The following is a 263,240-nucleotide window of genomic DNA, read 5'->3' as shown; positions in this document are numbered from 1 at the left end:
GGGGATGAGGTGGGAGTGGTGGCAAAATCAACCCTCAAACCTCTGCAAGGAGATGGCTGGTAATTATTATGCACTCTAAATACTGTCAATGCAAACTAAACCCTAGAATACATTTTACTTTTCCTGCTGCAAAATAATAAGAACTTATAGCACAAGAAAGAAAACCTCTTCTGAAGACAAACAAAATTTCCCATCCCATGTGTGTAGTTCCCAGAGGTCTAGAGATCTCACACATACACTCTTGGCTAGAGAGTGCTTTTTTCCTTAGAAAAAAAAAAAAGGGTCACTGGGAAAAATTGAGAACTCTGAATTTAAGGTAATAATTATAATGATCAAAAAATTTTTTAAGGGTGCGCAAAGATTGTGTTACAAGGATGTTCCTCAGAGTATTATTTATAGGGAAAATATGGACACAATCTAAACACTCAAAGGTAGAGGTTAATTAAATAAATTATGGTACTTCCATATAAAGAATACCATAGAGCCATCATTAATGATATTTAGAAGAATATATAAAGATATAGAAAGATAGTCAATACAGCTTAAATAGAAAATGTAAGTTAAAATAGTATGTATCCTCCTCCTTCATCTTTGGGATGTGTATTTTGCCCAGTTTCCACAGCGGGAGCTACTTCAAGGAGGCAGCCCCGAGAGAGCACTGTGGTGTTGAGACCATCTGGACACAGTACACATGACTCAAGGCAGCCGTGTGGCTGACAGGGTCTTGGTGATCTGGCCTGGTGTCAGGCCTGAGCCTCTGAGGTGGGAGAGCCGAGTTCAGGACATTGGACAACCAGAAACCTCCCGGTCCCACGTAATATCAATCGGTGAGAGCTCTCCCAGAGATCTCCATCTCAACTCTAAGACCCAGCTCTACCCAATGGCCAGCAAGCTCCAGTGCTGGATGCTCCATGGTAAACAACTAGCAAGACAGGAACACAACCCCACCCATTAGCAGACAGGCTGCCTAAAATCAGAATAAGGTCACAGACACCCCCAAAACACACCACTGGACGCAGCCCTGCCCAGCAGAAAGAAAAGATCCAGCCTCATCCACCAGAACACAGGCACCAGTCCCCTCCACCAGGAAGCCTACACAAGCCACTGAACCAACATTACCCACTGGGGGCTGACACCAAAAACAACAGAAACTACAAACCTCAAGCCTGTGAAAAGGAGACCCCAAATGCAGTAAGTTAAGCAAAATGGGAAGACAGAGAAATATGCAGCAGATGAGGAAGCAAGGTAAAAACTGACCAGACCAAACAAAAGAAGAGGAAACAGGCAGTCTACCTGAAAAAGAATTCAGAGTAATGATAGTAAAGATGATCCAAAATCTTGGAAATAGAATGGAGAAAAAACAAGAAACGTTTACAAGGACCTAGAAGAACTAAAGAGCAAACAAACAACGATGAACAACACAATAAATGAAATTAAAAATTCTCTAGAAGGAATCAATAGCAGAATAACGGATGCAGAAGAACGGATAAGTGACCTGGAAGATAAAATAGTGGAAATAACTACCACAGAGCAGAATAAAGAAAAAAGAATGAAAAGAATTGAGGACAGTCTCAGAGACGTCTGGGACAACAATAAACACACCAACATTCAAATTATAGGGGTCCCAGAAGAAGAAGAGAAAAAGAAAGGGTCTGAGAAAGTATTTGAAGAGATTATAGCTGAAAACTTACGTAACATGGGAAAGGAAATAGTCAACCAAGTCCAGGAAGCACAGAGAGTCCCATACAGGAAAAATCCAAGGAGAAACACACCAAGACACATATTAATCAAACTATCAAAAATCAAAGACAAAGAAAAAATATTAAACGCAGCGAGGGAAAAGCAACAAATAACATACAAGGGAATCCCCATAAGGTTAACAGCTGATCTTTCAGCAGAAACTCTGCAAGCCAGAAGGGACTGGCAGGACATATTTAAAGTGATGAAAGGGAAAAACCAACAACCAAGATTACTCTACCCAGCAAGGATCTCATTCAGATTTGATGGAGAAATTAAAACCTTTACAGACAAGCAAAAGCTAAGAGAATTCAGCACCACCAAACCACCTTTACAACAAATGTTAAAGGAACTTCTCTAGGCAGGAAACACAAGAGGAGGAAAAGACCTACAAAAACAAACCCAAAACAATTAAGAAGATGATCATAGGAACATACATATTGATAATTACCTTAAATGTACATGGATTAAATGCTCCAACCAAAAGACACAGACTGGCTGAATGGATACAAAAACAAGATCCATATATATGCTGTCTACAAGAGACCCACATCAGACCTAGAGACACATACAGACTGAAAGTGAGGGGATGGAAAAAGATATTCCATGCAAATGGAAATCAAAAGAAAGCTGGAGTAGCAATTCTAATATCAGACAAAATAGACTTTAAAATAAAGACTATTACAAGAGACAAAGAAGGACGCTACATAATGATCAAGGGATCAATCCACGAAGAAGATATAACAATTGTAAATATTTATGCACTCAACATAGGGGAAATCAACAGTAACACAATAATAGTAGGGGAGTTTAACACCCCACTTTCACCAATGGACAGATCATCCAAAATGAAAATAAATAAGGAAACACAAGCTTTAAATGACACATTAAACCAGATGGACTTAATTGATATTTATAGGACATTCCATCTAAAACTACATAATACACTTTCCTCTCAAGTGCTAATGGAACATTTTCCAGGATAGATCATATCTTGGGTCACAAATCAAGCCTTGGTAAATTTAAGAAAATTGAAATCATATCAAGTATCTTTTTCAACCACAGCGCTATGAGATTAGATATCAATTACAGGAAAAAAAACTGTAAAAAATACAAACACATGAAGGCTAAACAACACACTACTTAATAACCAAGAGATCACTGAAGAAATCAAAGAAGAAATCAAAAAATACCTAGAAACAAATGACAATGAAAACACGAACACCCAAAACCTAAGGGATGCAGCAAAAGCAGTTCTAAGAGGGAAGTTTATAGCAATACAATCCTACCTCAAGAAACAAAAAAAACTTAAATAAACAACCTAAGCTTAAACCTAAAGCAGTTAGAGAAGGAACAAAAAATAACCAAAGTTAGCAGAAGGAAAGAAATCATAAAGATCAGATCAAAAATAAATGAAAAAGAAATGAAGGAAACAATAGCAAAGATCAATAAAACTAAAAGCTGGTTCTTTGAGAAGATAAACAAAATTGATAAACCACTAGCCAGACTCAGCAAGAAAAAAAGGGAGAAGACTCAAATCAACAGAATTAGAAAAGAAAAAGGAGAAATAACAACTGACACTGCAGAAATACAAAGAATCATGAGGGATTACTACAAGCAACTATATGCCAATAAAGTGGACAACTTGGAAGAAATGGACAAATTCTTTGAAAAGCACAACCTCCCGAGACTGTACCAGGAAGAAATAGAAAATATAAACAGACCAATCAGAAGCACTGAAATGGAAACTGTGATTAAAAGTCTTCCAACAAACAAAAGCCCAGGACCAGATGGCTTCACAGGTGAATTATATCAAACATTTAGAGAAGAGCTAACAGCTATCCTTCACAAACTCTTCCAAAATATAGCAGAGGGAGGAACACTCCCAAACTCATTCTACGAGGCCACTATCACCCTGATACCAAAACCAGACAAAGATGTCACAAAAACAGAAAACTACAGACCAATATCACTGATGAACATAGATGCAAAAATCCTCAACAAAATACTAGCAAACAGAATCCAAGAGCACATTAAAAGGATCATACACCATGATCAAGTGGGGTTTATCCCAGGAATGCAAGGATTCTTCAATATATGCAAATCAATCAATGTGATACACTGTATTAACAAACTGAAGGATAAAAACCATATGATAATCTCAATCGATGCAGAAAAAGCTTTCAACAAAATTCAACACCCATTTATGATAAAAACTCTCCAGAAAGTAGGCATAGAAGGAATTTACCTCAACATAATAAAGGCCATATATGACAAACCCACAGCCAGCATCATTCTCAATGGTGAAAAACTGAAACTGTTTCCTCTAAAATCAGGAACAAGACAAGGATGCCCACTCTCACCACTATTATTCAACATAGTTTTGGAAGTTTTAGCCACAGCAATCAGAGAAAAAAAAGGAATCCAAATCAGAAAAGAAGTAAAGCTGTCACTGTTTGCAGATGACATGATACTATACATAGAGAATCCTAAAGATGCTATCAGAAAACTACTAGAGCTAATCAATGAATTTGGTAAAGTAGCAGGATACAAAATTAATGCACAGAAATCTCTTGCATTCCTATACACTAATGATGAAAAATCTGAAAGATTTAAGGAAACACTCCTATTTACCATTGCAACAAAAAGAATAAAATACCTAGGAATAAACCTACCTAAGAAGACAAAAGACGTGTATGCAGAAAATAATAAGACACTGATGAAAGAAATTAAAGATGATACCAACAGATGGAGAGATATACCATGTTCTTGGATTGGAAGAATCAACATTGTGAAAATGACTATACTACCCAAAGCAATATATAGATTCAGTGTAATCCCTATCAAACTACCAATGGCATTTTTCACAGAACTAGAACAAAAAATTGCACAATTTGTATGGAAATACAAAAGGCCCCAAATAGCCAAAGCAATCCTGAGAAAGAAAAACGGAGCTGGAGGAATCACGCTACCTGACTTCAGACTACACTACAAAGCTACAGTAATCAAGACAGTATGGTACTGGCACAAAAACAGAAATATAGATCAATGGAAAAGGATAGAAAGCCCAGAGATAAACCCATGCACATATGGTCACCTTATCTTTGATAAAGGAGGCAAGAATATACAATGGAGAAAAGACAGCCTCTTCAATAACTGGTGCTGAGAAAACTGGACAGCTACACGTAAAGGAAAGAAATTAGAACACTTCCTAACACCATACAAAAAATAAACTCAAAATGGATTAAAGACCTAAATGTAAGGCCAGACACTATAAAACTCTTAGAGGAAAGCATAGGCAGAACACTCCATGACATAAATCACAGCAAGATCCTTTTTGACCCACCTCCTACAGAAATGGAAATAAAAACAAAAATAAACAAATGCGACCTAATGAATCTTAAAAGCTTTTGAACAACAAAGGAAACCATAAACAAGATGAAAAGACAACCCTTAGAATGGGAGAAAGTATTTGCAAATGAAGCAACTGACAAAGGATTAATCTCCAAAATATACCAGCAGCTTATGCAGTTCAATATCAAAAAATCAAACAACCCAGTCCAAAAATGGGCAGAAAACCTAAATAGACATTTCTCCAAAGAAGATATACAGATTGCCAACAAACACATGAAAGGATGCTCAACATCACTAATCATTAGAGAAATGAAAATCAAAACTACAGTGAGGTATCACCTCACACCAGTCAGAATGGCCATCATCAAAAACTCTACAAACAATAAATGCTGGAGAGGGTGTGGAGAAAAGGGAACCCTCTTGCACCGTTGGTGGGAATGTAAATTGATACAGCCACTATGGAGAACAGTATGGAGGTTCCTTAAAAAACTAAAAATAGGACTACCATATGACCCAGCAATCCCACTACTGGGCATATACCCTGAGAAAACCATAATTCAAAGAGAGTCATGTACCAAAATATTTATTGCAGCTCTATTTACAATAGCCAGGACATGGAAGCAACCTAAGTGTCCATTGACAGATGAATGGATAAAGAAGATGTGGCATGTATATACAATGGAATATTACTCAGCCATAAAAAGCAATGAAATTGAGTTATTTGTAGTGAGGTGGATGGACCTAGAGACTGTCATTCAGAGTGAAGTAAGTCAGAAAGAGAAAAACAAATACCGTATGCTAACACATATACATGGAATCTAAAAAAAGAAAAAATGGTTCTGAAGAACCTAGTGGCAGGACAGGAATAAAGACACAGACGTAGAGAATGGACTTGAGGACACGGGGTGGGGGAAGGGTAAGCTGGGACGAAGTGAGAGAGTGGCATTGACATAAATACACCACTAAATGTAAAATAGATGGCTACTGGGAAGCAGCTGCATTGCATGGGGAGATCAGCTCGATGCTCTTTGACCACCTAGAGGGGTGGGATAGGGAGGGTGGGAGGGAGATGCAAAAGGGAGGGGATATGGGGATATATGTATACATATAGCTGATTCACTTTGTTATACAGCAGAAACTAACACAACATTGTAAAGCAATTATACTGCAATAAAGATGTTAAAAAAATAATAAAATAAAATAGTATGTACCATATGATCCATTTTGGTAAAAAATAGGTATGTAAATAAGTATATATACACACACATACACACATATATATAAAGAGAGACAGAGAGATAGCTATATATGTATATGATAGAAGAAGAAAGCTTGAAAGGATTATTACCAATGTCAAAGGTGGTTGTGGGATCATGGGGGATTATTACTTTCTTTTTTTCTCTAATTCTGTATTTTCTAAATTTTATGATAATAAACACGTACTTTTGTGTGAAAAGTTATGTTATAAACATACAACATGGGTTTAATATAATTCTATTGCTAAAAATAAATTAAAGCAAGTAAATCTTAAAGTTCATTCTTCAAATTTCCCTATGATATGTTAAAATTATTTAAATGATTTTTATGTAGCCAAACAAAAGCAAGTTGTACTGACATGAGAAATAAGTAACTATATAAAAATATGTAGAATTTTGGGTAAATTTCTTTTGCAGACAGTTTCCTTTCAATCTAATATACAAAGCTACCAATTTTTTAATTCTAAAGGTTAGCATATATGAAATTTACTCATTCTTTCATTCACTCAGGGGGTACTTGCTGAGTTTTCACCATGTATAAATACCTGTCCTGAATTGTTTGGAGGCTTAAAGTGCGTGTTGCTTGTTCTTGAGGTGCTTACATTCTACTGGGAAAGAGATCAACAAAGTCCAGACAACAAAATAATAACAGACAGAAAACAGGGTATGATAGGAAGCAAATACCAGTGAGGTGAAGGTTATCAAAATTCTACTCATTTTTGAGGCTCAAAAGGCCTCTCTTCCTGAAGATACCTCTTGCTGCACAGTAATTCCTAGAAGTGTTATCTCATCTGATGGGTGAGGACTCTGGTTAGCATCTGTCACACAGCAGAGGGCCCAAGTGTCCTTTCCTTGTCCTGACCTTTGTTTCATTTATTGTGGGTCCTGAGTGGACTTCAAAGTCAAGTTTATTTTGGGAACAGCAGACCACATTCATCTCCTGAAGGAATGAGGAAGGTGAAGTGTGGAGCTAGATAATAACACAGTCCAGATTAATTACTGGTGATGGGTGTGGAAACATGGAAAGAAGGGCTCCCTTCAGCCTGCTGATGAATAACAGCCACCCCTTATCGTGTCCCTTCCAAATTGGTGTTCAACAACATCCCATTCCTCCAACCCTTACTCCTGAGGGGAGGATTATCAGTGAGAATATCCTCAAAGTATCGAAAGCTGCAAGGCATGATAGGGAAAAGTGCTGAACTGGGAGCCCAGACTCCTACCCTAGCTCCAGCTGGCTCTGCTTCTAACCAGCTTCTCTCTGGACCTCAGTTTTCTCATCTGAAGGGGTTGAACTGTTCAATATGTGAAACCTACACATTCCCTATAAATTAGAAACCACAAGGTTCCTGGGACTATATGTTGGAATTATTCCCCAACCATGAGTCATCTGTCAATCTCTGACCTTGCAAATATAAATTCGTCTCCAGTGATAGAAATTAAAACACTTAATTCTCTTATAGGTAGGTTGTACACACTGAACGCTTGTGTGTAATACTGTCTGGGAAGTTGAGGCAAAGGAAATGGCTCCTAAACTCCTCCTGGGATTGAAATGGAAAATAAGACAGGCTATGACATCAGCTACCATCTCCTCTGTGATCAGACTAAATAATACAAATATCAATATTAAATTATGCATGCATACTTTTTATTTTTGCCTTTCATGGCAAATCACAAGGAATCCTTTGCTTTTAGCCTTTAGTGCAAGGTTATGAAGGAAGAACAGGAAAGAATCTCAGCATTTTAGAGCTGCAAGTGATTTTAAAGATTAGACCCAAGGGCTTCTCTGGTGGCGCAGTGGTTGAGAGTCTGCCTGCCGATGCAGGGGACACGGGTTCGTGCCCCGGTCTGGGAAGATCCCACATGCCACAGAGAGGCCACAGCAGTGAGAGGCCTACGTATCGCAAAAAAAAAAAGATTAGACCCAAGTCCTTCATCATTCCAACGAGGAACAAAATGAGGGGTCCAAGATGTGAAACAACTCACTCCAGTGTTAACTTCCTGAAGTATGTTCTCTCAGTTTGCTTCACCTTAGCCAACCATAACTGGACAATACCACTACCTACACGCTAAACAAACAAACAAACAAAAACCACTAAAAGAAAAGACAAAGAAAGTAGTCAAACCTCTTATAAAGTTTCCTCCATTACAGCTAGAGGAACCATGCAAGGGGAAGAGAGCTCATCAGGATGAACATTTCTGAGACAGGAACAGTTCACCTCCTAGACTGCATCCAGAATCAATTCCTCACCCCAAGACACAGCTGCGCCATATTTCCACCCACTACTTTCCTGTCTCTCTATAGGGAGGCAAGCACCAGACCTTTTGAAGAGAACTGTTACAAGAATCATGTTGCCTTTAACAAATCAGCCATTTACAACCATATCATCAAGTAAACATTGGATGAATAAAATTCAAATGCTAAAAATCTGTTCTATTTCACCAAGAAACATGATTTTCTATTAATTTCTCCCCTCTTAGGTTCCCTGTGAATCCAGGGAAGTTACTTAAGAGCATCTTAGTAGAGAAACAAAAAATTGGTAGTTCCATATGAGAACTGTTTACCTAAACTCCGTCAGCATTGGGGATCTAGGTTACTGGAATCACGTAAGAACTCATTCCTTCCCAGTCCGTTTTGCCTCACTATTCAGATGGATACAATACGTTACATCCTTCTTACCATGGAAAACACACACACTGGCCTTTTGATGTTTCACCACATTTGATAATATTTTGACATCCATACACTCCAGACCAGAATGTCCTAGATGACACAATTAGAATTCAAATGCATAGACTGTTAGAACTGAAAGGGACTGCAAGAGAACTGAATCACATCTCCTCCCTTTACAACTAAAGAAACATAGTTGCAGCTAAACAGACTTGGGCCTCATCACATGGCTAGATAATGGCAGGGCCAGATCTGAAGGCTACATCTCCAGTCTTCTTGTTCAAGTTCTTTCCACAGCCTCCACTGCTTTCCAGCATCAGTGCAGGCTTTCTAAACACTCTTGAAGGGTTAGATGGAGCTATTCCTTGGGAGTCAGCCCCTCCCATTCCAGAGCTGCCTCTGCTATTCCACTACATGAATTATAGATGCAAGAGGTTACTAAAGCCTGAATAGGCAGATGAGCTACCTTTCTTGACCTAATGTGTTATTCTGTCAATCAGGAAGGTGGGCAGCAATACTTAGTTATCAGTTGCTCCCATAGTAAATTACTGTTCTAATTTACCTAAAATCCATTGTTGCTATGCAATGCAGGAGCATTCTGATTTTGAATTATGTGAGCAATTCAGCCATCTGGTTCATGTCTAAGAATTATACATGGCTAGTTGGCATGCATAATTCGGGGCAGCAGCCTTCTAACAACTGTTTTGATGACTCTGTGACAGGAAATCTGGTTGCATTAAATTCCTACCTTCTGGCTCCAGGGATGCCCATCCAAGCAGGCACTAATGTCTAATAAAGACTAACAAGTGAACAACAGGGTTCAGGGGAAAGAGAATTCAACTTGACATGATAATTATTTGCATTAGAACCCTACCTCTGCCCATCACTAGCAGAAGGACTTTAAGCATTACACTTGGTTTCTAAGCCTCTCTGTCCTTATCTGTAAACTTTGAACAGAGCTAAATTTCATTTACATATACTGTATTACTGGGCCAATACTACAATTTGTGACGACCAGTTAACCCCAGAAATGAGAAGACGACAATAATACGGAAAATGTTAAAAATTCTGTGTCTGGGATGCTACCGGTCTAACTAGGTATAAAACCCTGCTCAGCCACTTACTAGTTGTGTAATCTTGAGCAAATTTCATCATCTTCATCCTTTTGTTTTCGTTTATCATTCATTAAAAAGTTCAAAAATCCTGAAAATAGAAGACTAGAATTAACTAAAATGATACACTAATCACCAGCTTAAGCAATTTTCAATATTTTGCTAATATCCTTTCAGCTCTCTTTCCCAACACTTTTTTTTTCCTCGAGGTATTTTAAAGCACATTTGGGCAAGTTGTTGTTTTAAAGATGTCTGTGCTTCAATTTTCTCATCTAGGAAATGAAGATTATAATATCGAATTCATGGGGTAGAACTGTACTTCGTATTCAATAAATGTTAACTATCATTATTTATGGTGATACCTATGTGCACCGCCCCCTCTGAGGCGTAAAAGCACTTTGCAGCTCCGAGCGCGCCTCTCAGGACAGAGGTTGTTAAATAAACAACCTGGAAGAACAGCCTGGAAGAACCCGAGTCCTGCGAGGCTAATATTACGTGCACCCCCTTCAGGCCGCCTTCGTTCAGAACAGCTCAGTTTAAGGATGAAGGTTGTCCTTCGCAGGCTCCCGTCGCCACGCGTGAAAATGAGGGGCGGGAACAGGAAATGGGGTTAGGCCGAGTGCCGGCGCCGGGAGGCAGCTGAGAAGAGCAGAGGGCGGCCGCTGGAAGACCTGAGGAAGAGCTACGATGTTCCGGATCGAGGGCCTTGCGCCGAAGCTGGACCCGGAGGAGATGAAACGGAAGATGCGCGAGGATGTGATCTCCTCCATACGGAACTTCCTCATCTATGTGGCCCTGCTGCGAGTCAGTGAGTGTCCTTCCAGGCTGTGGCCGTGAGACTAGCAGGGAGCTCGCCGACACTGCCCGCCCAGCTCTGGTCTCTCCGGCCTTTTGGGGTCCCTGGGGCGGAGCTAAGCGGTCGCGGGGTGCAAGGGACGTGCACGTCGAGGGCAGCGGGCGCATGCGCGCGTTGCTTAGGCTCTGTGGGTCTGGGTGGGGGTACCGGAGTGCAGGCGGCGGCTGGGACCGCGAGGTTAATCACCCAGTCCCGCCCTGTCTTAAGAGCGTTTGAATTGAAAGATTCTGTAAGGTCATCCCCCAGAGCAAGTCCCTCGTTTTGCAGACAGAAAAACTGGCATCTAGAGTGGAGAAATGGCTGGCTCAAGGTCACTCATCGATTCGGTGAATGATCTTGGCCTAGAATCCAGAGTTCGTAACTGACTGCCAAGTTTCCTTACATCAGGGCTTACCTCTGAAATCCAAAAGCTTTTGTTCCTTTTATTTGTAGAGGGTGAAGTAAATATTTACCTTTTTTTCTTTCTTCTTTTTTTTTTTTAAGAAGAATAAAGGATATGAGTCTATAGGATTAACGATAATACCTGAGGATTTAGTTGACTTTTACGTTTTGTAGAAACTTTGCATTGCCTGAGTTTGACAATAGCCCTTTGAGAGAGGCAGGGCCTAAGTCTCTGTATATCCCCTTTGCAAATGTGAACTCGACTTTCAGAGGGGACTTATGCAAAGTATTAGAATTGCAGGCACACAATATTAGAGCTGGATGCAGTTTTATAGATTAGTTCTCTACTTTTACGGATAGGAATCTCAGAAGTGAATTGCCCCTTCATTTGCCGCTTCATTTTTAGTTCAGCATTCTTTCCGTTGTTCCTTGCTGTACATTGTTGACAGGTCTGGATGGAGAGGCAGAGATGATTCAGATAGATGAAGACCGTACCAAGTCTTTGTGAGCCTCGTGGAAGGCTCATGTTGGGTCTAAGGCCAGAGCTCTTGAGGTCTAGTCTCCCTTATTCTGCCCCTTTCACTGCCTGTGGTGTTAACTATGGTTCCCCAGAGGAGGGAGCCCTGGTGAACAGAAACTCCCAAATCATCTTGCTCCTTCAACAGCTTTTTACAACTCCCAACTTTACTTATTTCCTCCTCTTACCTTTTTTTGGTTGACTTTGCTACCAGTAAAATATTTGCTTCTTCTCAGTGACCTTTGTATTTAAGATGAATCAAAAAAATTTTTTAAACAGAATACTGTTCCTTATCCCTTTTTAAATTGAGATATAATTTGCATGTTATTCAATTCACCCATTTAAAGTGTACAATTCATTGATTCTTAGTATTGCCAGAGTTGTGCAGCCATCACTGCAATCTGTTTTAGAATATTTTCTTCCCCTCTGAAAGAAACACCATGCCCATTAGCTGTCATTCCCCCATTTTACACCGTCCCCAGCCCCTGGCAACCACTAATTGACTTTTTGTCTTTATAGATTTCCCTATTCTGGACATTTTATATAAATGGCATTGTACAATATGTGACCGTTTGTGTTTAGGATAATTTTTCAAGGTTTGTTTACACTGTAGCATGTATCAGTATTTCCTTCCTTTTTATTGCTGAATAATATTCCATTGTTTGGATATCCTACACTTTGTTTATCCATTGTTTTGATGACTGTTACTTTTTTTTCTGATAAGAATTAGTTTAAAAAAAAAAAAAGCCTGGGCATACTGCTGACTTGGTCAGCTTCTGACATATTTCAATATCTTCAGTTTAATATTAACAAAATGTTCTATTAATTTAGTATGGGTATTGAGAAATAATCTGGCAGCTTTTTTGGTCACAACCTTTTTTCCCCAATATTTTTAAATTTGATAAAATACATATAAAATTTACCATCTTAACTATTTTTAAGTGTTTGGGTTAGTGGTATTAAATTCATAATATTGTATAATAATCATCACCATCTCCAGAACTCTTTTCAGCTTGTAAAACTGAAACTCTGTAGCTATTAAACAGTAATTCCCCATTCCCCACTCCTCCCAACTGCTGGCAGCCACCATTTTTTTTTTTTTTTTTGAGGAACCACTATACTGTGCTCCATAGCAGCTATACCGTTTTACATTTCCAGCAACAGTGCACAAGCATTCCAGTTTCTCCACATCCTTGCCAAACAGTTCTTTTGTTAGTAGCCATCCTAGTGGGTGTGAAGTGGTATCTTGCTGTAGTTTTATTTTGCATTTCCCTAACGATTAATGATGCTGAGCATCTTTTCATGTGCTTATTTTGGCCATGGCACTGTTACACAAGGCAGTAATATCACTTCTTTTGATCCCTGTGACAACACTTCTTTGTTTTCTAGACATTTATATCTTCACCACCCTACTCATAATAACTGACGTAGGACTGTATCAGATGTGAACAGGAGCATGTAAATGTCATATAACTAATCAGTGGGGGAACCAAAATATGTGTCCAGCTCTTCTGGATCCCTACTTCAATGTTTTCCCACACTCTCTGTCTTGCAAATGTGTTTTTAAAAGTGAAAAATGCCATTTTGTTTCTTCTAGAGTTTTGTTCCTTTGACCGTTAAATCACAAAGTAAAGGCTTGTCATTTGAAGGAGGATTGGATTTCCTCTTTATCGTCCTAAGAGCGAGAACTACCTGGAGAAAAGATTTTATATAGTGAAAAATGAACTTTGTAATAATTCTAGCTGCATGACAGTGGGATGGGCTACCTTGAAAGACAGTGATTCCCTTTGGCTGGGTGTGCAGGCAGAGGCTTGGCCACATTTGGAGTTGTTTTGAAAAATATGTTGAACTATAAGGTTTATCTCCCAATCTTGTAATTCCATATGTAACTTGTGATTATCTGGATCTGAAAACAAATTCTGGATTTATTTTTCTTTCAGCTCCTTTCATCTTAAAGAAATTGGACAGCATATGAAGAGTGGGCTTCACGTGTGAATGCATGATATGAAGAACCTGGTTACAGTTTCTACTGCTATCTGCAGATGAATAGACCCAGAAAAATGTAAGAGACTCTTTGATTAAATGGACATAAAAATTCTACTTGTTAAGAACAAGTTTGGCTCTGGTAACTGACCTTTATAGCTAAAAGATAAAACTATTTGGGAAGTATGAAGAGACGTACCTGTGATATTCAGCCTTGGTGAATGTTGGTGTTATTGTACATGATGTCAAACTCCGTTTTCTAGCAAGTATTAATTATAAGGGAATTATGTCTGCAATGGCACTGTCGTGTGAGTCATTTCTGTGTACTTTTTTTTACTTCTGTCTGGAATATATTTGTTGAAGAGTTCCTTTCCATTAGTTATGTTTTATTGAAGCCAGCGCACACCATGTCATTTAAGCACAGGACCATTAGTCTATATATATATATATATATTTATTTTTATTTTATTTATTTATTTATTTATTTTTGCAGTTCGTGGGCCTCTCACTGTTGTGGCCTGTCCCGTCGCGGAGCACAGGCTCCGGACGCGCAGGCTCAGTGGCCATGGCTCACGGTCCCAGCCGCTCTGTGGCATGTGGGATCTTCCCGGACCGGGGCACGAACCCGTGTCCCCTGCATCGGCAGGCGGACTCTCAACCACTGCGCCACCAGGGAAGCCGTATATTTTTAATAAATGTACCAACTAAGAAAAATAGGGCTTTTATTTTTCTTAACCCACTTTTTGCTGCAAACCAGCAGTCACTGGTGAGACTACTATAATGTTGTGACTATTACAAACTGCATTAAATTGAGTTCCTCTTGTTTTGGACTGGAGAATTTGCTAATCCTGATAAAACAACATGGTTTTATTCTTAAGCAATCTTTATGAAAGGCAACATTACTGCTTGATGCTGAGAATATGTAATACCACCAAAGGGGGAAAACGCTATATTTTTAAGTCAGGTAGTTCTCCAAGTTTGTTGGGAGAAGGGGAAAGTCCTTAACCTTCTTCCCAGGTACAACTACATTCACTTCTTTTTAGCTAATTATATTGAGTTTACCTTCTTGTCCTAAGTAACACGATTATGTTGGTATTTTATGATTTTTCTGTTTTAGACATTGCCTACTGACTTCTCCATGCACGTAAGGATTTGTGTCTCTTCCCTCTCCTTTCCTCCATCTCTCATGCATGTCATTTCTACTTCCTTCCAGTGTACTTACTAGTGTTGATTTTGATTAGATTGATTTCATTAGGACTCCAAATGCTGTTTGTTGTTTTCTTTTCCTGTACATCTTTTTGATTTTCCTAGGCTTAGTTTTCTGTGAACTTATCACACTAAATCAGCTAAACTTTTTGCCATTTATCTAAATCGCTGATAGTCTTCTATGCCTGATGCGTGGCTGTATTCTCGGGTCTCCCTTCAGCATCATCCTGGGAATTCCTTTTCCCTCTTCTCCCGTATTGGGTCTCTTGTTTTCCATATCTCGTGTCCAGTATGTGTCTGTTCACTGAGTCTCTATATTGAGTACAGTACCCGTACCCATAACTGCCTGGTATCTCAGAATCCAGAGAACTCTCTATTTTACCCTTTTCAGAAAATAAAATTCTAATCTGGGGAGGGAGTTGCGGAAGAGAGGCTACTTAACTGTAGAGTTGCAGAGAGCATCCAACTACCTTCAACCAATTTTTTTTTTTTAGTGTGTATGCCTTCGTGCCCTACTTCCAAAGGTACATGAAACCACCAGTTCCTGAACCTTTTAGGAATTCTGTGGTGTAAATTGGGTGTTGTTTGTTTTGCTTTTCCTATTGCTGACTCAGAATTCGGTTTTCTACCAGGTTATTTACTACTTGTCCACCTGCTTTCCAGCTTCTTACTTTGTTGCTATTGTCTCCTGTCCTCCTTTTCCATCCTTTCAGGTTTATACCTAGACAGTCTTTAAACAAACATCTTAAAAATCTTTGATGTTGTTTAATGGAACTTCCGGAGGGAGTGGAAGTAGTAGATTGAGCGGGTGCTCAATCCACCATCTTTGCCCAGACAGCATGTATTTTAACCCTGTGATGCTGTGTTTCATGTTGGTAATTTATATCCATCCCTGACTTAAAGGGGTGCAGTATATAGTACTGTGATCATAAACACCTTATTTTGAGTCCTGGCTGCAACGCTTATGAGATGGATGACTTGTAGCAACTGAATGTCTGTATCTCATTTTCTTCATCTGTAAAATTAGCATAATAGAAACATTTATCTACTTCAGTGTGTTGTAAGGATGAAATGAGAGAATGCAAGTAGAGCACAGTGCTGACGTTTGGTAAACACTAGTTGTTATTAATGGTTCGCCTTTGGTATAAGGTGTTTATAAGTGATTTGCGCTGGCATTCACTCCACTAATAGATTTCATTCATATTTCCAGATGCTATGAGATAGCATGCTTATCCTCTATATACAAACTTCAAAATTACTGAACACTTAAAATTCATTACCTAAAAACAGCCTTAATCCATCAGTGTTAATGCCATTTTACGGATGGGGAGTTTGAGACTGGAAGTTTCAGTGGCTAATAAATAGCAGCTGGCCAAAGTTTAGGGCCTTTTAATGTTTATTTATTTATTTTGTACCCTGTCCTTTAGTGTTTTTCTCTGTGGGGGGTGGTGATTGTTACCCAGGTTCCAGCACATGTTCAAGTTACAATAAGAGAAAATGTGATGGTGCAGTTTTTTACAGCTGACTTCTAAAAATTCAGGCCATAAACTCCACCAGGGGTGTCTAATACTTGTAATTAACAGTTCTGAAATAGTAATTAGAAAAGTAGTAATTAGAAGTAGGAATTTTGCTCCTAAATTAGGCTAGTGTTCTTCTGCTACCAGTGAATTTCATTTTCAGACTGCTTTATCATTGCTCTTTGTAGTTCTTCTGTGAAGTGAGTTAGCATTTCAATTACAGTGTGTTCCATAGTTTGTAGGTGGGTAAACTTGGGCCTAGATTTGGAGTGAAGAACAAGTGAGGAATCAACTTCTCTTTCTCTTCCCCCTACTTTGCTTGGGCTGAGTGTCTCTCTTTACCTATAAGATCCAAGCACCAGAGAGTGTTGTAGATAGTGTCAAAAGGAAATCGGCCAGACAGTTTACTCTCTTTTGCTTTTGCTATGACTTGATCACTGGATAAATTCTGCTTGTAGCTTAGGTCATCAAAGAAGCCACTAAAGCAGGAATTGGCGAGCTTTCTGTTCACAGTCAGATTGTAAATACTTTAGGCTTTGTGGGCTCTGTGGTCCCTGTCAACTCTTCAGTTGCAGTGTGAAAACAGCCTTAGACAATATGTAAGCCAATGAGCATGGCTGTGTTCAAATAAAACTATGCAGAATTGTGGCAGGCTGGATTTGGCTTTTAGGACACCTGCTCTGAAGTGAAGGGCAGAATTTGGCAAAGTGTGAAATGGCCTCCAACATTATAGAACTGTTTTATTATTTTAAAGGTGAGACGTTTGTTATCTTGCAAATTATATAGGGAAAATGATTTCACATAGGGTCTGGCTTTTTAAAGTCCCAGAGATTAATAATTCATTGATCGGTTACTGAGTTTCTGTTATATGCCATGCTCTTGTGCCAGAAGCTGGGAATGGACAGTCATGGGACAGCCGTTTTGGTCTATAATTCATCGTAGGATTCCATACAGGTGGACGTCTGGAGGACCTCACCTTGCTGGAGGTTTAGACTTGAAGGATTAACTGTGGTTGTCTATGGGAAAAGGTTAGAGAAGGGAGCGCCAGGCAGGAATCATATTGATTAAGGTGTTCAAATCATATTGATCAAGGGGAGTTCAAAATTGCTTACTTAAACCTAGATGCAATGTAGGGACTAGGTTTGAAGGGGAGATCAAGGAGGATGAATGAGCAGACCAGTATTGATTCAGATAAATGTAGTGTAGGGGAAAGAAGGAATTCAGGGAAGGCTCTGGAGGTGTAGAGATTATTTCTGGATGGACCCAGTGTAATCACAAGGGTCTTGTGAGAGGGGGAAAGAAGGTGCAGAGTCAGAGAAGATATTACAACAGAAGCAGAGGTGGGAATGATGTGGCCACAAGCCAAGGAATGTGGGCAGCCTCTGTGTTCCAGAAGCTGGGAAGGGTGAGGCACAGATTCTCCCCTAGAGCCTCTGGAAGAACCACAGGTCTGCTGACACCTTAACTTTAACCCCTTAAGACCTGTTTCAAACTTCTGACCACCACAACTGTAAGATAATTTGTGTTGTTTTAAGCCACTAAGTTTGAATAGTTTATTAGAGCAGCAATAGCAAACTAGTACATTTATAGCACTTCTTCCTCCATCTCCTGTTATCATGGCCTCATCCTCTTCATATCTAGGGTAAATCCCTTACCTGTTCTACCATCTTTTGCAGACTTTATTATTCACTGACTATGTGATCATTCTTGAAATATTTTCTGGTCCTGGATTATCTTCTCTTTATAAACTTCCAGTCCATTAAAGACCATGGCTTTAATTACCATCTATTTAGAAGAAACTCCCAATGTTTATTTCCTGTTGAAATGTTGGCCATGTTTGGATATCCATATGCTCACTCAGCATCTCCATCTCACCAATATTTTCAGCTTAGCAGATCCAGAACTGAACCCATTATTTTTCACTTGAAACTTGTTGCCTAATTCAGTAAATGGTACCATCAACACAGCTGCTTAAACCAGAAATCAGGGAGTCTTCCTTGAATCCTTAATTACATCTCCAAAGTCCCTCTTGCCATCTAAGCTATGTATTAAGAGGTTTGGAGATTAGGACACAGACATTTTGGGTGGGGGCATTCTGCCTACCACGTGTAATAAAGCGTTAGATGTGGTGGGGAAAAGTTGAAAGAGTTTCCTTCTGCCCAGATCTGCTTTCTCTGGAAAGACATTTGCTGACCTCAGTCCTCCTTAGTCTTAGTCACTCAATCCCACAGCGATAGCCTAGATTTAATTTCCTTCCTCCAATACAAATAACTTAGCCCCACCAGACTCTATCATGGATCTATTCACCCTACCACCTAGTTTCTGTGCTTCATTGCCCTCATGCCTCAACTTATACTCCATTAGCCATCATTGTAATCATTCTTGCATACACCTTCAACTCTCTTCCCTCCCTCTAGCTTCATTGTACTTTTCTGGCAAAACCCCACCTTGGTTAAATCCTGCTCTTTGCCTGCTCTGTGCAGCAGAAAGTGTTTGGAAAGAAACATCCTGACAGGTTCTACCTGGAAAATAATGACTGCTGAACCTCAGTTGGGTCCTTCAGGACCACTATGTTTCCTTAGTTCATTCTTCTCCACTAGATAAACATTTAATACCTTCTCAAACCTCCAGGATCTCCCCTCATCGTCAAGCTCAGCTGATGATGTTGCTTCTTCTTTCCCTGAGAAAATAGAGGCATCCAGAGGAAAGCTTCCATAAACTTACCCCTTGATAACCCACCCGCCAGCATTTGTACCCTCCCTCCTGTTAGGAAAGTCTGCTCCTGTTTAAGGCCAGACCCATCCCACATGCACACAATCAGTCCCACCCGCATCAACTGCCCAAGGATCATGATCCAGCAGTTCTCCCTTACTTTTCTTTCTTTATTGGATCATTCCCAATAGTATTCAAAAGGGCTGTGATTTCTTCTATTTTAAAAAGAATTTTTTTTTAAAAGCCCTGTTGCCAGTCTGTTCCCTGGAGCAGATGCTGAGATTTTGTGCAGGAGGTTTTGGGGGGAATATTTTTGGGAAAAACACTTTAGAGTGCACGTGAAACAAGTTTGAGCAGGAGAAGTTGAACTGTGGTGCAGCTGCAAATACGGACACCTAGGACTGTCCCAGTTTTAGCACTGAAACCTCTCAGTCCTGGGCAAGCGAGAATGTTTGGTCGCCCTAGTTGCAAAAGCACCTTTAGTCAGTCCCACAGGTAACTGATGCTGGGATGGCCCTTCAGAGAAGTCCTGAACAAGGCAGGAGGGCAGGGCCTTTGGACCCTTGCATCAACTAGCCGTTGCGTAGGGGCTGGTGGGCAGGTGTATTTCAGTGGAGGCAGCTTCCTTCAGCTGACCTGAGGGGGATGCAGCTGTGAGGTGTCAGCAGCTAACACTCCTAGCCGCTGGGGGAATGAGTTTCTTCGTCCCAAAGTTGAGATCTGGGTGGTCAGCACAGCATCTACCATAGTCCTCTTGAATCCTCAGCCCTCTCCATCTGCCATCCTATTTCTGTGCTCTCAGTTAAATGCCTCAATAAGGTGGCTTTTATTTTCATTCCTTCCTCTCATGGTCTCCTGAACCCACTCCAGTTAGGTTTGCATCCCCACGAATCTTCTGAAACTGCTCTTGTCAAGGTTAACACTGACCTGTCTTACCCTGTCAGCAGCATTTAACACACTACCTCTTACTATTTTAACCACCTTGTGGGCCTTCTTAATTTTCCTCTTATCCACCCTTCCTATTCCACTTATCCACCCTTCCTCAGATTCTTCTGCTGGTTCTTCATCTCTAACCTCTGAAACTTGCAGTGCCCCAGGCTTTACTCCTCAGACCTCTTTATTTACAGTATAGATTCTGCACTGACTCTTGGTGATCTCACCTGATCTCTTGGCTTTAAATGCCATTTATGGGCTGAGAACTCTCAAATTTATATCTCCAGGCTACACGTCTCCCCTTAATTCCAAACTTGTCCAATAACAAACTCCCAGTCGTCCCCTTTCATGAAACCCACTCCTCTCAGTCACAGGAGATGATAATTCTGTCTTTCCAGTTGCTTAAACTAAAACTCCAAGTGTCAGCCTTGACTCCTCTCTTTCACGTCCCACACCAATCCTTCAGAAAACCCTGCTGGTCCCTGAGTCAGAATCAGAATCTGACCTCTTCTCACTAGCTTCATTGCCACCACCCTGGTCCAATCCACCATCATCACTTTTCTGAATTATTGCAACAGCCTCCTAACTAGACTCCCTGCTTCCACCCTTGCCCCTCTGCAGTCTGTCCTCAACACAGCAATCAATGGTTCTCTGAAAATTTAAGCCAGAAAATGTCACTACAGCTGAAAAACCTTCAGTGGCTTCCTGTCTTATTCAGAATAAAAGCCAAAGTGCTTCTGGTTGCCCACAAGTTCTGTACAGTCTGGTCCTCATTACTTCTCTGATCTTATCTTTTATGATTCTCCTCTCCCTCACTGCACTCTGGCCATACTGGCCTTCTTGCTTCTTCAAACAAACGAGACATGCTACTGCCTAAGGGTCTTTGCACTGGCTGTTTCCTTTGCCTAGGATGCTCTGTTCCTTTAGATTTCCAAGTGCCTCAGTCCCTCTCCTTGGGTCTCCGCTTAAATGGCATTTTTCCATTGAGGCCTTTACCAGCTCCTTTAAAGGTTAAAAGATGTTTCAATTTGTGAAAACCCAGCAAGTTGTAGACTTAGGATATTTGCATTTTTCTGTAGTTACGTTATATTTCAACATATTTTTTTTTTATTACAAGCTCTTCGGCACTCTATACCCCCCTTCTTTATTTTTCTTCCTGGCACTTACTTAATATATTTTTTCCTAATTTATTTTGTTAATTGTCTCCTTTCGCTAAATATATGCTTGATGAGGACAGGGGTTTTGTCTTACTATGTTTCACTGTAGTATCCCAGTACCTAGGAGAGTGCCTGGCACCTAGTAGGCACTCAGGATTCATTGAATAATAGAATGGAAGTAGAGTGGAGAAGTTTTTTTTAACTAGCTGTGGGAAGTGTGAGAGTGAGCTAACTAGAAAAAGGTCAGATGGTATTAGAACCCCAGTTAAGATAGGTGATCATGAATTTGCAGTGCTTGGATATGGGCTTTTTCTCTAGCACTGCTCTGCTGCCTAAGCTCAGAGAAGGTGGAGGGTTGGATTCTTCCAGGGGTGGGGCTTGCCACGTGGATAAGGTGATCTGACAGGGTCAGGGAGTGACTGAAATAATGCACAAGGCATCTAAGCTTGGATAAGGAGGAAAAAGCAGGAGGGAGCTGATGGCCAGGAAGAAAACAGAAGGGTCAGTTCCTGCTGAGGGCAGCTGTAGGAGTGGGAAGTAGCCCTGGAGACCTGTTATGCCCAAAATACCTTTCCTTCACTTTCATTGGAGAGAAAAGTTCCTATCCTGAAAAACAGAATCCATTCATTTTGTTTTCCGAAGCGAGACGTAATCTCCAACTTGCAGCCTTTCAGGCTGTTAGCACAAGATCAGAGTTTGTCTGTTTCACAGCTAAGCGTATATGGAGCAATCTGACAAGGACCACATCTAACCTACTACCACAATTTACCCTCCCCCAAGTTATATGTTTATTTAGGAGGAAAGAAAGTAGCTAAGTGCAGATATGTTCATGATACCAAGAGACTGAAGACTAATTTCTATGGGACAGTGCGAAACATAATGAAGACTACTGCTGGGTGTGATACGTACGGCAGTGGGAGGTTATATGATGCTTTTCTTCCCCAAATTCAAATTGCATTGTCTCTGATTATTTGAGCTGATAGAAGGGAAGCAATATAGAGATTACTTAAAATAATAAAGATATTGCAAGAAAAGGTTTTAGAAATGTGGTAGATAAGAATTAAAGCCAGGAGATGATCAAATAAATTGCTCATCTTAACATCATTAGTAAAATTCAGCATTTATATGTTTTCAGTGTACTTTTGAGTAAAATTTAATAAGCTTACTGTTGAATCTTTACATCAATTTTAGAATTTCATACTCAAGTTTTGTAATATCCATTGTTTTCATTGGTCACAAGCATATGAAACAAATGACAAGGATTCTTTACTGAACATAAAAGTGTAAGTAAAATCTCAAACCTATTAAATCAAAAAAAAATCATTCTTAGTAAAATACTGTTGTTAGCTTAGTGAAACAATGATGCTGTTAAAGAAGTTGAAGAGAAAGGCACTTAGTTTAACACCTACTTTTCCCTCTTTAACCTAATGCTGTTAGCAAGCTTTCTACTACTGTTTAGAAATTCATCACCATAGGGCTTCCCTGGTGGCACAGTGGTTAAGAATCTGCCTGCCAGTGCAGGGATCACAGGTTTGAGCCCTGGTCCGGGAAGATCCCACATGCTGTGGAGCAACTAAGCCGGTGCGCCACAACTACTGATCCTGCGCTCTAGAGCCCGCGAGCCACAACTACTGAGCCCGTGTGCCGCAATTACTGAAGCCCGCGTGCCTAGAGCCCATGCTCCCAACAAGAGAAGCCGCTGCAATGAGAAGCCTGTGCACAGTAATGAAGAGTAGCCCCCACTCACCGCAACTAGAGAAAAGCCTGCCTGCAGCAACAAAGACCCAATGCAGCCAAAAATAAATAAAATATAATATAATTAATTAATTTTTAAAAAAGTTCATCACCATAAAAAGAATTTGTATTTTTTACATTGTTGTTCCCTAAGTTGCAAGGTGCTTATTTATTCCTGATCTGAAAGCACTTAATTTTTTTCAGCCTGTTAAGTATATTGAACTTAGATCACTCTTAATTATCTCACCTTCCTTGAGTTTACACAGAATAGCAGAGGAAGAACTGGGGGGAGCCTAGAAACTGCTAGATACTATAGACTCAGACTATCACTTATTTCCTTCTTCCCAATTCCATGTGTAAATAAGATGATAAAATAGCATATTTTTAATACTTGTTTCTTGGTAGGAAAGGGGCTTAAGATAAATATGTCTCCATGTTTATGGGTAACTGATGTTCTTTTCACACAAAATTTTAAGAGTAAATGGGTGCTAGGTGTCATGTACTTGGGAATTAAAGAATGCATACTAGGGGCATTTGGGAGCATTTTCATGCACAGATACCTGCCAAAGGAGAAGTTCAAGTATAATAGGGAAAAGAACACTGGCAGTGTCAGGCATCATGTGCAGAGGGCTTTTCGAAAACAAGCTGCAAACCACACAAGAAACTTTTAAACAAAGACCTACTGAATCAGAATTGCTATGGATGGAGCACAGGACTCTATTTTGTAAAGCATCCAGGTGACTTAATTGGCCCAGGCTCTGCTTTGGGTAACCAGACCTTAAATTAAGGTCTTTTCAAATCTGAAATTCTGGACTGGTTTAGGAATAAGATCAAGCAAAATTAAAGATGAAAGGAATTTTTTAGCTTGCATCAGTAAAATTACAACACTAAGGTCTCCAGGTCTAACAGACTCCTCAGGAGTAGCCCCCCTTGGCAGAGTAGAGTTTGGCAGAGTACTGAAGGTGTCTGGAAACCATGCTGCTAGAGAGATGATTGAAAGAATTAGAGGTGGTTAGCCTTGAAAAGACCTATAGTGGGAGTTTGAGAGCTGTTTTTTAAAAACTAAAAGGGTTGTTATGTCAAAGAAAGTAATGGTCCCAGAAGGCACAATAGGATAAAGGTTTGGAAGCCAAGAAGAAAGATTCCTTCTTGAACTCACTAACAACTACTGTGACCAAGATGAGCTGGGTCACAGAAGGGGCACTTCTTCACTGGAAATGTGTAAGAAGCTGAACATGGATACCCTACAGCAGGGAAGGGATTGCCACTGTGAGGGAAAAGTTTTTGTCATTGTCTTTTCCTCTTGAATACAAGTATTATCCCACATTCTTCTGCCCCACATAATATCTTTACAAAGAAGGGGCTGAATTGAAGGCGGAAAGATTGGCTTTCGGATACTACCTGTTGTCCAGGCCTCCGAAAAAATATTCCCAGTCTACCTGGTGGAGGTGTTCACAATCACAGATATTTATTTATTTAGTGACTACAGAGGACCAGGCACTGTGGTAGGTGAGGGATACAGAAGAGAAAAATGCGGTCATTGTACCAATCCTTAAGAGGCTTACAAAATAGCAGGGGAGTTGCACATTACCTAAGTTCATCAATAATTATGTCATTATATAAACTGCTAGGAGAGTGAAGTAAAGGTAGCTGTGAGAACATGGAATAAAGGAGCCTGGCCTGTTGGGTTGGGGAAGAAGCAGGGAGGGCTCCCTGAGGAAGTGACGAAGTAAAATTTGGATGAATAGGAACTGTCCACATGAAAGGGGGGGGAGTGGGCTTTGAAAAAGTGTTAAAGCATATATGTTTAAGGAAGAAGAAGGCAAGTGTGACTTAAGTGTGTTGTACACAGAAGAACAAGAAGAACTTCAGTTCTTTCAGGAACTCCTGTTATTTATTGTGTTTTCATACTTCAGTCTTAAGAAAGAGATCCCATGCTGACATCTGCTGGCTAGTATATATACTAAAACTCCAAAATATACTACACAACAAAGGCTTAGTAACCTTATTTTTTAAAGGCTACAATAATAAATTAGAAATAAAGTACCAGGTCTTTTCCCTACTCTATTATAGATGTCACCCAGGAGACCATGAACAGTTGCTACTTCTGTGCGCTCAGTTTTACAGCTATGCTTACGTGGTGTCATTTGCCTGCTTTTGTGCAAGTTCACGAAAACACAGAAATCACATGTATAAAAGTTGAACAGACTTGTTACTGAGAGGTAAAAACATTACACAATCACTTACACTTTGTCTTTTAAACACGGTATCTTATAAAATATTTTCAGAGTTATAAAAGGTTCTTAAATTGTTTTCTTCAGAAACACACAGCTGGCTTTAGTCCCATAAGCATTCTGCTAAGGCTAAAGATCTGCTTTAAGCATGTCTGATTATTTTCAGCTTTTTCTCAGTCACATTAGTAGTAGTATTTTCATTTTCCATTTTATGCCTATAACGGACAAAAATACAAAAAAAATTTCAATATTACATAAACTGTACAGTGATACTGCTACATCTGAAACTGAATGTTCCACTGGCAGCTGCCTCACCATACAATTGCTTAAAATATTCATTAATCAGCTGACATTAAAAGATAAATTTGGTGAACAAAGGGTGATTTAGAGACATCGATATGTAATGTAGAAAGTGGGGGTTGTTGGAGAATACAGATTTATGTTAGGAAGGAACACTAGAATTAGTTCAAAGTCCTCAGCTCTGCTCTTATGTGACTATATGAGTCAGATTTTTAACTTGTAAACACCAAAATCCAGTTTTAGTAGATTTAAGGAGAAAAGTAATTCATTAAAAGGATTATAGGTAGTTTAGCATCACCAGGAGGCCTGGAGACTAGGCAACTGGAATATCACCCTTTGTCACCTGGTCACTCCATACAACTGGTGCAGTGAGGACACCATCTCTGCAGAAGATTAGATGCCACTGCTTATTACCAAGGCCACAGCTCCCTGGACTATGATAGCAGCCAGTACTGCTCAAAGAACTTCATCTTGCTGCATTTGCCATGGTCACCAAAGAGAATTACTCCAAGATACAACTTTGCTGTGTCTCTCGCTCCCAATTCAAAGTCCGAGGAATATTTAATTTGTAGTGTCAGGGTCACGTGGAGAAGTAGAGAAAAAAAAATCAATTTCAGCTTCTGTAGTGAAAGGCATGCTCTGATTCCCAACAAGCTCTCGTAAGATGGGGAATTCCCAAATGTAGGAAGGGAGTTCAGGTACTGGACAGCCAAAAAGGAATGACAGATGTCTACTATGTTGACCCTGGGCAAATCACTCTGAGCCTCCCTTTTCCATAAAACAAGGTAAGTAAAGTTCACATGACTGAGGAGATGCTGTATATGTACTTACTCTTTTTATAATAAATACCAACTATGTATCAGAATGCAAAGATGAGCAGGTCCTCTCCAGTCTAATGGAGGAGAGAAATCAGTAGACCTCAAGTGGTAGGATAGAGGCAAGCACAGGTGAGATGAGGGCAGAAAGATGAGGGGACTCAAGTGTGGTTTACAAATGACGTTCTTATAGTTAAGTACTTATATTTAAAAACAAATTTTCTATGTGACAAGTGAGGTTTGCACCACTAATGAGAAAGACAGACAGCATGCTCTTATAGAAAGTGGCTGTTGTACTCCCTTGAAAGGCTTAGCTGTTTTATACAAATGCCAAAACAATAATGTTGGCTGACACAAATCCGGAAACTCGGGCTTTTGATTGCTTTTTGACAGACATCTAGACTACCAGTTTCATACAATGGGACACTCTTCAAAGGATTAAACATGTTATAGCTTTTCCAGTCATACATAATGAGATAAATCATCATGCTCATTGTAGCGTGAACCTCCCCTGTTCTCATCTGATCTGACCTAAGTCAGAGTGGTCTACTATTTGTATCTAGCTACTGTGTGTACAGCTTTGTCTTTGCTTAAAATAAATTGTTGGCCTTAGGGTGTGTGTTTCTGTTTTTTTCCATTTATAAAAGAGAAGCTGCATAGTAACTTGGGCCTCACCTGAGTTTAGTAATAATACTAAATTCATCATATGGTAATAATAGATGTAATATATTTTTATAGAATACATTCTGTAGAACTAAGGACTGAGATAGGTCAATGGGATCACATAGATCAGCTATTACAAACCTCAATCTGGTGCAATGATTTCTTTTTCACAGCAGTCTTAAGTTAAATTTCTGAGGCTTACATTCTCTTCTAAAATCCAGAGGTCTGTATCCAAATGCGTTTTGATCTCATTTGGATGGTACACAGGCATTTAAAATTTAACAAGTCAAACACTGAGTTCTTGATCTTCCACCCTCCTCCCCAATATATTCCCCTTACAATAGTTCACTAAATAGCACTTTCATGGGCCCAGTCAGGAGGTTAAGCTAGAACACTGGGGAATCCCCCTAATTTCCCACATCAAGCCAGGTTGACTACCTCAAAAAAGTATCTCAAATCTATTTCTCTCCATCTTCACTACCATTACTCCAGTCCAAGTCTTAACCAATCTACTTGCTTCCACTCTTTCTTCTGTCTATTCTCCACATAGTAGCTGGCATACTTTATTTTTCCAATTTTTATTTTCGAGATATCATACTTTAAAAAGAAAAAAAAAGGTGTCAAATCACTTACACCCTCCACCCTTTCAATGGCTTCCTTTTATATAAAATTTTAAAATCCTTATTGTGACCTAAATGTTGCATGATCTGGTCCCTACCTGCCTTTAATTTCACTTACACTGTTCTCTGTCAACACAATAAGCTTCAGACAAACTGGACATCTTCCATTTACCCAAAGAGCAATCTTCTCTCCTCTGCCCCACCCCACCCAAGAGCTTTCACACAGGCTTTCCCTGCCTCTCTTCCAGCTGGCTAACTCCTTACCTTTCTCTGAAAAGTCTTCCCTGACCACCCTCCCTTGCCCCCTAGTTTTAAATCTGGGTTCCTTCAATGCACTTACCACAAATTAAAATACATATTTATTTAAGTGCTATCTGATTAATGTCTACCTTCTCCAATCAAAAATTGAGGACAGAAACCATATCATCTTTGTTCACCTCTGTGCCCATAATAATAGCAGCAACAACACTTAGATAACATTTACTATGTGGCAGGTATTGTGCTATACATAAAATTATTTAATATATACTCCCATAATATTGTTTGGACCATAGCCAGCGGTCAGTTTGTTGAATGTGTGAACCCAGCCCCTATGTGCACACCTACAAAGCTGCTCACTACCTCCTGGAACATCCCATTACACTGATAGATAACTGGTGATTGGAAGAATCTTCTTTATATCGACCCCAGCTGCCTCCCTGCAATTTCCACCCAGTGATTCTATTTCTGCCCCTGTGGGGCCACGCAGTACAAGCCTTAATTGCCCCTTCGCAAACTCCACTTCGCAGCATCTGAAGACTCATCCGCCGCCGCTGCGCAGACTCCGCAGAGTTCGTTTCCGCGGCGGTGGTCCGGAAGCCCAGCCCTGCGGCGCGACCGCCGCTCCCGGCATCCCCCGCCCTGCGCGTCACGTGACAGCGCCGCCTCTCAACAGCCCAACAAATACCTGCCCAGCAAATACCGCCCCCGGGCGGGGCTCAAGGCGTGACCGGCAGCCCGTGACCAGCAGTCCGTGGCCGCGCGCCGCCGTCTTCGCTGCGCGCCCGACGCCCGCGGCTGGCACTTCTGTGGGCTAGTGTCCCGGAGAGCTCCCGGCAAGGTAAGGGGGGACAGCGCGCGGAGGCTGCGGGCAAAGTCGTTCTGCCCGCGTCCCCGGGATGCCCCGGCCCCGGAGCGGGGAGCGGCCCGGGGGAGGGGCGCGGGCGGCCGGGGGCTGCCTCCCGGGGACCTAGGGCGCTTTGCGAGGCGCCGGTTCGGTCCTGCCGGAGGCTAAGCACCTGGCCCCGGCGGGACCGGGAAGGGTGCGCTCAGGCCGCCCTGGGCCCCGCGCTCCCGCTCTCTGCTGGCACCTGGAGGCTCAGCTGCGCCGGAGAACAGCTGTGCCTTGGTTTCCCCTCCTGTGAAACGACCGGGCCGGGAAGGTGGGTCTCTGCGGTTGCCTTCAGCCTTGAGGTTTCGCGAGTGTGTTTTTGAAAGTGGAAGAGGAAGAAGCAGACTCGAGATGGGAAGAACCCTCACCTAGGAACGCAGGAGCGAGTGTCTGAGGCCGGGCACCTTTTAAGTGTCTTCTGTATTTTGTGCAAGTCGCAGGCCTCTCCCGAGACTCGGTTTCTCCATTTTTAAAGTAAAGGTGATAACCCCTGACCTCCCTTGCTCACAGGACTACAGTGAAGAACAGATGGAAAAGCCATTTGAAGAGCCAGAACTCAGGAGTCCGTTACACCTGGGTTCAGATCCTAGTTTTGCCACTTACTGTGCGTTCTCGAGCCAGATAGAACCCTCATCTGTTAAAAGAAGATAATAACCTTAACAGCTCATGAGATTGTTGTGAGGATTGAGTGTAATAGGACTTAGCACAGTGTCCGGCAGAGAAATGCTCAGTAATTAGTGCTGTTAGTACAAGTATTAAATTAATAAGCTAGAGAGACATTCACGTGAGGGATGTTTAGAATAATCACACATCCGTTTCTGTGTATTTAGTCCTAAAAAGAGTGCTGTTTTGATTTCCTAAGAAAGGGACCAAGTGGAACCCTTTCCCCTTTTTTCTGTCTGGGCCCCCCTTTGCCTTCTCATTTACAATTGGCATGTGAACCCGTTGTTTCTACCAAATGAGTCAGGCAGGATGGGAACATTACTGGAGCAGACGGGTATCAGATTCCCTCTGAGGGGAAAGAAAAGTGCCAGGCATGTGCTGCCACCAAAAAAAGCACAATACAGTGATTGACTGTCAGAGCTGGAAGATGCCTGAGAAACCATCTAATCCAGCTGTCTCCTTAGGCAAATGGCGAAACTGGACCCAGAATTGAGGACAGGACTTTGATTTTCTCAGGACCCAACAGAATGTTGGCACTGGGTGGTGGAAAGAACACACACTGTTTACCAGACGCTTTGCTTTCCGTGAGTTCTAGCCTGTTTCTTCATTTATTCAACAGGTATTTATGGAGCACTTCGTGCTTGTATACCTGCTAGGAGCTGGAGAGGAAATACACACACACATTCCTCTGCTGGTTTTTGGTACAATTTAAAATAATAAGTTCCAGCTCCCAGTGAGCCTTCTTCATAGCAGCTGGCCCCAAGGGACAGAGAAGCACACAGAGAGGCCTGAATTGTTTCATGATCAGTCACAGCACTCCCAGAGCCCTTGTTGAAGCCTGGTGAGATTTTAGAGACTGGAGAAAATGGTGCTTTGTCAGGGCTTTTAGTAAAGGATTTCCTCTGGCCTGCAGCACTTGGATTTCTTTTTCTGATTTCAGGCCTCTTACTGTTTTTAGATTCCTGAAAAGAGCCACCCTCACCACAGTGCCTTCATTTTGGTTTCCATGGTTATCAGATGAATTGTATTTTTATGATAGCACAAGTAGCTGTTAAGTAATACATGGTCAAGAAGTCCCCGTTCCCTATGGGTTTGTTTTCTGGTGGTGGTTCTCTTTTTTTTTTTCAGTTACAGTGCAGTCATACTATTCTTTCCTCCCTCCCCACCTGTTTCCTTTAACAATAGTGCATCAGTGGCAGGGCCAAGAGGAGTGGGAATAAGTAGAAACAGAGATAAAAACACGTATAGACCCTGGTTTAGGTATCTCAGAACCTTTGGAGGGATAATCCAAAGGCATTACCACATGCAAGGGGCAAATCAGTGGGGCTCTGATAAAGATGTAGATTGCAAGCCAGCAAGAGCTTTCAGAGGTGGGAAGGATCCTGTCTTGGGCAACCAAGAAGACATCACATATTGAGAAGCTTTTCAGGGAAGATTTAAAAGAAACAAGTTCCTTTTACATGTGTCAGTCACATAGTAATAAATAGACAGTACAAGAAGCATTTTGTTCTTTCAGTTTGCCTTAATGAATGAACCTTCTCTTAAGTCACCTATCATGGGCTTTGTCCGAGATGTTTCCTTATTTCTCTCTTTACTCTTTCTGTTAGCTTAGTGATGTATTAGTTTCCTACTCATACACATGATATTGTGTACATGAAGGTAGATAAGCAGAGACATTTGGTTAAGATTTTGTCTGTTTCATTTTGGATGTTTAACCTGTGTGTCTCATTTCACCAGTTGGGTTCTAAGCAGTCACATGTTTCTTTATTTTTCCAAATAACCTCCCAAGTCCCCTTAATGCCCTTTTTAGTGAGAATTCGGATGTCTCCCACTTCCAAGCCCCACGGGGGCTCAAACACTCCAAAGAAGTCAGTCTTTCACTCTCCAGAGGGGAGAGAACTGCAGAGTCTGAGCCGTCCACCCACATTGTTATTTCTGATACAGCTGTATCATATCACAGTTGAAGAGCTGCCCTGCATGGTCTAAGGATGTGTGGTCACTGCTGCTCAGTGCCTTTATTGGACCACGTTCCTGCCAGCTTGATCCCATGCTTGGCTTCCAAGTTTAGAGCTTTTTCAGTTTGTGCTGATGTGATTAGCCATTCTCCCAAAGCACCACACTCTGGGCCACGTGTGGAGCTTGTCACCAGGCTGGGTTCCTCCAGTCTCCCCTGTTTGGGCGGCACATAGGGCCCTTTCTTACTAGCAGCCTTGGTCAGGGTCACCTCAGATAACCCAATAGATTTCCCTATTTTCAGACCTTTTATCAGGGTTTGGAGGCTGAATCCCTTCTCTGCCTAACCCTAACCCAAGGCTTTTTGGCACATTGCTTCTACTCCTCTCCAGGATTCTGCCTACTGAGGATACTCAGGAATGCTAACCTTTAACCAGGATATCTACTCCAGGACTTTGGACGCCTACTCATCTCACTTTTCGTAGGTAAGAGGAATCCTCTGGTGACTCTTGGGAAAGCGTGTATCTGTTCCTGGGAGACTCTGTCCACCTATAGTCCTAAGAGAAGTAGGCATTATTGAAAATTTACTTGACATGTATCCTGTTAGGGATTTGGGGGTGCCAGGTTTTAATTTAAAAATGAAGGCTTTTCAGTTCCCTCAACTTGCCTAAGAACCAAAAAATAACCAGTATGTCTATTTCATTGTCTTTGTTTTAAACTTTTAAAAATATGAGATACAATAAGAATGCAAGTGAGTAAAGCCCATAAATGTATAGTTTAACAATTCTAAGGAAAATACACATGTAACTACCGCCTATGTCAAGAAATAGAACATTGCCAGTACTCAGTACCCTTTCCAAATCATAAGCGCCTCCCCAGAAGAAACCACTATTTTGACTTTTATGATAATCATTTCTTTGCTTTTCTTTGTAGTTTTGTCACCTATGTTTGCCTTCCCAAACAATACAGTTCATTTTTACTAGTTTTTTAACTTCATACATATAGAATCATACTGTGTGCGTTTTGTGTTTGCTTCTTTTGCTCAACTTATTTGTGAGCTGAATCCATGTGTTGACCACACTTATTTTTATCGCTAACAGTGTTTTATGTTATGAATGTCACAATGTAGTTATTCATCCTATAGGTGACAGATACTTGGTATTCAGAAACTATAAGCAACACAAGAACAGTGCAGCCAAGAACAACATCCTTAGAGATTTTCTATTGTGTATGTGAATGAGTTTATATATGTTGAAGTGGAATTGCTCTGCTAGATAATGCCAAACAGTTTTCTAAGTGATTGTACCAATTTACTTACCTACCAGCAATGAGAGTTCTAGTTTCTTATCCTTGCAAATGACTCGGTATGGTTGGTTTAAATTTTTTAAACTATTCTCATGGGTGTATAATGATATCTCTGTGGTTTTAATTTTCTTTCCTTGGTTACTACTGATGAGCACATTTTTGTTGGTTAATCAGATGGCCTGTTTTGTAAACTGCCTATTAAGTCTTTTCCCTGTTTTTCAGTTTTCTTATTGATTTATCAGAGTTCTTCATAAATTTTGGTTAGTGGTTCCTTGTCAGTTATACGTTTTAAAAGTATCTGTTACTCTGTGACTTTTTTTTTTTTTTTTTTCCGGTATGCGGGCCTCTCACTGTTGCGGCCTCTCCCGTTATGGAGCACAGGCTCCGGACGCGCAGGCTCAGCGGCCATGGCTCACGGGCCCAGCCGCTCTGCGGCATGTGGGATCTTCCCGGACCGGGGCACGAACCCATGTCCCCTGCATCGTCAGGTGGACTCTCAACCACTGCGCCACCAGGGAAGCCCGCCGTGCCTCTCTTTTCATCCTCTTAAATGTTGATATCTTAGACCCTATTCTGTAGAAGCAGGACCTGAAGTGGGGATTCATGCTCAAATGGTATACTGAGAGAAGTGCTCAGGAAGAGAATAAGGGAAGCAGGATGGGAAGAGGAGAGGAAGAGAGCTAGTTGAGGTGGCAGTTTTCTGGGGAAGGGACCTCTGTGTGTTGTTATCAGCTGACACTTCTATCTGGGGAATGGATGTGCTAGCCAGTAAAGAGGATCTGGGTGGGACACCAATGGTTTTCTCTATAGTCCATCTGATACATTCCCTTCTATGTTATGTTCACTCCATCCAGATACAACTTCTCCAGGATTCTGGTTGGTCACAGTTTCTGGGGAAACTTACAAGAGGAAGGTTAGTGGGACAAACTAAAATCTCTGCTGCTGCGGTTAGTCCAGAGATCAAACTAATGCCCATCTTCTTCCACCTCCACCACCCATATTAGTTTCCCCTCCTTTGTCCCTTGAATGTTGGAGAGAACTCAGTGATGAAGCCACCTGGGTCTGGAAGTTTATTTTCTTATGTTATTTTTAACCGTAGATTCAACCTTTTTAATGGTTCTAGGGCAATTTTTTCAATTTCTTCTTAAGTTAGTTTAGTAAGTAATATTTTTCTAGGAATTTGTCTCTTTTAAGGTTTAAAATTTATGTAAAGTTTATAATATTTCCTTATTATTCTTTTAATGTCTGCAACATCTGTAGCAATATCCCCTTTTCATTCTGATTTCATTTTTATGCTTTCTCTCTTTTTCTTCTTGAGCTTCAGTAGAGGTTCCTTTCAAAGAACCAACTTTTGTCTTCATAGGTTTTTTTCTGTAGTAAGTTTGTTTTCTATTTCTTTAAGTTCTGCTCTTTTAAAAAAAAAATTCACTCTCCTTGTATATATTTTGGTTTTTCTTCTAACTTTTTGAAATGGATGCTTAGTTCATTAATTTTTATACTTTTTATTTTTATTCTTTCCATTTAAGGTTAAACATTTTTCTCCAAATACCGTTTAGCAAGAGCTCACACGTTTTGATATGTAGTATTTTAATCATTTATTTCTAAATATTTTGTAGTTCCCATTGTGATTTCCCCTTTGACTCATAGGTATCTTAGAAATGTGTTTCTTAATTTCCAAACATGAGTATTTTCTAGTTATCTTTTACTAATTGATTGTAGTCAGCTTGTTCTGTATAATCTTAATCTTTTAAATTTGTTGATATTTCTGTTAGGGTTCTGTTTATGGTGAGTTTTTATAAGTGTTACATGTGTGCTTGAAAATAATATGAATTCTAAAATTATTGGATTTTATGTAATGGTTCTATGTAATGCCAGTAGATCAGGTTTATTAATTATATTCAAATCTTCATCCTTACTGATTTTTTGTCTATTCTAGGCATTATAGAGAGAAATGTGTTAAAGTACACAACTGTGATTATGAATTTGTCTATTTCCCCTTTTAAATTTTTTGCTTTATATCTTTGAGCCCAATTATCAAGTGCATACAAAACCAAAGTTGTTGTACTTCCTAGTATGCTAACCTTTTATCATTATGAAGTTGCCCTTTTTATTTCTAGTAAAAGAATTTTTTTAGCCTTAAACTCTATTTTATCTGATATCAGTATAGCTATACCACCTTTTTTGGTTAATCTATGCAGGGTATATCTTTTTCCATCCTTTTAGTTTCATCCTTTCTGTATATATGTGTTTTGGATATGTCTCTTATAAATAGCATATAATTGGGTTTTGGTTTTTTATAGCCTTTGTCTCTTAACTGGAACACTTAGTCCATATTCATTTAATATAACCACAGATGTATTTAGGTTTAAGTTTGTCTTCATATTTTATGCTTTCAGTGTGTTTGTCCTGCTAGAACTCCATTTCATTTTAGCTCTTTTTTCCCTTTTTTTTGAGGTGGGTGGGGCACTATTTTTAATCATTTGCTTTTTTCCTTCTAGTTTGGACATTATGCACTAGCTCTTCTTTAATGGTTACCCTTGAAATTTTAACTTAACCAAAGTTGATAAATTATGGAAGTGATAAATAGCACTACTCTTCTTTTGGACAGTACCAGGACATTAGACCATCTGAACTGTCTTTTCCCCTTGATGCTTAGTGGTAGACTTGTTGTAATACAATGTGTCAGCTTTGATTAGAGTCATTTAAGCACCCACAAATGGAACAAATGAGATGAGGGAGGAAAAAAGTGAGAGAGCAGAGAATTTCCTTGAGAAAACTGTGTATATTTGTCAGGACTCTTGGTTGCAAGTGACCAGCTTAGGCACTCTTAACTTTAAAAAGAAAATCTATTGGCTTATAAAACTGCATAGCTGAAAATAGGGGCTCAAAAAATATTTTTAGGGTTCTCTCTCTGTCTCTCTCAGTCACTCAACCTTGCTTGTCTTAATTTGGCTTCGTTCCTCAGATGGACTCTTCTGAGTTGTCCCTATCTCTGGCAAGGGGGAGGGGATATTCTGATCACCTACTTTGGGTCAAGTATCCATCCTTGGGGGATGGAGGACTGAGGCACTCTGAATGACAGCCCCACCAGGACTAAATGAAGTGGGAGTGGGGTTCTTCTAAGAAACCAAAAGAGGGAAGGTGTGCCAGGCAGGCAAAAGTTACAGCTACCAACCATCCCTACACTGAGTAATGGCTGAAGGAGAGATACAAAGAAAGAAGAGGTTTAGAGAGGTTGCAGTTGGAATTAACTCAGTTAATCTGTACAAGAAGAAAAAGGGGAGGACATTACCTGTTCATGAGCCCACTGACAGGGAAGGAGGAGGCCGATCAAACAACCACCTCCTTCACCCACCAGCCACTGGGCACTTCAGCATTGTTGGCTGAGGACGTCTTGGTGGTCCACAGCAGCAGAGGTGTGGAGCTCTCTAGTATGTGGAGATGTTTTCAACATGTCAGCCGTGGTGCTTGCTATTCCCCCAGCCTCTTCTAAGAGAAATTTCTACATCCACAACTCCTGTTCATGGAGGGGCAGCCCGAGACATCCATGTTTCTACCATAAAATCTTGCTCTATCCCTGCCCCCTGGTCAGAAATTATGGAACCAGAGATGGACGTCAGACCCAATAACAGCCAATTCATAGTCTCACCAGGGACCTCTGATGTGACAGTGGAAAGAAAGATGCATGTTCTCTTAGAAATTTGAACTGGGGACTACAGTTGGACACAGCTATAGAAATCGAAGCTGAAATGGTATATAGAAAGAAGCCATGAGGTAGAGTCAAGCCTTTGAGGAGTCTTGGCTAGCTGATCTTAGGAGGAAGCAGAAGTAATGAGGTAGAGAAAATTTTGTGTAGCCTCCAGGCAAAAAGAGAATGGAGCAGACCCTTGGAGAGTGACTGAATCATGCGATGAGTGAAGACCCAGACTCCAGCTGCTGAGGGCCTTGGGGCTGCCATTGATCCAGACCTTTCTAGACTCTGGGAAGCCCAGACCTACTATGGTTCTATTCTTTTTTTTTTTAATTTATTTTATTTATTTATTTATTTTTGGCTACGTTGGGTCTTCGATGCTGCGCTCGGGCTCTCTCCAGTTGTGTTGAGCGGGGGCTACCCTTCATGGCGGTGCGCGGGTTTCTCACTGTGGTGCGGTGGCCTCCCCCGTTGCGGAGCACGGGCTCCAGGCACGCGGGCCCCAGCAGTTGTGGCCCGCGGGCTCCAGAGTGCAGGCCCAGCAGCCGTGGCGCACGGGCCCAGCTGCTCCGCAGCATGTGGGATCCTCCCGGACCAGGGCCAGAACCCCTGTCCCCCGCATCGGCAGGCGGACTCCCAACCACTGCGCCACCAGGGAAGCCCTATTCTTGTATTTCCATAAAATCCTGTACCCTTAATACCACATATACTCTTATGATAAGCTCTCCCTTATTTGTACTTGTAGTCAGAAGACTCAGTAGAACAGACATTCAGAACTTGGGGGCAGTGCCTACATGGGTGGATTGCTATTGCTGCCAGTGCTCTTCCAGTACTACAGTTCTGAAAAGAAAACTCACGCTCTTTGCCATCAGATGGTCGGCAGCTACAAACGTTGTTAGCTCAGTTACAATAAAGAATCCTGTACACCCAGCGCTTGGCCTGGTGGGAATCTGGGGTAGTTGGTTCGGGTTGGTTGGGGCCGGCTTAAGGTTTGTATTCATTCCTCATTGCTGCTGCACAGCTCCCTGCTGGGCACAGGTCTGCTGCTGGGCACAGGTGCCTTGATTTTACCAGAATCCGGCTTGAGGTCCTAAATCTTTGGGCCAGGCTTCCTAACAGAGTACTGCTGTGTCACATCCAACTCAGACACTGTGTGATACTCTACTGCCTAACAATTGCAGGAGTAAACTCATCCTTATTTCATGATCTGTGAGTTTATGTGTAATGGTGAGGATAGAAGGTCCTTGACTATCATGTCACAAGTTAGGAACCCCAGAACCTCAGGAAGGAAACTAGGAAGCAGGAAACTAGGAGGCAGGCTGTTGTAGTGGAAAGAGCAGGGGCTTTGGACTCAGTCCAGGCTGGGAACAGAAGCTGTGCTGCTTACCAACTAAATAAAAAACGGTTTATCCATTTATTCCTGGAATTGGGCATAAGAAGACTACCACCTCTCTGGTTGTTAGAAGTGCTTATTGAGATGACATACAAAAAACACCTGTATTTAATAAGCTCTCAACACATCTTTCCCTGCCCCCTCAAGGTCACCCAGTGAATCAGAATCAGGACTAAAACCCAGGTTTTGGGTTCCTGACCCAGGGCACTCTCCTAGGTGAGAATGAATGGGCAGTGCATTGAAGGAGGGAGAACGGGTCCTTACAGCTCCCAGCCACAATCAGAAAGCACTATACGTGCATCAGAACACAGCATTCTGGTCTGTGTCATCAAATTTCAGAGCTGAAAATAAGAAAGTGTTTATCTCTCCAGCTGAAGAGAACTGAGATTTGAAGAAATGATAAAAAGCCCAGATGAGATTTTTGTCATTTTCAAAGTTTTAAGTTTTGTTTCATTTTCCAATAGTGTGTGTAGGCGTAGGTATATGTATGGGGCTCTTTCATGGTTCACCGTATTTTAATCTCTGTACTTTCAAACTAAAATCCACAAAACTTTAGGAAATGTACTTTGATTTGAAGAAAAATCTAAAATCCTTAACCCATTACAGTTCCTCAATGAATGCAGTTTGTATAATAGTTATTTGCACTGGTGTTTAATATGTCTCATAATGTGGGAGGAAAATATCTTTTTTTTCCCTTGAAAATATTAAATACAGTTCTGAACTGTCCTGGCTTTTCCCCCCGCCCCTTGTTTATTAAAAGCAAAATTCCCACCACTTTGATACTGATGTGGCCTCCCCTAGGTAGGAAGTAAGTGCATTCTTTTTTATTATACAAAGGTGGGACATGAATGCAGAGTTGTTAAGTCCCTGCCTTCAAGATTACCCAGCGAGAGAGAGGCAGAGCCCCAACTAGAAGCTGTTTGTGTCCCTTTTGTCTGACTCATCTCAGTATGGGGTAGGGCCATCTGCGCTGGGTCTTGAGGCAGCTCCTCACTGCCCCCCAGGTTAACAAAAACTGCGTGAACTGATCCAGCTGATCTCTCTCCCTGACCCCTTCAGGCTCTCAGAGCTTCGGCCAGACGGAGCTTCTCCTTACTGTGTCCTCAGCCCAGCTGGAAGTTTCCTGCTTGGAGGCTTGGCTGACACTGTTTCCTCTGCCCACGGTCCCCCTTCCTGCATTCTCTGGATGCACCAATTTTACCCATATCTCAGAGTCCAGCTCAGATGCCAGCTCTCCCATGAAGCTTGGCTTAATGGTTAAAAACCCAGACTTTGGGGTCAGGTCTGGCTTCAAAAGGGGGCTCTGCTACAGTCTAACAGTGATTTGGGGTAAGCCGTTTGTCACCTAAGTTCTCTCACTTAGTTTTTTTATCTGTAAAATGAAGACACATACTTTAGATCAGTGCTTCTTAAACATATGGTACATATGGATTCTCTGGTGAAATTGTTAAAGTGTCAATTCTGATCCAGTAGGTATGGAATGATGCCCAGGAGTTGGCGTTTCTAACCAGTTCTTAGGTCCTGGAAACAACGTTGTGAGTTGTAAGGCTTTGAAGAGATGTTGAGAGAATAAAAGGAAATAACGCATGAAAAGTGCTTAATGCTGTTCCCTTCAGACAGTCGTGCTAAGTAAACAGTAGCTCCTGATGTTTTTGTTGCCTTCTATTATAACTGGCTGATTCCACTAGCTAAGGGTCACGTTTTTATTCACACACATTTTTATTTACAAACAGGCTTTCTCTCTTTTATGGCACTGAGCACTTTTCCCCTGTATTGTGGGGTTTTCTGCGGGGTTGGGGGTGGCGCGTTGGGAGTGATATCTTTGTCTTCTACCAGACTTGACGGTGGGGTCTTTATCTGATTCCTGACTTCTCGCAGTGCCTACCATGCAGTCCTATACATAGCAAGTGTTGACTACATACTTGGGTTTTATTTACTTTTTTTTTTATTCCACAAGGATCTGTCTCACAGTATGGATTCTATAGTTGAGGCTATTCAATAGTCTCAGCTGTTCTAATATACCAGATAATGATGATGGTGATCATTCATTCATTGTTTATTGAGCACCTGCTGTGGGTCAGGCATAGTTCTAGGCATAATACAAAGCAGTGATACAGAGTTTCTGCCCTCAAGGAGCTTATATTTTACTCAGGGGAGACAGACAATAAATAAAAGTATTATATAAAATGTAAGCTCCTTGAGGGCAGAGAATGTCTAGTTTGTCACAGTGAATTTCTTCACAGCAGGTGTTCACCTGGCTGCCCTACGTCTGCATGTGCTGTCTCACTTCTCACAGGGGTGGTCCCTGTGCTGTAAACTCAGTACTTCCTCATGTCCCCTTCACCCACACCACACATCCACTCACACAAAAGCGTTAGTGAGCTGCAGAGATGTCACTAGAGGTTTTATTCCTGACCCTAACTTGCCGACCCATCATAATGCTCAGTGACCTAAATGGGCACAGCAGCCACCCTCTCAGAAGCAGTGGCAGCCTAGACAGCAGAACAAAGCACAGCAATGCTTTGGTTCCGGTGCCTCACGTTGACCAGAGTTCTGTACAGTTTTCTCAGGGTTCAATCCCAATCTCTCCTTTATCAAGTCCTTTTCTATTTCATGCCCTTTAGATGTTAGGCCGGCAAGGCCTTGGTCATCTTCACTCTCTCTAGTGATCTTACGCCATGGCTTTAAATGTCATTCAGGTCTCTGTTCAAATGTCACTTCCTCAAAGACCTTCCTTGACAACCCTATCTAAAATAACACATGTCGGGGGCTTCCCTGGTGGTCCAGTGGCTAAGACTCCGTGCTCCCAATGCAGGGGGCCTGGGTTCCATCCCTGGTCGGGTTGCTAGATCCCATATGCATGCCATAACTAAGAAGTCTGCATGCTGCAACTAAGAGTCCAGATGCCACAAGGAAGATCCTATGTGCTGCAACTAAGACTCGGTGCAGCCAAAATAAATAAATAAAATAAATATTAAAAAAATAAAATAGCACATGTGTGCATGCCCACATACATGCCTTAGCCTGCTTTATTTCTCTTCTTAGCACTTATGTTATTATTTTTTAAATGTATTGCCTGTCCCTGAGGGTCTTGTCTTATTTACTGCTTGTCAGAACTTGGAACAGTGCCTAGCATAGTAGTAGACAATCGACAAAAATTTGTTGAATAAATGATTTTTTTCCTTTGGAAATTCTCAAAATTCTCATGAGGGGTAGCAAGATAGCCATCATTAGCCTCTTTACAGATGAGGAAATAGGATCACTTTAACCTCACTTGGGGTTAAAGGATTTGCCTCAAGTCACGGGGCTGGGAAACAGTAGAGTCTGCTTGTCGAGAGCCAAGTTTCATGGGACTCACCTCCCAAGAGAGTGGCCTCTGCCTTCCCCACTGAGGCTGGGGACACCAAGTGGCCCAGAGGCATGCAGATCCCTCTACTGTGCGGTTAGGTGGAGGCCACACAGAAACCATGAGTTCTCACACTCTTGGGAACAGCTTGAGGTCTACCTCAGGACCTGCTCCCTCCCATCCAAACAAGTTCCCACTGTTGTTTCTTTACAGGCACAGGCCGTGGGGGATATTTGTTACTTTTAATTCCATAGCTCAGAGGCCCCAGTGGCAAAAAGAAGGGCAAAACTTGAATACATTTTTTAGAATTGAAGTATAGTTGATTTACAATATTGTGTTAGTTTCAGGTATACAGAGTGATTTAGTTATATATATTTATTTTTTAGATTTTCCATTATGTTATTGCAAGATACTGAATATAGTTCTCTGTGTTATACAGTAAATTCCTGTTGCTTATCTACTTTATGTATAGTGTAATAGTTTGTGCCTGTTAACCCCATATGCCTAATTTACTACCCCCTGCCCTTTGGTGACCATGAATTTGTTTTCTGTGTGAATCTATTTCTATTTTGTGTGTAGATTCATTTGTACTATTTTTTTAGATTCCACATATAAGTGGTATCATATATTTGTCTTTGTCTGACTTACTTCACTAAGCATTGTATAATATTCTCTAGGTCCATCCGTGTTGCTGCAATTGGCTGAGTAATATTCCATTGTGTATATATACCACATCTTCTTAAACCATTCGTCTGTTGATGGGCACTTGGGTAGCTTCCTTATCTTGGCAATTGTAAATAGTGCTGCTTTGAACATTGGGGCGCATGTATCTTTTCGAATTAGAGTTTTCTCTGGATATATACCAAGGAGTGGGATTGCTGGATCATATGGTAGCTCTATTTTTAGTTTTTTAAGGAACCTCCATACTGTTCTCCATAGTGATTGTACCAATTTATATTCCCACCGACAGTGTAGGAGGGTTCCCTTTTCTCCACACCCTCTCCAGCACTTTTTATTTGTAGACTTTTTGATGATAGCCATTCCGACTGTGTGAGGTGATACATCATTGTGGTGGTTTTGATTGCATTTCTCTAATAATTAGCGATGTGTGGCATCTTTTCATGTGCCTGTTGGCACATGTCTTCTTTGGAGAAATGTCTATTTAGGTCTTTTGCCCTTTTTTTTTTTTTTTGTGGTACGTGGGCCTCTCACTGTTATGGCCTCTCCCGTTGCGGAGCACAGGCTCCAGACACGCAGGCTCAGCAGCCATGGCTCACGGGCCTAGCCGCTCCACGGCATGTGGGATCTTCCCGGACCGGGGCATGAACCCATGTTCCCTGCATCGGCAGGTGGACTCCCAACCACTGCGCCACAAGGGAAGCCCTTGCCCATTTTTTGATTGGGTTATTTTTTTGATATTTAGTTGTACGAGCTGTTTATGTATTTTGGATATTAACCCCTTGTTGGTCGCATTGTTTGCAAATATTTTCTCTGATTCTGTAGATTGTCATTTCATTTTGTTGATGGTTTTTTTTTGCTGTGCAAAAGCCAAATTTTGCTTTTGTTTCTTTTGCCTTGCGAGACCTAGGAAAACATTGCTATGATTTATGTCAGACAATGTTTTGCCTATGTTCTCTTCTGGGAGTTTTGTGGTGTCATGTCTTACCTATAGGCCTTTAAACCATTTTGAGTTTATTTTTGTATATGGTGTGAGAGAGTGTTCTAATTTCATTGAGTTTACATATAGCTATCCAACTTTCCCAACACCACTTGTTGAAGAGACTGTCTTTTCTCCATTGTATATTCTTGCCTTCTTTGTTGTAAATTAATTGACTATAGGTGTGTGGGTTTATTTCTGGGTGCTGTAATTTCTGGGCTCTCTAGTCTGTTCCATTGGTCTATATGTCTGTTTTTGTGCCAGTACCACACTGTTTTGACTACTGTAGCTTTGTAGTATAGTCTGAAGTCTGGAAGGATTATACTTTCAGCTTTGTTCTTTTTTCTCAGGATTGCTTTGACAATTCTGCGTCTTTTGTGGTTCCATATAAATTTTAGGATTATTTGTTCTAGTTCTGTGAAAAATGTCATGGGTATTTTGATAGGGATTGCATTAAATCTGTAGATTGCTTTGGGTAGTATGGCCATTTTAACAATATTCATTCTTTCAATCCAAGAGCATTGGATATCTTTCCATTTCTTTGAATCATCTTCAGTTTCCTTTATCAGTGTTTTATAGGTTTCAGCATATAGGTCTTTCACCTCCTTGGTTAAATTTATTCCTAAGTTCTGTTTTTGGTTTTGTTTGTTTTTTTGACATGATTTTAGACGGGGTCACTTTTTTACTTTCTCTTTCTGATATTTCATTGTTAGTGTAAAGAAATACAATAGATTTCTGTATATTAATCTTATATCCTGCTACCTTGCTGAATTCATTTATTCTAATAGTTTTTGTGTGGAGACTTTGTGTAGAGAGAGTATCATGTCATCTGCAAATAGTGACAGTTTCACCTCTTCTTTTCTAATTTGGATACCTTTTATTTCTTTTTCTTGTCTGATTTCTGTGGCTAGGACTTCCAGTACTATGTTGAATAGAAGTGGTGAGAGTGGGTATTCTTGTCTTGTTCCTGAATTTAGCAGGAAAGCTTTCAGCTTTTCACTGTTGAGTATTACGTTGGCTGTGGGCTTATCATAAATAGCTTTTATTATGTTGAGATATATTCCCTCTATACTCACTTTGGTGAGAGTTTTTATCATGAATGGATGTTGCATTTTGTCAGATGCTTTTTCTGTGTCTATTGAGATGATCAAGTGAGAATACATTTTTTTAAAGTGTTAGCTGGTTATAGAAATCCCTGTTGCTCTGTGGATCCCCATGGATTAGTGTTGTAAAGATATAGTAAATAATGCCAAATGGAACAACAGAGAATAGGACATTTTCATGAAAGGAAATCCTCTCTAAGTTCAGAGGGCTCTTGAGGGGAGAACTGTCAGCCCCAGTCTCAATTTAGCCTTGGGGTGTTGCCTAGAGTTGGGGACATGGGAAATTTTGGAGGAAGACAACTGCTGAAGGATGGAAAAATCCCCTGCTGGGAAATCCTCCTTCCTGCAAGAGGCCAGATCCAGTACCCTTTGCTTCCCACTGTGGGGTGAGCTTCTCAGAATCCCAAGAAAACTGAAGCCCTAGTAGTTTCTGTGTCAGGGTCATTTGCCCCAAATCCTCCAGAGACCCTCACATCATCCTGAGGGAAAGAAACTGTCATTTAATATTTGCAAAGTTGTGAGTTTCTTCCCTCAGTGTTCCACCCAACGTTACTCTCCTGGATGATCTCCTTAAAATGCAGCTCTAATCAGGCCACTCCCTCCTGTGGAACCTACAGTAGAGTACAAGCTTCTGAGTTTGTCATCTAATGCCTATATCAAATATGCAGCATATATAAGAGAGCAGAACTCCAGTGACCCCAGGGGGATAGAACAGGGACCAACTGAGGAAGTAACTAGGATCTAGATTTCAGCTCAGTATTGGGAAATATGATATTGAATCACTGCAGACAAGCCATGGAATGGGTGGTCTCCAGGAGCTTCATAATAGCACTCTTTAGAGTTTCACATGCTCTTATCAGTCACGAAGGGCTAGGTTATGCTGTAGTAATAAACAGTCCCCAAATTCTATTAACCCAACACACAGGATTATGTTTCATGCATGGTATCCATTTTGGGTTGGCAGGGGGACTCTGCTTTTCCTAATCACTCAAGGACCCAGGCTACCAGAGTAGCCATCATCTCAAATGTTGCCAGTTGCTGTGCTGGAAAGAAGAGAGCTCTGGATGATCTTGCACAGGCAGTGAAGCGCTCCAGTTAAGAAGTGACACACATCCCTTCTCAAAACTCATTGATTAGTACTGGTCACATGACCCTACCCAACCAACCACAGGAGGGACCGAGAGTGCAATCCTGTCATGTGCCAAAAGGAGGGGAAACTGGAAATAGTTGGTAAAGAGAACTAATTATCAACACAATATGCATTAGATCTTTTAATCCACACAGCAATCCTTTGGGGTGGTATCAAGCTCCCCAATTTACATATGAGGAAACCAGGCCCAGGGAGGTTAAGTGACTTGCTCAGGCTTGCATACCACTTAATCCTAGGTCTTCTGACTTTGCAGGATACTGGGAGAGCCACTCACGGAAAGGGTTGAAGCTCCCAATAAAGGGTTGAGAGCCCTTTATTGGGAGTGCTGCATCAAAGTGGGGAAAGGGGGCGCTTTTCATTACAGTCACCAGGGATCTTGGTAAAGTTGCAGGTAATTGGTTCCATTCCAAAGATTCTTTTTTTTCTTATATTTAATTTAATTTATTTTTTTTATTGAAGTGTAGTTAAGTTACAGTGTTGTATTATTATTAGTTTGGGGTGTACAGCAAAGTGATTCAGGTATATATATATACACACTTCTTCAGATATATGTACTTCTTCAGATTCTTTTCCATTATAGGTTATTACAAGATATTGAGGATAGTTCCCAGTGCTATACAGTAGGTCCTTGTTGTTTACCTATTTTATATATAGTAATGTGTATATGTTAATCCCAAACTCCTAATTTATCTCCACATCCCCCCACTGTCCCCTTTGGTAACCAAAAGTTTGTTTTCTTTGAGTCTATTTCTGTTTTGTAACTAAGTTCATTTGTATCATTTTTTTAGATTCCACATATAAGTGATATCATATGATATCTTTCTCTGACTTCACTTAATATAATAATCTCTAGGTCCACCCATGATGCTGCAAATGGTATTATTTCATTCTATTTTATGGCTGAGTAATATTCCATTGTATATATATACCATATCTTTTTTTTTTTTTTTTTTTTTTTTTTTTTTGCGGTACGTGGGCCTCTCACTGTTGTGGCCTCTCCCGTTGCGGAGCACAGGCTCCAGACGCGCAGGCTCAGTGGCCATGGCTCACGGGCCTAGCTGCTCCGCGGCATGTGGGATCTTCCCGGACCGGGGCACGAACCCGTGTCCCCTGTATTGGCAGGCGGACTCTCAACCACTGTGCCACCAGGGAAGTCCTACCACATCTTCTTTATCCATTCACCTGTCAGTGGACATTTAGGTTACTTCCATGTCTTGGCTGTTGTAAGTAGTGCTGCTGTCAACATAGGGGTGCATGTATCTTTTCACATTAGGGTTTTGTCCAGATACATGCCCAGGAATGGGATTGCAGGATCATATGGTGGTACTGTTTTTAGTTTTTGAAGGAACCCCCATGCTCTTCTCCATAGTGGCTACACCAATTTACATTCCCACCCCAGAGATTCTGATTCTGGAGATCTGAAGTGGGGCTAGGAACAGGCCCTGGGTGATTCTGAGGGGGAATGGTCAAGAGCCATGTTTTAAGAACCTCTGGGAAGTCCCAACAAGTCTGGTTTAAAGATTTTCTTTCCTCTTGAGCTCTGTAAGCTGCAGTTATGTTTAATACTTTCTCTCTCAGGTTGTTATTAGCTCTGTCCATTTCCTGTCAACTTCTTTCTCACCCTAGAATCCCTCACACTCTGTAAGGGCTATGTTTGCAAAACAAAGGAACGAGAAATAAAAGGGATTTTTAATTCTCTAATTTTTTTAATTCACAGTGAAACTTTAAGAATTTCTATGTAAGAATTTCTGTGTAGATGCAGGAATTTTGTGGGGGGAGGGAGGGCCCTTGAAGCTGTGTTTATATAGTAAATTTATATAAGTTTGCAGGAACTAATTATTCACCAAAAAATTGGGGTAGAGGCATGATGGCAGTTCATTTCTGTTTATTCATTTACTTAAAGTCATGCTTTGTGCTAGGTATTAGATAGTGTGTTTGGTTCTTGCTGTATTCTCTATAGCTCAACTTTGGTGGCCCAGTGTATTCCTTATTGATGGGCTGCTGTGGCGACTCATCTGGGACAGGAGTTGGCAGTGCTGGGTACTGTGGGATGTCACATGGAGCATTCAGCGGGTTGACTGGGTTGAACGCTAATAGATAGTGAAATAGGTTCAAGTCAGCAGTGAGGTTGGATGCAGTAATCAGGCTTGGTGGTCGTAGTTTGAGTAACTGTGATTTGGGTCTCTACATCCTCCTGAGGATTGGAGTAGTGACCGTTAGCATTGGGTCCCAGAGAGGGCCCTCCTGGGCAGACTTGCATGACGCCATAGGGAAGCCTGTCACCTGGAAGGCTGTCGAGATTGGGTTTCGAGATTGCGTTTCTTTAGGATTCTCTGATTCACTCTTGAACACCTGTCAGAGTTGTCCCTTGTAGAAGGAAAGAACATTGTGGATAAGGCACGTTGGAAAGTAGACATTAGATGGTGCCCCTGGAAGAACAGCATACAGTTATAATCAAAGATGCTAATAAATTGGAAAGTCAGAGGTGGGGATGAGGAGAGCAAGGAGTCTGAGAAGTAGGTCAGAGTTCTTAATAATGACTGAAAGATACTCCTTCCACATGCAGCAAGTGGTCCTTCCTGGGATGGGATCACCGTCTGGGTAGAAATGTTTGGGTGGTTGACAGTTTGTATTCTTTTCTATAGGAACTTGTTAAAATGGTGATAACAGTGTTATTCTGGTGGTTTTAAATTGAAGTAGCAATATAATAAGGAAAAAAGAAGTGAAGCAAGGACAGAGAAGAATATTGTAAATGAGCTCCTCTTAATAGGGATATAAAAATTTTGCAAAGATAAATGTGAACTGTGTGGGACACAGGGTAGTCAGAGGAGGCATCTGTTGTGTGGAAGAAGGAGGCTAAATCTGAGGTTTCAGGAAGGGACTGTGTGAAGGGTCAGGGTTAGAAGAAATGTGACGTATGAAGTCACTGAACTCAGAGAATCATGTACAGGTCACCAAGACCTGATGGACAGGCAAAATAACATTTTAAATTAAATTACCTCATAAGTGAGCCAAGAACCTAGTTGGAGGAGAGGCCCACCTGAAACTGAACTGCATTCAACCCACTCAGAGTCCTGGCATCAGAGCTCCTCCCTCCTGCAAATGACACTGTAATGAGAAGAGCAGCAGTCAAATTAGGAAAGGGGCAATTAGAGGCAGAGCTGCGGAAGGTCTGGGAGATGTTTGGGAGGAATGTGGAGTGCAAAGATAAGTTGTGAGGGAAAGAATGAGTTATGTGAGAGTTGAATATGAAAGGGTTAACTTAATCTTACCAGAGGTACTGCTGACCTGTTTTTTTCCCAGTGACTCTGGTCAAGTCACCTGTAGGTAATAATAAATCATGTACTTGTCTCCTTTGGTTTACTTATTGGCAGCATTTCCTGAAAGAACTTAGAGCCTCAGAAAAGGCAGAATCCCACTCTTATAGTACCTGAGACATGCGGACCCGGTGTTGGAATAATGTGGGCACTCTGTTGCTTAGAGTGATTTTCTTTTCTGTTGCTCTGAATAATTGGAGTAGAGAAGGGGGTCAACACCAGGTATTGGGTCTTCAGAGAGCAAGGTATCCAGTCCTTGCCAAAGAAACCCACATTCTGGTGGAGGAGACAGAAGTCTGCTGAAAAGGCTTAGAAACCATGAGCAAACCTAGTAGAAATAAGCATCTCTAATACCCAGATTGTGGTCTTGAAATATTGCTTCCACTAAAAGAAACCAGAAGAATAAGCTCAACTGATTTTTGACAAAAGTAGAAAAGCAATTCAGTGGAGAAAGGATGGCGCTTTCAGCAAATGGTGCTGGAACAGTTGGACGACCATAGGTCCAAAAAAAATGAACTTCAAATTAAATCTTATACCTAAATCAAAAATTAACTCAAAATGGATCATAGACTTAAATGTGAAGGGTAAAACTATAAAACTTTTAGGAAAAAAAAACAGGAGAAAATATTTAGGATCTAGAGCTAGGTAAAGGGTTCTTGGACTTGACACTAAAAGCCCAATTTATCAAAGGAAAAGTGTAAAATTGTAGTGTGGTGCTGGCATAAGGATTGACAGTTCAATGAAACAGAATAAATCACCCAGAAATAGATCCACGCTACTGTCATTTGATTTTTGACAAAGGCACCAAAGCAAGCCAATGGGGAAAGAAGATTCTTTTTAACAAATGGTGCTGGAATAACTGGATATTCACATAAAAAAATTAACTTCAACCTCCACCTCATACCATAACAAAAATTAATTCATGATTGTATCATAGGTCAAAATACCAAAGTTAAAACCACAAAGCTTTTAGAAGAAAATACAGGAGGATATCTTCATTGTGTGGGGATTAACAAAGGCTTCTCAGGTAAAGGAAACCAATAATCATTTTGAAAAAAAAAGTATGTTCAGCTTCATCAAAATTAAAAACTTCTCATCAAAAGATACTATTAAGTGAAAAGACAAGCTACAGAGTAGAAGAAAATATTCACAGAACATTTATCTGGCAAAGGATGTATAAAGAAGTCCTATAATTCAATAATAAAAAAGATAACCCCATTTTTAAAAAGACAAAAGATTTGAATACTTCAAAAGATATATTAAAGGCCAATAAGCACATGAAAGTGTTAACATCATTAGTCATGAGGGAAATGCAAATTAAAACCAAAATGAGATACCGATTTCGAAAAAGATCCACGCACCCCTGTGTTCATAGCAGCATTATTCACAATAGCCAAGACATGGAAGCAACCTAAGTGTCCATCAGCAGATGAATGGATAAAGAAGATGTGGTATATATATATACAATGGAATATTTCTCAGCCAGAAAAGAGAATGAAATATTGTCATTTGCAGCAACATGGATGGACCTAGAGATTATCATACTGAGTGAAATAAGTCAGAGAAAGACAAATATTACATGATACCACTTATATGTGAAATCTAAAAATAATACAAATCAACTTATTGATAAAACAGAATCAGACTCACAGACATAGAAAACAAACTTACAGTTACCAAAGGGGAAAGGGGAAGAGTGGTGTAGATTTAGGAGCATGGGATTAACAGATGCATGCCATTATATATAATATAGATAAACAACAAGGACCTACTGTATAGCACAGGGAACTATATTCAGTACTGTATCTTGTAATAACCTGTAATGGAAAAGAATCTGAATCTGTAACACTATATTGTAAATCAATTATAGTTCAATAAAAAAATTTTTTTAATGAGGTACCATTACATATCCACCAGAATGATACAAGACTGACAACAATAAATGTTAGTGAAGTTGTGGAGCAGTGGTGTTTCTTACACATTCATGGTGAGAGTGTAAAATGTTCTTTGGAAAAAGAACCCAGCAATTTCCCTTCTAAGCATTTTTTTAATATTTTTTTTTACATCTTTATTGAAGTATAATTGCTTTACAGTGGTGTGTTAGTTTCTGCTTTATAACAAAGTGAATCAATTATACATATACGTATGTTCCCATATCTCTTCCCTCTTGCGTCTCCCTCCCTCCCACCCTCCCTATCCCACCCCTCCAGGCGGTCACAAAGCACCGAGCTGATCTCCCTGTGCTATGTGGCTGCTTCCCACTAGCTATCTACCTTACCTTTGTTAGTGTATATATGTCCATGCCTCTCTCTCGCTTTGTCACAGCTCACCCTTCCCCCTCCCCATATCCTCAAGTCCATTCTCTAGTAGGTCTGTGTCTTTATTCCTGTCTTACCCCTAGGTTCTTCATGACATTTTTTTTCTTAAATTCCATATATATGTGTTAGCATACGGTATTTGTCTTTCTCTTTCTGACTTACTTCACTCTGTATGACAGACTCTAGGTCTATCTACCTCATTACAAATAGCTCAATTTCGTTTCTTTTTAATGGCTGAGTAAAATTCCATTGTATATATGTGCCACATCTTCTTTATCCATTCATCCGATGATGGACACTTAGGTTGTTTCCATCTCTGGGCTATTGTAGATAGAGCTGCAATGAACATTTTGGTACATGGCTCTTTTTGAATTATGGTTTTCTCAGGGTATATGCCCGGTAGTGGGATTGCTGGGTCATATGGTAGTTCTATTTGTAGTTCTTTAAGGAACCTCCATTACTGTTCTCCATAGTGGTTGTATCAATTTACATTCCCACCAGCAGTGCAAGAGTGTTCCCTTTTCTCCACACCCTCTCCAGCATTTATTGTTTGTAGATTTTTTTAATGACTGGTGTGAGATGATATCTCATTGTAGTTTTGATTTGCATTTCTCTAATGATTAATGATGTTGAGCATTCTTTCATGTGTTTGTTGGCAGTCTGTATATCTTCTTTGGAGAAATGTCTATTTAGGTCTTCTGCCCATTTTTGGATTGGGTTGTTTGTGTTTTTGTTATTGAGCTGCATGAGCTGCTTATAAATTTTGGAGATTAATCCTTTGTCAGTTGCTTCACTTGCAAATATTTTCTCCCATTCTGAGGGTTGTCTTTTGGTCTTGTTTATGGTTTCCTTTGCTGTGCAAAAGCTTTTAAGTTTCATTAGGTCCCATTTGTTTATTTTTATTTCCATTTCTGTAGGAGGTGGGTCAAAAAGGATCCTGCTGTGATTTATGTCATAGAGTGTTCTGCCTATGTTTTCCTCTAAGAGTTTGATAGTTTCTGGCCTTACATTTAGGTCTTTAATCCATTTTGAGCTTATTTTTGTCTATGGTGTTAGGGAGTGATCTAATCTCATACTTTTACATGTACCTGTCCAGTTTTCCCAGCACCGCTTATTGAAGAGGCTGTCCTTTCTCCACTGTACATTCCTGCCTCCTTTATCAAAGATAAGGTGACCATATGTATGTGGGTTTATCTCTGGGCTTTCTATCCTTTTCCATTGATCTATCTTTCTGTTTTTGTGCCAGTACCATACTATCTTGATTACTGTAGCTTTGTAGTATAGTCTGAAGTCAGGGAGCCTGATTCCTCCAGCTCCGTTTTTCGTTCTCAAGATTGCTTTGGCTATTCAGGGTCTTTTGTGTTCCCATACAAATTGTGAAACTTTTTGTTCTAGTTCTGTGAAAAATGCCAGTGGTAGTTTGACAGGGATTGCATTGAATCTGTAGATTGCTTTGGGTAGTAGAGTCATTTCCACAGTGTTGATTCTTCCAATCCAAGAACATGGTATATCCCTCCATCTATTTGTATCGTCTTTAACTTCTTTCATCAGTGTCTTATAATTTTCTGCATACACGTCTTTTGTCTCCTTACGTAGGTTTATTCCTAGCTATTTCATTCTTTTTGTTGCAGTGGTAAATGGGAGTGTTTTCTTGATTTCACTTTCAGATTTTTCATCATTAGTGTAGAGGAATGCCAGAGATTTCTGTGCATTAATTTTGTATCCTGATACTTTACCAAATTCATTGATTAGCTCTAGTAGTTTTCTGGTAGCATCTTTAGGATTCTCTATGTATAGTATCATGTCATCTGCAAACAGAGACGGCTTTACTTCTTCTTTTCCAATTTGGATTCCTTTTATTTCCTTTTCTTCTCTGATTGCTGTGGCTAAAACTTCCAAAACTATGTTGAATAAAAGTGGTGAGAGTGGGCAACCTTGTCTTTTTCCTGATCTTAGTGGAAATGCTTTCAGTTTTTCACCATTGAGGATGATGTTGGCTGTGGGTTTGTCATATATGACCTTTATTATGTTGAGGAAAGTTCCCCCTATGCCTACTTTCTGCAGGGTTTTTATCATAAATAGGTGTTGAATTTTGTCGAAAGCTTTCTTTGCATCTATTGAGATGATCATATGGTTTTTCTCCTTCAATTTGTTAATATGGTGTATCACGTTGAATGATTTGCGTATATTGAAGAATCCTTGCATTCCTGGAATAAACCCCACTTGATCGTGGTGTATGATCCTTTTAATGTGCTGTTGGATTCTGTTTGCTAGTATTTTGTTGAGGATTTTTGCGTCTATGTTCATCAGTGATATTGGCCTGTAGTTTTCTTTCTTTGTGACATCCTTGTCTGGTTTTGGTATCAGGGTGATGGTGGCCTCGTAAAATGAGTTTGGGACTGTTCCTCCCTCTGCTGTATTTTGGAAGAGTTTGAGAAGGATAGGTGTTAGCTCTTCTCTAAATGTTTGATAGAATTCGCCTGTGAAGCCATCTGGTCCTGGGCTTTTGTTTGTTGGAAGATTTTTAATCACAGTTTCAATTTCAGTGCTTGTGATTGGTCTGTTCATATTTTCTATTTCTTCCTGATTCAGTCTTGGCAGGTTGTGCATTTCTAAGAATTTGTCCATTTCTTCCACGTTGTCCATTTTATTGGCATAGAGTTGCCTGTAGTAATCTCTCATGATCTTTTGTATTTCTGCAGGGTCAGTTGTTACTTCTCCTTTTTCATTTCTAATTCTATTGATTTGAGTCTTCTCCCTTTTTTTCTTGATGAGTCTGGCTAATGGTTTATCAATTTTGTTTATCTTCTCAAAGAGCCAGCTTTTAGTTTTATTGATCTTTGCTATCATTTCCTTCATTTCTTTTTCATTTATTTCTGATCTGATTTTTATGATTTCTTTCCTTCTTTCTGCTAAGTTTAGGGTTTTTTTGTTCTTCTTTCTCTTATTGCTTTAGGTGCAAGGTTAGGTTGTTTATTCGAGATGTTTCCTGTTTCTTAAGGTGGGATTGTATTGCTATAAACTTCCCTCTTAGAACTGCTTTTGCTGCATCCCATAGGTTTTGGGTCGTCGTGTCTCCATTGTCATTTGTTTCTAGGTATTTTTTGATTTCCTCTTTGATTTCTTCAGTGATCACTTCGTTATTAAGTAGTGTATTGTTTAGCCTCCATGTGTTTGTATTTTTTACAGATCTTTTCCTGTAATTGATATCTAGTCTCATAGCGTTGTGGCCAGAAAAGATACTTGATACAATTTCAATTTTCTTAAATTTACCAAGGCTTGATTTGTGACCCAAGATATGATCTATCCTGGAGGATGTTCCATGAGCACTAGAGAAAAATGTGTATTGTTGTTTTTGGATGGAATGTCATATAAATATCAATTAAGTCCATCTTGTTTAATGTATCATTTAAAGCTTGTGTTTCCTTATTTATTTTCATTTTGGATGATCTGTCCATTGGTGAAAGTGGGGTGTTAAAGTCCCCTACTACGAATGTGTTAACTGTCGGTTTCCCCTTTTATGGCTGTTAGTATTGAGGTGCTCCTATGTTCGGTGCATAAATATTTACAATTGTTATATCTTCTTGGATCGGTCCCTTGATCATTATGTAGTGTCCTTCTTTGTCTCTTGTAATAGTCTTTATTTTAAAGTCTATTTTGTGTGATATGAGAATTGCTACTCCAGCTTTCTTTTGGTTTCCATTTTCATGAAATATCTTTTTCCATCCCCTTACTTTCAGTCTGTATGTGTCTCTAGGTCTGAAGTGGGTCTCTTGTAGAGAGCAAATATATGGGTCTTGTTTTTGTATCCATTCAGCCAATCTGTGTCTTTTGGTGGGAGCATTTAGTCCATTTACACTTAAGGTAATTATCGATATGTATGTTCCTATTCCCATTTTCTTAATTGTTTTGGGTTTGTTATTGTAGGTCTTTTCCTTCTCTTGTGTTTCTTGCCTAGAGAAGTTCCTTTAGCAGTTGTTGTAAAGCTGGTTTGGTGGTGCTGAACTCTCTCAGCTTTTGCTTGTCTGTAAAGGTTTTAATTTCTCCATCAAATCTGAATGAGATCCTTGCTGGGTAGAGTAATCTTGGTTGCAGGTTTTTCTCCTTCATCACTTTAAATATGTCCTGCCAGTTCCTTCTGGCTTACAGAGTTTCTGCTGAAAGATCAGCTGTTAACCTTATGGGGATTCCCTTGTGTGCTATTTGTTGTTTTTTCCCTTGCTGCTTTTAATATGTTTTCTTTGTATTTAATTTTTGACAGTTTGATTAATATGTGTCTTGTGTATTTCTCCTTGGATTTATCCTGTATGGGACTCTCTGTGCTTCCTGGACTTGATTAACTATTTCCTTTCCCATATTAGGGAAGTTTTCAACTGTAATCTCTTCAAATATTTTCTCAGTCCCTTTCTTTTTCTCTTCTTCTTCTGAAACTCCTATAATTTGAATGTTGTTGCATTTGATGTTGTCCCAGAGGTCTCTGAGACTGTCCTCAGCTCTTTTCATTCTTCTTTCTTTATTCTGCTCTGCAGTAGTTATTTCCACTATTTTATCTTCCAGGTCACTTATCCGTTCTTCTGCCTCAGTTAATCTGCTTTTGATCCCATCTAGAGTATTTTTAATTGCATTTATTGTGTTGTTCATCGTTGTTTGTTTCATCTTTAGTTCTTCTAGGTCCTTGTTAAATGTTTCTTGCATTTTGTCTATTCTATTTCCAAGATTTTGGGTCATTTTTACTATCATTATTCTGAATTCTTTTTCAGGTAGACTGCCTATTTCTTCTTCATTTGTTAGTTCTGGTGGGCTTTTATCTTGGTCTTTCATCTGCGGTGTGTTTTTCTGTCTTCCCATTTTGCTTATCTTACTGTGTTTGGGGTCTCCTTTTTGCAGGCTGCAGGTTCATAGTTCCCGCTGTTTTTGGTGTCTGTCCCAAGTGGCTAAGGTTGGTTCAGTGGGTTGTGTAGGCTTCCTGGTGGAGGGGACTAGTGCCTTTGTTCTGGTGGATGAGGCTGGATCTTGTCTTTCTGGTGGGCAGGTCCACGTCTGGTGGTGTGTTTTGCGGTGTCTGTGGACTTATTATGATTTTAGGCAGCCTCTCTGCTAATGGGTGGGGTTGTGTTCCTGTCTTGCTAGTTGTTTGGCATAGGATGTCCAGCACTGTAGCTTGCTGGTCATTGAGTGAAGCTGGGTGCTGGTGTTGAGATGGAGATCTCTGGGAGATTTTCACCGTTTGATATTATGTGGATCTGGGAGGTCTCTTGTTGACCAGTGTCCTGAAGTTGGCTCTCCCTCCTTAGAGGCACAGCATTGACTCCTGGCTGCTGCACCAAGAGCCTTTCATCCACACGGCTCAGAATAAAAGGGAGAAAAGTTGAAAGAAAGAATTAGTAGAAGGAGAGAGAGAGAGAGAAAGAAGGGAGGAAAGAAAGAAGGAAGGAAAAATGAAGGAGCTAAAGTAAAATAAAATAAAGATAAAATATAATAAAGTTATTAAAATAAAAAAAATTATTAAGAGAAAAAAATTTAAAAAACAAAAATAAAACAGACGGATAGAACCCTAGGACAAATGGTGGAGGCAAAGCTATACAGACAAAATCTTACACAGAAGCATACACATACACACTCACAAAAAGAGGAAAAGGGGAAAAAATCATAAATCTTGCTCTCAAAGTCCACCTCCTTAATTTGGGATGACTCGTTGTCTATTCATGTATTTCACAGATGCAGGGTACATCAAGTTGATTGTGGAGCTTTAATCCGCTCCTTCTGAGGCTGCTGGGAGAGATTTCCCTTTCTCTTTTTTGTTCGCACAGCTCCCAGGGGCTCAGCTTTGGATTTGGCCCCGCCTCTGAGTGTAGGTTACCAGAGGGCGTCTGTTCTTCACTCAGACGAACGGGGTTAAAGGAGCCGCTGATTCAGGGGCTCTGGCTCACTCAGGGCGAGGGGAGGGAGGGGCACGGAGTGCGGGGCGAGCCTGAGGCTCCAGAGGCCGGCGTAACGTTGCACCAGCCTGAGGCGCGCCGTGCGTTCCCTGGGGGAGTTGTCCCTGGATGCCGGGACCCTGGCAGTGGCGGGCTGCACAGGCTCCGCGGAAGCGGGGTGTGGATAGTGACCTGTGCTCACACACAGGCTTCTTGGTGGCGGCAGCAGCAGCCTTAGCGTCTCATGCCCGTCTCTGGGGTCCGCGCTTTTAGCCGCAGCTCGCGCCTGTCTCTGGAGCTCCTTTAAGCAGTGCTCTTAATCCCCTCTCCTCGCGCACCAGGAAACAAAGAGGTAAGAAAAAGTCTCTTGCCTCTTCGGCAGCTCCAGACTTTTCCCCAGACTCCCTCCTGGCTAGCCGTGGCGCACTAACCCCCTGCAGGCTGTGTTCACGCCACCAACCCCAGTCCTCTCCCAGTGCTCCGACCGAAGCCCGAGCCTCAGCTCGCAGCCCCGCCCGCCCCGGTGGGTGAGCAGACAAGCCTCTCGGGCTGGTGAGTGCGGGCCGGCCCTGATCCTCTGTGCGGGAATCTCCCCGCTTTGCTCTCTGCACCCCTGTGGCTACGCTCTCCTCCGCGGCTCCGAAGCTTTCCCCCTCCGCCACCCGCAGTCTCTGCCCGCGAAGGGGCTTCCTAGTGTGTGGAAACCTTTCCTCCTTCACAGCTCCCTCCCACTGGTGCAGGTCCCATCCCTATTCTTTTGTCTCTGTTTATTCTTTTTTCTTTTGCCCTACCCAGGTACGTGGGGGGTTTCTTGCCTTTTGGGAGGTCTGAGGTCTTCTGCCAGCGTTCAGTAGGTGTTCTGTAGGAGTTGTTCCACGTGTAGATGTATTTCTGGTGTATCTGTGGGGAGGAAGGTGATCTCCGCGTCTTACTCTTCTGCCGTCTTCCCGGAAGCCCCCTTCTAAGCATTTACTCAAAAAAAATTAAAACACATGTCCACAAAGCACTTGTATAAGAATATTCACAGCAGCATTATTCATAATAGCACCAAACTGGAAACAGTTTTGCTTTCTACCAATAGGAGGATCGATTTTTTTAAAAACTCGATATATTAAAAAATATATATAAATATATATTTATATATATAAATATATATATATTTATATAAATATAAATATTTATATTTATATATAAATATATATATTTTTATATATATAAATATATATATAAATATATATATAAAAATATATATAAATATATGTATTAATATATAATGAACTACTACTCAACAATAAAAAGGGATGAGCTACTGATACATGCAGCAAAATGGATGAGTCTCCAAAATGTTCTTCTGAGTGAAAGAAGCCTTACACAAAAGAATACTTACTGCATGATTCCATTTATGTGAAATTCTAGAACAGACAAAACTAATCTATGGTAGAAAAATCACAACAGTGGTTGCCTCTTGAGATTGGGGTTAGGGATTGACTAAGAAAAGTCATGAGTGAACTTTCTGGGGTGACGGTAGTATTCTATATTGGTGGGGTTTGGATTAGATGTGTGAATGCATTTGTCAAAATTCTGCAAATGTACACTGGTGCATCAACACTGTGGAATGCTACTCAGCATTCTAAAGGAACAAACTAGTGATACAGAGACTTGAATGCATCTCCAAGGAATAATGCTGAGAGAAAAAAGCCAGTCCCATCCTTACACACTGTAAAATTCCATTTACATGACATTTTTAAGTGACACAATTTTAGAATGAGGGACAGATTAATGGTTGTCAGGGATTAGGGATGGGTAGAGGAGTCAGGAGGGTGGTAGGTGTGATTATAAAAGGGTAGTATGAGGGGTCCTTTTGGTGTTGGAACTGTTAGTGTCTTGACTATGGATAGTGGATACAGGAACCTACACAGGTGATAAAAATTGTACAGAATGTAATATAGACACACAAAAACGAGTATAAGTAAAACAGGAAATCTGAATAAGGTGGTGGATTGTATCAATGTCACTATGCTGGTTGTGTTATTATGCTGTAGTTGTGCAAAATGTTACCACTGCGGGTAACTGGGCAAAGCATACAAGAGATCTCCATTATTTCTTACAATTTCATACAGACCTACAATTACCTCAGTAAAAATTTCAATTTAAAATAAACACAAATTCTTTCTTAGAGAATTGTCTGATACTATGTCTGGGCAAGCAATGTAAAAAGTGAGCCAGGAGCATCTTGAAGTACCACATAGCAAGGAAACGATCAAAGATTACTGAGGTTGTGCCAGAAGCACTGAGGAGCTAAATCGAGGCCAATGCTGGCTCAATTTGAGCTTCAGGAAGAATAGCAAATTCAAAGACTTGAAAGCCATACAATATGTTTAAATCCATGTGTTTATAATAATAGTTTAAACACATGCACACACAAACCCAAATTGGTTACCTTCAAAGTATAACGGGACAAATTCATCATCTTGAAACCTGGGAAATGAAAGTGTCAAGTTGGCCTTTCCTAAGTGGACTGTACCTCTGGGTAACCAAATGATGGATGAAGAGAAGACTCTCCTATTTGCTGAAAGTTATTTCAGCAAATAAATCAAAACCAGATGATCCAGTTGGAGTTTCACCGTTTTTTTACCTTCAGGGAAATGAATGGGTCTAGGCATTGGGCGTCAGTGGGCACTGACATCAAAAAAGCGGCAGCCAGACTTGTGGACATCTCCTGATAAAAAGATACACCACCACTTGTAGACTTGCTAAAGGGATGGAACCTGAGTCTAGTCTAGCCCCTGATCCAGCTGCCAATATGCAGGAAATCAGCTGACAGGGCGAAAAAGTGAACTCTCCCATGAGAACATACACGGTCGGCAAAGTCCAGACTGAGAAACTTCGGTCAGGTGGTTCAAGTTCTTCAACAGATATGTAGTAAAGAAAAGAGAAGGATGGAAGGGGAACCTGTAGGTGGATTGAGACTCAAAGACTTATCAAGCTAAAAACCTAAGGACAGAACTAAAACTATACTATCTATGGATGCATGCTTAGGTGATAAAACCACAAAGAAACCTAAGGAAGGGATTACTACAGAGTCAGGAGGAAAATGTTTACTCTGGGGGGCAGGATTGGGATGGGGCACATGGAGAGGCTTCTGGCTGGCAAAATTGTCTTTTGACCTAGGAGGTGATTAACAGGATGTTTGCCTTATAAATCAATTCGCTAACCTACACATTTGTTGTGTCCTCTGTCTTGTTTTACATTTTAAACAGGCTGTGTGATAGAGCTGTTCTCAGGTTGCCATTGGAAGCCAGAGAGGCACTTCATATCTAAGGAGAGAGGATGAGGAAAGGCCCTCTGTAGAGATATTACTGGGAGAGTGAGGGTAGGGTGGGAAGAATGTCAGGGATGAGGCCAGAGAAATAAGCAAGCTCATGACCTGTCTTCTGTACTAGACTTTATCCTAGAAGCCATGGGGGGCCACTGAGGAATTTCACACTAAGCGACCAGACCAGATTCATATTTTAGAAAGATTCCTCTGGCAGCTGAATGTCAGATGGATTGGATGGAGGCAGGAGTGGTTCCAGGGAGACCGGTTAAGACTCTACTGTAGTAATCCAGACTAAAGATGGTGAAGCCAGAAATAACACAGTGACAGAGAGGGTAGAGAGCAAAGACTAATTTGAGAGTACTTAAGGAGGCAGAAACATAAGGCTTGAGAAGCTATCTGGGAGAGAGAGGGAGGGAAGGAGACAGAAGAGAAATTAAGGAGGTTTCCCTAAATTCGAGACAAAGTTTACACACAATAAAATGCACAGAACGGAAGCATACAGTCCAGTGAGGTTTTTTACATGTATGTACCTATATAACTCACATACCAGTGAAGCTGTAAAGCTTTTCCTTTACTCCCAAAGTTTCCTCTTGACCCCCGCAAGTCAATCACTACCCCATTGGCAAGCACTGTTCTGATTTTTATCACCATAGATGATTTTATCTGTTTTTGAACTTCACCTAAATGGAATCATACAATATGTAGTCTTTTGTGACTAATTTCTTTTGCCTAGCACATTCTTCTTGCAATTCATCCATGTTGTGTGTTATCAGCAGTTCATCCCTTTTTATTGCTGAATAGTATTCCATTGTACGAATACACCATTATTTGTTTATTCACTCTTCTGTTGATGGACATTTGGGTTGTGTCTAGTTTTCTGTCTGTTTGTTTTACTATTAGGAATAAAGCGGCTGTAAACATTCTAAAATCAGTCCTTTCGTAGATGTACATTTTCACTTATCTTGGGTAAATATCTAGGAGTGGAATTTCTAGGTCACAGGATAGGTATGTGGTTTTTTTGGTTTGTTCGGGTTTTTTTAATATTTATTTATTTATTTATTGGTTGTGTTGGGTCTTAGTTGCGGCACACAGGATCTTCCATTGTGGTGCATGGGCTTCTCTCTAGTTGTGGCTTGCAGGCTCCAGAGCGCATGGGCCCTGTAGTTGTGGTGCACGGGCTTAGTTGCCCCACGGCATGTGGGATCTTAGTTCCCCGACCAGGGATCGAACCTGTGTCCCCTGCATTGCAAGAAGGATTCTTAACCACCGGACCACCAGGGAAGTCCCGGGATAGGTATATGTTTTAACTGCAGAAGAAATCGCCAGTTTCCTGAAGTGCTTCTAGTATTTAATACTCCTACCAACAATGTATGAGAATTCTGATTACTTCACATCTTTGATGCTTTCAGTGTTCTTAATTTTAGCCATTTTAGTGTGTGTGAAACACATTTATCTCATCATGGTTTTAATACAAATTGAGTAATAATGAATACTAATGATGTTGAGTATCTCTTCATGAGTTTATCGGCTGTTCATTTTTCTTTTTGAAGTTTCTGTTCAAATCTTTGCCTATTTTTTATTGGGTTTTGTTATTACTGAGTTGTAGGATTTCTTAACATATCCTGGATTCAAGCCCTTTGTCCTGTGTATGTTGTATTGCAAATATTTTTCCCCGTTCTATCATTCTCTTTTCCTAATGATGTCTTTTGATAAACAGAAAAATTTAATTTTGATAGACCAATTTACTAGTTTTTTTTTTTAATGATTAATGCCTTTTGTGTTCTCAGAAATCTTTGCCTACCCCAAGGTTGCAAATGTATTTTCCTATATTTTCTTCTAGGAGCATTATAGATTTAGTTTTTATGTGTATGTCTATAATCAATCTTGAGTTACTTTTTTTCATGTATGGTGTAAGGTATGAGGCAAAAGTTCTTTTTTTTCCCATACGGATATCATTTTTCCAGCACCATTTGATGAAAAGACTTTTCTCCATCCACTGAATTGCATTGATGTTTTGTCAGAAATCAGTTGACCAGTATACGTACAAATCTATTTCTGGACTCTCTAGTTTTCTTTTTTTTTTTTAGTTTCATTTTTATTTTGTATTGGAGTATAGTTGATTTCCAATGTTGTATTAGTTTCAGGTGTACAGCAAAGTGATTCAGTTATACATATGCATATGTCCATTCTTTGGCAGATTCTTTTCCCATATAGGTTATTACAGGATATTGTCGAGTTCCCAGTGCTATTCAGCAGGTCCTTGCTGATTATCTATTTTGTATATAGTAATGTGTATATACAGACTGTATATATGCATTTATCCCTCCCCACCGCTACCTTTCCCCTTTGGTAACCATAAGTTTGTTTCTGAAGTCTGTGAGTCTTTCTGTTTTGTAAATAAGTTCATTTGTATCATTTTTTTAGATTCCACATATAAGTGATATATGATATTTGTCTTTCTCTGTCTGACTTACTTCATTTAGTATGATAATCTCTAGGTCCATCCACGTTGCTGCAAATGGCATTATTTCATTCTTTTTTATGGCCAAGTAATATTCCATTGTATATATGTACCACATCTTCTTTATCTGTTCCTCTGTCGATGGACATTTAGGTTGCTTCCATGTCTTGGCTATTGTAAATAGTGCTGCAGTGAACATTGGGGTGCATGTATCTTTTTGAATTATGGTTTTCTCTAGATATATGCCCAGGAGTGGGCTTGCTGGATTATATGGTAGTTCTATTTTTAGTTTTTTAAGGAACCCCCATACTCTTCTTCATAGCGGTTGTACCAATTTACATTCCCACCAACAGTGTAAGAGGGTTTGCTTTTCTCCACACCCTTTCCAACATTTATTGTTTGTAGACTTTTCAGTGATGGTCAGTGATGGCCATTCTGACCAGTGTGAGGTGCTACCTCATTGTAGTTTTGATTTGTATTTCTCTAATAATTAGCAATGTTGAACATCTTTTCATGTGCTTTTTGGCCATCTGTATGTCCTCTTTGGAGAAATGTCCATTAAGATCTTCTGCCCATTTTTTGATTTGTTTGTTTTTGATATTGAGCTGCCTGAGCTGTTTGTGTATTTTGGAGATTAATCCCTTGTTGGTTGCATCATTTGCAAATATTTTCTCCCATTCTGTGGATTGTCTCTTCATTTTGTTTATGGTTTCCTTTGCTGTGCAAAGCTTTAAAGTTAAATTAGGTCCCATTTGTTTATTTTTGTTTTTATATTCATTACTCTAGAAGGTGGGTCCAAAAAGATATTGCTGCAATGTACATCAAAGAGTGTTCTGCCTATGTTTTCCTCTAAGAGTTTCATAGTATCTAGTCTTACATTTAGGTCTTTAATCCATTTTGATTTTGTTTTTCTATATGGTGTTAGAGAATGTTCTAATTTCATTCTTTTACATGTAGCTGTCCAGTTTTCCCAGCACCACTTATTGAAGAGACTGTCTTTTCTCCATTGTCGTAGATTAATTGACCATAGGTGCATGAGTTTATTTCTGGGCTTTTTATACTGTTCCATTGATCTATATTTCTGTTTTTGTGCCAGTACTATATTGTCTTGATTACTGTAGCTTTGTAGTATAGTCTGAAGTCAGGGAACCTGATTCCTCCAGCTGCATTTTTCTTTCTTAGGATTGCTTTGGCTATTTGGGGTCTTTAGTGTTTCCTTACAAATTAAAAAATTTTTTGTTCTAGTTCTGTGAAAAATGCCATTGGTAATTTGATAGAGATTGCATTGAATCTGTAGATTGCCTTGGGTAGTAGAGTTATTTTGACAATATTGATTCTTCCAATCCAAGAACATGGTATATCTTTCCAGCTGTTTGTGTCATCTTCGAATTCTTTCATCAGCATCTTACAGTATTCAGAGTACAGGTCTTTTGCCTCCTTAGGTAGGTTTATTCCTAGGTATTTTATTCTTTTTGATGCAATGGTAAATAGGATTGTTTCCTTAATTTCTCTTTCTGATCTTTTGTTGTCAGTGTATAGAAATGCAAGAGATTTCTGTGCATTAGTTTTGTATCCTGCAACTTTACCGAATTTATTGATGAGCTCTAGTAGTTTTCTGGTAACATATTTAGGACTTTCTATGTATAGTATCATGTCATCTGCAAACAGTGACCGTTTTACTTCTTCTTTTCCAATTTGGATTCCTTTTATTTCTTTTTCTTCTCTGATTGCCATGGCTAGGATTTCCAGAACTAACTTGAATGAAATTGGCAAGAGTGTACATCCTTACCTTTTTCCTGATCTTAGAGGAAATGCTTTCAGCTTTTCACTGTTGAGTACCATGTTAGCTGTGGGTTTGTCGTAGATGGCCTTTGTCATGTTGAGGTAAGTTTCCTCTATATCCACTTTCTGGAGAGATTTTATCATAAATCAGTGTTGAATTTTATCAAAAGCTTTTTCTGCATCTATTGAGATGATCACATGGTTTTTATTCTTCAATTTGTTGATGTGGTGCATCACACTGATTGATTTGCAGATATTGAAAAATCCTTGCACCCCTGGGATAAATCCCACTTGATCATGGTATATGATCCTTTTAATGTATTGTTGAATTCGGTTTGCTAGTATTTTGTTAAAGATTTTTGCATCTATGTTCATCAGTGATATTGGCCTGTAATTTTCTTTTTTTGTGCTATCTTTGTCTGGTTTTGGTACCTGAGTGATGGTGGCCTCATAGAATGAGTTTGGGAGTGTTCCTTCCTCTGCAGTTTTTTGGAATAGTTCCAGAAGGATAGCTGTTAACTCTTCTCTAAATGTTTAATAGACTTCACCTGTGAAGCCATCTGGTCCTGGACTTTTGTTTGTTGGAAGTTTTAAAATCACAGTTTCAATATCAGTACTTGTGATTGGTCTGTTCATATTTTCTATTTCTTCCTGGTTCATTCTTGGAAGATTGTACCTTTCTAAGAATTTGTCCATTTCTTCGAGGTTGTCCATTTTATTGGCATGTAGTTGCTTGTAGTAGTCTCTTATGATCCTTTGTATTTCTGTGGTGTTGGTTGTAACATCTCCTTTTTCATTCTAATGTTATTGATTTGAGCTCTCTACCTTTTTTTCTTGATGGGTCTAGCTAAAGGTTTATTAATTTTTCTTATCTTTTCAAAGAACCAGCTTGATCTTTTCTATTGTTTTCTTCACCTCTATTTCATTTATTTCTGCTCTGATCTTTATGGTTTCTTTCCTTCTACTAACTTTGGGTTTTGTTTGTTATTCTTTCTCTAGTTACTTTAGGTGTAAGGTTAGGTTGTTAGAGATTTTTCTTGTTTCCTGAGGAAGATTGTATTGCTGTAACCTTCCCTAATTGAACAGCTTTTGCTGCGTCCCATAGGTTTTGGATTGTTGTGTTTTCGTTTTCATATGTCTCTAGGTATTTTTTTATTTCCTCTTTGGTTTCATCAGTGATCCATTGGTTGTTTAGTAACATATTGTTTAGCCTCCACGTGTTTGCTTTTTTTTACTGTTTTTTTCTTGTAGTTGATTTCTAATCTCATAGCATTGTGATCAGAAAAGATGTTTGACATGATTTCAGTTTTCTTAAATTTACTGAGGCTTGCTTTATGGCCCAGCATGTGATCTATCCTGGAGAATGTTCTGTGTGCACTTCAGTAGAATGTGTATCCTGCTGCTTTCGGATGGAATGTTCTGTAAATATCAGTTAAGTCCATGTGCTCTAATGTGTCATTTAAGGCCTGTCTTTCCTTATTGATTTTCTTTCTGGATGATCTGTCCATTGATGTAAGTGGGGTGTTAAAGTCCCCTACTATTATTGTGTTACTGTCAGTTTCTCCTTTTATGGCTGTTAGCATTTGCCTTATATGTTGAGGCCCCCCTATGTTGGGTGCATATATATTTACAGTTATATCTTCTTGGATTGATCCCTTGATCATTATGTAACCTCCTTCTTTGTCTGTTGTAACAGCCTTTATTTTAAAGTCTATTTTGTCTGACATGAGTATTGCTACTCCAGCTTTCTTTTGATTTCCATTTGCATGGAATACCATTTTCCATCCCCTCACTTTGTTTGTGTCCCTATATCTGAAGTGAGTCTCTTGTAGACAGCATATATACAGGTCTTGTTTTTGTATCCATTCAGCCAGTCTGTGTCTTTTGGTTAGAGCATTTAATCCATTTACATTTAAGGTAATCATCAATATGTATGTTCTTATTGCCATTTTGATAATTGTTTGGGATTTGTTTTTGTGGGTCTTTTTTCTTCCCTTCCTCTTTTGTTCTCTTGTGATTTGATGACTATCTTTAGTGTTGTGTTTGGATTGCTTTCTTTTGTGTGTGTATCTATTGTAGATTTTTGGTTTGCGGTTACCATGGTTTTGGTATAGCAGTCTATAGATATGCATGATTGTTTTAGGTTGCTGATCTCTTAATTTCAAATGTGTTTCAAATATCCTGCATTTGTATTCTCCTCCTCTCACAATTACTGGTTTAAGTATCATATTTGTGTGTGAATGATTTCCTACCTTAACTGTATGTTTCCCTTTACTGGTGAGCTTTTCCATTCGTAATTTTCTTGTTTCTAGTTGTGGCCTTTTCTTTTCCATCTAGAGAAGTTCCTTTAGCATTTGTTGTAAAGCTGGTCTGGTGGTGCTGAATTCCCTTAGCTTTTGCTTGTCTGTAAAGCTTTTGATTTCTCCCTAGAATCTGAATGGGAGCCTTGCTGGGTAGAGTATTCTTGGTTGTAGGTTTTCCCCTTTCATCACTTTCAGTATATCATGCCACTCCCTTCTGGCCTGCAGAGTTTTTGCTGAAAAATCAGCTGATAACCTTATGGGGATTCCCTTGTATGTTATTTGTTGCTTTTAATATTTTCTCTTTGTCTTTAATTTTTGTCAATTGGAATAGTACGTATCTTGGTGTGTTCCTCCTTGGGTTTATCCCCTATGGGATTCTCTGCGCATCCTGGACTTGAGTGTTTCCTTTCCCATGTTAAGGAAGTTTTCAACTATTATGTTTTCAAATATTTTCTCCGGCCCTTTCTCTCTCTCTTCTCCTTCAGGGATCCCTATAATGTGAATGTTGGTGCATTTAATGTTGTCCCAGAGGTCTCTCAGACTGTCCTCATTTCTTTTCATTCTTTTTTCTTTATTCTGTTCTGCAGCAGTGATTTCCACCATCTGTCTTCCAGCTCACTTATTTGTTCTTCTGCCTCATTTATTCTGCTATTGATTCCCTCTACTGTATTTTTCATTTCAGTTCTTATATTGTTCATCTCTGTTCTTTAAATCTTCTAACTCTTTGTTAAACATTTCATGTATCTTCTCAATCTGTGCCTCCATTCTTTTTTCAAGATCTTGGATCACCTCATTACTTTGAATTCTTTTTCAGGCAGATTGCCTATCTCCACTTCACTTAGTTGTCCTTCTGGAGTTTTATCTTGTTCCTTCGTCTGGGTTATATTCCTCTGCCATCTTGTTTTGTCTAACTTTCTGTGTTTGTGGCCTCCATTCCTCAGGCTGCAGAATTGTAGCTCCTCTTGCTTCTGGTGTCTGCCCCCTGGTGGATGAGGGTCCAAGGGCTTGTGCTGGCTTCCTGGTGGGAGGGACTGGTGCCTGCCCACAGGTGGGTGGAACTGGGTCTTAGGACTCTCTAGTTTTCTTATGCCAACATCACAATATCTTGTAGCTGACATGTTGAGGGAGTCTAGATTATGTTGTCCTTTTTTTTTTTTTTTTTTAGGACTGTTAAATTTCATTCTAGCAGGCATAAGTTACTGGAAGAACCCTTTGATCCTATGAAGCTTGACTTTATTCTTCCAATTTGAATTTATTCCCATGGCACATCCTTTCTGAGTCTCAGTATGAATGCTCCATATTCTAGGTGGAATTCCATGATCTCCCAGCTCTGCTTGATCTCTAGTATCACCACTTACCCCAGAGAAGGCAATTTCTACTAGGTCTGTGGAAGTCCCACCCTGTACACGTGTGGTCCAGCTTTCAGCCAAGAAACTGCCCACCAAACCCACCCCCACGCTGTGTTGCTCACGCCCTCTGGATACCCTGCCTGGCAGATTTCAGCCACTTCAGCCCAGAACTCAAATCTGCCTGCTCAGCAGATTATCACTCTGCCTGGGCTCCATCTCCCTACCCCACAATGAGAAGGTGCCCCAAGATGACAGCTGGAGCAGTCATGCACTTTCCTCCTGTTTCCTTGCCCTCTAAGATCACAGTCCTGTGTGGCTTGCTATTCAGTGCCTGAGAGCATGTATTCTGTTGCCTCGTTTGTGGCAGGCGGGAGAATCCAGTTCTAGGAATTCTGTCATGGCCTAAATTGGAAGGTGAGGTTCCATTTTGGATATGATGCTGAGTTTTTAGTGTCTGTGGAACATTCAGGTAGAAACGTCTGGCCAGCAATTGGGTATTCATGTATGGAGTTTGAAAGAGACAGCTGGGGCTGGAAATTCAGATTTTGAGGTCCTGAATTTACACTGGTAGTTGAAATTAAGGGAATGAATGTGATCACTTAGCTAGAGAACGGTTAGAGAAGGGATAGAAAAACATTCTTCTCTTTAAAAGGCTGAGAAGGTGTGGCTAAAGAAGGGATGAGGAACAGGAGACACGGGTGTCACAGAAACCACCATGAGTAAAATTGCATTCGCCTGGGGCAGTTGCAGTATCAGGAGCCCAGCCTTTCTTTCCTCTCTACATCATGCTTACCAGTCCAGAGCCAGTTCTTCTCCAGTGCTACTGAGAACTTCATAAAGTCTCACTGGGTGATCATGATGGAAGAACCTGCATATCTGGGCTCTGATACTAATCTGTAGAGTTAAAGCCATACCTGTCTGGAGGAGGCTTAGAATTTCTATCATGTAATCACACATCTGTGTTTTTAGCCTTCTTGGGGCTAATGGCTGACAAGTTTGATCATCATTTTTATAAAATAGAGGGGAAAACTGAGGCCCTGGAGAGGTGGACAACTTGATTATTAAAGTCAGTGATGGAGTCGGCCCTGTTTCCAGTTTTAGTTTCTAGTTGTCTAGAGACCTTACAGGGTTCAGATTTGCAAGTTGCTCTAGGTCATCTAATTCAGCCGCCTTGTTTTTTAGGTGGGGAAACTGACACTGATAGAGCTTAAACTAGGTGTAGACAACAGAAATGCAGTGAAGCCAGCTTAGGCAAAAAGGAGAATTTGCTAGAAGAGTACAGAGGTAGCTGAAGGGATTCAAAAGGCAAGGATGGAGCTGATTTTTGAGAGTAGACTGGAGCTGTGACCTGCAGTGCTGGAGAAACACTGGGATGCCCCTTGTTTCTGCCCTTTTCTCTGCTTCTTTCTGTGTCTCTCATCCTCCTCTCAATGCAGACCAGCTTCTTCTGCTTCCACCCTCCCCTGCCCCCAGAGAAAATGGTCACCAACAACTGTTCCTGAGTTTATAGCTTAGGAAACAAGCCACTCATTCCCCTCCATTCAGGAAAGAAGTCAGTCTGATTCTAGAATTGCAACTCACATTCCCCTAAAGATCTCAGTGGCCCAGTGGAGCCATCCAGAGTCCAGTCATTTGCAGCCAGGGGTCTGGGTAGTGTTATTCCACACACAGGGCTGCGGAAAGCCCTACCTCTATAAGCAAGTGGTGTAAACTGTTGGTGGGGGGAGGGATATTTTCCCAAAAAAAATCATGGGAGCAGATGGTTGGGCAGCTAGCCCAGTAGATGCTTGGGACACTAGGGTTACATGAGTAACCAGTGGCAGAGCCAGGACCAGAAACCTCAGCAGCAGTTTTCCTGAGGTTGCCTCCCATGAGGATTTGATCCGTGATGAGTAGAGACAGCTCTAGGACAGTAACAGCCAAAGGTGGGTTCCCTCTGTATTAGTCCAAACTCCTAGCTACAAGTTACAGAAATTGAAATCAAACCAGCTTAAGCAGAAAGAGAATTTATTAGAAGGCCATTGAGGTACCTCACAGACTTGAGGGAAAACTGAAGATTCCAGGGCATCTTCAGGAATCTGGAATCATACCACCAGGACACATACACACATACTCACTATGTTTCTTTCTCTTTTTCAATTTTCATCTTTCATCTCCTCATTTCTCCTTGGCTTTGGTAACACAAGGTTTTATCCATAAGGTAGGGAACGTGGCTGCCAGCAGTTCCAGGGTCATATCTTTATAGTGTCTTTAAGAGAAAAGAAAGTTTTCCCTGCTGATTGCAGGTAGAAAAATCCCAGGGAAGGATTCTGACTCAGTGGGTGGAGTCCTGTGATTGGCTGGGCCTAGGTGCCTGTTCACCCCTGGGGTCAGAAGGCAGGGGATATTTTAAGAAGGGGGACTGTAAGCAGCATAGACAAAAACCTCTTTTGTTCTGTGTCTGTCTCCCAGGTGACGATGGAGGCTGGCAGCCTCCCCCTGGAGCTGTGGCGCATGATCTTGGCCTACTTGCCCCTTCCCGACTTGGGCCGTTGCAGCCTAGTGTGTAGGGCCTGGTATGAACTGATCCTCAGTCTTGATAGGACTCGCTGGCGGCAGCTGTATCTGGGCTACACCGAGTGCCGCCACCCCAACTGGCCCAACCAGCCTGATGTGGAACCTGAGTCTTGGAGGGAGGCCTTCAAGCAGCATTACCTTGCCTCCAAGATGTGGACCAAGAATGCCGCGATCTTGGAGACCTCTGTCTGCTTTTCTCTATTTCGCCGGAGGAGGACACGTCGTACCCTGAGTGTCGGGCCAGGCCATGAGTTTCACAGCCTAGGCAGTGCCCTGGCCATGTCCAGCCTATTTGACCGAATCCTGCTGTTCCCAGGTCTGCACGAAGAGCAAGGTGAAATTATCCTGAAGGTGCCTGTGGAGATCGTAGGCCACGGGAAGTTGGGCGAAGTGGCCCTGCTAGCCAGCATTGACCAGCAGTGCTCAACCACACGCCTGTGCAACCTCGTCTTCATGCCAGCCTGGTTCTCACCCTTCATGTTTAAGGTGGGTGTCTCCCTCAGATGGATAGCCTCTCCTGGCCTGATGCTGAGCCTTGCCCTCTTCTCAGTGGGTTTGTAACCCTTTTTTTGTTGGAATTAAAAAAGAGAGAGAGTTCAGTCATTAGTCCTATAACACACTCCTCTGAGTTCTGCACCAGTTGAGAAAGAGGCACAGGGATCAGTAGAGATCAATATTCTGCTTTATTCCTGAAAAAACTGTACTTAAAAAAGTAAATGAGCCTTGCACTGGAGGCCAAAATTGTTTTGTACTTCCTCCTTTCCAACCTGGACCAACTGGGACCAGAGGTAGAGCAGCCAGCTTCCAGGAGCATGCCACATGCCACATAGTGACAGGAAGCAGAGAACAGGCAGCGTTCCCAGAGAGATGGCCAAAGAGGGGGGGCTCTGCAGGCCAGTGACCTTCAGCACATTAGCCCCACTCTGTGGAGGGTCAAGGAAGGTCAGGCTTTTGCCAAGGCTGACTGGAGAGAGGGTCAGGAAATATCAGGAGAACACATTCCTTCTAGGAACAGAGCAGTTGTTTCCAAAGACAAGCATGTGTTGGGATGTTGGTAGCTTCTGGGAGAACAGTCTAGAACTAATAGCTGTAGACTGCCAGGAGCTGCATTGCCTAGAAACTGATTGTGATACATGGATTTTGCACCTAGTCAACAAAAATTATATTGCCACTGTCTACCAATAACAACCAAATTGTCTCTCACGTTCGTAATGATCATTATGCCACCAGTCACTTATGATGCACTTACTCTTTGCCAGCCACGTGCTTTACAGCCATGATTAAGATGGGTAGTGTCAGCTGGCTTTATTGATGAGCAGATGGAGCCTCAACAAGGGTCTCAGACTTTGTAAGGGACAGAGGTAGGGTCCAAAGCCTGTAATCATAAGATAGGTGACTTTCCATCTGTGGCTTCATTTGATCCCCACAACAAACAGTTGTGGTAGACAGAGTAGGTGTGTCCCTGTTTTGCAGATGAGGGACACTGAGGCTCAGAGATGCTGAGTAACTTTCTCAAGTGGATTATTAGTGAGGTTAGAACTCAAATCCAGACCTTTGAGTCTAACCCCTTTTGAAATTACATTGTTCTGCGTTCCCTGGAAGCTTAAAAGGCTGTTTGCTACTTAGAACATTTCAGAAGAACCGATGGAGTCCTGTGCTCATTTGCAGATCTGGAAGAACGGTTGTTTCCATACCTTCCACATTTCATAGTCATTTATTCTTCAGCCTCCACTTCCCCCTCACAAGTGCAGCTGCAGATCCTCAATGGGTGGGTCCTGGCCGTAGACTTTGTAGCCCAGCCCACCATCTGGCTTAGTGCTTGGCATATATTAGTGCTCAGTCCATGCTTGTCTTTTAACTAAAAGCAGGACAGGGGGCTAGGATGACCTTGCCTGAAAAATGCAAAGGCCAGGGTGACTTCACAGCCGTTTTTATGACTTCTGAGGAGAACTCTAGCAATGCCTCTGCGTCTCTAGAGAGCCAGGGTTTTTCTACAGAGAGGACCAAGTAAGAGAAAATAGACTTAAACTACAACAAGAAAAAGTTAGGTTAGCCATAGGGAAGAACTAGAGAGGTTAAGGGGAGTTAAGTTCAAGTTCTGGGACAAGCTCTCAAGGGAGGTCACTGCTAGAGAATGTAAAATTGTCCAGGGATTACTAAGTGGGATCATGAGACACTACTACCTCATTTTATGGTTCAAGTACATCTCATGGAGCTTGGTGTGGAATCCAGAAGCAGTTCTTTTTCAGGAATGCAGAGTGGCTCGTCTTCTCCGTCAGGCCTGGAAGGCTGAGGGTCTCAGGTGGGCTGTTCCGTAGGGCTGAGTAGTACCCCCACCCCAGAGAACTCTCTGCTCTCCACGTCCCTTGACCCCAGATGATAACAGCTGGCTTTTCTCACGTGCCAACTTTGTGCATGGCTCCGTGCCTGGTGCTTTGTTAGTTCGTGAGCCCCGTGTTGCAGACAGAGAAACTGAGGCTTAGATAAGTGATGTGTTTATCCGAGATAACACACCTGGAAGAGGCAGAGCTGGGAGCTGGGCCCTGCAGCTGGACCCCAGAGCCCGCACTCTTAGCCACTGCTCAGGGCACTCACCCGGTCACGGCAGTACACCTTGTCCCCCTCTTTAGGGACGTGGCCTGCTGTCTCCTGCCATAGTTCTGCACCAGCACCAGTTCCCACGCAGACTTTCCCAGCACCTGTGTCTGGGCCTCCCACTGCTGGCCCAGCCCCAGCAGAGCTCAGCCCCTCCTGGCCCACCCTGGCCTCTGTCAGCCCTCTGGCTTTGCCCAGCTCTGTCCTGACTCCACACTCCGGACTGGCCTATGTGGTGAACCTCAGGGCTGCAGGCTCAGGTGGAGGCAGGCTCGCAGGGCCAAGGGAGGATTTGAATGAAGGGATAGTGCTTTGGAAGGAGAGACCCGGAGGAACACCACCTGGTGGGACACAGTCTCCGTGTAACCGAGACACCACGTGGGACCCTCACCCATCAGAGGGCTTGGTAAAGTTGGGCTCACATCCCAGCCAGTTCCTGTGTTTATGAGAATCCAAAGCTCTCCCCCATCATTTCTCCCTTGAGCGACCGTCTCCTGGTTCATCTCCAGTATTGAGTCGATTCCATTTCACGCAGCATCCCTTTGAGCATTCAGCATCTTCCCCCTTCTCCATGTTACCTCCCACCCCCCACGCCAAACTCTTTATTCTCACTAAGCGCTTCATGAGCACTGGTGGAATTTACTTGAGATTTGAGGGTTTGGGGAAGGGCCCTGCTCCAGAAAATGAACTTTTCTGCCATTATCCGTTTCCACTCTTGTCTCCTGCCCTTTGGGATTGGAAGGAGGGAAGGGGAGGCAGCTCCAAATGATCCTCCTTCTGATGCACAGCAGCTCCTGGTTCCTCCTGGGGCTGGCAAGACCCTTGCCCTGTGGGGAAGGGAACATGACCAGCAGGACAGATGGCCTTTCCAGGTGCCATCCCCTTACAGAACAGTTAGAGCTCTGACTAGCAAAACAGATCTTATCCCTGTTACACCCACTTTCTCTCTTTCGTTCCCCAGACAACTTCAGGTCACGTCCAGTTTGACAACTGCAACTTTGAGAATGGACACATCCAGGTCCATGGCCCGGGCACCTGCCAAGTGAAGTTTTGCACCTTCAAAAACACCCATGTCTTTCTGCACAATGTGCCCCTGTGTGTCCTGGAAAACTGTGAATTTGTGGGCAGTGAAAACAACTCTGTGACTGTTGAGGGCCACCCATCCTCAGAGAACAACTGGGCCTACACGCATCTCTTAGGGCTTATCAGGTCCTCTCCCAGCGTGCTCCCAACAGAGGACTCTGACTCTTTAATGTCCTTGGACCTGGAAAGCAGGGACCAGGCCTGGAGCCCAAGAACCTGTGGCATTGTCATTGAAGGTAGCCAGAGCCCTACCAGCCCAGCAGCTGGCTCCCCCAAGGCTGGCTCACAGGAGGCAGAGGTGGGCAGCGATGGGGAAGGGGTGGCCCGGACCCCAGACAGCAGCGATGGAGGCCTGAGTCCCAGCGGTGAGGATGAGGATGAGGACCAGCTCACGTACAGACTGTCCTACCAAGTGCAGGGACCGCGGCCGGTTCTGGGGGGCTCCTTTTTGGGCCCACCACTGCCGGGAGCATCCATCCAGCTGCCCAGCTGCCTGGTACTGAACTCACTACACCAGGAGCTGCAGAAGGACAGGGAGGCCATGGCGCTGGCCAGCTCTGTGCAGGGCTGCCTCATCCGCAAGTGCCTGTTCCGGGACGGGAAGGGAGGCGTCTTCGTTTGCTCTTATGGCCGAGCCAAGATGGAAGGAAACATCTTCCGGAACCTGACTTATGCGGTGCGATGTATACATAATAGCAAGGTGCGATGTATACATAATAACAAGGTGCTGTCATAAGGCTTACTGTACAGACCCATGAGGCCTCGCTGGGTCACAGGGAACATGATTTTTGAGTGGTGAGAGGGCTTCAGTGGCTGTACGCAGGAGGGCTTGGATGGTGCTAGTATGCATTTTTTTAAAAAATCATCTTTTAATCTTATAACACATGCTTGCCTCATGTCCATCATCTGATTTGGATGAGGCAGAAACTATTCTTCCCATTTTACAGAAGAGGAAATAGGCCTAGGGAGGAAGGTGACTCACTCAGGATCACACAGCAGGTTAGAGGCCAAACAGAATGGGGACTAGAACCCAGGTCTTCCACCTCCTTTCTCTATGTTATGCTGCTTCTCAAATATGTCACCCAACTCCTAGTAGAAGGAACAAGGGCTCTTTAGCCTGGATGCAAGATAATTTTGGGAGACGTGATCGCTGCCTGTGATCCAAACTGTGTGGGTAGTTGAGAAGGCTTCCCAGACGAGGAGATGTCTAAGTTGAGTAGGATGAGGCGAGGAGAACCAAGGAAAATGGGCTGCGTGTGGTGAAGAGGAGGTGCACAGTGAGGGTTCAGGCAGCAGACATCCTGTGCTGGGGCCTGGATGTGAGACCAAGTTCAGCAGTGTGGTGGGGACCGTTGGAAAATGAGCAGGGGAGGTAAGCAGAATCCACCTTGCCCAGGGCCTAGAAAGCCCCGTTGAGATGTATGGACTTCATACTAAGAATGGATCATCCTGCTCTGCATGCCATCAGCGCCTTGTACCTGCAACCCCCTCAGGCACCACAGGACAGTAACAGCTCAGGATGGGAAAGGCTTCTAAAAGGAAGGGCATGGCCTTTTAGAAGGAAGCATGACATAGCTCCTAGGTTTGAGTCTCACTTCTCCTCTAATTCACTGTGAACGTTACCTTCCTCTCGTGTGAAATGGAAATACTGCCCCACTTCTTCGACTGGGGGGTTTGTGAGGATCCAGTGCCATAATATTGGCAAAGCACTTAGAAAACTGAAGGGCATTGTACAGATGTCACATGTGAGTCCTGCAGGTCTCTGAAGGCTTCTAGAATGATTAATAGCAATTGCATCTTAATTGTATTTTACCCATTTCCAAAGAGGATTTCAGGTGGTGTTACCCTGGAAACACAATATAAAACTGTGCTATGAACAGAGAATAAAAGATAAAGGTCAAATAAAAGGGGTGGGTGACAGCTTTGCTCTCAGGGGGACCACAATGAAAGGATCTGGGGTGAGCCCTCAAGGAGGGCTTTCCTCCTTGCATGGTTATTAAGAGTGTGGCTTCTGAGTCAAATTCTGGCTCTGCCCCTTATTAGCGCTGTGCCCTTTGGACTAATGATACTAACTACTCCAAGGTGTGTTGAGGATTGACTGAGGTCATATATATGCATATATATATATAAAGTGCTTAGCAGTGTGTCTGGTGCATAGCAAGTACTCCATAAATGTGTTTGGTGTTTTTTAAGACTTAAAAAAAAATCTTTCCCGGAGGACTGGTGCCTGGCCAAGCTGTCTAGGAAGACTAGGAGTTGGCAGGGTGAAGCTGTGAGGCAAAGGAGGCATGCGGGAAGGCCCAGACATAGGACACAGGACACTCAGGGAGTCGCAAGTAACCTCAACAGCCAGAGCGCGAGGTGAGGGCTAGTCAGCAAGAGTCAGTCAGCTCGGGGGCAGGTGTCTCGTCAGAGAGATGGGAATTGTCTTGAGGGCAGTGGGAACACACTGAAAGATTTTAAGCAGAGAATTGTGGTCAGATCCGCATTTGGAAAGCTCTGTCAGCTTTGTGTGGAACGGAGTGGAGGGGAACAAGACTGGAGACACAGTCAGTGCGGGGCAGTGGATAATTAGGGTCCGTACGTGGAGAGGAGGAACAGGGCAGTCCGGAGAGGTGGCGAGGAGAACCTCGGGAGGGGAGTGGTCGAGGTTATGTGGCCTAGATTTCTGGTGCGAGTGGCTGAGGCAAAGGCAGGAACTGAGAAGCCGAGAAGGTTAGGATGTGGAGAGAAAGATGCTAGGTGCAGTTCTGGGCACGTTGAGTTTGGAGCATCAGTGACATCAGGCAGAGGTGCCATCTGGTTACGGGGGGCTGGAGCTTTGAAGAGAGATGTGCCCTGACATGCAGACTTGGGAGCAGGTGGTAATTGGAGTCATGGACAAGGAGAGACAAAAAGTTAAACAGCTTTCGTTGTAGCCCTCTGGAACTGTTGCCCCCAGGGAACTTGTGGCAGGAATTGTGCAGCCAACTGCTCCTAGTGAGTCTCCAAAAAGGAACCTGAAAAGCTGATTTTGGCTGGCTTTTGACTAAAACAACCCATGGTGTCTCATGAGTACGCAGCTTCCGGGAACACATATATCACATGGCAATACAAGTGGGGAGCTGTGGGCGGGAGTGCCGGCTTACTGAGCTGGTCCCTGTGGCCAGGAGCAAGCCCTTGATCCAGTGGCCAGAGGGCAACCGCCCTACCTCTGCCCTCCAGAACATTCCCGAGAGGGTAGAGGCTGGCAGAGGGAATGAAGAAAAGTATCACTGACCATGATTTTTTTTTCTTGCTTCTTTGGGTATCTGGTAATTTTTAGTTGGAAGTGAGGTATCTTGTATAGACGGTGGAGACAGAGGTAAATGGTGTTTATGTGTGGGAATGGGCATGCCTCTTCTGTGACGCTTGGATTTTGTTGTTACGATTACCTTCAGTGAACCACAGGCTCCTGATTCCTCCTGCATTACTTTGGCTGGTTTGCCAGTGGACTTTTCTGTTTTAGTTCTTCCCTTTGCATCTGCTCCTCCGTGCTCTTGCCCCTCCCAGCAGCAGGCCACTGCCATGGCTCTGGCTGGCCAGCCTGGTGGCACAGTGGGTGATAGGGAGCCTCTCGTGTCTGCATTTATCCTTAGTCTTAGGAAGGTGCTGTGTCGGTGGATTTAGGACCTTGGCACTAGGCCCTTTTCAGTGGTCCTGCCTCACCCCTCAGCACTAGGGGGGGCTCTAATGATCGAGGCCCAAGATATTTTCCTCCCACCTCCCTGAGGGGTAAAGCGTTTATTTTTTTTCTGTTCCCTCCCTTGAGAGCCACAGGGTTTGCTGCCCTTCCCCCAGCTGCTTAAGGCTTGTTCTTTGGGACAGGAGGGGCTTAGTGCTTTTCCCACAGTGGCTGTACTTTTCCCACACTGGCTGTACTTTCCCCCAAGCGCCCACCAGGAGGGAGGCTGTCTCCCGTCTCTCGTCCTGCCCTCAGTCTTTCTCCATGAGCACCTGGCGAGGTCCATGGAGAAGTGAATAGATGCAGCTGCTCCCGGGGCTTCTGTGCTCTCACTAGTTAACAGCTGGCCTTTAACAGTTCATGGAAACGGTTAGCTGAACTCTTATTACTGGCCAGTATGGCATCTGTGTCTTTTCAGACAAACAAGTACTCACATCTCGTGTCCTTGAAGGTGCCTGTTCCCTTAGATTCCAGGCTAGTTGGTTGTCCTGCAACCTCAGCTCGCTGATGGATTCAAGAAAGGTTATGTTTTTGTATCTTCTTGTTGTAAGTGTGGGAGCAGTGCTCTTTCCAGCTTTCCCCACTCTAAGCAGAAAGCTTCTCCTTGAAATTGTACTTCCATTATGCTGTACCCCTCCCAGAGTTTTATCCTAATGTAGCACAGTGTTTATTGTTAGTGCACAGTTTACCTTAACGTAGTACATTTCATTGTTAATACATAGTTGTTTAAAACAATATGTATTCTAGATTTTTAGTATTGCTAAAAAGAGAATGTAAGTGGCAGTGCATCCCCTTAATAAGCTGTTTACTGAGTTATGGTACCTTGTTTTAAAGAGGCTTCTTTATCTTATACCAACACTTGCAATTGTCTCTTAGCTTGGAGTTTCATTGGTTTTTCCACCCCAGGATAATAATACAGCAAAAGAGATGCAAAGCGGGCAAGAATGGGTATTTGTCTTAAAAGTGGAAAGCAAAAGGGAAGGTGGGAGAGGACAGCCTACGAGGTACTTTACCCTCAGGTGCTTCCTCAGGCAGGTGAAGTTCAGCAAAGGCGTGTGTGGAAGTGCTGGATCTGGCACTCGATTCCATTCAAAGTAGCTGTGCCCTTGGACCACTGGAAATCTTCACGTAACTGTACTGCATGTAGAGTTTGCAGACCACTAAATCCCACCTTCTCCAAGCATCCTTTCCATGCTGTCACCCAGTTATTTATCCTGCTCAGAGGCTGTGAATGTGGAGCTCAGGGCCAGGCTTCCATCCAGGTTTTAGTAAAGAACTGGCGTGAGGTTGGTGCAGTGCCTGTAGGGCAAAGCCAGGAAGGACACGGAAACGGCTCAGTCCTCATGAGCACACGGCGGAGAGTGGCTGGTCTGGCATCAGGTAGAACTGCACGGACCAGACGGGAAGGAAGACTCAGGTATTCCCCAAGCAGTTTTTTAAAATACCTTTGTGACAGGAAAATGAATGGCTCTGTCTTCTCTGCCTAGATCATCATGCTCAGGAACCACATTCACCACTGCAGAGCGTCAGGCATCTTTCTTCGCTTGGAGGGCGGAGGCCTGATCGCCGGCAACAACATTTATGACAACGCGGAGGCCGGCGTAGACATCCGGAAAAAGTCCAACCCTCTCATTCTGGTACTTCCTCCATCTTCTTGCCCTTTCAGGGTGGCTCTTGGTACTCAGAAACCTTTTCTGAGGATGTTTAAGCAAATGTTGCCATCTTGAATTTCTGTTGCTTCCTGTTTGCAGGTAGTTCCTGCCCTTTTCTCTGTGTGTCCTTGTGACTCTGGGTCTCTTTCTCCATGTATTGAGAGTGACTTTGCATAAGTCACACACGTCCCTGCAGTCTCCCCTAGCAAGGAGAAGGACTGGATAGACAGGGAAATTCACAGGACCTTCCCTCCCTCAGCCCTGATATGCTCTTGTGGGCTTTGAGTTCGGTAAGAATAAAGATATGTCTGCCATGAAAGACACTTGGATCAAAAATAAAACAACAAATTAGTTCATTCTTTACTATTAAAAGGACACGTAGGATATTTATTCTGAAGACAACTTGTTTCGTGGATATCGTGAGGCCATAGTGAGTTTGATCTTAGCCAGTGTGAAAACCACTTAAAATCCTAGAATGTGAGACCAGTGACATGAAAGACCTGCCCCATAGTTTTGCTCCAGCCTTCTCTGAGAGACAGGTTTACCAGAAATTGAGAAACATAATGGACTTTTTATGGGCTTGGAAAAATAATATCCATCCTATACATAGTGCTTATTATATGCCAGATGCTGTTCTAAGCACTTGGTATATATTTATTTAATCATGGTTTAACTCTTACACAACCCTGTGAGATAGAATTATTATTATTCCCATTTCATAGGTGAAGACACGGAGGCACAAAGACACTAGGGACCTTGCCCTAAATCACACATCTAGTGCTAGCGCTGGCCTTTGAATCCAGGCAGTCTGACTCAGGGTAGATGTTCTTAACCCAGTATATCTAGACTGCCCTTGCAAATGCAGAGAAAGGCAAGTTCTTAACTATATTTCAAGAGACATGCCTGGCCAGTGTCCTCTGCCAGCCCCTTCCTCTCACTCTTTCTGCCGTGCAACTGATACTTGATGCATGGCCTTGGCTTAGGAAATTATTGCCACTGTTGCCAGAGAGATGAGAGGAGTTTGCCTTCCCAGGGATGGGGGGACAGGACAGTTTAGCAGGTGGAGGGGGAAGGGAGTATTACCTGCCTTTGTGAAACAGTGCAGGATAGAAATACCATTGCTTACACCTCTCTCCCTGTGCTTTTCAACCCTGTGAGGGACTTCTGTAGGCAGCGGTTACTCTGGTGAGTCTGCCAAATCCTTCAGGGGAAAATCTGAAAAGTAAGTAAGAATAGGAGAGCTTGCAGCATGAAACACTTTAAAGCAAACTAGAACTTTGTTTCCATTAAATAATTTTGGAAGAGAAACAGCTAGCTTTTTGGTTTAAATATAGGATTGTATTTAGGCTATAAATTAGCGATCAGAGTGAAACAATTTTATTATAATTTATTATAACCTAAAATTTTCATCACTGTCCAAAAGCAACTAACTGACTGGGAAACAGAAAAACTAGGTTTCAGATCTGGCCCTGCCACAAACATACTATATGACCCTGGGCCTGTTTCCCATTTGCACGGTATGAAAATCTCCAAGGGTCATTATAGCTCGTACACCTGGTGACCTCATGCCTCATGGGACACCTAAGCTCCCTGGGGCTGTACCTTCCACAGATCCCCCCCGAATGAGAAGGGAAGACTAGAAGCCAGTGACCCACTCCTTCCCTGGGTGGCCCCTTGGGACTGCGCTTAGCCAAAGTTCCCATGTACTGGGGCACTGCCCCCTTCTGAGAGGTGGGCGCCCTGGGCCCTGGGGTGACATGGCCTAGCCAATGATCGTGTGTTTTGGGGACTCCTTGGAGGCTCAGAAATTTTCAGTAGTGTGCATTGCAGATGAAGGGCAGGAGCCCTCAGCAGGAAGTGCCAGCATAACTACGTCCCAAGAGTCTGGGTGGGGAAGACTCCTCTCTTAGGAGTCTCCCTCGTAGGTGTCAACGTGTGCACCTGTGCAGAGAGGGCAGGGCCGCGTCCATTCACTTTGTTTTTTGTTGTTGTTTCTTTTTTTTTAATTTTATTTATTTTTTTACTTTATGGCTACGTTGGGTCTTTGTTGCTGCGCACGGGCTTTCTCTAGTTGCGGCAAGCGGGGGCTACTCTTCATTGCAGTGTGCAGGCTTCTCACTGTGGTGGCGTCTCTTGTGGAGCACAGGCTCTAGGTGCACAGGCTTCAGTAGTTGTGGCACGCAGGCTCAGTAGTTGTGGCTCGCGGGCTCTAGAGCACAGGCCCAGTAGTTGTGGTGCATGGGCTTAGTTACTCCGCGGCATGTGGGATCTTCCCTGACCAGGGCTCGAACCCATGTCCCCTGCATTGGCAGGTAGATTCTTAACCACCGTGCCACCAGGGAAGCCCATTCACTTTGTTTTGTGCTAGGGATCTTCCAGCAACGTAGTTTTCTCTGCTGGTTCATCCTGGCCCTGCTGTGGGGCAGCAATGAGCACTCTGCTTCTCAGTGGCGTGTCTGAGTTGCCTTCTGTGGTGTCTCGTGTTCACTTGCAGTGTAACCAGATCCACCACGGCCTTCGCTCTGGCATTGTTGTCCTTGGCAATGGGAAAGGCATCATCCGGAATAATCAAATCTTTTCAAACAAGGAGGCTGGCATTTACATCCTGTACCACGGAAATCCAGTCGTGAGGTATGTGCCACTGTACCCAGACCATCCTGCTCACCCATGGTCCCTCTTTCCTCTCTGATCTCTGTGTTTCCCTACTCTCTGTCTTTGCTTCATTTGAAACCATTTTTGTTTATGAAAACAACTGTACAGATGCAAGCAGGGGAGAGACAGAGTTCACCCATAATCCCACCTCAGTCACACAACCTTTTGTGGTATTGCATCTGTGTTCTGTGCTTTTGTGTCTGTGTTTCCTTCCAGTTGACTAGGTGGGGCCTAGCAAACATTACTGAGCACTTCTAATAATGATAACAAAGGTCAACAAGGGCAGACTCCGCTCCCTAGGAGCTTATTTTAGTCTGGAGGACATGTGTGCTCAGAAATAATGCTAAGATAGGAATGACATAGAGATTTCAACTCACCTGACAACTCTGGTCAGTTGATTTTGGCTACCTGGGATGCTGTATTAAGATCTGGAGGCTACATCTGACCTCAGCATGAAAGCATGCTGTGATCAGTCAGTGGGGTAAGCTGTGGGTGGGAGGGGCCGTGGATTTGCCTTCCCATCTGTCATATGGCGCAGACTGTGATAAATACTCTCAAAGTGGTACCAAGAGAGGGGGAATCATTCTGACTAGGGGCCTGTGGGAGCCCTCATTTGGGAGGTGGCATTGGAGTTAGACTTTGAAATACAGGTAGAGCTTTTGGACTCTCATGGAGATGGGGAGTGGACATTCCTAGTAAAGGAAGCAGCTTGAGTAAGGCAGCAGAGCGCAGCAGATTCAGGGGTAGCACACGGCCCACTGGCACTTGAGAAAAAGTCTGACACAAGTTGTGACGTTAGTATAAAACATCTTAAATTGGGACTGTCCCTGATAATCTTGGATCCTTTGGTCACTGCAGCTTGAACGTTGAGGTTTGGAGTAGAAGACCCACACAGTTATGACTGCAGTTTACAAAAATCACTGGCATTAATGTTCAGCAAATGTATTCTGAGAGTTTTTCCCTGCATTATTCCATGTGTACTTTTCCATGCTGTTGCAGAACCTTTGTATTTATCACTTTGGACAGTTTCAGAACTGTTCCATTGTTTTGATATTCCCTCATTTTTGAACCAGTCCTATTACTGTTCCTCTGGATTTTTTTTTTTTTTTTTTTTTTGGCCACGCCGCATGGCTTGCAGGACCTATTACTGCTAGGCCTCTATTTTTTCGCTATTATAGACAGCTTACTAAAAACAATTAGTGATCACAGAGCTCTTTTTCCATCTTTTGCATTATTGCCTTAAGATAAGAGTATGGGTTTGCATGTATGCATGTCATTCATTTAACACACATTTGAGGGTTTATTCCATGTAAAGGGACAGCAGTATAAAAAGTGTGTACAAATAGTCTCTCCTCCATGGAGCATGCAGTCTCACTCTGGGGACAGGAGCCATGAGGGAAGACTCACCAAAGCATATGCTTTATAGGTCTTCATGCAGGTGCAGAAGGAGCCCAGCCACAATTTCAGCTGAGCAAGTCAGGGCAGGGCACGTGGGGCACTGACATTTGAGTTGTGCTTGAAGGATGAGGTGGATTTTATGGCCATAGAAAAGGCATTCTGGGCCTGGGGCAGTGAAATTTGGGGTATGTCCAGGGAAAATGGTGTAAAAAATGTGGTGGTATGTCTGGGCATGTGATGCCCGGGGGTGCTGAGTAGATGATCAGCCTACAAAGTGGGGTTGATACTGGAGCACGGAGGACCTCGAATACCAAGTGTGGTGGGTAGAATAATGGCGCTCCAGATGTATCCATTTCCTAATGCTTGGAACCTGTGCATATGCTGTCTTACAAGGCAGAAGAGACTTTGCAGATGTGACTAAGTACGTTGAGATGGGGAGAGTATCCTGGGTTATGCAGGTGGGCCCAGTGTCATCACAAGGGTCCTTAGAAGAGGGAAGCAGGAGAGTCAGAGTCAGAGAGAAGGAAATGTGTCAACAGAAGCAGAGGTCAGAGTGATGAGGCCACAGGCCAGGAAATATGGGCAGCCTCTAGAAGCTGGTAAAGACAATAAATGGCTTCTTCCCTAGAGCCTCCAGAAGGAATACAGGTCTGCTGGCACCTTGATTTAGCCCCATCAGATCCATTTTGGACTTCTGGCCTCCTAAACTGGGAGATAATGAATTTGTGTTGTTGTAAGCCACTCAGTTTGTGGTAATTTGTTATATCAGCCATACACCCAGAACTTGCGGGTGCTGGTGAACTGTTGAAGGGTTTTGAGCAAGGAATATTACAACGAGATCAGTGTCTTGGGTTTTTAAAACAGTCGCTTTGAGAGAATAGGTTGTGCTTTTTTCCTTTATGTTTCTCTGTGATGGCGGATAGGGATCTGTGGGAGGATACAGAATGAATTTCGAGATGCCTGAAGTGGCCTAGATAAGGCAAACCACAGCATATTTTTTTGCCGGTGAGTTATATAACCCATGGTGTTTCTCTTTTTTTGCCTTGGCTGCAAGGAAGCACAGGACTCAGACTGGCTCATCTGTCGTTAATATCCCATCCTTGGTTCTTGGAACAATGATCTGTCCCCTTTTCCTACTGTTTTCTGATACCTCTTTTATCTTTGTTCTGCCCACCCTATGTACACACACATACATGTTTCTCCAAGTGGCCATGGATCCTTTCTGAAGGTAAGTGAGATTTGTATTAAAAGTATACCACTCATGCATTTGCTGCTATGGCACAGCTCTCAGAAATATGGATGAGACGTGCCTTGCCCAGGGACTACATCTGACCCTGAATTCTAGAAGCCCACAGTATCCATCAGCTGATTAAATTGTAGTCACATCAAAGCAGATACTTCAGATCTGTCTGAATAAAGACATAAGGATGTTTTTAACCTTGTTCTACTCCAAACACATAATGTAGATGCAGTTGGCATTTGACTTCCCCCGAAGGAAGTAAACCATTTGGACCCTGCCCTAGGAGATGGGAAGACTTATCAGCCAACTGCTGATCACTGAGGTTCTGTGAGGAGCCAGGCCCTGTGTTAGGCTCTGAAGAGCCAGGTGAATATTTGGATCTAAATCCTTCCGCTGCATGCATGGTAGGAAGTGGGAGGGCACCTCCTAAGAGAGGGGGCCGGTGCCTCTCCAGTAGGGAAGGAGAACACAGCATTCCTGGTAGTAAAAGTAACAAACAGCAAATGTGTATGCTCCAGGAATAACCCAGTTCTGCTAGGGTCTGGGTGTGACTGGCTCTGTATTTACAGGCAAGAAACCAAGGTAGAGAGACTGGAGAGAAATGCATGTCCTTTAACATGCTCAGGTGTCTGGTTCTAAGGAACACATTCACGAGGCCTTGCCATGGTAGTAGGGCTGTGTGTAGCTCAACCCATGGGGTTTCACATATGTGTTGTCTGATGTTCTTAAAACCCTCTTTTTAAAATCTGGTTTTCTTCTTATAAGGCATGTCATCATTTTATGTTTTCATTCAGTGGATAGGCGACTGAGTTAACAGAAAATAAGCTAAAGAGTAGCTGCTGGATACAAACAGAAGACAGTAGGCTTGTTACAGGCAGAGTCTGATGCAGGGACATAAATCACTCCCAGACAAGCTTAACACAGCCTCCTAGGAATTCTTGACACTACCAAGACTTTACCTGTGATCATGCACCATGATGACATTTGTTTAAAATGGTGTTTATACGAATAACAAGTATTGGCAAGAATGTGGAAAAAAGGGAACCCTTGTACACTGTTGGTGGAATGTAAATTGGGGCAGCCACTGTGGAAAATAGTATGGAGGTTTCTCCAAAAACTAAAGATAGAACTACCATATGACCCAGCAATTCCATTCCTAGGTATATATCTGAAAACAAAAACACTAATTCAAAAAGATACATGCAATCCAGTGCTCATAGTAGCATCATTCACAATAGCCAAGATATGGAAGCAGCCTAAGTGTCCATCAACAGAGGAGTGGATAAAGAAGATGTGGTATATAAACACAGTGGAATACTACTCAGCCATAAAAAAGAATGAAATTTTGCATTTGCAGCAACATGGATGGACTTGGAGGGCATTATGCTAAGTGAAATAGACAGAGAAAGACAAATACTGTATGATATCACTTATATGTGGAATCTAAAACAATGCAACAAACTAGTGAATATAACAAAAAAAGAGGCAGACTCACAAATGCAGAGAACAAGCTACTGGTTACCAGTGGGGAGCGGGGAGGGGCAATATAGAGGTGGGGGAGTAAGAGGTACACACTATTAGGTATAAAATAAGCTACAAGGGTATATTGTGTAACACAGGGAATATAGCCAATATTTTATAATATCTATAAATGACAGATAACCTTTAAAAATCATGAATCACTGTATTGTACACCTGCAACTTAGATAATATGGTACAGCAACTGTACGTCCATAAAAAATAAAACAAAATAATGGTGTTTATATGTGGAGAACAGTCCAGAGAGGCTGCAGAGACATGGATATAATGATATGTGCTTCTGTGGCATAGTTGTAGGTTATTTGGGGTCAGTGGTAACTGATGATTGCTAACTGCCTGGCTTCTGGGGCTTGAGGAGGTGCTTCATGCCCCTGTGGACCTGAGCCATCTGGGAAGCCCACAAAAGAAGGCAGGCACCTTGGATGGGCTTTGTCTTTGATACATGACATAGGTCTGGTCTCATCTTTTGTCTTCTCCTTCCATTCTAGCCGGAACCACATTTTCAAGGGCAGTGCAGCCGGCATAGCTGTGAATGAGAATGGCAGAGGCCTCATCACAGGTAGGAGTGGGACTGCCTGGAGCTGAAGCCCCCAGTGACCACAGCCAAGCCAACGTCCCAGGCTTCCCACCCACCCAGTCCTTCACCTCGACACACTGGCCTCCTTGATAGTGGGTAGCACTTGGGGATGCCGGCTCCATGCACTGGCCATGCTTATCAGGCAGGGAGAGAGCGTCTGCTCTTTGCCAGGCCTGGTGCTTACAGGATCTGAATGGATGGCCGTTTCTGACATAACACTGTCAGAAACATTCATGCCACACAAACTGTCTGAATCCCTCCTCTTGGCTTTTACGGGCTTGTGCCTGCTCTGGCAGTCCATCCCCATTTCCCCTCTGCCTGGCCAATTCCTGCTCATTCTTTGAGTCTCAGCCTAAGTGTCACTTCCTGGGGGAAGTCTGCCCTGACCTCCCATTATACACCTACACTCACTCTACCCAGTAGGCCTGCTCTGCAGGACATTTTACTTAATTTCTTGTGATCTGTTTAATGTCAGTCTCTTTTGTTGTATCCTGTAAGGCAAGGATCAAGTCTGTCTGGTACGTCAGTGTAGCCTCAGCACAGAGCGTAGCCATACCTAGGACATTAAGGAGATTCAGTAAATATTGGGCCAGTGAATCCCCCTGACTGGATCCAGCCTTCCTTCATTTATTGGACGTTTTTTGAGTACATGCTGTATGCGGGAGCTGGGGATACAGCAGTGAACGAAACATGATTTCTGCTGTCAAGAACTGACATTTTAGGAGGGGAAAAAAACAAAAGCATTTTTTTCCCCGGGGAAAGTCATATCTGAGGGTGATAAGTGCTTTACAGATAATTAAAATAAGGTGATAGAGGAACTGTGTGGGTATTTAGTATTGTATGGTCAGGGCAGGCCTTTCTGAGAAGGTGACATGTAAGCCAGAAGCTGGATGATGGGAAGGAGCCCAGGAAGAGGACGAGGATTCCACACGGGCCTACCTGTGGGAATAGACTTTGCATGCCTGAGGAGCACAGAGGTTGCTCATTTGACTGCAGTGTGGTGAGCAAGGGGCAAGGAGTATGAGATGGGGTCCCAGAGGCAGGCAGGGAGGGGCCAGCCACACAAGGTCTCATGAGCCATTGCAGTCCTGTTGCAGGAGGCTGAGAGTCTGCCCTGCCATCATGCTGGGGCAGCAGTGTCCCAGGACACCCCTTCTAACTTCTGGCTCTTCAGCCCGCTCACTCCCAGAGACATGGTGGAGGGGAGAGGAGAGGAAGGCTGTGGTCAGTCCAGAGCTGAGGCTGAGAAGGACAGGCTAGCGCCTTCCCAGGCGTGTGGGGGAATGGCTGGATTCTGCTTCAGCCCCCCCAGGACAGCCCCCCAGGACAGAACAGTCCTGCCTGGCCTTGGTCCAGGGACTCCAAAGCCAGTCTGTTCTTAGTCATCAATCGTCCAGGCCGCTGGGTACAGTGGATGTTGGGGATGTAGGAGACCACAAGACAGACACGAACGTTGCCCTTGAGGAAAGCAGACAGTAGACAAGTCCCTAGAAAGTCAAACACCAGACAAGATTCGGGGTGCTGACTGCTGACGGGAAGGCCTAGGTGTCTTTGTCCAGACTTGCCTTTCTATCAGCTGTCCAAGTCCTCGTTGCCAGCACTGTAGGTGACTCTTGACTCTCTTTTCTGCCTCTTCCCATAGAAAACGTCATCCAAGAGAATCAGTGGGGAGGTGTGGACATCCGCCGAGGAGGGGTCCCCATCCTCAGGAGCAACCTCATCTGCTTTGGCTATTCCGATGGTGTTGTTGTCGGGGATGAAGGCAAAGGCCTGCTAGAAGGAAACACCATCTACGGTGAGGGCACATTCCTGGGCGAGGGGTTTGGGGCCCAGCCCAGCCTGGAGGCAGGCAGCCCAGGCTCCATCTCCAGCCTGTGGGTCCTGAGAAAGTTGCTGCCTTTCCCTGGGCCTCAGAGATCTCATCTTAAAGAACAGCATCCATCTCAGGTCACAGCCACATAGACCCTACCACTTACCCACATAGAAGGCACAAAGCTCTCATAAATCACCTTCTAATGCAGATTGACCCCATGGGGTCAGCAAAGCAGAGAGCTTTATCCCCCACTTAAAACAGCAAAAGGCAGGAGTGGATCTTGCATAAGGCCAGGGCCATTTAATTTCTCACACATGGACGTCTGACTTCTCTTATCCTTTCTTTTGATCCAGAGAACTAAAAGTATAATGGAAGAAATAGGGTAATCGTAGAAGGAAAAGTGTTCTCACTCATTCTGTGATTTTGGGCAAAGCTTCCATCTTTCTGGACTGCATCTCTAATAATAATAATGATTATACTAACCTACATTCAGGCTCTGGACTCTTGCTAAGCCCTTTATATGCATTAGCACGTTTAATCCTCATGACTACCTTCTGAGGTAGGTACAGTTACTAAACCCATTTCATTTTATTTTTTTAATTAATTTTTTGGCCACACTGTGTGGCTTATGTGATCTTAGTTCCCCAACCAGGGATTGAACCCATGCCCCCCTGCAGTGGAAGTGTGGAGTCCTAACCACTGGACTTCCAGGGAATTCCTGTAACCCCATTTTAAAGGTGAGGAAGCTGAGGCACAGAGAGGTTCGATAACCTGCTCAGTGTCACACAGCTAGGAAGTGGTAGGGCTGGAACTCAAACTGAGGCCACCTCCATCTCTGTGCAGGGAGGAGTTGGGCTGGATGAGCTCTGAGGGCCCCTTTGGCACTGTCACCATGGGCTTGTGTGCTTCTCATCTGGAAGTGGGGCCTTGACAGTTCCCAGAGCACTTTTATACCCCATGGAATGATTGCTGTTGTGAGATTGACCTGTTATTACCCCTCTTGTATGAAGGAGAAGCCTGCAGTCAGGCCGTAAAGTGACTTGTCCGAGGCCATATGCAAATCAGGGACTCTGTCTCCAGGCCAGCACCTTTCCTGCTTCCCCTCTCAGGGAGGCACTGGGTGCTGCCTCGCCCGTCACTCGGCCTCAGTGACCAGTTCCTTTCACTGTCCCAGCTAATAAGGGCTGTGGTGTGTGGATGATGTCGTCTAGCCTACCCCACATCACCAGCAACCACGTCAGCTACAATGGCGTGTATGGAGTGGCAGTGTTCAGCCAAAAGGATGGCTCCGGGGAGTCCCCTGGAGGCCACGTGGCCCAGGAGAACTTCGGCGAGGACGGGGACGCCACCCTCTGGGAGACGGAGCTGGAGAAGGATGACGACCTGCTGTGCCGGCCCATCGCCACAGCTCTGGTCGAGTCTAACACTGTTAATCACAACGGAGGTGAGTGCCCCTCCCTACAGCCTCTGCTCCAGGGCCTCCCGTGCTCTGCCTGCCCTAAGGCCCTTCTAGCCTCTTCAGCCACTTACCCGGTACCCCAGCCCCCTGGACTTCACGTGCCCTTGACTTGAATCCATTCTTTTCTGTTCCCACCCATCCCACCCTGCCTTTCTCTTGCTGTTTCTCTTGCCTGAAATTCCCTTTCTCCCATCCACACGTCCCAAATAACTCAGACCTCAGAGCCCACTGCAAATTCGCCCTCACCCTCTGTCCTTCTCTCCTTTGACCTGTGCTCTCCCCCAGCCCCAATGGCACTTGTTAGGGGGCCTGGGATTGTATTTGTTTCTGTGGCTGTTTCATCCACTCTGGCTGGCTGTGAACTTGAGGCAAGGAACTGAATCCCACTCCTGTTGGTGCCCCCTCCCCTCAGTACCAGTCCCACACCTGGCAGACACGTTTCCAATCAATTCTGAGACACATTTTTCACATTTTAACATCTCTGATGAGATGCACCTTACAGTTGATGGCATATCATGGTTTAATTGGCAGTGGTTTTTCTTTCTTAGAGAGCACAGAAAATAAGAGTATTTAAAATCCATGTTATCTTAAACTTGATTAAAAAAATGACAGTAGGTGTTTGATGTTTATTGAATTGGAAAAAAAATTATTGTGAATTTCATCCATCTCCACAGCTCCCAAACCTGGCTGATTATCAGAATTACTCTGGGGGGCTGATGGAGGAAGGCTTGTTAAAAAGAGGTCCCTGGGCCCTAGTAAGCTCATCCCCCTGGGAGTGGCAGAGGCAGGGAGATGGGTAGCCAATGGCCCCAGCCCACTTATCCGGAAAATGAGTTCTGCCCCCTCCCAGTTCAGGGTTTCCTCTACATGGCCATGCTGTCCAGTAGGACAAGCAAAGCCACGTAAATCCACAAATACTTGATTTAATTTTGCTGTTCTCAACCAAGCCAGGAGAAGCAACAGGCAGTTGGCACCAAAAGGTTCGGGGTTGCAAGCTCACAGCTCAGAATGCTCCCATGTGACCCCGCAGTTGGCATCCTCCCACAGCCTCCTCCTGGTGCTGCCGGTGTCTCTTACCACTGGGGAGAACTCCTGCTTACCCCGGGTCCACCTGCCATGCTGCCTCTCCCCACACGGCTCTAAGCCTGCTGATTTTGTGCTTTTTTCTACAAACACATAGTGTCGCTAAGAAATTTCTTATTTCTTAAGAAATAAGAAAATTTCCCAGAACAGTAGGGAGGCAGATTCTAGCTCAGAATGGAAAGCAAAACACACAACAACTTTCTAGCAGGTGGATCTGTCTAGAGGTGGAATGGGCAGCCTTGAGCAGGTAGTGAGCCTCCTGTCACAGGTGATGCAGATGGGGGTAGGATGAGGCTGCTGGAGGAGGCATGCCAGCACAGGACGAGAGCCTGGGCCAGATGACCAGCTGAGCCTAAGGAATCTCGTCACATCATGTTTCCCTGGCCACTTCAATGAGGACTTGGTGCAGAAGGAACAGAGTTTCCTTGCTGGTCCTGGGTTTTCTCCTGCTCTGTCATCCAGCTTGGAAGATGCAACCGCCAAAGGCTGGTTCTACATGTTGCTACCTCTCCTCCCCCTCCCCCTCTCCTCGGTGCACAGTTCTGGGAAGGCTTTTCCTAGTGGTATTGTCAGCAGTGACCCTGGGACCACCCTGTGTTTTCTCTGCTCCCAACCCCTCTACCCACAGCTTCAGGACTCTATGTCCAGAGTAGTGAGTTGCTGCATGTCATCACCAACGTGATCCATGCTAATGGGGACAGAGGCATCACTGTGGCCCAGAGCAGCCAGCTCACCCGTGTGGCCAACAACAGCATCTCCTGCAATCACCAGAGTGGGGTCAAGGTGGAGGCCCAGTGCAAAGTGGAGTTCCGAGGCAATGGTATCTATGACAACAGAGGCCATGGCATCATCACCAAGGGTGACAGCACTGTCATTGAAAACGACATCATTGGCAACCGGGGTAGCGGGCTGCAGCTGCTGCCCACGTCCGACACGAAGGTATGTATGTGTGTGTGTGTGTGTGTGATGTGTGTGCCTATGCAGGGCATGGCCCTAGGAGAGCCCTCGTGCCCTCTCTGCTGAGAAGCAGAACCTTAAACCCTCAGCACTCTGCAAGGGTGCTGCCAAAACCCAGCCTGGGAGATGCAGGGGGACTTCACGCAAGAGGGGACGCGGGAACTGGGCCCTGAAGGATGAACAGGGGGTACTGGCAGGAAGCTGGGGCGGGGGTGCCACCCGAGGTACCTTCGTGGTCTTCAGTTCAAGATCAGGGCTATTTTAGCTCTCTTCTCCTAACAGAATAATCTCGCACAGGACCCGGTATGGAGTATGTGCTTAATGGAGAGAAGCCTTGCCTCGGGGCCTTGGCACCCACTGTTCCCTGTATACCCGGAGTAGCCTTCTCTCCCCTTTTCCTACCTACCAAGTCCTACAGCTTGGCTCTCCCTTTCTTCTGGAAGCCCTTTCTGACCCCCCAGGCTGTTTGAGGTGCCCTTTTTTTGTACTTCTAAGGTGCTTATGCCCACCCTTCACAGGGCACTTCCCACAGTGCTCTGTGTCTGTTCCTTCGCCTGTTTTTCTTCCCCACAGGACCTTGAGCCCCGCGCTCCGTTTTTACGCAAAGCACTGAGCTGGGTGCTAGGGTTTCAGTGTTGAGCCAGACAAACCCAATCCCTGCCCTTGTGAAGTTACAGTCGCAAAGCCTCTTTTCGGCTTTGTGACTTCATGAGTCAGTGACTTCAGCAAGGAGTAAGGAATCCCTTGGCTTTGCATCTGAGCACTGTGGGAGCAGAGGAGGGGAGGAGGGCTCGCTGTTGCCTCAGTTGGGTCGCCAGTGGCTCACACCCCATCTGCTGGGTCTTTGCACATTGTTCCTTCTTCCTGGAACAACTCTCCTCTGCTCTGTACCTGATAAACTCCTACCGCTTACCCATCACCTCCTCCACAAAGCCTTTCCTGGTTCTCTCTGGGCTGGTCTCGATAGCCTTTCCCTGAGCTCGCATGGCTCAATGCTGACCTACCTAGCATGCTCTTACCCCTCAGTTTTATAACTGGTGATTCACTTACCTGGCTCCCCTACCAGTCTAGGAGTCCCTGAGGTGTGACAAGCTCTGGCTGCCTCTCCCAGGTAATAAAGAACCGGATCCATTCATTCCGGGCCTACGGCATTGCCGTGCAGGGCCGTGCCAAGGCTCTGCTGCAGGAGAACACCGTCTTCCAGGGCAAGACCAACAAGACCATCTTTCAGCAGATCTCAAACAACCAAGAATGCATCATGCAGAACAACAAGTTCTTGGTCTTCAAGAAAAAGTAAGTGCATGGGGTTGCCTAAACCAATCTTCTAGAACCACAGTGAGGTCACTGGGGAAGCCAGGCTCAGAGACTGCAGCTGCCCTTGCTCCCTAGTCCTGCTAGCTTTCGGCTCTGGTCAGGTAAGGGCCTGTGCTTGGGTTTTGTGTCAGGCCTGAGGACTGAGGCCTGAGGGCTGAGGACCTGAGCCTGACTCCCTAGGAGGGAATAAGCTTTAAAATAGGGGTATGTGGTTTCAAATCTCACCTCTGCCAGTTACTGGCTGTGTGACCTTGGGCAAGTTACTCAACATCTCTGAGCCTTAGTAAAATCCAGTTAATAATGTCTGCTTTGTAGCACCAGTTTAAATAGGATCATGTGACCTAGCAGCATATCCGAGGTATCACACAAGTGTTCATTGCTGTGGCCGCTGTTGCCCCTTGTTTCTGGTATTTCTGCCTCAGTGTACAGTTGCTTCACACTCATCTTCCCCAAACCCTTGTCCTTCCCTGTTCCTCATTTTGATGACATCACCATCCATTCTGTTCCAGCAGCAAAACCTCTGCCTCTCCTTCTCCCTGACACTGAAGTTCAGTCAGCTACCAGGTTCTCTTGATTCTGTTTCTAAAATGTTCTTGTACCTGGCACCTCCTCTTCCCAACTGCTGCCACCCTTGTTCGGGTCAGCACCCCTCATCCTGACCCATGGCCCCTGTTCCCATTACCGCTGTTTCAGTTGTTTGTGGATGGACTCCGTTCTGGTTGGTTGATACTTTGCCATACTGGTTGCAAAAATAATAATTAGTAATTATTATTGATACCATTGTTGTTGGTATCACTCCTGCACTGTTAATCCTACTGTCTTGTTGCAGCAGCTTCCTGCCTGGTCCCCCTGCGCTTGGGCTACCCCGACCTGCAGGCTGTCCTCTGCATCCTGCCAGAGTAATCTTTCTAAATCAGCTCTGGCCACGTCACATGCATGGTCAGAAACCCTGGATGGAGCCTCTTTTTCTATAGTAATGATCTCTACTCTGTTTTTTTATTATACACTTTCTCAGTAACAAATATTTTTTGAGGAAACCCCCTCAGTATGTATATTTATATAGTCATAACTTATAAAATATGATATAGTAGAAATTCTAATATTGTCTTCCCAAATCCCAGCAGATCATATTGTAGACTCCCTGGGGTCCACTTCCTCCTCTGGCTTTGGAGACCCCAGGGTACAGGGTACAGCCCAGACCTGTAGGCCTGGCATTGTCCCCTGTGCACTGTCCGCTCCTAATTTCCTCTCTTTTCATCACTTCTTCTCAGGAGCTCACTCTGCTGCCAAACGCAAATGCTTGCAGATCTTTGAACATAGCCCCAGGCTTTTACTCACCCTACAGTAGCCAGCCTCTGACTCTACCCATACCTTTACAGTCCCACTCGTAACATTATTATCATAAAAATACGTAAAAGCCAATGTTGCTGGCTTAAGCAATTTAGGATTTAATGTGTGTAAGAGGCGATCCCTTGTAACTCAGGACAGGTTCCTCGTAACTTAGGACAGAAAGCCCTAATCAAAACATCACTACCATTTGATTTTCCCCAACCCTTCGTAATCTCCATAAGAGCTTGAGGGACTGGAAATCCACCAGCTTCTGTCTCCTATAGATCTGCACTTTCCAGAATGTCATATAAAAGAAACAACAGAGTGTGCAGTCTTTTGAGTCTGGCTTCTTAACACTTAGCCCAGTGTATCCCAGATTCACCTGTGGCATCTGTCATTCATTCTTTTTGTCGCTGAGTGGTGTTCTATTGTATGGACGTACCACACGGTTTATCTGTTCATCAGCTGAAGCATATTTAGGTGGTTTCTAATTTTTTGGTGACGGTGAGTAAAGCTTGCATGACATACAGGTGGGGAAAAAATGGGGCTGGGGGAATGAAAGAAAAACAAGCAAGCCACTGGTCTTATCTAGATCCTTGTTTAAAGATGGGGAAATAGGGGACAAGAGGGAACCTATCCAAGGTTACATGTAGATCTGAAGTAGAGCTAGAACTAGAATTAGTTGTGCCCATGTTCCACCTCCTTTTGCTATCACGTAACTAGGGAGATGCAACCTATACCCAGATTTAATAAACAAAGCCAAAGGTAAGTTTGTGCAGGGCATTCAGCAGATGCTCTAGACTCCCAAAGGGTTCACTCTCATTTTGCACCTCCAGGTCTGATACGTGGTGCCTGGCGAACCCACCAGCACGGCCTCACCTTGAAAACTCTCTCCGAGGTCCCTCTGCTGCCCACAGTGGGCAGAAGGTGACAGCCATGGCAACCAGGATCACAGCCCACGTGGAAGGTGGTTACCACAGCAAACGCAGCATCTTCTGCACCATCCTGTAAGAACGGAGAACCACGGAGTGGGGCAGCTGGGGGCTGTCCTCAGACTCCGAGAAGGAAGCACATACCCTGCTCTCAGGCTCAGGCCCTGCCCAGCCAAGCTGAGAGGTTGTGGCCTTTGGGATGGAAGAATTAGTGCTTGTGAAGGCTCCTGGTCTCCTTATCACCGCCCTGAAAAACAAGCTCCCAAGTCTTCTGGGGACTAAGAACAAGGTACCTTCAAAACCCTTTGGCTCCACAACCCTCAGCAGGAAAGAACTTGGATTTTTTTGATTGGTTGGTTTTTTTGGCCGCGCCATGTGGCTTATGGGATCTTAGTTCCCCGACCAGGGATTGAACCCAGGCCCTCAGCAGTGAAAGTGCGGTGTCCTAACCACTGGACCGCCGGGGAATTCCCTGGAATTATTTTTCAAGGAGAAAAGGGGAACCGAAGTTGGTGGGTTTCTAGTCCCTCGAGGTCTTACAGAGATTATGAAAAGTTGGGGAAATCGATAATGAAAACCTTGGTCAGGGTTTTCTGTTTGAGTTACAGGGAACTGCGTTTTATATACGCCAAACCCAGAATCTTCTCAGGGAAGAACGGATTTACTTCTAAGGGAGAGGAGTGATTCTAGTGAGATGGAAAGAACCCCAGATTTTCCCCTTTCCTAGACCTCACTTTTGACCCTACGGGGACACTGCCACACCCACCCTGCTGCCTGGGGAGGCTGGCGGAGTTGGGTTTGGTTTTCTTAAGGACACAGTTCTCTTGGACATGGACCTGTGAGGGAGGAAGGGGCTTGGGATAAGGAGCCCCTCTTGAAAGGCTGCCCCAGGAATGACAGGGACATGCTGAAAACAGGAGGGGGCGTGTGGAGAAGGCTTCTTTCAAGTGGCTTAGGTGTGCAGGCGCGTGCTGGGCTGGGTGGTGCAGAGATGCACCTGAGTGTTCTACCTTCAAGTTGCTCCCAGATTCAGGAGGACATTGGTTCAGGGCTTGCTGCACAGAGAGGATCGAATCCCACAAGCACACCCAAACCAGCTGCCCCTCCTGGGCGCAAGACTGGCAGAGACCGAGGTGCCTAGGGCCCTCGTCTGTGTCCACATTCTCATGGATGACCTCCTGCCTTTACTGACCCTACCAAGGTTTCCCACTCTGTGCCTTGGCTCACGCTTTCCCCTCTTCTGGGTGCACCCTTCTCGCCAGCTACACATGCCTAGGTCCCACCCATTCTTCCAGGCTCGACACTGCCACCCGGATGGCAGTGCTCTGCCCTCTCTGAGCCTCCTCTGCCCTTTCTCTGCCCCCACAGGGTATATTCTGCCTAGCTTAGGAGTTACCCGGGCATATCCCTGTCCCACTGACCTGCCTGTAAGCTAGCTCCATTAGGGTCACCACCTGTGTCGCCAGTCCCCATCCCAGGGGTAGGGTTAGCAGCCTGAGTGAGGAGAGGAAGGCTGGCTCCCAAAGGGCTGTGCTGAACCCAACTGTGAATGTGTTAAGGTTCCAGAGCCAGGCAGGCTCAGACCCACTGCTCTAGGAAGGGGGCCCGACGCAGGCCTGGTTCAGCCTGAACAGTCCCCCGCCCACCCGGCCCTTCATGTGGGGCCTCACCAGCCTGGTAGGGTCACTGTCGTGCACCTCACAGATGGCTTCCCAGGCTGGTTCTGCCAGGCCCCCGGTGCTGCTCTCCCGGGTGGAGTAGGTTGGGCTAGAGGGAGCCAGGAGCACTGGCTACCCCCTGAGGACTTCGGGCACAAGAGCGTGGGCCCCTCCCATCCCCAGCGCTGTCCTTTGCACTTACCTGTGGCCCCAATGTGAGTCGCTGTACAAAATGCTGCCTTTTATTATTTTGTAACGAATGACTTTTCTGTGAACCAAGTGCTTATGAAAATCTCAGCAACCAAAATAAAGTTCTCTATTTTAAAGGAGGTACTTTCCTTGGTCTGGGTATGTGCTAGGGTTCCTGAGCGCTGGATGTAGGCCTCTCACCACTCTGCCCCCGCAAGGCACCACTGCTTCCACTGAAGGAGACATGAGACCAGGGCCATCTTGTACATCCAGCTTGTTCCCACCTGATTCCAAGTTCCAAGGTCTGTGTCCTCATGTGTCAGTCAGGGACTGTAGTTGCAGTCCTGCCTGCCCCTTGGGCTTTGTGAAGAGTAACAGTGAGGTCCCTGGTGTGGATGACATGAGATCCATGACCACATTTTTCCCAGCTTCAGTCGCTTAGCATCTTACAGTGTTTGCCGTATCCACATGTCAGCTGAGGAGAAAACTAATACTTAATATTTTTCTTTAAATCCTCTTTTAATTAAAAAGACTTTATTTTTTAGAATTTTTTCTCTTATGTCTTTTTATTAACAGGTATAGTTGATGTATAATGTATGTTTTAGGTGTACAACACAATGATACACAATTTTTAAAGGTTATACTCCATTTATAAAATATTGGCTATATTCCCTGTGCTGTACAATATATCCTTGTAGCTTATTTATTTTATACATAGTAGTTTATACCTCTTAATCCCCTACCCTAGCCTTGCCCCTCCCCCCTTCCCCCTCCCACTGGTAACCACTAATTTGTTCTCTACATATGAGAGTATGTTGTTTTTTGTTATATTCACTAGTTTATTTTTTAGATTCCACATATGTGATATACAGCATTTGCCTTTCTCTGACTTATTTCACTAAGCACGATACCCTCCAAGTGCATCTTTTTTTTTAACATCTTTATTGGAGTATAATTGCTTTACAATGGTGTGTTAGTTTCTGCTTTATAACAAAGTGAATCAGCATCCAAGTGCATCCTTGTTGCAAATGGCAAAATTTCATTATCTTTTATGGCTGAGTAGTATTCCATTGTGTGTGTATATATATATATATATATATATATATATATATATATATATATATATATACACACCACATCTTCTTCATCCATTCATCTGTTGATGGATTACTTAGGTTGTTTCCACATCTTGGCTATTATGAATAATGCTGCTGCGAACACTGGGGTGCATGTATCTTTTCAAATTAGTGTTTTCATTTTCTTCAGATATATTCCCAGGAGGAGAATTGCTGGATCATATGGTAGTTCTATTTTTAGTCTTTTGAGTAAACACCATACTGTCTGCCACAGTGGCTTCCCCAGTATACATTCCCACCAACAGGGCACAAGGGTTCCCTTTTCTCCATGTTCTCACCAACATTTGTTATTTGTGGTGATGACAGCCATTCTGACAGGTGTGAGGTGATATTTCATTGTGGTTTTGATTTGCATTTCTCTGATGACTAATGATGTTGAGCATCTCTTCATGTGCCTGTTAACTATCTGTATCTTCTTTGGAAAAATGTCTATTTAGGTTTTGTGACCATTTTTTTTTTTTTTTTTGCTATGTGACCATTTTTTAATCAGATTGTTTATTTTTTTGATGTTGAGTTGTATGAGCTTTTTATACATTTTGGATATTAACCCCTTATTGGTCATACCACTTGCAAATACTTTCTCCCATTCAGTAGGTTGTCTTTTTGTTGTTTTGTCTATGGTTTCCTTTGCTGTGCAAAAGCTTTTAAGTTTAACTGGGTCCCATTTGTTTATTTTTGCTTTTGTTTCCTTTGCCTTAGGAGACAGCTCCAAAAAATATTGCACGATTTATGTCAAAGTGTGTTCTGCCTGTGTTTTCTTCTAGGAGTTTCATGGTTTCAGGTCTTAACGTTTAGGTCTTTAATCCATTAGTTTTTCTAAAACCATACACACAAAAATGTTCTAATTTCATTCTTTTACATGCAGCTGTCCAGTTTTCCCAGTCTTATTGAAGACTGTCTATAAGTTTTAGATTTATAGAAAAAGTGAGGAGATAGGTGGTAGAGAGTTCCCGTACTACCCTTCCTGCCAAGCTTCCCTGTTATTAACACCTTGCATTAGTATGGTACATTTGTCAAAATTAATGGGCCAGTAGACACATTATTATTAACTAAAGTCCACAGTTTATTCATATTTCCTTAGTCATTACCTAGTGTCCTTTTTCCATTCCAGGACCCTATCCAGGAACTTAACTAAAAAGAAATGTTTACATTACTTCACTACTATAAATGAAAAGCTAGTGGTTTTAAGACACACTAAACTGTTAAAATGAAAATATTCACAGTATCACAAGCAACTAAACCTTTGTTGAAACCAAACATTTGGGGGAAATTTGTTACTGCAGTTTAGCCAAGTCAGCATAACCTCATATATCCTGGTACACCCCCATGCCACTAAAATCATCTTATATCCCATCAGTAGTATATTAAGCACTGACTTGGTGAGGCTATTGCCCCTTTTTTACAGAAGTAATTGAGTTCTTTAGTTTTTTAACTGAAGTATAGTTGAATTACAGTGTTGTGTTAATTTCTGCTGTACAGCAAAGTGATTCAGTTATACATACATATATATATACACACATCCTTTTTTTTTTTTTTTTTTCCAGTACGCGGGCCCCTCACTGTTGTGGCCTCTCCCGTTGTGGAGCACAGGCTCCGGACGCACAGGCTCAGCGGCCATGGCTCACGGGCCCAGCTGCTCCTCGGCATGTGGCATCTTCCCGGACCGGGGCACGAACCCATGTCCCCGCATCGGTAGGCGGACTCTCAACCACTGCACCACCAGGGAAGCCCTACATTCTTTTTTATATTCTTTTCCATTATGGTTTATCATAGGATACTGCATATAGTTCTCTGTGCTGTATGGTAGGACGTTGTTGTTTATCCATTCCACATGTAATAGCTTACACCTGCTAACCCCAGCCTCCCGCCGTCCCTCCCCCAACCCCCTCCCCCTTGGCAACCCCAAGTCTGTTCTCTATGTCCATGAGTCTGTTTCTGTTTTGTAGATAGGTTCATTTTGTCATATTTTAGATTCTACATTATAAGTGATATCATATGGTATTTGTCTTTCTCTGACTTCACTTAGTATGATAATCTCTAGGTCCATCCACGTTGCTGCAAATGGCCATTATTTCGTTCTCTTATGACTGAGTATTGTTCCATTCTGTATATGTACCGCATCTTCTTTATCCATTCATCTGTCACTGGACATTTAGATTGTTTCCATATCTTGGCTGTTGTGAATAGTGCTGCTATGAACATAGGGCTGCATGTATCTTTTTGGATTAGAGTTTTGTCTGGATATATGCCCAGGAGTGGGACTGTTGGATCATATGGTAATTCTATTTTTAGTTTTCTGAGGAATGGAATACTGTTTTCCATAGTGGCTGTACCAACTTACATTTCCACCAGTAGTGTAGCAGGTTCCCTTTTCTCCACATCCTTTCCAGCATTTGTTTCTAGAGTTTTTAATGATGGCCATCCTAACCAGTGTGAGTTGGTACCTTGTTGCAGTTTTGATTTGCATTTCTCTAGTAATTAGCGATGTTGAGCATCTTTTCACATGCCTATTGGCCATCTGTATTTCTTCTTTGGAGAAATGTCTCTTTAGGTCTTCTGCACGTTTTTCGACTGGGTTGTTTTTCTATTGTTGAGTTGTATGAGCTGTTTGTATTTTGGAAATTAAGCCCTTGCCAGTTGCATCATTTGCAAATATTTTCTCCCATTCTGTAGGTTGTCTTTTTGTTTTGTTTATGGCTTCCTGTGCTGTGCAAAAGCCTGTAAGTTTGATTAGGTCCCATTTGTCTATTTTTGTTTTTATTTCTGTTGCCTTGGGAGACTGACCTAAGAAAACAGTGGTACGATTTATGTCAGAGAATGTTTTGCCTATATTCTCTTCTAGGAATTTTATGGTGTCAAGTCTTATGTCTAAGTCTTTAAGCCATTTGGAGTTTATTTTTGTGTATGGTGAGTGTGTTCTAACTTCACTGATTTACACGCGGCTGTCCAACTTTCCCAACACTGCTGAAAAGACTTTTCCCCATTGTATATTCTTTCTTTATCTAAGATTAATTGACCATAGCGGTGTGAGGTAATCTCTGGGGTCTTTACTCTGTTCCATTGATCCATATGGCTGTTTTTGTGCCAATACCACGCTGTTTGGATTACTGTAGCTTTGTAGTATTGTCTGAATTCTGGGAGGGTTATGCCTCCTGCTTTGTTCTTTTTCATCATCATTGCTTTGGCAATTCTGGGTCTTTTATGATTCCATATAAATTTTAGGATTATTTGTTCTAGTTCTGTGAAAAATGTCATGGGTAATATGATAGGGATCACATTAAATCTGTAGAATGCTTTGGGTAGTATGGCCATTTTAACAATATTCATTCCTCCAGGAGCATTGGATATCTTTCCATTTCTTTGAATCATCTTCAGTTTACTTTATTGTTTTATAGTCCTCAGCATATAAGTCTTTCACCTCCTTAGTCAGGCTTATTCCTAAGTATTTTATTTTGGGGGGTGAGATTTTGGAAGGTATAGTTTTTTATATTCCCTTTCTAATATTTCAGTTAGTGTAAAGAAATGCAACCGATTTCTGTATGTTAATCTTGTATCCTGCTACCTTGCTGAATTTATTTATTCTAATAGTTTTTGTGTGGAGACTTTACGGTTCTTTGTATAGAGAGAGTATCGTGTCATGTGCGAAGAGTGACAGTTTTACCTCTTTTCCAGTTTGGATACCTTTTCTTTTTCTTGTCTGATTGCTGTGGCTAGGACTTCCAATACTATGTTGAAGAGAAGTGGTGAGAGTAGGCATCCTTGTTTTGTTCCAGATTTTAGTGGGAAGGCTTTCAGCTTTTCACTGTTGAGTATTATATTGGCTGTGGGTCTGTCATAAATAGGTTTTATTATGTTGAGATATGTTCCCTCTATACCCACTTTGGTGAGAGTTTTTATCATGAATGGATATTGAATCTTGTCAAATGCTTTTTCTGCATCTATTGAGATGATTGTGCGTTTTTCTCTTTTGTTTATGTGGTGTATCACATTGACTGGTTTGCATATGTTGAACCATTCTTGTGAACTTGGGATGACTCCCATGTGGTTATGGTATATGATCTTTTTAATGTGTTGTTGGATTCTGTTAGCTAATATTTTGTTGAGAATTTTTGTATCTATATTCATCAATTCATCAAAGATATTGGCCTGTAATTTTCAGTGGTGTCTTTGTCAGGTTTTGGTATCAGGCTGATGGTGGCTTCATAAAATGTCTTCGGGAGTGTTCCTTCCTCTTCAGTTTTTTTGGAAGAGTTTGAGAAGGATCAGTATAAGTTCTTTGCATGTTTGGTAGAATTTGCCTGTGAAGCTTTCTGGTCCTGGACTTTTGTTTGTAGGGAGTTTTTAAATTACAGATTCTATTTCACCTCTAGTGATCAGTCTGTTCAAATTATCTATTTCTTCTTGGTTCATTTTTGGTGGGCTGTATGTTTCTAGAAACTTGTCCATTTCTTCTAGGCTGTAGAATTTGTTGGCATATAAGTGTTCATAGTATTCCCTTACAGCTTTCTGTATTTCTGCAGTATTGGTTATTATCTCTCCTTTTTCATTTCTTATTCGGGTTCTCTCTTTTCTTCTTGATGAGCCTGGACAGGAGTTTGTCAATCTTGTTTATTACCCTTTCAAAAAACCAGCTCTTGGCTTTATTGATTTTTTAATATAATTTTTGAGATTCTCTATTTCCTCTCTGATCTTTATTATTTCCTTCCTTCTGCTGACTTTCAGTTTTGTTTGTTCTTTTTAGGTGGTAGGTTAGGTTGTTTGAGACTTGTTTTTTTTGAGGAAGGCTTGTATCACTATGAACTTCCCTCTAAGAACTGCTTTTGCTGCATCCCATAGATTTTGTATGGTTGTGTTCTCATTGTCATTTGTCTCAAGGTATTTTTAAATTTCCTCTTAGATTTCATCGTTGACCCATTGGTATTTTTAGTATGTTGTTTAGTCTCCATGTAATTGTTTCTGATCTTTCTGTGGTTGATTTCTAGTTTTATGCTCTTACGGTCACAAAGATGCTTGAGATAATTTCTATACTCTTAAATTTGTTGAGGCTAGTTTTGTGCCCTAATATGTGGTCAATCCTAGAAAATGTTCCATGTGCATTTGAAAAGAATGTGTATTCTATTTTTGGGGGGTGTAATGTACTGAAAATATCAATTAGTTCTGATTGTTGTATCATTTAGGATCTCTGTTGCCTTACTGATTTTCTGTCTAGAAAACCTGTTCGTTGGTGTAAGTGTGGTGCTAACGCCTCCTACTATTATTGTATGATTGTCAATTTCTGCCTTTATGTCTGTATTTTATGTATTTGGGTGCTTCTATATTAGGTGCATATATGTTGATGACTGGAAAATCCTTTTCTTGTATTGATCCTTTTATCATTACATAGTGTCCTTTATCTTTCTTTATGGCTTGTTTTAAAGTATATTTTGTCAGATATGAGTATTGCGACCCCCACTTTCTTTTCATTTCCATTTGCATGAAATATTTTTCCATCTCCTCACTTTCAGTCTGTGTGTGTCCTTTGCCCTAAAGTGGGTCTCCTCGAGGTAGCATATTGTAAGCTCTTGTTTTTATAATCCAATCTGCCACTCTGTGTCTTCTGATTGGAGTAGTTAGTCCACTAATAAATATTGATAGATATGTATTTATTGCCATTTTAACCTTGGTTTCCTGTTGATTTTATATTTCCTCTTTGTCCCTTTCTGTTTTTCCTTTTGTGGTTTGATGTTCTTCTTTTGTATTATACTTATGTTCTCTTCTTCTTGGTTTTTGTGAATCTGTCGTATGTTTTTGATTTGTGGTTACCCTGTTTTTCAAGTATGTTAACCCCATCTTCTATCTCCTTGCCTTAGGCTAGTAGTCATAGAGGCTCAAACACGTTCTAGGAAATGAAAAAAAAAAATCTACATTTTCTGACTCTCCTCCACATTTTATGATTTTGATGTCCTCTTTTACATCTTCATGTTCATCCTTTTGCTGTTCATTGTGGTTATTATCACATTCACAGAAATTTGATTTTTTAAAAATCTGTGTACTGGCTTATTTATAGGTGATTTTCTCTCCAATTGTGATTTTCTCTTTCCTATATATTCTTCTTTTCTGTTTAGAGAAGATTTCAATATTTTCTTTAGGATAGGTTTTAGTATTGCTGTATTCTTTTCGTTTTTGCTTGTCTCAGAAATTCTTTCTCCTATTCTAAATGATAATCTTGCTGGGTAAAGTATTCTAGGTTGCAGATTTTTCCCTTTCAGGACTTTGAATATATCCTCCTACTCCCTTCTGGCTTGAAACGTTTCCGTAGAGAAATGCTGATAGCCTTATGGGGCTTCCCTTGTAATTAACTCTAATTTTCGCCGTTTTTATTATAAAATGTCTTGGTGTAGGTCTGTTTGGGTTTACTTTGTTTGGACCCTCTGTGCTTCCTGTACCTGGATATGTTTCCTTCTTTTGGTTTAGGAAGTTTTCAGCCATAATTTCTTCAAATACATTTCCAATCCCCTTTACTCTTTCTCCCCCTCCTGGATTCCCTATTATGCCTAGATTGGCATGCTTTGTATTATCCCATAGGTCTCTTATATTGCTTTCATTTTTATTCATTTGGCCTCCTGTCTGCTGTCCTGATTGGGTGATTTCCATTATTCTGTCTTCCGGGTTGCTTGTTCATTCTGCATTATTTATTCTATTCATTGCCTTTAATTCAGTTTTTGTCTCAGTAAATGAGTTTTCTAATTTTTATTGGTTCCTCTGTATAGTTTCCAGTTCCTTTTTACAGTGCTCTGCATTTTTGTTGATAGCCTTAATTCCTTCAATATTTTTATTATCTTTTTGAAACTGGTGTCTGTTAAACTAAAGAGGTCTGTTTCATTATTCTTTCAGGGGAATTCTCTTGGTCTTTTAACTCGGAGTGGCTCCCCTGCTTCTTCATTTTACTTGTATTTCTCTTATTCTGTGAGTTTAGGAGAAACAATTATCTACTGTGGTCTTAGGAGGCTCTTTATATGTGGGGGCATCCCTGTGTACCTTGTGTGGGTTTAACATTTTTGGTTCAAGGGCTGTTCTTAGTATGGCTGCCTATTGCCTCTTTCCTCAGCGCTTGCTGGCCATTATCCCCTTAACAGGGAGTGTGCAGATATGGCGGCTGGTGCCCAGTCGTGGGACTCTCAGTGGCAGTGGCAGCTCATGCATGGCCCTGGAGCATGCCATGGGAGCAGAGGCCGCTCGCAACTCTGCTCCCCGGGAGGGCATAGTCAGCAGCTCGAGATGGCTCCTGCAGTGAGTGTAAGAAGTGTTCCGCTGAGAGCTTGCACAGGGGACAAGGCTGTAATGGCAGGTTCTGCCCCTCCCCTTGCACACTGCCCACACAACGGTGCCTGGCCTCTAAGGCAGCCCAGGCTTCCTCCTCGTACAGCTTCAGGTAGGGTTGCAGAAGACTCTGACCGCTTCAGGCTGTTTCTGCACAGCCCACCCCAGTCCTCTCCCCAAGTCTGATCTCCAAAGCCCAAGCTTCTTCATCCAGCCCCTGCCCGCACCAGTAGACACACATCTCAGGCTGGGAAGTGCAAAGCAGTGGCACTGACCGTCTGTGCAGGTCTCTCTCCATTCTAGCTGCTGCAGACTGGTTGCTGTGCTCTACTCCAAGGCTCTGAAGCTCCCTCTTATAACCTAACAGCTGATCTCTCTGCCAGCGAAAGAACTTCCGAGGGTACAGGAACCTTTCTTCTTTTACAGCTCCCTCGCAGGGGCCCAGGTCCGACCCTGATTCCTTTCTCATTTTTTTCCTTTTTGTCCTACCCACTTACATAGATTTTCTTGCTGTTTCAGAGGTATGAGGTCTTCTGCCAGCATTCAGTGGATATTCTGTGAGAACCTTTCCACATGTAGATGTATTTTTGATGTATTTGTGAAAGGAGGTGGTGAGCTTCACATCTTACTACTCCGCCATCTCGACTGCTCTCCCCAGAAGGAACTGAGTGCTGAGTGGTGATGCCTGTCAAGGCCAGTAGTTGAACGTTCCCTATCAAATGTTAAGAGCTTGTATACAGAAGACGTAGGAGTAAGGCTGTGATCTAGGGCTTCTGTAATAGGAACAGCTGGGACACACACACATACAGTGCCCATCTTCCGCCAAGTCATTTGGAGGCAGAAGTGGGAGGAACACAGAACACCTATCCTACCCTAGCTCTTCCGTGGGTGGGGAAGCATCTGGAAGGAGACTGCTCTGAGTAGCCTGCATTGGTTGACTGCAGGGCTTGCTCTCCCACACAGGCCAGACCCGCCCAAGAGAACCTACTCCATCTGATTAATTGAGCCAAAAATCTGTCTCCCTGGCTAAATCCTACCCATACTTCAGGATCCTACTTCATCATCATTCCATGGAACACTTCCCTTGATCTCTTCAAATCTTAGTTATGTGCCCTTCCTCCATGCTCTCCTACCCACCTACCCACCTGTGTTATCCCCATGGTGGCAGTGAAATCCTCTGCACTGAAAAAGTCTGTTGATGTGTCTGATTCCCCACCCCTCCCATGCCCTGTGAGGTCATGCACTGTTGATCCTCTATACCTAACACCCAGCAAACTCATTAAGTGTTGGACATATAGATGGATGGATAAGGAAACAAACCCAACCCCATTCCTAGTATTTCTATCTTCTGGAGCCCCCAAAGGACATCTTTTCCCTCTGTCTGTGGCAACTCTCCAGAGATTTACAGACAGCATCCTTATCCCCCTGGGATCCACCCTGCTCCTGCCCTCCGTTCATACATGCCAGTTTGGAGACTGTCTCCTCACCATCTGGTCATTTTTCCAGATCCACTCCAGTGGCCTGGGTGGCTCTGGGAGAGCCCAAAGAAGGCAGAGTTTAGGAGTCTCATCCTGTGCCTCAGGAGGTATGTCCCAGCTCTTACGTGCAGCAATTATGGATCAGAAGATAGGATTTTCTAATGGTGCTGTGCTTCCCTGGGGTCGCTTGATTCAGTCTGCAGTAGCTAAGTCCCCTCCACAAGGTGACTTCCCACAGGTGAAAGTTTAACCCCTGTGCAGAGCTCACAGTTCTCAGCTGCCCCCCACCCAAGCAGCTTACACTGTGGCCTCCCTGGCCTTCCCTGCTGGCCAGTCAGGCCCAAATATTGATGCCTGCTGATAGAAGTGTACAAGCACAGCAAAGACCAATATGGGGGGAGGGGAGAAAAGTCAGGAATTTGGGATTAACAGATACACACTACTATATATAAAATAAACAAGGACCTACTGTATAGCACAGGGAACTACATTCAGTATCTTGTAATAACCTATAATAGAGAAGAATCTGAAAGAGAATATATATATAGTAACTGAATCACTGCTCTATACCTGAAACGTTGTAAATCAACCATACCACAATTTAAAAAAAAAAAAGACCAATACAACTTCATCATCCAGACCTCCCAGTCCTGTTGAGGCCACTGCCCCTTGTAGCCAGAGGAGACCCTGACTACAGGGAATGGTGGGCATGCTGTGGCCAGACCGGACAAGAGCCAGAGCTGGGTCTTAGAAAAGCACGTGAGCCTACGCTATCCTCAGCAACAGCCCTGGACCCACCTTCTTCCCTTTCCTTCCTTCCACCAGCACAGAGAAAGTCTCTTCTCCAAATGGTTCCTCATGGTGGACTCACATGGGGCCTGCTGGGCTTGTTCCAACCCTGAGTAGTCTCCTGATATGAACACCCTCATCCCACTAGTTCTTTCTCCCTTCCTGTCCAGAACTTTGCAGGGTGCAGTTATGGCCGTGGGGCTCTGGAGCCCATTCTCCATGATCATCGTCCTTTTTAAATGCAGTCAAGCCTAGCGTGGCCCTCTGGTGCAATCTGAGTGACTCACAACACAACTGTCACCCCTGCTCAGAAACCAGTACTTGCCTGAGTGCAGCCGAAGGCCCTGTCTTAATTGTCAGGATGGTATTTCACTTCTTGGTTTGGGCCCATCATTTGCCACCTATCCAGGCTCCTTGGATAAAAGGCTGATTCCAGGGCTGGAGCAGGCAAAGTACAAGACAGCTAGAATATCTTGTGGCAGAAATTAAGGAAGCACCCTTAAAATGATGGGGATACAGGAGCTAGCTTGAAGGAACTCAGATTGACCAAACGTGGTACAATCTGAGTATCAAAATAAATGATAACAATGTTCACAGGATAAGAATCTATGAGTCCATACTGATAACTAAATGAACACAAAATTTTTAATGGAAAAGAAAGCTTCTCCACATAACAGAATACCATGATTATAAGAAATTATTGGAGTTAGAAAATCACTCACCATTTTGCAGCCATCCTGATATCTGATTCAGCAAAAATGATCAAAATCCAGGCTAAAACTTATGGGTAGTAGTCTGATGAGGAACAGGACGTTTAGAGGCTCAAAGTATCTTTCCACAAATTACTTAGTAAATACAAAAAGAAAAGTAGTAACTTCACAGTGGAGAGAACATAACCTTAACCAAGGAGTAAGTTATCAGCGAGAACAAGATAAACCATCTACTGTGATGCACTTGGGACACAGCACCATGCCTGTGAATTCCCTGCCAAAAACGTATATCCTGAATCCAATCACAAGGAAACACCAGACAAACCTAAATAGAGGGATACCCTACAGAATAACTGATTTACTCTTCAAAATATCAAGGTTAAGAAAGGCAAAGACTGAGGAATTGTTTTAGATTAAGTAAGACCAAAGAGATGTGATCAGCAAAATCTGAATATGAGCTGTGGGCCAGATACTGGTATTGTATCATTGCTCTAGTTCCTGCTTTTGATAAGTGTAATGTGCCTATGGAAGAGAAAGTTCTTATTCTTAGGATATACATACTGAAGTACTTAAGATAAAAAGGGGAGGGTGCTTTTCTCAAATTGTCCCAAATGGTTCAAAAAGAGATATATAAATATATAAAGCAAATAATAAATAGGACAACGCATGAACAGTTGGAGCATCTGGGTAAAGGATATACAGGAGTTCTTTGTACTATTCTTGCAACTATTTTCTAAGTATGACATTATATCAAAAGTTCTTAAAAGGCACTTTAAAAATTTTTACCTAATTAGCTATTTCCAGGTTGGGTCCTCTGCAGGTATGTTAAATACACCTTCTTTGACTTCATCACTGTTAAATGTCCAGCAGGTCAGGGCCACAGAAACTTCCCTCCAGGGAACAGACTTCGTTCTGTTAACACCCGTAAGTTATTCCACGAACTGCAAATCTTATTAAAGGTACAAGCATCTAGCCCACAGTCTCTTTTTCTTCAAAGAGGTCATCAAGCAACATTATGGCAAATAACTTGGTTGGATCAAGGAATCCTCTGTGAATGGATCAGTAAATAAATGGGGTTTTAGAGCTAGGAAAAACCTAGTACGATCCCATTATTCTACAAGTGTTTACTGCCTAATAGCTCTGCCAAGGAAAGAAGGTGCAGCTCATGCACTATGATTCATTCCACAGACACTGGCGCTTATATGCCAGGCACTGTGTTAGGCACCCTCTCACGAGACTTGTTGAAAAAGGCCCTCTTTTGAGCCTTCTGACCCCAAACCCCTTGATGAACAGAAACTTGCGTTTCAGTCAGCCTCTGGGACTGCATCACCTACAGTTAGTGAAGTATACCTGTTGTCACCCAGGACAAGTATAGTGCTGACCCCTGAACAATGCAAAGGGTTAGGGGCACTGACCATGCAGTTGAAAAATCCACATATAATTTATGTCAGCCCTCCATATCCGTTCCACATCTGCGGGTTCAACTAACCACTTGCATGGTACTATAGTGTTTACTATTGAAAAAAATCCATGTATAAGTGGACCCAGGCAGTTCAAATTCATGTTGTTCAAGGATCAATTGTATATTTACCATCCTAGGCTTTTCCCCATCAATATCACTCCTCTTTGTGAGTGACTAAAGACAGCTGCTTCCCCACTAGGACAGAGGCTCTTCAGAGGCCAGGTCACATGCTGTGATCTAATCACTGCTGGAAATTAAGCCTCAAGGTGTCAAAACCACCAGAATCTAAAAAGTATGCATGAAAACACATTTTAAGCCATAAGCACACTAGGAATTCTTTTCCCAGAGACAGATCAGGATATTATTTTTTTTCTGATGCAGAGTCACATACCTGATTTTCACAACAGCTTAGGTAAAGAAAAACAAGAGGCACTTAGATTTCCTGCTCACATCTCTGCTGGACGGAGATCAAGTATGCTACAAGTGCCTGCTACCCAGGATCAGATACAAATGGGGACAAGCCAGACAAGAACATGGAAAATGTGCACTTTAAGCCTGGCCTTGCCATAGAAGTGGCTCTGATAACCACATCCCAGTGCTCAAAGAAATATAAGGATCTCCTGTCCCAAATGAGTCATGCAAGGCCCTTTTTTACCATGTATTCCCTAACGGATGTCCCAGCTGCTGTGTAAACTTCCTCCTTTCTCATTTTCAGAGAGAGCTGGATTCTGTCTTCCTTCCTCCACTGTCCCTGGCCCCCAGCACAAGCACCACACGCCTCAGCTGCTCCCACTGCCTCAGAAGAACCTTGAAGAGCTGAGTCTGGGGGACTTACCTGGTGGCACAGTGGTTAAGAATACACCTGCCAATGCAGGGGACACTGGTTCAATCCCCGGTCTGGGAAAATCCCACATGCCGCGGAGCAGCTAAGCCTGTGTGCCACAACTACTGAGCCTGCGCTCTAGAGCCTGTGAGCCACAACTACTGAGCCCACATGCTTCAACTACTGAAGCCCGCACACTCTAGGGCCCGCATGCCACAACTACTGAGCCTGCGTGCTGCAACTACTGAAGCCTGCACACCTAGAGCCTGTGCTCCGCAACAAGAGAAGCCATCGCAATGAGAAGTCCACGCACTGCAATGAAGAGTAGGTCCCTCTCGCTGCAACTAGAGAAAGCCCGCACACAGCAATGAAGACCCAACGCAGTCAAAAAATAAAATTTAAAAAATAATAAAAGGGGCTTCCCTGGTGGCACAGTGGTTGAGGGTCCGCCTGCTGATGCAGGGGACACAGGTTCGTGCCCTGGTCCGGGAGGATCCCACATGCCGCAGAGCGGCTGAGCCCGTGAGCCATGGCCACTGGGCCTGCGCATCCGGAGCCTGTGCTCCGCAACGGGAGAGGCCACAACAGTGAGAGACCCGCGTGCCGCAAAAAAAATAATAATAATAAAAATTTAAAAATAATAAAAAACACAGATGTTTAAAAAAATGTTTTTTAAGTAGTCACCTTCTCTTAAAAAAAAAAAAAAAAGAGCTGAGTCTGAGCATTAGCCACATACCTAAGTCTCTCCGTGTCATAGTCCCGTTCCTCACAGCACCCCTCTGGACACTGACTTCTCCATCTCCCCCTGGCAGATAAGGTTGGTGGCGGTCAGCATCCCTTCCCATCTGCTTCTGGTATGGCTTCCTGTAACTAGAGGCTGAAACCTATTTCAAAGACTCCCTTGCTGCTAGGATTCTAGTTGCAAATTAAGTTCCTATATATGTACTCAGAGAAAAAGGAAGCAAGATGGAGGCCAGCCTCTTAATCTTTTGGCTGTTTGTGCTGACAAGCAAGGAGGTAGAGCATGGGTACTGATAGCATGGGTGGCTGAACCAGAATTTCAGTGTCAAGTTGCCAGCTTCATGAGTTCAAGAAGCAGCTGAATTCAAGTAGCTTCATGAATTCAAGTGGCTTCTTCATGCCTGGCTGGCCACCCCAGCTGTGTTCTTGAACTCAGCAGTTCCAGTAACAACCTCCTGACTCCTGCTCCTGCAACCCTTTTAACAATTTTATAGTACTTTATATCCATGTATTAAACTTCTTTCTCCTTAAGAATATCTAGGACCATTTGTTTTCTGCACTCGACTCTTGACTGATTCACTCCCCTCAAAAACGTGGCTTTCAGAGCTGACTCCTGCCCTCTGTGTGGCTTGAGCCAGGCAGAGCAAGTGGGTTAATCATTTCCTCTGATTTGGCTCTGCTGTTTCAGCAGCCCGGAACTAAATTAGTCTGTTTTGGCAAGCCCATCACATTGGTGACCTGAAGCCTCCTCTTCCCCCTACTACTGGGCTTTGTCCTCACCACGTACTCCTCCACTGGGCCTTCCACAGCACTTCACATTTCTCTTTATTAACCTTTATCCGTCAGATGTGGTCCAAGGTTCAGCCTGTGAGATCTTTTGCCTCCGCCTAACCCAGGCCCACCCTCCCACATCCCACACACGAACCATCTGCCATTTACAACCACAGAGACACCAAAGGAGGGAGGTGGAGTCCAATAGGGCCAACACTTTATGTTTCTGCTTAAGACCAGCACAACTGATAGGCTGACTTCTGGCTTCATACCCGTGCCAAAGCACGGCTTCTTTATCCCTCTTTCTTTACAAATAAAAATGCAAATGGATAGAAGGAGTGGCTATGATGTGGCCAAAATGCTCTGTCTGGAAAGCACACCTCTAGGTGATTTTCCTCCGCTTTGACTGACGGTCCAAGGCCTGGGCTGGGGGCAGTGGGATGGACAGGGTGCCCAGTTTGTGATCCTCCTCCCTGCCCACTGCCAGAGAAACCCTTCTTTTAGAGATCTTCAGCCTCATGGCTTTCGCTATCTCCATCATCCTAAGGAACAAACACATAAAACAAATGGAGAGTCTCCTCAATGCAAATGCTCAGGGAGGCTTGGCAGGAGGGGGCAGCACATTCGTGCTCCAGGCCATGAAGACAGAATTCCCAAGAGAGCCACAAGGGGTAAAGCTCCCAGCAGAGAGGCAGACAAGATCCCCTCGAGAGCCATCAGATTCCCATTTTAATGTATTGCCATTAGAAAATATCTGTATAAATGATGGAAAACCAGGTTATCTAGATCCTACTGATAACAGTGTTTATTTACTTCTTGTAGCAAGGATTAAGCACTTGCTAGAATGTTAGAATGTTACAGACTTCAAGTATCTGCTTCTCTTGTATGTTCAAACTCACTACTCATGAGAATGCCATCTGTGGAGCCCTCAGAATAATCCCTCTCTGGACTGCTAGAAGAGTCCAGATAAGGGTGTTTTCCTAGGCTCTCCTGAAATACCATCAGGGTCCTCAGAGGTCAGATGCTCCTAAATCACTGACAAAGGCCAATATACCCCACGGTTCAGCATCCTGGGAGGCTCTGCTCCCTACTCAGTCTGCATCCCTTCTAGCAGGGCTAGAAAGGGCCTTAAAGGTTGCCACCTCTGCCAACCCTCCCAGTCAGGTCAGAGAAGCCCAAGTGTGACATCCCTGCCAAACTGCAGCTCTGCCTTGCCTTGGACAACCCCTGGCAGCTCCTTCCATCTGACTGAGCAAAGTTTTTTATGCTAAGCTGAAATTGGGGTTCTCTTAGATAACTTCCACCCCTAGGTTACCCCATCGGAACCATACAGAGTCCCTCTTCCCAGAGACAGCAGTTTGGAGACGAGGTTGCTCAGTTACACAGGGATGGAAGGCTCAGGTTTGAAGCCCAACTATTCCCCTTGGCTGTGTGACCCTGGGAAAATCACTGACTTCTCTGAACCAAAGATTCCTCCACTGTTTCTTAGCGACATCACTGAGATATTATGACAGATTTGGTACTGTGCCTAGCAAATCGAAGGCACACGGTAATGTCTGGTTGCCCATCCATTCAATCTGGTTGCCCATCCATTCAATCAATTATTCATTCATCTGAAAACTGTCCCCAGGTCCCTCGACAGTGCCTCATGCTTTCCAGCAGTACCACAACTACATCAAGGCGTCCTAAGGGAGCTTTTTCTTCTTTTGTGCTCACCTTTTCTCACTGAGCTTCAAGTCCCTCTGTAACACCGTCAGGTCAATCTGGAAGTCGTTTATGTGCAAAGCCAGTATGATCACATAGGCGGTGATCTTTGCCTTCATTGAGTCTGAAATTAAGTTCCGCAAACTGCAAATCAGTGGCAATAAAAGAGAGGCAAAATTAAACTCCGAGATGATTTCTCCAAAAGCAAAGGAAAAACATCCAAGCCTGTTCCCTTATGCATTCAAAATGTCTTCTCGGGCTTCCCTGGTGGCGCAGTGGTTCAGAGTTCGCCTGCCAATGCAGGAGACACGGGTTCGTGCCCCGGTCCAGGAGGATCCCATGTGCCGCGGAGCGGCTAGGCCCGTAAGCCATGGCCGCTGAGCCTGCACGTCCAGAGCCTGTGCTCCGCAAAGGGAGAGGCCACAACACTGAGAGGCCTGCGTACCGCAAAAAAATAAAAAGTCTTCTCATCCCAGGGAGAAGAAAAGGAATTAGAGCAACATCCCTTGTCCTGTTGTGGTGCCCAAGCCTTCACGCACAGTGGAGCGGTGAGCCAATGCCAGTGTCCCTCCGAGGGGACAGAGAAGGCCGCACCTTCCCCAGGCACAGTCAGAGCCTTGCACTGGCGAGGACCCTCCCCATCTTCCTGGCCTGCTCAGCAGGGCTGCTGGGAACAGTCATCCCAAACTCAGCTGCCGATGGTTCTTCCAAGCACACTCAGAGCAGGACACACACTGCAAGCAAGCGGCAGGAAGGAAGCCCAGGTGTGCTGCTTGGGGTGCTTTCCTCAAATTCATCCCACTGGCCTGCCCTTTCCTGCAACACTGCCTCTCCATACAACATTAGGACATTAGGCAGGGGTCCTTGGAAGAAGCGTGTGACATGAAGTCTTTGTTAAAAGACTTCCCAGAGCCTTTAACATAAGCTTCTCCCAAAGGGACAGAGTCTGTACTACAGTGTTGCCTAAACTCACCTGACCCCAGGAGCCCTCCAAATGGCAGTGCTCTCTTCAGTACAGTGTCTCTGTGAATACAGACTGCAATCCAAGCCCCCCTCCCCACTCTCACCACCCTCCCTGTCCTGCTTTCTCCTTCACAGGCAGAAGCCGAGAAATCAAGCCCCCTGACCTGCCATTGTTGTAGATCAAGCACGTAAAGTGCTTCAGCAGTTTGGTGTTAATGATGTGGGGAACTCCAGGTCCCAGGGCACCTACAAGACAAAATAGAGTCTGATCGTTTTCTTTCAAAACTCTCAGGACACACCTCACCTATGAGCTGGGAAAAGCGGACAACACTTGGGCCACTGGAATAAACAGAGGCATGTGGGAAGAGAAGAAGGGGCTTGTGAAACAGAACAGCCACTTTCAAATGAACACGTGCTCAGGTATGCTTCAGCCTGCAGACCATACGTGCACAAGAGATGTTCATGACAGGGCAGTGACAGGAAAGAAAAGCAGACTCCAGTGAGGCCTAAAGATACAGAGTTCAAAAGATGTTAGAAAGCAAAACAGATTGTGGAGAAAGCCCAGGGAGAGGGAAAGGAAGTGAGGTTAGAATGTGAAAATAAGAATTAAGCAAATAGTGAAAACCATGAGTACAGGCATAGCTCAGAGACATTGCAGGTATGGTTCCAGACCACCACAATAAAGTGAGTCACGTGAACTTTTTGGTTTCCCAGTGCATATAAGTTATGTTTATAGTATACTGTAGTCTATTAAGTATGCAACAGTATCATGTCTTAAAAAAAGTGTCCAATAATTAAAAATAAAAAACAATGTCCAGAGGAAACTTGCACAAGCCTCTTAGATAGCCTAATCCACCAGAGGGCAGACAGCAGAAGCAAGAAGAACTACAATCCTGCAGCCTGTGGAACAGAAACCACTTTCACAGAAAGACAGACAAGATGAAAAGGCAGAGGGCTATGTACCAGATGAAGGAAGAAGATAAAACCCCAGAAAAACAACTAAATGAAGTGGAGACAGGCAACCTTCTAGAAAAAGAATTCAGAATAATGATAGTGAAGATGATCCAGGACCTCGGAAAATGAATGGAGGCAAAGATCAAGAAGATACAAGAAATGTTTAACAAAGACCTAGAAGAATTAAAGAACAAACTAACAGATGAACAATACAATAACTGAAATGAAAACTACACTAGAAGGAATCAATAGCAGAATAACTGAGGCAGAAGAACAGATAAGTGACCTGGAAGACAGAATGGTGGAATTCACTGCTGCAGAACAGAATAAAGAAAAAAGAATGAAAAGAAATGAAGACAGCCTAAGAGACCTCTGGGACAACATTAAACACAACAACATTCACATTATAGGGGTTCCAGAAGGAGAAGAGAGAGAGGAAGGACACGAGAAAATATGTGAAGAGATTATAGTCGAAAATTTCCCTAGCATGGGAAAGGAAATAGCCACCCAAGTCCAGGAAGCACAGAGAGTCCCATACAGGATAAACCCAAGGAGAAACACGCCGAGACCCATAGTAATCAAACTGGCAAAAATTAAAGACAAAAATTATTGAAAGCAACAAGGGAAAAATGACAAATAACATACAAGGGAACTCCTATAAGGTTAACAGCTGATTTCTCAGCAGAAACTCTACAAGCCAGAAGGGACTGGCATGACGTATTTAAAGTGATGAAAGGGAAGAACCTACAACCAAGATTACTCTACCCAGCAAGGATCTCATTCAGATTCGATGGAGAAATCAAAAGCTTTACAGACAAGCAAAAGCTAAGAGAATTTAACACCATCAAACCAGCTCTGCAACAAATGCTAAAGGAACTTCTCTAAGTGAGAAACACAAAAGAAGAAAAAGGACCTACAGAAACCCCAAACAGTTAAGAAAATGGGAATAGGAACATACATATCAATAATTACCTTAAACGTGAATGGATTAAATGCTCCAACAAAAAGACACAGGCTCACCAAATGGATACAGAAACAAGATCCATATATATGCTGTCTACAGACCCACTTCAGACCTAGGGCCACATACAGACTGAAAGTGAGGGGATGGAAAAAGATATTCCATGCAAATGGAGATCAAAGAAAGCTGGAGTAGCAATACTCATATCAGATAAAATACACTTTAAAGAATGTTATAAGAGACAAGGAAGGACACTACATAATGATCAAGGGATCAATCCAAGAAGAAGATATAACAATTATAAATATAGGCTGGAGGGGAAGATGGCGGAAGAGTAAGACGCAGAGATCACCTTCCTCCCCACAGATACACCAGAAATACATCTACACGTGGAACAACTCCTACAGAACACCTACTGAACGCTGGCAGAAGACCTTAGACCTCCCAAAAGGCAAGAAACTCCCCACCTACCTGGGTAGAGCAAAAGGAAAAAAGAAAAAACAGAGACAAAAGAATAGGGATGGGACCTGCACCAGTGGGAGGGAGCTGTGAAGGAGGAAAGGTTTCCACACACTAGGAAGCCCCTTCGCGGGCAGAGACTGCGGGTGGCGGAGGGGGAAAGCTTCGGAGCCGCGGAGGAGAGCGTAGCCACAGGGGTGCAGAGAGCAAAGCGGGGAGATTCCCGCACAGAGGATCAGGGCCGGCCCGCACTCACCAGCCCGAGAGGCTTGTCTGCTCACCCACCGGGGCGGGCGGGGCTGCGAGCTGAGGCTCAGGCTTTGATCAGAGAGCAGGGAGAGGACTGGGGTTGGCTGCGTGAACACAGCCTGAAGGGGTTAGTGCACCATGGCTAACCGGGAGGGAGTCCGGGTAAAAGTCTGGAGCTACCGAAGAGGCAAGAGACTTTTTCTTCCCTCTTTGTTTCCAGGTGCACGAGGAGAGGGGATTAAGAGCACTGCTTAAAGGAACTCCAGAGACGGGCGCGAGCCGTGGCTAACAGCGCGGACCCCCGAGACGGGTGGGAGACGCTAAGGCTGCTGTTGCTGCCACCAAGGGGCCTGTGTGCGAGCACTATCCACACCCCTTTTCCGGGGAGCCTGTACAGCCCACCACTGCCAGGTTCCCGGGATCCAAGGACAACTTTCCGGGGAGAACGCAAGGCGGGCCTCAGGCAGGTCCAACGTCATGCAAGCCTCTGCCACCGTAGGCTCGCCCCGCACTCCACGCCCCTCCCTCCCCATGGCCTGAATGAGCCAGAGCCCCCGAATCAGCAGCTCCTTTGACCCCATCCCGTCTGAGCGAAAAACAGATGCCCTCCACCAACCTACATGCAGAGGCAGGGCCAAATCCAAAGCTGAGCCCCTGGGAGCTGTGAGAACAAAGAGGAGAAAGGGAAATCTCTCCCAGCAGCCTCAGAAGCACTGGATTAAAGCTCCACAATCAATTTGATGTACCCTGCAACCGTGGAATACATGAATAGACAACGAATCATCCCAAATTGAGGAGGTGGACTTTGAGAGCAAGATTTATGATTTTTTCCCCTTTTCCTCTTTTTGTGAGTGTGTATGTGTATGCTTCTGTGTGAGATTTTGTCTGTATAGCTTTGCTTCCACCATTTGTCCTATGGTTCTATCCGTCCGTTTTTTTTTGTTTGTTTTGTTTTTAAATTTTTTTTCTTAATAATTTTAATAACTTTATTTTATATTACTTTATCTTCCTTCCTTCCTTCCCTCCTTTAGACATTTGAGAGCAAGATTTATGATTTTTTCCCCTTTTCCTCTTTTTGTGAGTATGTGTATGCTTCTGTGTGAGATTTTGTCTGTATAGCTTTGCCTCCACCATTTGTCCTAAGGTTCTATCCGTCCATTTTTTATTCTTAATAATTATTCTTTAATTTAATAACTTTATTATATTTTACATTATCTTCTTTTTTTCTTCCTTCCCTCCTTCCTTCCTTCCTTCCTCCCACCGTCCCTCCCTCCTTTCTTTCTTTCCTTCTCTTTCTTTCTTCCTTCCTTCCTTCCCTCCCTCCCTCCTTCCTTCCTTCTTCTACTAATTCTCTCTCTACTTTTTCTCCCTTTTATTCTGAGCCGTGTGGATGAAAGGCTTTTGGTGCTGCAGCCAAGAGTCAGTGCTGTGCCTCTGAGGCGGGAGAGCCAACTTCAGGACACTGGTCAACAAGAGACCTCCCAGCTCCACATAATATCAAACAGCGAAAATCTCCCAGAGATCTCCATCTCAGCACCAGCACCCAGCTTCACTCAACGACCAGCAAGCTACAGTGCTGGACAACCTATGCCAAACAACTAGCAAGACAGGAACACAACCCCACCCATTAGCAGAGAGGCTGCCTAAAATCATAATAAGGCCACAGACACCCCAAAACACACCACCAGACGTGAACCTACCCACTAGAGAGACAAAATCCAGCCTTATCCACCACAACACAGGCACTAGTCCCCTCCACCAGGAAGCCTACACAACCCACTGAACCAGCCTTAGCCACTGCAGACAGACATCAAAATCAGCAGGAACTACGAACCTGCAGCCTGCAAAAAGGAGACCCCAAACACAGTAAGATAAGCAAAATGAGAAGACAGAAAAACACACAGCAGATGAAGGAGCAAGGTAAAAACCCACCACACCAAACAAATGAAGAGGAAATAAACAGTCTACCTGAAAAAGAATTCAGAATAATGATAGTAAAAATGATCCAAAATCTTGGAAACAGAATAGACAAAATGCAAGAAACATTTAACAAGGACCTAGAAGAACTAAAGATGAAACAAATGATGAACAACACAATAAATGAAAAATACTCTAGATGGGATCAATAGCAGAATAACTGAGGCAGAAGAACGGATAAGTGACCTGGAAGATAAAATAGTGGAAATAACTACTCCAGAGTAGAATAAAGAAAAAAGAATGAAAAGAACTGAGGACAGTCTCAGAGACCTCTGGGACAACATTAAACGCACCAACATTCGAATTGTAGGGGTTCCAGAAGAAGAAAAGAAAAAGAAAGGGACTGAGAAAATATTTGAAGAGATTATAGTTGGAAACTTCCCTAATATGGGAAAGGAAATAGTTAATCAAGTCCAAGAAGCACAGAGAGTCCCATATAGGATAAATCCAAGGAGAAATACGTCAAGACACATATTAATCAAACTGTCAAAAATTAAATACAAAGAAAGCATATTAAAAGCAGCAAGGGAAAAGCAACAAATAACACACAAGGGAATCCCCATAAGGTTAACAGCTGATCTTTCAGCAGAAACTCTGCAAGCCAGAAGGAACTGGCAGGACATATTTAAAGTGATGAAGGAGAAAAACCTGCAACCAAGATTACTCTACCCAGCAAGGATCTCATTCAGATTTGATGGAGAAATTAAAACCTTTACAGACAAGCAAAAACTGAGAGAGTTCAGCACCACCAAACCAGCTTTACAACAACTGCTAAAGGAACTTCTCTAGGCAAGAAACACAAGAGAAGGAAAAGACCTACAATAACGAACCCAAAACAATTAAGAAAATGGGAATAGGAACATACATATCGATAATTACCTTAAATGTAAATGGACTAAATGCTCCCACCAAAAGACACAGATTGGCTGAATGGATACAAAAACAAGACCCATATATATGCTGTCTACAAGAGACCCACTTCAGACCTAGAGACACATACAGACTGAAAGTAAGGGGATGGAAAAAGATATTCCATGTAAATGGAAACCAAAAGAAAGCTAGAGTAGCAATTCTCATATCACACAAAATAGACTTTAAAATAAAGACTATTAGAAGAGACAAAGAAGGACACTACATAATGATCAAGGGATCGATCCAAGAAGAAGATATAACAATTGTAAATATTTATGCACCGAACATAGGAGCACCTCAATACATAAGGCAAATACTAACAGCCATAAAAGGGGAAATTGACAGTAACACATTCAGAGTAGGGGACTTTAACACCCCACTTTCACCAATGGACAGATCATCCAAAATGGAAATAAATAAGGACACACAAGCTTTAAATGATAAACAAGATGGACTTAATTGATATTTATAGGACACTCCATCCAAAAACAACAATACACATTTTTCTCAAGTGCTCATGGAACATTCTCCAGGATACATCACATCTTGGGTCACAAATCAAGCCTTGGTAAATTTAAGAAAATTGAAATTGTATCAAGTATCTTTTCCGACCACAACACCATGAGACTAGATATCAATTACAGGAAAAGATCTGTAAAAAATACAAACACATGGAGGCTAAACAATACACTACTTAATAACGAAGTGATCACTGAAGAAATCAAAGAGGAAATCAAAAAATACCTAGAAACAAATGACAATGGAGACACGACGACCCAAAACCTATGGGATGCAGCAAAAGCAGTTCTAAGAGGGAAGTTTATAGCAATACAATCCTACCTTAAGAAACAGGAAACATCTCAAATAAACAACCTAACCTTGCACCTAAAGCAATAAGAGAAAGAAGAACAAAAAAACCCCAAAGTTAGCAGAAGGAAAGAAATCATAAAAATCAGTTCAGAAATAAATGAAAAAGAAATGAAGGAAACAATAGCAAAGATCAATAAAACTAAAAGCTGGTTCTTTGAGAAGATAAACAAAATTGATAAACCATTAGCCAGACTCATCAAGAAAAAAAGGGAGAAGACTCAAATCAATAGAATTAGAAATGAAAAAGGAGAAGTAACAACTGACCCTGCAGAAATACAAAAGATCATGAGAGATTACTACAAGCAACTCTATGCCAATAAAATGGACAACGTGAAAGAAATGGACAAATTCTTAGAAATGCACAACCTGCCAAGACTGAATCAGGAAGAACTAGAAAATATGAACAGACCAATCACAAGCACTGAAATTGAAACTGTGATTAAAAATCTTCCAACAGGGCTTCCCTGGTGGCACAGTGGTTGAGAGTCCGCCTGCCGATGCAGGGGACATGGGTTTGTGCCCCGGTCCGGGAAGATCCCACATGCTGCGGAGCGGCTGGGCCCATGAGCCATGGCCGCTGAGCCTGCGCGTCCGGAGCCTGTGCTCCGCAACAGGAGAAGCCACAAGAGTGAGAGACCCGCCTACCGCAAAAAAAAAAAAAAAAATCTTCCAACAAGCAAAAGCCCAGGACCAGATGGCTTCACAGGCGAATTCTATCAAACATTTAGAGAAGACCTAACACCTATCCTTCTCAAACTCTTCCAAAATATAGCAGAGGGAGGAACACTCCCAAATTCTTTCTACGAGGCCATCATCACCTTGATACCAAAACCAGACAAGAATGTCACAAAGAAAGAAAACTACAGGCCAATATCACTAATGAACATAGATGCAAAAATCCTCAACAAAATACTAGCAAACAGAATCCAACAGCACATTAAAAGGATCATACACCATGATCAAGTGGGGTTTATTCCAGGAATGCAAGGATTCTTCAATATATGGAAATCAATCAATGTGATAAACCATATTAACAAACTGAAGGAGAAAAACCATATGATCATCTCAATAGATGCAAAGAAAGCTTTTGACAAAATTCAACACCCATTTATGATAAAAAACCCTGCAGAAAGTAGGCATAGAGGGAACTTTCCTCTACATAATAAAGGTCATATATGACAAACCCACAGCCAACATCATCCTCAATGGTGAAAAACTGAAAGCACTTCCACTAAGATCAGGAAAAAGACAAGGTTGCCCACTCTCACCACTCTTATTCAACATAGTTTTGGAAGTTTTAGGCACAGCAATCAGAGAAGAAAAGGAAATAAAAGGAATCCAAATCAGAAAAGAAGAAGTAAAGCTGTTACTGTTTGCAGATGACATGATACTATACATAGAGAATCCTAAAGATGCTACCAGAAAACTACTAGAGCTAATCAATGAATTTGGTAAAGTTGCAGGATACAAAATTAATGCACAGAAATCTCTGGCATTCCTCTACACTAATGATGAAAAATCTGAAAGTGAAATCAAGAACACACTCCCATTTACCATTGCAACAAAAAGAATGAAATAGCTAGGAATAAACCTACGTAAGGAGACAAAAGACGTGTATGCAGAAAATTATAAGACACTGATGAAAGAAGTTAAAGACGATACAAATAGATGGAGAGATATACCATGTTCTTGGATTGGAAGAATCAACATTGTGAAAATGACTCTACTACCCAAAGCAATCTACAGATTCAATGCAATCCCTATCAAACTACCACTGGCATTTTTCACAGAACTAGAACAAAAAATTTCACAATTTGTATGGAAACACAAAAGACCCCGAATAGCCAAAGCAATCATGAGAACAAAAAACGGAGCTGGAGGAATCAGGCTCCCTTCTTCAGACTATACTACAAGGCTACAGTAATCAAGACAGTATGGTACTGGCACAAAAACAGAAAGATCAATGGAACAGGATAGAAAGCCCAGAGATAAACCCACGCACATATGGTCACCTTATCTTTGATAAAGGAGGCAGGAATGTACAGTGGAGAAAGGACAGCCTCTTCAATAAGTGGTGCTGGGGAAACTGGACAGGTACATGTAAAAGTATGAGATTAGATCACTCCCTAACACCACACACAAAAATAAGCTCAAAATGGATTAAAGACCTAAATGTAAGGCCAGAAACTATCAAACTCTTAAAGGAAAACATAGGCAGAACACTCTATGACATAAGTCACAGCAAGATCCTTTTTGACCCACCTCCTAGAGAAATGGAAATAAAAACAAAAATAAACAAATGGGACCTAATGAAACTTCAAAGCTTTTGCACAGCAAAGGAAACCATAAACAAGACCAAAAGACAACCCTCAGAATGGGAGAAAATATTTGCAAATGAAGCAACTGACAAAGGATTAATTTCCAAAATTTACAAGCAGCTCATGCAGCTCAATAACAAAAAACCAAACAACCCAATCCAAAAATGGGCCGAAGACCTAAATAGACATTTCTCCAAAGAAGATATACAGACTGCCAACAAACACATGAAAGAACGCTCAACATCATTAATCATTAGAGAAATGCAAATCAAAACTACAATGAGATATCATCTCACACTGGTCAGAATGGCCATCATCAAAAATTCTAGAAATAATAAATGCTGGAGAGAGTGTGGAGAAAAGGGAACACTCCTGCACTGCTGGTGGGAATGTGAATTGGTACAGCCACTATGGAGAACAGTTATGCAGGTTCCTTAAAAAACTACAAATAGAACTACCATATGACCCAGCAATCCCACTACTGGGCATATATCCTGAGAAAACCATAATTCAAAAAGAGTCATGTACCAAAATGTTCATTGCAGCTCTATTTACGATAGCCCGGAGATGGAGACAACCTAAGTGCCCATCATCGGATGAATGGATAAAGAAGATGTGGCACATATATACAATGGATATTACTCAGCCATAAAAAGAAACGAAATTGAGCTATTTGTAATAAGGTGGATGGACCTAGAGTCTGTCAGACAGAGTGAAGTAAGTCAGAAAGAGAAAGACAAATACCGTATGCTAACACATATATATGGAATTTAAGAAAAAAAATGTCATGAAGAACCTAGGGGTAAGACAGGAATAAAGACACAGACCTACTGGAGAACAGACTTGAGCATATGGGGGGGGGAAGGGTGAGCTATGACAAAGTGAGAGAGAGGCATGGACATATATACACTAACAAAGGTAAGGTAGATAGCTAGTGGGAAGCAGCCGCATAGCACAGGGGTATCAGCTCAGTGCTTTGTGACCGCCTGGAGTGGTGGGATAGGGAGGGTGGGAGGGAGGGAGACGCAAGAGGGAAGAGATATGGGAACATATGTATATGTATAACTGATTCACTTTGTTATAAAGCAGAAACTAACACACCACTGTAAAGCAATTATATCCCAATAAAGATGTTTAAAAATAAATAAATAAATAAATATATAGGCACCCAACATAAGAGTACCTCAATACATAAGGCAACTGCTAACAGCTATAAAAGAGGGAATCGACAGTAATACAATAATAGTGGGGGACTTTAACACCTCACTTACACGAGTGGACAGATCATCCAAAGAGAAAATTACTAAGGAAACACAAGCTTCAAATGAGACAGTAGACCAGATTTAATTGATATTTATAGGACATTCCATCCAAAAAACAGCAGATTACACTTTCTTCTTAAGTGCGCACGGAACATTCTCCAGGATAGATCACATCTTGGGTCACAAATCAAGCCTCAGTAAATTTAAGAAAATTGGAATCATATCAAGCATCTTTCCTGACCACAATGCTATGAGATTAGAAAGCAATTTACAGGGGAAAAAACGTAAAAAACACAAACACATGGAGGCTAAACAATACGTTACTAAATAACCAACAGATCATGAAGAAATCAAAGAGGAAATCAAAAAATACCTACAGACGAATGACAATGAAAACATGACAATCCAAAACCTATGGGATGCAGCAAAAGCAGTTCTAAGAGGGAAGTTTATAGCAATACAAGCCTACCTCAAGAAAAAAGAAAAATCTCAAACAATCTAACCTTACATCTAAAGGAACTAGAGAAAGAAGAACAAACAAAACCCAAAGTTAGCAGAAGGAAAGAAATCATAAAGATCAGAGCAGAAATAAATGAAATAGAAACAAAGAAAACAATAGCAAAGATCAATAAAACTAAAAGCTGGTTCTTTGAGAAGATAAACAAAATTGATAAAACCATTAGTCAAACTCATCAAGAAACAGAGGGAGAGGACTCAAATCAATAAAATTAGAAATGAAAAAGGAGAAGTTACAATAGACACTGCAGAAATACAAAGCATCCTAAGAGACTACTACAAGCAACTCTATGCCAGTAAAATGGACAACCTGGAAGAAGTGGACCAATTCTTAGAAAAGTATAACATTCCAAGACTGAACCAGGAAGAAATAGAAAATATGAACAGACAAATCACAAGTAATGAAATTGAAACTGTGATTTAAGATCTTCCAGCAAACAAAAGTCCAGGACCAGATGGCTTCACAGGTGAATTCTATCAAACATTTAGAGAAGAGCTAACACCCATCCTTCTCAAACTCTTCCAAAAAACTGCAGAGGAAGGAACACTCCCAAACTCATTTTATGAGGCCACCATCACCCTGATAGCAAAACCAGACAAAGATACTACAAAAAAAGAAAATTACAGACCAACATCACTGATGAAGATAGATGCAAAAATGCTCAATAAAATACTAGCAAACAGAATCCAAAAACACATTAAAAGGATCATACACCATGATCAAGTGGGATTTATCCCAGGGATGCAAGGATTCTTCAATATACACAAATCAGTCAATATGATATACCATATTAACAAGTTGAAGAATAAAAACCATCTGATAAAAAAATCCATATCTTAATTAAAAAATACTTTACTGCTAAAAAATGCTAACCATCATATGAACCTTCAGCGAGTCATAGTAGTGACATCAAAGATCACTGACCACAGACCATCATAATAAATATAACAATGAAAAAGTTTAAAGTATTGTGAGAATTATCGAAAACTGACAAAGAGACACAAAAGTGAGCAGACGCTCTTGGAAAAATGATGCCAACAGACCTGCTGAACGCAGGGTTGCCACAAACCTTCAATTTGTAAAATACACAATATCTACGAAGGACGATAAAGTGAAGCACAATAGAACGAGGTGTGTCTGTACAGACCCTTGGGTGCCCAATCACAGGAACACGACTGCATGCACCTTATGCCTAAAACCACAGGTGTCTCCCTCTGGGTTTCTGACTCTGGGTGGATGTGCGTGTGTGGCAGCCACCCATGCCCTGGCGATCAGTGGCATGGGTTACCAGCAGAAACTGACTTCATTCCCAGTCAGAAATAGCTGACACAACAACATGCCACAAGCCTTCACAAGCAAGGCCAATTTTTCTCCCCATATAACTCTTTGTCCAACCGTCCCTTAAAACGTTCATTTGATTTGACTGGATATTCAGCTTTGCCTAACACAGAAGTAGTGAATGTTAGCTCTGAGCAATCGTATAATCCAACCCAACCCTATTTTCCGAGGAAAGGGCTTGGCAAGTTCTCTCAGCATGTCAGCAGTACCAATCAGAATCCCACTGTTACACAGTTATAAATAAAGACATGGAAAGACATGTCCATTTCCTCTCTCACTAGAGCTAGTGTAAGAATTATAGACAAATAACAGACTGAAAATAATTAGAATAAAATGTCTATCATGATATGTGCACCCCAAAGTTCACAGCACTATTTACAACAGCCAAGACATGGAAGCAACATAAGTGTCCATCAACAGATGAATGGATAAAGAAGATGTGGTATACATATATACAATGGAATATTACTCAGCCATAAAATAGAATGAAATAATGCCATTTATAGCAACATGGATAGACCTAGAGATTCCCATATAAAGTCAGACAGAGGAAGACAAATACCATATGCTATCACTTATATGTGGAATCTAAAAACATGATACAAATGAACTTATTTACCAAACAGAAACAGACTCACAGACATAGAAAACAAACTTATGGTTACCAAAGGGGAAGGGGGGGAAGGGAGGGATAAACTAGGAGTTTGGGACTAACAGATACACACTACTATATATAAAATAAACTACAAGGACCTAGTGTCCTTGTTGTTGTTCCTTGCACAAGGAACTTTATTCAGTATCTTGTAATAACCTATAATGGAACAGAATCTGAAAAAGAACATATATATGTATAAATATATATGTAACTGAATCACTTTGCTGTACACCTGAAACTAACAACATAAATCAACTATACTTCAATTTTTAAAAAAATGTCTAGCATGGACTTACGTTTCCGCTTAATCACTTTCTGTGCTCGAAATCTGATGAGAGTGTCCAGAAACCATATGCACCGGGCCTGGCGGTCTCGGCTCTCCTCACTTGATGGCAAAGACTTCAAAGACTTCAACGCTTCTATGACAAAGGAGCAGTGACTAAAACAAGGGAGGGAAAAGGAGAAATGTGTTAAGACCGGGTCTGTCAGGAGCCATTCACTCCTTCACAATGAAAACAGCAGGCACCCCTCACACCTGGTACACAGTCAACAGCTGAGGAACAGCCATCCAACCAGCCCATTATAATAGGAGGAGCATGATTTAGTGCAGGGACAGTAAAGGTCTAGATAACAAATATTATACATTTTGTGGGCAACATGGTCACTGCCACTGTAATGCAAAGGCAGCCATTGATAACATACAAATAAATGACTGAAGCTACGTTACAATAAAACTTTATTCACAGGCAGTGGGCCAGACTCGGCACTCGGGCCATAGTGGGCCCAATCCTGATGTGGCGGTCTGGAGCATAGCCTCTCAACTATCTGGGTTTGAATCCCCATTCTGCCATGCAGTGGCTTGGGCAAGCTTCTGAACATCTCTGCCTTGGTTTCTTCACCTGTAAATTAAGGCCAATGATAGTACCCTTGTCCTATGGGTTTTTGTGGATTAAATGAGACAAGGAAAGCAGTGCTTGGCACATGTAGGAGCTCCATCAATGTTGGCTATTATTTTTACATACTGTTGTTCTACCACTGTCAGGATCATGAACTCGCAGCGATAAAAGGCTCTTCAAGATCATCTTGTATCGGCCTCATTTTACTTATAAGAAAACTGAGGCTCAGACAGGGGAAGATCACACAGTCCATGAGGCAGATGGGGACTCGGTTCTCCAGACTCCCAGCCCAGAACTCATTCCTGCACCTGCCCCTGAGCCACAATCACATGAAGACAACGAAGAACCAGTAAAGAGCACTTCTTTGGAGAGAGGGAAAAACATGTATTTTCCAAGACTGGATTTCACTGACCAGTAAAATTTCCAAACGAAAATTGGGGGAACCAACCTAGGGTTGACAACTTTTTATTTTCTCAAGATAAAATTATTAAAAGAAAAAACTCAAAAGCAAAAAAACCTTATCATCATTAAAAAAAAAAGGTGTTTTAAAAGCCAAAAAGTGCGGGAGGGGTGGAGGGAGGAGAGGAAATCATCTCTGATTTAAAATATACTATATTTAAAATAGATAATTTAACTTTCACTCAGCACATCACCACAGATAAACCATCACTTCAGCTGGCACCTACTCCCAGGCCAGCACTTGGGCCCCACCAGTGACAATCGGCAACAGCATAACATTGGCTGGGGGGGGGGTGGGACCAATACAGGTCAGCTCCAGTTCCCAGCCCTAGACTACAAGGCCTCACCACCCTCTGCCCAGTCACAGGTTCCACGTACTCAGAGGCCAATTCTCTCCCTTGAAAGCCACCCACAGTCTTGGGACAACAGGCCTGGGAGCTCAACCATTTGAGAAAACACTAGCTCGCTCATGTTCAAATGCTGAACAGACGTATATTCTCACTGACTAACACCCAAGGTCTGCTTCATGTCTGACTACTGTTGTATCCCAACATCATTCCCGAGACACTCCATCTGCCCAATTCGGGTACCTGTTCTCTTCAATCATCTTCAGTATTTCTTCTGAGGTGACATTCCTGAAAGCTTCAGAAGGGCTCTGAAGAGCGTCATACTCCGCAGGGGAAAGAACTAGTTATAGGTCAAGAACAATGTGACCAAAATGGAAACATCCAACAAGCTAGATCATCTTATATCGGCCACATTTTACAGATGGGAAAATCTGAGGCTTAGAGAGGGGAAGATCACACAGTATGTCCGGGCAGAGATTCAGACTCAGTTCTCCAGACTCCCAGCCCAGAGCTCATTGCCTGCCTGGGCTTTCTGCCTTCTCTTATCACAAAGCCACTGCAGGCACTTTCCATCTGACTAGAACCACAAGTACAGAAACTCTACATTCCAACCCTTCTTTATACAATCAGTCTGCCCTAGACTTTGGGCACTGGCCAACTTAAAAGTCGTATTTTGACTCTTCACGGAAGGTGACCCCCACAGGGCCGAACCGTGGGCATTCTGCATTTTGCTGAGGGATGGGTTTGAATCACAAGGCCTGAGAGGCCTCTGCTGCAGCAGGTGCCTCAGCTAGTGAGGGAGCCTCACTGACTTCCCAGCAATAGCGCTGGGGCAACTGCAAGAGTCTGGGGCGAGCTTCTATGAGTATCACAGGACCACTGACACCCTCAGAGAGCCTGGCCATGCCACTCCTGTGCGCATATCCCAACCTGGGAAATGAGGTGGCATTTCTCCCACAAGAAGGATACGGTCTTCAAATTTATACACGTCTTCAGGCTTGGCTGCATCAGCGTGGCAGGGAGGGAGGTAGAGGGAGTCATCCTGCAAGTCATCGTGGATGGCGTCACTGACCAGGGCTTTTCAATGAAGGAAGAGTCAGTGTCAGTGTCACCCTGCTCGGCTTCAAGTTCCCCAACACTCTGCAACCCGTGGACTCAAGATCATCGTCGCCCAGAACCCCCTCATCTGAACTTCACATATTGTCAGTGAAAAAGAAAAATCAAATTATAAAGCTATCACACAGGAATAACCATGTAAAAATTAAGTATGCACACAGACAAGAACAGAGAGGAAAACAGGAAAATTGTAATAGCTGGTCTTGTAGAATGATGGGAAAATGGGTGAATTATTTTTTTTTAAATGTCCTTTAGTAGCTGAGAGTAAACTGAACAAAAAAAATTGAAAAATTTACTTAGACATTAAAGTATATCTTTGACTAAATGGAGACATGTTTCTATGTTCCTGGATAGGAAAACATAATATTATAAAGATGCTGATTCTCCCCATATTAATCCCAATTGGATTTTGAGAGAACTTGACAAAATAATTCTTAAGATCACCTGGGAAAAAAAAGCATGCTACAGGACTTCCCTGGTGGTGCAGTGGTTAAGAATTTGCCTGCCAATGCAGGGGACACGGGTTCGAGCCGTGGTCTAGGAAGTTCCCACGTGCCGTGGAGCAACTAAGCCCGTGTGCCACAACTACTGAGCCTGCGCACCCTAGAGCCCGTGCTCCGCAACGAGAAGCCACAGCAATGAGAAGCCCACTCACCACAGCGAAGATTAGCCCCTAATCACCACAACTAGAGAAAGCCCGCATGAAGCAACAAAGACCCAATGCAGCCATAAATAAATAAATAAATAAATAAGCATGCTACAATAACCAGTACATTTGTGAAAAATAAGGATGGAGGATAAATTTGCCCTATCAGACAACAAACTGGAAGGTGAGGCTACTACAATCAAAAGGACCTGATGCTGCTACAAGAACAGCCAGTCAGAATGATGAGCGAGAACACAATTAAGAATGTGGTAAAATGATACAGATGATTTTTTAAATCATTTTTTACAAAAGGAAAAGGATGGAGTTGGGGACAACTGGCTAATCATTTGGAAAATATAAAATTAGGTTTGTACCATAGACAAAAAAAAAAATCATTAAATTGTAAATGTAAAAAGTTAAACTGTGAAAGTACTGAAAGACAACATAGGAAAATATATAATCATCGGGTATGAAAAGATTTTCTAAAACTTACTAAAATCCATTTTAATAGAAAAACTCCTCTCATATATATATATAACTTTCTCTTATGTTCTTATAATGCATTTGAACAATAAACACATTACACATTTTAAATAATACAATTTAATACTCAAGCTGCTGAAGAATTTAGGAAAAGAAAAAGATCCAGTGACCTCAAAGTGTCTCTAGAGGCTAGTTCATCATCATCACACCAGCCTTTTTGACGAAAACCTCCCTGTACCTCACAGAGACTTGAGGCCGTCTCCCTCCTCTGTGCCCTGCAGGCTGTAGCCCTGGCACCAAGGACACAGAGGGCACATAATCGTTCCCATGTCTGTCTCTTCTACTCGACTGTGAGCTCACGGAGAGCAGGCCATGTCAGATGTTTCTTATGATTTCCAGAGTCTGTTCCTAAGAAGGCCCTCAGGGAGAAGCAGGAAGGAATCCAGCCCTAACTCCCATCATTTCTATCTGTGGGGCAGGTGAAAGATCTCAAGAGAAGGGAAAGCTGTTTCTACCAGCAGCCTCTTACCCCAAGTTCCAGCTGCTTACCAGTCACACCCTTTGTATCAATTATACTCTCTGCAGCTTTAGCCACTGCACTATTCAAAGATTCACTGCCAACTTTGTTCATTCTCCTGGAGTTCAGAGCCCGCTTCTGTTTGGTGGTACCAAAGGCTTCAATGCAAGAATCCATCTGTGCAAAAGACAAATTTGGTCACTGGGAACGGGCTGAGCACTGCTACTCCTAGCTGTGTCACTACGGGTAAACAGCCTCTCTGAGCCATTAATACCACTTCTGTAAATTGGGCTGACTCATACCTAACTACCTCATAGGCTTGTTTTAAGAACCAAAAGATATTAAGAGATTTGAAGTACTTGCTTTATAAACTGTAATGAGCTATTTATAAATCAAGTGTTTTCACCTGTAAAAAAGACTACAATTAGGGTTGGTAAATCTGGGGCACACAGCTTACCGGTTTTCTAATCCTACACGGAAAACAGACATTACTAATAGATCGCTCACTCTCCCTCTGAGCCTGAAGACAGCTTCACTCCCTTCCAGGCAGCACTGGAGATTCAATCAGTTTGCCATCCTGGGGTGAGATGAGCTTTGTAGGAAGCTTCTACATTGAAAATCCTAAAGTTTACTTTGTCTTGATGTGAAGTTTCCAGGCTTCCAATATTTTCTGAAACTTGGATTAAATCCTGAAAATAAGTGTTATGCTACAGCCCAGAGAACCAGTTCCAGACACTGGCACAGAGCTGTGTATAGCTGCCCCAGAGAGGAGGTCTGTAGTCTGTGAGGCCAAGGAGGCCTGTGCAGGTAGGAATTGTCCAGAGAACCACAGACTGAATGAGCTGAGAGCAGCTAGGGAGACCCCTGTGTTCATTTTACTGATGGAGAAACCCAAGGCCTGGAAGGAACTCACTTTAGGTCTCACATCTTAGTTCTGTTATACTTACCTTTTCTCTAAAAGATTTGGTGTGACTCTCTAGTGTCGATTCACTCTGAACTGATTCATCTACAAAACACAAAACAAAAACAAAGAAAAACAAGCAAACTGTAAGGCCTACAGACCATAATAGTGTTTAATATTTGTTTAACAGTTAATCTAAGAAAAACAGATTTCTTTAGTACAGGACTTTCCAGAGCTTAACATGTGTATACTGTGAACATTTAATATGAAGCTTCAGCATACAGTTAGAGGATTTGGAGAATAAATTAGAGTCAAGGGAAGGGGTCATCGGATCCAAGCCCTTCATTTCACAAATAAGGAAACATGAGGCCTCCAGGTGAAATGACTTGCCCCAGGCAATGCAGAGATGGGATTAGAAAAAAAGTCCTCTGCTCCTCCCAGTATACAGTTCTGCCCTCCTTGTAAAAGACCTGAGGAGGGATCAAGAGGAGGACCTGGAGCTCACCTCCCCCGACAAATACATCAAAAATACACCTACATGTGGAACAATTCTCACGGAAAACTAACTGGAAACCGGCAGAAGAATTCCTATACAACCAAAGCGCACTGATGTGTATAAAATGGATGACTAATAAGAACCCGCTGTATAAAAAATAAGTTAAATTAAAAAAAAAAAAAAGAAAGATTTCCACGTAACCAGGTAGTAGGGTTGGGACCACCCCCCGCCCCGCCCTGAGAGGTATCTGAAAGGAAGAGAAGGTCTGCATGGGCTCACTCCACACCACAGCTTGGTGCAGGATCTGGGCCAACCAGCCCCTGGAAGAAGACTGGGTCTAGCAGCTGGGGAGCAGCCCCTGCCCCTGACAGGGAGGTGACAGCCATGGGGCAGAAAGGAAGGACCACCTCACACCCTCCTTGGGCTTTAGACCCCCAACACCAACCACACCCCATATCAGGGTAATAGCGGCCACCACACCCTGAGGACATTCCATTGTGTATGTATGTAAAATTGTTCATTAATTTCTTAAACACATTTTTGTTTTTATAGGTAAAAAAGTTGTAAATATTGGTTTATTCTAGCCATTATACATATATACACAATGGAATACTAACCAGCCATAAAAAAAAAGAAATTTTGCCATTTGAAACAAAATGGATGGACCTGGAGGGCACTACGCATAGTGAAGTCAGACAGAGAAAGACAAATACTGTATGCTATCATTTATATGTGGAATCTAGAAAATAAAACAAACTAGTGAATATTACAAAAAAGAGCAGATTGACAGAAAGAGCAAACTAGTGGTTACCAGTGAGGAGAAAGAGAAAGGAGGAGGGGCAATATAAAGGTAGGAGAGTAAGAGGTACAAATTATTATGGATAAAATAAGCTACAAGGATATACTGTATAACACAGGGAATACAGCCAATATTTTATAATAACTGTAAATGGAAAATGACCTTTAAAAACTGTATAAAAATAATTTAATTAGAAAACATTTTTTTTAAAAATACCAATGAATGTATATACAAAACAGAAACAGACTCACAGGGCTTCCCTGGTGGCTCAGTGGTTAAGAATCTGCCTGCCAGTGCAGGGGACACAGGTTCGAGCCCTGATCCGGGAAGATCCCACATGCCACAGAGCAACTAGGCCCATGCGCCACAACTACTGAGCCTGTGCTCTAGAGCCTGTGAGCCACAACTACTGAGCCCGTGTGCCACAACTACTGAAGCCTGCACGCCTAGAGCCCATGCTCCGCAACAAGAGTAGCCCCCGCTCACCGCAACTAGAGAAAGTTCACGTGCAGCAACAAAGACCCAATGCAGCCAAAAATAAATTTAAATAAATTAAAAAAAAACAAAACAGACTCACAGGCATAGAAAACAAACTTATGGTTACTAAGGGTGTGGGGGAGGTACAAATAAGGAGTATGGAAGTAACAGATACAAACTACTATACATAAAATAGATAAGCAACAAGTATGTACTGTATAGTACAGGGAATTGTACCCAATAGCTTGTAATAAGCTATAATGGAATATAATCTGCCGAAAATAAAAAATATATATCATATGCCATACACCTGAAACAAAATACTGTAAATCAACTATACTTCAATTTTTTTAAAAAAAATTTTCTTTCAAGACCTAAAAGCAAGGCATAAACACGAGGTATGTATTATTTACATGAAGCTCTGTAATCTCCCACAGAGTATTCATGTAAGGGGCAATATAATCTAGTGGACAGAAGCACAAGCTCTGGAGTGACGGTGCCACATTTAAATCCCAGGTCTCTCATATACGCCAGCAGTACGATCCTGCCATTTAGCCTCTGGGCCAGGTTCATCATTGATTAAACAAAAGGAATACAATACCTACCCCACAGGGTTGTTATGTGAAGTAAATGACGTAGTGCATTCAAAGTGCTTAGAACAGTGCCCAGGGCATAGTAAGGACCCAATCAATGCTGTGCGTATTTCTGATATATGCTGGTTAGAATTAACCAATATTTACAAATTTTTTACTTGTAAAAACAAAAACGTGTTTAATCAACAAATTAATGAACAATTTTCTTTGCCTCCTCAGAAGACAGAAGAGCATTTGGAGGATAACTTATATGCAGTTATATTTGTTTGCAAAGCAGGGAATTCTTAACCTACAGACTATGGACCCCTAGGAAATTCACAGCTGGGCTTTGGGATGCAAGAGCCCTTTAAAATTATATACAAAATCTCATATTTTTTGTAAATTAAATGTTTCTAGGAGGTAGGTCCAGGTCCTTATGAGATTCTGAAAAGGGCTGAGACCACTGCTTTGAGAGAGTGAAGTTATTAGAACTAATGCCTCTGAAGGTATCGAGCAGATTCACAATGATCCCAATGATCCTTATCTAACTCCCTCCCCTACCATGGTTCTCAGTATTTAAGATTTAGGAACAGGAGCCCCTTGAGTTTGACCCTCTTATCTATCATTTTGGAAGACCCCACTCTAGCCCTGAACATTCTAAAATGCCAAAGTGGAGAAGTACTGTAACTTCTCCCAGTGGATTAGAGAGAAAATGGATCTCTTCCCAAATTAGAAAGTGTAGAGACTTTGCATCGACCTGGAAGTTACTGTCCAACCTATAAGCAACTTCTATCATCTACCAGAGATTCTAAAACCTCTACTCCAGGGCTTCCCTGGTGGCGCAGTGGTTAAGAATCCGCCTGCCAATGCAGGGGACACGGGTTCGAGCCCTGGTCCGGGAAGATCCCACATGCTGCAGAGCAACATGTGCCACATGTGCCACAAGCCCGTGTGCCACAACTACTGAACCCACATGCCACAACTACTGAAGCCCGTGCTCCGCAACGAGAAGCCACCGCAATGAGAAGCCTGCACACCTCAACAAAGAGTAGCCCCCACTCGCCGCAACTAGAGAAAGCCTGCACGCAGCAATGAAGACCGAACACAGCCAAAAATAAAATTAATTAAAAAAAATTTTTTTAAACCTCTACCCCAACTAGAACAATTAAAAATTAAGAAAGGCCCTCGATGGAAAAGAATATCATGTATGCCCTCCAATACTCTGCTCAGATTAGTGCTCAACTTGCTTTAACTAAGATTAGTTTCCTGATCTTAAGTCTGTAAACACTGCAGGGACAGGATCTGTGTCTGTTTTGCTATATTCACAGCCCCTGACTTGTGCCTGGAGCATAGTAGGTCATCAATAAATATTTGCTGAGTAAAAGCACTTTTAAAACTTTTTCAAATGGGAAAAAAAAACCTTGAAAAACTAGCTACAAAATGTATTTTACAAATCAAAAAGTCAAACCAACTCATCCAGGAAACCTAAAATATTCAGCATTTGTTTGAGCCTTCATGACTAAGACCTACCGGAAAACAGTGGCTGCATATTGAACAATTCAGCATCATATACTTCCATTTGGCCAGAGGTCTTGTTCAAAATTCCCACAAAGTGCCTGAATAAAAAAGGAATAATACCAGTGACAATGGATTATTCAAAAGATATTGTTTATACAACCTCCTTTTTTCCGCTTAGAAGTTCTCAACCTTCTTTCGGCCGCAATACACCTGAGGAAGACATCACTTGCTCATGAGTAACAATAATCCCCTACAGCAGCAATTCTCTGCTGGGAAGGGAAAGGAGGAAAGGGTTCATGAAGAGGCTCTGGGGGCAGTGGGGGAAGCCACCAGGTGATTCTTGTAGCTGATCACATTTGGGCTCACTGCTGTAGTGGAAAACCCTCCTGGAATATAAGAATCTAGAATTAAACACTAGAATTTACTGCACGTATAAATTCTATGGAGGCAAAGACAAGTAAAACCTTGGTAATTATGAGAAGACCAGTTTAAACTAGAAAATCTTTGTAAAGGGATGATAAAAGTTAAAAGTTTCAAGCATATACACACTAATCTGACTTCTATCAGGGTGGTTCAGGGGGGACCCTGAAAGGGGCTTGTTTGTGATTCACTGATGGCTACCTTCACAAGGACACTGCATTATGCCAACCCCTGACACTTAAGACTGTTCAGGCTAGACAATCTTCACTGTACCGAGGAGTAGACTGGGGGTCAGTAAACGGCAGAGTTGCCCCAAGTCAGTAATCTTTCCAGAGCTAGGCAGAAATTCTGGAGCCTCAGACACTACCAAATCCTTTTCTTGTAGTTAGTCCCAAGGCAGACTTCTGGTAAACTCTGGTCTATTGATCACACATTCCAAATTAGTGAAGACAGCTGCCTTTCGGGAACAAGATAGATATAAGCAAAGAATATTGCAAGTTAATGATGTGGTCAGAAATAATGAAGGTGGTCAAAAGGTACAAACTTCCAGTTATAAAATAAGTCCTAGAGATGTAATGTACAGCATGGTGACTATAGAAAATAATGCTGTAGCGTATATTTGAAAGTTAAGAGAGTAAGTCTTAAAAGTTCTCATCACAAGAAAAAAATTTTGTAACTATGTGTGGATGTTAACTAGACACTGTAGTGGCCATTTTACAGTATATACATACATTGAATTATTATGTTATACACCTGAAACTAATATAATGTTATATGTCAATTATATCTCAATTTAAAAAAACTGGGGGGACTTCCCTGGTGGCGCAGTGGTTAAGAATCTGCCTGCCAATGGGGGACACGGGTTCGATCCCTGGTCCAGGAAGATCCCACATTATGCGGAGCAACTAAGCCCCTGTGCCACAACTACTGAGCCTGCGCTCTAGAGCCTGCGAGCCACAATTACTGAGCCTGTGTGCCATAACTACTGAAGCCTGCATGCCTAGAGCCCGTGCTCTGCAACAAGAGAAGCCACCGCAATGAGAAGTCCTCACACCACAATGAAGAGCAGTCCCCGCTCACCGCAACTAGAGAAAGCTCGTGTGCAGCAACAAAGACCCAACGCAGCCAAAAATAAATTAATTTACAAAAAAAATTTTTTTAAGACTACAAATGAATGAGGTTTTCAGGAAATTAAACAAATGTAAGTCACTTTTCAATTTCAGGAATGTCTACATGCTGGTGTGAGGGGCCCGGGGTCTGGGAACACAGGAACTTGGTAAATCTCTCTAGATTTCCCCCACTGCCCCTAAAATAAAGACAGCGAAGAGCAGTGCCAGGGCCACCCCCCCCCCACTTCCCACAATCCCTTTCCCCTGTCCCTACCTGCAGAGAGTGTTGCATTTCAGGGCTCCAGTCCCAAAATTGTTTCCCACATAGTAAAGTCTGTCTGTTTCAGCTGCCTAAAATGTAGAGGGGGGGAAGCTCCATTACAACCAATGTTGAAAGATAGTAAATATCTTGACTCCCTTTTCCACGTTTGTAGAAGCTTTAGAATCCAAACCACAGGTGGATCAGAACGAGAGAGCCTCTTTGAGATGATCCAGCTCCCTATCTCTAAGTGAATCTGGGGTATCCTTGGGGGAAAGGCAAGAGGACTTTTGAAAAGTCCCAGGTAGTGCTTGCTTCTAGCTGGTCTGAGAAGTTCTTGGGGGAGCTGTACCACAGGACTTGGAAGATGGGCCCAGGGCTCTCAGCACTTAGAGGCATGCAACAAAATGATTCTGCAGGCAACCCCAAAGTCCAAGCCCTTCTTGAACCTCTTTGCTCTCCTCTATCATGACTGCTCCTTATATGCTCTCAGGACCATGGAAATGGTTAATTCACTCCTCAATCAGAGCCAAGCTTTCCTGCTTCCCCATGTTTGTCCTGGCTATCCTCTTCACCTGGAGTACTAACTTCAGCTGTTAAACCCTCCTCCATCCTTCAGGGTTCAGCTCCCATGCACCCTCCCCCAGGAAGACATTCTAGCAAGCAGAGACTTCACTGACTGAACCCACTCTGCCCTGCTCTGTACTCTCTCTCCCAGGGACCCTGAGCTTTATCTATTTCTGTATGAGTGTCCCTCACATCCAGTTCTCACCTCTCTAGAGCAGTGGTTCTCAACCCAGGGAATTACTCTGGGGATACCTAGGCATGTCTGACATTCTGTTTGTCACAACTGGGAGGTGCTCCTGGTAGCTAATGGGTAGAGGCCCGGAAAGCTGCTAAATACCCAGTGCTGCACAGGAGAGCCTCCACATCAAAGAATTATCTGGGTCAAAATGTCAATAGTGCTGAGACTGGGAAATGCTGCTCTGGAGTACGAGCTCCCTCAGAGTGGGGCCAGCTCTCACTTAGTTCTTTCCCTAGCAGCTTTCAGCCCAGGGCCACAGTGGGGCTCAATAAATGCTTGTTGAATGAACAAATGAATAAAAGGCCAGCGCTTCACCACAAGTGTGAAACTCAGTGGAACCTGTCCCCACACCCCAGCCTGCTGGGGCTCAAAGTTCTTCAAAGGCTCACTTGCTATCCCCCCTTTTCTCCACTCACTCCCTCCTACCTCCACCCACATCCAGGAGGCCTCCTGAGGCCTGAAGGGTGGAGGTGACTGGCCACGGCAGCACTTACCAGGATCCGCTGACTCCTCTTCCTCGGGTTTGTGGAATCATTGCTCTTGTACAAGGTAAAACGCATGTTGCCTGGATTCTGTAGCTTCCCATTGGAGAACTGGACTGTAAGATTGCAGCCCAAGAATGAAATGAGAGCACAAGAGTATGGTGGGGAGGAAATGGATTGTCAACGGGAGGGAGTGACTGGAGGAATGGGTATGGCAAGGAGCCCCAGGTCCTGACCCAAAGGGGGACTGAAAGAGGTCCTGGTCCAGGTGGGAAGAGGGGCTGGGGAAGGGCTCTGACAGGAGGGAATAACTAGGGGAATGGGGCTGACTGAGGAGACCTAGGCCAAATCTAGAAAGACAGAGGGAATCCCTGGCCAGCAGAGAGAAGGAAATAGAGCAGGTGTGAGACCTGGTGGGTGAGGAGATGACGGGCTCCTGGGTACATACAGTCCTGGAGAGGGGGTAACTGGGATTTCCTCATCCAGGTGGGAGGTGGTACCAGAAAGATGGTGCAATGACAGAGGAGCCCTGGCCGAACCCCAAGTAGTGTCGGAGACTATAAGGGATCTTGGCCCTGCTGGGAACGGGCACCCGACGGATGTGGGAAGTGGAGGGCTGTAGCGGTACCGAGACGGAAGGGGAGGAAGTTATGGGGAACTCTGCTCCAGCTTCGCAGTCTTTACCCAGTAGAGCTCTCTGGCTCTCGTCGGGCTCTCCACAGTACAGCCACCTCGCACTCGGCAACACCTCCGCCGCCATCTCGCCTCTCCAGACGCCAAGCCCAGGAGCTAAAACAGCCGTGGCCAGTAGCGCGTTTAAGCACACGCAGAGGCAACGCTCCGGGCCGGAAAAGGCAGGGCCTCGCCGGGCACCGCCCTGCACGCTCAGAGACGCGTGGCTCCGCCCCCAGCAGGCACCGCCCCGCTCTTTCCCTGAGCTCTGAGAAGCGCCATCCCCGCCCACTCTTCGCCCCGCCCCTCCGCGGGGAGAGGCGTGGTCTCCATCCTCACCCTGTCCCGCTCCCTCCTCCGCCGGCCTCTCCAAGGCGCAGCACCTGATTGGCCCAGCACTCGGCCTGCGCATTTCAGGCTGTGTACCTCTAGGGTGAGCAGCGCACGCCAAGTCTTGCCTAAATGTTGTGTGGGGTTTCTTCCTCAACCCTGTCTAGGTAGAGTTATGGTCTGTCTCTACTACGGTGTAAATATGTCTTACTAAGATCTGAAAGTCCGAGTTCAAATTTAGAATTCTCTGATAGGCAATCATTGAGCTCCAGCTAAATGTGGCGACTCGCGGAGAACAGCAATTCTCCAGGACCTCTTTCCACACACCTGGACATCAGTCCTTAAGCCCCAAAACTTGGTCCACAATCCTGTAAACAGCGCCATGATCAGTTCTCGGGTCTAGACGTGCATACTGTGGCTCAATCAACCCACCGAGGATGGACCAGAGGGAGAGGCCCAGCAGGCTCAAGGATTCTGGGGTGAACTAGAAGGGAAACCTAATCTGATGGGCATGTCCCTTCATCCCTGTGGATTCAACCCTCCCTACTGCATGGGGAGTTATTAGAACAAAAGGAGGGTCAAAGCAGGGCCTTTGAGCCTGGACCCAAGCCAGGGCCCCTTTTGCCCAGTCAAAGGCAAATGCTGTTGAAGGGAAAGAACCGTGTTGACTAATCTCTGTTCTCCAAATTGCCTTCTTTCGAGACTCATCCTCTCCCCCCACACATACCTCCAACACAATCCGAATAACCTTAACACCTGAGCTCCCCTTTGCCTGAGCACATCACTCTTTTCTAATTACTCAATCTCAAACTTACAAAAACATTGCAAGTACAGTGCAAAGAACTTTTTTTGCCCTGAACTTTTTTGAATGAGTTACCAACCTGATGCCCCATCACCCCTGAAGATCATGTATAATATTTCCTACAGACAGGAACATCCCTAAATAGCTACAATACAGCCATCAAAATCAGGAAATTAACATTGCTGCATTACTACCATGTAATCATCATGCCCCATTTAAGTTCACCGACTGTCCCAGTAATGTTTTTATAGCAAAAGATCTTGTCCAGAATCACATGTTGCATTTAGCTGTCATAGCTCTATAGTCTCCTTCAACCCAGAACAGTTCTTCACTGACTTTGAATTTTTAAGTTTATAGGCCAGTTATTTTGTAGAATGTCCCTCAATCTGGGTTTATCTAATGTTTTCAAGTGATTAGTCTCAGTTTATGCATCTTTGGCAGGAATATTACAGATATGACGCTGTTCTCATTGTATAATGTCAGGTGGTAGACAATTTCGATTTGTCCCATTACTGGCTATAGTAACTTTGATCACTTTATTAAAGTGCTATTAACCAGGCTTCTCCACTGTAAAGTTTATTCTTTTCCCTTTGTAATTAATAAGTATTTTGTGGGCAGGTACATATAGACTTAGAAAGTATCCTGTTCGTCACGCTTCCTACTTATTTATTTATTTATATCAGTATGGACTTGTGGATTCCTATTTTACGCAATAGAATAGAATCTGCTACTATCATCATTTAGTTTTAAGTTCAAAATTTCCCTGATTGGGCCAGTGGGAACCCCATAAGCTGGTTTCTGTGTGCTTTTAACATTTTCATATCATTTTTTTGAACATCTTTGCTTTCTGGCACAAGATATTTCAGTTGACCCTGTACTTTCCCTGCCTCAGCCCTGAAATCACCCATTTCTCCAAGTTCTGGTTTCTTTTGGTAGGGAATGGTATTTAAAGACCAAGATCTACGTGTTAGGTATGGTCTGCTTTTGGGATGTCACTCCTCCCAGGCCTGAATTAACCGAATTAGGGAATATATGTAGACACAATTTTACAACTAAAAGTGATTTATTTCTAAATCTGTATATATTGGAAACCATAAGTTCAACTCTAATTCCAGTCCATCACCATAAGGTTCATTCTGGTTTCCCTCCCCCCCATATTTATAACTTCTTTCTCTGACAGTGGGAAACCTGGTTCCAATTAGCCTTAATATATTTACTTATTTGATCAGTTCCCCTGTAAGTAACACACCTCTCATCACCATCACCCGACATGAAGGCTCTTCTTATCCCATTCAGCCTCCCACCTTGAACAAAGCCCAAGCCCCTACATGGATGCTGTATTAGTTAGGGTTCTCCAGAACCCTAACAGAACGAGAGAGAGAGAGAGAGAGAGAGAGAGGGAGATACAGAGAGAGATACAGAGAGAGACTGATTGATTATTATGAGGAATTGGCTCACAGGATTATGGAGGCCGAAAGTTTCTACAGTCTGTCATCTGTAAACTGGCAGGAAAGCTGGTGGTGTAGTCTGAAGGCCTGAGAACCAGGGATGCTGACAGTGTAACTCCAAGACCTGAGGGCCAGAGAAGATGAGATGTCCCAGCTCACAGAGGAGGAAAGAAAAACATGGGCAAATTCCTTTTCCCTCCACCTTTTGTTCTATTAAGGCCCTCAACAGATTGGATGATGCCCACCCACTTTGGGGAGGGCAATCTACTGAGTCCAGTGATTAAAATGCTAATCTTATCTGGAAACACCCTCACAGACACACCCAGAAATAATATTTAATCTGGGCACCCTGGAAGCCCATCAAGTTGACACATAAAGTTAACCATCCCAGATGCCCTCCTTACTCTGATCAGGCTCTGACAACCCTCACAAGGTTGCCCCCTGCCCAGATGCCTGTCTCACCTAGCTTAGGCTCAGACACTGTATCAGGCCACCCTTTCCACATGGATAAACTTCTCATCCTGCTTGGACTCCAGTACTCTTGCTCTAGGCCACTGCAGGCTCCCCTTCCCCTCTGAGTGGAAGACTACCCACCAAATGGCTTTCAGATTGAATTGCTCTGGAAGGGAAAAGGAAGAAGGAAAAAAAAATCTTAATTGTCTAACTATTTGCCTGTCTCCCCCATTGGAGACAGACTCATTTGGGGTTAAACAATAAACAGATTTGTTTGTTTTGTTCACTGCCATATCTTCAGCTCCTGGAGCAGTGCCTGGCACATAGCAGACCCTCAATAAATGTTGAATGAATGAGTGACAAGGAATGAGTCTAAATCATCACAAATCCTAGGAGCCTAGCATAGGGACTGGAGCTCAAAGACACTAAAGTTGCTTAAATTTAACTAGCACTGAGTTTACAAATAGCAGATTCTCCGTAAACATTGGTTGGTTGAATGAAAACATGAACAGTTAAATCAAAGTTAACAAGTGACAGGTGACTTCCTTGGTGGTCCAGTGGGTAAGACTCTGCACTCCCAGTGCGGGGTGGGGGTGGGGCGGCCAGGTTCGATCCCTGGTGGCTGAACTAGATCCCGCATGCATGCTGCAACTAAGACCCAGCACAGACTAAAAAAATAATTTAAAAAAACATTTTTTAGGGCTTCCTTGGTGGCGCAGTGGTTGAGAGTCCGCCTGCCCATGCAGGGGAGACGGGTTCGTGCCCCGATCCAGGAAGATCCCACATGCTGCGGAGCGGCTGGGCCCATGAGCCATGGCCGCTGAGCCTGCGCGTCTGGAGCCTGTGCTCCGCAATGGGAGAGGTCACAACAGTGAGAGGCCCGCGTACCGCAAAAAAAAAAAAAAAAAAAAAAAAAATTTAAAAAAGCTAACGAGTGACAAAGAAGACAGAAGTGGATACAAAGAATCAATTATAGTTCTTGAGAGCAGTGCCCTGGCCTCTCCTGATATAGGGACATATTATATGTCCCTTGCTACTCAAAGTGTATGATCTTTGGGCCAAGAGCATCAACATCACCTGGGAACTCGTTAGCACTGCAGAATATCCTGCCCTATCAAATCTTCTGAATCAGAATCTGCACTTTAACAAGATCCCTAGATAACTAATGCGCCCTTCAAGTTTGTGGAGCACTGCTGTACAAGAACGTTTCCCTTTTAAGGCACATCTTTACCAGTCAAAGTCTGTGAAAGCCCTCAGAATTTGCCGCTTTACAGCTGAGTGGAAGAGTGAAGACTATGACACATGGTTTGAGAGCAAAGGCTCCCAGAATTACCACAGGCAAGAATTCAAAGTGACAGACGTTCTGTCAGGAGAAGGAAAGTATTAATGGCAAGGTGATTGGGAAGGGGACTGTAGTATACCCCTATATTGTTTAACGATTTAACAATGATTCTAAATACACAGATACCATATACATATACATACATGCATACATAACTGTGATGGGGCAAGATGGAGGGAGCCCTACTTAGGCAGTGACCAAAATGCCAAAAGCTATAGTGACCTCTTCTAAATTAGAATCAGGGGTAATCACAGGCAGGATTTACCACAAAATTTTTGTTTATAAATTTAGTTTGGAAATTTGGAGACTTCTGGAATTCTCTCTTGGCATTATTTTTCAGAGGAGGAAAATGATTTTTTGAAAGTAAGGAACTGGAGGGTTCGGGTGGGGTCAGGCAGAGTCCTCCTTTCCTGGGGTAATATCTCCATCTGCTGGCGTCTCCGGATATCACTAGCAAAGACGTGAAGGCAGGTCAGGTCATTTGCTGTAACTCACATAGAGCTTTCAAAACTGTATCTTCTGCCTCTCTGCCTCTCTTTTTTATTCCTTTGTCTCTTTTTCTGTGTTTGTCTCCCTCTCCTGTTCTTCCCTCTCTTCCCTTTCCTCTTCCTTTATATTCCTGATGCAGACGCTGCTTGCATACCTATAGACATGGATGACTTATTCCTTATAAAGCAGACTTTTCACCTTGGACAGATTTTTCCTTACGCAAAGCTGAATCTGCCTTTTGTAGCTTCCCCTGTAGTTCCATTTCTGCTCTCTAGGACCACACAGCGCATGACCAACTCCTCTGCCCTGAATCCTTCAAAAGCCTGAATACTCTGATCATGCTTTCCACTTATCTGCTCCTCTCCTTCTCAGCAACTCCCCCCAGCCCCTTGGCTATTTCCCACACCAAAGTTTCTAGGTCTCTCCTCATCCTGGTTACCACTGCTGGACACACACCAATATCTCTGTATCCTTCTCACACTGTGGGACCCCACACAGATCAATACATTAGCTCTGGACTGGGTAACACAGAACAGAAAGGATCCATCACCTCCCTTGTGCTACTTGCCATGCCTCTCCTGATGAAACCAATAAGTGCTTTTATTCTAAACATCTATACTGTTTGGTTAACTTATTTAGGGTTAACAATAAACAAAAATTCTTTTATTTTTCCCCCCTCCCCCACTTGTTCTGCTCCGCCCCCCGCCCCCCTCGCCCAAAAATTCTTGACTTCGCTTCTGCTAAGTCACATCATCCCTGCAATTTTTTAAAAATAAAGATTCAGACCTTAAATGAAGGCCTGTTAAATTTAATTGTGTTAGATTCAGCCTGTTCAGATATTTTAATTTTCCCCAATAACATTTATGAATTTTAAAAAATTATCAAACCAATACATATTTGATGTCCAATATTGAGGAAAACATAGAAAAATATAAATAATGCAATTATACTGACCCACGGTCCCTTCCCCACCTGAAGGCAAACATTGTTAACATGGTTTTATTATTTTCTACATTTTCTCTGCACATATGTATATTTATATAACTGGTATAATATTGTATTCAATTTTGTATCCTTTTAGAAATTTAACATTATCTTGTAAGCATTTTCTCAAATCTCAGAGTTTATGTATCCAATCCTCTAGTAGAACACTTAACCTGTTTCCAATTTTTTCACTGTTATGTGGAATATTTCAGTGAATTTTTAAAGAATAAAACTGCTTTTTTGGATGGATTCCTTTGGATAGAGTCCTAAGACTTGCATTAATGTATCAAAGAGCATGAACATTTAAAAAAAGATTCTTAACACACCCTGCCAAATTTTTCTACAGAATATTTTCAGATCTTTTACAAATCCTGATTCTAACGCTATCCAAGGCACTTTGGAAGATATAAGAATGAAAATACACTATCCTTGCCCTCAGGAATTAACTTCCTAGGAGGAACACAAAAATGGAAAAAAGCACGCTCGAGGGTAGATACTGTTAAGTCTCTACAACTTCTCTTTTCAGTTCTGTCAGTTTTATTGCCTTTATTTGTTTTGAACCTTTGTTATTAGGATGGTGGTCATTCAGGCTTGTCCTCTCTTCTTGATGGATTAACACTTTTATCATTAGAATTCTCCTCTATCTCTTATAATAGACCTTGTCCTGAAGTCCACTTTAGCTGATATTAGTAATACTTCACTGTATGAATATAACCACATTTTACTTATCCACTCATCCATTGATAGACATGTGGGCCGCTGTCATGTTTTAGATATTATGAACAATGCTGCTATGAACATGGGTGTACAAATATCTCTTTGAGATGCCGCTTTCAAGGATTTTTGGTATATATCCAGATGTAGATTTGCTGGATCATATGAATTCCATTTTTAATTTTTTGAGGAACCGCCTTACTTTTTTCCATAGCAGCTGTACAATGTTAAATTACTACCAACAGTGCACAAGGGTTCCAATTTCTCCACATGCTTGCCAACACTTGTTTTTAATTTTTTTGATCGTAGCCATCCTAACAGGTATGAGGTGGTGTTTTGTAGTTTTGATTTGCATTTCCCTAATGATCAGAGATGTTGAGCATCTTTTCATGTGCTTATTGGCCATTTGTATATCTTCATTGGAGGGATATACATTCAACTTCTTTGCCCATTTTTGAGTTATGTCTTTTGGTTTTTTTGGTTGTTGAGTTTTACTTCTCTATATATTTTGGATATTAATCCTTTATCAGATATATGATTTGCAAATATTTTCTCCCATTCTATGGGCTGCCTTTTTACTCAGTTGATTTTGTCTTTTGATGCACAATACTTTAAATTTTTCATGAAAGTCCAGTTTGACTATTTTTTCTTTTGCTATCTCTGCCTTTGGTGACATAGCCAAGAAATTATTGCCAAATCCAATGTCATGAAGCTTTTATCCTATGTTTTCTTCTAAGAGTTTTATAGTTTTGGGTCTCACATTCAGGTCTTTGATCCATTTTGAGTTAATTTTTGTATGTGGTGTTAAGTAAGGGTCCAATTTCATTATTTTACTTGTGGATATTCAGTTTTCCCAGCACCACTTGTTGAGTAGACTGAACTTTCCCCATTAAATGGTCTTGGCATCCTTTTCAAAAATCATTTGACCATATGCATATGCAACGGTTTATTTCTGGGCTCCCTGTTTCATTCCATTAGTCTATACATTAGTCTTTATGATAGTAACATAAAGACTAACTTTGATTACTGTGGATTTCTAGTAAGTTTTGACATCAGGAAATGTGAGTCGTCCAGCTTTGTTCTTTTTCAAGATAGTTTTGTCTATTTGGGATCCCTTAAGATTTCATATGAATTTTAGGATGGGTTTTTCTATTTTGGCAAAACATCATTGAGAGTTTTTATAGAGATTGCATTCAATCTATAGATTGCTTTGGGTAGCATTGACATCCTAATAATATTAAATTAAGTCTTCCAATCTATGAACATCGAAAGTGTTTCCATTAATTCTTCTTTCAGTAACATTTTGTAATTTTCTTTGTACCAGTCTTTTACTTTTGGTTAATTCCTAAGTATATTATTCTTTTAGATGCTATTGTAAATGTCATTTTCATAATTTCCTTTTGAGATTGTTCATTGTTAATGTATAAAAATGCAACTAATTTTTGTATGTTGACTTTATAACTTGGTACTTTGCTGAATTTATTAGCTCTAACAGTTGTGTGTGTGTAATCTTTAGGATTCTCTACATATAAGAATATATCATGTGCAGAGATAATATTACCTCTTCCTTTCCAAGTTGGATGTCTTTTGTTTCTTTTTCTGCCTAATTGCTCTATCTAGACATTCTAGCATTATGTTGAATAGAAGTTGTGAAAGTAGGCATCTGTGTCTTTTTCCTGATCTTAGAGGAAAGGCTTAAAGTCTTTCACCAATGTGTATGTTTGCTGTGGGTTATCATATATGGTTTTTATTATGCTGAAGTAGTTTCCTTCTATTCCTAGTTTGTTGAGTGTTTTTAAAAGGGTGTTGAATTCCGTTGAACGCTTTGTGTGCATCATTTGAGATGATCATGTGATGTATTACACTGATCAATTTTCACATATTGAACTATCCTTGCATTCCAGGAGTAAATCTGACTTGGCCATGGTGTATAACCCATTTGATATGCTGCTAAATTTAGTTTGCTAATATTTTATTGTGAGTTTTTGCATTAATGTTCATAAGGGATATGGATCTGTAGTTTTCTTGTAGTGTCATTGTCTGGCTTTCATTTTTCCTGGCTATTCTTGCAATATTATCCTCTCTTATGAATTTAGAATCAGTGTCTAGTTTCCAAAAGTATCTTTTTTTGTTGTTATTGTTGCTTTGATTTTGTATTAGCTATAGGGTGATCTTTATTTGTCATTTCCCCTCAAATTAGGGAAAGATTATGCTTAAGAGAAGTGAGATGGTTCTATTCATTCTGGTTTTTGACTATTAGGTTTGTATGTTAGTTTCTATTTTTTTTTTACCATCTTTATTGGAGTATAATTGCTTTACAATGGTGTTAGTTTCTGCTTTATAACAAAGTGAATCAGCTATACATATACATATATCCCCATATCTCCTCCCTCTTGCGTTTCCCTCCCACCCTCCCTATCCCACCCCTCTAGGTGGTCACAAAGTACTGAGCTGATCTCCCCGCGCCATGCGGCTGCTTCCCACTATCTATTTTACATTTAGTAGTCCATGCCACTCTCTCACTTCATCCCAGCTTACCCTTCCCCCTCCCCGTGTCCTCAAATCCATTCTCTACATCTGTGTCTTTATTCCTGTCCTGCCCCTAGGCTCTTCAGAACCTTTTTTTTTTTTTTAGATTCCATATATATGTGTTAAGCATACGGTATTTGTTTTTCTCTTTCTGACTTACTTCATTCTGAATGACAGTCTCTAGGTCCATCCACCTCACTACAAATAACTCAATTTTGTTTCTTTTTGTGGCTGAGTACTATTTCATTGTATATATGTCACATCTTCTTTATCCATTCATCTGTCGATGGACACTTAGGTTGCTTCCATGTCCTGGCTATTTTAAACAGAGCTTCAATGAACATTGTGACACATGACTCTTTTTGAATTATGGTTTTCTCAGGGTATATGCCCAGTAGTGGGATTGCTGGGTTGTATGGTAGTTCTATTTTTAGTTTTTTAAGGAACCTCCATACTGTTCTCCATAGTGGCTGTATCAATTTACATTCCCACCAACAGTGCAAGACAAAAGTACCTTAGTGATACTTTTATTGGGAAATTTATAGCTTAATTTAGGAATAATTTTGTCAATGAGTTGAAAACTCAACCTAAAAATCCTGGTTTTCAGGCTTCCCTGGTGGCGCAGTGGTTGAGAGTCCGCCTGCCGATGCAGGGGACGCAGGTTCGTGCCCCGGTCCGGGAAGATCCCACATGCCGCGAGCGGCTGGGCCCATGAGCCATGGCCGCTGAGCCTGCGCGTCCAGAGCCTGTGCTCCGCAACAGGAGAGGCCACAACAGTGAGAGGCCCGCGTACCGAAAAAAAAAAAAAATCCTGGTTTTCATATATACTACTAAAATAATAAAGGTCATTATAAAAATTAAATTAATACATAAGTATGTAAAGGCTAAAAATTAAGAAGGTCCTCTTAAAATATTTCCTTATCATCACCGCCTCCTAACTTCCCTTCACTGAGGCAATTTTTACAAACAGTTTGATAGTATCCTTTCATACTTAGCCATACATTTACAAGCTTTTATGTGTACATCCACACGCAGGGTTTTTCTGGTTTTGTTTTGTATGTATATGGGATCATTAGTAATAAAGGAGCCATAATAGATACTCAGTGTATATCAATGTATTGTAATCCTCTATGGATGCACATTCGCATTGTTTTTTTCTTCCACTAATAAAGCTTGATCAAAGTCTCGTGCATACTTTTCCACATTTGTTTATTTAAGTAGAATTTCTAGAAAGGAATTGCCAGAGAGAAGGTAATGGATGCATAATTTAAAAATTTGAAGATACCAAGTTATCTTCAGAGAACAGCAGTGATACTCCCAACAACGATACAGGATGGGACTTTTTTCACACGCTCTCCTAAGTACTAAACGCACAAATCTTTTTAATTTTTGCCACTCTGTATATATGAGATAACATCTAGTTCACAGTATGTCTGTAAGGGTCACATATGTTAAAGGACCTCTCACGTTGCCTGGCTTACTGTCAGCATTCTTTTTTTTTTTTTAAAGCAGCCCAATCTGACAGTAAAATACATGCAAGGGCAATAAAATGTCTGGGAATCTTAATGAACACAATTTACCATCAGACTTCGTTGAGGCCGTAAAGAAAAAAACCCCAACCCCAATATTGCAAGGACAACATTTCCAACGTGTATGGTCTGAAGGGATGGATCAGCTCTAATGATAACTGGGTGTTGAGTTCTGAAGAAGTGGGGTGTTCCCTTTTAAAAATAGTCTTCCTCCCCAACCCACCCCCCAAAAAAACAACCGAACTGCGTTCCCCAGCCTGCCTTTGTCTCCGGAGCCACGCCGAGCTCCCGACACCTCCCGCCGCGGAAGGCCCCTTACGGACTTCCTTGTCTCCTCTTCACATGGGGAAGGTGGGCTTCTTTCTGCCGTCGGAGGCGCCGGGGCCGGTGTACCTAAGGGTTCGGGCTCTCCGTCCGAGCGTGCACCTGGGAGCCCGGAAGCCGCACGGACCTTGCTCTTTTCTGACATTGTCCCACCGAAGTCCGCAACTCTTCCACGTTTCCCATTCTGTTCATTGGAAGACTGGTTCTGGAGACTGCAGGCTTATTTGACCTGCGGCACGGAATGCGGAGCGAAGTGCCAGACTTCTCAGTCCCCAGCTCTTGGAGACGCCGCCACCGGGACTGGACGTGGCGCGGTGTCGGACCCAACTGCCGTCACATGGATGGCATTTTCGGTTCAGCGTCTTTAGCCTGGATTTTGGCTTAATTCAACCTAAACAGCGTCTTGGAATTTTATTTTTTTCCAAAGCCTACGAGGTCCCGCGAAGGGAATTCGCGTTGGAGAGGGAGCCCGGTGTCACCGAAGAGGGAGCTGGGCACCGTGAGGGTGGGGAAATCCTTCAGGTCCAGCCAGCGGTGGGACACTACCTCGCGGGCTCGCCTCTCACCTAGCTCAGACCTCAGGCAGTCGTAGTTGTGACTGGTGGAATGAGGCGGAAAACCCGCTGGTCTCCACCACAGCGGGTCTGGATTGGCTTCGGCACACAGTCGCTTTTCTGTAGTCCAATCCTAGAGTCGCTTAGTGATAAATCCCGCTTTAAAAGGCGTTTGATAACAGTTTTACGTGTTGTAAGGCATACGGTGATTGGCTGCAGGGCTCACGGATTCGCTCGGTAGTAAACACAGCGAGGCTCCTGGGACCGCGGATTGGTCAGTGTTCCCGGGGCCGAATAAATTCCGCCGGATTCCGCGCGCTGGCTGGCGGCACATCCACCCTGGCCCCGCCGCTTCCGCTTCTGATTGGCTGTAGCGCGGCCGGAGGGGAGGAGAAAAGCCGCGGAGTAGGCGATCTCGTGTTGCGTCACTTCCGTTTACTGTGGGCAGCTGCCGTGGTATTCTCAGAGTGCGGCGGCGAACGGGCTGAAGCAGCCGGAGGACGAGAGGCGGGGTGGGCGGAAGGGGGAGGAAATCCCATCACTGGGGCGCCAGTCTGGACGTTCCCGCCTCCTCCGACACTGTCGGGTCCGATCGGAGAAGGGTCACCGCCTCCTCCAGCGAGAAGGGGGGCGGAGTCCGGCTCAGGTGAGGCAACCCTGTCAGCGCGAGGCGTGGTGGCGCGCGCGGGCGCGCTCACGTGGAGACAGTTGGGCTCTGGGGGAGCTGGATGGGCGGCGCGAGCAGGGTCTAGTCCAGGCGTCGGGGCGCGCGCAGACGCGTACCGGTTCCCCTCCATCCCCCCACCCCCGCCTACCTTGTCAGTCTTTCTGAGGTGGTATTGTTACCCTCGGAACGGAGGGGCCAGGCGGGTGGAAGGCGTGTTCTTCTGCGCAGGCGTCCCCCGTGTCCTGACGCCAGGCTGTCGGTCCAGCCGGTGGGGCGGGGCTCTTGCCCCCTCGGATCTGCGGGCCGGCGACGTTGGTTACTGGGATCGGGTGGGGAAGGCTTGGGACCAACAGCCTGGCGGGGTGAATAGAGGATCTGCGGGATGGGGTCGGGTGGCTCTCTTGCCCCCATCCTGTGTCTGTTTGAGCGACGAGGTTTCATTTACACCAGAGCAAGGCCGAGGCGGTCTGGAATCGGGAACTGGAGGCTGACCCTTGGAGGGGTGGAGCCAGTGTTTTGGAATGCCCCAACTTATCAGAGGACTACAGTGTTTATAGGCTATTATTGAATGGCCTCTGCTTCCAGGCTTCGTGCTAGGAGCTGTGGGGGATGCAGTGGTAAGAACAGCGTTCTGCCCTCCTCCCCTTGTTTGGAGGACACGCAGATTTATACTTAAATACTAACCTTAGGCAGTGAGTTAAAGGGGGTCGAAGGTTAGTTTTTCTTCTCTTCCAAAAAAGGTCGTTTGTTATTAAGTCAGTGTGCATTCTGGCATCGTGGAGGGTACTGTGGAAGCTAATTTCTGAATAGGACTCAAATCCTAAATATTTAGTTTGGAGGAAAATTTTTAGGTAAAGGCGCAGTGAAATCTTGAGTACTAAGTAGTATGGTTGGGTTCTGGTTAATTTTAATGAATTGAAGTAAGAAACTCTTCACCTTCAAGAACTGAAGCAGAAATATTTCCGAAATATGTTCATACACTTTTCAGTTGTAGTAGGTAGAAGATATTACATACATTAGGATCTTTCTTTAGAGGTTGAAGAGAATGCTGTGCCTTAGACATCACTGATGATTTGTTATCCTTGTAGGGGCTGTTGTGCCTTAGATAATTTAAAAAAGGTGGGCTAGGTGCCTCACCGTTTTCTGGAGAGTGCATTCAGTGTTGTGATTTTGGTGGTGAGGTTGATAAGCTAAAGGATTAGCGGAGGGGGAAAAAGACCAGGTGGGGAGAGGAGAGAGAATTTTAGAGAAAAGCCCCTAAACCAAGGGAAGGCCTCCTACTATTACTTTAGTCCCTTCTGGAAATCCCAGAAAACTTGGGAAGACTGGCCTCACCACCACTGTCAGCTTGGTGACCTGCCAGGTAAGACTAACTCGTTGAGGACCTGTTCGGGCTCTTGCGTTTTGCTAAGTAAATGAACCAGGACTTTTTAAAGAGTCCTGAAGTCAGCATGTTTTCTTGATTTGCTTTTTCTCTCCTAAAAGTTGTGTCAAAACATGGTATAGTTAGCTGGGGATACTGGCAAGCTGTATTCTTCCTATTTGAGGTGTCTAGCAAAATTCTGAAAGAGATAAGATTTGGAAGAAAAGCATCTTAGAGTGGGGTGTTTTCCTAAGCTTAGGGGTCAGTGCTCTCAAAAGAGACTTTGTCGTAAGGCTATATCACAAGTAGTTGAAGTTATTTAAAAAAAATCAGTTGGATACAAAATGCATGTAAATGTTTAGTATTTAAAGTATTTAGCATGAATTATGTTGAATTGGAGTTCTTTAGCGTGGGTAAGACTTAAAAATAGCTTGTGTACAGTGAGAAATGACAAAGTTTGCTGTAGTGCTGACAGAATCTTGAATCTGCCTCAGTTTCTCCTTGGAAAGGGAAAAGAAAAACCGAAGGTATTGATTCCATGTTAGTCTTCAACTTTTATTTTTTTAATATAAATTTGTTGTAAACAAATACTTTTCCTGTTTGTCAGTTTTAAGCATATGAGTTCTCTTTGACTGTACTTAACATTTCTCAAATATGGATGTTGTCTGGTAGAGCCAAATTTTGTTAGTGTAGCAGGTGGGATGGAATGTAACACCACACCACACCTTTTGTCTAAGTATGAGGTGAACTCATGCTAAAAGACCAGCTGTTTCTGAGTGAACTATTGTTCTTACAGTTGTTTTCATCATTGTCATTACTGAACAGTGGCTTTTAATCTCCAGATTCCAATTTTGGGAGGTGCCTTTCATTTGATTAATTATACATCTATTTACTAAAAGCTTTGATTTATCTTTCTGACTGCTCAGATTAGGAATTGTGTTGGAGTACTGACATTTTATTGTAATATAGATAGATTACTGTCTTAGTATCTAAGATTATTTTATCTGTACATAATTTTCCTTGTGATATTCTAACATACTTGAATGATATGTTTAAGGTTCCAGTATTTCCTTGATTCTAAACCACATTTTGTTCACATTTTAATCTTGAGGACAGGATGCCATAAGTAAGCATTATACCATAGCTTAACTGGCATTGTTTTTCCCCCCCAATGTTACATGAGATAATGTTGCACTTGATAATCACTGGCATCTTAGATTTAATGAAACTTGCTGCAATTAAAAGACTTTTGTATCCAACTAATTCGTTGTTAATTGTAAGCAATTAATTTTCCAAATCTGCACTCTGAAGAAAGTTTGCTATTGAAAGGAATCCTATTGGAAGTAATATTTTTTCCTTATTGAGAGGGGAATTAACGAACTGTTTTGTTTCTTTGACAAATTTTAAAGGATGATTGAGTGCTGGGTCTGCTTTTTGGAAACTGTACTTGGTGTTTTGTTACCTTGTATACTTGATAACAGTTTACAAATGCTTTATTTCCAGCTTAAGTTTAAAATGATTAGGGTGAATTGTTCCCCCCTTTCTTCCATACATGATATTGTTAACTTGGTGTAATTAATTTTTCAGTACATCTAAATTAGTTATAATTTAAAATCTACTCAGCTGTCTTCCTCTAAAAATATAAGACCTTCAATTTTAAAGGTCTTTGAAATACAAGTCCTTCTGTTTTAGTCTACAGAGAGGATTTGAGGAAGGAGGACAGGGAGAAGAAAACCCACTGTTCTGGGGTTCAGTTTTGAGAGGAATGTACAGATGGTACAAAAATCTAAACACATGTAGTAACATACACTGTATTTTATTTTGAGTAGAATGTCAAAAGCAACTTAGCAGGTGAAGTATCAGTCACTTGCGGAACACTATTGGTTTGATAAATGATTCAGAAGTGAAGGAATATACTACTTTGAAGGTAAACTAGGTATAAGAAATGAATTAAATCCATTTTTCATCTTCTCTCCTGGAAAGGCACCATCAATAATTGTGTCTCCAATGCTTCAGCATGGCTTTCTTCTTGATAGAAGTTTAGTTTTTTTCCTTAAGAAATACATATCTTGATCTGTCAGGGGTGCAAGGCAATAAAAGCTATTTTTAAAAATTGCTGAAAAGGTTGTGTGTGGTGGAGGCAACTGGGATGTGTGTCAGGCAGCATTTTCTAAATAATAGAGGGAAAATATATTTAGGCTTTTAAAACAGATGTTAAAATATAGTCTTAAATATATAAACAGCTAAAAGAAGCCATTGATGGATGGTTTCTATAGATTTTTGGGTACCTTTGTGAAGTTTGTATGCTCTTTAGAGCGTTAAGTGGCTACAGATGTTCTTTTATCTGGACAATCAGCTGGCTGGCTAGTCATTTTAAGTTTTAGGAAAATGTAGTACCCGAGACAGGGAAATTTCTAGAACAGTTACAGTGCAAGTGTAAAGTTCTAAATAGGATAAAGCAGTGAAGTTTGTCATAAATTATTATTATTATTATTTTTTTGCGGTACGCGGGCCTCTCACTGTTGTCGCCTCTCCCGTTGCGGAGCACAGGCTCCGGACGCGCAGGCTCAGCGGCCATGGCTCACGGGCCAAGCCACTCCGCGGCACATGGGATCTTCCCGGACCGGGGCACGAACCCGTGTCCCCTGCATTGGCAGGCGGACTCTCAACCACTGCACCACCAGGGAAGCCCCTGTCATAAATTATTTTGAAGTTGAAGTGCAGTGCTGTCAGACTCTCATGTAACTGACTGTCTTGGGCATGCCCATCTATCAGACGGCATTCTGCTGGTGGGCCACCACCTTGGCTGACCACCTCCCTGACAGGTTTGGGCAGACCAGGATCTTCCACTTATTACAGGTGATCCTGCCACCAGGAATGCATTCTGTCACCCAGCCCCTCTTCTCCCCAAGGCTCTGCTCCCTGATTCTTGTTTGGCACCAGCCTCATGGAAGGCAGGGTTGGGAGGAGCCAGTGGTAAGGAGCAGTGGGAGGAGAAGGCAAAGCTTATCTTGCATCCTGCTGACCTTCTAAACTGGGGTCTGTTAGCACTGGTGAAGGCTTGGCAGTGTGGTCTGTGGTGGTGGTGGCGGTGGCGTGTAGCATTGGTAATAAGGGAGGATTTGAGGAAGAAAAGAGATGAAAAGCCCGTCCTGCCAGCTCTTCCAGAATCCTTGCTCTAATTTTCACTCCCTTAGCTGTTATTTTACACACCTGTCTTTTCACTCAGTTCCAATCCTTGACCCTGACCCTGCTTTTCAGCTTCATCCCCTCATTCCCTCCAATTGCCTGATCCTTATTCCTAGCCTTTGCTCACACTAGTAATTGCTTACTGTCTCTCCACTGAATATCCTGTCATCAGCCACCGGGCCCATGTCTTCCTGGGGGCTACTCCCATTACTGCAAAGTGAAGTTTTGTGGATGGACCTAGGATCATATCTCTTATCCTTCACTTGCTGTACTAGTTGGGTGATGTTGGCCCTAGGCATGGGGAAGACAGTCACTGCTTGATCATCATCCATAAGAGAGAATATATGTAAAATACCTACAGGACCTCGCTCTTAGTAGGCATTCAACCCTTTCATCCAACTAATCGAAGTATAGTGGTAAGTGTGGTGCAGTGTTACTTACACTGCACAGGTGCTTTGACCTGTTTGCTAACATAGTAACAGGTTAAAGGCATACTTTGTGAGTGGTCTTGGAAGGTAATATTGCTGAGAAAATGCTAAGTGATTTATTTTGCAAACTTGAGTAACACAGTATATGTATAAATCAAAGGCTGCCTTTACGCTAAAGTCCCATTTATCCTATATTTTTAAAGAATGAGATTGCAGGGAATTCCCTGGCGATCCAGTGTTTAGGACTCCGTGCTTTCACTGCCGAGGGCCCACGTTCAGTCCCTGGTTGGGAAACTAAGATCCTGCAAGCCATGCAGTGCGGCCAAAAACAAACAAAAAACCACCACCCCCCGAAACCGAAACAAAACAAAAAAAGAAAGAGATTCCACATACATGCGCTTTCTATATATGTAAAAATTTAGGGCTAATAGCCCCAGTACGTGCTGCTGGGCCCCTTTTTTCCCTTAGTGCGTCAGCTGTCTCTTTTTGCAGCTTAATTAATTAATTTAAGAAATAATTATTAAAAAAAGACTATGTGAGGGCTTGAGGTACTTCCCTATGAGGAAATCTTTCATACATAGGCTTTGACCTTTATTTTGGATATTCTGAGACTTTTTCTTTCTGGCTTTTGGCTGATTGTAGGGATAGTTGTGACTCTCAGAAAAATGACTGTTGGGTAATACGGTGTTACATTTCACCTAAATACAAAATTCATTCAAGATAATTTACTGAGTTGTATATCAGGCACTTTGGAAGAGAGAGAGAAATTATAGTCCCTGGAGTCAACAAGAAGTTTTAGTAGAAGCATTTTGACTTTGCACTAGAATATAAGTAGGTCACTAATAACTTTTCTTATTCAAGCTGAATTATGAAGTTTTAGGTCAGCTAATCCCTAGGAATTTTTTTAAAGAAATTTATGTATTTATTTATTTTTGGCTGTGTTGGGTCTTCGTTGCTGTGCACGGGCTTCCTCTAGTTGCGGCAAGCAGGCTTCTCATTGCTGTGGCTTCTCTTGTTGTGGAGCATGGGCTCTAGGTGCACGGGCTTCAGTAGTTGTGGCACACGGGCTCAGCAGTTGTGGCTCGTGGGCTCCAAAGCACAGGCTCAGTAGCTGTGGCACATAGGCTTAGTTGCTCCACGGCATATGGGATCTTCCTGGACCAGGGCTCAAACCTGTGCCCCCTGCATTGGCAGGCGGATTCTTAACCACTGCAACACCAGGGAAGTCCAGCCCTAGGAATTTTGAACTGGAAAACAAGCTGGTAAAGTGGGAGAGCTGGAGGGTAGGGTGAGATGGTAAGGGCTTCTGGCATTAGCTTGACATCCCCAGTCATGCTCACTTTTAGTCATTGATGGATTTCCTTTTTTTAAAAAAGATTTATTATTTATTTATTTTATTTATTTTTGGCTGTGTCGGGTCTTAGTTGCGGCACGCAGGATCTTTTGTTGTGGCATGTGGGCTTCTCTCTAGTTGTGGCGTGCAGGTTTTCTTTCTCTAGTTGTGGCGTGCAGGCTCCAGGGCACCGTGGGCTCTGTAGCTCTGGTGCGCAGGTTCCAGGTCATGTGGGCTCTCTAGTTGAGGTGCTCGAGCTCAGTAGTTGTGGCTCGTGGGCTTAGTTGCCCCGCAGCATGTGGGATCTTAGTTCCCTGACCAGGGATCAAACCTGCGTTACCTGCATTGTAAGGCAGATTCTTTACCGCTGGACCACCAGGGAAGTCCTGATTTCCTTTTTAGTACACTTAATCTGTCCAATTTCTGAGCTGCCCTGACACAGCAGAACCAGAGAGACTATAAAATTAGTCATGCTGACAGATGTGGTAGCTGGGGTTAACCTTGGGCGCCTGTGTGCCTACCTAGTCCCACTTAGTTGATCAGACCAGAATATGGATGAATGTTCTAGGACTCCAGGACTTGTAACCCCATCAAAAATCCTAGCCTGCTTGACTGGGACCTTGCCTAGTTTTGTTCTCTTACATTTATTTTCACTTACGTCATCTCTACAAGTGGAGGCAAAGTTCTGTTTAGTTATTTTTCTGCTAGGGTTTTATCTAGATTAGGGATATTGAACGTTAAGAGTTCTTAGAATGTTAAGATGCTTCTTGTAGGTGTAGCCTTGGCAGGTCCTGCCTGGCAGACCAGCAGCAAATCACTTGATATGTTGTAGACGATGTTTGAGTATGGGTGTACATTTCTTTATGAACTAAGTATATTATTGAAAAGCATGTGGGTAGGTCAATATATAAGTCAAACAGTTTAAAATGTGCTATTAACTGGCTTGTTCCTCTAGAACACAAATGAACTTTTTTATTAGTCTAAGTAAAGCACTATTAGGAAAGTAAATCTTTTGAGAAAAGTCAACTCTTGATTATTCATGTTAATGTAATAAGCAGTGGTATAAGTGTATTTTCTTAATTATATTTAGTTTGCAAATTTCTAAAACTCTGTTCCTGCATAAAAAATATTGTAGTGTACACTTGCTTTGGGTCAAAGTTACAAATTGATAGATTACTTGCTGTATATCCTCCTGCCATATAGGCTCATAGTCACATTTTGAAATCTTTTAAAGAGAACTGGGGCTTCCCTGGTGGCTAAGTGGTTAAGAATCTGCCTGCCAATGTAAGGGACACGGCTTCGAGCCCTGGTCCAGGAAGATCCCACATGCCGCAGAGCAACTAAGCCCGTGTGCCACAACTACTGAGCCTGTGCTCTAGAGCCCATGAGCCACAACTGCTGAAGCCCGTGTGCCTAGAGCCCGTGCTCTGCAACAAGAGAAGCCACCACAATGAGAAGCCCGCGCCCCGCAACGAAGAGTAGCCCCCACCCGCTGCAACTAGAGAAATCCCGCGTGCAGCAACGAAAACCCAACGCAGCCAAAAATAAATAAAAATTTTTAAAAATTATTAAAAAAAGAAAAAGAGACCTGAAGCTTTTCCCCTTGGTTTGAAGGCTTCAAACAGGCAGCTTTTGGTAAAACACTTATCTTCTCAGCATGAACTCTTTTATAGCTTTTAGACTGGATCTCTGAGTTTGCTAGAGATGCTTGTGAGTTTTGAATAACCATGATCTTGATTCATGATTCCCTTCCATCACAGTGGAGAGTAACACATTTCATACCTCTCAAACTAACTGAATTTTAAAAATACACTTTCTAGATCCAAAACTGTTTCAAGATAGCCATGTTGTTTAGATTTTTTTAAGATTGCGATTTGAACTTCACTGTGTGACAGAGATCCAGCATGAACCAGGTTAAAGTAAAAGGGGAATTTGTTGGCTCATGAAATAGAAGGTCCTAGGGTCATGCTAACTACAGTCATGGCTGGATCCCATGGTCTTGATGTCATCAGGACATTGTCTTTGGTATTGCTTCCTTCTTTGTTGGCTTCATTCTCAGATAGGCAAAAATTGCCACCATCAGTGTTAGACTTACATCTCTCTCACAGCTTGCAATCTGGGTGAAGAGAATATCTATTCTATTCTGTTCTCGCTCTCTCTTTTGAAACAGTCAATCCATCATTTCTCTCCTGTAACACTGGCACTGATAAGGATCCCAGTGAGTGAGAAATACGGAACATTTCATGAATTTGCTTGTCATCCTTGCGCAGGGGCCATGCTAATCTTCTCTTTATGGTTCAAATTTTAGCACTTGTGGTGCAGAAGGGAGCAAGAGATTCTTTCTTGATGGTATCAGCAAAAGTCCCCAGGGCAGACTCTAATTGCCGTGGCTTGGCTCACATATCCATCTCTGAAACAATCATTGTAATCGAGGGAAGTGGTTAAGAAATTAGCCAGGCCTCTCTAGATCATTTGGAGGAACCGAAGATCATCTGGAACTCAGAGGTTTGGGGGCAGTCTGATCTTTTCCAGCTGGACTAAGAATGGGTAGAAAGTGATTTACCCCAAGGACATTAGTAGACAGACCAAAAGAAAAAAAAAAGGTGTCCCTTGGAGATAGTATTTGAATATTGATTTGTGGGGCGATGTTAACAAGTTTTACATTGTTTCAGTTATTTATTGCTATGTAACAAATCACTGGAAAGCTTAATGGCTTAAAACCACAAAAAGCATTTTATTATTATCTCTAAGAGTTCTAGGGGTTGACTGGGCTCAGCTAGCTGATTCTCTCTTGGGGTCTGTTACGTAGTCAGATTGTGTGTGGGGCTGAAGTTAACTTGAAGTCATGTCTGGAGGCAGGTGTTGACTGTCAACTAGATTTCAGCTGCGCTTCCTCACAGAATGGTTGTTGGGTTCTAAGAGAAAGCCAAAAAGACCAGGTGAAAACGGTGTCACTTTTTATGACCTAGCTCACAAGTAGTCACATAGTGTAACTTTTGCCATAGTCATAGACTTGCCTGGCTTCAAGGGGAGTGGACGTAGACCCCCACCTCTTCATGAGAGGAGTGTTGATGTCAGATCGTAAGAAAACATGCAGTATGGGAGACCTTCATGTGGCTAGCCAACTTGGAAAATGCAATCTGCTATACACGTTGACTTATTTCAAGTGACCAGTTTTTATAAAGAACATGAAATATAAATTAGGCTATGCCAGTTCTTGTCCTTATATTGACCAGTTTCTTTGTTGCCTAATGTATCACATAGTATCACCAAAAAATTCTCCAGCATTCTTTCTCTCTTCCTAATAGCACTCTGATTTCTTTGTTGTGAATTATCTCCATCCCCTTCATGTATAATCTTGTTAGGTGGATAAATCAGCAATCAGCCTTCCATCACAGAAGGAAAAATAGATCCTTCCTCTTTCTTCCCCAGCACAATCACAGGTAGGGGTGGGTGGGTCCCTAAGTTCAGCTATATTAGAAGCTCTCCCTGGAACTTTGAATCTTGAGCATGTGATGTCCATAACTGAGGGAACTGTTGGAGCCCATTTATTGCAGGGGCAGTAGCCCAAGGAGACCCTTTCTACTGTACCAGTGTGACTGTGGATTTTGCTTCCTAGCCCTTCCAAGCTCCTGCTGTCTGGTTCTTCAGCCTCCCAAGTCTTTGAGCTCTCAGATGGCTTTCACTCAAGTAAACCAGAGTTGAGTGCTGTTGGTTGTGTACAAGGCCTTAACTGACAGACCATCATAACTACAGTTAGCTGTATTTTAATACCCAAATTAATTAAATTTCTTTAGTTATCCCAGAAAACTCAATTAAGAAAGTATGTTATGGTAAATTATTTTGTTAATGACTTGTTAAAACAGTGATTACTAACTTTTACTACAATGGGGCCTCTTAATGCTAAGTGGCCTCTTAGAATCAAAGAAAGGAATTGGGATTTCTCATTGACCTAATAATAGTTTGGGGACAGCAGTGGGAGATTGGGGATAAAACATATTAAGTATGTTTACAAAAATATCCTTTACAACAGACAGTGTCATCTGTTTATCCATATGGTTACATAGCACTTTATTCTTTAGTATCACCAAGTATACATAGCAGATACTGTCTGTGCCCTGACCAGATCCCCTTGATCCTTTTTACTGCTTCTGTGCACCAGTTATGCAACTTTGAGTGAATCTTTGCTTCTAATGGCTCGTGTCTGTGACTCTTTTGAGGACTGTCTTTGAGTGACTGGCTTCACTTTGTGCATAGGCCCAGAGAGCTTGAAGTGCTCCATCTCCCTGGAGAGGTTCTTAGCTGTTGACTGACCAACGCAAGGGCTGTGAAAGACCAGTTCCCTTGCCTTGAGACAGCTCAAACTCAGTTACTTATACTCCAGAGTTCCCCTGCTGGACCAGGCTAAAGCTGGGATTTTGCCCCAGATTGCTCCCTTGCTTGGCCGCTGCTGCTTCTCTCTACTGCTTCCCATTCCCAGTTTCTCCTGGGAGCACTTCCTTGATAAGTCAGATGTACTTGAATCCTCTTAGGTAGGGTTTCCCACAAGCAGACCCTAAGACAGTATGACACTAAGCCTTTTTCATATTCATAGTCTTTGGAATCACTTTGAGGCATCACAGTAATGCCCTACTGTTTCCATTTCATTCTTGGAATACTGACTTGTGGCACTTTGGGATGGCCAGAACATATATTAACAATCACGTTAGTGAGTCAGCTGCATTCCTCGTTTCATTTAACTCATGGCTCCATTTTTACTTTAATTGAGTTATGCATGCATTACTGGATTTTTTATTTTTTTTGGCTGTGTTGGGTCTTAGTTGCAGCACATAGGATCTTTTGTTGTGGCATGCGTGCTTCTCTCTAGTTGTGGCGTGCAGGTTTTGTCTCTCTAGTTGTGGTGCACAGGCTCCAGGGCACGTGGGCTCTGTAGTTAGTGGCACACAGGCTTTCTCGTTGAGGTGCGCGGGCTCAGTAGTTGTGGCGCGAGGGTTTAGTTGCCCCACGCATGTGGGATCTTAATTCCCTGACCAGAGATTGAACCCTCATCGGCTGCATTGTAAGGCGGATTCTTTACCACTGGACCACCAGGGAATCCCTTGTTACTGGATATTAAATAGCTTCTCTTAAAAGTCAGTCAGTACACTGACAGCAGTAGGTTGCCCTTCACTATATATAACTTATCCTCACCAGTCCATTCAGAAAGATTGGTCAATATTTATTTATTTATTTTCCCTGCCGCGCCATGTGGCATGCGTGATCCTAGTTCCCCCACCAGGGATCAAACCCATGCCCCCTGCATTGGGAGCACCGAGTCTTAACCACTGGACCACCAGAGAAGTCCCAATATTTACAGTATTTAATTGCATTGCCTGGCATGTGATATAATAGCTATTTATCAATATTTAAAATTGCATTATAGGAAGCTTTCTATCCTAAAATGGTTTAAATAATATAGGAATTATCTTTTCCATAGCATTCAATAGATATTTCCTGTAAAACTACTTGGTGCTGGTGCCTCTTCAGGGGAGAAGTAATTCTTTGGCAGCTCTTTCTAATTGTGTGTGTGGCGGTGGGGACCAGTTATGGTCTGTTCAGGCTCTCTCTTTAGATTTTTAAAAAGAAATTTTACCAAAGATATATATGTAGTTTGCTAAGTACACATCACTTAAGGAATCAAATAGTTCCACAGATTGTTTTTTGTTTTTTTTTTTTTTAGTTCCACAGATTTTTAAGATGAATACTAGGCCCTGGCCTCCCTGCTCCCCATTTCTCTTCCTCAAGACTCCCACTTTCAACTCTTTTTTTTTTTTTTTTTCGGTACGCGGGCCTCTCACTGTTGTGGCCTCTCCCGTTGCGGAGCACAGGCTCCGGACGCACAGGCTCAGCAGCCATGGCTCATGGGCCCAGCCGCTCCGCGGCATGTGGGATCTTCCCGGACCGGGACATGAACCCGTGTCCCCTGCATCGGCAGGCAGACTCTCAACCACTGCGCCACCAGGGAAGCCCCCACTTTCAACTCTTAACTAATTCCTTTGATATTTATATACATATGTAAAAAGCCATGCTTGGAGCTTCTTAATTTTTCAGTTTAGGCATTATCTATTGACTTCCCCTTGGTTAGAGATAAGAATTTTGTTTTTTATGAGTTTGTTAATTTCTCCTTATGATTCTGCTGGTTTTGCTCTGTGCATTTCAATGCACACTCCACATTCCTCCATCCCCCAGTATAGTTAGAATTTTCATTAGATCAGCTATTCTCAAAGTATAGTCCAAGGACCCATAGGGACCTCTGAGAGTTTTTCAAGGAGTCTATGAGGTCAAAGCTATTTTCATATTGATATAAAGACTTATTTGCTTTTTTCACTTAATTCTTTCACGAGTGTACACTCGTGTATGATATTGCAAAATCCTGAATGCAGAAGCAAATATGAGAATCCAGCTATCTTCTGTTAATGCAAAAATGTAAAACAGTGCCACTCTTCTCATTATTTTTTTCCGGGGGGGGGTATAGTTATTTTTCATAAAAGTTAACATGTAATTGTTTATTTTTATTTTATTTTTTAAAATTTTATTTTTGGCTGCGTTGGGTCTTTTTTTAAAAATTAATTGATTATTTATTTTTGGCTGCGTTGGGTCTTTGTTGCTGCACGCAGGCTTTCTCTAGTTGCTTTGAGTGGGAGCTACTCTTGTTGCGGTGTGTGGGCTTCTCATCGTGGTGGCTTCTCTTGTTGCAGAGTACAGGCTCTAGGCGTGCGGGCTCAGCAGTGTGGTGCACGGGCTTAGTTGTTCCATGGCATGTTGCATCTTCTCAGACCAGGGCTCGAACCCATGTCACCTGCATTGGCAGGCAGATTCTTAACCACTGTGCCACCAGGGAAATCCCTGTCATTGTTTATTTTTATTTAAAAATTAATTAACAAATAAGTGTTTTTAAATGTTCTGTTTTAAATTCCCTAGAGCTTTTAAAAATTTACCCTAGTTCCTCATCACAGCCTATGGAAGGGCTCAATAAATGCTAGTTGAAGATGTCTGCACTGCCAGTGCACGTGTACTACAATACTAGATCTTTGGCCTTCTGTTATTTTGGTTCTCTCTTTCACTTTCGGCACGATCACCTCTTGCCCAAAAAAGCTATGCATTTCCAAAGCCATTTACCCATCACATACATGGGGAGGGGCTCTAACTGTCAGAGGAATGTTACAGTGGCTGTTTGTCACTGGCAGCTGTCCAGCCTTTTGAACACCCCCACCTTTCCATTTGGAGAGCCTGCAAATTGTGTGTCCCATTTCCCAAGGTAGAATCATCATTACAGGGCAGATGTGAGAACTAGGTTCCCTTGGTCGTAGGTACCTGAGTGGGGTCTGGATGCAGATGTGAGCAATATGGAACAATACTGAGCATTTAGAACTACTCTGTCCAATCCAGTAGACATTAAATTAATTAAAATTAAATAAAATTAAAAGTTCATTTCCTCAGTCACACTAGCCACATTTCAAGTGCTCAGTAAACACATGTGACTAGTGGACAGCATAGCAACTATGCTGTTGATTTCTGTCATTTTAGGAAGTTGTATTGGACTGTGCTGGTGTAGAAGGTGCAATGGCAGCTCTCTTCTGGGCAGCTAATCCAGAGCAGGATCCATGGAAAGTAGAGGTAGTAGTGGCAGTAATGATTTCCACGATGTGCTTGGGTGATCTGGGGCATTCCTGTATCACTCTCCCACCCTCCTGGAGATTTTGTGAGCTTCCTAACATCTTTTTACCATAAATCCCTTTCTCCTTAAATCAGTTGAGTGGACTGATTGTATCCAGTTAAGGGCTCTGACTTACCCTGAAGTGTTTTCTGACACTCTGGATATATTGGAAGGAGCAGTTGAATAATCTAATTGGCCAGTTTTATGGCTAAAATTAGCTTTTATATTAGTGGATTTGATTTCTATTGCTAATCTAAATGATCATAAATTGATTAAATGATATTAAGATGAAAGAATACTGCCGTTAAGGAGAAATTAGTTTGGAGTTATGTCTAAACAGATAATTCAACACAGTTACTAAGAGAATAAGTGTTTCTCCAGGTTTTGATGATCATCTCTAATGTCACCATTTAGTTTCACAACTTCCAGGCCCCCTTAAGAAGAAAGGAATCCTTAGCCTTTGTACTGCCCTGATGAAGGCCTGACAATAAGGCATAGCGGGACATTCCAGGCATCCCTAAAGTGTTTGGAGAAGAGCCTGGAGAACTTGAGTTGATCTCAAGGACTGTGTCAGGGCATCTAGTGTAGGGCTGACAATCTCTAGGATGACAGGAAGTTATATGAACTGTTTACCTATTTTGCAACATTATTTAAACCTCTGTTTTCATTGGGGTCATATTTAGCTACCTCAGTAGTCTCTTCTCATAGGTTTCTGGGCCCTGGGAATCTCCTCAAAATGGTGCTTTTGAGACCACAATTTCCTTGCTACTTATGCCCTTTCTATAGAAAGGGGGATTGAATATTAGGAGTTTGACATTTTAGTGAATGACCTTTTGTGGAAAAGAGTGGTGGTTTCTCTTATACTCAAGATAACTGACATTACAAAAAATAAGGAGGCTGTTTTTCTTCAGATGATCATATTTCTGCTGCTTGTTGAAGAAGGACATTAGACAGAATGCCCATTTAATGCTCCATTAAAATACCATTTATTTGGGAAGTTAGTCTTTTATGTTCCCCTCATCTGTTAAGTCAGAATAGTAAGCCCTACCTGACAAGGTTGTTTTGGAGATTAGAGATAATATAAATAAAAAGTACGTAACACAATGACTAGCACATAGAAGACTCTCTAACAGTAGTCACTATTGTTTTATTATTACTACTACTGTCAGCACTGCAACAGTTCTACAACATTGGTTCCAGTCTCCACAGTAGGAGAGAAAGCAATAAACTCAGTGCCTGGTGCTGCTTGCTTTAACCTAACAAGGCTCCAGTTGACATGGTCTCTTAGTTCTCAGAGTGACTCTGAGGCTGGTACAGCTTCCTGAGACAACTCGTTTTATTTCTTTTGTTTCTTGAACCAGAATGTTTCTTCCCTGTTACCGCTATAAAATAATCGCCTCCTTGGAACTTGACACTTACTACTATACGTGTTTACTTTCCAAGTCAGGAGCTATAGACTTGTGAGCAATAATTGCATTTTGTCTAATCTCCCCAAAGCCTTGAGCTCTGTGGTCCCTGGTTGATTGGGTGGGGTCAGGGGTGCATGTGCTGCTGCTTGCCATTGTTGGCCCTTCACTCCTAGCAGGGAATCTTGATAAAGCAAGAAGGGGGCAGCAGGAAAGTACGTGTTTTAGTGATGTATTTTGTTGTTGGAAACTCTTCAAAAGCTGAAAAAACACAGGAGGTAAAAGAATAGGCCAACACGTGGCCCCTGCTTTGAGGCATTTTACCATCCATTTGTAACTTTCCAGGTGCAGCAAAGGCCTGTGCTTAATACTCTGAGTTGGTACTGTAGACCTTTGGTTTTTATGGATTTAGAGTTTGTCATTTTTGTTATTTTCCAGGGATCTTGAAGGCGTGTGTTCTGTGGTCACTTGTCATTTCACTCAGTCATGACTTGGCCTGCTCTGTAGGGCTGGGCCACTAAAGCAAGTGGGCAAGCCTGGTGTGCAGCTTGGCATCCATGTGGCCTTCTGCTTGCAGTAATCCTTGTGAAGTGCCATAATGGTACTTGTGAATTTGGAGATGTGCAAAGATCTCAGGGTGTATGCCTTTAGAATGTCAAGGATCTACCATGTTTTGTTTTGTTTTTTTTTGAGGTACACAGGCCTCTCACTGTTGTGGCCTCTCCCGTTGTGGACCACAGGCTCCAGACGCACAGGCTTAGCGGCCATGGCTCACGGGCCCAGCTGCTCCGCGGCATGTGGGATCTTCCCGGACCGGGACACGAACCCGTGTCCCCTGCATCGGCAGGCAGACTCTCAACCACTGTGCCATCAGGGAAGCCCTACCATGTTTTTTAAAATTTCATTTAATATTGGGAATTCCCTGGCGGTCCAGTGGTTAGGACTTTGTTCTTTTACTGCTGAGGGCGTGGGTTGAATCCCTGGTCAGGGAACTAAGATCCCACAAGCCATGTGGTGTGGCAAAAAAAAAAAAAAAAAAAACCCCAAAATTATTTTATAAAAGTTAAATATATGTATGTATTTATATTTTAGAAGCCACATAGTTCCATTAGGTTTAGAGCTAAAAAAATAGCAGTCTTCTGTCCCCCGTTTTTCCCCTCCAAATTCCCCCTCCTTAGAGGCAGCCACTTTCACTTGTTTTAGTTGTTTCGTCTGCTACTGCTTTCTGTACTTCCAAACAGCGTTCTTATATTACTATTTCTTGAGGTAGTATTTAAGACAGCATTTCTTGACTAATAGGGAAGATGAGAATTTAACTTTCTTACACCACTTCTCCTCTGCCTCCCCCCCCCACACGTATTGGCCTTCCCTTACCCTTCCAGTATCTCAAATTTGGCTCTGTAAACATTATTATAACTCTGTAAACAAAACACATAGGGTACGGCAACTAAACAACCATGTATTCTTCCTGGAGTTAATAACTGTCCCATTTAAAATTCTTCTTGGGCTTCCCTGGTGGTGCAGTGGTTGAGAGTCCGCCTGCCGATGCAGGGGACATGGGTTCGTGCCCCGGTCCGGGAAGATCCCACATGCCGCGGAGTGGCTAGGCCCGTGAGCCATGGCCACTGAGCCTGTGCGTCCGGAGCCTATGTGCCGCAACGGGAGAGGCCAAAACAGTGAGAGGTCCGCGTACCGCAAAAAAATAAAATAAAATAAAATTCTTCTTGTTTTTTTATGACCTATCTTCACATTTTCATGGAACTGTTAACTTCTTAGCGCTCTCAACTATGTCATGTGATCTCTCCATTCCTTTTTTCCCTTGGGGAACTCCTTGGAGTCCCTCATATTCCTGCTCCAGTCTGCTCCCCAGTCCTGCTGCCTAGCTCTCATTTCAGGCTTCAGCATCATCTTTCAAATTCTCTTTGCCTGTTTTCTAGGATGCGTGTGCAATTCCTATATTCTTCATCTTCCTTTTCTTGGTTTATTCCCAGCTTCCTGAAGCACAAGGTTTAATAGCTTCCTGAGAAGGGATATGTGGGAGGTAGACTTTTGCGTTCTTGCTTGTCTGGAAAATGCCGTAGTCTCCCCTTACAATTGATGTTTGACTGGGTATGGTCTAAGTTGGAAGTAATTTTCTCGGAGAATTTTAAAGAACCTTTTACCTTCCAGTATTGCTTTTGAGAAGTCTAATGCCAGTTTTATTCCTGATTCTTTGTTAACTCCCCCCACTTCAAACTTTCCAGATCTTTATCCCAGGTGTTTTAAAATGTCACTGTAATGAGCCAGGTGTGGGGATTTGTTCATTCATATTGCTGAGCACTTGGTGGACCTTTTTAGTGTGAATAAGTAACTTCTTCAGTTCTGAGAATTATTCTTTGTTATCATTCTCCCCATTTTGTCTTTTCTCTTTTTGTATTCAGACTTTGGGCTTCGTTAATTCTTTTTTTCTCTTGTTCATTCACTTTTATTTCTCCTTTGCCTTGTCTGTGACATTTCCTCAGCCATATTATTATCTTCCAACCCTTCTAGTAACTTAAAATTTTTTTTGCAATTTTAAACTTCCAATACTTTTTTTTGTTTCTGGAATATTTCTTTTCAAAAAAAATTAAAAACATTCTCTTCTTGTTTCATGGATATCGTATCTTAGCTCTCTGAGGATGTTAATTATAGGTGTTTTTCGCCCTTAGTTCTGTTTCTTCCAGATGCTTTTTGTTTGTTTGTTTAGGGCTCTGTCTTTCATGTTGCCAAAATCTTGGCTGTCTGTGCACAGATGCTGTACAGAAATACTGAGACAGTTATGGAGGAGAAAGAAAGAGTGCCTTTACTTCTTTGCCAGGCGAAGAGGGAACACAGTAGGCTAGCACCTCAAGAACTGTGCTCCCCTCCCTGGGGAATAGGGAGAGGTCTTATAGTCGGGGCTCATGGTCAGGGGTATGCAATAAGGACGAAGGCAGTAACAGTCTTGCATTCTTCTTCTGCAGAGTTTCAAAAGGATGGGGTTGCTGACAAGATTAGGATGTGTGCAGGGTCTCAGACGGTCTCCTAATCTTCTCCGGTCCCTTTAATCTTGCCTCAGGTGGTTTTGTGGCTGCTCCTCCCTTGATTAGCAACTGTTCGAATCTGCCCTTTGGAACTCAGGGAAGGTCATGGAGGCTGGAGTTTTGCCTACAAGAAATGGGGGACAAAAAAGCCTCCGTGCCTGGGAGCCCCATAGGGCCGCACTCGGTTTCAATGTTAGGGATTTTTCCCCTCCAGTTTGTGGTGCTTCTACCTGACTGATTGGAAGCTGAGTGAATGGGCCTTGAGGACTGGTGGGCTTCACTGTAGGGAAGTTTGATGGGGACCCAAGTGGTCTGTTGGAGGGATTCCCTGGGTATTTGAACCCTGGGCTGCTAGTCTTCTATTGGTGGGTGGGGTGGGTGGAATGTCTTACCTTCTAGTGCGGACTTTAACTTCATGCTCCAGCTGTGGGTTGTAGCAGCTCGTCGCAGCCTCGTGTCCTGAGTACAGAGTTTCTCTGGTTCAGCCACCAGAGCCCAGCAGGGGACTGCTGGCTTCTTTCCCGAAGAGGCTTTCCACACCCCCTCAGAGGCAGGCGCCCTTTCTTTGTCTCCTGTAGCACCTTGTACTTCCTACCACAGCACTTGCAATACTTTATTGTATTTGAATGTTGATTAGTCTGTCACTCCTGAGGGCAGAGATGGATCTGTCTTGTTGATCATTTTATCTCTAGTGCCAGGCACGACTGTCTATCTGCATGTTTGTATCCTGGGGTGTAACCATTAGATTATGCCTCCCTCCCTCCCAGAGGACCAGAGGTTCCTTGGCTGGAGAGGATAAAACAGGGTTTTAAACTTTGTGGCTCCTTCAGCTTCTACAGTCTGTGGGCAGAAGGCACAGAGCAGCGCCACTTTGGGGGTTATTGACCCTGTTTTCTAACCATACAATGAGAGTGTGTCATGCGCACTAGTCAAGGAGTTAGACTTTGAATGAGCAGTCCTGTGGTTCCTAGGAAGTGCAGCAGTTTCTTAGGAGAGGACAAGCAAGTTCTTGTTGCTGATGAGTCCCAGAGATGAAGATGTAGCTATGTAATGATTCCAAACTCAGCTTTGGAAAGTGATCCACCCATAGTCCATGCGGTCTCTTCTTTATTCCCTTTTTAAATTTTAACATTTATAAAAAATTTCAAATGTACAAAAAATAAGCTTTTGAAGCAAATGCTAGACATCATGTCATTTCATCTGTAAGTATTTCAGTATGTTATCTCTTTAAAAACTACTCTTGAAAAAAAAAATCAGAATGCCATTATCACACCTAAGGGGGAGAAAAACCTAGTAATTCTGTAGTATCACCAAAGATACATGTGATGTTCTAAGCAGTCGGTTGGGTTGGCTGTATAGAAGCCCTACAGGTGAAAATGGAGTCTGAGCAGATGGTTTTGGAGCTTGTTCATCTGTTTTTCTTTCTTCTTCTTTTTTTCGAAGTTTAATTTATTGAGCTTTATTGAGGTCTGTGTACATACCATAAAATTCCTTGTTTTAAGTGTACAGTTCAAATACTTTTAGAGAATTTGATGTGTAGTCATCATACCCCAATTTTAGAACATTTCCATCATGCCCCCAGAAGTCCCCCTTCCCACTTGCGTCCTGCCCCGAGCCCAACCCCGGTCCCAGAAAACCACTAATCTACTCTCTGTCTCTATAGCTTTACCTTTTCTGTGCCACAGGTGTGGAACGTCCATTAGATTATTTTTTTATCGAATAGACTTCCAGCCAGTCCCCTTGTCTTGACATCATCTTCACTCCACTTCCCCTGGCACCTTGGCAGCCAGTTCTGAGCCTCTGGGTGGGTGGGGGTTTATATATGTCAGGTTGTTTTAGCCACTGCCAGTTTAGGATTCAGCTTTCTGGGCATGCTAAGTCAGTCAGCATGTATTCGTTTACCTGCTCACCAGCTTCCAAAATGCTATTGATATTTCTTTCCCATTCTTTTTTCCCTTGTGGGTTTTTACCTTTAAAACAACAACAAAACCAAAAAACTTTAAGGGTGGAGAGGGTGAATGCATGAGTGCAATCTACTACCATCTATAACTGGAAATCTTCCCCACTAATATTGATATGCCCTTTTTATTTATTTAAGGTTGCTAAAAGACTCTTTATAATTTCTTGGAGTTTATTTATTGTCCTCAGGGAGTGCAGAACTCTGACTTCTCAGGTATAGATAGATGTTGCATCACCCACACACTGGTCTTTTCTAACATGGACCCTAAGTGTTAAAAGTGGGTCATGTAAGGGTGAAGGGGAGGCTGTAAACAGCCTGTAGCTGATCTGTGTGTGTGTGCAGGCTTCCAGGGCTGTTAGCCGAATCAGCATTTGCTCCTTATTGGACAGGTGTTTAGTCTGCGTGCCCACCATCAGAAACATCACGAGCTTTGAAAGGTCCAAGCTTGGTCATTCATGCCTCCCTCTTTTTTTTAAGATTTTTTTTTTTTGATGTGGACCATTTTTTGTGTTTATTGAATGTTACATTGCTTCTTTTTTTTGTTTTGGTTTTTTGGATGCGAGGCATGTGGGATCTTAGCTCCCCGACCAGGGATCGAACCCACACCCGCTGCATTGGAAGGCGAAGTCTTAACCACTGGACCACCAGGGAAGTCCCCATGCCTCTCTTGTCGTCGCACCCTCTGTGCCCTTTGACTTAAGCTCTTCTGCGTCTTAACACTTTCTTTTTTTTTATAGGATCATGGATTTTCCTGGCCACTTTGAACAGATCTTCCAGCAGCTGAACTACCAGAGACTTCACGGCCAGCTCTGTGATTGTGTCATTGTAGTGGGGAACAGACATTTCAAAGCCCACCGCTCGGTCCTAGCAGCATGCAGTACACATTTCCGAGCCCTGTTCTCTGTGGCAGAGGGAGATCAGACCATGAACATGATCCAGTTGGATAGCGAGGTAGTGACAGCGGAGGCCTTTGCCGCACTGATTGACATGATGTATACCTCCACCCTCATGCTGGGGGAGAGCAATGTTATGGATGTCTTATTGGCAGCCTCTCACCTGCACTTGAACTCTGTTGTTAAGGCATGTAAACATTACCTAACGACAAGGACGCTGCCCATGTCTCCCCCCACCGAGCGCGTTCAGGAGCAGAGCGCCCGCATGCAGCGCTCCTTTATGCTGCAGCAGCTGGGACTGAGCATCGTGAGCTCAGCCCTCAATTCCAGCCAGAGTGGTGAGGAGCAGCCGGCCCCCATGAGCTCCTCGATGCGCAGTAACCTGGACCAGCGGACACCCTTCCCCATGAGACGCCTGCATAAGCGCAAGCAGTCTGCAGAGGAGCGGGCCAGACAGCGGCTCCGACCCACCCTAGATGAGTCTGCCATCTCTGACGTTACGCCAGAGAATGGGCCGGGGGTTCATTCTCGGGAGGAGTTCTTTTCACCAGATTCTCTGAAGATCGTGGATAACCCTAAAGCTGACGGGATGACCGACACCCAGGACGACAGCGCCATCATATTTGACCGGCCCTTTGGTGCTCAAGAAGATGCCCAGGTGCCCAGCCAGTCCGACAACAGCACCGGCAACGTGACCCAGCTCTCCATGGCCTCCCGCGCCACTCAGGTCGAGGCTAGTTTTGAGCAGGAAGCCACACCTGAGAAAAGTGGTTTTCAGTGTGAAAACCCTGAGGCTGGCCTTGGTGAGAAGGAGCACATGAGAGTGGTGGTTAAATCTGAGCCCCTGAGCTCTCCTGAGCCTCAGGATGAAGTGAGCGACGTGACCTCCCAAGCGGAAGGCAGCGAATCGGTGGAGGTGGAGGGAGTGGTGGTCAGTGCCGAGAAGATAGACCTCAGCCCCGAGAGCAGCGACCGGAGTTTTTCAGATCCCCAGTCTAGTACTGACCGGGTAGGAGACATCCATATTTTGGAAGTCACAAATAACCTAGAACATAAATCCACTTTTAGCATTTCAAATTTTCTTAACAAGAGCAGAGGAAGTAACTTTAGTGCAAATCAGAACAATGACGATAATATCCCAAACACCACTAGTGACTGCAGGCTGGAGGGGGAGGCCCCTTATTTGTTGAGTCCAGAGGCTGGGCCTGCAGGCGGGCCCTCCTCAGCCCCTGGCTCTCACATGGAGAACCCGTTCAGCGAGCCCACAGATGCTCACTTCGTCAGGCCTATGCAGGAAGTGATGGGCCTGCCATGTGTGCAGACCTCAGGCTACCAAGGAGGAGAACAGTTTGGGATGGATTTTTCCAGGTCTGGTTTGGGGTTGCATTCCTCCTTCTCCAGGGTAATGATGAGCTCCCCCAGAGGTGGAGCCAGTAACTTTCCATACTACCGCCGCATAGCTCCCAAAATGCCAGTGGTAACGTCAGTCAGGAGCTCACAGATCCCAGAGAACTCTGCCAGTTCCCAGCTAATGATGAACGCGGCCACATCCTCATTTGAAAATGGCCACCCTTCGCAGCCTGGCCCCCCGCAGTTGACGAGGGCATCTGCTGACGTCCTGTCAAAGTGCAAGAAGGCCTTATCGGAGCACAATGTCTTAGTCGTAGAGGGGGCTCGCAAGTATGCCTGCAAAATCTGCTGCAAGACTTTCCTGACCTTGACAGATTGCAAGAAGCACATCCGTGTTCACACAGGTGAAAAACCCTACGCCTGCCTCAAGTGCGGCAAGAGGTTCAGTCAGTCCAGCCACCTGTACAAACACTCAAAGACCACCTGCCTGCGCTGGCAGAGCAGCAACCTTCCCAGCACTTTGCTCTAACCCGACCTCTTGAGATAATGCTGAGGCCAGTATCAGGACCTAAACTACAGTCTCTCTTGGTTGGTGGTTAATGCCGTTGGGTTTGAGGCTTCAGGCTGCGAATGGCTCATGCAAATTTCGATGACTAATAAATGGAGAATTAATAGGTGTAGTGCTTGTACTGCTACATTTCTGAGTGAAATGTACGCTTTCAGAGAAGGGATCCAATCCCTGAAACCAAGTTCTTCCTTAGGGTTGAGTAATGCAGTCAGAAAGTAGTTTGGAATTGATGTCATTAACAGTGGCACATTTGACAATTAAAAATTGAAGTGCAAAAGTTTTTTTTAGCAATTTTTGTAAAACTCTGAAGCATTTAAATTTCCTATATACCTTCTGATGAGATTATATACCTGTACAGCGATGCAAGATAAACTTAAGTGTAACCAGTGGCAACTTTGTGCCTGTCTAAAAGGAAGGCCCTTGAGGACATACCTGTCTGCCAAAAATGCTTTAAAGTTTATCATGAGCTAGTCCTAGGCTTCAGAAAATACTGTATTTTTTATTTTTGTCTGATTTGCAGTCACAGACACTGCACTTTCATGGTGCTGACACTGGGTCCAGAGCGAGCATTCTCTGGACTATTAGGTGTATATATACTTTTGAAAACATCACTGTTTGTTACATAGATGTTTTAACAATTTTTCCTGGTTTTAAAAACAAAGTTGTAAAAGGAGTATGTACTTATAGGGAGCAACAAGTAAGGTATTGTTTCTGTATGTGCTGTTTTAGCAGTATTTTAACCAACTTGTAATATATATGTTACAGTTCCATGTTTGGAAGTCAGAAAAGAGCTAGTGTTTGTCTTTGTTCTGATGGTGTGGAGTCCTGTTTAGTGAGATCTTTTATGGCGCATTTACCCTTTGTTCCGTGCAGATTTCGGGGGCTGGTGCAGCCTGACACATCTCACCCAACGACAAACCCGTTGTCTGCTTCACTTCTTCACATTCATGCCACATATGGCATCTTTCCCGGGCCTAGATTACTGTTTTCAGGTAAAAACTAACCAAAAGTGAAATCAACCCCCCTCCATCGTGGGTTTTATTACTGTTCTATACTATCGTTTTAAAGTACAGACCCTGAACTTTTGTTGTTGCCCCAACCCAATACTGAATGTTTGAAATCCAAATGCAGCAGTATTCATGGGTAAATTAAATGGGTTGGGCAGCCCAGAGCATAGAAGTCACCAAGCAGCATCTGAGACAGTTTGAGGAGACATCTGGGTGACTGCCCTGGGCCTCCCTGGACCCCACTGCTTCTCTTCCCCAGCCCCACCTGTGGTCTTCTGACCCTGTGCCATTGGGGCTCTTGGTAGCAGCTGTCAGGCTGAGCCCTGGCTCATGAGCTTCCAGGGGAAAAGCACAGGTTAATGTGTCTCTATAGAGCTCATGAAGTCAGTTTAATTCATGCATGAACATGAGTTCATTTTTTATACAGCTTTTTTAGACACAAGCCATTGTGCATAATTGAGTGAAATCCTTCAGTTCTTACCTTTGTTTAGAAAGAAAGGTAATCAGCGAGTGTTTTCTCCACTTAATCTAGCGTACGCAGTTACACATCTGTCTGTGGATAAACTTACAATGTTCGTTGCTTAGCATCTCCTATGAACTGATTCCCAGGGAGGAAAACCAAAAGGGAAACCTCTGATTCCTCTCCTTTCAGATGTGGGGGAGACGGCTGGAGGCTGTGGGATCACCTGTGAGGTTCAGCTGTGTGTGGCGAATTGTTAGCAGTCATGCTCTGACTTGATGTGAGGAGGCTCCACATCCACCCCTCTGTGGGGACCAGTGACTCGTGAGATTAACCCTGGGAGGCAGGTGGGTCAGCGTGGAGAACGAGAGAGGCCCTGCCTGGCTTGGGAAGAGGAATCGGTGGCACCCGGAGAGCAGTGGCAGCCCTCCTCCCATTCCACCTTGAGGAGGAGGTGCCAGGAAGCCGCCCCCTCACCTGAGCTCCAGCTTAAGTGGACTTGCTTTGGGGCCTATCTCTGACACAGCGGCTGGAGCCCTGCCTCTCCACTGCTAAGTGGAATCTGGAATCTCTCATCTACCTCTTAGTCAATCAGTTCCTACATGTGAGAAGCCAGCCTGTGAGCCAGGTCCTCGTACATGCTGTAGCACTTAAAAAATAATTCAGAGGTTCCCTGGAAAACCAGTCCCAGGGTTCCCACAAATTGGTAGTTTCTACCTGAATTTTAACTGGTATTGGGTACCTGGATTTGATTGGTTAGCCTTAATTATAGCTTGGCATAATCATTTCTGGTGACCAAATCATAAGGTTCTATCAGGGCACCTGTGTCAGTGGTGCTATGCTGGTCAAAATTTGAGACTTTGAAATAAAAAATTTGTCGTATTCATGCCTCTTAACTAATTATGTGTTCTTTTTCTTCGCCTTAGGTTTTTAAGGTTGAAATAAAAAAATGAAGTAGTATTGCTTTCTCTGCTAACCCTGCTGTGACCAGTACTTTTTTTTAAAACCAAACTTCCTAGAAAATTCTCTCATGCTGTGGTTAATAACAATTATTGGTCATCAGTCCCTCGTGCTTTCCCTGAGCTTTGTCTCTGAGCTGTGGACAAAGGTGATGTGTTGTTCTCACCGCAGTTTTACTCCTAGTGGGCCTGCCAAATCTTGCGCTTTCTGCCGCTCCCTTACGTGCCTCCCAGGGTGAAGACTCCACTCTCCAGTATGGCTCAGCTGCGGGGAAGAACTGGAGCCCAGGTCCTTCAGCAGGAGCAGGGCTTTGGCAGTGCTGGTGGCCTGGCCTTAGGAGGACTGAGGTGATTAGAAAAGGGCATTCACCTGGGGAGTGAGGAGATGGACACGAGGGACAAAATATGAAGGTGCTGAAACTAATTTTAAATTAAAATTAAGAAACCCACCTACCTTGATAAGTCTTGACCAAAAAATGAGTATTGTGACCATACCTAGTTCTTTTTGCCATGTGTGTTTAATTTGTCTGATGGTCTAGGGAGCAGGTCCAGTTGCCACGGTCACCACTGGGCTGTGGTGGTTCTGTCCTCAGTGAGGGACACTTGAAGGCATTTTAGCAGAGGATGAGGGGTAAGGTGGTTTGGACAGGGTCTAATAATTAAAATGCATGGGGATGGGGGTGGGAAGCAGAACCTGCGGTCACTAGAGGCCCTGATTTAGAAAATGTAAGCAGATGCTCTTGTCCTCAGCGTCTCCCAGTTACACGCCCAGGTGGTCTCTCAGAGAATTATTTAATAGAATTACACACTTTGGGCTCAGATGCTTCCAACCACAAAAGTGGGAGCACATCCATGAGCACCAGTCTTCCCTCCATAGAATCAGTACACATCAGACTTTTTTCTTTGGCTCCCATCCTGTGGGTCCAATCAAGCCTGGGCGCATCTGACAGAATCCCGGGGCCGTTTGCCTCCTAGCCTCAGTGTCTCCCGTGTGGCTACAGCTTGAGTTCACTGGGCATCGGCTCCCCTCTCAGGCCAGCCAGCAAGTTGTTAGCTGCCAACAAGGACATGGTGTTTCGGGTTCTATGGGTGGCACTGCCAATGTGGGGCAGGATCACTGGAAAGGAGAGGAAGAAAGGGAAATGAGGAGGGTGATTCAGGAGCCTTATTAACTCGGGCCCTTTTTTCATGGCTAGGATGTGCCAATAAAAAGATTTGCCTTCCCTCCTCTCACTAAGCACTCTATTTCCCCAGGGCTACCGAAACCCAGATGCAAGGGTGACAAGAATTACGTATCCTGAACACAGGAATGTCAGGGCTAGAAGGAGTCTTGGAGCCTGTCTAGACGCAGCCCTTCAAATATCAGATGGTGAAACTAGGTGATGCCCTGGGCTTCTGATCTCCCGAAATAACTAGATGAAAGGCTGGACAGCACAGCTGCTTCTGGCCCCACTGCAGAACAAGTGAGGTCACTCGTCCCTAAAGCACACCTTTCAAAAGCAGTACCCAGGGCACCGAGCTAAAGGCCCAGGGCTTGGGGGGATGGGAGATTTCCCAGCTCCGGGCAACAGCCTGGCCATCACAGCCAGTGTTCCTCTCAGACGGGCATGGGGGCGGGGATGGTAGAGCTTCCAAGGGCTCCAATAATGGGAGCATTCACTGTGGGGAAGGCAGCTACGGCCCTTCTCTTTGGTTTTCCCTTCCAGAATGTAAGTAAAGGACAGGGACTGGCCCAGACAACCTGAGGCCCCTTCCACTCGGTTATGTATTAGTCTGGAGGCAGAAACCACGTCAGCTAGCTGAACAGAGAGACCGTAATATAAAGAACTGTTAACGGTAACTGAGGAGTCTAAAGAGGAATGCTAAGTAAGTGGTTCTCACAGTGCTCCCCGGCCAACGGGCAGCAGCAGCGTGGGAGACATTAGGAGCACATTCTCAGGCCTCATCCCTGAGGCAGAAGCATGGGGGGGGCCCGGCACCGTGTGTTTCATCAGTCCCTCCAGGTGACCGATGAACAAAAAAGTTTGAGAACCACTGCACTAAGGTGTCACGGGATGAGATGCCAGACGCATCTACCTCCCCGGGGGCTAGGGGACAGGGAAAAGGGTATGACTTAAAACTTAGCCTGAGAAAGGGCGTTTGGAGCTGTGACTCCCACCTCTGGCGGCTGTGGCTTGTGTCTCTGGGGGCACGGTGCTTAACCCGAGTGTTGGGAGAACTGCAAGCCGGCTTCACAAGCCGTGGCGGGAAGGAACCGGGGCCGGGTGAAATGTTGCTGGTAAAGCGCAGTTCTTACCGCAGTTTTTCAGGGTCAGGAGAGGGTGGTTTGTAGGCAGTGGTTCTGGGGTTGTCACATCCAGTCCAGCAGCTGCAATCTGACCACTGGCCAGGGCCTGGTACAGGTCGTCCTGGTCCACCACTTCTCCCCTGAGAATGACAGTGATGTGGGTGCCCCAAAGCTCCCTCTACCCAGGTCGCCTTTAGGGCAGAACCACCCAGAGAATGAATTTTCCCATCAACCTGGCACTTGGCACTAACTTTCAAAGCAGTAAGCCTTATAGTATACTTATTTATAGTTTGTACAGTAATACAGAGAACCCCAGCCTGCCACTTTCGAGCTGTGTGACCTTGGGCAAGTGTCTCAAATTCTCTGTGCCTCAGGGTCCTCCTCTGTATGATAGGGAGAATACTACCTAACTCCCAGGAGTGCTAGGAGGATCAAAGCTTACTTACACGCACCACTACATGAACGGGACCCAGAACCTGCATGTGTGTTGGGATCCCGACCACCGGCCGACAAGCACTGCAGCCAAGTGTCAGGCACCTGCCCAACTGCAGGCAGAGACCTGAGGATACACCCAACTACATCCATCCAAGTGAGCAGACATCCTTCCCATCAATGAACCATTGGAGTAGAGATCTGGTTTGCTAAAGACTTCACATCGTGCACTCAACGGTACTCGTGCAGCAATAACCCAGTGCCCTGAAGTACTGGGTACGTGACGGAAGCAACGACACTGTTGGCATCAGTGCGAGCCCTGTGTTCCTGCATGTTCACTCCACCCCAAAGGCACCCCCTTTGCAGCTAAACGTCAGTAACTACAGGCACCTCTGGGGTGGATGAGCCCTTGGAGTCCCCTCCCATTGCCCATCTTTGCCTCCAAATTGATTTAAGTGGGTTCAAAGGGCACTAGCTAAGAAGGGGTTGGAGTGGCAGAGAGGGAAGGTCTGCCCCCATAACATGCTCAGTGGCCTAAAGGCACCCTGGGGACATTTTGAGGACCCAAGACAACCTGGGTTTTGGGTCTGTCTGCCCAGGAGCATGAGGGTTCAAGCTGTCATTGACTCACACAGACAGACCCAGGCTCAGCACCGTGAAGGTCGGCCTCCAAAGGGCTGTAAAGAACATTAAGGCCACCCCTTTGTGGTTAGAGGTACAGGGTTACCTGGTAACTTGCTGCCACGGTGCCTTCACTTCCTGAGCAAGGCCAAGGGTACTGCTGGGAACCAGACAGGCCAGGCCCTGCTCTGAGCACCTGGGACATGCTCTGGGGCCTTTACTGTATTTCTGAGTTGTCTGGTTGATTGGTTTATCAAGGGCAGTAAGCTCAGCCTGAGTCTCACTGACAGCCCATGGGGAAGAAAAACCTCAGGTCACAGCAACAGGGACAGCCCCTCTCTAGGCTTGCCTGGTGACCCAGGATACCTGCTGATGTTGACAAACACGGCCGTTTTCTTCATCTGCTGGAAGAAGTCCTTGTTGCAGAGCCCCCTGGTTGCAGGTGTTAAGGAGCAGGCCACGACGATGAAATCGGACTCAGCGGCCAGCTGCTGGGTGGACACTGGGGGAGGGCAGGGCTCCATCAGGTGCTGTGTCCCAGGTTAGAGACAGCAAGAGGGTGGGAACCTTGACCATTCCTCCCTCCGCCCATAATGGAAACTCCCAAGATGCTTCCTGAAGGTCTTGTCTCTACGTGGAGAACTCTAATAACCACACAAAGTCAACAGACACTCGTGGGATCCTGGTGTGTTACATCATTCAGCCAGCCCCCTGCTCTAAAGGTGGGGAAACTGAGGCCAGAGAGGGGCAGGAGCTTATTCAAGGTCACACAATGGGATCTGGACCACTCTGGCTTTCACCACCTTCAAGGCCCAATGTGCCAAGGGGGTGGAGTGGCTGAAATCCAGCCTGCCCTCCGCTCAACACGCTGTGCGCCTGCCAGGGAGCTGGATCCACCCGGACACAAGGCTGGCGGGTAAGCGCTCACCAGTTTATTAAGAAAACTGCGTGAAAGTTCCCAGCAATTCCTTATATGTGTCACCATCCCTGCTGCTCTGTTTGTACATGGACAATGGTGATAAAAGACCCTGCAAGACAGGAGACCTGGAGTCCCTCTGGCATTGAGGGTACTCACTGTGTGGCCTGGGTGAGGCCCTTTGCTCCCTGAATGGGCCTCTGCGTGCAGGGGCACGGAGGTCAGACAACACCTAAGGCACACCACAGACACCATGGAGCTCCTGCAGCCTGCCCCAAAGTGCTGCCGTTACAGCAAACACGGAGAACCATCCAGCCGAGCACAGGTGGGGTTCCTGTGGAAATCGAGGTTTTACTTACCAAACTCTGCCTGGAATTCCTCTGCTTCCTGAGGCCTGGGCTGGCGCCCTGTGTAAAGCAATCTCTGGACACCGAATGGTTTCAGACACCGAGCAATGGCCTGGCCTGGAGGCAAGGAGTCAGAGTCAGCGCTTGTTCCCAGTCCCTCAGAGGGCAGGGCAGCGCCCAGCAGCTCCAGAGAGCGGGAGCCCCTGGGGGAAGGGTGGGGGTGGGGAGGCCCTTCCCAACATTAACCACTCCTGCCACACTGTACCCAGCCCCCTGCCAGCCCACACTGCCCTCAGGGGTCCGTGTGATAGTCCTTCAGGGATCTGAAGGCAGCACCACAGCTCCTGTGTGGCTGTGACTGACGTGCCGTCCTCACACGGTGCTGGCCATCTTGAGGGCCATCTGCTAGCCTTCCCTGAGCACTGGATCTGGCAGCCCAGCAGAGGTCTGAGCACACGGTCCCCTTCCTCCTTCTGGACCCTCTGCTTCTGGTGGTGCACCCACAGACCCCACCCGACTTTCTGGTGGCGCTGCCCAACTGCCGACTCACCCCGACCCTGACCCTTTGCACACACACTGCCGGGACAGGCTTGAGCAGCTGGATTTTCAGACGCAGAGCACGTCCCAAAGCTGCTGGCTTCTTCCAAGCAGCCCTCTAGTGTGGGAGGCAGGGCTGCTAGCTGGCCGGACAATTTATGCACCCCTCCTGTCCTCACCCTCACCTCTGCACCAGGCAGGGTGCCAGAGAGCCACCGGCCTATGCCAGGCTTCTCCAGTGCTGGGGGCCATTGGAAGAAAAGTAGCTCTGCCCCGCCTCAGAATCACAGGTAAGCTCTGTCCGCTGGACCCTCTGGTTCCTGAATTAAGGCTTTAGGAGTCAGATGCCTTCCAGAACCCAGGCCTGGGGCAGCGTGGGCTCTCCCACAGTAAACCCCTCCTAAAAGTCCCGACCCTGCAGCCATCATCGCTTTCATCTGTCCTGTATGCAGCTATAATCATAAAGAACCCTGGCTCTTACAACTTGCTTCTATCACCTAATAAGTTCTTAAGGAACTCCTTATTTTATTTTTTGGCCTGTGTTTTACGATGCTGTGTCTTCTCGCTAGAGGTATCCCTACTGCACCCAGGTACGGTGACTCTTTCCAAATAAGGATTGTCAGCATCTGGACACGGGTGCCAGAGACTCAAACCAAGACGTGAGAGCCAGGGTGCCAATCTGGGTAGATGGGAGCCTCACCTATGCGCCCCAGCCCGATGATGCCAACGGTGCTCTGTGTGAGGCCGTAGCCACACATCCACAGGGGCTTCCACGAGGTCCAGCCGCCGCTGCAGGGAGAGAGAGGGACGGGTTAGAGGCTCTGGTCTCAGGAAAAGATGAGGGCCGCTGCGCAGACCCCGTGGTGCAAGGGACAGGCCCAGCCCTCCAGTCAAGGATTGAGAGGAGCATGCGTTACCCCTATAGCTACTGGGTGTTGCCGATAAGCAGCGTGACTGACTCTTCCTTTAAAGCCACTGGGGACACAGAGTCCGAAGGCTGGAAGGGGCCTTACGGGTTCTCCCCCCATTTTGCAGACGGGAAAACTGAGACAAGAAAGGGCAATCTATGTGAGGTCACACAGCCAGGGAACAGCAGCAGGTTGCAAACCCAGGATGTAGGATTCCAAAAACAGTATTCTCAGTGCTCCAGGGAAGCCACAGGCCCACCCCTGTTGCCTTGGGTGGACAGGGGAATAGAGCCTGTCTTGAGTCACCTCCAATGAAGGGACCAACTCCCTCGACAGAAGGGTGAGAGTGTCTAGTCAGCCCCATGCAGCCTCTGTCCCTGCCACATCCCCACCTCAAATCCCCTCTCCCAGTACACATTCTCTGAGAGCCTGCATCTGCACGCCTCCTGGCCTTTGCTCAAGCCAGTCCCCGCACCTGGAGTACCTTTCCCAACTCTGGATGTACAGACCCACATCTCTGATCTGAAACCCTCAGGCCAGAATTTTTAAATTTTCAGATTTTAGGAAGGTGTTAAGGTACATATGCTGTATTCTACATAACACCCTCAACAGCATCTGGGGTGGCACCCGTATCAAGCACATTGGTGTATCTGCAGCGAAATGAAACAACCTTCAGTTTCCAGAGCCTTTTGGATTCCCACATGATGGTGCACAGGGCCCTCTAAGGGCTCAGGAGGATGCCCACCGGCTACCACTTCCACGCAGCCTTCCCTGATCCACGCTCCTCCCCCACAATTTCCCTTCACACCCTGTTTATTTCAGCTCTGCTGTGCATTTCAGTATTGTGCCTGAGTCTGTCCCCCTTCATTAGTTGGGGCACAGCCGGGGACAGGATCACCTCTGGTCCAGGGTGACACCTGGTGCTCAAGTACCAGCTGCTAAGCAGAGTCGACTTCCCTGCCAAGTGTTCACTCACTTCTTCACCTCCTCGATGGCCTCAGGCAACCGGCGACAGGTGGTGAGCAGCAGGGAGACGGCGAGTTCGGCCGTGGCATCTGTCAGGACATCTGGGGTGTAGCCCACACGGATCCCACTACGAATCAAAGATTTGGCGGTAACACTGGCCTCAAGCACCTTCACCAATTTCTACTGCTGGGACATTGCCGTGATACAGCTTTGTTCACTCTTCGTGCTGCCTGTCAGGAAGCTCAGAGCTGTAAGTGAGCACTCAGGAATGGCCAGCCCTCATTTCCATCTTGATTATCTCCCATTTTGAGAAGGATATAAGATGGAAGATCGGGGTCCAAAGTCTGGAGCCAGTAACTACTTAACTTTTCTGAACTTCCTCATCTAAAGAGGGAAATAATAATACTTGCCTTTTCTACTTGAAGGGGTTGTTGTGGGGGTCAAAAAAAAGAATGAATGTGAAAGGGTGTCACCTGGATACTGTTACCCACTGCTTCTGCCTGCTCGGCCTTACCTTCACTGATGTGTGCACACATGAGCAGATCTTATCATCAGCTACCTTACGTTTTCACTGAATGGTCAAAGAATATGAAGAAAAAAATACTCAGCTCCTCTTTTTCCCTCTCTGGTAGTCACCCCTCACTCCAGGCCCTGCTTCCAGAGCCCAAGCTGCATTTACCGCTTCTTGATTTCATCCAAAGCCAAGTGGTCGACACCCACGGACATTGTGCTGATGACTTTGAGATTGGCTCCTGTTGGGCAGAAAAAGCATTGTTTGTATCTTTCCTCATGGGATTCAAGGCCCTCCTACATACTATAGACAGGTCCAGAAAAGGCAGGGCCCTGCTCAAGGTCATAAAGCAAGGCTGAGCAGAGCTGGACGAGGGCCCCGGGCCCTGGCTCTCCTCCACACCATGGTCTTTGCCCTCCTAAGGCCTCCCTCTGGGGACTCACCACCAGGAGAGAGGGGCAAAGTGTGTGCCATATGGAACTGCACACAACTGCTCCCTCTGGCCCAGGTCTGCAGTGAATGCCCTCAGAGCTCAGAGAGGTCACTGAAGACCCGCTCGGGAACCAGCAGCAGCAGGCTGATACGTCCACCAGGGCCAAGACACTGTTGGGACCCTCCCCGGGCCTGCCCAGTGCACACACCTGCGGCGTCCAGGAGCTTCTTGTCTATGCGGTCAGAGAGGAGGCAGAGCAGGCCATGGGCCCCAGCCACGCCCCGTTCCAGGTCCTTGCTGGGGATGGGCTCATCGGAATCCCACTGCTCCACCTCACAGCTGAAGGCAAAGGAAAGACCGCTCAGAAGTGCGGGAGCCCCGCAGGTGTCCCCGGGCCCCCAAAGCCCCTCCAGCCCCCTGCAGACCCCTCTCAGAGTGGGAAACATTGTCTTCTGCTTGCTCTGGCCTCAAGCTGCCTGGGGCTGGCTGAGGCGAGTCAAGGTCAGGCGTGGGTGGCCTCAGAACTGTCCTGAGGGTGAAGGGCTGTCACAGACCACAGCTCTCTGACAAGGACAGAAAGGGTCCTAAAGTGAAAGGAGAAAGTCACGGGGACGGCTCTTAGCTCAACACAAGGAAGCGCTTTCTTACCCCTACAGGAGGCCTCACAGGTAGTGAGCTCCCGGGCCTGGGCTGCCTATTGTTGGGAAGGCCAGTGGGGGGAAATCAGATGGGGCTTGATTTCCCTGTCCAGTTGCACATCCTCTCCTATGAGTCCACGAAATGAAAAACTCTTGTTCTTGACTTTGTACTTGGACAAGATCAAAGCAGTTCAACATGGAGGAGTTTCAGGGGGCACTTCCATGGTGGCTGGTGGGCACGGGGCATGTTTCCCCGTGGTGCTGCCCAACCTCCCAGCCCTTGACATTTAATTCTGTGCAGCCAACACGTACAGAGCATCTACATGCGCAAGACACAGAGCTGCTGGCACTTCCCAGAATTCCCCGCTGCGGCACCTCCACGCCTAAGCCCCAGGCACAGGCTTTCTTTCACCCTCCTTTGATGGTGGCACAGCGCTATAGCAGTGTGAGCTGCCGCCATTAGTGCCCTTGTTGTTTTTGCCCTCCCCTCTTCCCCTCTCAATGCCTGGTACATGGCAATTCCTCAGCAAAGGTTTCATTGCATTGAATGAAATGAACAAATCTCATTTTCCCCTTGCACTGGTCTCTGAGGCTGGGTTCCACCTTCTCCCTGCCTGATATGGGCAGTGCAAACCTGCATAATGCAGGGCTCAGACTGCAGCTGACAGAGCAAAGTTCACATCCCAGCTGTGCCACACACAGTCATTGAGGAAGGTACTTAACCTGACCCAGTTTTCTCTGTAAAGTGGGAATTACTGTACCGACTTCACAGTACTGAAGGATTAAGAGTTTACGTATATGAAGCACCTGGCAAGGCTCACCTGCAGGGTTCAATTTAAGAAATGCTACCAGAGGCCCCCTGCCAACTGTCCAAAGGGACCAGGTAATCCAGTGACTGCTAAGGTCCCTGACCTGGCCAAGTGACCACAGAGGGTAAAAGATTAACAGCCTGTCCCTTGTGTCATGGGCCGTCTTCCCTCTCCCCAGGGCCATGGCTGGGGAGGGCTCCAGCCCTTTCCCCCACCCACACTGCAAGGGCCAGGGGAGCTGCGGGTCCCAGCGTCACTGCCACGGGCCTGGAGAAAGCTGGGCCCCAGAGAACTTTCTCTAAGCTTCCCCAAACTCCAAAACAGTCCTGGCCAGGCACAGGTTGGAAAGTTCGGCCAAGGCCCAAGCGCAGGATCCCGGATCTGACGCCACGGACCGCGCCGTCCGCCCCACCAAAAATAACTAACTGGGCCTCGGGAGGCCTACCCTGACCCGCCCGGAGACGCTGAGTCAGCCAGCGTACTGGGTGCCCGAGGTCCCGGAGCGGCGCCTGGGGCTCTGCAGCCCCTTCCCGCGACGCCACCCGCAGAACTCGCGCCCGGAGGTCGGGGACTCGGCGCGCGGAGCGCTGCAGGGGCGCGGGGCTCTTACTCTGCGGCCCGGGCGAGCGCGGCGCTGCCCTCGGTGGGGATCCTGCGCGTCACAAACACCTTCATAAGTCGCACAGGCCTCATTCACCTTCCAGCCGGCGGATACTGAGCCGGACCCCGCGGGCGGAAGCAGTCTGGGAAGGGGGCGGGTCCTCGGGAGGGCCGGGCCCGGAGCAGGAGGGGCGGGGCTGCGGGCTGGCGCCGGGGGCGGGGGCAGAGTGGGGGCGTGTGGGGTTGCAGCTGTGCAGTGAGCGAGTGGCACTGACGGTGTGTCTGTGTGGGGGTAACTGGGGCTCCGCGTGTACGCCTTGTGCCTGTGTGTGTGTGTGTGTGTGTGAGATCAAGCCTTAATGAAACAGACTGGTTCTGGGGTTGGTGCCAGGCTCGTATCCTTGGCCTGCTACCTCTGAGTACCCACTGCCCCAGAGCATCAGGACCGGCAGGCGTGACTTGGGGGTTGCGTTGGGTAAAAGGGCATCCAGGAGAGAGTGCTGTGTGAATGTGTGTGGATGCCTATAAAGGTGCCTACTGCGCTGGGGGAGGGGGCTGCAGTCAAGGACCATCCCCATTCCCAGGGCCTGAGTGCATTGACCATCTTCTCTAGGTCTGTCTCTTCATGGTCACACTGTTCCAGGCAGGGGGTCTTTGGTCACACAGACTGAGCTCTGAGCCTGGCCTATTGTGCATACAGAGGAGCCTGGATGAGGGCAGTCTGAATCCCAGAATGACCTCTTTAATACTTGGTGCAGTTCCCCATAGGAAGCCCACAGCTGTGAGAGGGAGTTTGATTGGTTGTGGGCCACCCAGTTTGCTGAACACTTGCTGACCAGCTGGAGGCAGGTCATGCATAGGGCCAGGGCCAAGATGCTGGAGACATGTGGGGTCATGGGGTCATGGTCAGACCCCGGGTTTGCAGTCAGGTGGACTGGGTCTGAATCCCAGCTCTGCCACTTAACAAGCTGTGTGATCTTGGTCGGTTCACATCCTCTTCCTAAGCCTCAGTTTCTTCAGCTACAAGATGGGGTTATTAGAACTTACCTTTAAGGGTTGTTGTGATTATTAAGCAAGCAACATTTGCATGGGCCCTGGGCCATGTTAGGTATTTACCAAGCACCAAGGCCATGAAGGAAAGAGTTGAGGAGTTAAGGCTCAGGAGCCAGACTGCCTGGGTTTAAATCACAGCTCTGCCACCCACTAAGGACAAGTTGTTAAACTTCTGCATGCCTCAGTTTCCTCATCTGTAAAATGGGGACAATAGTGATACCTCCCTCACAGCTTGTTGAGAGGATGACTATATATAGTGCTTACAACAGCAGGTATGTTGGGCTGCACCCTGCAGGCCTGCAAGCCTTGTAGTTGTCCAGCCTCGAGACCCAAGAAAGAGCCTGGAGACAGTGGCGAAGACATCAGTGGCTTATTGGACAGGGATCGTACACAAAGGGTCCTGGAGCAACACCCCACCATGCAGATGGCGGGCAGGATATGGCAGCAGTCTTTACTGCCCGAGGGAGAGGGAGGCTACCATTTATAGGGGGAATTGATGTCAGGTGGGCTCATCGGTTACCAGGGACTAATTAAGCCCTGTAACTAAGAGGATTGGATAGTCATGCGAGTGAAGCAGGGACTAGTAGAGCAGGGGATATACAGAGAGCAACAGAACAGCCATCTTGAATGGACTAACCATACAAGGTAACACACATCGTAGGTGCTTGACAAATAGTAACACATCCAAGGAGACACATACCCCAGGGATAGCAGCTGGTCAGAGACACAGATGCTGAAGCAAGACTCAGTACAAGTGGGAGGGGCCCAGACCTGTCCCTGAGCTCTGCCGGCTTCATCTCTGCCAGAGCCTGTTCAGGTACTTGCTCCCAGGCTTGGGAGCACCTAGAAGGCAAAAGCCCTACCTGGTGGTCCCTTCTCTGAGAATTTTATCTGAATCCATTCTGCCCCATCAAGGCCCAGCTAGGAAAGAGAGACAGGCACAGAGACGTGACATCTCCAGCCTGGGGTCACACAGCAAGTCGCTGGAGGGGCCAGAGCTGGCTCTTTGGGCCACCTGGGTCCCTGGCCAGTGCTCTGTCCTGCCATCTCTCCCTGTAAGTAACACATTAATAAATGTCTTACCCACAGACCGCTATCTGCACTGCTAGGACACCTTGGGGACGATTTCTGAAATACCTCAACTGTTGACACAACAAGGTGTTTTTCTGTCCCCAAGCCAGGGCTTCTGGGGACAGCACAGCCCAGTGGCTCCATCCTGTTAATCAGTGGTGACACCTGGGCCCAGCTCCTCCCCCACACAAGGACAGGCAAGGACACTGGGCAAGCCTGTCCACCAGGGGCAGGAGGGGGTGTGACACATCAATGGGCCCCCTCCCCCAAGGCAAAGCACCCAGATGGTGCTCAATAGTGCTACTAGATGGTGGCCATGGAGCCAGAGGATGGAGCCAGCTGAGAGCCCTTGAGGAGGATCAGGTGAAGTGGTTGGGAGAGGAAGGATCCAAACTGGAGAGGGATCAGAGGCCTGACCTGGGCTTCACTGGTAAAACAAATTAATAAGCAGCTGAGATTTATGGAGCTCTTAGTAAGTTCCAGGCAATGGCAGCCTGGGAGACCCCGGGTGACTGACTGAGGGTCAGGGCCACAGCTCCAGCAGGGGGATGGAAATTTGGAACATGCAAAAATTCAAAATGACAGTAAGAAAGGAAGTTTCTGTAGGACTGTTATAAATTCTCTTTTGCATTTAAATCTTGAATCTATTTGGAACATTTTGTATATACAGTTTGAGGTGGGGGGTTCTCCTTAATGTTTTTCCAAATGGTTAACCAGTTATTCAAGTACAATTTTTAAATAAGTATTTTTTTTTAGTTTTGGAATAGATAATAAATGCACAAGATACAAATTCCCAAAGGTACACAAGGGTATAAGGTGAAAATCACCACTCCTACCCTGCCCCCCACCACTCAGATCCTCTCCCCAGAAGCAGTCACATCTTTCCAGAGATGTTTAATATATATAATAATATGCATATAGTTTTCACATAAATGGTAGCATATACACTCTGCGTCACCCCATTTTTTTTCACTCAACAGTGTATCCTGGAGATCACTGCACATCCTTACACACAGAGGTGCCTCATTCTTTTTATGGATGCAGAGTATTTCACTGTAGGAGTGAACCACAAATGATGAACAGTCCCCTACGAATGGACATTTAGGATGTTTCCCATCTTTACTATTACAATGCCACAACAAAGAGCCTTTCACAAATGTCATTTTGTGCGTGGGTAAATACATCTGTAAGATAAATTCCTAGAAGCAGAATTGTTGGGTCAAAAAATATGTGCACTGTAAAATTTTGATAGATACTGATAAAATGCTTTTCAGAGAAGTTGTTCAATTTACACTCCTATCAGTAATGTATGAAAGCATCTATTTCTCCTGTGTATTTTTGTTTTTAATGATATCTTATTGTAATTTTAATTTACAGTTCTCTTTTGAGCCAAGTTGAGCACTTTTCATACGTTTCAGAACCATTTCCTTCTATAACCTATGGATATCCTTTGCCTATTCAGATGAGCTGGGCATCTTTGTCTTAATGATTTGTAGGTACTATTCATACAATAAGGAAATTAGCCCTTTGTAATATGAGTTGCAAATATGGTCTTTCCCTGAGTTTGCTGTCATATGGTTTTTTTTTTAATAAATTTATTTATTTATTTAGGCTGCGTTGGGTCTTCGTTGCTGCACGCGGGCTTTCTCTAGTTGCGGCAAGCGGGGGCTACTCTTCATTGCGGTGTGTGGGCTTCTCATTGCGGTGGCTTCTCTTGTTGCGGAGCACGGGCTCTGGCACGCGGGCTGCAGTAGTTGTGGCACGTGGGCTGCAGTAGTTGTGGCTCGCGGGCTCCAGAGCGCAGGCTCAGTAGTTGTGGTGCACGGGCTTAGTTGCTCTGTGGCATGTGGGATCTTCCCGGACCAGGGATCGAACCCGTGTCCCCTGCATTGGCAGGCGGATTCTTAACCACTGCGTCACCAGGGAAGCCCTTGTCTTATGGTTTTGTTAATTATTTTTAATGCAGACATTTTTTATTCTTATGGCTTCTAGGTTTTGTCATACAGAGTGTATCATAGTGCATCTATTGCTGCATAATAAATTATCCCAAAACGTAGTGGCTTAAAGCAACAGCAATCCTTCCACTATTCTCTCTGATGGTTCTGGAAGTTGGCTGGGCTCGGCAAGAGGGTCTCATTCAGGCTCCTTCATGCCGCGTAGTCGGATGGTGGTTGGGTTCCAGGCAGCTGAAGGCATCCTCACTCAAGTGTCTGGTTGTCAAGGCTGGCCGTCAGCTGGGCCCTCTGCTGGGCTGCTGGCCTGGACACCTACACAGGCCCCCTGCCTGTGGCCTGGACTGCCTCACAGCCTGGAGCCTGGGCCATTCCAAGAGACAGAACGGGAAGCTCTCAGGCTCTTAAGGCCTCAGCCTGGAAATGGTGTGCATCACTTCTGCCATAGTCTATTGGTTCCACAGTCACTAAGCCCAGATTCCAGGAGAGGACAGAGACCCCACCTCTTGATGGAAAGAGTATGGAAGAGTTCGGGGGGAGGGAGAATGTTTTAACATCGCTTTTTCATGTAAAAAGCCTTTCTCGCATTGGGTTTCATTTTTAAAATATCATTCTTTCTAGGCCTGGTACCTTTATGGTTTAATTTTTTACTGAAATTTTGATCCATATATTTTTAAAGATAGCAAGTTGTTCAACACCTTTTATGAAACAATCCACCTTTTTCTCACTGTCGTATACTAAATGTGGGTCTTTTAGGGTCTATTTCTAAACCTGATCTCCTGTTCTGTCAAGTCGCATATGACTGGTCATCTGTGAGATAGTAAAGGGGTGCTGTTGGAAGCCGCTAGGTTCGTGGTCATTTGTTATGTGGCCTCGTACAAGAGGGTAGGTGAGGACACACCTGAGGGCCTCTTTAGAAGCATAAAGTTAGGTACTTGTGGCTTATGTCATTTCCAAGGCTCTGTGAGAACAAGGCTGGCTCAGAAGATCTGCCTTGGCCACAAACTGGTGGCATCAGGCAAAGCACTTCTGTTTGATCCTTGGTTTCCAAACCATAGAACGGGGACAATTATTCCCTGTCATGGTGGTTGGTATGCGCTGAGCCCAGGGCCGGGGCCTTGGGGGTGCTCAGGAAATGTGGACAGAATGGTATTGACTTGCACCCTCACTCTTTGGGGGAGAAAATGGCCCAGCCATGTCCATGCTGGGCACTGCCTGTCTCCCTGTCCCCTCTGGCTTCGCTCCCCACAGCGTGGCACTTGCCCCTGCAGCCCCTGCCCTGCTCCAGGCCCTGGACCCCTCCCGTCCTTGATCAGGGGGTTCGGAGAGCTCAGGGATCTTGGATTAGGCCTGCTTGGCCCTTGGGCCTCTGTTCTGGTCATCTGGCTTCTGCCCGATCTCTGAGACTTCTGGAGTCTGGAACCTTAAGGGTTGGGCCAACCCCACAGTCTTCCTGAGCCCTGGCCAGCTGACCTGGGGGCCTGCCGCCCTCTCTTCTCCACTGTTCCCCTCAGCCCTGGTTAAAGCCCAGCCTTGCTCCTCTGGGCTGGGGTCCCACCGTAGCACCCCGGGGCTGACCTTGTAACCTAGCCCTCCCCACAGCCACTCAGGCATAGAGTGACTCAGCTCGGCATGCATCCCAGAGACACCCGAAGATCAAACAGCCCGGGGACAGCTGCAGGCTGGGAGGCAGGGAGAGTATGGCTGCCTCGTGGGCCGTAGTGAAGGGCTGCAAGAGGCAGCATATAGAAGAGTGCCTACCCATACTGGGCACTGTGCAGTGTCCACAAATGCTGGTCAGTCTCTCAGAATTATGTGCCACCCGGCTGTTCATTCAACAAATGATTAGTAATAACATTATTCCAACAAGCTATGAGAGCTAACATTTACTGAGCGCCACCTGTGTGTCCGTGGCTACCCTTTACATGTATTGTCTCATTTAGTTTTCACAGCAACCCTCTCTGGTGGGTGCCGTCATGATTCCCATTTTGCAGATGAGGAAACAGGCTCAGAATTGTTAAGAAACTTGCCCAGGTTCTCACAGCTAATAAGTGGCTGAGCTGATATTTAAATCTAAGTATGAAGGACTGTGGGTTGTGCTCTTATCTCCTCTGTTCCCCATTCAGCAGGTGAGAAAAGATAGAGAAATGGAGTTCCTGATCTTGAGAAAAGTTCAAGTTTCAAGGTGCTGCAAGGAAGCAGAGTAACTAACTTCGTAGAAGCCAAAGAAAGCTTCTCTTAGGAGCAGGGCCCTGAATCGTGGGGAGGATTTGGGGAGGCAGTCGGGAGACAAAGGGAGGGCACCACAGTCACTGGCTGGCTATAGCAGGAGCAAAGGTCCTGAGGTGGGAAGCATGGGCCCAAAAGGGGAGCTGCAAGCTGTTCTGGGCAGCTGGCGCGTGCAGGAAGGGGCTGGGGCAGGCTAAGCTTGGCCCTCAAGCATGAGGACGGTGGGAATCGTGGATGGGGCTGAGCAGGGGAGAGCTGCTCTGAGCTGCATCCCCAGCCAGAGTCCAGGCCTTGACCACTGTCTTCTCTGCTGCCCCCTACTGGTACCCACACCCCCACCAGCACCAAGCCCCTTAAACTCCTACTGGAGACACAGCAGGGAAGTATTGATACTTGGTGACTTGAGATTGGTCTCAACTGCCGGCCTGGCCCAAAGCCTCAGAGCACCCGACAGGTCAGGACCCCTCACTCTGCAGGTGGGTTAGGAGCAGGAAAGACTCCTTCCCGCTCCCTACACTGACCCCTCTGAAGCCCTCTCCTTTCTTCAGGAGCCTAGGGTCCCCTCCCTTCTCAGGAAAAGGCTAATATCAGTCATGCACCCTCTAGTAAAAGGAACCCAGTTTCTGTGGGTACCCACATCTCATTCTGGGCTCCAAACTAGCTTCATCTGAAATGGAAATTTCATTGCAATGTCTTGATTACGTGATAAATCAGTTACAAACCTTTTCCAATGAGGCTATCACTCCAAACCCAGAAAAGGCAAAGGCGATTCAACTGCCCAAACCAGAGGCTGTGCAAACAGGACTTTGAGTAGGACATGGAAATAAAAGCAGGGCTCCTATGAGCCTTGACAAGATACTGCCCCTCTCTGGGCCCTGATTCCTCATTCAATGAGGTTGAACTAGAGCAGGGATCAGCAAACTTTTTCTGCAAAGGGCCCGACAGTAAATATTTCAGTCTTCATGGGCCATATAGTCGCTGTTGCACTACTCAGCTCTGCCATTATAGCCCGAAAGCAGCCACAGACAATACATAAGTGAACGGGCATGTCTGTTTCGGTACAACTTTATGTATGGACATTGAAATTTGAAGAACATGTAATTTTCATGTGTCATAAAATTCCTAGATTTCTTTTTTTGAGCAAGAGCCAGTCTTGCATGGGCATCACGCAAAAAAATAGGTGGTCAGATTGGGCCAACGGCTATGGGTCACCCCCAGGCGCCTGGCTGGAGCAGAGCTTCTCACTTTAACGTGCATACAAATTACTTGGGGATCTTGTTAAAAGGCAGATTCTGATTCAGGAGACTTGGGGCAGACCTGAGAATCTGCATTTCCTGTAAGCTCCCAAGTGATGCTGATGCTGTTTGTCCACAGAGCGCACTGTGAACAAGGGGGCAGGGAATGTTCCAGCTCAGCCACTCTGAGATCCTAAGTGATGCTTTGATTACAGATCCTGCTGTTCACTGACGAAATGCTAACTCAGAGGTCTGGACACAAGCAGGGCCCGGTGTTTTCTGTACAGCCTTCACCTCTGTCCTGGTTTTTCTTGCTTTATTTCCTTATTTTTTGTGTTTCTTCTCTCTCACCTTCTGCCACTAGAACATAAGCTTCTTGAGAGCAGGGACTTTGTTGCTTTGTTTGCCACTGTCGTCCTACATCTTGCACATGGCAGGTGTTCAGAAAATATTTGTTGAAGAAATGAATGAATGACGCAGGCGGTGCCTGGTTGGCCTCTCTTATTGCTCATCCCCGCTGGGACTTTGTCGTTCTATCACCACCTAGTGGGCACTTTTGTGTACTGCAGGGCGGGGGAGAAAAATGCTCTATATGTATGACTGACCCAGGCAGGAGGTAGAGGAGGCCGCTGTGGGCAGAGAATTGCCCCTTCGGATGTCCCTGTTATCTGTGTTCTTGTCTGCTGGCACAGAGCTCCTTGGAGGAGAGTCTTCCTGGAGGAGGTGGCATTTGAGCTGAACAATGAAAGCAATAAGATTGGGAATGGTGGGAATGAGACGGAGGAATGGCATTCCTGGTAGGAGCAGCATGAGCAGAGGCCTGGGTGCTGGAAAGCGTGGGCGTGTGCCAAAGGGAAGAGAAGTACAAGCAGCTGAGATGGGCAGTGGAAGGTGAGGCCAGATAATGACATAGGAGGAGGGGAAGAGGCCCCAAGGAAAAGGAACTTCCACTTAAGTGTTTGATCCGTGCCAGGTACTTCACACGCACAAGGTCATTTAACCCCTGCAAAGGCCAGTGAGGCAGATTTTAGGACCCCCATTTTACATATAAGGAAACTGAGGCACAGGTTGGTGAAGTGACTTGTCCAAGGTCACACAGCTGACAAAGGGCAAAACGGGATTTGAAATGAGCTCACCTGATTCTTTCCTCCCTGATGGGAGTACTTGCCCCTGGTTTGTGCTTGAAGGGGGTGCATGTTGGTGGGGCATATGCAGGAAACTAGGAGCTGGGGTCCAAGACACCCAGAGGCCTGAGTGTCTTCCTCCACACTGTCTCAGGGCCTGACAGCTTCGTGACCTGGGAGCCTCCCTCTGCTCACCGTCATGGTCCTAGAGCCCTGGCCTGAGGGGCAGGATGGCTGGGTTCTAGTCTGGGCTCCCTTCACCTCTCTGAGCCACAGAGTACAATGGCTATAATGATTTGTAAAGGGACCTCAGAGATCTCTTACTTGCCCTTTATATAGATATGGAAACTGAGGTCCAGAGAGGGAAAAGAACACCCTTGATGATGCACAACAAGCTAGGCTTAGTGCAGCCTTCATCTTGGCCTATGCCTGGGTTTGCATCTGATGGCTGGAAGCTGATGCTGCCAAACAGAGGGCCTGAGCCCCGGACGCAGAGGGTAGCAGAGGGCCCAGCTGGGCCCCCTTGGACAGCCCAGGCCCTTGGATAATGTGTTCAAGTTTCAGTTCCCAGTGAGGTGTGTCCCAGGGATGGGGTGAGTGTGTGGAACTGCAGGCTGGGGGGAAGGGAGGGAGGCTTAGCAGGACCTGCCCCACAGGCTTTCTGGAGGCTGGACTCACCAGAGCAGAGGGGTCTGCAGGCTCCAAGCAGAGCAGTGACCTGTCCAAGCCTCTTGCTAGACTGTCTAGACTCAGGTTCCCCCCATGGGCCAATTTGGCCTCGAAGCTGCCCCAGCAGCTGTGGCAAGTCCTACACGTGGATCCGAAAGCAGGCACCATTGCCCAGATGCTGCGACCCCACTGACATGCAAACACCTGAATGTGCTTGGGCAGAGACGAGCAGAAGGTTACCACAGTCCGATCTGCAGGGCTCCCTGCGGCAGGAGCGTGTTATTTCTGCTGGGGATTTTTACCAGAACCCTTTCTGTAATCCTCAGGCCATGGCTGGGGTTTAGTAATGAACTGTAACAGCCGGAGAACTTGGTTCTGTGAGCTGAGAACAGCTGCTCATTCTCAAATGAGTCCTCTTTTCCTGATGACTGAGTTCAGCTGTAGCAAAGGGGTCGGGGTAGGGAGCAGGGATCCAGGACAAGAACAGCAGCAGTGCTCACACAGGGCCAGAGCCCAGCACCGCTTTTATATAGATGGAGCCTCGGAGGCCCAGGGCGGCTGTGAGGTTGGGGGCAGCACAATGCCATATGCAGACTGGACTGTGGGTATGGCAGAGCTGAACAAGGGGTTCCCCAGAAGCAGGCTCTTACCTGAGGATTCATGTGCAAGTGATTTATCCAGGAAGTGCTCCCAGAATGAGCCAGGAAAGGAGTGGGGCACAGGAGGGATGGGGGTGGGGAGGGGGGAGGGGAGAAGATAAATGGCGCCATCTCTGGCCTGGTCCTGCAGAGGGTAGCTTCAGTCTGATCCTGAGAGGGGCTCTGGAGTGTAAGTTACATCTCAGCGTTGTCAAAACCCCGGGCAAGGGAGCTGGGCTTCCATATTCCCTGCCCCCATCAGTCAGCACCACCCAAGGTGCTGAGTACAAGGGGATCTGAGTACAGCTTCCCAGAGGAGTGGCCTTGCGCTGTGATGCAGAGCAGGATGTGCAGTTTCTGCCGAGGAGAAGGGTCTGAGCAGGACCCAAGGGAGGAGCTCAGGCACGCGGCCGGAAGGCCAAGGTGGCCATATTTAGGACAGGCCAAGGAGGAGCATGGAGCTCGGAGGGATGGCTCAGCTCCCGGCAGGTTGCAGGTGAAGTGCACTCAACTATTTCAGCAAAGGTCCCAGAAACCACCTCCGGAAACCCCTCTCTCATTTGCCGCTGTTTGTGGCCAAAACCCTGAACTGTGACGAGGAGGGTCAAAGAGCTCAGGTGAGAGGTAGAACAGTCTTATTCAGACAAAACCGTTCAGAAATGAGTCACTGGCCTGACCTGGGCCCCAAGAGGCTCTGCCAACAAGAGCTCGGGGGCCCCAGGCGAGATGGGCATCAGGCTTGGGCCCAAAGTGTAGAGCCACTAGTTGGCAGCCCAGGGAGATGGATCTGTGTTAGTGGGAACTCCTGTCCCTTTACTTGACCCCACTTCCCTTCTCTCCATCCCTCCAGAGAGGCCCCACCTGACCTCCTGGCCTCTAGCCTCCTCTCCTCCAATCCAGTCTCCTGGAGTTGCCAGAAGGTCCCCTCTAAAAAGCAAATCTGGTCCTGTCCCTTCCCTGCCTGCCACCTTCCCTGGCTCCCCACTGCGCTCAGGAGAAAGACCAGAGCCCCGGTGCTCTCCCAAGTCCTCTCCTGTGATGACGAGGCTTAGCCCGCAGGGACTGAGATCAGCAAACTTGGGGCAGAAATCAGGAGTCTCAGCAGCTTCCCAGAGCCCACAGGCCAGGGCGGCACTGGCTTCAGCGCAGCTATCCGGGAAGAGGGAAGGGCAGCCCCGGACCCGCCCCAGGGCCTCGCTCTCCGCTTTGCCTCTGTAATTAATTTATGGAAAGCATCTAAACTGGGAGCCAACACAGTCCTGCAAACCTCGTCTAACCCCTGCCTCCACCGGAGGGAGCAGCGCCCTTGGGGTGGAGCTTTTCTTACAGTGATTACATTTGGTTTTATTTCTGGAAAAAAACAAAACAAAAACGAAGCATTTAAGGTCTAATTTCCCCAATCACCTGCGTAATGAGGAGGCTTCCAAGGGGTGTTTGGTGAGGCCACAGGGAGCCTTGCAGTCCTGCAGCCCCAGGAGGGCTTTGGGGACTCAGAGTCTAGCTCATCAGAAGCTCCTCTTGGCTCTACCTTTGAGCACAGCCAGAATCCGACCTCCTCTCTCCCTCTGCTGCCTCCACCCTGCTAAGCCACAGTCACCTCTGCAATGGCCCCCTGGCCATCTCCCTTTCTCTGCCTTGCCGTGCTCCAGTCTCTGCTCCCAGGCAGCCACAGCCAAGCCCATTGCTCCTCTGAGAAGCTCTCCCAGGGCTCCCCGCTCCCTGGGGTGATGCAGGAGTCCTGCCAGGCTCATTACGGCCACACAATGCCCTCCGACCTCACTGCCTCCCTGGAATCCCTTGATGTTGCACACTCTGCCTACCAGCACCCCTGCACTAGGTATTCCCCCTGCCTGGAACGTCCTTCCCGAGATCCGATATCTGCAAAGTCTGCACCCTCGTTTCCTACAGGTCTCACTCAAAAGTTTGCCCTTCACAGCTTCCCTGATTGTACTCATGCCCCGTTCATTCTCTATTCTCCTCACTCTGCTGTATTTACCCTCTTACCACTCATCACCTGAAATATCCTTATTTTCTGACTTATTGTCTTGTTTCCCTCTATTCTCCACCAGAATGTCAGCTCTGAGAGCAAGGGATTTGTTTTTGTTTCAACAGTGAAAAATTTTACGTTTAGAATTAGCCAGCTGGACTCAGTTTTGACGATCTCAATTTTGTTGGCAACATCCAAAGCATCATAGTCAGGAACCAGTCGAACATATGCCTTCTTCTCTCCACCGGGCCTGGTCAGGGTGTTGACCTTAGTTATGTCAGTGTCACAGAGCTTCTTCACAGCCTGTTTAATCTGGTGCTTGTTGGCCTTGACGTCCACAATGAACACCAGTGTGCTGTTGTCTTCTATTTTCTTCATGGCTGACTCGGTGGTGAGGGGGAATGTGCTCTGATGGCATAGTGGTCAAGCTCTTTTCTCCCAGGGGACGTCCTTCCGAGGCTATCTGGGCTGCCTCCTGAGCCGCAGTGTTTTGGGCCGTTGGAAGGTGGGTGACGTCCGGGTCTTCTTTGTGTGTGGCTGTGGACAGACGCCTTTCAACGCTGCTTTCTTGGCCTTCAAAGCCTTGGATTTGGCTTCGGCTTCCACTTTGGGAGGGGCAGGGGCTTCCTTCTTCGCCTTCGGCACCATCTTCGTGAGAAGGCGCAAGGGATTTGTTTTGTTCGCTGACACATCTCCAGTACTGAGACAAGTGCCTGGCACATAGCCGATGCTCAATAAACATTAATCAAATGAATGAATGAAATGCATCTGTCATGTGACAGAGGGGGTGGGCAGAGATCTCTGAGATGTTCTGGGGGCATCCTCTCTGGGTGCGTGGAGTCAGCCTGACCTTACCTCCTGCAGGAAGTCTTCTGTCCTGGTTCTAAATGAAGTTCTGGCTGCAGGTGGCAGCTCTGATCACTCAGTAGGACTGATTTTCCTTTGGTGCACACATCACCTCTTCCAGGGAGCCCTCCCAGAACCCTTTCCAACCCTCAGGGAAAGTTTGTCCTGCCCACCCCTGGCCTGACACTTTCTCCCTTGTGGTCTGTTTTGGGTGTTGGTGTCAGGCTGAGGTCCCTGGCAGGCACCTGACTCATATCCAGAGAACACCTGGAGGGCCACTTCAGCTCACGCTTTACAGGGCCTCTCGTGGGGCCTAAGTCACACCTTCTCCTCACTCAAGCCTCAGAATAACCCTCTGAGGTAGTTATTATTATCCCCATTTTACAGATGAGGAAACTGCGGTCAGAGGCCACAGAAGTGACTTACCCAAGTCCCACAGCTGTGTCACAAGGTGGAGTGCAGCCGTGCTCCGTGGCCTCAAGGCCAGCCCCACTGCCTTCAGCATGGTGCTCAAAAAGGGTCTGGGGAAAGAAGGGAAGGACAGACCTGAGTTCTGGGTCTCCTGAGTGAGCGATGAAGATGCTGTAAACACAGCATGCCACTGCTGGGCTGGTCCGTGTGGCCCATCCTTGCTCAGCCAAGCCCTCCTGGTGCTCTGTGCAGGGAAAGAAAAGGTAGTAACTCTCTCTTCCAGAGGGCCCCACGGTGGGTGTGGGGATGTAAAGAAGTTGCATAACCCCACCCAGTGCCCATCCCTCATCCTCAGCCTCTCCCTGGGGCAAAGACAAGGCCCAGAAGAGTTGACTGATGAGCCAAAAATTAGGGACAGAGCCGGGACCAATGACTCTTGACATCAGTCCTGTCTTTTTCTCTGATTCCACCTGCTGTGTCTGCAATGCCTATATCCCGAGGACCCAGACCTCAGTTTCCTCATTTGTAAAGTGGGAAAATTGTACCTATCTAATAGGATCAAAGATTAAATGAGGTAACACAGGAAAGTGCCCGGCACAGTGCCCGGCAGAAAGTAAATTCTTAACAATCAGTGCATATAGTTATTAGCTGGTTCCAAGAGAAGCGCCTATGTTGCATTATCTTCTCCTTCCCTGCCTTACAAATGGTGTCTCACAGGTCTACAGCTGCAAACTTGGTTGTTAGAAGAAGACCTATTTCTTTAGGAAAAATAAAATAAAATAAAATAGTAGTGCCCCATTGTGGAGATGGTATGACAAAACTAGCACAGCGTGGCTGCATTTTGTGAACATTTTAAATATGCAAGGTAAATATCTTATGAATGTTAAATATTAATAAAGTCTCATTTTCTCTGAATTCTCCCACCTTTTAAAATGTATGTCAAGAAACAAATAACTTCAAAGCTGTCCAGTTAAGCGAGCTGTCAACTGGATTTACAATATTGCCACGTAGGGCATTTTTTTAACTGGTAAACTAATGTTAAGTGTCTCCTCTCGTCTTTTGTCAAGATTAGTCTCAAATTCGGAGAATTTTGAATTATGCCCCGGCAGGACTAGACCCTTCCTGGAATAAGGTGCAGTGGTCCTACACACACCTGTATGTCAACCGGGGCCAACCATTTGGAAATGGCACTTTGACAAAACCCATCAAGAACCATAAGAACCATTTATATACTTTGACCAGTTATTTACTGAGGAATTTATCCTAGTGAAATAATTTCAAAAAAGCAAAGCAAAATGTAAGCACATGAAGATGTTAACTGCAATGTTGTATACAGTTGAGGAAAATGGTAAACACACTCAATCTACAACAAGAGTGGAATGATTTAGTAAATTATGCTTGAGCCCTTGATGGTTCTTCAGCCAATAAAAATGATCATTTTGAAGACTATGTAACAGCATAGATAATGTTTATGTTCAAAGGTTTCATATCAAAGGAGAAAATGCAGAACTGCATTGAGACTCTGGTCCCTACTGTCAGGACAACTTTCTTTCCTTGTTGTCTGGTCCTCACAACAGCCCTCTCAGGTAGACAAAACAGGGTCATTATTTATACTCCTATTATCCAGGGGAGGAGAGACCACAGGGACTCAGATTCTGAACTGGGACAGCTCCTAACACAGAACCTAGTGCTGCCTCAGAGGAGCGTGTCCCTGACTGCGGGCCCAGCAGCAAGCCCCCAGCTCCTGAGTGAGGACAGTGTAAGACAAAGCCCAATTCTCACATACCCTCCCATCTCATCCAGGAGGGGTGGCCCCTGGGGCTTCCTCTTCTTCCTTCTCAGGCTGGGATTTCCCCTCTTGGGCAATTTGGAAGAACCCCAGGCCCGGGTCCCACCTTGCTCTGAGCTGGGCTTATAGGAAGCCCCTTGTGCACAGCTGACCCATGAGGTCATGTGGGAAAACCCTTAGAAACTCTAGTACGTGCTGCAGGTGCTGCTGTTCCGATTATTAAAAACAAGTGTTAATGTGAAATTTTTCCATCATGCAGACACTGTTGGTAATAATATAATCAGCGCTCCCCTCTCCATTGCCACCTTAGGAAATAAAACCTTACGGGGACACTTGAAGCTTCCTGGGTGCGCCTTCCTGATCCCACCCTCTACCTCTGTCACAAAGGTAACCCAAAACATAAAGGGACGTTTATCTATAAATATTAAGTAGTATTGTTTTGCATGCTTTTAAACTTTCAATATGTGGCTTCATATTGTCTTCTATTCATTCAACAAATTCACTTGGCAAATATTTATTGAGTGCCTACTGTATATGAGGCACCCTGGGAATATCAGTGAACAAAACAGACAAGATCACTACTCTTGTGGTGTGTACATTCCCATGGGGTGAACCAAACGATAAGCAAAATTTATGAATTAGAGATAAACTGTATGTTAGAATGTGAGAGGTGCAAAGGGGGAAAACAAGCCAGAGAGGCGGGGGTGGAATGTTGCAATTTTAAGTAGGATCATATCCTTCTATATCTTGCTCATTTACTCCATATTATCTTTTTCTTTTTTATGAATGTACCATCTTTATTCGTTGTCTTGTCAATGAACATTTAAGATTTCTTTTTTTTTTTGGTCATTATAAACAATATTACCATAAGCATTCTTGTAAAAGTCTCTTTGAGTACACTCAGAAGAGGTTTTGGGGGTATAGGTTTGCTGGGTCTAGGGCATCTTCGACTTAACTGAGATAGATGGTACAAATGGCTCTAACTAAGGTGGTTGTACCAATGATTCCCACAAGCAGCGTATGAAGGGTCTAGTAGAGGAACTAGTTCCTCTACCTCTTCTCTAACACTTGGTGGTGTCAGATTTTTTTAAATACCTGCTAATCTGACAAGTATAAAATACTATATCTTTGTTTAAAACTGAATTTCCCAGATAACTACAAAGGTTGAGCATATTTTCATAAGTTTATTCATCACCTGTGTTTTTTCTTTAATGACTAGGAATTTCATTGACTTTTGCCTATTGGTTTTACACCCAGTAATCTTGCTAACTAATAACTGGTCTGTAGATTCCTTTGGGTTTTCTAAATAGACAATCGTATCATCTGCAAACAATGACAGTTTATCTCTTTCTTTTCAAATGTATGCCATTGATTTATTTTCTTTATTAATTTATTTAAAAACTTCTACCACTAAATGTATTAATTTATTTAAGAAAAATAAGTTCAAAAGTACAATGCTGAACAAAAAATGTTATAGTGGGCATCCTTATCTTTTCCTGATTTTAAAGGAAATGTTACTATTGTTCGCACAAGTAATATTTCCTTTAGAAGTTTTTATAGATATCCTTTATCAGTTTAAGGAAATTCCCCTTTATTTCCAATCTGCTTAGAAGGTTATCATCAATCATTATATACTTTTATCAAATACCTTTTCTGTGTCTGCTTAGATGATCATACGTTTTTCTTCTTTAATCTATTAATGTGATAAATTAGCTCTATAGATTTTCTAATATTAAGCCATCTTTGTATTCTTGGAATAAACTCAACTTGGTTATGGTACATTATCTTTTTTTTTTTTTCAAGAAGATGTTGGGGGTAGAAGTTTATTAATTAATTTATTTATTTTTGCTGTGTTGGGTCTTCGTTTCTGTGCGAGGGCTTTCTCTAGTTGTGGCAAGTGGGGGCCACTCTTCATGGCGGTGTGCGGGCCTGTCACTATTGCGGCCTCGCTTGTTGCGGAGCACGGGCTCCAGACGCGCAGGCTCAGTAGTTGTAGCTCACGGGCCTAGTTGCTCCACGGCATGTGGGACCTTCCCGGACCGGGGCTCGAACCCGTGTCCCCTGCATTGGCAGGCAGATTCTCAACCACTGCGCCACTAGGGAAGCCCGGTACATTACCTTTTTTATATACAGTTGAATTATTTTAATAATATGTTACTTAGGATTATTACATCTAAATGTATGAGTGAAATGGGCCTGCAATTTTCCTTTCCTATGCTATACTTGTTTACATTTTTAATTTAGTTAATTAATTTATTTATTTTTGGCTGCCTTGGGGTCTCCGTTGCTGCACACGGGCTTTCTCTAGCTGCGGCGAGCAGGAGCTACTCTTCGTTGTGGTGTGCGGGCTTCTCATTGCAGTAGCTTCTCTTGTTGCGGAGCACAGGCTCTAGGCGCGCAGGTGGGCTCAGTAGTTGTGGCTCGAGGGCTCTAGAGCGCAGGCTCAGTAGTTGTGGCGCATGGGCTTAGTTGCTCCATGGCATGTGTGATCCTCCCGGACCAGGGCTTGAACCCGTGTGCCCTGCACTGGCAGACGGATTCTTAACCACTGCGCCACCAGGGAAGCCCTGTTTAATTTTTACATTAAGATTATACTGTCCTCGGGCTTCCCTGGTGGCGCAGTGGTTAAGTGTCCGCTTGCCAATGCAGGGGACATGGGTTCGTGCCCCGGTCTGGGAGGATCCCGCATGCCGCGGAGCGGTTGGGCCCATGAGCCATGGCCGCTGAGCCTGCGCGTCCGGAGCCTGTGCTCTGCAACGGGAGAGGCCACAGCAGTGAGAGGCCCGCGTACCGCAAAAAAAAAAAAGAAAAAAAAAAAATTATACTGTCCTTAAAGAATGAATTTGGGAATATTCCTTATTTTTCTATTCCCTGGAAGAATTCATATAAGATTGGCTTATCTATTCTTGAAATATTGGTATAATTCACCTAAAGCCATCTGGGCCTTGAATTTTCTTTGTGGGAATGTTTTCAATTATTGCTTCAAATTCTTTGTTTTAGGTCTATTCAGAATATCTTTTTTTTTTCAGTTTTGGTAGGAATTTATGTATTTCTATAATAGAAATATATATAAAAATATATAAAAGACTTCAAATTTGTTGGCATAATGTTGTCGACAGCATTCCATTATTATGTTTTTTCTCAGTAATCTTTTATTTGCAAATACAGCCACATGAAGATAAAACCTCCAGATGGTTGTGTTTTTATCATATTATCTTTTAAACCTGTTTTAACTATAGTTATGTTACTCTTTTCATGTATAATGTCATTTATTTGTATATTTTCTTTTTTTTCCCCTGATCCATCTTCCCAGAGATTTTTCTATTCTGTCTTTTCAAAGAATCAACTCTTAGTTTTATTGGTCTTCATTGCATTTTTATTTTCTATTTTGTTGGTTTCCATTTTGTTTTTTGTCTCTTTACTTATATTGTTTTGGGGTTTATTGTGTTTTTTTAAACTTCTTAGATTTGACACTAAGGTCATTAATTTGCCCTGAGGGCATTTGTCTGCCAGCTGAACTGAGCTGAGCAACAGCTGTTTTGAGAAGACTCTGGGATGAGGGGCACAGATGTGGAGGCCCAGGACCCAGTGGGGGGAGGAAGAGTCTAATCAAGACCCTCCACAGGGAAGCAGGACTCTACACCTAACTTTGGTGCAATGCTGCTTTCTCTCCAAACTATAGCAAACTGTTTAAAAAAGAAAAAACCCACAAGGAGGAGGAAAATAGAGGAGTCATCAGCAACAGCATTTTGGTAGTTGGAAAGTAGATGGACTTAACAGGCCCAAGAAAGCCATATCCCAAAGATGAAAAAGAAGCCTGATTTATACTGCAGAACCATAAAGAGGTCTCAAACCAGGCTCACCAAGCATCTCAGGACTGGGGTTAGTATGGGGTGCGTGGACAGAGAAAAGATCCTACATGTTTGCAGAGAAAAAGTAGGTATATAGAGAGAATTATGGCTGAGAATGGTGTTGGATTTTAAAAACAGCATCAGTGGAAGCCAGAACACAGTGGAGTAACAAGTTCAAAATTCTGAAAGAGAGTTTGTGGTTCAATTGATGATAAAAATGAGCAAATTAAGCCGATGATTAAAACAAGTCAGTTATTTACTCCAGGGAAAACAACATGTTGTGCAGGAAAAGAAAATGATAGTGTTCTGCACAGCTCATTTGACAATAGATTTACAGCCAGAATAAGGCAAATAATGAATATTGATCCAATCAGAATGACAAGTAACAATACTGGGAGGCTGATGACCAGGGGATATGCGTGGGTGTGTGTGGGTGGAGTATGTGCATGTGTTTTATAGGGATTGTGTTTGGGGGAGAGGGTTGGTAAGAGAGCTAAATCCTCTCTTCATGATGAGAAATTATTAGATGATGCCCAAACCTGAAAATTCAAGAAGTAGCAATATAAGCATGTTATTTAAAGAAAACAAGGTAAATATCAGAAAGATTGAAACCTGTATCTCTGGGACTGAGAAAGAGGGGTAGGGTGGTGATAGGGTTGGGGGTTGAGGGGAAGGGGCTTCAGGGAATTGCTGATTTTCATAAGAAACCATGTAAATTTTTCAACTTTGAAAATTATGTGCATGTTTAACTTTGATAAAAATAAAACTGAAATTTAAAGAATTCCAGAAGTGGGATGCCTGGGTCAACAGGCATGCATGTTTTTAAGATCTTACCCACAGCGCTGAACAGTGAGCCCATTTCACCCTCTTCCAGAAGTGAAAGAGTCTCTAATTCCCAGTCCTTGCAGCACCATTGTCAATTTTCAGACCTCTGCCAGTTTTATGATTAAAAAATATATATCCTATTGTGGTTTTAATCTGCATTTCTTTGACTACCAAAGAGTTTTACATAGTTAACATATTTAACCATTTTTAGTTCTTTTTTGATTCATTTCCTGTTACAGTTCTTTGTCCATTTTTATCTTGGAATCTTCATCTTTTTCACCGTTGGTGTATAAGGGCTTTTAAAAATAGTAAGCCTACTAATTCTTGATCTACCACACGTTACAAATATTTCCACATCCCCCTCCCATGGGTCCTTCTGCTTTTAATTTTTTTTTTTTTTTTGCCACACAGCATGTGGGATCTTAGTTCCCCGACCAGGGATATCGAACCCTTGCCCCCTGCAGTGGAAGTGTGGAGTCTTAACCACTGGACTGCCAGGGAAGTCCCTAATTTCCTTTTTTTGATGTGAGGGATTTTTTATTTTTATGTGGTTCAGTCTATCTTTTATGCTTTTTGCCTTGGGATCATGCCTGGAAAAGCCTTGCTCGTTCGTCCATGGGCTTTTACAAATACAGCATTTCTTATTTCGTCTGGTATTCATAAGCAGTATTTCATCGAGTCTAAGTTTTCACATTTTAAATCTCTGAAACTGGGATGTGTTTATAATCACTGGTGCTCAGGTGGCCGTCATTGCCTGCATGCCCCACATCAAAGTGTGCAGAAAGTAAGATAATGGTGAAGCACTCTTTAAGGAATGCTGCATTATCACCTGTCTCCTTTTCCTCCGGGCACAAAGCTAGAACGCTCTTCCCAGCACCCCTGCAGTCCTGTGTGGCCCTGTGACTGGGTTCTAGCCTTTGGATGGTGGGTGGAAATGACATAAGTGGCTTTCCTGCTTGGCCTGTGAAACTCCCATACCACCCTCTCCTCTCTCTGTCTGCTGTCAGAGGATCTAGCAGCAGTTCTAGGTGATGGCAGGACCAGAGGCAGAGGAGTTTAGGTCCATGAAAAGCCTAATGAGAGGTGCTTGTTGACCAGGGGTCCTCATTGTTATTTGGGTGAATAAGGAATAAACTGTTATTGTGTTAAGCTATTGAGATTTGGGGTTTTGTTTGTTAGAGCCGCTAGCATTGCTGATACCTAACTGACATCCTTGTCTTAATTCTGACTCAAATGTGAATCCCTCTAGACTAGAGTTGAGTGTTTTATCATTGAGTATGATGTTGGCTTCTGATTTTAGGTAAACGTACTTTATCTGATGCTTTTTTAAAAAAAAATTAAGTCTTGGTATTGGAGTTATTCTAAGTGTATAAAATTAATTGGAAAATTTTAAACTTTTTTAAGCTCTGGAAAAGGTTAAATAGCATAGGAATTAATTGTTATGTGAAACCTTGACAAGATTCATCCTGAGAATGGCCTGTATCCTTTTGCAAGAGTAGTGCTTGAACAAGCTTTACTTTCTTTTTCTTTTTCAAATTAACTTTTTAAAGTTATTTTTTTTAGAGCAGTTTTAGATTTACAACAAAATTGAGAGGAAGGTACACAGATTTCTCACATATCCCCTGCCATCACACATGCATAGCCTCCCCCATTATCAACATCCCCACTAGTATGGTACATTTTTAACCAAGGATGAACCTACATTAACATATTGTTATCACCCAAAGTCCATAGTTAACCTTAGGGTTTATCTTGGTGTTATACATTGTATGGGTTTGGACAAATGTACGATGACATTTATCCATCATTATAATAACATACATCTTAAAAATCCTAAGTGCCCCACCTATTTATCTTTCTATCACTCCCACCAACCCTTGTCAACCACTGATCTTTTTACTGTCTCCATAGTTTTTCCTTTTCTAGAATGTCTTATAGTTGGAATCATACAGTATATAGCCTTTTCAGATTGGCTTCTTTCCCCTACTAATATGTATTTAAGATTCTTTCAGGTCCTTGACACCATAAAACTCTTAGTAGAGAACACAGGCAAAACATCTTCTGACACAAATTGTACCAATGTTTTCTTAGGTCAGCCTCTCAAGGCAATAGAAATAAAAGCAAAAATAAACAAATGGGACCTAATCAAACTTACAAGCTTTTGACCAGCAAAGGAAACCATAAAGAAAATGAAAAGACAACCTACAAACTGGGAGAAAATATTTGCAAATGATGCAACTGACAAGTTTTCAAAATATACAAACAGCTCATACAACTCATTAACAAAAAAATAAACAACCCAATCGAAAAATGGGCAGAAGACCTAAATAGGCATTTCTCTAAAGAAGACATACACATGGTCAACAGGCACATGAAAGATGCTCAGCATCGCTAATTATCAGAGAAATGCAAATCAAAACTACAGTGAGGTACCACCTCACACTGGTCAGCATGGCCATCATTAAAAAGTCTACAAATAACAAATGCTGGAGAGGGTGTGGAGAAAAAGGAACCCTTCTACACTGTTGGTGGGAATGTAAATTGATACAGCCACTATGAAGAACAGTAAGGAGGTTCCTTAAAAAACTAAAAATAGAGTTGCCATATGATCCTGCAATCCCACTCCTGGGCATACATCTGGAGAAAACTATAATTTGAAAAGATACAGGTACCCCAGTGTCCATTGCAGAACTATTTACAATAGCCAAGACATGGAAACAATCTAAATGTCCACTGACAGATGAATGGATAAAGATGTGGTGTATATATATGTGTGTGTATGTATATATATATATATATATATATATATACATACACACACAATGGAATACTACTCAGCATAAAAAAGAATGAAATAGTGCCATTTGCAACACTATGGATGGACCTAGAGATTATCATACTAAGTACGTCAGTCAGAAAGAGAAAGACAAATACCATATGATATCATTTATGTATGGAATCTAAAATATGACACAAATGAACTTATCTACAAAACAGACTCACAGACATAGAGAACAAATTTGTGGTTGCCAGTGGGGAGGTGGGTGGGGGAGGGATGGAGTGGGAGTCTGGGATTAGTAGATGCAAACTATTATATATAGAATGGATAAACAACAAGGTCCTACTGTATATCACGGGGAACTATATTCAATATCCTGTGATAAACCATAGTGGAAAAGAATATGAAAAAGAATGTATATATATGTATAACTGAGTCACTATGCTGTACAGCAGAAATTAACACAACATTGTAAATCAACTATACTTCAATAAAGTAAATTTTTAAAAAGATTCCTTCATGTCTTTTCATGGCTTGATACCACAGTTCAGACATTCGCCTACTTGAAGGACATCTTGGTTGCTTTCAAGTTTTGGCAATTATGAATAAAGCTGCTATACATATCTGTGTGCAGGTTTTTGTGTGGACTAAGTTTTCAACTCCTTTGGGTAAATACCAAGGCATACGACTGCTAGATCTTACTGTAAGAGTATGTTTACTTTTCTAAGAAACTGCCAAACTGATGAAACTTCCAAAGTATCTGTACCATTTGCATTCCCACCAGCAACGTATGAGAGTCCTGTTACTCCACGTCACCAGCAGCATTTGATGTTGTCAGTGTTCCAGATTTTGGCCATTCTAATATGCGTGTAGTGGTATCTCACTGTTTCTTTAATCCGCATTTTTCCCGATGACATATGATGTGAAGCATCTTTTCATATGCTTATTTGCCAACTGTTTATCACCTTTGGTGAGGTGTCTGTTAAGATCTTTGGCCCATTTTTTAACCAGGTAGTTTTTTTATCATTGAATTTCAAGAGTTCTTTGTATATTTTGGATACAAGTCCTTTATCAGGTGTGTCTTTTGCACATATTCTTTTTCAGTCTATGGCTTGTTTTCTGACTCTTTTGATATTATGTTTTGCAGAGCAGAAGTCTTTAATTTTAATGAAGTCCAGCTTATCGATTACTTCTTTCCTGGATTGTGTCTTTGGTGTTGTATCTGAAAAGGCATCACATCACCATACCCAAGCTCATCTAGGTTTCTCTTCAAATTAATTTTTTTTCTTAGTGTAAAATACAAATAATAGAAAAGAGAAAGTCACCCATAGTTCTACTTCCCAGGGATAAACACTGAGAGAATTCTGGTGTATATCCTTTCAAATACACACTCACATTCACACATTTACTTACATAAATGGGGTCATTCTCTACATATACTGATTTGCAATCTGTTTTTTTTACACCTAACAATATATTGTACATATTTTCCACAATAATATATCTATTTAATTTTTATATATTTATTTTTCAGATTCCAAAAGTAACATATGTTCATTTATAGTTCAAGTATTACAGAAATATACAATGTAGAAAGTGAAAGTTTTCCAATTTCTTATATGGCCTCTTTTTGAGTTGACCTTGTAAATGTTTATTTTCATATAAAATGATTCATTTTGTAAACCTTTCAAACTTAATTGTTTAGAGCTACAGTCTTAAAAGAAAATCTCTACCGCATTTAAGATCTATCACCTCTCACCAGACAGAACCATTCAAGGAGCTTTTCACCCAGTTCCCCCCATCTCCTCCAACTTCCAACATCTACCTGTTTTTCAAAGTTCTGCTAAAATGTGGCTCCTCCAAGGAAACTTCCAGCTTCCTAAGTCAGAATCAGTCTCCCCCATCCCTGCCCCTAGACACTGCTTCCTGCAGCACGAGGTTTTTACATCTCCACACGCATTTAAATGCCAGTAGAGGCAGCATGAGGTAGTGGAAAGAACGTGGACAGAGCTGGGCTTTAGTCTGAGCCTCACCACTTTCTAGCTGGGACCTTGGGCCCCTCATTTAACCTCTCTGAACATCAGGACTCTCATCTGTAAAGTGGGATAATGATCATACCTACCTCCCAGGTCCCAGGTGCTTATTACCCTATTTGATATGTGAATGCTTCCCCTGCTGGCTCCCAAGGGCAGGGTCCAGAGCAAGGGTCTTGGAAATCCCAGGAAACATTGACTTGAAATCCCCAGAGGAAGCCCTGAGAGGCCGTGTACAGAACCTGGCGGGTGGGTGCAAATCACCCCACAGTCAGTTTTCCCTTTCTCTGGAGAAGCCCTAAACTGTTTTCTCATGCTCTCATTTGCTGCCTGGCTTGGCCTCCAGCCTGAGGAGTGGAAGAAGGCCAGAGAAGTAATAAGTAAAAGCTGCTTCTGCTCAAAAAATTAAAAATAGAATTACCATCTGATCCAGCAATCCCACTTCTTGAGTATATACCCAAAAGAGTTGAAAGCAGGGACTTGAAGAGACACTTCTGTTCACAGCAGCAGTATTCACAATAGCCAAACTATGGAAGCAACCCAAGTATCCCTCAGTGGATGAATGGATAAACGACACGTGGTGTATACATACAATAGAATATTATTCAACCTTAAAAAGGAAGGAAATTCTGGGGGAATTCCCTGGTGGCCTAGTGGTTAGGATTCCAGGCTTTCACTGCTATGGCCAGGGTTCAATCCCTGGTCAAGGAACTGAGATTCTCGCCCCCCCCCCAAAAGGAAGGAAATTCTGACATATGCTAACATACTATAACATGGATGAACCTTGAGGACATTACACTAAGTGAAATAAGCCAGGCACAATAAGCCAGGGATTTCCAAGCCACCATCTAGAGAACAGTGTCCCGTGGGTGGCACAGAGCCCTCACCTCTGAATCCCCAGCAGACTTTGCCCACTGCCTTCTCCACACAGCAGATGCCAAGCAGGAGGTGGGAGTGCATGATGTCCCAGCTCCCTCCCAGCTCTGATGAGCTGAGAATTAGAGAGGATGGAAACGTGGGATTTTAAAAAGTAGATAGAGAATTAAAAATACAATTGAAAATAATGCTCACTATTCCAAGATTAAAAGCATTCTTTAGAAACTGGGCTTTATTAGAGGACATGCTTCCTGCCTTGTGCAGGAGAGAGGGAACTGGGTCACCCGTGCTCTCCGTAGGGGGCAATCAGGTGAAATGATTATGAAGTATGTCAAATAAATGGTCCTTTTTTCTCCCAAGGAGATAAGGAAAGGTAATTTGGTCTGTCAGTCGCGCACACAGAAGACGTCATGGTCAACTGCATTAATACTGAATACTTTGTCCAGAGTCACAGAGCTAAAAGAAATTACAGAATCTTTCTCCTGTGAATTCTGGCATGACTCTCAGCAGACCCTTCCCCACCTGAATTCACAAGAGAGAGGAATAATAAAAGGCAGGGTCTACAGTGGGACCCAGAGCTTGCCGGGCTGCTCCAGGCGTGGTGGCCAGAGCCGGTGCTTTCCTCGCACACCTGTGACCCATTGTCCCAGCCCTTCCTGGGTCCTGTTTCAGCCAGATAAAATTCTAGCTGTTTCCTGTGGATCCCTGTGCCTCTCTGCCTGGGGCCACTGTTCCTGTTCCTCCCTCATCTGCACTGTCAAAGCCCACCCACCCATCCTCGCTGGATCCCGGTTGCCTTCCCCTCCTCTGACTGCACTCCTGGCACCCTCACCTTTTTCTCCAGTTGTTATGGGGATTTTGTGTCTGTATCTTCCTTCCCTAACCTCCCAGACCTCCCAGAGGAGAGACTCAGTCAGGCAGAATAGTGGATTTTTTTCTTTTCTTTCTTTCCTTTTTGGAATTGGTGGTGGTGAAGGGGTGCTGTCAAGGCTGGGGTGGGCATTGGGATGCTCTCTAAATTCATCGTCAAGTTGTTGCGTTTCAAAAGGCAGTCTTTACCTCCACCCCCTCTAGCAGGGGGGTCAGGGAGCCCCGCACCCAGAGCCCTTACCCAGTGGCTGGACAAAGCCTCTTCCCTTCTCTGTTTTTGGGGACTTTTTCGGTCTCTGGAACAATTAAACCTCTTTTCAATGCAGTTATATTCCCTCATGTAATAGGCTGTTTTACCCAATTAATTTTATTTTCAGTTAATTATGTATTAACAGTTTAAGAAAATGAATATTTTCTCAGTTCCTTAAACTAAGCCATTAAATATGTATTTATTCCTTTTTTAAAATGCACGTCCGTTATCTCCTGCAGATGGAGAAGACCGGTTTGGAGCCATCTGGGCCTCTGAAACAGACCCTTATACAAAGGTGCCTTCTTGGCTGTATGGGCTGGGCTCACGGGGGCTGGGAAGGACCTGTGGTGAGGGCCACGGCATGTGGTGGAGATCTGGGCCTCATAGGTGAGAGGCGGTCATTGTCAGACTGTCACAGCTTGGCGGCATTTGGGGTTAGGGGAGGTGGGTGCAGCTGAGAGTCAAGTGTGTGAGGATGTGTGAAGGTGAAACCAGCACCTGGAGGATTGTGGCTAAAGGAATAAACCTCCTCTGGGTGGTTTGGTGAAAACCTCCCGGATGACAGCACAGCGGGTCCCATGGGACCCAGACTCGCCAAGGTGTGTGACCTTGGGCCAGTCAGCAAGCTTAAGCAGCCTCAGCTCCCTGGGTCTGTGGTAAGTACAGCTGTGCTGTGTCCTTCTTGCTCTGACATGCTGCGAGCCTGTGGATCACCAGAGGTTGCCCCAAATCTCCTATTCACATAGTGAGGGCAGGTGAAGGCCAAGGCTGTTCTACCAGGTGACAGCCCTTCCAGCTCCAAGACCCAAAGTCAGGGGAGAGATGCAACTTTGTCCCACTGCTCCCTGTGGATGGAGGTGCCCAGTGACCGTCTCTACCAGGAATCAGCAAACTGAGGCCTGTTGGCCAGATCCTGCCAGGTGTATATTTCTGCATGACTTGAGAGCTAAGAATGATTTTTCCATTGTGAAATAGTTGGAAAAAAATCAAAAGGAGAATACTATTGTGTGACACGTGGAAATTATATGAAATTACAGTGTTTGTAAATAAAGTTTTATAGGAATGCAGCCAGGTTCATTTGTTTACTCATTGTGGTGCTTTTGTGCTACAACAGGAGAAATGAAAGTCATGACAGAGACAATGTGGCCTGCTAAGCCTAAAATATTTACTATCTGGCTCTTTACAGAAAAAAGTGTGTCAGCTCCTGATCTATAGTACTTTTCTGTGGCAATTACAAGGAGAATTTTCTTTACAGCAAACTAGATGGGATATTCCAGTTGTTTTTTGTCATGAGATTTGATAATTCACTTGATAAAAATGTAAGCACATTCTCGGTTGGGTCACTGAGGAAAAAGAGATAAATCAGATCTAGTCCCTACAAGGGAGCTCCCAGTCTGATAGGGAGACAGGCAGGTGTGTATGTATGTAAATTGCAATATAGAGGGATTAGCTCCACACTGTATATTTTTCACAAGATTCTTGGAAGCATAGAGGAGGGAATGACTAACTGCTGGGGAAATCAAAGAGGGCTTCTGAGAGGAGGTGATGATTGAGCACCCTACTACTTTCAGCTGAACAGAATGTGTATTATATAAGTCTAGGATGCCCCCTATGGTTACATAGTGCATACCTGCACAACTGAAGAGGGAAGCCCTGCTGAATGGATCTTGAAGGACTCTTGGTTGCAAGTGAGAAGTACCTAACTCACTTGAACCTAGGCAATCATGGAATTCATTGGCTCCTGAAAGGTAGAAGTCTGGGTGTAACCAGGCATGGCTTATGTGGGGGCTCAGGCAGTCAGGGCCTTGTCTCTCCCCATCTTTTGGCTCTCCTTGGCTTTCTTCTTTCCATGAGTTAGGAAACATGGTGCTGGGCAGCCCAGATATACAACCTCCCAGCAAGACAAGGCTATCCAGAGGAAGCCCTCTTTCTCCCAGGGACTATGCAACAATCCCAGGAAAGAATTCTGATTGGCTGCTTGAGTCACATGCCCACTCCCGAACCAACCACTGTGCTGATGGGTGGGGTGGAGTGGTCCTTGATATCACCTCCCTCAGATAGCCTGGGATGGAGGGTGGAGCCATCATAACTGACAGCCTCCTGGAGTCGAGGAGGCGTGGCTCTCCCAAAGAAACTTGCAAACAAAACCACATATCCAGCACAAAGTGTGAGAAAGACCTCTTCCAGCAGACTAGGCAGGAAAAGTCTGCAGTCAGGACACTGCCAGTTCTATCCCCAGGGTCTCTACAATGCATGAGGCCACCATGAGCAGCGGCCCTTGAGAAGTACTGCTGGGCAGCCCTGCCCATTCCAGTCTGGGAGGACTGTTGACCTCTGAACCCAGTTGGGGAAGAAAAAGCAAGCATCCCCCTCCCCACCTCTTCTCTAGGCTGTTAGAACTCAAAGCATGGTTGGAGTTCACTTATTTGATCCATGGAGCTCTTTAAAATAATAACAAGACCATCCACTGACTGGGAGATACTATTTACCAAAGACATATCTGATAAAGGACTGCTATTCAAAATATACAAAGAACTCTTAAAACTCAACAAGCAAACAAATTACTGGTTAAAAAATGGGCCAAGGACCTTAACAGACACCTCATCAAAGAAGATAAACAGATGACAAATAAGCATATCAAATGATGCTCTTAGGGCTTCCCTGGCGGCGCAGTGGTTGAGAGTCTGCCTGCCGATGCAGGGGACACGGGTTCGTGCCCCGGTCCGGGAAGATCCCACATGCCGCGGAGCGGCTGGGCCCGTGAGCCATGGCCGCTGAGCCTGTGCGTCCGGAGCCTGTGCGCCGCAACGGGAGAGGCCACAACAGTGAGAGGCCCGCGTACCGCAAAAAAAAAAAAAAAAAAATATATATATATATATATATATAAAATAAAAATATTGTCTTAAAAAAAAGGGTAACAAGAGCTCATAAGTTAAAATACACCACCTTTCTTTTAAAAGCTCTTTTGCTCAGCCACAAACCATGGGAATTAAATTTTGTAGTGCATTTAACAGACAATGAACATCGAGCAAGGTCACAAATACATGTTGAGATTACAAGACAAGACACTGAACAGAAACCAGCAATCATCGGCAGTCTTGTGATGGCTGCCTGGCCTGGAGACGCACATCTAACATCACCCTTGCATGTGCCAGCCGGCACCTCTCTCACTGTCCCCTCTGCTCTTTACATGGCACCATTTCTTAAAGGGGGGTCACTGCAGGGCAGGAAGAATGATACACGTGTGCCTTGTGTGTTTCTTATGTATTTAAAAATACAGGTAAGAAGGATGTCACTGGCATCTTTTTGGCTTTTAGATCTGAGTGACATCATTTGAGAAACACCGTTCTTGTCCAATCCCCCAACCATTTAGTCCGACCGTCTAGTTTTATAGATGGTGAAACCGAGGCCCAGAGATCCACAGGGACTCTTGAAAGTGATTTCAACAGCCAGGACTGGCTCTGAGAATCCTGGTCTGGCACATTTGAATTCAGTCAAATGAGGAACGTAGGAAGGTGTGCAGGCGGTGCTGCTTCGAAGGGGCCTTGGGAACATTCTGGCTCAATCTTCTTGGTTAAGGGTGGGAAACACTGCTTTCCTTGACCTCAAAGATTCAGGCTCTACCAAGTTGTTCACTTAAGCGTTATTTGAGAAAACTTTTAAACAAATTAAATATGGCATGTCCCCATTTAATGGTATGTCTATGAAAAGTGGTACATCTATGAAAAACTCTACTGCCATTAAAAATGAAAATTAGGAGCATGGTAGATTGATGACAGTAATTGCTGCTACGATTACTGACCTCCCTGTATTGACACCCTTTACCCTGAAATTTGCAGTCCTTCCCACTCTGACTCTGGGCTGTTTTTGTGATTTGCTTTGACCCACAGAATGTGATGGAGGGTAAGACACGTGGCACAGTCCCCCCTGTTGCCCAGGCAATAGCTGGCCAGTCACAAGACATGTGAATGAGGCCATCTTAGACCCACCAGCTGACCCACCAGCTGACCACAGATGCGTAAACAACCCCAATCAAGACCAGCTGGGCCTGCCCAGATCAGCAGAACTGCCCACTTGACCCACAGACTCATGAGCAATAATAAATCTTGTTTTAAGCCATGAATTTTGAGTTGGATTGTTATAGCAACAGCTGATGGATACAGAGGTATTATTGAGAGGGGAGATGGAAGCATGTGGAAGAAGATAAAAAACGGGCCCAAACAGTATGAGCTATACCATGTGATATGGAGATAAGCCACACAGCAGTAGTCCATGCCCACCCACGCTAATGGAAAATACTGGATAGAAACACACCCAATATCTCAGGATGATATTAAGGGATGGCTGGGGGTAATTTTATTTTTCTTCTTTACTCTTTTCCAAATTTCCTCTGATGGTCTTATGTAACTTTTATAAAATTCCTTTTTATAAAATTAAGTGCAGGCTGGTCCCACTCAGGACTGTCATGCTAGAAGTGGCAACGGGCCCAAGAACTTCTTTGGAGGAGTCCACTCAATCATCCATGCCACCACCAGAACAAGCCCCTACTGTGGCCAAAGACCAGCTACTGTCACAGGCAAAAAAAAAAACCCTTTGTTCAGACTTTGACCCCGCATATGAGCAAACCCCGAATCCCTTTCTTCCCTGCCCCGCAGTACTGCGATACTAAGAGACTCACTTTGCATTCTCACTTGCAGTTCCTTCTGGACCGCCGTGCTGGCCTGGCCGGGTCTCCCCCCCGTCCTCCTCTGTAATGATTCTCCCCGTCCATCTCAGCATATGCACATCCCCCAACACTGCAGGTTCAGCTCTAGTCCTGCTCCTCCGGGAAGCAGCTCTGGTCTCCCCGCTGGACACTCCATTCTGAGGTTCCAGAACACTTCCCTGGACCACGTTCAAGTCTCCTTCCCACCGAGTGGCATTCATGCCCATATTTCATCTCTTTGTCCAAACTTTGAGCGCAGTGAGGACGGAGTCACCACATGACCCTGTTCATCTTGGTGTCCCCCAGCCCCACCTCAGGGGCTGCAACAAGGCCAGGAATAAAGGAGACATCGAACAGAGAGAGAAATTTGGAAACAATCTATTCTAACCCTCTTGGTTTATAAATGGGGAGAGTCGAGGTGTGCCTGGTCCACATGTAGTGGCAGAGACAGAACTTGGACTCGCATCTCTTGAGCTGCATCCGGTATTCCTCCCACCAGGCGCCCAGCCCCCAGCAAGGTTGGGGACCAGGGTGAGGCCAGCCCATGTGAAGGGTGCAGTTGAAAGAAACACTCCCTGCCGGGGCTAAGCCTGCACTTCCACAGCCAGGAGAGTGAGGGCCTCCGATTCCTCACTTGCCCCCGTGGGCCCGGCCTGCTACAGGCTGAGCACCTGCGTGAGTGTCCTGTGACAGCTGCGCTGCCCCGGGTCTGGACTGGCTTCACCGCTCTGCAGCAGAAGTGCCATCACAACACCCTTCCCACGGACGTGGAAAGGGTGCGGAGTGAGAACACGCGCGGGTTCAACGTCTGGGGCAGCTGCCTTGGGAGGTACAATCGGAGGAGCTGTGGTCACCACCCATTCCCCACTGAAGCGCGATTCGGTTTTATTTGCTGTTGTTGTTGATGACATGACTCCTCTCTGCACACACACACACACACACACACACACACACACACACACACTCTATCCCACTGGGTGGACTTAATAAAGGACAGGGAAATTAGGAGTCTTCAGGAATGGATGGTGAAGAGGCAGTCTTCATCCCTTCAGAAACTGAGGTTAGATATTTTAAAGATTTATGAATATCAAAGGAACTTTCAGTCTCATTTGGAAACAGAGCAGAGTAAAATTTCAATTTTAAATCTATGTTACCTCTTTATATGTATAAAATGCCTTCAGAATTTCCCAGGAGGATATACTTATACTTCTGTTTAGAGATTTTTGTTTTGTTTTGTTAGTGGGGGTAATGAACTTAGGAGACTCAGAAAAGCAGGAAGAGGCATTAGGGACAGTCGAGTCCAGGCTACAGCTGAGAGAGTGAGACCCTCAGGAGAGGGTCCTTGCCCCAGGGCCCCGACTCCCCAGCCAGGAGGGGAGAGCGGGGGAGACACCGGTTCTCGGCCTTCATACGTTCATTCCACAGCTGCCATCGAGTGTCTCCTCTGTGCCAGGCACCTTCTGGGCACCGGGACAGAGCCGGGGACCAGCGGAGGTCCATCCCTGTGGGCTTACCTGCTGGAGGACAGCGGTGAGCACGGTGAAGGAAGTCAAACTCGCGAGGTGAGAGAGAGGGTGCAGGTGGGGGCTTCATGCCAGGTGGTCAGTGAAGATCTCCTCGAGGAGGTGACTGCTGAGCTGAAACCTGTGGGGAGAGAATGAGGGGAGGTGACTCCGAGTTGAGAGGAGGGCAGACGGAAGGCCAGTGTGGCTGGAGGGGCGTGAGGGAGAGAAGCTGCTGCAAGGTGGGTGGGGTGGGCTGAGGTATGGGACTGTATTGCATTCCATGCGCCACAGCCAGCTCATTCCCAACTCTGAGGCTCCTCTCCTCATGACAGGGTGGCTTGGATGCTCCCAACCCAGGGGAGTTTCTCAAGAGAAAACGTGCTCTGTGCAGGCAGCAGTGGGAGGGGAGCCCCGGGAGGCGTGTGTACCAGGGGAGCCAACTTCGGGGGACATGGGGCCTGGGGGAGACCTGCCCACAGCACAGAGAGCCCAGCGGGGCTCTCAGGCTCCATCAAGACTCAGCAGGGCCAACCCAGGGCAAAGTGGGCAGATGAGGGACGTGGCCTTGAGGGCAAAGCCAGGGCCCGTGAGGGAAGCTGCAGGGGTGCAGAGGCTAGTGCACGTGAGACAGTTTTCTCAGAGCCATTCATACTGTGGGGAACAGTATGGCACTTCCTGAAAAATGTAAGCAGAGAATTACCATATGATCCAGCAAGCCCACCTCTGGCTATATACCCCAAAGAACTGAAAGTAAGGACTTGAAGAGATATGTGCACACTCACGTTCACATCAGTATTATTCACAATAGCCAAAAGGTGCAAACACCCAAATGTCCATCAACAGATACACAGATAAACAAAATGCAGTATATACACACAGTGGAATATTATTCAGCCACAAAAAAGAATGAAATGCTGGCACAGGTGACAACATGACGAACCTTGAAGACATCACGCTGAGTGAAATAAGCCAGGCGCAGGAGGACAAGCACTGTGTGATCCTCCTTATATGAGGTACCGAGAGTAGTCGAATTAATTGAGACAGAAAGTAGAATGGTGGCTGCCAGGGGCTGGGGGAGGAGAGAATGGGGAGTTAGTGTTAACGGGTTTAGAGAGTCAGCTTGGGAAGATAATATAAGTTCTGGAGATGGATAGTGGTGATAGTTATGCAACATTATGAACGTACTTAATGCCACTAAACTGTACACTTTAAAATGGTTGAAATGGTATATTTTATGTATATTTACCACATTAAACAACAAAAAAGCTCTTCACAGTGACTTGGGCTGGCTTGGGAAGCAGTTATCTGTCCACCAGTGGAGGTGTGCAAGAGAGGCTGGACACTTTCTGGATGCTGGGGAGGGAGTATAAAGCCAAGGGAACAGAGTGCAGGTCATCCTGGGATGTGGGTCAGGACATAACACACGAGGGCCGACATGTCTTGAGCCCTTACTGTGTGCGGGCCTGAGATTAGGCTTCATGTACATTATCCCTTTCTGTCCTGGGGCCATGAGGCAGGGTCAGGATTCCCCTCATTGGGCAGATGGGATGCAGCTCCAGAGAGTGTTGGTCATTGCTGCCCACCAAGACCCTCTTCCATGGAGGATCAGCTGCCTGGCCTCAGCTGCAGAGACGGGCCCCACCCAGGGTCACACTCCTCCCCAGGCAGCCTGCATCTATGTATGACTCACCTATGTGGGGCTGCTAAGGCCTGGCCGGCTCTGCTCCGTGTAACTCCAGACACCTTTGACATTCTACCTTCAGGGGTCTCCCCTCTTTATGGAGCCTGCCTAGTAGCTAGCATCTTCCCTCTGCCCTCCCCTGCTTCCTCCCTGCCCTTCCTCAGGTATTGATCCAAGAACCTCCTCCATAAACTTCCTGCTTGCTGAACTCGTCAGGGTCAGCTTCAGGAACCCCACCTGCAGTGTTTGCCAAGGTCACTCAGCTGGGTAATGGGAGGGGAGGCTGGGGCCAGCGAAGGGCATCTGACATTGTCAGACAGAGGGAAGCTCTGCTAACCCTTAGGAGGATAGGTCAGAGCTTCTTGGGTGACTCTGGTCCTCAGCACCCTGCCAGCCCAAGGCCGAGTGCGCCTCACACTTGTATTACCCCTAGTGCCCCTCGTGTAATAGCAGAACCACACCACGAATGACACTGGTGCTAAATTCTAATAGCCAGCCTGGCAGGTTAATGGCCTCTTATACATTTAAATTGGCTGTGATCCCTTTGGGAACTGTAATTTTATTCACAGAGATTGTGCTACCTAATTTGAAATCAGCAAACTGTACTTAAGAGATATGGTGGCTCCTGTGGTTTCTTCTCTCCCTCCTCTTGTCCTGTCTGGTTTGGGGGCCCAGGCTGCCCAAGGGCATACAAGGTGGCACTGTCACCTCTGATCTTTTTGTCTCCACTGAGTAGAGAATGTGGGGGCTGAAGTCAGCTGAAACCGACAGGAAGTCAGACTGTGCTCTGACTTCCACTCTGTGACCTGGACAAACCACATAACGGCTCTGAGGCTCGGCTTCCTCACCTGTCAGTGACCAGGGCTATAGGAGAGCTGCATACCAGCAAATACATGGGCGCCCCCAGCACAGAGCCATGCTGCCTTCCCCAACCTGGCCACCCAGTGGCAGGACTGTCTGAGCTCTGAGGAAAGCCGGCCAAGGCTGGAAAAGCAGAGGGACAGCAGGGCCTGGTGTGGGGCCTGGCAAAGAGGCTGGTCCCTCTGGGGCGCACTGGAAGCCTGTGGCTCCCCCGCTCAGCCCTTAGTCTAAGGCTGTCCCAGTGCGTTTGCCCAAACATTCTGTGCAGGCGTCTCAGCCTCCTGCTGCCTCCACCCAGCAGGGCGGCAAGGCTGCCGTCCTCTCTGCTCTCAGGCCCCCAGCTCACGGGGGGCTATTATCATCCCCACCTCCAGGCCAAGTCCCTGGGAATGGGGCCAGGGACATGGCCCCTCCTCAGAAGCCCAGCAGCATGACACTTTCGTGCTTCCTCTCCATGCCTCTTCCCCCTCCAGCCTGGGGGAACTTTACCTAATCTTAGGAAGGGATGGAGGAGGGAAAGGCTGGCTTTTCTGGTCAGTGTCCCGTAGATCTACTGCTGATGGCATAAAGCTGGTGCCCAAAGGCCTCCTGAGTTTCAGGCTTTTTGGATGGGTGGTGAATTTCACAAAAACCAATGTTGGGTTTTTTTTTTCCCCTTGGTTTCTTGTATCACCCTTTCCTGAAGCATCACATATTGGAAGTACTGGGCACAAATATTCACATCAGTTTTTTGTTTGGACCACCTTAATCCTCATTTCTTTCTATGTAAGTAACAATAGGAGGGTGGGCAGGAAGGTAGCTTTTCTTTTTTCCCCCAATAATGGGATCATATGTATTTTCATTTTCACTTAGCAATATATACTCTTTCCACATAAACAAATATTTATAAATATCTTTCTACATAAACAAATATTTACAGAATAAATAATTCACATCAGTTAATACATCAGAAACATTATCCACCCCTCTTTCCCCACCCCATGCAAACACTGATTTCCTTCTTCAAGGGCTGAGTGGGTTGTGTAAAAATAGTCAGCCCTGCATGTGCCGTCGTGGCTTCCTCATATTTCTCCCAACTTGTTCCCCCCGCCTCCCTGAAGCCCCCTGGGGAGGAGGCGGGGTTGGGGGGCCACAGGGCTCCACCGCCACCTGCACAGAGCTGGAGCTCAGCTGATCCGCCTCGGTTTGGGGGGGAAGTTTCTGGGCTGTCTGTTTTGCTGTTCTTGATAAATCTAATCAAGTTCAAGTTCAATAAGGAATGAACTTAAAGAAGAGTCTTTCTCGGTGTGCAATTATAACTGCATCTATCTTTAGACTCATAATGAAAATATAGCATTAGGAAGAAGGAAAAGACATTGGTGGAAGATGTTCCCAGGAGCTGAATTGGTGGGGAGGGGGTTTACCCAGATTCGCAATAGTAGAGAAGACTGTAAACGGAAGTAAAGAATTCTAGGCAGCAGCCCTGCCCCGAACGCCGCCACCGTCCGCGCCCGCGTCTCCCTCAGCCGCTCGCCCGCTGGGCGAGGCGGGGATTCCGGTGCTGGGAGCCCAGTTAGAAGGAGTGATACATTTCCTCACCGCCCTCCTGTTCTGTTTGTGAACAACATGCGTTTTACAAGAAGTTAAGTGAAACTAAGGATCCAGTTGGTGGCCACTGAACAGAGCGAAGCCGTGTGGATGAAAGGATCCTGGTGCTGCAGCCAGCAGTCAGTGCTGTGCCTCTGACGTGGGAGAGCCAATTTCAGGACACTGGTCAACAAGAGACCTCCCAGCTCCACGTAATATCAAACGGTGAAAATCTCCCAGAGATCTCCACCTCAACACCAACACCCAGCTTCACTCAACGACCAGCAAGCTACAGTGCTGGACACCCTATGCCAAACGACTAACAAGACAGGAACACAACCCCACCCATTAGCAGAGAGGCTGCCTAAAATCATAATAAGTCCACAGACAACCCAAAACACACCACCAGACGTGGACCTGCCCACCAGAAAGACAAGATCTAGCCTCATCCACCAGAACACAGGAACTAGTCCCCTCCACCAGGAAGCCTACACAACCCACTGAACCAACTTTAGCCACTTGGGACAGACACCAAAAACAATGGGAACTACGAACCTGCAGCCTGCAAAAAGGAGACCCCAAACACAGTAAGATAAGCAAAATGGGAAGACAGAAAAACACACAGCAGATGAAGGAGCAAGATAAAAACCCACCAGACCTAACAAATGAAGAGGAAATAGGCAGTCTACCTGAAAAAGAATTCAGAATAATGATAGTAAAGATGATCCAAAATCTTGGAATTAGATTAGAGAAAATGCAAGAAACATTTAACAAGGACCTAGAAGAACTAAAGATGAAACAAACAACGATGAACAACACAATAAATGAAATTAAAAATACTCTAGAAGGGATCAATAGCAGAATAACTGAGGCAGAAGAACGGATAAGTGACCTGGAAGATAAAATAGTGGAAATAACTACTGCAGAGCAGAATAAAGAAAAAAGAACGAAAAGAACTGAGGACAGTCTCAGAGGCCTCTGGGACAACATTAAATGCACCAACATTTGAATTATAGGGGTTCCAGAAGAAGAAGAGAAAAAGGAAGGGACTGAGAAAATATTTGAAGAGATTATAGTTGAAAACTTCCCTAATATGGGAAAGGAAATAGTTAATCAAGTCCAGGAAGCACAGAGAGTCCCATACAGGATAAATCCAAGGAGAAACATGCCAAGACACATATTAATCAAACTGTCAAAAATTAAATACAAAGAAAACATATTAAAAGCAGCAAGGGAAAAACAACAAATAACACACAAGGGAATCCCCATAAGGTTAACAGCTGATCTTTCAGCAGAAACTCTGCAAGCCAGAAGGGGCTGGCAGGACATATTGAAAGTGATGAAGGAGAAAAACCTATAACCAAGATTACTCTACCCAGCAAGGATCTCATTCAGATTTGATGGAGAAATTAAAACCTTTACAGACAAGCAAAAGCTGAGAGAGTTCAGCACCACCAAACCAGCTTTACAACAAATGCTAAAGGATCTTCTCTAGGCAAGAAACACAAGAGAAGGAAAAGACCTATAATAACAAACCCAAAACAATTAAGAAAATGGGAATAGGAATGTATATATCGATAATTACCTTAAATGTAAATGGATTAAATACTCCCACCAAAAGACACAGACTGGCTCAATGCATACAAAAACAAGACCCATATGTATGCTGTCTACAAGAGACCCACTTCAGACCTAGAGACACATACAGACTGAAAGTGAGGGGATGGAAAAAGATATTCCATGCAAATGGAAACCACAAGAAAGCTGGAGTAGCAATTCTCATATCACACAAAATAGACTTTAAAATAAAGACTATTAGAAGAGACAAAGAAGGACACTACATAATGATCAAGGGATCGATCCAAGAAGAAGATATAACAATTGTAAATATTTATGCACCCAACATAGGAACCTCAATACATAAGGCAAATACTAACAGCCATAAAAGGGGAAATCGACAGTTAACACATTCATAGTAGGGGACTTTAACACCCCACTTTCACCAATGGACAGATCATCCAAAATGAAAATAAATAAGGACACACAAGCTTTAAATGACACATTAAACAAGATAGACTTAATTGATATTTATAGGACATTCCATCCAAAAACAACAGAATACACATTTTTCTCTAGTGCTCATGGAACATTCTCCAGGATAGATCATATCTTGGGTCACAAATCAAGCCTTGGTAAATTTAAGAAAATTGAAATTGTATCAAGTATCTTTTCCGACCACAATGCTATGAGACTAGATATCAATTACAGGAAAAGATCTGTAAAAAATACAAACACATGGAGGCTAAACAATACACTACTTAATAACGAAGTGATCACTGAAGAAATCAAAGAGGAAATCAAAAAATACCTAGAAACAAATGACAATGGAGACACGACGACCCAAAACCTATGGGATGCAGCAAAAGCAGTTCTAAGAGGGAAGTTTATAGCAATACAATCCTACCTTAAGAAACAAGGAACATCTCAAATAAACAACCTAACCTTGCACCTCAAGCAATTAGAGAAAGAAGAACAAAAAAACACCAAAGCTAGCAGAAGGAAAGAAATCATAAAAATCAGATCAGAAATAAATGAAAAAGAAATGAAGGAAACAATAGCAAAGATCAATAAAACTAAAAGCTGGTTCTTTGAGAAGATAAACAAAATAGATAAACCATTAGCCAGACTCATCAAGAAAAAAAGGGAGAAGACTCAAACCAATACAATTAGAAATGAAAAAGGAGAATTAACAACTGACACTGCAGAAATAAAAAAGATCATGAGAGATTACTACAAGTAACTCTATGCCAATAAAATGGACAATCTGGAAGAAATGGACAAATTCTTAGAAATGCACAACCTGCCAAGACTGAATCAGGAAGAAATAGAAAATATGAACAGACCAATCACAAGCACTGAAATTCAAACTGTGATTAAAAATCTTCCAACAAACAAAAGCCCAGGACCAGATGGCTTCACAGGCGAATTCTATCAAACATTTAGAGAAGAGCTAACACCTATCCTTCTCAAACTCTTCCAAAATATAGCAGAGGGAGGAACACTCCCAAATTCCTTCTACGACGCCACCATCACCTTGATACCAAAACCAGACAAGGATGTCACAAAGAAAGAAAACTACAGGCCAATATCACTGATGAACATAGATGCAAAAATCCTCAACAAAATACTAGCAAACAGAATCAAACAGCACATTAAAAGGATCATACATCATGATCAAGTGGGGTTTATTCCAGGAATGCAAGGATTCTTCAATATTCGCAAATCAGTCAGTGTGATACACCATATTAACAAATTGAAGGAGAAAAACCATATGGTTATCTCAATAGATGCAGAGAAAGCTTTTGACAAAATTCAACACCCATTTATGATAAAAACCCTGCAGAAAGTAGGCATAGAGGGAACTTTCCTCAACATAATAAAAGCCATATATGACAAACCCACAGCCAACATCGTCCTCAATGGTGAAAAACTGAAAGCATTTCCACTAAGATCAGGAACAAGACAAGGTTGCCCACTCTCACCACTTTTATTCAACATAATTTTGGAAGTTTTAGCCACAGCAATCAGAGAAGAAAAGAAAATAAAAGGAATCCAAATCAGAAAAGAAGAAGTAAAGCTGTCACTGTTTGCAGATGACATGATACTATATATAGAGAATCCTAAAGATGCTACCAGAAAACTACTAGAGCTAATCAATGAATTTGGTAAAGTAGCAGGATACAAAATTAATGCACAGAAATCTCTGGCATTCCTATACACTAATGATGAAAAATCTGAAAGTGAAATCAAGAAAACACTCCCATTTACCACTGCAACAAAAAGAATAAAATATCTAGGAATAAACCTACCTAAGGAGACAAAAGACATGTATGCAGAAAATTATAAGACACTGATGAAAGAAATTAAAGATGATACAAATAGATGGAGAGATATACCATATTCTTGAATTGGAAGAATCAACATTGTGAAAATGACTCTACTACCCAAAGCAATCTACAGATTCAATGCAATCCCTGTCAAACTACCACTGGCATTTTTCACAGAACTAGAACAAAAAGTTTCACAATTTGTATGGAAACACAAAAGACTCCGAATAGCCAAAGCAATCTTGAGAACGAAAAACGGAGCTGAAGGAATCAGGCTCCCTGACTTCAGACTATACTACAAAGCTACAGTAATCAAGACAGTATGGTACTGGCACAAAAACAGAAAGATAGATCAATGGAACAGGATAGAAAGCCCAGAGATAAACCCATGCACATATGTCACCTTATCTTTGATAAAGGAGGCAGGAATGTACAGTGGAGAAAGGACAGCCTCTTCAATAAGTGGTGCTGGGAAAACTGGACAGGTACATGTAAAAGTATGAGATTAGATCACTCCCTAACACCATAGACAAAAATAAGCTCAAAATGGATTAAAGACCTAAATGTAAGGCCAGAAACTATCAAATTCTTAGAGGAAATCATAGGCAGGACACTGTATGACATAAATCACAGCAAGGTCCTTTTTGACCCACCTCCTACAGAAATGGAAATAAAAACAAAAATAAACAAATGGGACCTAATGAAACTTCAAAGCTTTTGCACAGCAAAGGAAACCATAAACAAGACCAAAAGACAACCCTCAGAATGGGAGAAAATATTTGCAAATGAAGCAACTGACAAAGGATTAATCTCCAAAATTTACAAGCAGCTCATGCAGCTCAATAACAAAAACACAAACAACCCAATCCAAAAATGGGCAGAAGACCTAAATAGACATTTCTCCAAAGAAGATATACAGACTGCCAACAAACACATGAAAGATGCTCAACATCATTAATCCTTAGAGAAACGCAAATCAAAACTACAATGAGGGCTTCCCTGGTGGCGCAGTGGTTGAGAGTCCGCCTGCCGATGCAGGGGACGTGGGTTCGTGCCCCGGTCCGGGAAGATCCCACATGCCGCGGAGCGGCTAGGCCCGTGAGCCATGGCCGCTGAGCCTGCGCGTCCGGAGCCTGTGCTCCGCAACTGGAGAGGCCACAACAGTGAGAGGCCCACATAACACACAAAAAAAGCAAAAAACAAAAAAAAAACTACAATGAGATATCATCTCACACCAGTCAGAATGGCCATCATCAAAATATCTAGAAACAATAAATGCCGGAGAGGATGTGGAGAAAAGGGAACACTCTTGCACTGCTGGTGGGAATGTGAATTGGTACAGCCACTATGGAGAACAGTATGGAGGTTCCTTAAAAAACTACAAATAGAACTACCATACGACCCAGCAATCCCACTACTGGGCATATACCCTGAGAAAACCATAATTCAAAAAGAGTCATGTACCAAAATGTTCATTGCAGCTCTATTTACAATAGCCCGGAGATGGAAACAACCTAAGTGTCCATCGACAGATGAATGGATAAAGAAGATGTGGCACATATATACAATGGAATATTACTCAGCCATAAAAAGAAACGAAATTGAGCTATTTGTAATGAGGCGGATGGACCTAGAGTCTGTCATATAGAGTGACGTAAGTCAGAAAGAGAAAAACAAATACCGTATGCTAACACATATATATGGAATTTAAGGAAAAAAATGTCATGAAGAACCTAGGGGTAAGACAGGAATAAAGACACAGACCTACTAGAGAATGGACTTGAGGATATGGGGAGGGGGAAGGGTAAGCTGTGACAAAGTGAGAGAGTGGCATGGACATATATACACTACCAAATAAATAGATAGCTAGTGGGAAGCAGCCGCATAGCACAGGGAGATCAGCTCGGTGCTTTGTGACCACCTAGAGGGGTGGGATAGGGAGGATGGGAGGGAGGGAGACGCTAGAGATATGGGAACATATGTATAACTGATTCACTTTGTTATAAAGCGGAAACTAACACACCATTGTAAAGCAATTATACTCCAAAAAAGATGTAAAAAAAATTTTTTTAAACCCATAGAATTAAATAAAATATCTATAAAAGTAGAAGTAAAAAAATAAAATTAAATAAAAGTATAAAAAAAAAAAGAATTCTAGTCCAATGCAGGAGTATGATGTCTCCAAAAAGCAATGAGACTTGCAGGTCCACGTGGCTCTATGAAGAGCTAAACAAGATGCACCAAATAGTGGCAAGTGAGAAAATGGACTCAGAATAACCTGCACACGCTGACCGTTGTGGGCAACATCGGATATCAGAAGGTCTGACGAGGGATGGGTCTGGCTGGGTGTGCTGCCTGGAGAGCCAAGTGAACAGCATCATAGCTTCCTTAAACCTGATATCATGGCTTGACTGGGCAGTGGTTGAGGTCAGCAGGGTGGGTGGATGAAAGAGACAATTCAGGAGGACCCAAGGTCCATGTGTCTTGGGGAGGCAGAGAGGCCTTTCAGACAGGTTTCCCACGAGGGTTGGTGTGGCAAAGGGCCTGCTGGGGAAGAAGTAAGCGCTCCATTGCTGCAGGTGTGGGAGTGCATGCCCAACAAAAACACCTTGGGATGTTTCCCATTTCTGTGATGTTTTGGGATTCAGTCCTCCAGCTCCTGAAGCCCCTGGTTGTGAGCTATCTGCTCCTGAACACATGAGAAGGCTTGAACAAGCTCCTCCTGAATAAGCCTTCAGAATTCAGTCCCTGTTCCCTCTGCCTGGTAGGGGTGAACCTCCACCTAGCAGCACAGGGAATACCCAGGAAGCAGGGCTTGGCTGCTTAGCTGGTTCCCCTATAGAAAACCTGGCTCTAGACCTAGGCCACTCTGGGTGACCAGGACAGAATCACAGAACATCTGAGCTGGAGCAGTCCGTACTTCTAACCTTGCTGCTCCCCATACAGAGGATCCTGAGGCCCAGAGCGGGGATGACTTGCCTGGGGACACACAGCTAGTCTGGAACTCAGGTCTCCTGCCTCTGTTCTGGGCCTTTCTCTGCACCAGTTGCTTTTCTAGCACCTGGCAGTCGTCAGGAGGTGCTTCCTTCTTAGTTCAAAGCAGAAAGAAGCGGCTGCAGGGCAGGGGATCAGAGGGCAGACCAGGCCAATGGTCCCACATGGCCCACGGGGTTAGAGGTGCCCCATGAGCAGCTCGGCTGGGGCATCCCTCTGCTGCATGGAGAACATGCTGATAGGCCTACCCCGTCACTGCCTCCTTGTTTCTTGTATGGGATAAACTGTTTGGCCTTTGGACAAGATTATTTTTGCACAAAACAGGATTGTTATCACTTAATTGAAAATAATTATCCAATGCAAATTGAGTTCAACTTGTCTAGCTGAAAATAAAAAGTGAATATTTTGGGTGGTTTCACTGCTGCAAAGGCAGGTATTTAGCCCTGGGAAATCTCAGGGCCTCTCTTGAATGGCCCCCATGGCCGGGAAGACTAATTCACCCCTTTGTCCAAATCAGGGCTTGTTCGAATGTGTCTGTAATGGAGGAGGTGTTCTGACAGAGACGGAGGCCCGTGGGTCGCTGAGTGTGGTAGGGATGCATGTAATCCCGCTCAGTGGTTCAGCCCCTGAGGGGCTTATCCTGAGAAACACAGGCCCCGGTCTCCTTCAGAAACAGAAAAAGAAAGGGTCAGGGGCAAGGAGAGGGAGCTGATGACGTAAGTCTAATGTGGGAGGTCACTTCCTGTCCTTTTCCCCTGTGTCCTCCAGCCCAGGCACTGCACCTTCAAACACCCAGAAACCTGAGCCCAATATCCGAGCCCTCTGAGACTCCCTGTCAGTCTCGCCCACATGCCCAGTTGACCACCAGCTCCATCTGCTTGCTTACGTATTCCTTGGCTTTGTTCACTTCCTCCCATCCTCACTGTATCAGTTACCACTGTTGCCGCAATGCTGCCTAACAAACAGCCACAAATTCTCAGTGGCCTACAGTAATAGGTAGTTCTTTCTCATGGTTCTGCAGCTCCACTGACCTAAGCTGGTCTGGTCCATGAGTCCACAAGTGGGAGGGGTGGCTCTGCTCCATGTGTCTCCCATCCTCCAGGATCAGCGGGCTAGCTGGGCACATCCTTCTCCTGGTGATGGAAGATGCACAACATGGCAGGTGGAAACATGGGAGGCCTCTTAAGGTCAAGTCTCAGAACTGGTATCCTGTCACTCCTGCCCTATTCCATTGACCAAAGTAAGTTACAAGACTAAGCCCAAAAAAGTCTAGGGCTAGGAGAGTACACTCCTGCCATGATGAGGCTGAGGCCAGAGTGTGGTTGAGGGAGGGTGAAGGCTACTAATCTAGTTCTGACCCTCCCACTAGAATCTCCCCTTCTGGTTTCACCCCCTCTAGTCTGTTCACCACAGAGTAGTTGCTCCTTCTACAATGCAAACCTGACTATGTCACTTTTCAGCTTAGAATCCTGAAAAATCCTTCCCTCTTCTTTTCTGAGAATAATTGAAATTCAATTGAAAAATTTCTGTCTTTAACACTATCCTAAGTGTCCTATGAAATACGTCAACTGCACAACTGTCATGGTGGCCCTTCAGACTGAGCTGCCTGGGCTCTCTTCCCTTCCAGGGGCAGCCTGGCTGTTCACGCTTGCGTATGGCAGTGCAGAAACACGACGCAGCGGTACATGGGAGCAGCAGTACAGCAGCTGCAGGATGGGGCACCCTTTATGTGTGGTTGCACAGGAAGGCCACAGTACAGCGCCAAGCTCAGGGGAGGGACTGTTATTCTCTTCCAAATCCCAAGCACGAATCCACCCAGAGGTAAATTTTCCCACAAAATCCACCTGTGCTCAGTGAAGCTGTACAGACAAGTACTACTCAGGATGAGACCTGCAGACAAGCACTGGTCTGAGAACTCTTGGTTAAATGTCCATGAAGGAATAAGGAGTTTGCACCAGAATGTACATCACTGTGTCACTAGGCTCACAGTTTAGTTCAGCTGACTTTTTCATAGCAAGACTCTCTCAATGAAGGAAGCAGTGATTGACTCTCTGGTGTAAGCTCCTTATCTCGTGTGGACTGGTAAATTAATAATTTGTGGCTCAGCCACTTTGAGATTGCTCAGCTCTCCTTTGCTTCTGGACACATGGACCTGAGGTGCCGAAGCAACACTGAATGGCACCCCAGAGTAAAATTATAAGACACTGGGCAAAAGCTAGTAGTTAAAAAATTAATACAGTGCTGTAATAAAAAAGGGAAGCTACTTCAATATAACAACAGATGGTTGCCTAAATAAATTACCTATGCTCCCTTAATGAAGTCAACTGCACTCATAATAGTTTGGGGACTTTATAACAGGATGGCAAAGGCTGAAGGTATAACAGTAAGTTTTTTCAAAAAGCATGACACAAAATGGTGTGAGCAGTCCGCTATGTAATGTGTAGATTAGGTAAATGTGCACACATTCATGTAGCCTGAAGGAACTGCGTGAAAATAGGCAGAGTGCATATGTTAGCATGGTGTGATTATACCCATTTCTTCTTTCTTTTTGAAACTTCTGAAACATAGTTCTGTTACTTCATAATGAAAAAAAAATTTACACTTATTGATAAAATATTTCCAAGACCCCTTCTGTTGGTATCTTCTATTTCATTGTCTCCTTGGTTCCCAATATTAAAACATTAAAAAACTGTTAATTCAGAAACATAAAACTCAGAATTTCTGATCACTCAGACTGGATTCTCATTTGTCCGTTCGTTCATTCATTCATTCATTCATCATTCATTCAAAAAACATTTCCTGAGGACTCACGAGCGCCCTTCAGCATTGTGATGCGACAGCATCATGTCCCTGCCTCTGGGACGGCTGGCCAGGGCTCACCCTTGCACTCTCCGTGATTCACTTAACAAACATTTGCCCACTTTGCCCTGTGCCCTGGCCTGGGCTAGCACTGGGGGACAGAGGCATGTCCAGCCAGGGGAGAAGACAGATCAAACCCAGGAAACGTCTCTTCTTCAGAAACGTCAGTTAAAAGCTTGAAAACCTAATACATGCTCATAATAAATTCAAACAATATGAAACCAAATCTTCCTAGATATAAGCAAGAGGAATAGTTTCGTATGTATCCTTCAGATTTCTTTCTATGAATATATAAAGACATATTTCTTATATATATAAAGAATGCACACATTCCCAAACATCTATATTCATGTCTACATAAACAGTAGTCTTATTTTCATTTTTTCCAAAAATGGATCTTAGAACGTGTTCAGTTCTGCAGCTTCAACGCTTATTGTTCTGAAACAAAGCATACAAATGTGCAAAGTGTTGGGCGACCACATAGGATGAGTGACTGGTGCCAGGACGCGGTGGCCCTGGTGGTGGCCGTGAATGTGAGATCTTCACAGCAATCCCGAGAGGTCTGCCCGCCCTGAAGCCTGAGCTCTCTGCTGTCCGCTTGCCCAGCCAGGCTTCACTGAGCTGGCCGCTGAACATGGTAGGATTTTGCTGGACGGAGAGGCGGGAGGAAGAAATGACGGGGAAAGAACGGCAGTGGTGAAGGCCTAGAGCTGGATGATGAGGGTGGCCCCTCCGTGGTGTAGACCCTCATCAAACAACTGTGAGCAGATGCACAGACCAAGGTCCTCATCTACGGCTCATCTTTTTCTCTGTCTTCCTTCCAAAGCCCCCTAACCCAGTGGTCCCAAACTTGTCCCTCCAGCATCAGAAACCAGGGGGTGGCCTTGTTGGGAAAAGAGGGCTGGTTTGCATTGCTGGTTATTGGGGTCTCAGCTCATTACAAGAGCAAATGTACTTAAACATCAGGAAAGAGCTGCATTTACAAAGCCCATGTTGTTTACACAGTGAGGAGAAATTAATTCATGACAAGGTAGAAAGTGGGGTTTGGGGGGCTCCACTGTCCTCTGACTGCTAAACGTTGGCTGGTGGGCAAGCCTGGCATGTGCTCACTTCCACTTTGACAGCTGGTCTTACAAAATGGGGACCTTTCATCGTGAGAATTCACCTAATGCTAATTTGGATAATTAAAAAAAAAACAAAACCAAGCAAAATACCCAACAGAAATTCAGAAGGAACTGCTGCTGATCTATACAAATACACCAGGCACATTTCTACATTATATTTGGGTCACACCCCTGAAATGACTGGCTCAGGGTCTCTCTAGGTGACAGGGGGCAGGGTCTCTTCTGTGGTCCTCCTGGTCAGGGCTGCTCTGAAGTGAGCAGGCCAAGCCTGGGACACCTGCCAGGTCCCTTACGTGTTTGGTTCACATCACTTAACCCACCCACCTTCCCCTTCCTTGTCAACTCTCTACCCTTTTCTGGGCCTCAGTGTTGTCCTCTGTAAATCGGGGTAAGGGGGACATAAAAGGTCATACAAAATAAAATAGAACGAGGAGGGGAATCTCTAAGAATTCTTTCCAATCTGATCTTATAAAAACAAACAAGGAGAAAACAGATCAGCCAAGAACACCAGAGCCAGCCTGGGTTCAAGGCCACAACCCAAGACCTTGTCCTGAGATCTTCTTGCCCCATCCCCCGGTGTCTATCTTCTTTGGTTCCCGAACTTTAAGTTCCCTATCAGTTCCCTCCTCCCCTCCTCACACACACAGACCCACAGAGCCTAGCCCTCCATCTGTGCCTGGCCCACCCATCTGTATCCCCAAAGTACAATGACTTGGGACCTCGGCCACATCACCTGGACCCTTGACTCCACCTCTGCATACCCCCGTTCTCCCCTGCACCCCACAGCTAGCACTGCCGCCTGACCTGCCTCCCCCCACCCCGCTCTGAGATCATTGACAACACAGATCACTCGACCTGCCATGCTAGGATCCTTCCTGGAATCAGCACAACAGATAGCTCCATCTGCAGACCTGTCCTGTCCCTCGTCCTTTCCCAGCACCCTCCATGCCCCAGCCCCACCTTCCCACCTGAAATCATCCCCCACTGGCCTCTGAGCCTGTGAACGAGAATTTCTGAGACATTCTAACTCCACCATTCGTTCTTTGAGCCTTTGAGCCTTAGTGCAGGAGCCACCTCTCAGGGGAAGCCTTCCCTGATTCCATCCACACTTCCAACCCGAGTCAAACTGACCCTTCTGCCCCACTCTTGCAGATCCACAGACTCTGTATCAGTCACCTGTGTACCTATGATATTAACTTCCAGCCTTTTTCCACTGCACCTCAAAATACTTTTAAAAACTGACGTATAACTTACATAAAGTGCAGTTACATCTCAACACATTTTTTCATATGCATACACCTGTGTATGGGTTTGGGATAGAGATGGGTAGGTAGAGGTACAAGCTGGAAAGCTAGAAGGCTCTCTGTGGGTCTGTGTGTGTTGGGGAGGGGGTGCTACCTGTAGGTAACTTAGATGCTGGAGGCCAAAGAAAGGAGACACGTGGCCAGCAGCCTGGGATGGAGTCAAGAGATCTCAGGATTAGATTCTTGATCAGGATCAAGGTCAATGAATTTTCACATAGGTGAGAGATCATGCTGAATGTGCAACTTTAAAAATCTTAATAACTTAATGGCTTCTTCTTGCTCAGTTGAATTGATTGCTATCATTTACTTCTTCATTCTCCCACTGTCAAACATTGCCAATAACTACAACTATAAAGAATACTCTGTGGACATCTTAGCTGATAATTCTTTAAGGCCATTCCTGGTTAATCTATAGGGTAGGGTCCTAGAAGTGGAGATACTGGGCCAGAGGAATAACCCTTGTAAGGCTCTTTACACATATGGCCAAAGAGCTACATGGAATGTATTAGTCTATTTGGGCTGCCATAACAAAATGCCACAGACTGGGTGGCTTAAAACAGCAGAAATTAATTTTCTCACAGTTCTGGAGGACGGAAGTCCAAGATCAAGTTGCTGGCAGGGTTGGATTCCTCTGAGGCCTCTTTCCTTGGCTTGTAGACGGTGGCCCTCTTGCTGCCTCTTCACAGGGTCATCCCTCTGTGCATGTGCCCCTTGGTGTTTTGTCGGTCCTAATTTCCTTTTTTTTATAAGGACACCAGTCATATTGGATTAAGGCCCATCCTAATGGCCTCATTTTAACCTAATTACTTCTATAAAGGCTGTATCTACAGACACAGTCACATTCTGAGGTACTAGGGGTTAGGGCTTCAGCATTTGGGGGGGGGCACAGTTCATCACATAACAGAATTCTTCCTCAGAGGTTGGAAATGTCCTCTGGTGTCCCGTGGCTTGGTTGTGGCCCTCTCGTTTCCTTCCAAAGCGAGATGTATTTTAGTGTGAAGCCCTCTCCATGTCTCTCAGCCTTACCCGTTTCCCTTTCTTCAAGTCTCTCATCCCATCACTGTCCACAGCTGTCAATCAATCTAAAGCAGAGATTCTCAGCCTCTGATGCACACTGGAATCTGAGAGCTTAAAAAACTATCCTGGTGTCTGGGTTCCAACCCAGCAGATTCGGATGTTGTCGGTCTGGGGGTACAGCCTGGATGTGTGGAACTTTAAAGCTCTTCATGTTGCTCAGTGTTTTGCCAAGGTGAGAACTTCCAGTCTCTGGTCTCTCTTCTTTGCTTTTGCAAAGTATGAGACAGGGCACAGGGGCTGTTTAATTACCATCTTTCAAAGTTAATTGAAGCTCCACATTCTGAAGTCTGTTTTTAACTCCCCTAAACAAGTTCATTTTAAAGCGTGGTGGTAATTTGGCTCTTTTTTAAAAATTAAGTCCTTAAAGTAAACATTAAAAGACAAAATGGAAAACCACTGGGCATAGAAAATCCACCCTGGATTTAATAGAGTCTCTTAAGTCATGGACTGGAGTGAGACTCTTGCCGCTCAATGCAGGTGGGGGAGCTTGCTATACATCGTGGTCCTTGAGGCTTATGTTCTGTGTAAGCTTTTAAAGGAAGAGGATAACAGCTCATTTTCATGAGAGCCCTGCTTCTGTGGTGGGGTGATTAGAAAACTGTTAAGTTTGGGCTCCTCTAAGTTTCACACCCCAACTCTCAATGTTTGAAACAAAGTTTTAAAAGATTCTACCCAGGGGTGAATCTCACAGACACAGTGAACTAAAGAAGCCGGAGACAAAAGAGTCCATATTGGATGATTCCATTTATACAAGGTTGAAGTACAGGTGAAACTAATCGACAGTGACAGGAATCAGACCTTGATTGCCTCTGATGTGTGTGTTTGTTGGAGAAGAGTCAGACCCTGAACACTCTTCCGAAGCCTTGGTGATGGACAGATGGGCACACGGCTCAGCCGGTTTGGGCGAAGACGTCTGTGATACTGGCTCCCCTTCAAACCATGGCTTTCGCAAGTGGCGCAGGGTCCAGCATTGGCAGGACGGAGTCACAGCCCCAGCCCCAGGCCCGGGTGCAGTCTGGCCTCCGCTTGCTTGCTCTGCTCCTCCAAGCTGCTCCTCTACCCTCAGCTCTACCCTCAGCTCTACACAGGATGCCAGCTGTGCTCTTTCTGTCCTGCACCTTTGTACACGCTGTCCCTCCTGCCTGAGATGACCCTCCCAATCTTGTTCCCCTGGGATCTGGTCATCCTTCATATCACAGCAGGGAAGTCATTCTTCTGCCTCCAGGCATGGCATTAATCACTCCTTTTACTTGTCACTATTTGTTTTTGCCATTAGACTGGTGCTCTTTTAGGGACAGTACTGTCCCTATTTTCAATGCTGGGCATGATGACGGGCGCCGAGTAGAGGCTTTAAACGGTGTTTGTCATTGAACTGTGTTAGTTTAGAATGGGAAGCGGAGAGCTGTAGACAAATGTCTTTTGTTAAAGCTATCTATCTACTCATAACAATATTTGAAACCAGATGGAGAAACGTGATTCAACCGACTCTGGGTGGGTGGGGATCTGTGGGCACAGGCATGGCCCGTCCCTAGCTCCAGAGTGGGCAGCAGAATGGCTCTGCAAAACAGAGGGACAAAAATTTGACACTGGGGTGGGACAGTGCTGGAGGAATGGAGGGAAGAGATGGCGAGAAGGCAGAGAGAATGGGTAGAAGGAACTGCAAGGACAGTGGGAACAATGCGTTGTGTCACGTGACACCTCCCTGCAGCCCTGAAATCTTCACTGCAGTTCCCCAAACTCACAAAATGTTTAACGGGAGTGTATTTGTGAGTGTGTGACACAAGTGTGTGCATGCGTGTGTGAATATGTATATATGTGTAAGAGCATGTGTGTGTGTCAGCGTGCATGTCTAGGTATGTAGGAGTGTGGCTAGCGTGTACATGTGTGGGTGTATGTATATGTGAGCATGTGTGAATGTGTGCATATGAGTGGGAATACGTGTGTAAGTGTGTGCCTGTGGGTGCGTGTGAACATGTGGGAGTGTGTATGTGGGCAAGTATGTGCATGTGTGCATGTGTTTGTGGGCTGAGAAAGGTTGTGGGTTTCCTGCCTGGATTGCTTCAGGAGTGATGCTGAGGCACCATGAGGCAGTCAGCTTTGCATCTCTCAGCAATCATGGTAAGCACAGAGCATGGCACTGGAGCCAAATCTGTGAGGGGCCAATAGCCCCCAGCTGAGATCTGAGTCACACATTTAATGAGTCACTAGTTTCATCAAGAAAGCCAGTCTTGGTTGCTGGGCAGTGCCTGCCTGGAACTCTATGCTGAAGAGTGAAGCCTTCTGAGACTCCAAGGGAAAGGAGATCATGATTGATTAGCAATGTCTGCCCTGGCTCTGACGGGCACGGTGGCAGCCTGCATCCTGGCCTCTAATGGGCGCCAACCGAAGTGCTTGGCTTTTGGGATACAAAGATGAACCTGACATAGTACCTGCCCTCGAGGGGCTCCCAGTCTTCTGTGGGAGACTGAGAAAGTAAATAGACAATTGAAAGTACAATAGATGTAGGCTAGGTGAGGAGGTTGAGAGGCACAGCTGAGACATTGATGTTTCCTGGAGCAGAAGGGGAGGTTTCCTCATGGAATATCTGACCAGGCTGACAGGGTTGAAGAAGCAAAGGAAGGAGGGCATTAACAGCAGTAGACACAGGATAAGCAAATTCTTGCAGGAATGAAAATGTGGGGGTACCTGGGGGCAGAACAAAGGGGTGTGGCAGGAGATGGGGAGGGCAGGGAGTCCGGAGCTGACCTGGGCGGGGGGCTGAGTGCTGTTGCCCGGGAGGTCGTCCCTAACAGAGTTGCCTAAGCCAGGTACAGAGGAGGCCCACTCTCAGCCCAGAGGACAGCTCCACATGGAGCCTGGGCATCCCAACACATCCCTCCCTGACCGAGGGAAGCCTTCTCTGTTCCCATTTTCCCGGCTGCAGACCATGGGAACCAAGCCCCATGGATCCTGGTGTATATGCTGTGAGCTGCTGCAGGCGTGGGACAAAAAGCCACAGATAATTTGCATCGGATGGAGAGCACATTTTCAGTTTCCCTGTCTCACAAATTGCAAATTTCACTTTCACAGCCCTTCTTTCCCCCATCACAATCACCCTGGTTTCTCCACAGCTCCTCAGAAGTCTGTTGTCACAGAGACACCCCAGGTTTCCTCTGTGGTGTTTCTGCCTCACCAGCCTCCAGGGCTCCAAAGAGCTCAACACCTGGTCTTTGACGTCCCCTTCTCCAAACCTCCTCCAAACGCTGGCCCCATGGCCCATTCTGGCTCATGGAGAGAGTCCCACACTGGGAGGCAGGCGCCTGGACTCCAGTCCTGGCTCTGCCCCTAACTCAGTGCAGGATATGAAGCTCTTTATGGGCCTCAGTTTCCCCATATGTACCATACAGGTTTCTAGATTCGATAATTTCTGAAGGTCCTCCAGCTTGTAGAATGGTGGCTTTCTGATTTGACAGTTTCTTTGTCATGGAAACCCCGAGATGATCTTTTATAGCAAGTGCTGGGACTTGTGTTGGCCCCTGATGGTCCAGGAACTTGAGGTCTTTGAGGTATCTACCCCGTGTTCCCTGGATCTACTGCTGCTTCCCCCTTCCTTTCTAATTTTTTCCCTGTCCTCTGGGTCTAGTTCCTGTATCTTCATGTTCATTTGTTCCCTGACTCCTGGTAATGACTCTGTGGGGCAGTGTGACTTAGGAGGTGCTCAGTTCGCTGTACTAAAAGAGCTCCTGTCTGGGAGGGAGGTAGGTCTCTTCTCCCTCCTGCCCTCTTGCTCCATGCCACAGCCCAGCTCATGGCTATGCCCAGAGCTTCTTGCAAACAGCTGCCTGGAGGGAACAACATTGTTGAGATTCAATATTTAAACACGAAACACATTTTTTCACTCACTCCTAACATGTTGACGTTTTCAGAGATGCTTTCTGTTTTCTGTTGACAAAGTGTGGCAGAGGGAGACAGAAGGGGCTGAGGGAGAGGGCCCCAAAGCCTAGGGCTGGCTCTTCCTCTGACTTGAGGAATGACCATGGGCAAGCCTTTTCCCTGTGCTGGCCTCGGTTTCCCCATCTGTAAAGTGGGGGTGAAGTCGGGTGGGCCAGAGTAAACTAGACAATCTTTCAGGCCTTTGCAGCTCTGACATCCACCAGAACTTCAAGAATCCTGCCGTGGCCAATATCTCCCCATCCCTTGCGAGATGGTGCTGCATGCATAGCCTGGCTTGCTGATGGTAAGGGAAGGCCCATGAGAAGACAAGAACCCCCTGGAGCATAGACAGGCAGGCTTCAGAGGTCAGGCCTGTGGTGGGTTGGCAGGGGAATCCAGAGTGACCCAGGAGGGCAATGTTAATTGAGGCAATGAAACCAGAAAACTCCCCTGAGCAGCTAAGCGCAAGAGGGTTGCCATGCAAATCACCAGGAAGAAATGATTAACTGGGTGTAGGCACAGAAGAGAAGTGGTTGGTGACCCATGACTTGTCCAGGACGATGGTGGATCCCCTGGGCCCCCCGAGGCTCCATGCGGGTAGGCGTGGAGGATGAGGTGGGGTGTGAAAGGAGGCTGAGGCGGGGTGTGAAAGGAGGCTGAGGCAGAGGCGAGTTTGACAAGCTCTCCTCCCAGAAAGATTAACCAGGCGAAGCTGGCTGGGGAGAGGAGGCTGGTGGAGGAAGGGTGAGAAAGGCATGCAGATGGTTTCCATTTCGGGGAGGTTCCAACCTCTGATGCCTCACTTCGGGGTAGGGGAGGGGTGTGGAGAGGAGGAAGAAGCAGGGACTTTTCTGAGCAACATTTATAGTATCTAGGGTTATCAGAATTCATAGACCCTCTGCAGGGGCTCCCTCCTGGTGCCTGGTCCCACTCTCAGGGGATGTTTGAATCTCCTCTGGTTGCTCACCTCCAGGGACCTCGAGCCCACTGCATCCCAGGTGGTCTGTCCCACTGTTGGAAACTCCAGTCAGGAAGGGCTTCTTGGCACCAAGTCAAAGTCTGCATCTCTGGCTGCATCAGCGTTTGGCACAATATACCCCATAGAGGTTTGGCTTTGTTCTGGTCTGCGGAGACTTTTACCTAGGAAGCAGGAATAAATAATGTAAAATGATTACCAAGGTACAGAAGTTATCTGGCAGGCCTGGTACCATGTTCTAGGGATTAGGGTTTTGCCAAGTTTCTGCCTCAGTTTCCCTCTTTGAGATAAAGACCACTGTGCTGGTTAATTCTGTATACCTACTTGGCTAGGTAACGGCACCCAGCTGTTTGGTCAAATACTAGTCTACATGTTGCAGGGGAGGTGGTCTGTAGATGTAATTAACATCTACAACAAATTGACTGCCAGTAAAGGACATTCCCCTCCACAGTGTGGGGAGGCCTCATGCTATTAGCTGATAGACCTACAGGGTAAAAACTGAGGTTTCCTGAAGAAGGAGGGATTCTGCTTCAAAACTGTAAGACAGAAGTCCTGCCTGAGTTTCCAGCCTGCTGGCTGCCCTACACATTCTGGACTTGCCATCCCCAACAGCTGTGTGGGCTTAAATACATCTTTTTCTTTCTGTATACATATCCTACTGGTTTTGTTTCTCTGGAGAACCCTGACTGATGCCACCAAGCACCACCCTCTGTGCAAAGGCAGATAAAGAACACTTAAGTCCTTAGAAGAGCAATGTCCAAAAGGACTAATATATATTTTTTAATTTTTAAAATTTTTATTATAAATTTATTTATTTTTGGCTGCGTTGGGTCTTCGTTGCTGCACGCGGGCTTTCTCTGGTGGCTGCGAGCAGGGGCTACTCTTCATTGCGGTGCGCGGGCTTCTCACCGTGGTGGCTTCTCTTGTTGCAGAGCACGAGCTCTAGGCTGACGGGCTTCAGTAGTTATGGAACGTGGGCTCAGTAGTTGTGACTCGAGGGCTCAAGAGTGCAGGCTCAGGAGTTGTGGTGCACGGGCTTAGTTGCTCCGTGGCATGTGGGATCTTCCTGGACCAGGGCTCGAACCCGTGTCCCCTACATTGGCATGCAGATTCTTAACCACTGTGCCACCAGGGTAGTCCCAGGACTAATATCATTAAAAGTGCTAATTTGTGTGGTGCTGTGTTAATCTAAACCCGTCTGAGGGTGCCATCCATTTCCCTACTCAAAATCCGTGATGGGGCTTCCCTGGTGGCGCAGTGGTTGAGAGTTCGCCTGCCGATGCAGGGGACACGGGTTTGTGCCACGGTCCGGGAGGATCCCACATGCCGCGGAGCGGCTGGGCCCGTGAGCCATGGCCGCTGAGCCTGCGTGTCCGGAGCCTGTGCTCCGCAACTGGCGAGGCCACAACGGTGAGAGGCCCGTGTACCACAAAAAAAAAAAAAAAAAAAATGGTTCCCTATTGCTACCACTGCCATGGTGTTAGCTACTGTTTATGAAGCATTTCTATTTATCAGACACTAAGCACGTAATATATATAATTCATATGTATTAGATACTTTAATTCTTGCAGGAGAGAGGGTATTATTTCCATGTTTATGGATGAGGAAAATGAAACACAGAGGACCACACTCCTTGGCCTGAAATTTGGAGCCTGCAGTGATCTTGCTCCAATTTATCTCCCTCTACTCCCTTTCATGTTATCCATGGTCAAGGCTAATGAACTGGGCCCTCTTACTTAAGTGTGCTCTAGATTTTCCTACATCCCGGATGTTGCCTATACCTGGATTTCTTCTGAAACGTATTTCCTCTTATCCTACACGTCAAAGTCTTCCCTCTGCTCCAAGGGCCAATTCCACCTCCTCTGTGAAGTTTTCCTGGGTCCCCACCATCACTGACCCTGCAAGTGACCCCTTCCTGCACAGTCTCACATCTGGGCTTCTTTTTAACTTGAGTTACTGCCATCCATTTCAGGGTTTCTCTCTCCTCCAGTTAAAATGGAAGCTCTCTGAGGGCAGGAAACATGTCTGATGGATTACAACAGATGACAGTATTGAAACCCATGGGGTTTCTTTCTAAAACAGGGAACTTTGATTAGAAAAAATATTAATCCTCCTGGACTAAACTTCTTTAAGGAAGTGTCTGTGTGGTTGTTTTCTGAAAGATCAGGGCGATTTCTGCTCCAGCATTACGTTAGTAGACTTGAATTTTCTTTGCTCTTATCTTCCGTTTGAACGACAGACCTCACAATGATCATTTAGCAAGGTTTGTCTTGTTTTGTCTGCCTGAGGCTTGACACAGCAACACCAGCAACCTCTGTACCTCCCCAAAACCCTACAATGGGAGTCCCACACTCACCCTCTCCAGCCTTAAGCCACCTTCCCAAAGGAACTGCTGTGGACCTTTCCATTTGGAAGGGCAACCTCCCAGTCCAGTGCACTAAGGTTTTAGTCATCCCTATTTTGGTAATATCACACACAGAATGGTGCTGGGGACCAGTGAGTTACATTCATTTACTGACGCCTGTGTCAGGCCCCATTCTGGACCCTATTAGAAAGGAGAAAGATGACATGGCCTTTATCTCTTTATTCTATCAACATATGTTTGAGCCCCTACTCTACACCAGGAACACTTTGTAGCACTCAACTCACTCGTACAGAGTCTGTCTTCTCCATGGGCTACAAGCCCCATGAGTGCGTGCATCATATTTGTCTGGCTCATCACTGCACCTTGACTTCAGTGCAGTGCCTGGCACATAACAGCTATCCTATAAATGTCTGTTGTAGAACTGAATGGGGTTTGAATCTGTCTCACCCACTAGAGAAAACGAGAGCTCCTCAAGAGTAGGGGAGCCCTTGTCAGCACAGGACCTGGCTCAGGTGAGATACTCAAGAAGTGTTTATTGAGTTGGCTGGATGGCCCAGTGTGGAGGTCCAGAGTGGGCCACACCTGACCAGGGCATGGGTTGGGGTTTGAACTCTGGGTTCTTTATGGGTTCCCATCTGTCTTGCTATGGGAACTGTGGCTCTTACTTTCTTCTGTGACCTCTGCTCCTTACTTGTGGCTTTGGGGACTGAACAATTAATTGTGTAAAAGCTAAAAATAGAGATCTGACTCCATGAGGCTGCCATACCACAGCCAGTTCTAAGCACTTAACACTAGTTGTATGCTCAAAAAGGTGCTGTGAGGGGACATGACCCATGCTGAAACTGGGTTTCCTACTGAAACAGTATCAAATGGAGGGATTATGTTCATTATCAAGGGATTGATACTCAACTTTTCCTAAAAAGGTCCACAAGTGTGATGTTTAACCAGCTATCATGGCACTTATATAAAGTTCCTGTGCACCAGCCACGCCTGTGATTGGTTGGTGAGGCATGAATGAGGGATTGGCTTGTGGGGTCACGAGGAATCAGCTGGAAGACTCTCCTCGGAGAGAGGTTGGGCCTGACATGAGCAGCTGGAAAGATGGACAGAGAAGGAGACTGTATAGAGTAAGAAGGCTCTCAGAGGCTGGGTCACGGGAAGACAGCCAGGTGATGCTTACTGTAAGGGCCATGAGTTGCTAATGTGAATTCAATGATGGAGCTGGGCAGGCTGGGGACTTGCTGAGCTGCTGGTAGATTGAGGGCTGCCCACAGAGAGGCAGTGCTGCACACTGGTCATCACTATTGCTCTTGAGTGAAGCCAGTGGTGATTCTGGTTTGGTTAAGCCCAGGGATTCCAGTCACCATTAGACCACAGAACATCAGAGTAGAGAGCGACTAAGAACTCATCCAGGTTGATCTCACTGCTTCCAATTTTATAACGAGGAAACTGGGGCCTTGAGAGGAGGTCACAAGTTATCAGAGCTCAAAAAGGCACATGTCCTTGTGACAACATCTGATTAGCAACATGTTTACACTGGTCTGTTATGTTTAAAAGGCTAACTTATGTTTGGTGGACATACTTGGGGGACGTAAGTGAAAATCTGTTAGGACTATTCGCTAATGTGTACAGGGCTGAACTCTGATATGAAGCAGGTAACTCAGAGGGAAGGAAGTGATGGTCTGGTTTCTCCACAGGAAATCCTTCCTTTGCACGTGTACCCACCTTCTGTCCTCATTCGGGCTGCCACAGGGCATTTCCAGAGAGGACCTTCCCTCAAGGGAATAAGAGATAGGAAACTCCTGGTCTCTGACCTGCCTTGGGTCCCCAGCACCATTCCAGTAGCCCCCCAGAGATCTCCCCTTTCCTTTTGTCTCTGGTGATCCTTCTATACCTCCCTACTCCCCTCAACTCTATTCCCTTATTCTTGGAAAAGCCTTCTCCATCGAAAGGGAGGCACTGAGGATACCATTTCCTCACCTTGCTCACCTGTCTTCACACCTGCCTTCAACTCCTTTCAGGCATCCTTCTGGAGACATCCCTTCCCTCCTCCTTGAGTGCCATCAATTGAGTTTTCTTCTGTCCTCCAACATCCTCTTTTCAGCACCTTCCTGTCAACAGCAACCAGGCAGAGTCCACTGTCCTGTTAACCTTTCATAGCCAAGGGTTTACAAAGAGATGTACATTTTCTCCTCTACCCAGCTGCTCATTCCCTCCTCAGTGCACTGTGGTCTGGCTTCTTGGCTCACCACTATCTTGGAACTCCTTTGGTAAAGATCTCCAAGGAGCTACACGTCCCCAAATCTGAGAGATGCTTTTCAGTTCATATGTTTATTTACCCAACATATATTTCACAGAGGAATTCAGGTATGAGAATATATGCAATATGAGAAATTATAAATAATTAAAATAGCCTTAAGAAAAGTGTAAATCAGAATGCAGATTCAGAGAAGAATAAAAGATGAAATACTGCATCCCCCTATAAAAGCTCAGGGAATAAAAACAAAGTGCAGCATTGTAGAAGCAATTCCTCTTACAGTTCTTGGGGGTGGGTTGGATAGTGTTCCCCTCAAAGATATATACAAGTCTTAATCCCCAGTACCCATGAATGTGAACTTAACTGGAAATAGGGTCTTTGCAGAGGTAATTAAGGATCTTGGATCCTTGAGACCATCTTGGCCTTAGGATCGGCCCTAAAGCCAAGGCACATAGAAACATAGAGGAGAAGATGGAGGCAGAGATTGGAGTTATGTGTGGAAGCATCAAGGACTGCCACCAGAATCTGGGAGAGAGGCAGGGAACAGATTTACCCTCAGAGCATCAAGAAGGAACCAACTGGCAGAACAGAGCTGGAGGTATCATGCTTCTTGACCACAGACTATACTACAAAACTACAGTAATCAAAACAGTATGATACTGGCACAAAAACAGACACATAGGTCAATGGAACAGAACAGAGGGCCCAGAAATAAACCCACATACTTATGGCCAATTAATCTATGACAAAGGAGGCAGGAATATACAATGGAGTAAAGGTAGTCTCTTCAATAAGTGGTGCTGGGAAAACTGGACAGCTACATTTAACAGAATGAAATCAGAACATTCTCTAACACCATATACAAAAATAAACTCAAAATGGATTAAAGACCTAAATGTAAGACTGGAAACCATAAAACTCCTAGAAGAGAACATAGGCATAAATTGTAGCAATATTTTTTTGGATCTGTCTCTTTAGGCAAAGGAAACAAAAGCAAAATAAACAAATGGAACTTTTGCATAGTAAAGGAAACCATCGACATAAAATGACAACCTACTAACTGGGAGAAAATACTTGCAAATGATATGACTGGTAAGAGGTTAATATCCAAAATATATAAACAGCTCATAGAATTCAATATCAAAAACAATCAACCCAATTAAAAAATTGACAGAAGACCTGAATAGGCAGTTTTCCAAAGAAGACCTACAGATAGTCAACAGGTACATGCAAAGATGCTCAACATCACTAGTCATCAGAAAAATGTAAATCAAAAAACCACAATGAGATATCACCTCACACCTGTCAGAATGGCTATCATCAAAAAGACCACAAATAAAAAATGTTGGCAAGGATGTGGAGAAAAGGGAACACTTGTACACTGTTGGTATGAATGTAAATTGGGGCAGCTATGATGGAAAACAGTACGGAAGTTCCTCAAAAAACTAAAAATAGAACTACCGTATGATCTAGCAATTCTACTCCTGGGTATATATCCGAAGAAAACAAAAAGAGTAATTCAAAAAGATACTTGCACCCCAATGTTCATGGCAGCATTGTTCACAATAGCCAAGATGTGGAGGCAACCTAAGTGTCCATCAACAGATGAATGGATAAAGAAGATGTGGTATATATACATATATATATACAGTGGAATACTATTCAGCCATAAAAAAGAATGAACTTTTGCCATTTGCAGCAACATGGATGAACTTGGAGGGCATTATGCTAAGTGAAATAAGTCAGACAGAGAAAGACAAATACTGTATGATATCACTTATATGTGGAATCTAAAAAATACAACAAACTAGTGATCATAACAAAAAAGCAGCTGACCCACAGATACAGAGAACAAACTAGTGGTTACCAGTGGGGAGAGGGAATGGAGGAGGAGCAAAATAGGGAAGGGGATTAAGAGGTACAAACTACTATGTATAAAATAAATAAGCTACAAGGATATATTTTACATCACAGAGAATATGGCAAATATTTTATAATAACTTTAAATGGAGTATAATCTATAAAAATTTTGAATCACTGTTGTATACCAGAAACTAATATAGTATTATAAATCAACTATACTTCAATTTTTAAAAAATTTAAAAAAAAAAAGGAACCAACTCTACTGACATCTTGATGTTGGATTTCAGGCCTCCAGAACTGTGAAAGAACAAATTCTATTGTTTTAAGTCATCTAGTTTGTGCCCCAGGAAATGAGTATGGGCTACATCCTTGCTTTTTCATATCTCCATGCCTTTACTGACAAGATTCCTTCTCCTTGAAGGGCTCTTCCCTTTCGTTATCCTGGAAATTTTTTATTCTGTTATGAACACCCATTGGAAGTCCTGGGCAAGAGAGGTCCTGCCCAGTCCCCTTGACTCTCCTTGACAGGACGACCCATATCCATCCCTGCGCTCCTCACCTGTATGACAAAGTCATTTTTGTGTTTGTCTCTTCAATTGCTTGTTAGTCCCTGAGCCTTGAGATTTCTTAGTAAAGTCAACCTTAATCAATACTACTACCGGCACAAAAAGGGTCCATGGCAAACATCTGTTGACTAAATAACTCAAAAAGCAATAAGAATACCAAAGGATTAATGTTGTCTGTGGTGGTCATAAAAGTGGAATAGGATATTCTGGAAGGAGGCAACAGCATAGGTAAAGCATGACCTAATCATTTATCCAATGGGTCTGGAAGGGTGAAGGAGGCAGAGGAGAAAGAAGAGTGAAAAACTGCAGAAGATAAGCTGGGAAGGCTTTAAATGTTAGGGCAGGAAGTTAGACATCAGCCTCTGGGCCATGGTCCCCCAATGCTGGTGCAGATTTTCACCAGCATGCCTCTTAGACACATTTCCTACCACTTAGGCCTGAGAGGCCAGCTACTGCCCTCCCCCAGGCCCCAAAAGTTGGACATGTGCCTTGTGATCAGTCTCCTTCTTAGCACCCCCATGGGCAAAGCAGGAAACAAAACTGAGGATGGCCTGCGGACTACTGATCCTTGGCCTTGCCCTTCTTTTTTTTTCCAGAATATTCCCAATTCAGTGAAAAAACATTAAAATGTTTCCAGTAGATTATGAATGAAATTAGACTTTTGTTTTGACATATATATACATCTGTGAAACTATTCCTCAATCAAGATTATGAAGGTATTCACCACCCCCAAGTTTCCTTGTGCCCCTTTGTAATCTTCCTGCCCTACCCAATCATCCCCACCTCCAGGCAACCATGGATCTTCTGTTACTATAATTTGCATTTTTTGCAGTAATTCCATTGTCAATTTGACCTTATTGGGTGCTGCATATTTTTTTATTCCTATAAATAATCCTGAGCTTTGTTCTTGGAATTGGTTAAGTTATTTGGAAACACTCTGACTCTCTCAGGTCTTGTTTTTAAGCTAGTTAGGCAGAACCAGAGAAAAGTTTAGACCAAGTTTAGACCAAAAACTCTTCTGAGTACTGTAGTCACTGCTGCATGAACTATGAGGTTTTCCACTCTGACTGGTGAGAACAGAAACTATTCTCGGCCTTGTGTGAGCTCCAGATACAGTTCCCTCTAATCCTTTCAGGTGGTTTCCTCACACATATGCACTGACCAGTACTTAGCTGGGGACCCTCTGCACATAGATCTCTGGGCTCTCTCTCTATGCAGCTCTCTCCTTTCTGGTAATCCGACCTGCAAACTCTAGCTATTTTGGCTTCTCCAGGCTCCCAGCTCTGTTTCCTCAGTGAGGCTCTTCTTGGGTTTCCCCTCCTTGCTCCACAATTGGGAAACCCTCCATGTAGTCAGCTGGGGCAATCAGAAGGCCATCTTTCAAAGTTCACTGTTCTTCCTTGTCTATGTTCAATGCCTTGAAAACTGCTTCACATATATATATATATTTTTTAATTTTTTTTTAAATTAATTTTTTTTTTTTTTTTTTTTGCGGTATGCGGGCCTCTCACTCTTGTGGCCTCTCCCGTTGCGGAGCACAGGCTCCAGACGCGCAGGCTCAGCGGCCATGGCTCACGGGACTAGCCGCTCCACGGCATGTGGGATCTTCCCGGACCGGGGCACGAACCCGTGTCCCCTGCATCGGCAGGCGGACTCTCAACCAATGTGCCACCAGGGAAGCCCTTCCCATATATTTTTACATTATTTCAGGATGGAGGGTAAATCTGATCCCTGTTACTCCAGTCTTGGCTGGAAGTAGAAATTTCTGAAACTACTTTTGATAAAGACTTATGATATATGCTGCAATAAATTTGATATTCTGGGCTCTTTCATTTTGCACTGTCATATATGGGTACCACAAGCTGATGAACTCTTATTGAGAAAATGAGTACATAGAGTACATCAAAATGAAGTTGTATTTTCTGCATTCAAAAATTTAAAACATTTTTTGATGTATGACTGCCAAATATTCTTTTGTGGTAAAAGGGCTGTTCTGAGTTTACGGTTATAACAGATGATGTTTTTCATTTATATTCCTGTGTCTCTGTCAGGAGGCTCCTTCTCACTGCCCAAACCCACTTTTGTCTAGAGCCAGAGTTGATTGGGAAAGGCTCCTGGAGCAGGTCTTAAACAATGGCTGATTTAAAACAAGACAAAAAATGATATAGACACACATATTCCTTTACCCCTGATCGGGGCAACTTTGAGGTGTGGCCCCTGCTGTCTCTAGTGTTCCCTTGGGATTCTGAGAGCTACCCTCTGTGGGACCCTGATTTGATAAGGAATCCAGTTTGGATTCTTTCTCTTCTCTTCCCTGTCCCACTTCCCCACTCCCTTACTGTGTTTTATTGGAAACATTTCCCAGTAAATCACTTTAAAAGCTGATTTATTTCACAATTGTTAGGATGGGTATGTGTACACAAGACATTGCACCTTCGGTTTTCCATTTATTTTGCTCTTTACAAAATTCTCTTAATGGAAAAAATTTCAATTCCTTGGAAGACTGTAAAAGGCCCCTGGAACAGTTCTTTGCTCAAAAGGATAAAAAGTTTTGGTAAGATGGAATTATGAAGTTGCCTGAAAAATGGCAGAAAATAGTGGAACAAATCGGTGAAAACACTGTTCAATAAGGTTCTTGGTTAAAATGAAAAATGTGGCTTTTAGTTTTACTTAAAAGCCAAAGGAACTTGTGGCCAACCCAATACGATGTCCATCATATACATTAAACATACATTAAATGCACCTGAAACTTAAGTTGTTCTCTCTGGATAGCACAACTCTGAAACAGCTTCATCACATGAAGTGATTCTCTGCATGACAGGCACTGCATGTCTTCCAATGGTTGGTACTTTTTGAAATGTTAATAAGTCACCCCTAGGGGCCTGTGCTGGACTTGGGTCCTGGTGTCTACAACCTACTGCCATTCTTTCTTTAAAAAATAAATTTCTTTATTTTTTGCTGCGCTGGGTCTTTGTTGCTGCATGTGGGCTTTCTCTAGTTGGGGAGAATGGGGGCTACTCTTCCTTGTGGTGCGCGAGCTTCTCACTGCAGTGGCTTCTCATGTTGTGGAGCACGGGTTCTAAGCACGTGGGCTTCAATAGTTGTGGCACGCAGGCTCTAGAGCGCAGGCTCAGTAGCTGTGGCCCATGGGCTTAGCTGCTCCATGGCATGTGTGATCTTCCCGGACCAGGGCTTGAACCCGTGTCCCCTGCACTGGCAGGCGGCTTCTTAACCACTGCACCACCAGGGAAGCCCCTACTGACATTCTTAACCAATCAAATGTTCCATTAGATAGTCTCCAACCCTGCCCACCACACTGCCCCCTGCCTCAGTTTACTCCCTTTGTTCTCACACCACAATTCTCTATTTATTGCGACACAGCTAACACCCCAGACTGGTGCTCTAGCATTTGTATCCATGCCTCCTGGTTATACCAGTAAGTAATTCCCCTCAGCTGGCTGAGCGGCCAGTAGCCTTGTCCCACCACAAAGGGGACCAAATGGTCTGTAGATATTCATGCCATGAAACTAGAGGCCCTTATTTCAGATGAGTGGGACATACCCCACCAAACTCTCAAACACCAGCAGAGTCTGATGAATGTCTAAGCTTTACAAGATAAGGGTACATCCTGTCACATGTGGAAGGCAACCTGCACCCACTTCTTCTAGTGAGAATTCCTTTTGAGAAAGGGGTTGGGGCTTCAATTAGGGTTTCTCAACCTCAGCACTACTGATATTTTGGGCTGGTTAATTCTTTGTTGTAGGAGACTGTCTTGTGCATTGTAGGATTCTAGCAACATTCCTGGTCTCTACTCACTAGATGCCAGCACTACCCTCTAAACTGTGAACACCCAAAATGATAAGATCAGGGGATCAAGATAGTGATGAAGGAATGATTCTATTATTTTGTACGTCATCTTTTGTTGGCAGAAGAATTTTCAGTTGTTTCCTATGAGCAGCTTCGTTCTGTATCTTTTATCAACAGATTATTGGTATACTGTTAACCCTGTCTCTCCTTACAAACACAGCTCATATCAATCTTTTCCCTGCAGCACTAACAAATAACGTTTCTTTGCCCATCAGAGTGGCAAGAGAAAAAGGAATGAAAATATTCCATGTTATTGTGGGAGTGGGGAGATGAACACTCTCATACACTGCCAGGAATGTAATTTGCAACATGTACTAAAACTTGCATAAAATATATGCATGTTTTTTGACACATAAGTTCTGTTTTATATGGAATAACTGGAAAAGATACGATGTGTGTAGAGGGATTCTTTTTTTTTTTTAATAATGAAAATCAGAAGCAACCAAAAAAGTCAACAACAGAGAGCTGATTAAATAAATTATGGTATAACTATATAATAGGATATCATGTAACCATTAAAAATGATGTAGATATATGTTTGATCAAAAAGAAAGATTTTCATTATTAAGTGGAAAAACAGGCTACAAAATAATATATTTATGTATAGAAAAAAGCCTGGACAGATAGACACTAAGAATTTTAACCATATCTTTGGGTAGAAGAATTAAGTATGATTTTTATGTTAAAAGCATTTTCCCCCTTTGGTAGCAATACTTATATCAGACAAAATAGACTGTATTGAGACTGTAATGAGAGACAAAGAAGAACACTATATAATGATAAAGAGACCTAGCCAACAAGAAGATATACAATTGTAAATATATATGCACCCAACATAGAAGCACCTAAATATATAAAGCAAATAAAGGGAGAATTTGAAAATAATACAATAACAGTAGGGGACTTTAACACCCCACTTACATCGGTGGAGAGATCATCCAGACAGAAAATCAATAAGGAAGCACTGGCCTTAAATGACACATTAGATCAGATATATATATATATATATATATATATATATATATATGAGATATATATGTGTGTGTGTGCGCGTGTGTGTATAAAACTTTACCTCCAAAAGCAGCAGAATACACATTCTTTTAAAGTGCACATGGGGCGTGGGGGGTGGGGGAAAAAAATAAAGTGCACACAGAACACTCTTCAGGATAGATCACATGCTAGGCCGCAAAACAAGTCTCACTAAATTTAAGAAGACTTAAGTCATACAAGCACCTTTTCTGACCACAATGGTATGAGACTAAAAATCACCTACAAGAAAACTGCAAAAAACACAAACATGTGGAGGCTAAACAATATGCTACTGAACAGCCAATGGATCACTGAAGAAATCAGAGGAAGTTTAAAAATACCTGGAGTTAAATGAAAATGGAAACAAAATGATACAAAAATCTATGGGATGCAGCAAAAGCAGTTCTAAGAGGGAAGTTTATAGTGGTACAAGCCTACCTCAGGAAACAAGAAAAATCTCAAATAAACAACCTAACCTTACATCTTAAAGGAACTAGAAAAAGAACAAACAAAACCCAGAGTTAGTAGAATAAAAGAAATAATAAAGATCAGAGCAGAAATAAATGATATAGAGACCAAAAAAACAATAGAAATGGAACTAAGAAAGATAAACAAAATTGATAAACTTTAGCCACATTCATCAAGAAAAAAACAGATAAAATCAGAAAGAGAAGTTATAACTGACATCATCAAATGGACAACCTAGAAGAAATTAATAAATTGTTAGAAATATATAATCTCCCAAGACTGAATCAGGAAGAAATAAAAAATATGACAGACCAATTACCAGTAATGAAATTGAATCAGTAATAAAAATAAACCAAAACAAACAAAAAACCCAAAAATCTCCCAACAAACAAAAGTCCAGGATCAGACGGCTTTACAGGTGAATTCTACCGAACATTTAAAGAAGAGCTAACACCTATCCTTATCAAACTATTCCAACAAACTAAAGAGGAAGAAATGCTTCTGAACTCATTCTATGAGGCCAGCACCACCGTGATACCAAAACCAAAGACACTACAATAAAAAGAAAATTACAGGCCAATATCACTGATGAACACAGATGCAAAAATCCTCAACAAAAAATATTAGCAAACCAAATTCAACAGTACATTAAAAGGATCATACATCATGATCAAGTGGGATTTATGCCAAGATGCAAGCATGGTTCAACACCCACAGATTAATCAATGTGATACACTACATTAACAAATTGAAGAATAAAAATCATATAACATATGCAGAAAAAGCTTTTGACAAAATTTAACATTTATTTATTTATTTTTGGCCATGTCATGCAACTTGCAGGATCTTAGTTCCCCAACCAGGGACTGAATCCAGGCCCTGGCAGCGAAAGTGCCGAATCCTAACCACTGGACCGCCAGGGAATCTCCACAAAGTGAGTATAGAGGGAACATAACATAATAAAGGCCATGTATGACAAGCCCACAGCTAACATCATACTCAACAGTGAAAACCTGAAAGCATCTCCTCTAAGATCAGGACAAAGACAAGGATGCCCACTCTTGCCACTTCTATTTAACAGAGTACCAGAAGTCCTAGCCACAGCAGTTAGACAAGAAAAAGAAATAAAAGAAACCTAGATTGAAAAGGAAGAAGTAAAATTTGTTACTGTTTGCAGATGATATGATACTATACATAGAAAATCCTAACAATGCCACCAAAAAACTATCAGAACTACTAAATGAATTCAGTAAAGTTGTAAGATACAAATTAATATACAGAAATCTTTGTGTTCCTATATACTAACAATGAACTATCAGAAAGAGAAATTAAGAAAACAATCCCATTTAAAAATGTAACAAACAGAATAAAATACCTAGGAATATATCTAACCAAGGAGGTAAAAGACTTGTACTTGGAAAACTCTGAGACTCTGATGAAGGAAACTGAAGATGACACAAACAAATGGAAATATATACTGTGCTCATGGATCAGAAGAATTAATATTGTTAAAATGATCATACTAACTAAGTCAATCTACAGATTGTAATCCCTATCAAAATACCAATGCCATTTTTCACAGAACTAGAACAAATAATTTTAAAATTTATATGGAAACACAAAAGACCCCAAAGAGCCAAAACCATCTTGAGAAACAACAACAAAGCTGGACGTATCATGCTGATTTCAAACTATACTGTAAAGCTACAGTGATTAAAACAGTACAGTACTGGCACAGAAACAGACACACAGAACAATGGAAGAGAAGAGAGTGCCCATAAATGAACCCACATTTACATGGTCAATTAATCTATGATAAAGGAGGAAAGAATATACAATGGGGAAAAGACAGCCTCTTCAATAAACGGTGTTGGGAAAACTGAACAGCTACATGGAAAAGAATCAAACTGGACTACTTTCTCACACGATATACAAAACTAAACTCAAAATAGATTAAACAGTTAAACATAAGACCTGAAACTGTAAAACTTCTAGAAGAAAACATAGGCAGCATGCTCTTTGTCATTTAGCCATATTTTTTTGGATGTCTTCTCAGTAAGGGAAACAAAAGCAAAAAATAAATAAGTGGGACTGCATCAAACTAAAAAACTTTTGCACAGCAAAGGAAGCTATCAACAAAACAAAACGGCCACCTACTGATTGGGAGAAGGTATTTGTAAATTATATATTAGATAAGGGGTTAGTATCTAAAATATAGAAAGAACTCATACAACTCAATATAAAAAAAAAACCCGATTAAAAAATAGGCAGAGGACCTGAATAGACGTTTTTCCAAAGAAGACCTACAGATGGCCAACAGGTACATTAAAAGATGCTCAACATCACTAATCATTAGGGAAATGCAAGTCAAGACCACAATGAGATATCACCTCACACCTGTTACAATAGCTATTATCGGAAAGATAAGAAATAACAAGTTGTTGGCAAGGATGTGGGAAAAAAGGGAACTCTCATGCACTGTTGGTGGGAATGTAAATTGGTATAGCCCCTATGGAAAACAGCATGGAGGTTCCTTAAAAAATTGAAGATAGATATGATCCAGCAATTCCACTTCTGGATTTTTTTTTTTGGCTGTACCATGTGGCTTCTGGGATCTTAGATCCTCTACCAGGGATTGAACCCAGGCCCTTGGCAGTGAACGTGAGGGGTCCTAACCACTGGACCATTAGGGAATTCCCCTATTTGGATATTTTTCTAAAGAAAACAAAAACACTAATTTGAAAACACTATGTTCAGTGTAGCATTATCTACAAGAGCCAAGATATGGAAGCAACCTAAGTACCCATGAATAGACGAATGGATAAAGGTGTGATACAGACACACACACACACACACACACACACACACACACACACACACTGTGGAATATTACTCAGCCATAAAAAAGAATGAAATCTTGACATTTGCAACAATACAGATTGACCTAGAGGGTTTCATGCTAAGTGAAATAAATGACAGAGGAAGATGAATACCATATGATTTCACTTATATGTGGAATAAAAAACAAAATAAAGAAATAGGCATAACAAAGCATAAACAGACTCATAGAGAACAAACTGGTGATTGTCAGAGGGGAGAGAGGTGGGGGGAATGAATGAAATATATAAGGGAGATTAAGAGGTACAAACTTCCAGTTATAAAATAAATAAATCACAGGGATGTAATGTACACCGTAGGGAACGTAGTCAATAATATTGTAATAATTTTGCATGGTGACACATGGTAAGTAGACTTACCGTGGTGATAATTTTGTAATGTATAAAGTACTGAATCACTTTATACATTATGTTGTATACCTAAAACTAATATAATTGGTAAGTCAATTATAATTCAATTTTTAAAAAAAGGTACAAACTTCCAGTTAAAAAATAAATGAGTCATGGGGATGAAATGTACAATATGGTGAGTACAGTCAATAATATTGTAATAACTTTGTATGATGACAAATGGTAACTAGAAAAAATTTTTAAAAATATTTTTCCCCCTTAAAAAGAATATGTACTCCTTGTATAACATAAAAATAAAGAGCTGATCATAAGCACTGTTAATAGCATGGTTCTGAAATAATAGGCACTGCCAGTAGCATGGTCCATGAAAGCAAGGCTTTCCATTGAGAAAATGGGAGACAGTTTCTCTGTGCTCTAAGAAAGCCAAACATGCATCAAGCTAGAATCCAGGAAAGGAGCTACTCAGGCTGTTTCTTTCTAATCAAAGTAGGACCAGAGGCAAAAGATGTTTAGAGTCTTCTCAATCTTAGCAACTATGTGGATCCTTATTGTTTGGGACATCTCCTTTTCTCTTAACCACATTTATCCATTTAAAGTCTTATTTGATTGTCAAATCACTAAATATTTTAAACTCCCCATTCTTGTATGGAAAGTTAGTGTGTGAGTAGACTGACTAACTGAACACTTGGTGTAAGAGCCAGGTGCCAAGGGCAATGAAGAGGGAATGGAGCAGAAGCTCCTCTTGTGTTTCTGTTCTTTCCTTATCATCCTAATGCCCCAAAGTGAAGTAGCTCAGCCTCCTTTCCTATCTGCATATAAATGCATGGACCTGAAGGGTAAATTATGCCCCAGAAAAAAATGTTTGTCTAATAAAAAAAAATAAAATTTGGGAGGAAAAAGAAGATAATGTGCAGAAACAAATAGAAGAGCTTCATTTCTTCCCTCCTCCAAACAATTTTCTAAGTATGAAAGGCAATCCCACTTCTGCCCTGAAAGCAGAGGTCCTCAGATCTGAAGGAATGCTAGTCACACCACATCAGTAATAAGCCATACCTGTCCCAGGTTCTACTAAGAAATAATGCCAATTATCTCAAGGCTTACCACTCTAGGAAGCCATTTTTCATGGCTGCCACTTTTAGCAGGGTATTAAAAGACTGTGCCCACTTACCTTAGGGTCAGAACAATCCCAGTAGATGTTAGGAAGCCAACCACCAACACACAACGAATGCTTGACACTTAGCTGAAAGCTGGGCAGCCACAGGGAAGGTGGTAAACTAAAGACACCAAGTCTGATTGTAGAAGAGAGATTCTCCCTTGCCCTCCAAAAGAAAAGAGAGCTAATCCTACCAGAAATACAGCAGACTGTGTACTTCACAAAGAGGAAAACACAAATTTAAGATTCCAATTGTTGGAGAACATGGAGAAACATTTTGTTACTCCATCTCATTTTATTCTGGCATAAAGCTAGTGCTTGGGCACAGTAAGGGCATTTGACCCCAGTTTATAGAGATTTTATAACTTTACTTACTTGTCCAACCCAAGTACACCCTTTGTCACTACTCAAACTCTCATTGTCTTTTTACATAGTAGACAAATTTATTTACTCTATTTCAGACATTTTATTTTTCTTATTCTAACATTAGGCTCTGATAAGTACAAAAGGTTCACAAGTATAAAAACTTCTGTGTAACCCTGTGGTAGTTAAAAAACCCAAGAGAACAATTTTTTTTTTTTTTTTTTTTGTGGTACACGGGCCTCTCACTGTTGTGGCCTCTCCTGTTGCAGAGCACAGGCTCCGGACACGCAGGCTCAGCGGCCATGGCTCATGGGCCCAGCCGCTCCGCGGCATGTGGGATCTTCCCGGACCGGGGCACGAACCCGTGTCCCATGCATCGGCAGGCAGACTCTCAACCACTGTGCCACCAGGGAAGCCCCCAAAACAATTTTTTAAGTTGGATGATATTCATCTTAAATATCTGAGGGACAGTCTTCCTCAAGTATGGCTGTAAAAATGGTAAAAATGACTTCCTTGTGATTAAGTTAAAATTTTTGCTGACTCTTTTCACTTGTTTCAGGAAATCTGTTTCTCAACATTTACTCTGGATGGATTCCTTACTTGTATTTTGCTCTAAAACCCAATTCCCTGTCTCTTCAGTGCTTCAATGACGACACCCTCATTTTCAGCCTGTGATAAGCTGACCAAAGTAAGATTCTGACACCAGCTTCAGAAGCAAGAAAAGCCAGATTTAGATATATAGTTATTATCCTTTCCGATATTAAAAAAAAAGGAATGCTGAAAAAGTGATGAATTTTTCATATTAGCATTAATTTATCTTCTTGCAAGGATTTAATTTTCATACACTGCATACATTTAATGAGCTTTTTTATTGTTTCAAAATATTAAAAAAATTTTTTTGTATGAAAAGATTAATTCTTCCTATTCCCTAGGGTACTGAGTGAATAAAAATGACGTCCTGGAACAGGGGAAGTCTGAGTTTATCTTTGTTTTCTTACCTAATAACCTGTTGGACACAGAGAACTGAGATCTCCAAGGACTTTGTTCAATAGCTCTAGGTATGGCTGAGATTAAAAAAACAAAAACAAAAACCTCATTTTATTTAGTCATAGGTAATACAAATATTGCCAGGATGTTGTAGACATGAAGACCAAACACTGGGAAGCCAAATCAGAAGCTAACTCACAGCTTAGACTTTTTTTTCCTCTGCTTAATGAGAAATAAATTATCATTGCCATCATCCTCCAAACAGCTCTCCTTTTTCTTATGCCTGACCCTCCTGCCCTCTCTGGGCAGCCTGTCTTCTCTTGGCTTGTGGTAATGCAATGAGTGGTGAAAGGGCTTGTGAGGCTTCTGGGTTTTGACAGTGCCAGGAGAAGAGTGGACTCTGGGGCCCCTGGGGTAGTCCTCATCCACTTCATGACACCTGTCAGCCTTCCTGTGCTTCTCACGCTCTCTGCTGGTCCTGTTCATGGCTTCTTTTTGGGTTTCTTTCTTTTCTTGAGGCCACGTGTTACTTCTCCATGAGGCATGGCTCTTCCTCATATCACAGTGGGGCCTCTTATCTGCTGCTTCCATATGAGGCCTCTTGAACTGCCTTGGAAAGTCCCCATTCTTCTGAAGTTCTGGAAAACATAAAGTATTTCTGCATATTCAGCAACTCCATGCAGAGCTTTCATTGGTCTGTGAATAACTTAGCAGAGAGGGAAGCCAGACATTTAAATGCATTAATGATATGACATTCTAAAGAGCCCTTACTAAGGTAAAAAAATCACTCACTAAAAACTCAATGGTTGTAGTTCTATATTTCTAAACATGGAAAACATCCAGAAATCCAATGATACTTATTTTGTTCAATACAGTTTAACTAGGTTCAACAAGGGAGACAGGGACCAGTGAGAGCAGTAATCATGTCAGCTTTGTGAAAAGTCACGTGTGACCAATTCAAGTTCCTGCAGTGATAAAGAGACAGCCCTTGATGATAAGGTGAAGCAAGATGTACAATGTGGCCTTTTGACAGTTTCATATGACACTTCAATTATACTCTGAAGATAAAGTCTGGCCACAGTACTTATAGGTGGATGCCATACTGGACAGGAGATTATTCCTCCAGAGTAGAGGTCACTGGCTTAGAGACTGAGTGTGCACATGTGCACACACTTGTGTATCTAAGAGGTTTAAGTGCCAGATCTGATGTTATATTTTATCAGGACTTGGCACTCTTACTGTAAGCGTCTGATGGTAGTGATTCTGATGGGATAAGTGGGAGATGAGGTTACAGTGAGGGATGAAAACTAAGGTCAACAGAACCTTGA

The 263,240-nt window shown here is 44.0% G+C and overlaps 6 protein-coding genes, 1 non-coding gene and 1 pseudogene across 22 annotated transcripts in view; 3 read left to right on the top strand and 5 right to left on the bottom strand.

Moving 5' to 3' along the window:
* The first annotated feature begins 10,727 nt into the window (after positions 1 to 10,727).
* TOMM5 (translocase of outer mitochondrial membrane 5) lies at positions 10,728 to 14,160 on the top strand. The gene is made up of 2 exons (XM_022600172.2): positions 10,728 to 10,935; positions 13,822 to 14,160. The coding sequence occupies exons 1-2, from the start codon at positions 10,815 to 10,817 to the stop codon at positions 13,854 to 13,856; spliced, it is 156 nt and encodes a 51-aa protein (XP_022455880.1). The 5' UTR covers positions 10,728 to 10,814; the 3' UTR covers positions 13,857 to 14,160.
* Positions 14,161 to 27,469: 13,309 nt separating this feature from the next.
* On the top strand, positions 27,470 to 113,315 carry FBXO10 (F-box protein 10). Of its 6 annotated transcripts, XR_016393593.1 has the most exons (14): positions 27,473 to 28,854; positions 31,914 to 32,006; positions 70,385 to 70,975; positions 74,046 to 74,867; positions 79,358 to 79,507; positions 82,017 to 82,153; positions 86,840 to 86,910; positions 88,571 to 88,723; positions 89,916 to 90,185; positions 91,912 to 92,222; positions 93,352 to 93,533; positions 95,720 to 96,104; positions 100,343 to 107,682; positions 111,252 to 113,315. XR_016393593.1 is itself a non-coding variant. In XM_022600086.3 (12 exons), exons 3-12 carry the CDS (start codon positions 70,391 to 70,393, stop codon positions 95,892 to 95,894), a joined length of 2,856 nt encoding a protein of 951 aa, XP_022455794.2. In that variant the 5' UTR covers positions 27,473 to 28,854; positions 31,914 to 32,006; positions 70,385 to 70,390; the 3' UTR covers positions 95,895 to 98,777. The 6 variants fall into 6 exon arrangements, 3 of the variants coding, with proteins under 3 accessions (XP_022455797.2, XP_022455794.2, XP_089769538.1); XR_002648328.3 differs by lacking the exon at positions 100,343 to 107,682; XR_016393592.1 differs by having other exon boundaries at positions 100,343 to 113,315.
* On the bottom strand, positions 113,067 to 141,181 carry POLR1E (RNA polymerase I subunit E). The gene is made up of 12 exons (XM_022600213.2): positions 140,997 to 141,181; positions 140,325 to 140,428; positions 139,041 to 139,117; positions 137,250 to 137,335; positions 133,422 to 133,480; positions 132,507 to 132,651; positions 130,682 to 130,789; positions 129,956 to 130,052; positions 128,307 to 128,449; positions 115,703 to 115,784; positions 114,588 to 114,719; positions 113,067 to 113,413 (listed from the first exon to the last, which is right to left on the bottom strand). The coding sequence occupies exons 1-12, from the start codon at positions 141,070 to 141,072 to the stop codon at positions 113,254 to 113,256; spliced, it is 1,269 nt and encodes a 422-aa protein (XP_022455921.2). The 5' UTR covers positions 141,073 to 141,181; the 3' UTR covers positions 113,067 to 113,253.
* Positions 141,182 to 152,903: 11,722 nt separating this feature from the next.
* ZBTB5 (zinc finger and BTB domain containing 5) lies at positions 152,904 to 178,282 on the top strand. 3 transcript variants are annotated; one of them, XM_089913413.1, is made up of 4 exons: positions 152,945 to 153,128; positions 174,303 to 176,212; positions 177,250 to 177,368; positions 178,036 to 178,282. In XM_089913413.1, the coding sequence occupies exons 2-4, from the start codon at positions 174,307 to 174,309 to the stop codon at positions 178,120 to 178,122; spliced, it is 2,112 nt and encodes a 703-aa protein (XP_089769539.1). In that variant the 5' UTR covers positions 152,945 to 153,128; positions 174,303 to 174,306; the 3' UTR covers positions 178,123 to 178,282. The 3 variants fall into 3 exon arrangements, with proteins under 3 accessions (XP_089769541.1, XP_089769539.1, XP_089769540.1); XM_089913414.1 differs by lacking the exon at positions 152,945 to 153,128 and having other exon boundaries at positions 174,120 to 176,212; XM_089913415.1 differs by lacking the exon at positions 178,036 to 178,282 and having other exon boundaries at positions 152,904 to 153,128; positions 174,303 to 177,360.
* Positions 161,016 to 243,839, bottom strand: GRHPR (glyoxylate and hydroxypyruvate reductase). 6 transcript variants are annotated; one of them, XM_089913419.1, is made up of 11 exons: positions 243,738 to 243,839; positions 221,515 to 221,644; positions 202,038 to 202,266; positions 186,969 to 187,099; positions 186,496 to 186,568; positions 185,827 to 185,943; positions 184,643 to 184,731; positions 183,418 to 183,522; positions 182,509 to 182,644; positions 181,099 to 181,229; positions 161,016 to 162,377 (listed from the first exon to the last, which is right to left on the bottom strand). In XM_089913419.1, exons 2-11 carry the CDS (start codon positions 221,591 to 221,593, stop codon positions 162,343 to 162,345), a joined length of 1,125 nt encoding a protein of 374 aa, XP_089769545.1. In that variant the 5' UTR covers positions 221,594 to 221,644; positions 243,738 to 243,839; the 3' UTR covers positions 161,016 to 162,342. The 6 variants fall into 6 exon arrangements, with proteins under 6 accessions (XP_089769545.1, XP_089769542.1, XP_089769543.1 ...); XM_089913416.1 differs by lacking the exon at positions 161,016 to 162,377 and adding an exon at positions 178,345 to 179,172; XM_089913417.1 differs by lacking the exons at positions 161,016 to 162,377; positions 243,738 to 243,839 and adding exons at positions 178,345 to 179,172; positions 222,446 to 222,521.
* LOC115803853 (U6 spliceosomal RNA) lies at positions 161,688 to 161,794 on the bottom strand. The gene has a single exon (XR_004024648.1). It is a non-coding gene; the product is annotated as a U6 spliceosomal RNA (small nuclear RNA).
* LOC149748998 (large ribosomal subunit protein uL23 pseudogene) lies at positions 189,053 to 202,027 on the bottom strand (annotated as a pseudogene).
* An 18,164-nt stretch (positions 243,840 to 262,003) lies between the features above and the next one.
* ZCCHC7 (zinc finger CCHC-type containing 7) overlaps positions 262,004 to 263,240 on the bottom strand; it is a 236,268-nt gene continuing 235,031 nt past the window's right edge. For all 4 annotated transcript variants that reach the window (XM_022600169.2, XM_022600171.2, XM_022600168.3 and 1 more), the window contains exon 9: positions 262,004 to 262,550. In XM_022600169.2, the coding sequence (XP_022455877.1) occupies positions 262,108 to 262,550 (443 nt within the window). In that variant the 3' untranslated portion in view covers positions 262,004 to 262,107. The remainder of the gene's footprint in view (positions 262,551 to 263,240) is intronic.

This window comes from Delphinapterus leucas, chromosome 6 (assembly GCF_059928025.1).
Source record: "Delphinapterus leucas isolate spDelLeu-1000000601 "Yukka" chromosome 6, BTC_Dleu_Yukka2, whole genome shotgun sequence".
NCBI lineage: Eukaryota > Metazoa > Chordata > Mammalia > Artiodactyla > Monodontidae > Delphinapterus > Delphinapterus leucas.
The sequence above is the reverse complement of the archived record's forward strand: the minus strand, read 5'-3'. Positions and strand labels throughout refer to the sequence as shown.

Excerpts from the sequence above, each read along its gene's own strand:
- TOMM5 (XM_022600172.2), top strand. The coding sequence starts at position 10,815 with ATGTTCCGGATCGAGGGCCTTGCGCCGAAGCTGGACCCGGAGGAGATG. Across the intron at positions 10,936-13,821 it reads TGTGGCCCTGCTGCGAGTCA|CTCCTTTCATCTTAAAGAAA; the intron begins GTGAGTGTCCTT and ends TTTTTCTTTCAG.
- ZBTB5 (XM_089913413.1), top strand. The coding sequence starts at position 174,307 with ATGGATTTTCCTGGCCACTTTGAACAGATCTTCCAGCAGCTGAACTAC. Across the intron at positions 176,213-177,249 it reads GCACATCCGTGTTCACACAG|ATTTCGGGGGCTGGTGCAGC; the intron begins GTGAAAAACCCT and ends TGTTCCGTGCAG. Across the intron at positions 177,369-178,035 it reads GCCTAGATTACTGTTTTCAG|ATGTGGGGGAGACGGCTGGA; the intron begins GTAAAAACTAAC and ends CTCTCCTTTCAG.
- FBXO10 (XM_022600086.3), top strand. The coding sequence starts at position 70,391 with ATGGAGGCTGGCAGCCTCCCCCTGGAGCTGTGGCGCATGATCTTGGCC. Across the intron at positions 79,508-82,016 it reads AGTCCAACCCTCTCATTCTG|TGTAACCAGATCCACCACGG; the intron begins GTACTTCCTCCA and ends GTTCACTTGCAG. Across the intron at positions 93,534-95,719 it reads TTCTTGGTCTTCAAGAAAAA|GTCTGATACGTGGTGCCTGG; the intron begins GTAAGTGCATGG and ends TTGCACCTCCAG.
- GRHPR (XM_089913416.1), bottom strand. The coding sequence starts at position 221,593 with ATGAAGCCCCCACCTGCACCCTCTCTCTCACCTCGCGAGTTTGACTTC. Across the intron at positions 202,267-221,514 it reads TCACCGCTGTCCTCCAGCAG|AGCACCAGGAGGGCTTGGCT; the intron begins GTAAGCCCACAG and ends TTCCCTGCACAG. Across the intron at positions 183,523-184,642 it reads CATCGGGCTGGGGCGCATAG|GCCAGGCCATTGCTCGGTGT; the intron begins GTGAGGCTCCCA and ends CCTTGCCTCCAG.
- POLR1E (XM_022600213.2), bottom strand. The coding sequence starts at position 141,072 with ATGGCGGCGGAGGTGTTGCCGAGTGCGAGGTGGCTGTACTGTGGAGAG. Across the intron at positions 140,429-140,996 it reads GAGCCAGAGAGCTCTACTGG|TCCAGTTCTCCAATGGGAAG; the intron begins GTAAAGACTGCG and ends GCAATCTTACAG. Across the intron at positions 113,414-114,587 it reads TTGAAGCTCAGTGAGAAAAG|GATGATGGAGATAGCGAAAG; the intron begins GTGAGCACAAAA and ends TTTGTTCCTTAG.